General features: G+C 49.9%; 16 protein-coding genes across 23 annotated transcripts in view; 7 read left to right on the top strand and 9 right to left on the bottom strand.

Moving 5' to 3' along the window:
- The window catches only part of OAS1 (2'-5'-oligoadenylate synthetase 1), a 2,129-nt gene extending 636 nt beyond the window's left edge, over positions 1–1,493 (bottom strand). The window contains exons 1-5 of the mRNA XM_086619271.1: positions 1,240–1,493; positions 775–1,063; positions 520–695; positions 197–438; positions 1–104 (exon numbers count right to left, since the gene is read on the bottom strand). The exon at positions 1–104 is cut by the window's left edge and continues 29 nt beyond it. Of these exons, the coding sequence (XP_086475397.1) occupies positions 1–104; positions 197–438; positions 520–695; positions 775–1,063; positions 1,240–1,434 (1,006 nt within the window). The 5' untranslated portion in view covers positions 1,435–1,493. The remainder of the gene's footprint in view (positions 105–196; positions 439–519; positions 696–774; positions 1,064–1,239) is intronic.
- A 3,746-nt stretch (positions 1,494–5,239) lies between these two features.
- Positions 5,240–9,067, top strand: IFRD2 (interferon related developmental regulator 2). 2 transcript variants are annotated; one of them, XM_086618846.1, is made up of 12 exons: positions 5,240–5,267; positions 5,566–5,682; positions 5,824–5,908; positions 6,040–6,164; positions 6,248–6,405; positions 6,509–6,559; positions 6,904–7,073; positions 7,180–7,285; positions 7,509–7,646; positions 7,786–7,914; positions 7,999–8,094; positions 8,248–9,067. In XM_086618846.1, the coding sequence occupies exons 1-12, from the start codon at positions 5,240–5,242 to the stop codon at positions 8,326–8,328; spliced, it is 1,284 nt and encodes a 427-aa protein (XP_086474972.1). In that variant the 3' UTR covers positions 8,329–9,067. The 2 variants fall into 2 exon arrangements, with proteins under 2 accessions (XP_086474972.1, XP_086474973.1); XM_086618847.1 differs by having other exon boundaries at positions 6,040–6,176.
- Positions 9,068–9,333: 266 nt separating this feature from the next.
- LSMEM2 (leucine rich single-pass membrane protein 2) lies at positions 9,334–10,972 on the bottom strand. Its single transcript, XM_086619220.1, has 4 exons — positions 10,951–10,972; positions 9,844–9,984; positions 9,552–9,761; positions 9,334–9,470 (listed from the first exon to the last, which is right to left on the bottom strand). The coding sequence occupies exons 1-4, from the start codon at positions 10,970–10,972 to the stop codon at positions 9,334–9,336; spliced, it is 510 nt and encodes a 169-aa protein (XP_086475346.1).
- A 544-nt stretch (positions 10,973–11,516) lies between these two features.
- On the bottom strand, positions 11,517–13,115 carry HYAL3 (hyaluronidase 3). Its single transcript, XM_086619270.1, has 3 exons — positions 12,219–13,115; positions 12,035–12,124; positions 11,517–11,870 (listed from the first exon to the last, which is right to left on the bottom strand). Exons 1-3 carry the CDS (start codon positions 13,113–13,115, stop codon positions 11,517–11,519), a joined length of 1,341 nt encoding a protein of 446 aa, XP_086475396.1.
- Positions 13,116–14,264: 1,149 nt separating this feature from the next.
- Positions 14,265–14,980, bottom strand: NAA80 (N-alpha-acetyltransferase 80, NatH catalytic subunit). Its single transcript, XM_086619151.1, has one exon. The coding sequence runs from the start codon at positions 14,970–14,972 to the stop codon at positions 14,265–14,267; it is 708 nt and encodes a 235-aa protein (XP_086475277.1). The 5' UTR covers positions 14,973–14,980.
- Positions 14,981–26,961: 11,981 nt separating this feature from the next.
- Positions 26,962–27,971, bottom strand: GPX1 (glutathione peroxidase 1). The gene is made up of 2 exons (XM_086619050.1): positions 27,714–27,971; positions 26,962–27,604 (listed from the first exon to the last, which is right to left on the bottom strand). Exons 1-2 carry the CDS (start codon positions 27,969–27,971, stop codon positions 27,239–27,241), a joined length of 624 nt encoding a protein of 207 aa, XP_086475176.1. The 3' UTR covers positions 26,962–27,238.
- A 3,720-nt stretch (positions 27,972–31,691) lies between these two features.
- Positions 31,692–58,734, bottom strand: RHOA (ras homolog family member A). Of its 2 annotated transcripts, none has more exons than XM_086619154.1 (5): positions 58,645–58,734; positions 40,048–40,205; positions 37,327–37,447; positions 33,891–34,021; positions 31,692–32,970 (listed from the first exon to the last, which is right to left on the bottom strand). In XM_086619154.1, exons 2-5 carry the CDS (start codon positions 40,201–40,203, stop codon positions 32,797–32,799), a joined length of 582 nt encoding a protein of 193 aa, XP_086475280.1. In that variant the 5' UTR covers positions 40,204–40,205; positions 58,645–58,734; the 3' UTR covers positions 31,692–32,796. The 2 variants fall into 2 exon arrangements, with proteins under 2 accessions (XP_086475280.1, XP_086475279.1); XM_086619153.1 differs by lacking the exon at positions 58,645–58,734 and adding an exon at positions 46,683–46,803.
- An 18,116-nt stretch (positions 58,735–76,850) lies between these two features.
- TEX264 (testis expressed 264, ER-phagy receptor) lies at positions 76,851–117,693 on the top strand. Its single transcript, XM_009989765.2, has 5 exons — positions 76,851–76,862; positions 78,050–78,341; positions 84,684–84,905; positions 110,154–110,325; positions 117,222–117,693. Exons 2-5 carry the CDS (start codon positions 78,063–78,065, stop codon positions 117,533–117,535), a joined length of 987 nt encoding a protein of 328 aa, XP_009988067.1. The 5' UTR covers positions 76,851–76,862; positions 78,050–78,062; the 3' UTR covers positions 117,536–117,693.
- Positions 117,694–123,702: 6,009 nt separating this feature from the next.
- GRM2 (glutamate metabotropic receptor 2) lies at positions 123,703–130,177 on the top strand. Of its 2 annotated transcripts, none has more exons than XM_086619359.1 (5): positions 123,703–124,161; positions 125,958–126,795; positions 127,518–128,581; positions 129,437–129,611; positions 130,104–130,177. In XM_086619359.1, the coding sequence occupies exons 1-5, from the start codon at positions 123,703–123,705 to the stop codon at positions 130,175–130,177; spliced, it is 2,610 nt and encodes an 869-aa protein (XP_086475485.1). The 2 variants fall into 2 exon arrangements, with proteins under 2 accessions (XP_086475485.1, XP_086475486.1); XM_086619360.1 differs by having other exon boundaries at positions 123,787–124,161; positions 129,437–129,620.
- A 963-nt stretch (positions 130,178–131,140) lies between these two features.
- On the bottom strand, positions 131,141–134,669 carry RRP9 (ribosomal RNA processing 9, U3 small nucleolar RNA binding protein). The gene is made up of 15 exons (XM_086618978.1): positions 134,556–134,669; positions 134,378–134,457; positions 134,196–134,311; positions 134,029–134,108; positions 133,887–133,928; positions 133,525–133,651; positions 133,182–133,306; positions 132,854–132,946; positions 132,653–132,753; positions 132,397–132,531; positions 132,145–132,207; positions 131,919–132,064; positions 131,735–131,814; positions 131,567–131,640; positions 131,141–131,473 (listed from the first exon to the last, which is right to left on the bottom strand). The coding sequence occupies exons 1-15, from the start codon at positions 134,634–134,636 to the stop codon at positions 131,368–131,370; spliced, it is 1,449 nt and encodes a 482-aa protein (XP_086475104.1). The 5' UTR covers positions 134,637–134,669; the 3' UTR covers positions 131,141–131,367.
- A 117-nt stretch (positions 134,670–134,786) lies between these two features.
- On the bottom strand, positions 134,787–143,811 carry LOC147527985 (uncharacterized). The gene is given in 19 exon segments (XM_086619269.1): positions 134,787–135,286; positions 135,509–135,611; positions 135,921–136,013; positions 136,452–136,607; positions 137,021–137,197; positions 137,759–137,896; positions 138,166–138,280; positions 138,471–138,608; positions 138,697–138,872; positions 139,013–139,160; positions 139,286–139,929; positions 140,220–140,661; positions 140,771–141,006; positions 141,558–141,644; positions 141,769–141,886; positions 142,154–142,233; positions 142,540–142,701; positions 142,865–142,950; positions 143,292–143,811. Coding segments are annotated over 19 exon segments (4,119 nt in total).
- A 4,331-nt stretch (positions 143,812–148,142) lies between these two features.
- USP4 (ubiquitin specific peptidase 4) lies at positions 148,143–193,746 on the top strand. Of its 4 annotated transcripts, XM_086619232.1 has the most exons (22): positions 148,143–148,264; positions 148,416–148,543; positions 148,846–148,976; positions 152,503–152,629; positions 153,746–153,891; positions 154,058–154,116; positions 165,078–165,221; positions 165,866–165,983; positions 168,721–168,894; positions 170,798–170,956; positions 173,167–173,391; positions 173,925–174,008; positions 174,762–174,856; positions 184,858–185,049; positions 185,627–185,715; positions 186,674–186,889; positions 186,966–187,036; positions 187,632–187,747; positions 188,527–188,676; positions 189,402–189,505; positions 191,016–191,104; positions 191,227–193,746. In XM_086619232.1, the coding sequence occupies exons 1-22, from the start codon at positions 148,158–148,160 to the stop codon at positions 191,326–191,328; spliced, it is 2,826 nt and encodes a 941-aa protein (XP_086475358.1). In that variant the 5' UTR covers positions 148,143–148,157; the 3' UTR covers positions 191,329–193,746. The 4 variants fall into 4 exon arrangements, with proteins under 4 accessions (XP_086475358.1, XP_086475356.1, XP_086475357.1 ...); XM_086619233.1 differs by lacking the exon at positions 148,143–148,264 and having other exon boundaries at positions 148,440–148,454; XM_086619230.1 differs by lacking the exons at positions 148,143–148,264; positions 165,078–165,221 and having other exon boundaries at positions 148,429–148,543.
- A 2,168-nt stretch (positions 193,747–195,914) lies between these two features.
- Positions 195,915–201,423, bottom strand: EMC3 (ER membrane protein complex subunit 3). Of its 2 annotated transcripts, XM_086618855.1 has the most exons (8): positions 201,222–201,423; positions 200,978–201,035; positions 200,103–200,196; positions 199,288–199,392; positions 198,516–198,597; positions 198,285–198,364; positions 197,595–197,677; positions 195,915–196,182 (listed from the first exon to the last, which is right to left on the bottom strand). In XM_086618855.1, exons 1-8 carry the CDS (start codon positions 201,374–201,376, stop codon positions 196,054–196,056), a joined length of 786 nt encoding a protein of 261 aa, XP_086474981.1. In that variant the 5' UTR covers positions 201,377–201,423; the 3' UTR covers positions 195,915–196,053. The 2 variants fall into 2 exon arrangements, with proteins under 2 accessions (XP_086474981.1, XP_086474983.1); XM_086618857.1 differs by lacking the exon at positions 197,595–197,677.
- Positions 201,424–202,691: 1,268 nt separating this feature from the next.
- Positions 202,692–252,382, top strand: FANCD2 (FA complementation group D2). Its single transcript, XM_086618849.1, has 43 exons — positions 202,692–202,758; positions 203,531–203,665; positions 204,257–204,324; positions 205,189–205,292; positions 205,847–205,910; positions 207,022–207,074; positions 209,497–209,575; positions 210,320–210,444; positions 212,346–212,433; positions 213,391–213,495; positions 214,663–214,763; positions 215,267–215,375; positions 216,117–216,152; positions 216,550–216,693; positions 217,803–217,937; positions 219,346–219,477; positions 221,502–221,609; positions 224,723–224,832; positions 225,719–225,779; positions 226,446–226,571; positions 227,887–227,960; positions 228,046–228,186; positions 229,343–229,443; positions 229,752–229,867; positions 231,249–231,357; positions 233,282–233,380; positions 234,453–234,562; positions 235,946–236,092; positions 237,244–237,360; positions 238,244–238,372; positions 238,566–238,681; positions 240,223–240,336; positions 240,848–240,975; positions 242,344–242,443; positions 244,788–244,910; positions 245,691–245,784; positions 246,328–246,399; positions 247,818–247,856; positions 248,464–248,538; positions 249,630–249,704; positions 251,403–251,549; positions 252,084–252,158; positions 252,305–252,382. The coding sequence occupies exons 1-43, from the start codon at positions 202,692–202,694 to the stop codon at positions 252,380–252,382; spliced, it is 4,329 nt and encodes a 1,442-aa protein (XP_086474975.1).
- A 99-nt stretch (positions 252,383–252,481) lies between these two features.
- Positions 252,482–252,906, top strand: BRK1 (BRICK1 subunit of SCAR/WAVE actin nucleating complex). The gene is made up of 3 exons (XM_086619098.1): positions 252,482–252,620; positions 252,695–252,777; positions 252,861–252,906. Exons 1-3 carry the CDS (start codon positions 252,503–252,505, stop codon positions 252,885–252,887), a joined length of 228 nt encoding a protein of 75 aa, XP_086475224.1. The 5' UTR covers positions 252,482–252,502; the 3' UTR covers positions 252,888–252,906.
- A 7,410-nt stretch (positions 252,907–260,316) lies between these two features.
- Positions 260,317–273,553, top strand: TMEM40 (transmembrane protein 40). Its single transcript, XM_086619039.1, has 14 exons — positions 260,317–260,373; positions 260,734–260,894; positions 264,082–264,138; positions 264,742–264,881; positions 265,485–265,638; positions 266,720–266,827; positions 267,604–267,657; positions 268,532–268,567; positions 270,019–270,051; positions 271,475–271,540; positions 271,860–271,931; positions 272,014–272,088; positions 272,820–272,882; positions 273,343–273,553. The coding sequence occupies exons 3-14, from the start codon at positions 264,090–264,092 to the stop codon at positions 273,360–273,362; spliced, it is 870 nt and encodes a 289-aa protein (XP_086475165.1). The 5' UTR covers positions 260,317–260,373; positions 260,734–260,894; positions 264,082–264,089; the 3' UTR covers positions 273,363–273,553.
- Positions 273,554–274,674: the final 1,121 nt, after the last annotated feature.

Raw genomic sequence — 274,674 nt, 5'->3', positions numbered from 1 at the left:
CGCAGGGCAGCGAACGGTGGCGGGCAGCTTCCTGTGCCATCAGGTTCCAATTCTTGCCTTGGCCCAGGATCCCCGTGGGGTCAGCAGGGTCCAAGATGACAGGGCTGCCAACACAGAAGGCGGGTGCTGCTGTCAGCCCCGGAGCAGCACCACGGGGCGGGTGGCACGTGTCCCACCAGGCACGAATGGTTCTTACCGGGGACTGTGTAGCAGTCTCTTCACATAGGTGCCAATCTGACTGTGCTGGAGAGAGTAGTATTTCTCCCAGTAGATGCAGATCTGCTGGTGATGGCAGAGCAGCTCCAGCACCGTACGGAAGCCCTCGGCCATGACGAAGGACTCGCTAGAGCCTGTGCCCTCCTCCCAGGCATAGATGGTCAGCAGCTCCAGGGCATACTTCGGGGGCAAGTCTGCAGTGGGGTACTGTGGCTTCAGCAACTGGGGAAAAGACAGGGATGGGGGTGAGAGCTGGCCAGGGTGGGTGCCCAGTGGGTGCCAGGAAGATGGGCAGCCCCTCACCTCCTTGTACCAGTGCTTGACCAGGCGCAGGAGGTTCTTCAGCTTGGCAGGGCAACGCTTCACAAAATGCTTCTGCAGCTCAGTGAAGCAGGGAGAGAACTCGCCAGGGTCATTGCTGGCATTCAGGAGCCTCACATACACCTCCTCATCTGGCGGGACGCCCCAGATCACCTGCCCTGTGGGGTGAGAAGGAGAGTGAGAGTTGTGCCAGCACTGACACTCCTGCCAAGCCCCACACCAGCCTGCAGCCCTTACCCAAGGCATCAAAGGCAGGTAGGATGTCCACCTCAATGGACTCCGAGGTGGAGGAGAGGGTGAGGCTGAGGGAGCGTGGTGTATTGTCAGGACCCTTGTACCGGGGCTTGCTGATGTTCACGGTGAATGTCGGTCTCTTCTTGAAGGCGCACAGCCTCCTCTCGATCAAATTCAGGATATACCCTCTCTCCTGCTTCTGCTGCTGGTAGCTGGAGAAGCAGCTGAGGAAGAGCACCACATCGGCATCGGAGTTGTTCTTCAGGGCTGTGCCCTTGCCTGCTGAGCCACCCTGCAGAGAGAAACGCCCTGCCTGCTCAGCAGCGCTGCCCCTTGGCATGGGGATTGCTTGCCACTGTTCCTGGGGCTGCCAGGGGAAACTGAGGCAGGGCATGAGCTGGAGCAGCAAGACAGAGGGAAAGGTGGCAGCAGGGGTGCCGGCTGGTCCCTGAGTTGGGCAGTGCTCACCTTGACAGTCTTGTGAACACGGATGTTGGTCTCGAAGCAGTCCTCCTTCAGGAAGTCGCAGATCTCCTTCACTGTCTTCTTCACCTGCGTGCTGAAATCCGTACTGGGCTGCAGGACCTCCATGATCCAGCCATCCAGCTCCTTGGCTGTAACTGTCTTCAGCTCTTTCGTGGATGTCACCTGGCTCACGTTCATCCTGCCAGGTGTGGGTCGTGCCTTCTGCTCTCTCCTGACTTGCTGCCTGCCCTCTGTCCACTCCTGCCTGCAGCTATCTCTAACCACTGCTCCTGCCTCCACAAGCTTTTAAACCTTCCCGGGCCCCCGCCCCGACGGCGTCACCGCCGGGAAGTTAAGGTGGCCCCGAAACCTTCCCGGGCCCCCGCCCCGATGGCGTCACCGCCGGGAAGTAAAGGGGGCCCCGGGCCCGCGGTTTCGTCTCTTCCCCAGCGCCGGTTCCGCGGGGGGCTCCTGCCCGCGGGGTCCCCTGGGTGCCCCTAGTGCTGCCGCCGCGGGGACTGGGAAGGGGCGGGAGGGGCTGCACGGGACTGCCATCACCCCTGCACCCAGCCAGGGGCAGCAGCAGCAGCAGCAGTGGCAGCAGGCAGCTGCCTGCAGGCTGGGTGTGGGGTGCTGCAGGACCTCGTAGCCCGGGGAGTCCGCAGTGGCTCAGGGTGTCCCCGGAGTGCCCAGCTGGCAGGAGGCAGCGTCCCACCATGGGGACCCTGCGCCAGGCCCTGCCCGGTGCCTGAGGGTGCCCTGCCTGCACCAGCCCCTGCCTGTGCCTGCGCCAGGGGGCTCAAGTGTCCAGGCTGGGGTGCAGCCTGCATGGCAACATGGCTGGTGCTGGTGGCACGATGTCACCCCAGACAATGGAATGTGGCTGGTGCCAGTGCCACTGAGGGTCCTGGTGTCACCCCCAGCAGTGAGACATGGCTGGTGCCAGTGCCACCGAGGGTCCTGGTGTCACCCCCAGCAGTGAGACATGGCTGGTGCCAGTGCCACCGAGGGTCCTGGTGTCACCCCCAGCAGTGAGACGTGGCTGGTGCCAGTGCCACCAAGGGTCCTGGTGTCACCCCCAGCAGTGGGACACGGCTGGTGCCAGCAGCACCGGAGCCCCCCGGTGCCCACCCGGCGGCGGGAGGCACAGGCCGTTCGGGCAGGACGCTGCTGCCCGCGCTGCCTTAAGCGGCGGCTGCGGCAGAGCCGGGAAACGGGAGTTCCTGTTTCTGCCCCGGTTTCGGTTTCTGACTCCGACTGGAAACGAAAGTGGAAGGGGCACCCGCGGCGGCTCTGCCACCCTCCCGGTCTCTCCCATCCCCCATGCGGGGCCGTGGGCAGTCCGGGTGCCGCGGAGCGAGTGCCCACGATCGCCTGCGCTGGGTCATTCCGGGAAACCGGGAAGAGCCAAAAACCTGAAACTGGGGGCGGGGGCAGGCAGGCAGAGGGAAGGGACGGGCAGTGGCTGCAGGCAGGCAGGGGCAGTGGGTAGAGCAGGGCCAGGCAAGAAGATGAAGAGGGAGTGGGGGCAGGAGCAGGAATGGGCAGGGGGTCAGGGCATGGGCAGGAGACGGGCAGGGGTTAGGGAGAGGAGGCAGGAAGGGGCAGGGACATGTGTAAAGATGGGGATGGGCATGGGGTGCAGTCAGGGACAGGGATAAGGGTACGGGCAGGGACGGGGGAAGTGGCAGAGGCAGGGACGGGGCCAGGGATACGGAGAGGGACAGGCCTATGGCCAGGGCAAGGATATGGGCAGGAGCAGGGATGGGTGACCTTTTAGGGTCCAGTGACAAGAGGGCAGGGACTGGGGCAGGAATACAGGCAGGAGCAGCGATATGGGCAAGGATGTGGGCAGGGGCAGGAGGAGGGATACTGGCAGGGATATGGGCAGCGTTATGGGCAGGGACAGGGGCAGTAGTAGAAATAGGGATAGGAGCAAGTATTTGGGCAGGGATGGAGCAGGGATACAGGCAGGGGCAGGGACAGGGACAGAAGCAAAGATACAGCAGGGACAAGAGCAGGGAAAAGGTCAGAAGCAGGGATATGGGCAGGTAACCAGACAGGGGCAGGGACACGGACATATTCCCTTAATAAACTAGCCACGTGCCTACGTCACAGCTTGTGAAATATCCTTGCATACAGACAGGGGAAACTGAGGCAGAAATGTGGGCTGCGAATTGCCACTGGCCATTTCTGAGAGAGCTAAGATCTGTGCTGACCCTTCCTGTCTTGTAACCCCCAGCATCATGCTGCTTGACCTGCAATGTCACGGTTTTCTTGGGATAGGTTTGTGCCGGTCCTAGAGCTTTTCAGGAAACCTGAACTTTGTCCGGTGGTCTCTTCAATACTATTGAAGTATCCTGTCCTGTAAAAATCCCTATGGGTGGCATCCCAGCTGAAAGGTGAGGTGTTCAGAGCGGGAGGGGGCAGCCACTTCCATGCTGACTGAGGTTTCGCGGTGCCAAAACGTGAACGTCTTATCGTGTTTAAATAATGAGTGGGGTCTGACTTAAATGTTGGGTTTCGTATTTAATCAGTATTAATATGATAACAGGAATGTGACAACTGAAGCGAACACAAAGAGATTATCTTCTTAGCCAAATGTGTCCCTTAGCTAGGAAATACAGGTTTCTATTAAATGAAGCCGACGGATGGGCTATTGGAGGTGACTGAGAACAGGAGAGGGAGGGGGCTAACAGATGAAAGTTGAGGTTTAGAGAATTTGTATAACAATAAAACCAAACCATCTGTCTTGATGGTTGGTGTTTATTCTCCCATTGCACTTCAGGGATGGTGCTCCGATGCCTATCGAGAACATTATGCTGAAACTTAATCTAACAGCACTTAACTCCTGCCAAACTCTGGTTCAGCAACTGCTCCGCTCCCCGAGAAAGAAGTGACCAACAAAGCTTCAAATACAGGACAGTGTTATGCCATCTTCAGGAAAATTGCTGCTTTAAGATCCAGGAGGAAGACAGATTGGATCTTGTCCCTCTGGTCTTTTTTTCCTTGTTGGTAGAGAAGCGTGTTGGGAAAACAAAACCATGTTACAGCATTTCAGAGCAGCTGTAAAGTAAATTATTCGTCTGTGTGTGTGTATGAATCCCTACGCACTCCCACCCCAACCTGCTTTGAAAGCCACTGCGGTTGTGTGGCATTGCCACCCTTCTTTCCCTGTCCAGGTGCCCCTCCCTGCAGTCAGTCTCACTACAGTTACTTATCTGTGAGGCCGAGTAATGGGAGGGTCTCGGGGAGCTGTTGGAGGGGCTGGGGCCCTGGCTTTATCCCGGGAGTCCAGGGGCGGCCTTCATCCTTCAGGGTGGGCGTGTCCTCTTCCTCCTAACGAGGTGGGGCCCTGCAGGCGTGCCTACTGAACCAGAACTAGGCAGTATACAACGTAAACTATATATACCTATCTCCCAAGAAAGTTAATACAGTTTCATACCGTAAAGACTAAGTGTCACAAGAGGGAATGAGATTTTCCTAACGAGGTGCAGGCAGAGGCAGGGACAGGGGCAGAAGGGGTATGGGCAGCGATATAGTGACAGGGCAGGGACTTGGGCAGCGATAGTGACGGGGCAGGGATTTGGGCAGGGATATGGGCAGGGCAGGGATATGGGCAGGGATAGGGACGGGGCAAGGGCTTTGGGCAGGGATATGGGCAGGGCTAGGGACGGGGCAAGGGCTTTGGGCAGGAATATGGGCAGGGGCACGGGCAGAGATGCGGGAAGGTGCAGGGATATGGCCAGGGGCAGGTTTATGGGCACGGCCAGGGATACAGGGAGCCGGGGCCGGGGCCGGGGCCGGGGCCGGGGCAGGCCCGGACCGCCGCCGCCCGCTGCCCCCGCGCGGTGCGTGCCCGACGCCGCAGCCCGCGGGCCCGCGCGGCGCGCATGCGCAGATAGCGCCGGGCGCTCCCAGGGGGCCGTGCGGCGGGGCGGGGGCGGGCCCGGGGGCGGGGCTTCCCGCCCGGGGAGGGGCGCGGGGTCCGCGCGTGCCGGCCATGCCGCGCTCCCGCCGAGCCGCGCGCCGTGAGTGGGGGCCCGGGCGCGGTGCAGGGCGGGAAGGCGGCGGACACGGGGCGGGGGGGCGGCGGGGTCGGGACGGCCCGGGGAGGGGCCGAGCTGCGGCGGAGCGACGGGGCCGCCGGGCCGGGCTGGGCCCCCCCTGCACCCCCCTGCCCTGCCGCCCCGGCAGCGGAGAGCGAGAGCCTGCACAGGCCCCATGGCTCGCCTGGGCCTCGGGCCTCCGCCTCGGCGGCCTCCGCGCCGCCTCTCCCCGGTGCGGCCCGGGCCGCGCTGACAGGAGCCTGTCGCCGACTCCCCACAGGCGGCCCCGGCAGCGCCCGGGCGGGCTCTCCCGCCAGCGAGGAGGAGGCCGGCAGCGAGGTGCTGAGCCACTGCAGCAGCGCTAGCGAGGGGGCCAGCCCCGCCGAGGAGGGCACAGGTGAGCCCCGGCGGCCGCCGCGCTCCGCCGCCTCCCCCTCCGTGCGGCCCCGCGGGCGGCGGCTCTGCTGCTGTGTCCTCCCCCCGCGGGCCCCCCACCTTCGCGCCGGGGCACCGCCGTGACTGAGTGCCGCCCCGGTAGGGAGCGAGGCGGCGGGGGAGCCCGGCCAGGAGGAGGAGGCAGAGGACAGGCTGAAGGAGCACATGGACAACCTCCTGGATAAGAGGTGAGGAGCGGCTGTCACCCCGCGTGGGCAGGCCGGGCACGCTGCCCGTCTGCGCCGGTGCTGCCAGCCAGGGGCCGGGACGTGCCTCGTCCTGAGCCACCCCATCAGTGACCTCCTGTGGTCTCTCGCAGCGCCAAGACGCGGCAGGCGGCACTGCAGAGCCTGCGCTTGGCCTTCTCCTCCAAAACGCTCTCCGAGTTCCTGCTGGAGCGCCGCCTCATGCTCACCGACTCCCTGGAGAAGTGTCTCAAGAAAGGTCTGGGCGCCAGCGGGTGCCGGGGCTGGGGGTGGTGGGGCCGGTGACCGGTGTCTGAGGGAGGTCTCTCGTGCTGCCTGCAGGTAAAGGGGAGGAACAGGCGCTGGCAGGCACCGTCCTCACCCTCCTCTGCCTCCAGATGGGCTCTGGCCCAGAGGGAGAAGAGCTGTTTCGCAGCCTGAAGCCCCTGCTCGTCAGCATCCTGACAGACAGCACGGCCAGCCCCAGTGCCCGGCAGAGCGTAAGGCCTGGGCCCTTTCCTGACCCCGCTTCCCCTTGGGCAGGTGCTGGATCCGGCCCATCACTGCCTTCTCTGACTGCCTTTTCCTCATGTCTCTTGCCAGTGTGCCACAGCTCTGGGCATGTGTTGCTACATTGCTGCTGCTGACCTTGAGGTAGCCGCATCTAGGTGTCATCTGTACCCCTGACCGGGCACCCTGGGGGTTGCCAGGCCCCTCACTCTCAGCCCACAGTGCCAGGGCAGCTTGCAGCTGAGCTGGGGAAGGGGCATGGGGACATCAGTGACAGCTCGGGCCTCTTCCCTGGGCAGTGTGGAGCTGAACTGGGAGGGGAAACCCACCTCACAGAGGTGGGGTGTCCCAGGTGGAGGAGTCTCTCCTGCCCTGGGGAGCTCCTGGTGCCCTTGGGCAGGGTGGGTCCCCTTCGATCCTCAGTGCGTGGCTTCGCTTTGGCGTCTTCCTGGCAGTTGTGGCCTGACGGGCGAGTTTCCCCCCTCCAGGACCTGGTCTCATGCCTGTCCTGCTTGGAGGGTGTCTTCAGCCCTGCCAGCACGGGTGAGGGGGGCTCTGTGCCCACCCAGCACGGCCCTCTGCACTGCAGCGCCCTCCAGTCGTGGTCCCTGCTCCTCACCATCTGCCCCCGCTCTCACATCAAGAGCATCTTGGACAAGTGAGCAGGGCTTGTGGGATGTAGGGGCTGGCATCGGGCTGCAGCGTGGGGAGCCCCTAGGGTGGCACCCGGCTCCCCTGACTCCCCTCCTGCCTTTCTGCCCCAGTCACTGGCTGAAGCTGCCCCCGCTGCTGTCCAGCAGCAGCGTTGCGCTGCGCATCCTGGCTGGGGAAGCCATCGCGCTGGTCTTCGAGCTGGCCCAGGATGTGGAGGTATGGCAGGCTGCTGTGGTGGCAGGAGGCAGTGGGTGGGCGGGCAGCAGAGTGTCAGGGAGCTGCTGGCACCAGGATCCTGCCTGTTCCCCAGCTGAGCTGGCACCGACTATGTTGGGATGCACCAGGCTGGCGTCACCAGCAGTGTCCAGGCGGTGTCCTGGTGATGGTGGTGAGCAGTGCCTGGAGCTACGTCCCCTCCAAACCCCCGTTTTTTTGGCAGGAGGACTTGTGCCACCAAGATACAGAGTTCCTGTGTGCCCAGCTCAAGGTCCTGGCTACGGAGAGCAACAAGTACCGAGCCAAGACGGAGCGGCGGAAGCAGCGCTCCATCTTCCGGGACATCCTGCGCTTCATTGAGGTACCAGAGGCTGGCAATGCCCTTCCCTGCTGAGCCACTGACTGTGCAGCCGCTGCCTGGCAGTTTCCCTCACTCCTTGAGAGCTGGGGGATGCACAGGGCTGGCACTCAGGTTGTTGCTGATGCCCCTCTACGCTCAGAGCGGGGACTACCAGGAGGAGACCATCCGATTTGGCCTGGAGTGCATGTACCTGGACAGCTGGGCGCGCCAGCGGACTTACCAAGCCTTTAAAGAGGTGCTGGGCTCTGGGATCCGCCACCACCTCCAGGTAGGTGCTGGGCAGCTGCACCAGTGGGGTGCTGGGCTTGTGCCAGCGGGTACTGACAGGACTGACAGGCTTCTGCTTCTGTAGAACAACGAGGTGCTACGGGAGGTCTTTGGCCTCGGTCCCCCCTTGGTGCTGGATGCGGCTGCTCTGAAAGCCAGCAAGGTCTCCCGCTTTGAGAAGGTGGGTGCCCCCACCCAGGTTTGTGCCTGCAGTCGCCTCCCATGCCGCCATGGGCTCCAGCCAAGCACCTGAGTGCAGTGGGGGCTGGTGGGGTGGTGGGGAGGTGAGCAGAGGGGCACCCCCTAACCCGTCTCTCCTTCCCTCCCCTCCCAGCATCTCTACAACTCAGCTGCCTTCAAAGCCCGCACGAAAGCCCGGAGCCGGGTGCGGGACAAGCGGGCGGACGTGCTGTGACGGGCAGAGGGGGGCAGAGCCCCCGGCCCACCTGGACTGCAGACCCAGCACTGTGAGGGGCAGGTGCCCCCAGCCCTCGGGCTTTTATTCTTGTACAGCAGAGTATTTAATGCCTGGAGCTGCCCCGCCGGGGGCTGCCCCCTCTTTTATTTTTTTAACCAAAAAAAAAAGAAGGATAAAAGAAGAGCAGGGGGGGAGGTGGTGGTGTGCTGCTGTGTGCCTGCTCTGTGGCTGGGGCTCAGCATGGCATGGCGGCAGGGGGTCTCACAGGGCTTCTGCAGACCCTTTGGGAAGCAGGGCTTGTGTCTCCCCTCTCCGGTCCCGTGGGGGCAATGGGGTGGCCTAGCACAGCCTGAAGGGCTGGGCAGGAGGGCAGAGCGGCGCAGGGCTGCAGGGCAGCCGACCCTGGTGTCCGTGCCTCGCTGGGCATGGCCCCTGCCTCCACAGCCAGCCCGGCACCTAAGGGTGGTGGCAGAGCTGCGTGGGGTGGCAGGCGCTGCCCGGCCCTGCCAGCTGCCTGCTCTCAGCCCTTTTCCAGCCAAATGCTTTATATGAAATAGTCCTCATGGGGAAATTAATTACGGGGGTGAGTGGCACAGCAGGTGAGTCCTGGTGCTGCCTGTGCAGCCTCAGGGGCCGCTGCCCGGGTGGGCATGGGGCTGCACCAGCCGGGAGTGCCTGCCACCCTGGGAATGTATGTATGGTGGTGACTTTCTAAGACTTCGATTACAGGAGGTAATTAAACAGCTAACTGGAGAGTGCCTCCTGCCTTGTTGTGAAGAGAAGGGCTGTCACTGGGGCTGGTGCCGGTCTTTGCAGCCCCGTCCTTTTCTCTCGCAGCCTGAGGTGGGGACCAGCATCACCCCCACCACCTCTGCACCCTGTGGGGTGATGCTGCCAGGTCTGAGCAGGATGAGGGGTGGGTAGGGCTGCCCGCTCTCCCCTCCCGCCCTTCGCTGCCCCTTCCTGGCATGGCCCAGTGCCCGTGGCAGGGCTGGGAGCAGCTCAGCGGTGCCCGTCGGGCTCGGCACTGGCGTTGAGGCGAGCCCAGAGCTGCCTGCTGGCTGCCCGCAGCTGGCGCACGGCATCCTCCTGGCTCTGCAGCCACTGGGCCAGCGCCCGCACCGACTGGCTCTGCAGGACTGTGGGGAGAGGATGGGGACACGCTGGAGACAGGTGGCCTGGGCCCCCCCTGCCCTCCCGCCCTGCCCGGTGCCACGTACCACTCAGGTAGATGGCCAGTGTGGCCAGGACCAGGCTCGCCAATGCCAGGAGCCCCAACAGGGCCAGGAGCAGGGGATGGCCAGGACCAAGGCAGGGGCAGGAGCCGGCAGCGGGCATGGGGCGCAGGGTGGGCAGGAGCGGCGGGGGAGCAGGGGGTGCAGGGCGAGGTGGGGGCTGGCGCAGGGTGCTGGATGGAGCTGGGCCGTTGCCTGCGGGCAGGGGAGAGAAGAGGTCAGAGCCCAGCGGCTGACATGGTCAGGGCTGGCACAGGCCCCCCCACCCTGCTCTCACCCTCAGCACCCTTGTGCCCGCCTGAGGCCCAGTGCAGGTCGCTGATGGACTCCACGGGGCGCAGGCTGATGGCTCCGGATTCGCTGCTGTCAGGGTCCCCAGGCTCTGCTGGTGTGGCACCCTCGGCCCTTCCCATGCTGTCTGCCAGGAGCAGAGGCAGAGGGTGAGTGTGGGCCCTGCCTGCCCTAGGCACCCCTGTGGGTACCAGACCCCTCCCGGAGGTGACCCCAGCTTTGATGCCAGCCCGGAGCTGTGCCAGGGTGGGCAGTCAACACCGGTGTTCCCTTGGCACAGCCCTGCTGCCATGAGTGGGCGAGTGCTGGTTGTTCCCCCCAGCCTCGGTGCTGTCATCGGAGCAGTTAGCGGGCACCCGGTGGCCACAATCCCAGAGCCTCGGGAGCCTTATTAGTGGGGCTGGAATCTGGCCCTGGCTTGGGGGCAGGAATGTGCCAACCCCTCGGCCCAGGTAGCCCAGGCACTGTGGGGCTGGCTGGGGCTCTCCCAGACCAGCTGGGAGCTGGCAGGCAGGGGCAGGGCTGCGGTGCAGCACGGCACCCTCCTGGGAAGTGGCCGTGCTTGTGCTGGGACAGAGGGAAAGGATTTTTTTTCTGGGTGTTTGTGCATTTTTGAGCAGCGGGCAGAGCCTGGGCACTGTGCCCATGGCCGAGCAGGGCAGAGTGGCCCCATGCCCACTCCCAATCCTTCCCGGGGTCAGCAGCATGTCGCAGGGCAGTGTGGCGCCACGCTGCTGCCGTCAGGGCAGTGAATGCTGCCAGTGGGGTTGGCAGCTGTTGGGGCTGGGGGGGGCATTGGCTGATGCCCAGGGTCCCCTCGGATGCTCCCCAGGGCCCTGCCTTTGGCTGGGGGCTGGCCTGCGAGTACGCCTATCACCCCTGCATCCGCTCCCCCTCCCCACCTGGGGGGCATGGCTGGGCGCGTAGGTTTGATGCCAGGGGCTGTGCCAGCCAGCTGCCTGCCCTCTCCCCAACCCTGCTGCCCTGTGCCCACAGCCCTCCAGGACACCCTTCCTCCCCAGGCAGGCATCTCTGCCCACAGCCCCCAGGGTGCCAGGGCTCCCGCCAGCTCCCAGCCCACTCCCCAGCCTACCTTCTCCAGCCTCCCTGGGCATGGCTCCCTGTGCCCGGGCGGTGTAAGCGGGCAGCGAGGCAGTGTGGGGCCCCTGGGAGCCGGGCACTGGGTTCCCGGTGCGCCAACTGCACCGCTTAAAATAGGACAGTGAAAAACACGATTGGGGGGGGGGGGATAAAAATAGCTGTGGGGAGGGGGGGGGGGCCTAGTGGCGCGGTTAGGGCTGCTGGCAGCATGGTGCCAGCACAGCAAAGGGAGAGCAGCCTGCGGCAATGCCCCATGCCTCCTTCCCAGGGTAAAGGGGCTGCCAGCTCACCATGGAATTGGTGTAACCACAGGGCAGAGCCTGCATGGGGAAACTGAGACACAGACAGGCCCAGCCAGAGCCAAACTGGGGGCTTTGCCACCTCCTGGCAGCGATGGCAATTGTGCCCAGCCTGGGGGCATGACAGTGCCCACCCCAGCTTTGCCCACGAGGACCGTGCTAGCGGTACCAGGAGGATTTATTTAAGTTAACGAGACCATAGGAAGCATCAGGCAGCAGCACTGCCGGGGTAGGGGACCGTGGCAGTCCCTGGCCTTTGTCACCAGTCCTGTGCACCCCGCAGCAAGCAGGCATCAGAGCGCAGGAGGTCATCGTGCCCGCAAAGCCCACGAGCGTAGGTGGGTGCCAGGCAGGAGGCAGCAGAGCTGGGCTGGACCCGCTGGGCACAGCCCTCGCCGGCCCAGCCACGATAGCAGTGGCAGCGGAAAGAGGCTGGCGGGCCGGCGCCAGGGCCAAGGTGCAGGAGGCTGCCCAGGTCGTGGGGCTGCCGGCGCACACAGCGTCCGTGCCCATGGCACTGCCCATAGCTGCACTCCTGGGCTGCCGCTGTCACGTTGGCCACGTAGGGACCCAGGGTGGACACAAGGTAGTGGCGCAGGCTGGCACAGCTCTCCTGGGAGAAGAACACCAGTGAGAACTCACTGTGGCACTGGTGTCCCTTTGGCCACCCCTCCCCAGCAGGCACAGGGGATGTGGCAGTCCTGTATGTCCCATGCCCGTGCCACCTCCTGCTGCCCACCACGTGTTGGCTCCAGTGTCCCAGGGAGCCTTACTCACAGCCGAGTGGGCGTACGACATGTCTCCCCAGAGCACGAGTCCGGCTGCACCCAGCGCTGCACTCTCCCCGATGGTGTGCACCAGATCAGCCTGCCAGGGAGAGAGAGACGTGACACGGCTGGGGATGTGTCCTGGCACCCGGCAGGACCCCCAGCGTGCCTGCCACCCAGCCCCTGGCGCTTACCAGCTCCAAGAATCTGGACGAACGGCGGAAGGAGAGACGTGAGTAGGCAACAACGGGCAGGAGGCTGTCGACGCCAAAGGCGGCCACGCGCAGGGCCTCGCGCAGCCGGTGGTGCACGTAGCGGCGGCGGAGGGCGGGCGGCAGCGCCGGCGGCAGGTAGATGCTGGGGTAGAGGGCGGCCGAGGCGGCCCAGAGCCAGCTCAGCCGGTTGTTGCGCTGCACCTCGGCCGGCCGGCACTGCCCGGTGTAGTTGGCCTCCTTGGCCCAGTTGCCATTGAGGCAGTCGGGGAAGCGGTAGAAACCCCAGAGTCCCCTCGGGCGCAAGGTCCGACCCAGCAGAAGCGTCTCCTCCATCAGTGCCTGTGCCGCCTGCTCAAACTCTCGCCGTGCCAGCCGGAGCCGCCGCCGTGCCGGCAGGAGGCCGTGCCGGTCCCGCACCCACTGCTCCGAGGCTGTCCGGTAGATCCGTTTGGCCCCCCAGTTTTGGGCCCAGAGGGGCCTCCACTCCTCCCAGTCGACCACGGCCAGACCATGGAAAGCGGGGCGCAGGAGGACACGGATGTCCCCAGCCACCTTGGCAAGGTGGGCGCCGAGGGAGACCCGCTGGGGGATGCCCCCGTTGCAGGGGATGCCCTGCGGTGACAGGTAGGGGTACAGCCCGAACTTGTTCTTGTAGAAGATGGTGATGTTCTGGCCGGCGAAGCGGCCGTCGCGGTTCTCCACGATGCCGTAGTCGCTGAGGGGCAGCCTCACGCCGAAACGGCGCTGGCAGCGGCTAGTGGGGATGTTCCACACCACGGCAAAAGGCTGGCCACCTGCCAGGGGCTCCGGTGCCGAGCTCTCCCCGCCAGCCGTGCCCAGCGCCAGGCAGGCCCACAGTGCCAGTGCTGGCACCATTCTGCGTCGCCGGCTGCCCGCGGGGCCGGCACCCTGCAGGGAAAGGAGAGTGGCAGGGGTGAGGCAGTGGGGTGCAGCAGGCACCCCGTTCATGCCAGTGCTGCCACCCTGGCGTGTGGTGGGCTGGGATCAGCCACTGCTGCCAACCCCAAATTCCCACAGGACTGAGCACACCTGGGAGTTTCAGACATCTCCTGCCTCACTGCTGCCAGCAGGCATCTCTGCCTGCTGCGCCTCAGTGCCCGGAGCCCCTGCCCGCGCCACTGCAGCCGTGGCACAGCTCCAGTGTGGCACTGCAAGCTGCCGACACTGGTGCCTCAGTTTCCCTGCCAGCTCCTAGTCCTGCCCATAGCAGGGGCACTGCAACTCCTCTTCCCCATTTTGTAGGCTGGGCTGAGCCCCGGAGAGGTGTGGTGGAATCAAATGGGCAGCTCTGTCCCTGCCAGCCTGGGCAGGGCTGGAGGGGGCCAGGTGCCCCTGCCTGGTGCCAGCCAGCCACCTGGGGCGAGGGGATTAGGCAGGGGACGGGCCCAGGGCTGGCGTGACGCAGCAAGGACAGCGCTAATCCTCAGCGTGGGGCCCGGCTGCTCTCTCTGACCTTCCCGCTATGGTGGCTCCGGCCTTTGTTGCTGCCAGCTGAGCCAGGCTGCCTCCCCCTCACAGTGCAAGGTAGGGAACCCTGCAGCCCACACTGCCCTGCACTACTGCCCCTGGTGCCCCTCTGGCCATCACATGCCTCAGTTTCCCCACACTGCTCACTGGGGAGAGCAGCAGCCACGCTGGCAGACACTGCAAGCCGTCAGCCATGGCTGCCCCACAGCAAGTCCCCTGGGTGGAGGAGACACTAGTGGGGCTGGGTGGCGCCCCTGGGACCAGTCCCAACCCCAGAGTCTGGGGTGATCCCGGGGCTCGGGCCAGGTGAGCTGGGTGCCAAGCAGGAGTGGAGCTCACGTGCCTGGGCAGGGCAGGGTGCAGGGACCACCTCCCTGCCGGCACCCTGGCACCAACCCCAGCAACGGGGCCAGGGCAAACTAGGAAGGCTGGGGGTGCTGGTGCCAGCCCAGAAGAATGGCAGGCAGTCGGGCAGCGCCAGGGCAGGCAGCTCCTGCCCACACTTGCTTTTAATCACTGGGTCGGGGCCCCAGCTCCTCAGATGTCCTTCTTCATCCAGAAGATGGGCAGCCCCTTGGCATCACGGTAGGGGGTCTCCAGGGCACTCTGCTTGCTGCTCTCGGCCAGGACCCCTCTTGCCCAGATAACGGGCGGCGGAGGGGGTGGGGGGGGGGCAGCAGGAGGCGGGGGGGTGGAGGACACCTTTGGCCTCTTGGTGATGGTGGTGGCAGTGGCAGGAGGGGCAGAGAAGAGCCGCAGCACCTCAGCGGGGATGGCAGGGCTAAGGAAGGCCACGCTCTGCACTGGCTCGCCCAGGACGAAGCCCAGATGGGCGTAAAAATGCTGCTTGTCGTGAGTGGTGAGGCGCAGGCAGCCAAAGCCCCGGGCCCGAGCCCACCGCTCGGTGGCTTCCATCAGCTGCCGCCCGTAGCCCTGGCCCCGCAGCGCCCGCGCCACCACCACGCTCTCCACAAAGAGGTCGCGGGGTTGGCCGGCCACGCGGGAGAGCCGGACATGGCCCACGAGCTGGCAGGGACCCTCCTGGGTGGTGGGGGCCTCGGCGGGGCCCCGGCTCCGCAGCAGCAGCAGGCAGGTGGGGAAGGCGTCTGAGGAGCGCTGGAGCGTGTGGAGCCGCGACGCCCGGCTCTTCCCCCACTCCTCGCCCAGCAGCTTGGCGCAGGCCTCCAGCAGCTCCGGCCTCCGGTGCAGGGGGACCAGGCTGAGCTCCTCCGACACGGAGCCCATTCTTCTCACTGATGGGAGACCAAGCAGGCCACAGCTTAGAGGCGCTGGGGAACAGGTCACACGCATCCCTCCCGGCCTGGCACCAGCCCCGCACAGGCACAGCTCCCCAGTGGCACGGCCGGACGCATTTGCAGGGGTTAGCGGCGGGGCCGAGGTCGAACGACAGCACTGCAGTGGGGAAGTGGTGTGCGGTGCCGGCTCCAGGCATCCATGCTGTGAGACCCATGGGCAGCTCTGGCACTGCAGAGCGGCAGAGGGGCAGGGGCACGAGGCACAGGGCTGGCCTTGCCCCCTCCCCAGCCCTGCCAGCAGCTCCTGCCACCTGGGGAGCCGCCTGAGACCAGCCAGCTCATCCCACATGTGTCCCCAGCCTGCAAGAGACGGCTGCAGGGCTATGGAGGTGAGCAGACCCCAGCCCTGCTGCACCAGTGCATGGGCTCGGGGGGCCCTGTTGGCCTCTGAGGGGCCAAGAGCCCCATGCCATATCAGTGAGCGACTGGGAGCCCTCTCCCAGCCCGGCAGCCGTTCCTCTTGCAAAGGAGAAGCTGCAAACAGTGGGCAGGAGGAACTGCTGTGCTGGCTTATCAGCGGGGGTTGAGCAAACTGCCCCCCTTCCTCCTTTGGGGGGTGGAGGGCCCGATCCTGCCCCCTGCACCCTCTGCGTGCCCTCCAGAGTCACTCCCCAGCTCCAACACCCCAACGCCCAACCCAGCCCAGCCTGCACTCCCCCTTCGGAGGCCAGGCAGCACCCCGAGGTCCCACTGGCTTCCCCAGGCCTGTGACGCTTTTCCTTCTGTCTCTTCAGTAAACCCACGCCAGGACCCTGCCAGCACCCCTCTGCACACGAGGGCACCTCGAGTGGAGAGAGAAGCCCCCGCGACGCCTGCCCTCCTGCCTGCGACACCTCGCCAAGCTTTGCTCACCCTGGTGCCCAGTTCCCCTCCCGTGCCTGCCCCTCTCCAGCCCCTCCCCAGGGGCACGGGGCTGCCCAAGCTGCTCGCCGCTGCCCCTGCCCACTGCTCCCGCCGCTCACTCACCCTGCCTGCTGCTGCCGGCTCCCGCAGCCGTGGTGCCCACGCGGCAGCGCAGCAGGAAGCAGCCCAGGCTCGTGGCCAACCACAGCGCCTGGTTCTGCTTCCCCGCTGTGAATGACACGTCTGTCCGGGGCCCCACACGGTCCTCCCACCCCCGCACAGGGCACTCACCCCGCCCGCACCCCCTCATCGCTCCAAACCACGCTGCACCCACACTTGGTGCACAAACCTGAATGGCACCAGGAAGCTGACCACTGGCCCCACCCCATGCCTGCACCTCCCAAACACACGACCTCCACCCCATCGCTGACTCTCATCATTGACCCCATCACTGACTCTCATCATTGATCCCATCATTCACCCCATCACTGACTCCCATCATTGACCCCATCATCGACCCCATAACTGACCCATCATTGACCCCCTTATTGACTCCCATCACTGACCCACCACTGACCTCATCATTGATCCTGTCACTGACCTCATTACTGGCCCATCATTGATGCCGTCACCGACCCCGTCATTCACCCACCATTGACCCATCACGGACCCCATCATTGACGCATCACCAGACCTCTTTCCCAGCCCGCTTTTCCCATTCTCTTTCCCCCCACTCTCCCGGCTCCGTACCGCTCCGCCGGCCTCGCCGCCGCCGCCGCTGTCAGTTCCGCCGCCGAGCGCTCACTTCCGCCGCCGCGCCTCGCCGCCCGCGCCGCCCCCTGCCGGCCGGAGGTCGCGGCCCCCCTGCCCGCTCCGGGTGCGCCACGACACTTTCCAAGACCCTTCTAAGGGTTTTAGGTTTCTTTTTTGAACATTCCGGGCTTGTGGATGTATCTCCAACATGATGCCGAGTCAGACATCGACGACATCGACGCTGCCTGTCCTCCTGAAGCTGCCAGGGCAGGTTTTAGAAAGTCCTGGTCTGAAGGTTTAGATCCTCCTGCACCAGTCCGGTCATCACCTGGTGTCCAGGGCACTGGATCCTGGAGTACATCACATCCCTGCTGTCTGCATTCGGCATCATCAAGATAATAGGGGGCATTAGCTGCAATGAAAGCCTTAGAAATGTTAACACATTCCTCCGTAACCATGGGAATTATTCCCCATGGCATAGGCTGGCCAGCTGCTCGGAGCAGGGGTATGCAGGCTGTTACACTGGTATGATTACGCATTTTTCCAAACCCGCGGATCAAGACCAGAATTAAATTCTCCTCACCCTCCTCTTTGCATAGTACTCCTAACCGGTTCAAACAGATTATTAAGGTCACTATTGAGATTCTCCAGTGAATTTTAGATGTGTTGGTCCCGCTTGTTCAGCTTCCCATTCCGGGCCTGCAGCTGGCTTTATCCTACTGTAGTGGATCCAGGTTTCCATCCTGGAGGACTTTCACTGCTCTGTGTGTTGTGGGCAGGGCTTGGTATGGTCCCTTCCACTTTTGCTTCAAGGATTCATCATTCCAGGTCCGAATGTAGATCTGGTCTCCTGGCTGGGCTGAAAATTATGCACCTGGACATCAGCAGTGGTTTAGGCCAGCAACTAAACTCCACACAGCCACTTGCTCACCCTCCCCCATCCCCCAGGGATGAGGAATGGAATTAAAGGAGAAAAGGGAGAGAGACCCATGGGTTGAGACAAGAAGAATTTAATGCTACTACTACTAATATATGAATATATACATATGTATGTACAATGATAATAATATATACAAACGAGTGATGCACCGTGTAATTGCTCACCACCCCTTGACCGAGGCCTGTCTCATCCCGTACTAACAATCCCGAAACAGATAAGTCCTGACACCGCAATCCCAGACAAGCGAGAGGCCCGAAAATAGAGTGAGAGAGAGAGAGAGAGAGCACTCCAAAAGTCCAGGAGAGCCACGGAAGAGCAAAAACCGTTCTTTCTGGCTGACACTCATTTCTATACTGGGCATGACGCTGCATGATATGGAATACTTCATTGGCCAGTTTGGCCCTCAATCCTAAGTACAAATCATACGGGGAGTCATGGACCCTCTGTCCCAGCTATGCTCCCCCCTATCCTGTTGTGCTCTTGCACACTGTCAAGAACATGGCAGCTGAAAAGTCCTTGAGGCCTCAGTGCCAACTTCATTAGTGCACTGTCAGCGTTCTTCTCAGAACAAATCTCAGACTAAAACCAAAACATGGAGCTCTTCTAGCGGTTAAAAAGAAGAGCTGACTCTGTCCCAGCTGAAACCAGGATAGTATCCACCCCTTATTCCATACCATGCGTGTCATGCTCAAATCTCACATATATACATAGATACCATTCCCTTAGTCTATAGGTCATCCCTCCAAAATGTTTGTTGAGTTCATTTAGTCCATAACTCTGGGCTTCATATGTCATGGCAGTCTCTCAGGGCAGGAAAGATGATTCGCTCAGTCAGTAGAACAGATGACATGTAGTCTCTGCTGCATGTGACATCTGGAGCTTGTAGTTGGTGTATCCAGCAACAGTTCATGTCCACAGTCTGCAGGTTGAAAACGTCGACCTCAAGGAAGTTGCTGGGTGTCTGGAATCAGTTCTGGTTCCATCAAAGTTCATTCTTCATTAACCTGGATGATTCTCAATTTAATGTCATTAATGTAACAACCATAGCAATGATGGTATGCAGTGACGGGGTTATTCAGCAATTAATATCATACAATTCAATTCATTTTATCATCCATTTTTGCCCAACAGCAAATCCCCTTGGGGTACACATTGGATTTCCCCATCCTTCTGCATCACCCACCAAGTGCACCCAGGTCCTTGAGCAAAAGCAATCCCACGAATGGGTTTACCTTTACCCGAGGCAGGAATAACCCAGACTGTCTTCCCCAGCATATTCCTTAATGTGCACTGCAGGAACTTTATCCCCTTCTACAGTACGTAAAAATTCTGATTCGGCAGGACCAGCTCAATTGGCAGATCCTCTAGTGTTGACCAACCAGGTCGCCTTCGCTAAATGTGTATCCCAATATTGAAAGTTCCACCACCCATTGCTTTCAGTGTGTTTTTTAGCAGTCTGTTATATCGTTCAATCTTCCCAGAAGCTGGTGCATCATAGGAGATGTGATATACCCACTCAATGCCATGCTCTTTGGCACAAGTACCATTGTCTGACTCAATTGAGTGCCATGCTGTCACAAGACTTGCTTTTCAAGGCCCAAGATAGTGTTCCGGGCGGTGGCATGGGGCACAGCATAGGTTTCCAGCCATCCAGTTGTTGCTTCCACCATTGTGAGCACGTAACGCTTGCCACTGCGAGTTTGTGGAAGCGTGATACAATCAATCTGCCAGGCCTCCCCATACTTACATTTTAACAAACGTCCTCCATACCAAAGAGGTTTTAACCGCTTGGCTTCCTTGACCGCAGTGCATGTTTCAGTCATGGATAACTTGTGCAATAGTGTCCATAGTTAAGTCCGCTCCTCGATCACAAGCCCATCTGCATGTTGCATCTCTTCCTTGATGGCCTGAGGCATCATGGGCCCCACGAATCCACACAGTCCAGTAAACTCGATTGTCCCTTTCCTCCACCTGGCTGGAGGCAGGGCCCCTCTAATACCCATTATCATATCCATAATTCACTCCTTGTGAATCAACAGGATTAGGATCAAGGAAAGGATTGTTAGAAGGATTATCCCTCCCATTCACTCTAGGAAACTGCCCACTGTAGACCAGAGCAACAGCTTCCCTAGAGGAACTGGAAAAATTCATATTTCTGTTGGTTCTTCCTTGCAACTGGCTTACCTTTGCCTCTAGGGCTGAGACAGGCTTTCCATCCCACCTTCTCATGTCTTCTCCATGATCATGCAGGTAAAACCACAGCTGGCCCTGTGATGTGTATCGTCTCTCTCAAGGAGGGTAACGCCTGGTTCTAACAGCTGAAATTCTGGAACGTGAAGGTGCGGAGTAGGACATTTCTTCCTTAAATTGTTGGATCTCCTCGGACAGCTTCTCCACAGCCATGATGCAGGCCCGTACAGAAGTATTCTCTTCATATTGTCGGAGTCGAGTGACCACATGACCCACGGGTGGTGCGTCTTCTCCGAGATCCATTACTGCCAGTGAGGTAGAATATGATGGTGGCACACTCCATGGAATCTTCCGCCACATGGGTCACATGCAACAGACATCATCCAGATCTTCGGATAACCGCACGTTTCTCAGGTCATAATAAATCACCTCTCGCACGGCTAGTTCCCTCAGGTACTGAATACCTCTCTCTGTGTTGACCCACTTATCTGGATTACATGAAACCTCTTCCTCGTAGGGATACCTTTCCCTTACAGCTGCCAGGAGCCGTCTCCAGAGGCTGCGGACTTGTGTCTCTCTTCCAATCGCTTTATCAATGCCTCCATCCATAGAAAGGGCTCCCAGCTGCCTGGCTTCTCTATCATCTGCCTCCAGACTACCGGCCCCCATGTCCCAGCATCTGAGCAACCAGGTGACAATGGGCTCACCTTTATGATGGCTGTAATCTTTTCGAATGTCTCGCAGCTCATTCATGTTTAGAGATCAGGTGGTTATTGTCTCATCTATGAGATCATCATCTCTTCTCCACTGAGTTCTTCCTTCGGGAGAAACAAGAAGGTTCCCTCTTTCTCTCTCATTGTCGTGATGGCCCTGCTTTAGAGTCGCCTGCTGCCTCTTCCTTTTCTGAGTAGGTGGAAAGTTCTTCCTCTCTCTCGTTGTCGTGATGGCCCTGCTTTCTCTTCTTCTAATCGTTATGACAGCTCTAGTTGTTCTTCTGATCGTTGTGATGGCCCTGGTTCCTCTTCATCATCATCCTCTCCTCTACATTCTGACTTTCGTACATGTTTCCTCTTCCTTAAGGCAGCCACTAACAACACTGTAGTCTGAGTAGATGCAGCGCTTGTTGCAGTGGCTTGAGCACAGCATTTGCTTTTGCGTCGAGCACTCTGGTGCCAGGGTTTGAGTAGTCGCCGTGCTTGTCACAGGGGTTGAGATGGCAAGCACAATAACAGGAGTAATGAATCGGTACAAATTTCTAAATGGTCGATTAACCCTAAATATATATATTTTTATATATATATATTATATATAAATATATTTATATATTTTATATATATTATAAATAATATATATAAATATATATTTATATATTTTTATATATATACATACATATAATTAGATATACATTCAGGAGACCTTGCAACAGATTCATACTGTTTAGACTATTCCAATGATATTCCATGTTCTCGAAATTCGCACAGGCTTTTTTAAGTGGTCTGGAGGGGGAGGGGAAAATGAAGGAAGATGTCCCCCTTTTGAATTGGCTCTGCAAAGGGGAGAAGCTACCGGTGTCATTGGCAAAAACACCGACCAGGTGGCTCTTCAAATTAACAAATGAGGTCCACATCACCACTCCTCTCTGCACCGCTGAATACAGATACAGAACTGGTCCCAACACCCAGGATTTCATCAGTACCACACAGCACAGCACAGCACTACTCTTAATTAGCAAAATAATGCCCTTCATCCCAGTCCAACACCCAGTGATAGCAGACCACGAATAAATACCGACAAACACCACACATGGTAGGTAAGGTGCTAAATTATACAACTCCGAAAACAACAGCGACATCCAAGAAAACATAATGAACAGCTACAGCAAATTTGTTTTAACACGTTCTGGTCAAATCTGTTGTTATCTCAACCCTTTGAGCCCCACACTGGGCGCCACAAAGGGCAACCCTGTACAAGAAGAACAAATCCACATATGGGACCTCATCCCACTTCCCTTCTCGCCTACAAAACAGCACTCATTGTAAAAGAGTAGTATATTGCAGAGCGTCATTCTTAGGCCACTTTTTCTGGCTCTCCAAAATACACAGTGGCCACCAATGATCACAATACTCTATTAATATTATTTTGTTGTTGTTGCTGTTAGAGGGTCTTTCCCAGGATCTTTCCAATCCTGCAGAATACATCCTAAGGGAGATTTATTTAAAATACTCCCTTCTGCCAACGGCTTATTTCCCATGACAAGATAAAAGCAGTAACTTAGAAATAACAAACACAACAAATGCAACAAACAGCCGGCGCCAGGAACACGAACCGAGTACACCACAAGGACACGAAACTCGGAGTACGATACCAGAATACATCCCAACGGAGATTTCTTGGGGACGCTGTTTTCAGACAGGGATGAGGAAGATGACCCAGCCCTCATGGCTTCGCACGGAACTCCTAAATTAAACCAACCAAACCGAGGCAGCCCAAACCCGCGGGCACCCAAACAGCCCAACGCTGCGGAGCTTTCACCCCCGTCTCCCGGGCGGGCACCGAGCAAACCCAAAGACCGCCTTTGCAAATCGCCCACCGCTCAGGGTCTTGGCTCGGAAGCCGCCAGTCCGGGACTGGGGTTTCCCCCAGAAACCCTCGGTGCCCCCGGCGAGGCCTCTGCTCCGGCCGGGAAGCAGCAGCCGCAGCCCCGACGCGCCGCGCGCTGAGGTCCCGCTTCCCCCGGGAGCGGCGGCGCGGCAGGAGCGCGCTTCCGGGGGGCGGGGCCCGGCCGCCTGCAGCCAATAGGCGCGGAGGGCGTGGCCCGGGGGCCGTGGTGGAGCCGGGAGGGGCGGGTGCCGCGTGTGGCGGCGGGCGGCAGGAGGGGCAGGGCTCCGCTCGGGATCGGCGGTGGGGACAGGGCCGGAGGGGCTCCCCCTCCGCTGGGGCTCGGCAGAGGATGACCCCGGTCTCTCTCATCCACAGGCTCGGACGGTGGCGGAGCGTCAAAGATGCCAGAAACAGCGTCTGCATCATCCCGCTGCCCGGAGGGTCGCAGCCCCCGGGCCCGCGGGTGGAGAGCGGCCGGAGCCCCGGGGGCTCGTGAGGGCGCCGGGAGTCCTCGGAGCACGGGGCGCCGTGTCCGCCGGGCGACGAGCCTCGTTCGCGAGGCAGCTCCGCGGCCGACAGGGCCCCGCCGCGGCGCTCCGGAGCAGCAGCGGCGCTCGGTGCGGGCCCCGCGCTTCCCGTGCTGCGGCGCCGTTTGCGCCCGTAACTGCCCGTGCAGCCTCCGGTCGGGGCACTGGCTGGGGAAGGAACCTCCAACTGTTAACAGGGATAAACGGGAGAACGGGGCAGAGCAGCCAGCGGGGGAGCGCTCTGGAATGGGAAGTGTCTCTTGAAAGAACCTCTCAAGAAGAGATTTAGGCGTTTATCACTCAAGTGGTGTATCCTGACGGGGAAGAGCTGTGCTGTGTAGGGAGCCTGTCCTTGAGGAGTGGGAAAATGGGGAAGGATTCAGATGATGGTTCAGAGACTTAGAAACCTGCTTTATTCTGGCACCAAATACATCCATTTACAGAGTCAAAAAAAAAAAAAAAAAAAAGACAGGGTGGTGTGCTGGGGCTGTGACTGTGTGCAGGGAAGCATTCTCCTGACAGCCAGTGTCTGGCAGCATGGTGGGCAGATGGGCTCAACCTCCTGCCAGTGAGGCCTGGTAGTGCTGCAGCATTCCCGGGTAAAATGCGAAAGGCCTTTTCTATTTTGGGCAGCATGGCAAATTGATCCAGTTAACACTGAAAAAGAAGACCATTTTCTCCTTCTAGTAAGAGCTGAGTCCTGTTACTTACTCCTGTTTTTTTCAGAGGGCAGGGCCCCCTTGGGCTTCAAGAAACTAAAAGAGCCTGTTATGGCAGGACTGGGTGTGGTTTTAGAATGAGTCAGCTATTCTGAGATAATGCTTGCATGGCTGACCTCATTCTGCTCATGAATTGCCTACTCCTAATGGAAAGTGTGGCAAACAATCAAAATGGTCTCATTCGAAGCTTTCTGATTCACTAATAGGAAATGACATTATTACAGTTTCACTGTAGACAGGGGTGTCCATGTTCTCGTGTGTCTTCGAGCACTTTCCTTTCAGCCGTTCGGCTTCCTGCCCTTGTCTCCAGCTGAACCTGATGGCTGCTGGCTGCAGGAAAGTGGCACCGACAGCAACAAAGCCCTTTTGAGTGCCACCCGGTTGGAGGCAGGTGTTTCCCACCTGCCTTATGATGGCAATGGTCAAAAACAATGACTAAAAGCTGTCTTAAAAGTGGGTGCAACAAAGCTCAGCAGGAGGACAAAGGGATTTTAAATACCTGGAAGAGCATTTAACAGTCTGAGTAAGAAAGGTCTTAAGCTCCACTTGATGGCGTTTCTGTTGAGTAGACACTTCTGAACACCACATCTCATCAGCCAGGATTTCAGGAGATGTGCTAGGGTTTGGTGGGCGGAACACTAGGGAACCAGGGAGAGGGAGATGGGGCAGGAAGGATAATTTTCTTTGCAGCTGGTTAATGCTCCTGACAGCTTCAAATATCTGAACTTGGTTAAAGTTTCAGAAGTTGATGGCAACTATCAGCAGCTAAAAAGGAGAGGGAACCATTGGGAGGGGGGAGAAAGGGGTGGCCAAACATTCTCTAAAGTGGGGAATATATGGAACTCTGATATGCAGAAGAATAGAAAAGCAGGATGAACACTAACAGAGGGATTAGCTATTTGCAATAAAAGTGTAGAAGTGGAAAAAAGTAAGAGCATAGGAATGTGTATGTGACAGACACAAGATGTTGAAAGGATGGCATCCTCAAGCCACGGAATCCAAGTGTGCTCAAGTAGCAGTATTTATTTTAAGGTTTCCTACTGAGTCAGTCTGTTTCTCCCTGAAATTACAGAAATAGAACTGGGCCATTTTATAATCCCTGAGGAATCACCTGGGATTCTTCAGGTCTACCCTGGGCATAGAGCTGCTACCTGTAGTGAAACGTCATCTTCCCCCTCCGATCACGACTCCAAATAACATTTGGGCACAAGAGCCTGTGTGGGCGCTGTGCTCTTCTATGGATGTTCCAAGGTTTCCAGCCCACAGGCTGCCCTCTCCACCGCAGCCCACTTTGCCCCAGAAGCCAGCTACTTGGGGGAATGCTGAAACGAGACGGGGAATGACAAGGCTGGGAGGCTTTTATCTACACTGCAGAGTTGCTGCTGGTGTGCTTACACTGGGATCAGTCGTTTTCCTGCTGGCATGGCTAATTTTCATTCTGGAATCACGTCACTGTACTTCTGCTGGTGTGGCTGTGTCTGTTCTGGAGCTGCTCCTTTGTTTTTCTGCTAGCAGAGCCCCAGCAGCCGGAAGGTAAATAAATCCCTTGGCCGTTAGCACTGAGTAAGCACAGAGTGAGGTGCCTTTCTGTCCGGCAAGCTCGTCAAGAGACCCGTTTTGGCATGGCTGCCGTTGGGACAGCAGTGGGCCTTGCGATCTGCTCCTCAGCGGCGGTGGGGCTCAGCTGGGGCCACAGGCTGGTAAAGAGCAGGCAAAGCAAAGGAGCTCTCGCTCGAATGGCTTGAGTTTATTGAGTCAGGATTGAGGAAGTGCCACAGCTCATGTTGAGAATGATTTTTCAGTGCAATGAGTTCCTGCTGCCCATCATCCTCTGTACTCTCCACCTATTTCAACACCCTGCATTAATGAGGGAAGTCTATTTAACTGAAGAAATAATCCCCCAAATCAAGCAGCTTCTGCTCCAAAGCTGAAACAGCTACTGAAAACATCCTGTTTTTTCCACAAAGCTGTACTGTTAAGAAATAGCCCGTTGAGGATTGTGCAATCTGAGTTCAAAGCTTGATGACTCAGGGGTAGCAGCAGTTGAGGTGAGGTGAGAAGTAATCAACAGGAAAAAAACAAAACCACTCAAATTCCATGTTTTTAAATTATGAAAACAGTGGACTAATGCTTGAAAGTGTTATGCCTTCCCTTTGAAAGCCCGAGTTTCTAGTCTGCATTAGTATTCCTCAGTCCAGCACCAAGTTTATACTCAGTGCTACGAGGCCACTTCAGGAGCAGCTTGTAATGCAAATGTGCTCGCAGAGCCATTTAAGGAGTGAAAATTTACCTGCAGAAGGACATGAGCCACTGGGCAGTAAGATGGCAGGTGAAATTTAGCACAGGCTCATGGTTTCCCAAGGTGAACCAATCCTTATTCCAGCTGTTCAGCAGGAGGCTGTAAAACCAGGATCACTGCACAGGAACAGCATGAGAATTATTGTAACAACTCCATGAAATATCTCTCAGCTCTGTGGTCGGCAGGAGTCAGAAAAGCATTAGGGAAGGAGTAAAAAGAAGAAAATACTGGTTGAACCCTGGTGCACCCATGCCTGGAGTGTCACATGTGATTCCTGTGCCCAAAGGGCAACAAGGACACTCTGAGCAGTGAAACTCCAAGCTGAAACTCCCACGGCAGTTGAATAGGCTGGTATTCTGCACTGGGAACACAAAAGAGCTAGTTCTTTGTGTGCTTCTCTGTGTTGCAAGGTGTTGGGGATACATGGAGGTGACATGGGCTTCATGTAGCACTGGGCAAGTATGTGGAGATTCGTGTTGGGCTACCGCCAATGCAAAATGGGATAGAGCCAGGAGCCAGCGGAGCCAGCAAGGGGACAGTGGCTCTTGGACAAAGGTGAGGACAGGCTTTTCTTCACCAAGCCCTCTGCCATCAGCCTGCAGCAGTCCAGACTGCAGAATCTCTCAGTCTACTTGCCTGAATGGTTACTAACCTGTCGTGACCTGCTGTTGGTAGCCAAACTGGGAGCTCAGCCACTGTAAAATCACACCCTGGCCACGTGCCACCGTGTCCTCTGCAGGCAGGCCTCGAGTGAGGTCCGGTAAGCAGTTTGGCAAGGTTATTTCTGTTGTGTGCTGCCCTCCTACTCCGCCAAGCTTGTTACATGCAGGATGAGATGTGGCACCGATTCAGTTTGCAGAGCTCACAAACGCTGTTTGCCCATCGCACTGCCCTACGTTTGCGTTCAAATTTCAGCCTGACTGCACTATCACGCTTGAGAGGTTTGAGTCAGCCCCTGTGAGCACCCACACGAGCTGATGAACAGGTAACATGGCCACCACATTTCACGCAACTCGCCTGGATTTATCACACCAGAGCCTTAAAGAAAGTACAATTTTTTTTTTATTTATTCAGAGAATCACAGTGAGCTACTGAGACTCACACCTGCTTTCCCTGGCATAGTTTCCCAAACATTCACATGCAGCTTTTGAAAACATCAGGTACACTTCAAGGATTTGGAAGATGCACCATCACAAGCAAAACCTGCACAAGACATTGGGATTTCTGCCAGAGCAGCAGCCCCCTGCAAGAAAAACAGACAGGAGTGCAGTGAGCGGGGCAGGAAGCGAGGATGCCGGGCGGCAAACGCGACGGCGCTTTGCTTTATTCGAGAACATTCTTGGGAACTTTCTGCAGAAGCAATTCAATATCATTCTGGATCTTGATGGTTTCGAAATGCCGGCTGTAGCGTTTGAAGGGCACGCCGTCGGGGCCGATGAGGAACTTCTCGAAGTTCCAGGAGATGTCGTTGCGGCAGACCGGGGACCAGATGATGTACTGCGGGTTGGTCATCAGCGAGGAGGGGTCGTCGTGCGGGAAGGGCAGCGCCTCTTTCAGGAAGGTGAAGAGGGGGTGCGCGTTCTTCCCGTTCACCTCGCACTTCTCGAACATGATGAAATTGGGCTTGTACCCCTTGCCAGGACGAACGTGCTCCAGCGAGAGCAGGATCTCCTCGTTCGTGGCGTTTTCCTGGGGAAACAAACCCCGAACCGCCCCGAGCAAAGCCCGTGAGCGCCCAGCGGGACCGGCGGCTCCTCCCCGCTCCCCTGCCCCGGCCCGGGCCGCCCGCCCGCCCTACCTGGTGCCCGAACTGGTTGCAGGGGAAGCCGAGGACCTGCAGCCCGCGGGGGCCGTAGCGCTGCTGCAGCTCGTTGAGCTGCAGGAAGTCGCGGGTGGTGGTTCCTCAGAGCGACGCCACGTTGACCACCAGCAGCACCTTCCCCCGCAGCGAGCCCAGCGACAGCGGCTCCGCTGCGCCCAGCGGCCGCGCCGCCATGGCCGCCAGCCCGACCGCTCCCGCTGCCGCCGCCGCCGCTGCCGCTCCCGCCGCCGCCATGGCCAGCACTGCCGGGCGGGCGGGCCCCGCGCCCCGCTCCCCGCCGCGCTCCGCCCCGCCCCGCCCGGACCCCTCCTCCGCCGCGTCTCGCTTCCGCCTCCGCGCTCCCGAGCGCGGCATCGCGCCCCGCCCCGGCACCCCTGTTCCTCCGGTGCGGGGCTCGGAGCCTCCCCCGGGGGCACGGAGGGCCGGTACGGGCCGGCGACGGTCAGCTGCGGCGCTGCCTTTTTCCCCGTCTTCGGGGAAAGGCTTCGCGTTTTTCCGGTCGGTTAAAAGCTCCGAATGGGGCGGTTTGTGCAGCCGGGGGTAACGCACAGGGAAGTGCCGCCGATCCTCGGAAACGCTGTGAAAAATCAGGGAAGCACAAAGCGGTCCCAGGAGTCACAAAGTGACTTTTGTTACCTTTGTGGGGGCAAAACCATCGGAGTAGGGAGACTGCACAGCACAGCACCAGGGGCTGCGGCATCCTCCCAGGACACCGCTCCCGACGAGAGCAGCTTTTGGGAGAGAAATGCCTTGGGTTTGTGCACCTGGAGGAGAAGCAGGAGGTACCCTGAATGCAAAATGCAGGACGGGCCACGAGTTCCCTTTTTCAGTCTCCTTGTATAATTTTTCCACCTCCTTGAGGCTGGTAAAGCCTCCCTTTACTTCAGCAGTTGCTTCTCCCCATCCCTGGCTTTTCCATTTCTTGCCTTACTGCTTTGGTTTGTTTCAGGGAATTTTAAATCACACGGTAGCAACTGCTCTTCTTACAGATCCAGGGCAGCCCTAGGTGAGCTACACCAAGTGCTGCCTGTACCCACGGCAAGCAGCGTGGCCCGGCTGCTCCTCCATGGGACTTTGTGCCAGAAACACCACCCTTCTCCAGAGCAGACGGTGGAGGGGCAGGGCCAGGGTCAGGGCTCAAGATGATGTCCATGGGTTGGACCAACAGGGACCCTGTGGCAGCAAAACTCGGTAGGGACCAAGAGCAAGGGCCACAGCTTCAGCAAGGCTCCCACAGGGAAGCAGGGAGCCCCTGCCAAGGCTCCTGCCAGCGTTGGTGCCAAGTGAGCTCCATCCACAACAGCCCCAAGGTCACGCAGCTGCTTATCAGCGCTGGCCGCCAGCCAAGGCAGCCTGGGCCCCGGAGCATGGGGGGATGGCCAGGGGGCCCCTCTACTGCCGTCTGTTCTCTTTCACCCTTGGTATCGGGGACGCATTGCGACACACCAGCCGTCGCTGACAGGCCCCCCTATAACGCTGCATCTCTGCTCCAGGTTCCCAGGTGACCGCAGGATCCAGGGAGGCTTTGCTTTGGGACCACTCTTGGCACCTGCCCCCGCACTGGAAAAGCTCCTGGCTGCGGCGAGTTTTGGGGACTGGCCTGGTTATCTTGCAGTTTTTGCAGCGTGTTGCAGAACTAATAGCAGGAGCCATGACGAGTGTCCTGAGAAAGGTCAGAGCAGCTGGGAAACGGCTGGCGGGACGAGCAGAGGCATGGGACCCGATTTGCTCTTGAGTAAGTTTACAGTTACAGTACGCGCAGACTCCTCACCCGCCTTTCGGGTACAGTAAGCCACGGTGGTTTGAAGGGCAATTTCTCCTCAGGGGTGACCTCTCGAGCAGTGCCACAGAGACATCGCTCGGGCTGGCGCCTTCCGTCCTCTGGCCAGACCTGGGGATTTCATCTGAAGCAGAGAGTTCACTCCTGGGGCCCTGCCCTATTCAGACGAGGCCAGGTCAGGGCTTTCCCTTTCTTGACGAGTGACTTTTAAGGAAACCGAGTGACTTGAACTTCCTTGTTGGCTGTGCCCTGTGCCTGGACACATTCTGTGGAGCCAGCTGAACTTTGATCCAGAGGAGTGCCAAGAGCTCCCGAGGGATTAGATGGGCTCAAGGGGCCCCTTTTGAGATGCGTAACAAGTGACTGTTGTCCTGTGAGGTCAGATGGCTGTTCAACAGCAGTGAGTAATCACAAAGGTTGCAAAACACACCTTCTGGCCTTCTGCTTACATATTCTTCCCGCTCCCTCCTCTGGCTCTCCGCTTTCCCCTGCTCCTTTCCCAGCTCCTTGCCTGTCTGGATCTCTCTCCCCATGAGCTGAGTTCTCATTTCCCAGGTCTGGTCTGGCCGTCTGTGTCCTCAGCTCAGTTTCAGCCAGAATACAGGTGGAACCCACAGGAAGCCAGGCTGCCAGCCCTCGAAGGCAGGAAAGCTGAGAAGGGCTGATAACCACATGACCCTAAGCAGGCTTCCCCTCTGATGCCAGTGGTCCAAGAAACAAGGAGCTGGAGCTTCTGGTTGTAGATGGGAGGCACCAACTCCCTGAAAGGCAGGCTGGGCCTGGCAACCTAACAGCAGCTGGTGGACAAGACAGAGGAGATGAGGAGGTGTCACTGTAGGTTAACAAGAGCTTAGATTAAAACTGAGACAACAAATTAATCACTTCTGGGTGGAAGTGCATCAGCAGACACACAACCCACAAGCTGGGTCTGAAGAACGTGCAATCCTTACTCAAAACCCCTGCAGCCAAAGAGCTGCTCTGTAACTGTGGCCATAGAGAACTGCAACCCAGCAGCTCTGCAAGACTGAAAAAACCCAGTTTTGCTCAACTGCAACCACCTCCCCAAACCGCCCAACAACAAAAAACCCAAAAAAGGGAACTGCAGAGGAGCGATCAAGCATTATCAAAAGGGCAGAGAATGAAATCTTCATGGGCAACCCCACAGCTGGGAACATTCAGCTCTGTTCAACTCCATCACCCCATGTCAGCAGAGGATGGGCACCCAGGGAAGGAAGGAGGGAAGGGGGGGATGGGTGCCACCACCACTCCCAGGCTGGCCAGATGCTTCACCAGACACTTCACCCTGGGGTGTCTGTGGCTGCAGAGGGAGGACAAGGGCCAGAGGTATGCGGCACTCCCACAGCCTCAGGCCAGGTCCGTTTCTCCTTTGTTGCAGGAAAAGGAATCAGGAACATTGTCCAAAAAAGAAAAAAAAGTGACATTGGCATTTTTTCAGGACATAACTCAGGTGCAGCTAGGTGCTCGGTCACACAGATTGTCACCAGCAACTGGACTCCCTCCTGCCCAGCCCCGCAGGCAGAGGCTCTCAGCTCAACAGCAGCTGCTCTAAATACCAGTACGAGCGTGCAGATGCACTCTGCTGCTCCGTAGCGCTTCTCACCCAGAAGCACAGTCTGCTCTCCAGCGTGGGTGTGGCACAAATGCCCGTACCTCGAGCCCATCACTCGCTGCAGCGCTTGAAGGCACCCCTCGTGAAAGCGGCATGGCAAAGGCACTGCCACGCGCAACATCTCACACGTGCTCCAGCGCAGACCAGTGTGGTGCCTACCACCGCGTGCTTCTACAGCAACACTGCTGTCTTCTCCTGCACCCCCTCCGACACAGCCTCCTCATGCTCGTCTATTCCCATGCCGACAAATTCAGCCCCACTGATGCGCTCTCATCTAGTCCGAGTATCAAAAGCAGCTCCTGGGAAGCTTTGCCGCGCACTGCGGGGGCCAGGCAGGGCGAGGGATTCCACCTCCGCTCTGCTGCAGCGTCCGGAAGCCGCCGCGAGCAGCGGATGGGTATCGCTTGCTGGGAAACAAAAAAAGTATTAAAGCACTCGCAACGGCTCAGCGAATCCTATCACAGCTGTATCAAAAATGGTGTTTCTGATTCAGGCTGTCAGACGCTGGGCCAAAAACCCAGAGTGAGGAATACAGACACCAGGATACAGGGAGCTTAGAAAACTGCCTTTATTCTATTAGTTGTTGGAAAAATGAAAATACAGAAAGAGTTTAGTTGGCTGCAGAACAGCAAGAAGTTCACAGGTTAGGAGTCTGATCACTACATGGTAACCAAACTTACACAAAAAGTTTCTTTTTTTTTTCTTTTTTTTTTTTAGTTTTGAAACTGGGTCCAGCAATGAACTTAAGGCAACTGAACAGTTCAGAAGCTTTGAGTGTGAGCAGGCTGTCTTTTCTCATCCCTACGGCACGTCATGGAAAAAACTCCTCCTGGGTGTGCAGACCACTCAAATCATTCAAATGGGTCAGACTCTTACAAATGAACGGGGGAAGAGGATCAGCTGCTTTCCATCGGACTTTATTTTCAAATACAGTTTCTTAAAAAACCCAGAACACCTTAACGCAGAGGTTACAAGTAACAGTATTAGGAAATCCAATTATACAAAAAATACTACATCTAAGCTGGGGTAAATAGATTTATTTTTGGTAACATACATTTAAACTGGCACTAATTACACAGTAACTAAAAGGTAACTAACATGAAACCACAGAACCCTCACTTTTCCTTAGCTGAATGGGACTTGGTCATTTCAGAGTGATCACATTTTCAAACTAATGTTTTGCACCGCTGAGCCATGAAAACCAGATCTTCCTAAATGTGATAGTACTGAAGCTACACTCCGTTCCACAAACAGCCATGTAACTGTTGTACTCAATTAGCATAGGACGTTAGTTATAAAGTAGTTACAGACCAATCCTCTGTGTTGACAGCTTTTTCTCTTTCTAGAGAGAAGAAAGAAGATAGAGAATTGTCTTCAATTAGTGCCTGGCATATCCTGTGAGTGCAGAAAAGGTTTGTTAGAGGAATGTTGAGGTTAACCTTGGGTGCACAGATGAATTTGATGCAGATTGTTATAAAAATCATGGTTGGCTTCTAAATACTGGTAGCAAGATGACTCGATTTTTAAATCTCTTAAGTAAATTATAGATAATGAAAAAGGCCAGTAATCATACACTAAGATTAATAAACAGCACTTCAAAATTACTCAAGTGCAGGGTGCTGCTTTGGCCATCTTCTTCTGGCCACACTTTATAAGAGAAGGCACCCGGACTTTTTCTTGCCACGCCGGGCTTGCAAAGCAGCTCTAGTGGCCATTTCAAAAACCTCCCTCACACCGTCTTTGGTCTTTGCCGAACACTCCATATACCCAAATGCACCAATGCGGTTTGCCATATCTCTTCCTTCTTCGGGTTTGACAGGCTCCTGCAAGGGCACAGAAGCAACAGGTGAGAACAATCCAAAGCCACACCGACACACACCTGTCATCTTCCCTTTTCCAGCCAGCTTCCCAACCAATGCAAGGGAATTTCTGGATTAAACGTGCATAATTAAGTGGTTAGTTAATAAATTGCTCTTCTGAGAGCAATCCTTTAAATAATAAAGGCAGACTTACAATAAAATTGGCTTATTTTCTCAAGATGCGGCATGCACCTCAGCCTGGATTACACAGACAGGGTGTATGTTTGCACACTGTGCCAATGCTTGAGGACACGATCAGTTTTCTAACACGTCTGAGCTTGAAGGCTGCAAGACTCTTTGAAACTTGAGCAAATGATTGCTTATTTCTGAGGAAACATTTATGCAACTCTCTGCCACAACTCTAACAAAAGCCTATGAACAAATCCCAAAATTAATGCCTCAGTCTTTGTATAAAAACACACATTATGCAACAGGAGCAAAATTTCCAGGACAGAGCAGAATATCTGCAGTCCCATTCCCAAGCTGGGGGTTTCAGACTCAATCTGAAAATGAAACCTAGTGGTAGGCTCAGGAAGGAGCTACAGCGCCGGTGGTTGTCACCTCAAACACCTACCAACAGAGCTGTTACCTTTTACATCCTGAACATACAAAACAAAGAGTGTTTTGCATGCACTTGATGTGTTGATGTCTCCTGATTAATTCCTTTCTACCTCAGGGATCCAGCTCTCCAGCATGGAGAGCAGCTGACTGTTAGTAACTCAATATAGCCATTTTCATTGTTGAGAATGCTTTTTCTAGAAACTAACTCTCCAAATATGAAAAAAGAAACACTCAACTCAAAGCTGCGGACGCCTATTTAATGCTCTGCTACAACCACTACCCGTTTTCTTCCTTTATTGTAAGACTATCAGAAAGGAACCTGCCTGCTTCATTTTGGCCAGCTCTCGTCTTGTGTGCTCGTCGTTCCTCAGGTCCTTCTTGTTTCCTACCAAGATGATAGGCACGTTGGGGCAGAAATGCTTCACCTCTGGGGTCCACTTCTCTGGGATGTTTTCTAAAAAGAAAAAAAAAAAAAGAAAACAGAAGTATGACAGTACTAAAACCCACTTCTGAGGAGAGTTTTATTTAAAGTTTTTACCTGCTGCCTGAGTGGTTTTAGCTTGTTAATCCACACTGATGCCTTTTCCTACTCTTAATTTGGGAGGCATGTAGAGCTGTTCCAGTATTGCCAAAAAAGACAAGCCTGTCTATGGTAACTTTAAGGCTGAAGGACACCTAACCTCCTGCCTTCTCTACATCTCTCAGTAGCTCCTTGACAAGGGTTGGCATAAGGTACTTTGAAGAACAGCATGCAGAATTCTGAAGTGGGAAGTTATGGAATATTTTGCTTCAAGAGAAACATTTTATTTATCTCCAGAAGCTAAAAATGGGCACAATCCTGTAGCGTAAGTTTTTACATGACTTCTCCCTTTTATAAAGCATCATCAACCAACCAATAACAAGAAATGTTATTCTATACACTAATTTCAGATGCACAGAAACAGAGACTTTGTGTAAGTCATTTGCAGATTTTCCATTTCTCCCTATCTGCAGCAAATGAATTTGAGCTCATATACAAGAAACTCTTCCCTTCTAACATAACTTCCCTACATTACTTTTTTTTTCTTAAACTGAGCTGCAAATGGAAGACCTGAGGGCTTCTGAAAGCAAAACCTTGATAAATTCTGTAGAGCAGGAAGTGTTGAACAGCCCCAAACATTCGGCTTTGCTTTCAGAAGCTCTCAGACATCTGAGATTCACCAGTGGATGTACCTGCAGGCTACAAAACCTCTTTTTATCTTCGTGAAATTCCATTCAGCTTTTGAAGAGACATTAATGATTATGGCATTGTTTTCTCGCTTGAAAGAACAACTTAGACAAGCATTTTGAAGCCAGTTTTTGCGCTACAGCCAGCACAGCAATTCTGCAGCTGCACCTGGAGTGCTCAGGGGGTGCTGCCCTCTGGACGCTGCACACCTGAAGAGCCGTCTGGCAGTTCACTGCTCCCTGCACCGCTCCCAGGGACACAGACGCCCTGATACTGGTGAGCAGGAGGGGAGGAGGGGGAGGGAAAAACAGCCAAGATGAGACCTGACCCTCTGCCTCCACTGCTCAGGAACCCATCTTGTTCCAGGGCGGCCGGTCAGTTAGCTCCCAGCTGCCAGGGAAGCAGCACGTGCAGAGCAGCGAGCACAGCTCAAACCTCGTGCATAGCTGTTTACAGCCACACCAGGCACGACCACAGCTCCGCTGCCAACTAAACCTCAAATTGTTTTGGAGAGAGACTAACACAATGGAAGACGCCTCTAAACACAGGATTAGGTGGAAGTGACCAAGAGAGAGATGAGGATTTCCCAGATGTCAAGCTGGCACTGATTTTTCTAAAAAGACACTTTCACACCTACCTGCCCTTCAATGGGTGCTACTCTTTGGAGGCAAGGCGAGAAATGAGACTGAGCAGCTCTCAAGCATTACCCCAGTCAGACTGTAACGCCACCGTAACATCTTAGGGAATATTTTGTTTGCTCATTTACTCAAACCATCTGTGAACTGTGGCAGGAGTGGCATTTTTCAACCATTGTGGTAGCTGTGTTCAGGACTAATGCTTCCATTAACTGCATTCCTGTGCTTCCTGGATCCTTTTTGTCTCATTCTTGTTTTTTCCTGGGACATAACTCTAGTAGGCAGGGTTCATCCATAAGATAGATCAGAGGTGTAGTAAAAAAAACCTCTCTAAGAACAGCTTACTGCAATCATGATCACTCTGGCAGTAGAAATCTCCAAAGGATTCAGTGGTTTAGCACATTTAAGAGAGAACTGGTATCCCATTTATGATAATATCATATTTAAATAATTTTACACCTGTCATTAACAGACAAAGGAGTGGGGTCTCTCGCTTTTCCTGGCTAAGAGCTGCCTAATGCATGGACATAATTTTGATCAGTTACAAACAAGTACCAGTCAGTCAATGTACAGCGGGTTCTTGTCAGAGCACAGCTGGTCACACACAAACAGAATCGACGTGCCTAAAGATCTACCTTAACATTATTTGCATTCTAATAAGAAACTTCACAAATAGCCACTAGTGAATAAATCTCACTGTGAAAAGTAGACAAGGGAACTTTTACCGAAATTCAGTTGTTTAAGAAAGTGCTACCATGATGTATTTGTCTAGGAGACTACACTGGACGGATGGAGTAATAACTATTTTAAAGGGACAGAAATCAAAGTTCCAGAGACATTGAGTCTTAGAAATGAGAGTATCTCTATCGCCTGCTCCTTACCCTCTTCAAAAACATCTTTGTAAGATCAAATACTTTGATATCTAGACATCAGATTTATAAATCAATCAGTGAAGATTTCAGTCTTGAACTCCACACAGAAGAGGTGTGTATCTAGTACACAGATTCTCGAAACGTATGTTTTTGGAGCTCAGAAATCATAAATCAGGCAACTCTTCTTCTCTGTTCTCCATCACAAGCAGATGTCAGTCACTGGAAAGCAGACTAGGAGAGTGTAAACCTCCAGTCTCTGATCATTTCCACCAGTGTGAGAGCCCCTCTCTTTCAGGGCAAGCGCCACTCCAGTGTGGTTCTAGCTCACATTTTTCAGCCACCAAGCAGAGAGCAAAAAAACCCTCAGCCTATTTGAGATTAACAACTCAGAGTGTTTCACGTCCATCTCTCTTGAATAAAAGGAGGCGGTGAAGGTGGTGAAAGCGATGAAAAAGCTAGTGAAAGCTTGCTTTCCCATTTACATAGAAAAGAAGTTACTCTATTTCCCTGGATGTATCATGGTCTTGAGTATATAAGAATCTGCAATTTCCAAGGAGAAATTAAAAAAAAGTAAAATAAAATAAAACCTTGCATGGGCCATGCTGCTCAGTGGACACCTTATGTACCCGCAGGGCGCCCGGACACAGCAGAGTGCAGCTACAGCCTTCCTGCTTGCTCCGGGTCACCACAGCAGCACCTCTCAAGAGACAGCACACCAACATGCTGCCTTGGCCCACCAGACAACGCTGCTGATCCGGGCCAGGGACCTGCCTCCCTGCTAAGTGTTGCTCAAATTATGCAGCAGAGCCCTGGGTAAACACAGCATGCTGCTGAGGCTTACAAAATGCCACTCAGCATTGTTGAAGAATAGAGTTTCCTTTAAGATCTTAATGTCTGAAAACTATACATTGAAACCAGTAAGAATTTTGAAACTAGAAATGCTCTCAATCATTACAGCACATAAGAATGTATTTTACAGCACGATTTCCAAGGGGAATACAGCAACACAGAGACGTAGGTCCCATTCAATTAGTGATCTACTTACCTAAACTATCGGGACTATCAATTGAAAAACACATAAGTATAACATCAGTATCTGGATAAGAAAGCGGTCTAAGTCGATCATAGTCTTCTTGTCCTGCTGTGTCCCACAAAGCCAACTCGACCTGCAGAGGAAAGATCAAGGCAGTTAGTCCGATCACCAGGGAACGATTCAGAAGCTAGTAACCCAAGAGAAGTGGATAAAATATTTCCGTTTACACCACTCAGAAGGAGGAGACTACAAAACAAACCACTTTGACAGGAGAACTACTAGAAATTTTATGTTCCATAACTCCAAAATTCAATATATTGCACCTTATGAGACTTTTGTTTATATCCATAACTAGTGTCAATTCTCTGAAAGGACATAAAAGCTACCAGCAGAAAAGCAAGACACAAGGATTGAAGGGAATTGTCTCCAAAGGGCTGGGAATCTCTCTGATAAGCATTCCAGAAATACCAGTTTTCAGTGAAAGTGGACTCTATAAGTATACGCTTTTAGGATTATTCACATCTTAAATTCCTTTATGGCTGGAACCTGTAGTGACTAAGAAATGTCAAGATTGTATTTACTTGTGCACAAAATCATTAAAACTCCATCACAGCAGAAATTTACTTTGCAAATTTGTAATTTGCTTTGAAATAAAGCCAATTTGTGTGCAAAGCTTCTTGTTACTAAGAACTGAGTAGAGTAGCTCCTGTTCTCAATATTTCTACTTACAGTGGATCTAGGAAAGAACATCTCAATAGGATTGTTTAAAACTGTAGAAGGAATAGCCAATGTTTAAACTAGGTTAAAAACTAGAATCAAGCTCTTCAGGTATACTCTTGCTTGAGATTCTCTGATGCATCTGCCTTTGCAACGGAGTGAGTTCCTTCTTGTTTAAGCTCTCACATTCGAAAATTCCAGGAAAAAAGTCCACAGCAGCTCAGATAAAGATAGATGGGCAGAACTGGAACCCCAATGCGAGCTTGAACATGCAATGCAAATGTCTGGTTAAATTGTGAAAACACAAAGCCTTAGTTGCAGGCATATAGAAAAAAATTATTCGGTATTTCAGTCAGAAATACTCCTCTCAGAGTCACCTCTGCATTTGTATTTGTAAATGTGGATTTTGTGGCAAACGTTCGTATTTTTTAGAGATGTCTGCTGAGAGTTCCCTCACATGACACTGAAATCAGCTCCTTTGCTCTACCTAAAAAACCGCATCTTGTACCACTGCTGTTTTGTCTTCACATGGTTTCTGAACATCTCTGGTAGAAATTCCTTTTCTAGGAAGACAGATGTAAGCGGCCGTCAAACAGAACAGTCTTAAGCACTGCTCTCCTACAAACTTTTCAGTTTTCCGAAGACAAAGTGCTTAGATAAAGTACTTAATTTAGTTACAAAGAATTCAGCTGACATTTCCACAACAGAAAACACACCGCTCAAGCTGCTCATGCAATTTTTATTTAGATACCAGCAGCACACAGCCGATAGGGCACAACTCTCTGTTCAACCTGTTCAGAGATGCAGAGATTCAGGCAGAAGGCAATGAGGAAGTTTGACTAGGTGATAAGAGAGAGAAATTGGTATCATACATATTTAAACAATAGTCCTTAGAGTCTAAGATACAACATAGAAACTGCAGAAACTGTCACCTGGAGGGAAAACATGTTCTAGTATTAGCCTAAGAGTAAATTTTGTTTTACCCATTCATATCAGTGGGGAGAGAAAAGCTCTCTTTAGGGCAGGGAAGCTCAGCGCTGTCAGCATCAAAAACATGCTTGACATGAGGACCCATGGCACTGAGGTCAGCTCTGTGTGGTTATGGTAACAAAACAGACATGTGCCATGGCTGCCTAAAAGGGTTTGAAAATAGCTCAGCATTCAAGGTGCAAAGTTTCTGCTTTGTGTGCTTCTGGAGTATCCCAGAAAGTGACAATTTTACACATCACACACTACCTTGCGTGACACAAATGCAGAAGGCAACCCATCCGATGTTTCGAGAGCAGCCTTCTGAAAACTGCCTCTTGGAGCAGGTGTCTGACATGTTTGCTTGTCCGGCAAACAAAAGGACTTAGAGGTCACACAGATTGAAAACTGACTTTCAAAATTTTTAATACTAAAATGAAATATTTTAATGATGAATTTACTGAAGTACAGACTGAAAATGAAGCTCAGTGAGCTGTGGGTACACTTGGCTGCTAAGAATTGCATTAGCTCAGACAAGCAGGACAGATGATGCTGGTGTACACTATAAAAATCAAATCCCTTTGAAGCCTGTCAGTCATCTCTTCTGAAGAGGATCCTGTTGCCAGGAGTGAGTATGAAAAGAGACTCTCTCCAGAACTCGTCTTTGTTAATCACAGTACCAGATCCCTAGCAAAACAAGGACTCCACTACGCAATTCCAGAGGCTAGTGGCCCAGTGTCCCCAGCACGTAGGCACATCTTTGAATCGCTCCATCCCCTCCCACCTATTGCAACATTTTGCTTGGAATAACCGTATTATTTTAGAATCTCAACATATAAGATTAGAAATAAGTTGTTAAGCAGACATTGGATATGAGCAGGTTCTAGCAAGGCCAGTATTTTTTCCACAAGAACGTGCTTAATATTTAAAGATATATTTATATGAGCACTAAGCATGTGTACTAACCACTTATTAAAGAAGTGTAGAAATCCCCATGCTATTCTGAATAAATGCGCGTTCATTTTGACTGTTATGGAAGCATACACATACCTGCTTTCCATCCACTTCGATATCTGCTACATAATTTTCAAAGACGGTGGGAACATACACTTCAGGGAACTGGTCTTTGCTAAACACAATCAGCAGACAGGTCTTTCCACAGGCACCATCACCCACTATAACCAGCTTTTTTCGAATGGCTGCCATAGCTGAAAAACAAAACAACGACTTATTAATTCTTCTGCTGCAGCTTTTAACTGTGATGCTAATAATTAACAACCACTAAGCTTCCAATTAATAAGAACTTTTAAATCGGGTCTACACGTCCATCAGAGACACAGACAGGTATGTGGAACCACATGAGTTCAAATTCCCATCCTTTTGAGAAAAACATTCCCCAGGATTTGTCAATACACTGGTGAGTCACTGGGTGCAAAAATAAGCGAAAGGAGAGGAGACCAGCCTGGTTTAGCATTTCTTTACCATTTATTCTAAAGGTTGAGACAGCAATGTCCAGAGACAGCGAGGAGGCAGCGCTGTCCTAGAGCACCTTCTGAGAAGTGTCTTTTAGCTAACTGAATAAGAGATGCTGCAGTTTCAGGACAGTAATGTTTTCTTGTCACGCTGAGCTGTCTGAACTACAAAGTGCCAGAAGCTGTGTGGAAGTCAGCTGGACCGAGGAGCGCTCCGCTGCCACGTCAGAGCACCAACAGAAGGATCTTGAGGTAACCAGCCTGCTCCTTGAATTACAGCCACCACGCTGCAAAGGATTTTGGAAGCTTGTGTCCCACTCTCCTCAGCCTGCTTTCCTGGACATCGCTGTTATCAGGTTATTTTGCCTGCGACCAGCTTACATTAAGTAAAGGGGAAGAGAGACACCACCGTGGTGCTCCACACAGATCTCTGCTGTTCAATGTATTGATATTGGCAACACAGAAACCAGTGTGAACAGTGAGCTGACAGTTTGTTAATGAAGTTAATAATGAAGTTATTCCAGATAGTTCACTGTAAATATATATCTAATTACACACAAAAGGAGAAAAATTGTCCAAATTTCAAATGTAAGACATGGGGCTCCAAGCTGTTGATTACACCTCATGAGCAAGATCTAGGGTCAAGTATTAAGCTCCCGGAAACAGAAGCTTGGTAGCAGTCAAAAAGAACAAAATGAAATGGCAGGAACTGCTAGGAAGGGAACAGAACAATGACACGACCACCCTACAAATCCGTGGCTCGCTCACGTGCTACTTTGGCCTCAAAGACATTCTGAAAGCTTGAATAGGTTTAGTAAAAGCCTAGAGTCAGGGTGGGACTGAAAGAGATGATTGTGTTGGATGTGGCAAATTTCTATGCAGTTACAAGTGGCCCAAATAGTATGGATAGGGACTGATTGTTCATCATTGCTTCCCACAAACAAATGTGAGGAGAGAGATACAAAGATAGTAGAAGAGGGTTCAAGCCCACCAGAAGGCAATGAGGCTTGGGAACCTGAACAAGAGGATGTTGTGGACACAAGAAATTTATACAGGCCTAAAGGACATTGGGCAAGTATATGGAAGAAGCTTCTTGTGTGAGTTAAAGAATGCAGAAGCCGCATCTGCCTTAGAAAATCCCCGTAGTAAAAGTACTCTGAGGCTGAGAGAGGACTTTGGGAAGCACTGTATGTATGTGCCTGCTCTATTCTTTCTTTTCTCTACACACACAAGCCAGAGATTTAGGGAGGGACTCAGCTACAAGGGACTGGAATAAGGACAGACTCGTAACTACTTTCTTCTCCATAATATGAAGGCACTCCAAGGCAAGCCGCTTAGTCATCCCATGAAGCTTCCTGGAAATGGAGCAAACAGCAACGCCACCCTAGTACCTACCATTGCATGACCAAAATAGCACAGAGGGAGCACCCTTGTGAGTTAACTTTTACCGTGACAATCCCAGTACAAAGCTCTGTGAGGATGACTAGGGCTGCTGGCGAGGGAAGAAGGGCTTAAGGAAGCACAGGAGAGAATTAAAAGACATAGCAAAAATGTTGTCTCCTTTCCGCCTCTTCTCTTGCCATATGGAATTAAATAAAAAAGTAAAACTAACCATCTAAAAGCAACCTTTAGTACTATTAAGTGGCGAAGAAGCAGTGAGTATTACAGATTCTGTACTTCTGCTCCAGGTGCAAACAGAGAAAGACCATTTCAGCCTATCAAGCAGCAAGGGCTCAAGGACTTGTAGAGCACAGCTTTGCCAGACACAGCTCAAGTAATCCAAATCTATCCCCAAAACAAGCTTCTTTCACCTCATGAATATATATGTACACACATTCAAGTTATTTACCTTAGGGTTTTGGGGTTATTTTTACATTTGTGGAAGGTTTAAAATGATCCGAGCTTTAAAAAGGTTTTCTTTCAGTGGTTTTAGATGGTTTTGAATACTTTCTAGCAGTGGTAATATTTGATTTTTACAGAACTGGAAATCATCTCTCCTCTGTACCAAGTCAAGATCAACGACTTACAAGTTCTACCTACTGCTAGCTTTGTCTCATCTGCCCTTAAAAACTGTAATGCTGAGTCCTACAAAACCTCTAAAGTTGTTTACTCCACAATATTTACTATGAGAAAATTTCCCCCAATGTGTATCCTCAACCTTCTTTGATGTAATGTAAGCCCGCTACTGTTGATCCTATGTGTCATGGGCATAGGAGAATGGATTATTCCCTTTCCCTAGTGCAGTTGAGAATACATGCCTTCATTTAGTCTTCTCTTCAGGCAAAACGATTCCAGTTTATTCAAGCCTTCTCTCTAAACCATATTTCCTAGACTTTCCTGTGGCTCCCTTCTGGGCACGGTCCAGTTGGCACAAATTTACCAAAGCACAGAGCCCAAAAGCTGAATCCAGTATTTCACCTAGGGCTTTACTGACATTAACTAGAGCTGAAGGACTATTTTATTGATCTTCCAGGATATACTGCTGTTGCTTAAACACCATACTGGAAGTGTATGTTTGTTTGTTTGGTTTTTTCTCCTTTCCTCCCCAGAAGACAATGCTGCTGATACATTCAGCTTTTAATTGTTGACAACTCCCAGGTCTTTTTCATTAGAACTGCTACATAGTAAGTTGCTCTACTCACACAGCCAAATGTTCTACTGTCACGCTTTTATTTATCCTTCCTCTGACTTACGTTTTATTCTACCTCTGTGCTCTAGTTCTGTCCTCCAGCTTAATCATAGCCGTTCTCAGAAGCAAGTTTAGTAATCATAATCATCATTCCCAGATAATTATCTAGGTCACTGACGAAACCACACTGGAGACAAATTAGGTGGATGACGGAATGCGATAACCTGTCCGTCCTCAGTATCCTACTTCCTATGCTAGCGGCTGGAGCTCTGGCCCTTGATCACCTGTGTTAACCTGCAATAGCACCTAGGGTAGGTGACCTTTTTGGCATCATCTATGGATAACTGTCTTTTTCTGTGGATTAGCAGATCAACTCTTCCTTTATCTTCCTCTAAATACTTCCGTCACTCTAGATTTTTTTTGGTAAGCGTTCCCTGCCAGTTCAATCTCATTTTATGCTTTGACCTTCTACATACTTATGCCTAAGGTATACAAGAAAACTGCAATTCTATAAAAAAACCCAAAACAAACAAACCCAAAAAACCAATTACCTCTTTTCTAAGAAAAGCCTATCATGGAACTCTCACTGCCCTATCTCTCCCGAGATCTTTTGACATTATTTGGACCCGATGTGGAAGACCACTCTGTCAACCAAGGTGCCCTTCAGCAACGTATGCTCAACCACTTCCTTCCCACTCCTTAGGATCCACTCCTTAAGACCCTGCCTTGCTCACATTCTTACGTGCAGGACAGTCACCAGGTCATCTCAAACCTGCTAACAGTCCCTCCCATCTAGTACACTGAACACTTAGGTAATTAAAACTCCCTCATCACCAACTTCAATGGGATCCTGCCATGATGCTCACAAAAAGCCTCAACCACCTTATCTTTTCTCAGTGACCTATGGCACCCTCATCTTTTTTACTTTAGTTTTACTTTCCAGAGCATTACGACAGAAGAATTCGCTCTGCGTAATGTTCTTGGAACAAACGTGTTGTATAAAATTAAATTCAGAATGCAAAGACCACTTACATCCTTGAGCCTTTCCCTTGCCTCCAAAGCCCTAGGAGTTGCTCTTCTCAAGTGCTCCCCCGGCCACGCAGCACAGGCTGAGGCTAGTTTGTTTATGGACCTCAGCAAATTTTCAGAAACAGCTCAGATTATAAATGCTGGGCATACAGGGATGGCTCAGTATGTCAGGTCTGATCACTGGATAAACCCCGCCATCAACCTTGGAAGGAAGTCACCAAACATCACAACCGCTTGTTTTTTCCTGACATTAGTGGTCATAAACTTCACAGCTTTCTGGTACTTGAAGTTTCTTCTCTACTGGTGAGGTTGAACCCTTACTCGCTGCCAGAACAATGTAATTCACTTCAATTCAACACTGCTATTGGGCCTGCACCCAGCTTTCTTCTCATGACAGGTTCATCTTGTCTGTATAGCTGAAGGTCTCCATGCACGTGGAAATTGTTCTAGTGGTGCTACATGTCCAAAACCCCCATGTTTGTTCTTCAAATTTTAGCAGATAGCTGGACATGGCAACAGCATCCCATAACCCATGCATTAAGCATATTTACAACAATAATTTCCTAATTTAGAGGATTCAGAATAGAGATGAGCATCTTCTAGCTAATTATTTTTCATTTAAAAAAAACCCCACGAACATTCCTATCCAGTGGGTAGCTATAAGGGATTTCAGGTTTGGCAAATACTCAGAAAGGAAACATCTCCCTAGCACAACAGAGAAAAAACCTGATTGCTTAGAATGGAGCTACATCTTAGTGGTGCACATCACAAGGACAACACTAACAGCATTCCCACCAGTCAGGTATTTCTGCTGCATTTTGACACACTCTGGTTTTCTTAATCAAGTATTCTGAAGCCTGGAAACATATCAAATTTGGGCTAGCAGTAAGTTTTGACAGGAATAAAAAAGCACTTTTCTGGCCAAAACCTTTCATTTAAGATGTACGGCACTTATGTTAACATGCAAGTTAGTATTTGCTGCAGTACAGCCTGTCACCAGGGAGTGTGTGTCTACATTTACAGGTAAAAAAAACCTATACGAAGTACCTAAGAGGATATGACAGACCAAATCCAAGCTACCACTGCCTCACCGTAACTGAACATAAGTATTACACATTCATCCTTTTACGCAATGCACAGAGCAGGGAGAGACCAATAAATCCAGAAAGCTACTGGAACAGCATCACTGACAATGCACACAGAACACTGAGCAAGAAATATTCTTGTCCCAATTAGCGTAACAGAATGGCTGCAGTGATCTTCTAGGGAATCTGTTCCATCTTCTGCAGCACAACAGGTCTGCAATGTTTCCTACTCTTAAATGAAGCACTCCTGCCACCTTTGCATTTATACAATCCTTAAAACCACGTAGTCTGCTGGATTCAAAGTGGAAACTCTCATAACATGACTCAAGCGACTCATCTGAATGGAAGAGATGCAGTCATGACATTTCCTCAACCTTGGCCAGTGCTTTTCGCAGGTATTACAAGAGCTTTAGACATCGTTTACTCAATCCCGCTAACATCACAGGAGGTTACAACACAAGGAGCTCCTGTTTGCTGAGAGTTGCCACACTAATATCCTTGTTACATGAAGCTGCTATTTCTAAGTGCAGTGATGCTCCAAGACTCATGTAGCATAAAGCCCTGCTTGTTAAGAGAATCTAGCAAATACTCAAGAAGAATGAAAAAATAGGAAAAATATCTTTTTCACGTTTTAAATGTATTTCCCCTCAGGTATTATTGTTTACTGCAATGGAATTTGCCTCTTCTCTTCAGTGTGCTATTTATTTTTCCAAGGAGCAACATTTCCAGTGCCTGTTCTCCTGCAAATCCCAAGGCTACACAGTACAAGTGAGGACTGTGGACACACTGTTGACATTCTGAAGTTGGATAAGCCGGTAACAAACACATCAGGTTTGCTGTCTTCCTCTGGATCTCATCCTGGAGAAAGTAATAAGGTGGAAAAAACACCCCCTTACCATCACATATGTATCCTCACTAGATTTAATTTCAATTATCAATCAACTACCACTAACTTTATATTGCCTGCTATGTCATATAGGTAGATCCCTTGTATAACACATTGTTTTGTCAAAAAATATCTGGGTTACTGCATATGCCAGCAAGAACTCAGCAGAAGCAGTTCAGCAGCACCATTAATGATGTTCCTGATGCTGAAGGGGAAACATCCTTTAAATTCTTTCCCACCTAATCTTGCTGAAGTCCTTAAAACCAAAATGTTACAAAGCAAAGGTTTTGAAATCTTGTAAAGACTGCTCTGCTGTCGATTCCTCCACACTCAGAACTTTGGTGCACTCAGTTTGGTACTGAGCAAATTACAGCCTGGCACTCTTCTGACTTGCTTCATTTCCCCTTCACTCAGTCAGCCCTGCCCTGGGCCAGCAGGAGGAACAAGAGCAAGGATGAGGGACCAGAAGATGAAACCCTACTCGAGCATCCCCCATCCCGACCAGTCAAGCCCTGCCCTCTACCTACCACAGGGGAGAACTGCCTCTGAACCAGGACCTGAATTTACTCTTAAAATTTACTCATTTTTGTTCAAGTTTGAGGGAGAGGAGGAATGATTTTCCCCAAAGACTCCAGTGATGAAGAGTACATGGATGAGCAGGCTTTTCCCACAGTTTTCTTCTGGCTGCTTAGCAAGGTCTGGCATCAAAACTGAGAACCACCAAAACAGTTTGAAGCAGAAAGCAGATCAGCCCAAAAGCAAATAGGTCTGCTTTTAGGGTCGCTGTACACAGACAGTGAAGAAACAGATTGAATACGGAGCATTTGTGTGAGGGAAACGGTCCAAAGACCATGGGCAGAGAATGGGGAGGGGGCTGGCAAACAGGCCAGGAGGAGGATGGCAGAAGGATGTAACTGCTCAAATCCACTCTCCTCTAGAGCAGAATTCAGGATTCCCATATCTCCCAGCTGTATAATTGCCAACAGGAGGCAAGTGTCTCAGCATTCTCCTCCATTGAAGTCCTAGTGGAAAACATCAGCAACTATACATTTTGCAACTTGTTTTCTCCACTATGTTTTTCATTAGTGAAAGTATGTATAAACAAACGTCAGAAACATTGCAGTTTGCTGTTGAAATGTTATTCATGTTACCTTAAACCAGCTCCTTTCACCATACATAAGCCTATGTGTACTATCAAGCTATTTTTTTTTCCACATAACCCATACAGGATGGGCCATGCTCTTAAATAGCAACAGTTGTGAAGTAAAGGAAACTATGACCCCATTTCACCTCTTACAGAAGTTGCAAAATGGGTAGCAAACAGCCACGGGACTGCGATAAGAGTAAGAAAAAAATAAAAAAGAAAAAAAAAAAGGATGATTCAATCACATAAAGGACTTAGATACAACCTGTGCTTCTGCCACAGGTTTCCTAAAAGATCCTGGAAGAACTACATACACCAAAACGTGCTGCAAGTGACCACTTATTTATTGCCTTTATTTCTGAAGGCATCCAGAATAGAACTCATCTGTTCAGCTGCACCGAAAGTAAAGCCAGACAAATCCCATGCTCAGAGTGATCATGCTCATTTGGTACCACGTACAGCTTGAAATCAAGTATTAATGGGGTAGAAACACAGTTCAATTACAAGCCATTGGAATACAAACACTGAAAACATGAAAGCAGTCACCACTATAAAAGAGACTGTCAAACACAGCTTATATCAATAACTGAAATTTACTTAATTCTGTGCAAATTTGCCTGTGGACACTTGCATTCATAAACTGATATGCCACATTATTTAAAGTGTTGCCAACAAGGCCTTTGGGAAACAACTATATTTATATTCCCTACAGCATCCAGCACAGAGAGTATTTTGACAGTACTGCCAAACAGACCTATTTCCAACTACGGCACTATGTGGGAGTAGTTGGTAAGAAAAAGATATCTGCTGGTGGTTTTTGGATGGTTGCATATGAAATTTAACACTTGAAAAAAGTCCCAAAGCTGGCAAAGCACAGGGCAGGCTACTGACATCACGTATTAAACGTAATCCACAGTGAAACAGAGATTTTCTATTAAAAGACCGAAGTACAATCGAAAAAATGACATGGAAGGTCAGCATAGTATCCAATGGGATTGAAATACTGGACATAGGTCCTCCAGGAAGGTCCTCGGACAGGGTGAGCAGAGCCTTCAGCTTTCTGCAAGCAGTTTACTCAGACTGTCTGTTAACCATGCTCAAGCCTGGCAAGTTTTACTAGTTTGGGAAGAGTGCTTTGCAAACATAGCTGTACGTTTCCAGAGCCAGCTTTAAATTGGGAGCAGGATAGCTGAGTTACAACCCCAGCTAACTAACCTCGCCAGGTCTCAGCTAACTCCACAAATAACCAGCTCAAGCCTCTTTGTACCACATCACCAGAACTGGGAGCAGTGTCAGCTTAACTGCATTAGGTCTTAACAACGTTGGTTCCATGCCAGCCCTGGCCAGCCCTTAATGACTGATGAATTTTGTACAGTCATAAAGAGCCACCCAAAAGTACAAAATTGGTGTTTAATAGGCATGGGCGTACAATGCTTTTCCGTTAAGCACACAGTATGCTGTTTATGCTGCCTCTACGATGGCGGCGACAGGGCAGGAGATACCTCATCCAGCATAAAGCCTGCCAGAAGATTTTAAGGAAACCTGAATCGGCAGTCAGTACTAGATCCATGCTGTGTGTCATGCGGACATATTACGTCTAAGCTGAGATATCATGTGAAGTCTCAAAGCTGGATTCATTCTATCAAATTACAGCCTTTGCCCTTGCTTTCCTCTTCAGGATAAACCCTGTATGACAACATACAATCCATCTGACTCTCAGAGAAGGAAATCGCTTTGGATTCTGATCAATTTTCTTGATCTCTAACCACCACAGGAAAGAGCAAAACATTTTGCTTTGCTCTCCTGCCCTGTACAGCCCACCTGCCCGTGCTTTGCAAGAACGATGCCCCAGCACGATCAAACACTCTCAGGGACACACAAACTATCTTTTGTTAAAACATCCAAGCCATGACCCGTGCAACCCTCTACACCCAGTGCTGTGTCCCGCAAGCGGTTCCAGCATGGATGCTGACCAGGGGATCAACTTGTTCCTGCAGCTAAACTTACATTTTCTACATCTAGAGATTCACAGACCATCCTTTACTACAGGTTTACACACATATAAAATGGGTATATTGACTTGGGACTTAGGTCTCTCCACCTTGGCACCTGGCATTCAGGATCAGCTTAGGAGTGGATTCCTACAGGAAAGCAGAAGAGGAAAAAGGAATGAGAAACTTCCCTCTCCATGCTCTTCAGCCTCCAACCATTTTCAGCTCAGGATTTTCCTGGGTCAGATGTGGTTCCCATGAATTTGGTAACCTCAAACAGATTTCTCTTCCATGAGCTTGTCCAGACTCCCTTTGAAACCATGTAAACTTCAAGCACTCACAACATCCTGTTGGAGGGAGCTCCCACAGCTTAATTACACATTGTGTGTAAAGCCACTTCCTTCAAATTCAAGATTATCCCTATTAGTTTCTTTTGTTGCCTCCTAACTCCAAAATGGAAAGAGAGCAAACAGTTTACCTCACTCACCCTCTTTCTGCTGCTCACACAACAGACCTTCCAGACTGAAGCATCCTAGCATAGAGTTGTTTGTTGTTTTTTTCCTTTACACCTTTGACCGTAGCAACTGGCTGATCTATCACCTGGCTGCTCCTAGCAGATGGAATAACAAAGTGGTGGAGGTGTCATGGTGAAGTGCTTCAGCCAGGATGGCCCTTGGAAGCCCAGCGACGCAGCACCTTGTACCTTCCCATCTCACATCGTCCATCGTAGCTCCAAAGACACCAGGGCTGCTGCAACACAGGCCCCAGGAGCTGGAGCCCAGAGAGACGCTCCGGTTTTGACAAGGTGTGCTGTTATATCCATCCACACCGTCTCATGGAACCACACCCTGAGCTGCATTTCAAGTGCAAACAAGCTGCAGCTTGGTCATTCCCCAGCACACTCCCCAGTTTCACTCCTTGCACTCAAGTGTAGACTATCTCGACTTTCAATAGGTGATAACAGAGAATCTCCAATCATGCTTCTTGCTCCAGCAGTTAGTTACATTTTCTGCGTTAGTGATGAGGTTTTATTTGTCACTTCCTCTTTATTTGGCTTCTGCAAATTTCCTCATACTGGTATTTTGTGTTTCTTCCAGGTGATTGGTAAGAAATAACAGCCCAAGAGCTAACTCCTTCATGTTCTTACTAGACACAGATTCACTTGAGTCTCCACTTGCCTTTTAGAGCTGTCCTCTCTCTACTAAATTTAATATGAACGATATTGATTTTGAATCGGCTTAGCTTCTCACCGAAAATGACGTGCAATTACTGTCAAGTGCTAACTGAAGGCTAAGATGAACACCTGTACTTAAGAACCAAACTAAAACAATTAACACTAATTGTTTCTATTTCCCCCAGTCCAGGTTGAGTGACATTGCCTTAATTCTTTCCTGAATGCTGTGTTACTTATTCCATTATTGTACCTCGGATTGATGTCTTAGTCTGATGGGATTATAATCATTAAGGTTGTCCTACTTCTCTTTATTATTACTGCATATTAGCATTCTTTCAAACTCCTTAAACTGCTGCAGTATGTAAAGAGCTTTCTGGAAAAAAGAATTACATAAAACTCCTCCATTCTCAGGTCAGAGATCTTCAGAGCTGAGATATATATGAAAACAGAGGTGTCAATTACCAAATCTGGTCACATTAGGAATGCAATACCATTCAAGTTTTTTGCTTTTATTATTTAAAAAGATAATAAAAATACCTGGTTACAGGGAAGTTCCCTGTGTACAGATAAGTAACTGGCAAAAGATAGGAAACCAGACAGAAAGAAAAGCTCAGCTCTCACAGAACACCACCAGTGTAACCTGCACAGCTCGACATTCTTAAATGACCTGAAAAAGCAAGGAAAAATACAACAAAATTTAAGGCTGATGCCAAGATGTTCTGGTAATAAAGGCAAGGCCTTCTGCGATGAATTTCAGAACCTTAACAGACTCTGTCTCTAAGCAATAAAATTTGAAATAAATAAATGCAAAGTGATACACAAGGTAAAAAACAGATCCAACTTCCAATATGAAATGATGGACTGGGAGCTGATCACTGCTACTCAAGGGCAGTGTTTTAGGGTTATATAGTTAATTCCTTTCAAATACAAGCTCAACACTCTGAAGAGCTAAAAAAATAATTAAAAATTCCAGTATTATGAACTAGGAAAAAATGAAGAAACCAGAAATCATTAAGCTTATGTAGGAATCCACAAGCACACCCGCATCTTCTGACTGTGTGCAGTTGTGATCCTACCCTTGTAAAAAGGCTGTAAAGAAACTGGAAATGACTCAGAGCAGGACAGCACGGACGATTAAACTATAGAACAGCGTCCACATGAAGAACAACTATGGCAGAACTGGAAAAAGGACAATCTGGAAGAGATGCAATCAGGGAAGAAAACAACTACAGACACTTCTCTAAGATCCTAAGCAGCGTTGAGAAAAGTTGGGGCCTGAGCAGTCAGTCTTCAAAACAAGGACAAGGGCACACGGGATGAGCCAGGTTCGGAGCAGAGGCAGGCAGGCCTCCCGGCAGGGCACATAGCAAGGCTTCGTAGTTTCTTCCACATTTCACCTTTTTAGATCCATAATTTCTTAGTCATAGGTTTCCCTTTGAGCTCCCTTTTTCTCCCAGTTACTTTTCATACTTTTGAGCTGCTTTGTATTTTCTACTTTCGGTTTCTACTTTCCTCCTATTTCATCTGTAGGGCGTTCTTGCATTGTTTTTTAAGTGCAAAGAAAACAGATGCCTTCATTTCCTTTCCAAGTCAGGTTTTTATTTCGCTTTCAACACTTGATTGGGGAAAAATATCACAAAAGGAGGTTCCTGACACATCTTTTTTAAAGCTTGTTTAAGCCAAAATTGTTAGAAACTAAACCAGCAACATGTGCAAGCAAAACTCTGTCTTAACATTGCCACCATGCATCCTGTTTTGCAAACACCAAACTTAGCAAGGTCCTTTTGGTCTACTACAAGTTTTCTTTGTTCTCTACTATCTGCAAAGTTCGCCCCCCTCTTTCTATATAATTAGTAAAGTAACACCATTTCAGAACTCAGGGAAGAAGAGTAATTCCAGTATCTCTCCCCTGCTTTATTATGCCATGACGAGTCCCTCCCCAAGGCTGAAGGTAAAGCTGGGACTACAGGGTATTTTGTCCTCAAGACCTGTGGCTGCCGCTGCAGTTCTTCCACCCTCACTTAACATTCTTGTTACTTTGCCCCTACTGACTAGATCTTTGTTACATGTAGGGACGATGACTTACGAGAGCACTTCTCTTACGCAATACCAAGTCCCAAGATTACTTTGCGCAAAATGAGATTAGGGCTTAATATTGAGGTAATTATAGTAGATCTGTGGATTTCCACTCGTGCAATCTGCAAAACGCTTTAATTTGTGCCAGTTTTTTTCTTGGTATCCTCTTTTCCCAGACACCTCCAGCACATCAAAGAGGATGCGGAGCACCCACATGCTGAAAAAGGCAGTTTCTGCTTGCAGGAGATGGCTCTGTCTTTAGGCTGCCACTGCTGCCCTGGACCTGGCAGCAGAAGCACATACGGACAGAGAAACCAACACTAACTCTTCCAGACCATCATCTTACTGCACCCATAGCTGATGCTCTCACCTGTGTTCCTTCTCCACTCCCACCACAAGACATCTGGTCTTGCACCGGTTCAGATCAAATACCCATCAAGTCCAGCACCCTGCCTGACACACAGGAGCAAACATGTTGATACCTCTGCAAGTGTATTTGCTCAGTTTCCAGCTTGGGGTTATTCTCAGGTTTTTTATTCTTTGTGCTCAACAGCCCATTTGACAGCATTTTCTTCTGTGATTTCATCTGTTTTGATTCTAAAGCCACGTAAATCGTTGTCATTCAAAGCACTTTGTGGCACCGCATTCTGCAGCCTCAGTACAGACTGTGGGAGAGGCACCGTCGGTTTTGATCCAGACCAGACTGTGCTCGGTCACATCTTTGCCAAGCTGAAGGGTTCTAACCTTTTTAAGCATTTCTTGTATGAAACCATTCCCTGTCCCTGATCACTCTTCTCAGACTCCTCTTTGCTTTTCCAGTTGCACTGTATCATAGAATGGTTTGGGTTGGAAGGGACCTCAAAGATCATGTAGTTCCAACCCCCCTGCCATGGGCCAGGGACACCCTCCACTACACCAGGTTGCCCAAAGCCTCATCCAACCTGGCCTTGAACGCTTCCAGGAATGGGGCATCCGCAACTTCTCTGGGCAACCTGTTCCAGTGCCTCAAAGTCTATCTTCCTTTGCGCAAAACCACAGTAATCATTGTGCCCCTCACATGATCACTATTGCCCATTAAACTCACGTTTTCACTGAATTATTACAAGCTCTTCCTCCTAAGTGGCAATAATTATCTTTCACCCCATCGGTGCATAAAAATAGATTTTTATTTTCCCCAACTTCATATTTATCTGGAAAAAGTTTAATTTGACATTTTACTGCCTATAATTCGATGTCAGAAGGCAGAGCTGCAATTCTTCCTAGTCAGCTCTTGTCTTTTCTTCCCTTACTACTCAACACCTCTCTAAACAGATCATTTATGAGTATGTTGAACAGCACAGGTGCAACACAGATCCCTAGTCTTCCCTTATCCCAAATTCCTTTCCTTGTGCTTGTCAAGTCATTCAAAAACTCCACTAGATTTAAGCAGCACCGTTTCCTTTTTTTGCAAAGTCGTGTTGACTTTCTCCCACCATAAGCTGTTAGTCCATCCGTTTACTTTTTTTTTTTTTTTTTAGAATTTATTTTTTAAAAAGGCATTGAACTCTGTGATATCCTGCTAAACTATCGTTAAGAACTACTACCTTGTAAGCCATCTTCTACTTCTCTGGCTTTAAGGTATTAAGTGAGAAGTTACATAGTATAATTAAAAATTTGGTCATTTCATCCCCAAGTTTCCTTTGGAACCCTTGGGCAAGCACCATCTGGTCTTGGCATTCTGTAACAATATTTACAATTTTGCTCCAAAAAACTTATTTGCTGACACTTCAAGCAGAGACAGATCTTCCAAAGAGTCCTGTTCCCCATAAAGAGAATTTCTGGCACAGGAACCTCTTTGGATTCCTCCACAGTAAACGGGAATGCACATAAGTCATTTGACTTCTTACTGACGGCTTCATCATCAAATATTTCTTTCACTTCTTCATCATCTCTTGGCCCTCTGGACTCCAGCAACTTTCTGGCTTCTGATGTACTCGGAAAAAGAAATTTTTTATTTTTTCACTAGTAGTATGATGTTGCTCAGAGTCTTTCTGGCGGGTCCTTATATTTTTCATTTGACTCGCCACAGTTCATGTTCTTATTTACTTTTCTGGTCAACTTCATGACTTGAACTTTCTGAAGGCTGTATTCTTATTTCTAATACTTTCTTTATCCCAAACTGCATGCTCATTCTCATCTGTCAACATTCCACAGTATAATTTAAAATCTTCCCAACAACATTTTCAATTTCAAGCGCAGAAGCCTAGTTCTGCTGTGGTTTACATGGAACCCAGCCTTTCCAAACAGCTTTTGGAGTGAGGTTCAAAAAACGAGCCAATTCACTTTGTCAGTACCAAGCCAAGATCCTACTGTAAAACGGCCTTCTCATCTCACACAATGTCAACAGAGCAGATAGAAGGTGAAGAACAAAGAGCCTCCAGGTGTAAAATATAAGAAAAATGAAACATTAGCAAAGAATGCAAACAGAGATAACTGGTATTTGGGCAGCTGCTAGTTCTTTCAAACCACTGACAGACACAAGGACAACCTTCCTTAAAACTCTGAAGATGAGGAGGAGGAATCACTTTGTACACATCCACACTAGAGATCCGCTCCAAATGTGACGGTTCTGTCAGTACACAGTCAGGTGAGACAAGACTATTTATTGCTGCAAAGCACTGCTAATTAACCGAGCAAAGAGACTGAATTCTGCCCCATTTCTGATTAAAAACATTTAAAAAAAACAAACAATCACCCCACAACTGTCAGAGCTTGCGAAAAAAAAGACCTCATATTCACTGTGGGTGCACTGCCCAATTTTACTTCGTATACTAGTGACTCTCCATCTGTTCCTTCTACTAGGGACCTTGGTCACAAAGGCTGGTCAGAGAAGACAGTGAACCTTGTTCCGATTAGTTTAATTAGATGATTCACTTACGAAAGACTAGCTGCTAGTTGTGTGTATGCAATAGTGGATGGCAAATAATCTTAATTAAAAGGTGATCTAGGGATCTCTTAGTTCTTTTACCGTCTCAAATGCCCTTCCCAAGTGAAAACATGGAGACAGGAAAGGGACAGAAGAGAGGATGGACAGATCAGAGTTGCTCTACCAACTCCAATTATGCTTTTGACAGCTTTTGTTCAGTTCAGAATGAGGCGACTACAGAGATCACATCAAAGCCAGAAGGCACCCGGGCACCTACCAGTGGTGTAAAATGGCTTACAGCAACAGTAACCTAACCAGTGCACCAAAGACAGTCTTTTGGGATATTTGTGCTTGTTTTTGAGACAATCCCAAAAGTAATAAGCAACTAGTTCTTTCCACTTAGCTACTAGCTATCTATACAGTGTCTAGTGTGGCAAGAGAGGAACCACGCCGATACCCAAGGAGCAGAGGATTTTCACCGTGCACTCAGGTGTGCCCACTGGCACAGCTGTATCCCCGGGAATGAAGGTAAGCTGCCATTAGGTGCATTTATTTTGCACAGCGCTGTTCTGTATTACGGTGTTTTGCCCTTACCACTCGTTTACTAGGACAGACTCATCACGGATCAATTTAAGATTTAAAGGGCATGCTGGCTAGCCTTTACCGACATGCTAACGTCCTCAGACTCACCGATCAAACTTTTCCTCCACGTTAAGGAAATTGCATTTGAAGACAAGCGGTAAGACAACACACCAGTACATCAGAGTTTAAATGGAGGTGGAATAACGCATGGACCAGATTAGAGTTTAGCGTAAAAGATGGTGTCTAAGCGGAGACTTGGAAAGAACCTAATGACATCTCAGCAGCAGGGGATAAAATGTTACAGAGAGGCTGAATGTGAAGATACAATAGGCTAGTAAGAAGGTGGTAGTAAAGATCAGAAATTTCTAGGGCTGAGTGACCACAGAAACAGTGTAAAGAAGAGCCAACAGGGTTCGGGGCAATGTAAATACGTTCAGAGAAAAAGACGAAGTGAAAAAAGTAGGAAAAACAAGAGTTGCCATTAAAAAAAACGAGGAAAGATGATGATATTCCTAAGCCTCTCCAAACAATCAAATTGTTTTTATTTGGAATTCGCTTATCTGAAGAGCCATCGCTAGTCCTACATCCTGGTGGCAGTTAAGATCATTTAGGATGTTTTTACTGTCAATTCCTGGCTTGGAGAACTCCCCGCCCCTGGCGCTTGATTGTTGTGGCACTCGGCCAGAGCGTGAGTTTGGTGAACGAGGAGGGATAACATGAGTTGCTCGGCTTAGCTCTCTGACTGAATTTCTTTTGCACTTGTGTGAAGGTGCATTTATGTCTTGAGAAATTATTTAAAAAAACAACCCAAACATGTATTCTAGTGTTAAATGATACAAATCACCCATTAAAATTAATTTATGCCAAGTATTTATGCTGAACATGCTGTTAAGCATCCCAGTGAACTAATTAAAATGAAATAAGGCTAATGGCAATTTTTCTTTTTTAAACATGCAACCTTGGTCCAAATCAGAGCCAGAATCAGTCTGCATATTTGAAACAGAAATGCGAGTGCCATGTGGCTTGAGACCTAGGTAAGTCCAGAACAGGGCAGGAGGAGGGCACACAGGTGCATTAGGGTGAGAGCCCTCAAAAGAAAGTAAATATTTTCATGAACAATCTTTTCAGGGAGAGAAAGACTTTGTATTTCCCTACTGAAAAAAATCCCCAAATAAAGCCATTGGAGAATCCAATACTTTGAGTCACAAACAACATTTAAGACAAGTAAAACTAATTTTTGAGATTTCTGAGATAAAAAGAGGATTATAAAAGTTTGCTTTTAGAAGAAGCGCACTGTTTTAAAAATCACACAGACAGAAGAATTGTTACCTAGTCTAAGCTCTAGCGGGGGAAAAAAAGCAACACACCCAACATTCCCTAGGAAGTTTCAGGATTCAGTATTCTCCGAATTCTACATCAAATACAGAAAGAGCGGGTGGGAACCACTGCTCGTGAAGGGCTCCCTGCCACAAACAGGTGAACTGCACCGAGAGAGAAACAAAAGCTGGATATGAGGCAGCAACTAAAAACAAACAAAGCCCCGTTCCAGACACCTCGCAGAGACAAACTTAAAAGGATATCAAAGTAGTTAAGGCATCGTTTCACTGGGGATACTACTTTGTCCCGAGTCTCGGTAATAACTTTAACTCTGTAAACCTCTATAATAAGTTTTTGGGGATTTTTTTTAGACCCAAACAAAACTGAAGTAGTCTTGAGGCTCCTCCTGCCCCGAAGAAAGGGGCTTCCTGGCCAAGAAGGTCTCTGCAGTGTGTGATTTTAAGCTGACAGTTTTCAGTGCAAGGTAAGGCTGCTGTGCCACACGAAACCGATGGCAGTAACGGTTCGTTTTCACGCCAAACCGAGCGCTTTGCTACGCGCTCGCCTGCCTGCGCGCGGCCCGTGAGGCTGCACCGGCTTCGGCTACGGGGGAAAAAGCGAAATTAAAAGTTGCGCCCGCACTCCGACAGGCGCTTCCCCCCTGGCTGAGAGGTTAAACGCTCCCCAACCCCGGGAGCCCACCCCCGCGACCCGGCCCCGCGCAGGGGGCTCCCGGGCGCGGCCTCGCTCACCCCCGCGGCCCGGCGCGGCGGCGCCTCCCGCGCGCCCGGGTGACGTCACCACAACAAGCTGCCAGTCAGCCGGGTCACCCCCACCGCCCGGTGCCCGCTCGTGTCACACCCCGCGGCGGGGGGTGGAGGGGGGAGCGCCGCCTCCGCACCGCCCACGGCGGAGCTGGCGGGAGCGGGGACCCTGCCGCGGCCCAGGCGCCGAGGGCCGGGCGAGGCGCGGGCGGCTCCGGCCGGGGGAGCCCCCGGGGCCGCGCCCCAGCCCGCCCGCCCGCCCCTCCCCCGCTCCCGCCGCCCGGAAAAGGCTCCGTTACCGGCCCCGGAAACTTGGGGGCTCTCAGGAGGGGTGGCCGGGCCGCCGCACACACCCTCCCCTTTTGTGCTCACGATACCGCCCGGACGCGGCGGAGAGAGGCTCGGCCGGCCCGTCCGCCCCCGCCCGCAGGCCGCGGCGCGGGCTCCCGGCGGGGGCGGCTGGGCCCCACCCGGCGGCGGCAGCGACGGCGGCGTCGCGAAGACGGGGGGGAGGAAAAGCCGGCGAGCCGCCCCCCCTCAGGTGGCGGACAGAACCCCCCCCCGTCCCCTCCCCTCCCCTCCCCTCCCAGTACCTGCGGCCTGTGCTGGGTCTCGCTCCCGCCGCTTCCTTGCTCCAACAGGCCCGAGCTCGAGCAGCGGCGAACGGAAACGGGCGGGGCGGGGGCGTGCGCGCTCACCGGCCCGGCGCGACGCGGCGCTGCGAGCCCGCCCTCCCTCCGCCGGGCCCCGCCCGCCTCTGGCCCGCGCCCGCGCGCGCCCCCGCCCGCCCGACGGCCAATCGGCGCGGCCGGGCGCGAGGGCTGCCGGGAAGGGCGCTATAAAAAGCCCGGTGCTATTTACGCCGCGCGGGGCGGCGCGTTGCGCCTGCGCAGTGGGCGGGTGGCGCGCGCCGCCGGTGGGTTTCTCCGGCCGCCCACCGAGGGTGGTTTCGGCCCGGACGGGGATGGAAGGTGTCCGCCTTTCCCCTGCTGATCCCCGAGCCGCCTGAGCGGTGGAGCTCCCTTCGGCCCGAGCAGTGCGTGCCCTGGGGCGAAGCTACCGGCGTTGGGAACGTCGCTGCTGGGCCTGGCTCCACGGCCGGCCCCGGGGCGTCCGGGCCTCGCTAGGCCGAGGGAAGGCAGGAGGGTGGGGGGGTGGTTGAGCCAGGGTGCCCTGTTTGCTCACAAGCCTTTCAGATGAGCCTCTTTGGGCTGTGAGCTGGTTCCCTGTTTCTGCCAGTCAAGCAGGTGAGCTGTGCTGTTAACAAAAGCTGTTGGAGCTGGAGGAAGCTGAGCAGCGGCAGGCAGCGCAGGAGAGAGCTGGAAGGGTTGGACTCTGTGCCACGTCTCGCTGGCAGGATCTTCCGAGCACGTCTGTGGTGTGTGTGATGGCAAGGATTGCCCTCATCTTGTGGGTGATACAGTGCCTCCTTTGTGTCCTGGAGGAAGGGTACTGCTTCATCTGTTGCCTTGTTTCCCTCCTTGCCCAACTCAGAAGGTTCGACAGGTGGAGCTGGCCTCGGGGACTCAGACATTGCTTCACTGAAAAGGGTATTCGTGTGTGCAGAAGGGGTTGGTGATAGTCAGTCTCTGCACATCTCTCACGGTTCCCTTGTGCAACAGGCATAGTAGTCTTTAGCTGGCATTTGGGGATAGCCTATTTAATCCTGTTTCCCCTCAGGGAAACTGGGTGATCCTGTTAATAGGTGCCTCTTCCCATCCCTCTTCCATCCTCATTTGACTGCATTAGTATTGCCAGCTAACTTTAGTCTGGCCTTTTTAGGGACTGCTCTCCAGTGTCCATAGAGGAAGGAGCAGCTTAACCCCTGTCAGTAAGCTTGTCTCTAGCTCTGTGAAACGTTTCGAGGAAGCTGGCTTTTAAAGTAAAACAAATGTTTGAAGCAAACTGATAAATAGTTTAAAATGCATATAGCTTGTACTGATTCTCAGCAGTTGACAGAGTGCGCAGTCATGAGGCCCTGTGATAATTTGTCCAGTGAGGTGATGGGTGCACCTCCACCGCTGACATTATAGGAACATTGAGACAGAAGTTCATTTGTCTGAAGTCAGTGGTGAAATTACCTGTGTGATTTGGGCACCAGCTTGGTGGGGCTCTAACCACAAATCAGTTATTCCTAGGTCGTAGGTTCTTTTCATAATTTTTTTATTCTGAGTGATAGAGATCCTTCTGGCCTACTACTTTTTTTTGTGGTCCATTGGGAAGTTTGGCCTTTGTTTACAAAACACTGTCGGGTGTTTTGATCACAGCATGTGTGTGCCTTTTCCTAGAGAAGCATCTGCTTGTGCAAGGCAGAGAGGTCTTTGAATTTGGATGGACCTATGGCCCCAGGCCCTGTTCTGTCAGGTGAGCACTGTTCAAGTGGGCATCTTGTTAATCAAAGTGCTTCAGGATCTGCTTTTTTCCTGTTTGGTAAATGGATAGTTTTTAATGGATTGAGAGCTTGATTTTAATAAATATGGTAACCAACAAGCTCTACTACCAGCTATGAAGATCCTCAGCCTAACTCTCTCTGTAGACCACACTCTTTGAAGGCGACCGTAGCGCAAACTTGCCACATTCTCTTCTCTTTGTTTTGTGTGTATCACAGTTCAAAACTAAGTCTTCATCCTGACTTTTGTGTTATGGCCAGGACCCCACTGGGTGTCGGCTTCAAGTCTGAGAAGGTAGTAGAGAAGTGCAGCTCTTCTCACATGACATGTGGAGGCTTTCTTTGTGAGTTAAAGAAATGTATTCTGAAACAATTAGTTTCATCATAAATGTAAGTCTTCCCCCACCCCACCAATTTATTTTTTGCTAAGAGTCCATACTAGGGAAAAAAAGTTTCTTAACTGATAGCCAGGAACAGCTGAAACATCCCAGAATATCTTTTGCAAATATTTTTATTGCAGAGATACCTTTTGCAATTGATTCCACTTAAGTCAGACAGTCTCTCAAGTGTGTTTGCAGCTATCAGAAAAAACAACAAAAACTGAGAGGAAATAATAGGAAGCAGTAGCTGATAAGATTTTTGGTTTTCTTGGGGAATGTGACATGGGTTATATTTTTGGTCAAGCTATACACTTGACTGAAGAGTAAATGTAGTTTCTGTGTCAGGAAACTGTGAAAGCTTACTTCTAGCACCATCGCATGATATTATTTAGCAAAAGTTCTTCGATAATTTACCCAGCCCAAATGTTTTCTGTTAAATAATTGTATCATAATATGCTTTTAGAATTTTTTTCTAGATCCATTCCCAGTTTCCAGACATGCTTACCAACATAATATGATGGTATGTAAATGTTGTCTGCTTTAGAACTATAACCTGAGCAGTGTGAAGCATCTGTCTACCCCAGTAAAAATGTTATTTGTATGGTAGTGGTGTGTTTGTTGTTTCAAAAAAAAAATCAAAACAAAACTGCCCAACAACTTACCTTTCCAAGCTGATTTACATATCCAGCTCCTCTTAAAGTCAAGAAATTTCATCTGAATCCAGGCTGCTCAGATTCATAAAGAATGAAAATTAACAGGTCAAGCCACTCCAAACATGTTAAGTGTCTTCCCAGGTTCTTTATATGTGACCTAATTAAGCAAATGGGAACTCTCCCAATGGTGCCAGTATTAAAAAAAAAAAAAAAAAAGTAAAAGCAGCAGAGTCCAAACCAAAGGAGATCTATTTCTTCCATTTAGGGCATCATTATTGCTCTCTCCCTGGTCTACGCAGCATTTAGGCCAAGTGCAGGCCTTGATGAAGTTAGTTTTTGACCTGTCTCACAGATTTAGAAGCCTGAAGGTCAACTCTCCTGTCTGAAGTCCCAAAGGAAGTGGTCACTTCAAAAGCCAGTCCTTTAGCATCCTCCTTCCTTCTGACTGTAGCAGTTACCTCACATGTGTCTCTCCACAGGCATCAGCTTGCACATGAACCTGTGGGTGCTGTATTGATCAGTATTGCTGTCACGATAGCCTTAATGAGGGAGAGAACTCCAGTGCCCTGTACAGGGTATTTTTCACGGAACAGAGAACCGCCTTTCCTCAGGGAGATGAAAATCCAAAGCCTCCGATTTGCAGAGGGGGAGCAGAAGCTCCAAAAAGTTGCTGGCAAAGAGAGGCTCTTGGCCGTGGTTGGAGAAATGAAGGCTATGAGCTCCAGCTCAATGCAGTTGCAGTGTGGGACACTGGCACAGGTTTGCCTGTGGCATAGACACCTCCTAGATGGCATTGGTGAGGTTTCCCTGTCCAGGGAGCAGTGAGCTCTGTTGCAGGACTGCTGGAGGAGAAAGCAGCTCTGTATTCCCACCGACAGAAATGCTGGTAGAGAAACCATTGAGGTCAAAGGAGCATGGGCCTTCCAAGAACAGCTTGGGTCTTGAAGCTTATCCCCTGCCTCCCCAGGTGTAGCAAGCACTCTTTAAAATCCTCCAGCAAAGTGAGCAGAAATCTTTGTGTTCTGTATTCCAAGTGTGGGATCCTGCTGGTCTCCTCATGTGAAGGTGATTTATTACCTGAACTGAAGGTTTATCTGGCATCCCTACCTGGGAATGTGTATCCAGAAATCTGTACCTCTTAGAGACCCTGGCTGGCTCGTGGGCATGACAGCTTTGGACGGCAGTGACTTTCAGAAGCTCATCCCTTAATCCTAGTGTGACCCAACTTCCTCTCTCCCACAAATAGGGTGCAAGCAGCTCCTCATGGAGTTCTGCAGATCTTTCCTATATTTCACTATCATTTTCTTTTTGTTGTAATTTATTTTTCTGCACAATTGTTTTAACTTCTACCTCAGTTGAAAACTGCTTTGGATTTCAGTTCAATTATTTGGCTTCTTTCACACCAATGTAGCACTTTTGCTTTAAGCTTGTACGTGGCATTGTGGTGCCTTTTAAGTGCACAGTCACTGCTATGGCAAGAAAATGCAGTGAAAGTAAGTTTACCTTGTGGTATGTGTGGAGAGACTTAATTGAACTAAAAATCCTGTCAGAAAAATCTACAGTTTGACTAGCTGGCAGCAAGAGGGATGTGTGAAGTTCAGTTTATGCTCAAAGGCCAAATTTATGCAGAACTTTGAGTTTTTAAAAAGAGTAGAACAGACAAAGTTCAGGTATGTTTAGTAGAGTCCAGCAGTAATTTTACTATGCAGAAATATTTAATGCTTTGTAAAAATTCAGAATAAAAATGGAATAGAAGATTTCAATTGTACAGTAAGGTGTTTAATATTAACTCTTTGTGCCATTTACAATAAAATAATCTGATCATTTTCTTCCTCTTTTCTGAATTTAGAAATATTTGGAAGAGCTCTAATGAATTATACTGTGCGAAAGTGAAATAAAATGTTTCCTTTCTTAGTTTTAGAGAGGTAAACCGCACAGAATATATTGATGCAACTTGATGCCGAAATAATTCCATTTCCTTGCCGTTTTACTAGTATTTTGAAGTCTGTTTTTCTGTTAAGTGCCCTCACCACCTCGATTCTGGTTTTGTTTCAAGAACCAGCAAAAAAAACCCTTAGACTATTTCCCCCATTCCAGATACAAACTCCGCACGAGGCACAAACGTACAGCACGTGCAACGCTCCGCTTATATCCTGGGCTGGCTTGTCAGCAGGGGGAACATGGCAGAGGGAACATCCTCCTGGGACCAAATTTTCACATGTGATTTCAGCCTGCCATTAAATGCTCAGTAAACCCACGATTTTTCTTACATGCAGAAGGGAACGATTGATGGATACCCCCTCGAGTGCGAAACATGCTGTAGCTGAGCAGCAAGGACAGACCTGCCAGTGACCTGCAAGAGCCTCCAGTCTTGCCTCTGCTCTGTTCCCTTCCTGCTGCTACACTCTGGAGGAGCCGAAGGACCAGAGCAGGACGCCTGGCATGTGCTTATGCAGCTGGAAGGGGAAAGAAGTCCTGGCCGTGCCTTGCTGCTGGCTGTAAGGCTCACCGAAATCAGCTGCGGCAGGGCAGGATGAGAACTGAAGCCTTAGTGCGCTCAGTGCACCTGGCTGGGGCGTCCTGTACCACCAGGAAACTGTCCTGGAGACTCCCCACCTACGTGCGAAAAATGAGAGAAAATGCATCATATCCTCTATTCAAGTCCCCTGCTCCAAGTGACATTAGGACAGAATTTTAGGCTGCTTTTAGTACTTTCTGACAGAGGAGGGAGCTGTCGGCTCACCATGGAACCGCTCAGCCAGCAGAGATGCCCACCTGGGAGGTGTTTGAGCTGTCGGGGTGGCCCACCGAAGGAACATGTTAAGCCTGACTTGCAGGAGGTGGACGCTAGCCTGAAAGTGCGTAAATGTTTTGCTTTGAGTGCATGTGGGGGCTGCTTCGTGTCCCTGTACAAGGAAAACCACAATAACTAGTCCGTGGGGACAGTAGGAGCCACAGGCCTGAGAAGCTGTTTGGAGGTGGAACGTTTTGCAGTGAGACCTTGCACTTTTTGTTGCTGTAGCAGTGACCTGCTCTGTTGCACCAAGAGCCTCCGGAAAACTGCAGCCGGTGCGACACTTTCCTGCTAACAGCTAGAGACAGAGCACCCTCCTCTGTGTCCGAGCAGTGAGAGCAGCCCTTTTATCTGGGATGCTTGCCGGGCAGCAGAAACAGGCAAGGAAAAAGCGAGGTTAAACTGGTCTGAGGTTGACTCAAGCCAACGTGGACTGGTCTGAAGTGGACTAACAACCTGATCCCATCTGCCGCTTCTTGTGGTTCAGCTCATCAGTAGCCTTCCTGCCTCAGCCAGTAGCACTGTGACAAAATACGGCTTAATTACAACCCTGAAATAGAAAGAATTTCTTCATTAGATGTTGCTTTATGGCTGCATCAATCATCTTCTGTCCAGCTGCTCAAGGCAGAGCTCCAAGTGGGCTGAATCGTGCTGGTTTGGCAGGTATGGGGAGTGGGGAGGGTGGTTTGAGTGCGCAGCTGGGCAGAATGGGGCTCTGAGTCAGAAGCTCCTGGTGGCGTTGCTAAATTCAATTTGCCACAAAGGTCTTTTTCTCGTTCATACTGGAGCTGTCTTTATGCAGTCTTTTTGCCTTCAAAAATATGGCTCAGACCCAGTTCTTGCGAGTCATACACATTCATTCGTTAGCCGTTGGAAAAAGGCAAGTAAGAAAAAGTGGTGGCTGTGTTACGTGTTTGCAGACTGGTTTCCACCACGCCTGTCTTCTGACAGCAGTTAGTTGACAAAGATTGAAGTCAAGGCAGCCTGTCTTCCTACCCAGGATACTGTGCTTTATTTCTCCAGCCATGGAGATAATCCCTATGTCAGATGACTTCATTTTAAATTGTAGTGAGACCCTAACCTGATGATTTAGGAGCACACGCTGTCTTTGTTGTGGTTCTGATTTTGGTGTGTTGCTTTGTGCCCAAGATGGATTGTTACTTGGTTAAGGCTAAATGAGGAGGTAATACCAAATACTATATGAAAGGAATCTCTTTTCATCTCCAGCCAGTCCTCCAAATCCTGTTCATCTTTCCCCAAGGTTCTGGTGCTAGGAATCAGCAGCCTTTCCTCCACCTTTTCCTTCCACCTCAGTCGATGCACAGCATCAGCCTCTAGTGCTAATGGTTCTGAGCTGGTCTGAATTAATGGTAAATCTTGTGTGTCTTGTACAGCAGTGACTGACTCATATCAGCTCACTTGATCACTTATTCCAGGAAAATAACACTCAAATTTGCCAGAGAACTGTCCCTGACACACTGGAATATTTGTGAATTCAAAGCTTGTGCAAATCAGAATGGCAATTCCTGGAAGTTTTCCTCTAAAATTGTTCATATTGAAACGTGGAGATTGTACAAAGAGCCTTGCTAGACTCTTCAATTTGAAAAAAGTTTAAAACTGATCACGCGGGCCAACGGGAGCCTTTGTTCCACGCAGCTCAGCTCAGACTAACGTGGAGTTGCACAAAAACCTCTGTAAGAAAAATGAAGGCATAAACTTGGGACTTGCTCTCTCCATTTCATGCTGAGTGTTTTTGAAGAATATTTTAGCTTCAGTAATTCAGGAAATGTCCGTATCTATCTGGAAAAAATGTCTTTTCCCAGTGACGGACTTAATGTACTCCTTTTATGGTTTGGGATTTTTTGGGGGCCAAGAGGCAAAAGGTGCAGGAGCAAATACTACAGAGGGATAAGGCTTCCCCCCTCGTATAGGAGGAGCAAAGATTTCATAGTTAAATGGGAAAAAGGCTTGCTTTTAGGCTTCTGAGTTTTGGCAGAAGTCCCTGTGGGATGTGTGCCACTGGCCCTCCCCAGCCTCTGCACAGTGTTGCATTTCTTCTCAAAAATAGGGCCTTTGCTGCTACTGGAGTAAACAGAAAAACTCTGGAGATGTGCTTGGGGTGAGGAGGAACAAACTGGATGTTCCATGTGGTGACTGGCTCTGAGTTAACTGCTGCCACAGTGTACCTCTGTCGTTTCAGTATGCTTAGTAAGGCCCTGTCCCAGGGCTGAAGACCCTCCTGATCTCTCAGAACTTCAGAGGGAATCTGTAAGGCTAGCTCAGATGTGGCTAGACGGACCCCTAAATGGCAGCAAGGACCAGTTAAATCTCAGAACCGCCTCATGAACTTCTAAAATCTTGGGAAATCAATTTACTTACAAAAGCCAAGACAAAATATGCAACGTTGACCCAAAACATCACTTTGTTATTTGAAGATTCACCTCAACTCAGTTTCTGACTTTGCAGATGAGAGCAGAAGTTTCTGAAAAATAGCCTGGTCAGAAAAGCTGACAACTTTCAGCAGAAAATGTGCTTTAGCAGTTTACATGCTTTCTGCTCGATTGGTCCCTTATGCTTGGGCTTTTTTGCATTCAAGTGTCACAAAATAATTGTGACAACCCATGACACATTTGTCCACCATTGCTCCTCTGTTGTTCCTCTGGGCTGCGTCTCAGTCCTTACCCTTTTCCGGCTTTGTCTGTTGAGACTGCAACAAAACCCAGCAATTCCGAGCAATGATCTGCACCACAGGTAGATTTTTTCCATCACTCACTAAAATGGATGGAATTCTCTCCATTTTCCTTAGATATCTATGCCTGAGTTAGTTGTCTAGATTCCTAGTGTAGGAAGGCAGAGATGAATCTGAGGCACAGTCTACCTTAGCCTAAAATAGGAATAGGTACCTACAGAGAATTTTTGGCCCTGTGTGACTGAACTGGAATCAACACAGCTGCACCATAACCTACATCCATGGTCTACCTAAAACTCATCAAGTTCATGCCAGTCCCAGCTCATGCAGCTAGATGAGAAGTAGCTTGTTCAAGTCTCGCTGTTGTTACTGGTCTCCAGTTCAGAATCACAGATGGGTTGAGGTTGGAAGGGACCTCTGGAGGTCATCTTGTCCAACTGCCCTGCTCTGGCAGGGTGACCCGGAGCTGTTTTTCCAAGACTATGTCCATGCGGCTTTTGAATATCTTCAAAGATGGAGACTCCACAACCTCCCTGGGCAACCTGTGCCAGCGCTTGGTCATCTTCACATTAAAAAAGTGTTTCTTGACATTCAGAAGGAACATCTTGTGTTTCAGTTTGTGCCCATTGTCCCTTGTCCTGTCACTGGGTACTGCTGAAAAGAAGGTGGCTTCATCCTCTTTGTGTGCTCCCTTCACATATTTATATATATTGGTAAGATCCCTCTGAGCCTTCTCCAGTCTCAACAGTCCCAGCTCCTTCAGCCTCTCCTCGTAAGAAAGATGCTCCAGTACCTTAATGATCTTAGTGGCCCTTCGCTGAACTCTCTCCAGTATGTCCATGTCTTTCTTGTACTGGGAAGCCCGGAACTGGACCCAGCACTCCAGGTGTGGCCTCACCAGCACTGAGTTGAGAGGAAGGTTCACCTCCCTCAATCCACTGGCGAAGCGTTGCCTGCAGCAGAGTTGGGACCAACATCAGCTGAGCCTGGAGGGGCTCAGACTCCCCATCAAGCGCCTGTTGCCTAAGAGTGAGCCAGAGAAAATCTGTGCGTGTGCTTTTACCCACTGGAAATGAAGGGACTGAGACTCAGCCTGACCAAGCCAAGGAGGGAGGGAGGATGAAGCTGTGTTATGCAGGGGTGGGGGTGTGCAATTCCTAGTGGTCAGTGCTGATCTGGTTCAGTACAAGGGTTTCTCACAGGTTATCCTCTCTTCCACAGCAGGAATAAAAAGTGCAATAAAAAGAAAAGAACACTGCAACACTTTCTTGTGACACTCTCTTCTGTCTCCTCCCCCGTACTGGTGGTAGGGCTCTGCACTTAAAATTCAGATGTGGATCACATTTGACATTACAGATGAATAAACTATAAGGATTAAAAATATTCCTGGATCTCCCTTTAAATGGCTTTCCTTCTCGCTATGGCACACTTGGCATCACTGGGGACAGGATTTGCACTTCCATGCTCTGTTGCTGCAGAGTTAAGCCTATGTCAGTGTTAGCGGTTCAAACTGTCTTGTCAAGAGAAGGAGAAGAGCAGCCACAGGAGCCAGTTCAGGCCTCCTGAAGAAATCAGGTCAGCTGAGACAAGCTCTGCTATGGGGACACTCGTAAACGTGCTTGTCTAGCAGAGCTGCAGTGGTGGGCTTAGATACCGAAGCCATCATTGCAATGGGAGCAGTGCGCCCTGCTCTGCTTGCAGGCGGCCTGGCCTGACATGGTTGTAAGCTGAGAGGAACCAGATTGGGCTTAAAACTTGGAGGTTTGAGTGCAGCGGGAAATGTTTCCACCTGTTCTGTGAGTCAGTAACTGTGGAGAAGTGCACTCGTGGTGGGTGGTAGTGCACTGGTAGGCACCGACGCTTGTAGGAGGGAAGGGAGGTCGTGTTGAGGTGGAATAATGTCAGAAATTGCCTGTGTTTAGTAGCTTTTATTAGGAATGGTATGTCCACTACAACATGAGGTATTAGGAAAAGAAAGGAAAATACGAGAGTATAAATAATCATGGCTTCTGAAAGTCCTTTTTGGAAGAGCTCCCCCTCCTCAGATTTATAGCAGCTCCCCGCAGATGTTCTTTAACCGAAAGAGGCTTGTGAAGTATTTTTTCAAGACAGTTTTTTGCCAGGAATGAGATGAAAATCTTAAAACAAAAATGTCTTTCAACTTTAAATTTGGAGTAATGTAATTCTTTGCGCAGCTGCCAGAGAGTTTTTTAAAAGTGCTATTTGCGTGTGTGCATTAAAAACAGGAGAACAACGTGGCTATAAGGAATTCATTTTCTGGTTTTGAAGCTAGTAATTAAGGTTGGGACAAACGTTCACGTTTGTTGTTCCTTCTGCAGCCACTCTTGTAAAACTAAAGGAGAATCACTGACATGGAAGCTCTGTTGGTGTCATTACCGCTGGGCTGCTTTGCCTCGTAGAACGTCAGCTCCTCTCTGGTTAGAGTGCAGTTGTGTAAGGCTCTTAAAATCCTGTTGCAATCCCTGAAGCCTGTTAGGGGATCCCTGATTAAAGCGTCACTCGCTGCAGAGAATGAGCTTGTTGACAAGACCGTGTTAAACCCAGCACTTTTAGCAAGCAGAGTTTGCAAACCCAGAGAGACAGGGTGTAGCGTGTTCGTGCTTTCCTTCTTGTTTCTGTCTGGATGGAAAACAGAAGAACACTCTGGGTAAAATATATCATGTTTTCAGCAAGGAAAAAATCTAAACTTAATCTAGGCTTCATGTACAAGAGAGGAGGTTAAGAAAAAAGAGAAGAGCCTGGTTTGTAGCTGTGTATTCTTCCGTAGCTCAAAGACAATGTAAGATCATCCTCAGGATAAAGGAGGAAGTACACGATCGCTGCTAAGACAAAGAAAATTGAAGGCCTGCCACAGGAGGAGAAATTAAGAGAATATTTCAATGCAAATGTCCCTGTAAAATACATTTTTCACCAGGAAAAGGTGTGCATAACCCAGTTCTTCCCGTGTGTGTGATACACTGCAGTAGGATGCACAAACACTCACAGTGCAGGTAAAGGGAGATACTTCACTCTGGGTTGAACACAAACACCTGTGAGAACATTGCTGCTGATTTGAGGAGAACAGAACGTGGCTGCAGAGGAGCGATCTGGTCTGAGCGCTGGCCCCTGCCTGGCATCATGGAAGGAATTTGACCAGACCTGTTTGGTCATGAGTCAAAGTTGTGTGCTCTAGTTCCAAACAACTGGAGCTATAAACAGTTTAAAATGATTTTCAGGGGAGTTCAAAGATGAATAATGCAGCCCTCCAGACTCATAAGTGATCTTTTATTCACAGAAAATCAAAGTGATGTACAAATGCGATTCTCGGCCTTGGGGAGGGGAGTCTGAATGACTGCTTACCATTCACAGTAGCTACCAGAGGTGATGTGACATCTGAAAGGAGAAGATGAAAGCTCTATCACAATTTGCTAAATAAAATCCCCCTTAGTATCTGGCTAAATAGCTGATAATTAGAGGTGTGGAATTCTAATCTGCTGTTCAGTGCTTCAGTAGCAAAAGGAAGCACTCCTAGGCTATAACCTACAAAAGTTTTTCTTCCATAACTTCATAAAGTTATGGTATGTAGTTTCCATAGAAAATCCCCATGACAGAAGTCAGGATTAAGACAAAGGGCCTGGCAAAATACCTGGAGTAATCTGTCTAATTCTATACATTCCTATTCTAAAACATTAGGTCAAAAAAATGGAATAGTTGTAGAAAAGGGGAATGGAGAGTGATTTCTAAGAACAGAGGTTTTTTTTAATTTATCCCAGCAAAATGAAAGCCATAATGAGATGTCCCCCCCTAAAGCAATAAAACTCAGCAGAGACTGAGGTCAATATACACACAAGAAAAGACAGGTATACACTAATTCTAAATAAAAGTGGATTTGGAACCTGCTACTGAGCCGCATCTCTCCAAAGGACGTGTTTGGAAAAGCTATTTACAGGAACAAGGAGACTGGTTATCTTAAAGGTAGCACATGGTAAATTATTGAGAAATCATAGGATGCCATGCATGAGACTGGAAAGGACTGGTCTCCAAACTGGAAATTCCTCCTTGTCCTGCTGCTAGAAGTCTTTGCTGCTCAAGACACCATGCAGGCATTACTGAGTGTTTTGTCTGTCACTGCAGTCCGTTCGGTTTGGTTTGGTGGCTTGAGTTTTGATTTAGCGAGTGGGTCCTACCCCATCCAGGTTTGTATGATTCAGGACTGGGATCTGAACACAAGATGAGAATCTAAACTCAACCCTTCAGGTTTCAGAAGGCAGGAGGCAGGGAAATTTACGTGCCTGCCTGAAAAGTTCATTCCATAACTTAAAAACTTTGCATTTAATTACAAGACTATTTTTGCTAATGGATCCAGGAGGAAAATAGTTTGCTGTTTAGCACTTGTAGCCTAACTAGACAGTTAACCATAAGACTAATTTGCATTTTTCTTAACACTTTTAAGTTTATCTGAAAAGACTCAAATGCCTTTTCTTTACTTACTCTGTGACATTGTGAATTTTGAATTCCTGACAGGAGAAAGAAACAGAAGAATGCGATGGGAAATTAACTTACATCTGAGGGCAAAACAACGGATCAATAGTTAATCCTTCAGTGTATCTCCTCTTCTGCATTAGTGGAGGCACCGAAAGGTGAAGGGCTGAAGGGCCACTGGGCTCCTCACGCCATTTGCCTTTCACACGTGTGGCTCTCACAGGATGCCAGGATGTGTGTGTTTGGGTGTGCGAACCCTTCCTAGTCTCCTATCGAGGTTTTCCCATCGCCAGCAGTTTCATCTCAACAAATGAATAATATTTTAGAAAATTTATTGATCCGTACAAGAAGCTCCACAGTGGCAAACACTAAAAGTTTATGGTGCTGATGGTGGGTGATGAGAAAGTGGAAGCAGTTATGCAGAGGGGTAAATCTGTGCCATCCTGTGTAGCCTTTGGGGACCATTTCCAGAGAGCCTCCTGCTCCTGGCACCCTAACCCTGCCAGTGACACCAACCCTGTGCTTCAGGAGGCCAGCGGCTAAAACCTTCCTGGCTTAGATTTATATGGAGCCACAGCTTGTTCCTGGCTCACCAGGACTGAGCAGCACGCGAATAGCCCGTTGTGCCCTCACCCTGACCACACAGCCTGGTCCTGCCTCCTGCCCTGCTGAGCTTCACCAGCGCAACCCCTGCCCTCTGCAGAGTCTTTCCTCTGAAGAGGATTTCTCCAGGTCCCAGTATGGGATGGTTTGGGCAGGTGATACAAACAGGGAAGGTTTCCAAGTGGGTCCCAGCAGCACGGGCAGGTGGCAGGGCGGTGGGAGGAGATCCTCAGACAGTGGGGTGGCTGGAGCTGGGACACGCAGCTCCTGGGATGTGGCACCTGCCTTGTCAGGCAGGTGTGGGCCAAACTGCAAGTCACAACGTGGGGGTGTGTGGGACCACCACACCATTTGGCTGTGCATCTCATTCTGAGGAACGTAGCTTTGGGCCTTGTTGAGAAACAGCCTCTGGCCTCTGGCTCTGCCTCTGCAGGCAGCCTCCTGCCCACCAAGTCAGCATTTTCCATGTGTCTACGCTGCCTTCCTTCCAGTTATTCCCACAACTGCTGGTCTCCCCTTGTTTGTAAGGGACCAAATGCTGGTGTTGGTTCATCAGCAGTAACGCGGAGTTGCCATGTTACGGGCAGCCAGGAAGGACTTTGGAGTGGAGTCTGTCTGTGTCGGTGCTGATGGAAATTCCCTGGAGCTGTGTGCTCTGTTCTGGCCTCTTGCCTGCCCCTCTAGGGAGGGTATTTCCGTGCTGAGTTAGTCAGAGTTGTTTGCGTTTTGCCATGTTCCCAAGGCGATAAGCAGCCTTACCACATCTATTTGCTTACTTACGCACCCAGAGTGAACTTCAGGAACCTCAGCTCACCTTCTCCAACAGACAAAGGCACCCAGGGCAACTGAGAGAGGTAGGACAGTTGGACATCTTGCTGGGTCATGGGAGCAGGGGATAGAGGGTCCAGCAGGTGAGAGCAGAACTGGGAAGCCAGGGTCTGGGCCACAGCCTGCACCGATTGCCCTGGCACAGGTACCGCGTGCATTGCTGAGACGATGTGGAGCACTGGCGGAGTGGGGTGTGGTGACTGCCCTGTTGAGCATCATCACTGACTGCTACTGCTGGGATGAAGTCAAAGTACCTCTGTACAGCAGCTAAGGTGGATGGAGAAATGTTGCCCAGAGCCTGACAGGTGGGACTGTACAAGGCCAGCTTGTCCATGTCTGCCCCTACTCACATCCCACCTCCATTTCTGTCTGCTGGTAAGAGAGAATTTAAATGAGAATGGGCTGATCTGCATACCCCATCAGAGACACACGGGGGCCCAGCATGGCCCAAACAGGTCTGCTGAGGCCAAGTGTCTGCCATAACCGGACAGCCAGGACCCACGCTGGAGAGCCGGCCCGGCTGGCTGGCACCGTCTGAGGCCAGTGGTGGGTGTGTGACACAGCTGAGCAGGTCAACACGCCGGGGAGCCTGCCAGAGAGCACACGTTTCATGTCCTTCTGCCTCGGCTCTTTTCTATGAACCGTTTCAGAGTGAAGACATGAAGCTGTTAAATGCGACTCAAATTTTAGTGTTAGCTATTGTCATGGGAAAACGTATGTGTTAAGTATTAAATGTATCCTGAGTTAAATAACTCCAAGGCTGGAGGAAAGAGAAGCGTCTGATGGCCAGAGCCCGCAGTTAAAGGGGTTTTGAGTTCTGTTCCTCTTCCTGCCAGTGACTCACTGCATGGCTCCAGGCAAGACACGTAACCAAGCTTAAATATTTTCTTCCAGCTGCAAAAAAGCTGTAATGTCAAATACAAGGAGGGCCTCTGAGGTTTAACTAATTCCAGTTTACAGAAGGCCCCAAGATCCTCACTGGGAAGCTGCTGGAGAAAGGCAAGTATTACAGTATTTCGAACTACTGTTCATAAGTGAGCTTTTCGGCTTCCCATTGGTGAAAAGCAGTGCCTGGAACTGCCTCTGCGAACAGCCCCAGTGAAGGGGGCTGGGACATATGGGAAACAGGTGTGAAACCACAGCAGGAGAGATGGCAGTAAACTCCACTGGTTCTTGTTGCTGCGTCTGGAGGTGGCTCGGGTGGGCAGGTTATTGGGTGTACCAGCAGAGAGCAAACTTCCCCTGCTAAGAGAGCTGAAGAGGGTGGAGAAACCTTGGTGTAAAGAGAGATGTGAAGGTTGCTTTTATGCAGGGGGGGGAAAAAGGAGGATGGGAATTATGTCTGAGCCCTTCTAGCATGTCTCTTTTGAAGGAGGAGCAGGAGGTGGGGAAGACTGCATGCTCCTTTCAGGTACTGTGCCTGGTCCCATTCCTTGAAAAGAAATGAAGACCTGAAGAGTTGTCTGAGAAGCAGTGAAGGCTGCGGGCTGAGCACCGGCGCACTGTGGTGCTGCGTGCTCTGCAGGGTTGCCGCAGGACAACGCACGCTCCCAAAGGTGGCATGAGGTGGAGGCAGGCTGTGCAGCTGCCTTGTGACAGAAGTTGTCCGACCACATCAGAGCCTGGGGCGGCAAGGGGTGTGCAAGACGATGGTGCTTCTGACCAGCTCCTGTGCTAGCTGAAACTGTGCGGGTCTTCAGCAACTAGATAATGTGGTTCCCCTCTGGGTGATCAAGCCCAGCTGATGGAAGAGAAAGTGGTCAGCCTCCTGGCCGCTGGTGGGTAGTGCCCCACATCTGCACCAGGCTGAGGGACTGCTGGATGAGCTGAGAACATCTGGCCAAAGCCCCAAAACCCTTGAATGAAATAGATGTCTATTTCTGCACTCTCCTGGGGCTCCCCCTTGTTGGCTGGTGCTGTCCATGTCTGCCAAGCTATCTGGCTGTTTTTCCTTCCAGCTGGGCAGTGGGAAAGCCTGAAACACAGGCACAAGCCGGGCTCTTTCTGCCAGGTTCCAACAGCCTCAGTGATGGACTTATGGGAACCCACGAGCGGCTGCTCAAAATTTGGATTTGGTGCGGCGGGCCCCTGTGCTGCGAGCAGCTCTGCCCAGTGCCCCGACTGGCCAGGCCTTGCCGTCAGGGTATGACGTGCAGCTGGTGCGTCCTCTGGCATGATGACACGTGTTTGTCCAGTGCCCGAGGGAAGGAGCCCATTAACCAGAGGCTCCTGCTGTTCAGCAGCCTGAAGCTCCGTGGGCAGGCTCTCGGCCAGGCCGTGTACGCAGCCCTCGCACAGGGCAGGCTGGAGGACACCATGTCTTTGTCCATCATTCATGTCCATCAGTATCTTGGACCGAGGGAGAGCCGTCCCTGTCATGGGAGCTCGGGGGTCCCCGGAGCTGCCGGCCCTGCAGGCACGGCCCCTCCGTGGGGGCGGCGAGGGGCTCTCGGGCGGTAGGCCGCAGGACTCGGGGTGCCGCGTGGCCGGGAGGCCCTGCGGAGCGCTCCCCGGTGGCGGCGGGAGGGAGCTGTGCCGGGCCCCGCCGCACCGCACGGGAGGGACGAGGCCACCGGACCCGCTCGGCGGGGGGGGTGGTCCGGTGATGACCGCCCGCCCGCCCGCCAGGGGGCGCTCTCCTCGACGGGGAGCTCCCGCCTCCTCCGCCCCGACAGGCGACACCGAACCGCCGCCGCGGCCCCGTCGCCGTCGGAAGCTCCACCCCCCGCCGGAAGCCACGCCCCTCACACCCGCCATTGGCGCGGCCCGGCGCCCCGCCCCCTGGCCCCGCCCCTCCGCCGGCGGCCGCGCGCGCGCCCCGCGCTTCCCCCCGCGCGCAGCCGCCGCCTGCCGGAGCCGGGGCGGGCTCGGACCCGGCAGCCCCGCGCGAGCGGGGCGGGGCGAGCGAGTCGCCGGGATCGCTCCGGCCGGGCCGTCGCCGGCGAGCCCCGGGTGAGGAGAGCAGGGCGGCGCTCGGATCCCGCCGGCCGTCACCGGGGCGGGGGGTCTGTGCGGGGGCGCGGCGGGGCCGGGCAGACCAGCGCCGCTCCGCTCCGGTCCCCCCAGGCCGCGGCCTGCGGGGAGCCGGGGGGCGCCTGCCGGGCTCGGCGGCGGCTCGGCGTGTCCCTCCCCGCTCCGGCGGCCAGGCCGGCGGCGGGGGCTGCAGCCTGTGCCTGCAGCCTGTGCGGGTGCTGGGGGCGCTGCCTGCCGCCAGGCAGGGCCGAGAGCCGCACCTCCGGGCAGGCAGGCCGGGTGCCGCCCGCCGCGGGCACTTGTTGGGGCTGCCCGGGTCAAACCCCCCCTCCACACGGGCACGGGCTCCGGCGGGGCACGGCCCCTGGGCCGGGCAGGGGCTGGGCAAGCCCCGCTCCCACTGCCCACGAATTCCCTCTTCTCCTCTGGGGCCAACTGTGCCCAGGCCCTCGGGTTGCACGTTGGACTAGCAGCTCATGGAGGATCCCCAAATCCATGATTTGAAGTAATAAATCTGTGTTGGTGTGGGGAAGAGGGGAGGCACTGCTGGGAATCAGGACAGGCGTACAGCTCCGGCCAGCCTGTAGGTTCAGGAGCGCTCTGCTTTGAGGGCATCCGGGAGCAGCACCGGGTGCAGCTCAGGTGTCCCAGGTGAGCCAGTGGATGGCTCAAGGTGGGACACGCCGGCAGAGGCAGCTGCAGGACGTCGTCCTCCTTCGCCATTGCTTTCCAGTTTCTGTGTTTCTCCGTGCCCGTGCGTTCAGCCACAGAGTTTTGGGAATAAATCTCGGCCTGCAGGCTCCTGCAGGAGAAGGTGCTTCTCGGGACACTCCTCCTCTGGGGAAGCAGGTTCGAGGCAACTGGGGGCTTTCAGGTGCTCTGCCGTGACTGTTTTGCTTTCGTTGTCATGAGTTTGAAAGGAAACAATGATACTTGTTTTTTCCTGCTGCAGCGCCGCGGATCCTGCGCCCCTGTGGATCAGATGTCGTGAATCGTTTCTGGGCTGAGCTGGTTTTTCAGGTGAGTAGGGCCATTGAGTTGAGATGGTGCCCGGCCTGGCGCTGCCACGGCACCGAGAGCGTGGCTGGCAGTGCCAGCTCTGCAGGGCTCGGCTTTGCTGTACCCCTGCTTGCCAGGGTCGAGCAGAGTGGAGCTGCCTGCGGTTCCTACCAGGATGTGGCTTTCCTCTTGCTATAAAGCTGAAGAAGCAGCAGCTGCCATGAACGATGTTTTTTTTTGACAAAGTGTGTTTATAACATGGAGGTAAAGGTGAATTGTTTACTTCAACCTTCGCTTTCAAACCTAGCTCCTGTGAAAGTCCCAGGGGAGTGTCGCAGCCAGTCCTTGTGACCAGAGCTGTGTTTCAAGGGAGAACAAAACACAAACAACTCTCCTGCGCTGGGCTGGGTTGCAGCTCCCCAGAGTGGTTGCGCTTGGTGGGTGAAAATGAGCAGGAGGTGTTTGCCAGGCTGCTGTGTCCTGCAGTCAATGCAAGAGAGGAAAGATGCCAAACAAAACAGGAAGCCTTGTTTGGGGTTATAAAAACTCTTAAGTTCAAAAAAAAGCCATGTAAAAGGAATATCGGTATTTCATTGCACCTGAGTGTGTTGGGGATGCTTTTCCTAGCTGGGTCTTCAGCTTCCTCTGAGCCTCTCTGGGTGCTTGGATTTGGATGCAGGGCTCAGCTCTTAACTGCGTGGTCCTTGTTTGGGTTGTTAAAGGCCTGGCTTCTAGACTTTTGACAAAGGAGCTGCCCTGGTCACAATGTCATGTCTGTTATCCACAAGTGATAAATTATTTAATTATGGTCCCCTGATCCTTAGCCCAGTGCTGTGTATCTGTTGATGTGTTGGGCGATGCAGGCTCCCAGGGTGGTTTTCAGTCCCTCCTGGGTGCAGGGCTGGACAGGAGTGGTGTGACTCTTTCTGGGGAGATGGGGACAGTGCCTTTCCATCCCCCCCCCCATAACCAGGTAATTCCCAAGAGGCGCTGAAGCAGTGTAATTTGTACCTGGTGACCAATTGGAACAGGCTGATGCAACGTGACACTAATATACAGGAGGATTCTGGTGGGGCTCTGCTGTCTTTAAGCTTCACGCATAGGAGGAATTGGAAGTGGGTGTGTTTTACTGCAAATAAATAGCTTTAGAGAGTGACTGCTTGTGCGAGTGCTAGCTTAACTCCCCTCTTCTTCTCTCTTGCTGCTAGCGCATCAGGAAGCATGGAGCACCAAGTGTCCATCATGTCTGACTGGGTGCTCCTTGGACTGATCGCAGCGCTGGTCGTGCTACTGCTGCTGACTGTCTTCGGTTTTGTTGTCTACTCGGGGCTCTTCACGGAGGTGGTTGTGAGTGCTGGCTCCCCACCAGTGGGCAACATCACACTGGCCTACAAGTTCAGGGTGGGCCCGTATGGTGAATCTGGGCAGCTCTTCACGGATGGCTGCAGCATCTCTTCGAAGCTCTGCTCCATCGGTGTCTACTACGACAACCCTTACACGGTAAGGTGTGCCCAGTGGGGCTGGCAAGCTCTTGTGGTCAGCACCCAGGTTTCCAGCTTGGGATGCTCCCTGGCTATATTTCAGGCACTTGCAGCTTATTCTCCATAGATGAGCACTGGGGTTCACAAGGCCTCCCAGGTCTGCTGAGGATGCTCTGTGGGGAAAGGCACCTGAAAGCAGATGGTTTCTTGGATAACCCTCACTGGAAAGTGTTGGGCAAACAAAGCTTCGTATCTTCTGATAGCTCCTGTTAAACAGGTTATCCGCAGGATAATATCTGGTTGTGCAGCAGAGGCCAGTGTCCGTGACCCCAAGGTGTGAGGCGTTCTTTGGCAGATCCCCTGTCTGCGGGAAGTGCAGCCGAGGCACCTCCTGGTCTTGCAGCTCTGTGGTTGAAAGCAGCAGATCTCTTCAGCTTCCTTTGTTCTCATCCATACTCCTCTTGTTTCTAGTGCTCTCATGTATTTCTGAGCTTCCCTGTAGTCCTTACATCCCCTGAGAGCTCTTACTGAAACCTCAGGTGGTGCGTGCTGAGGGCTCCTGTCTGATGAAACAGTTACTTCATAACGCTCTTCAGGCTGAGAGGTGAGCAGAAAGTTCGCTGCCTGGTGGCTGCTAGCCAGAGCTAAGTGCTCCAGTGGGTACAGTCCAGGACAAGGAGCAAACAAAAGTGCCTCAGAACTTGCTGGGGAGTTGAGGAGCCTGGCTGCTAATCCTCGGTGGCACTGAGGTCTCCAACTAACGGCATGTGGGCATTTGTCTGTGGCAGACAGCCTGGCTCCCCAGTAATTCTGCAGTAGCTAGTGTGACCGTGGAGGAATGCTGTGGGGGGAGGGACAGCGAGGTGGCCAGCAGCTGTGTGCGGGTGCTTGGGCATGTGTGCTGGGGCATGGGGCACGATGCTTGGGCTGATAGCTCTCGCCCAGTGCTTCTGCTCTCAGAGTGACTGGCCCTGCTTTAGGAACCCTCATGAGCCACGTAGTACCTGCCCCTGTTTCGTTGCTTGCAAGATGGTGCTCTCAAGGATTGGACCTGCTTAGAGGGAACTTGTCCATGAAAAGCTAGTGCTGAGTGGATCCTTAGAGTGCTGTAGCAGGAGGATACCGGAGGTGAGAAAACACTGAGCTGACTGCTCAGCGGAGCCTGGTGTGCCCAGCCACGTTGTGTCTTTGTGTCCTGCTATGAGTTTTTGCTTCTGGATCATGGGAGGCAGAGAAGAGACACTGCAGTGCCTCTTCCTGGCCTGGGAAGGAGGGTGGCGAGGAGGACGTTCCCCCCAGGGATGAGCTGGACAGAGAGAGGGTTCGACTAGATGCACTTGAATGATTTTGTCTGCAAAAAGCATCATGTTTGGAGCGGGTGAGGGATGGGAGCCTTGGGGACTGCCTGGTGTGCTAGGCCCACGTGGTCAGAGTGGCCATTTCCCCCTCCACTAATTGGTGTCCGTGTGTCGAGGTCCACTCCCAGAGTTGAGAACCCTGGTGCTGCTGTTTCCCGTGGTGTCTCTGGGAATGGAGCGGGACAGTCAATGCCGTCGGAAGGGCTCAGCATCTGTGCTTGGATCTGCCCTGCTCTGGGGACGCGATGTGGACGTGCCTGTGGTTGTCCTACAGACCTTTTCCTGCTTGGGCGCTGTGCCTTGCCTCTCTGTTTGCCGAAGCGTGGGCTCGTGAAAGCTCCTACTGCTGTGGCCCACAGATACTGATAAGGATATTTGTGGTGATTCCTGCCATGACTGGCACGGGGAGTGCTTTGCGTGGCAGCACAAGGTGAGGCTGGGACAGAGTGGCTCCCATGTGACTCTGGAAAGTTGAGTTGTCTGTGCAGGATGAAGCTTCCTTGTCTTTCTGGTGCTGTCTGTTCTGCTTTTCCTGCATCTGTCACATGTCTGCCCTCACCCTGTGGCTGGAGCAGGCAATGGGGCTGCAAGACTTAGTTCTGGGTCTCTAGTGGCTCTCCAGGGTTTTGGAAGCCAGCTGTTTGTCCTTTCCCAGTCAGGTCTCTCAGGAGGGGCAGATCTTCTCTGCCAGCATGGCTGAATGGTGTCTGGTGACCAAGGAGGCCTGTCTTGGTGTCAGTGACTGAGGGAGGTTTCTCTAGATTCAAGGCTCAGCTAGTGGAGAGAGCTCTTGCCCTGCTGTGGTCAAGGCACATGGGGACCTCTGCCTGGTGGCCCAGGTGGTGCTCGGTCTGGCCTGGAACATGTTACTGGATCTGGAGGCCTTCTTTCCCACTCCCGCCGAGGGTTCTGTACTCACTGGCTCATGGACTGGCCACTGATCTGACATGGATTGTGAGTGCCTTCAGCTGATGTGTGAGCCAAGGAGAGCTCCTTGCCCAGGGCAGGATACTGCGGGGAGCTGCAGTCTGTGGTGGAGCCCTTGCGAAGGATGGTGGTGTGTTCGTATGGGTCTCTAGATGTTTCAGAGGGTGCGTGGCCCCAAGTCTGTGGGTCAGCCTGGGAGATACTGGTAGTGATGCTGGGCAGGGGAATCGTCTCCCTCTTGGAGCCAGCTGGACAGGTGGTGCTCAGGACGGGCACAGTGAAGGCTCCAGCTGCTCTGTGTGTGTGGAGCGAGCCTGGAGGGTGCTGGGAGCTCCCAAGCCAAATAGTCTTTAATGCATCTCTGCGACTGGGCATCCCAAGCTGTGAAGGCCATGTGGTTGGCTCTCATGACAGGAGCCTAAACTACCATCAAGGACTTGGCAGGCAGCCTCTGGAAGAGCTGCCTGTGCTCATGATGTTGGGTAGGTGACATTAGCCTGAGCCTCCTGCCTCCATAGGCACTGCAGTGGCTGGGGCACAGTGGGGCTGTGCAGGATGTAGTGTGGTGCCTGTAGTACTGGGGTCTGCTAGAGGAGCTGGGGCTCTGGTGGGACCTTCTCCAGGCTGATCTGTGGCTCCTGAATTGGTTCGCACAGAGGTCTGCGTCTCGCTGACAGGCAGGCCAGGCCAGGCAGGGTGCTGGGAATGAGGATGTCCTTGGGCAGGATGGGCAGAGGGCTGCCTTGCCTCCAGGCAGGTGAAGAAGGAGCCAGTTTTGGGTGGGTCTCTTGGCTGGCAGCTGCAACGCTCGTGCCTGGTGTGCTGGCTCAGACGCTGAGCACCCCGGTGTCCTGTGGGGTGCATCTGTCTCCCAGGCTGCCTTTCCCCTGAAAGGATGTTGCACAGAAGAGATGACCTCCTCCTCTTCCTCCTCATTCTTGGTGTTCTCCTGACCTCAGAGAAGCACCCTCTGGCAGAGTCTGGTCTGCGCAGAGCTGACATCCCACCGCAGATGTTGACTTGTCACCAAAAATAGACCTATTGTTATCAGGCAGCAGAATGTGCTTGCTGCCCGCGGTGTCCCTGACTGGGCGCCAGCAGGCTCCTCGGGGGGGCTTGGTGCCCCCAGTGCTGCAGCAGGAAGGGGCAGATGACCGGCAGGTGTTGGTGCAGCATTTGCTGTGCTGGTCAACTCGTGACCAAACGAGGTTCTTGCAAGGAGGGAGAACGGGGATGCCAGAGCTGGAGAGCAGCCACTGTGTGCTGGCTCTCGGCCGGGAGTGGGGCCAGGGGGAGCCCCGTGGCCCAGAGCGTGTGGGCTGCCTCAGGGTCACACTGAGCCTCGGGGCAACTACTGTCACCGGCATCCCCGGGGCCCTCTGCTGGCTCCTGGCTTTCCGACATTCACACAAGGATGCTCCCCGAGTGCTGCCAAACCCCTGCCAGCAATGTTTTACATGTTTTAATGGACGAGATTAATATTAATTTGCACTTTTTTTTTCTTTTTCCTTTTTATTTAATATTTAACAGCCCAGAGGGATTCTCCTTCCTTCTCCCACCTCTGGCAGGAACAAAAATAACTCCTCGGCAAGGACTGGACGTGGCGAGTGCGTTTGTGCTCGGCTCCAGCCGTAGGCACGTGCCAGGGCCTTTTGCCTGCAGCCTGCATGGTCACGTGCACAGCGACCAGCCCGTGCCCAGGCGTTAGATGGATGAGGCCAAAAGGGTCCCTGAATGCAGGAAAGGGTGTTGCTCCCATAGGCAAAGCTGCAGATGAATCGGTTAACTAACCATTTCCAAAATGTCTCTGTCAGGTTGCTTGGAGGAGTGGAAGCTTTGATCAGCACCTGCCCACCCTGAAAGGACAAATTTGTTAGGAAAAGGCTGGTTTTAACTGGAGTATTTCCTTCCTTCCCTTGAGATGGGTTTTGACAGGCAGGGGAGGAGATAAATCTGCCTTGCTGCTGCCCTTGAGAAAGCCCCTGCGGTGCTGCTCACTGTGAAAAAGAAAGTCCAAAGGAGAAGGGAGGAAGCAAACGCGCCTGGCCTGAGTGGTGCTTCCCGCTCCGGCACCTCGGGTCCTTTGGCTGGTTGGTCTGGGGCCAGGGTGAACCACCTTTGCTCAGGATGTAAATGGAGGTTTCATGTTTAAAGGAGTTTTATCTAGATTTGTCTTACCTCCTTGCTTCCTCTGGGCCTTTCCCCATGGATGCCTTTACTGCTGCCTCTTGCTGTCTTTGGGCTCATCTGTTTCTCCTTCCCTGCCCCAAAGCAGCACCGCTCTGCACAGCCCCGTCTGCAGCTCCTTCTTGCAGCACAGGAGGGCAAGAGCGAGCCATCGGGCTGCTCACGGTCTGGCTTCTTCCTTCCTGCTTACACCTGCTTGTGCTTTCCCTCCGGGATGGTCCTGCCATGCAGCGTTAAAGGGTGTGTAAGGGGAAGGTGGGGCAAAGAGTGCAGTGTGGGTGGTTATGCTGCAGGAGGAGACGTTGCTGAGCTCTAGTGCAGGCAAAGTTAGGGATGAGGTTGGGGAGTGCAGAGCAGAGGTCCCTGTGGGGGGCACGTGAGGGTGGGAAGTGGATGAGTAGTAACACGCTGGCCTCATGTGCACCCTCTCTGCTTCGTCATGTCAGCGCCTGCAGGGTGTCTGTCTGTCTTGCTGCCGCTGTTGGGTGTCTCGGCAGGTCCTGGTGAGTTTTGTCTCCTTGTGCAGTGGGAGTTCAGAGACTTTGGTTCTCCAGCCCTTGCCAGAAGAGAGATGGTCAGCAGAAGGTGGCCAGGCTTGTGCATCTGCTGCTCCTAGTTGCTGGCTGCCACATCTGTCCGTCCAGCAGGCTTGAGAGCAGGTGGCAGGAGCATAAACACTCAGCTGTTGCCTCCTTCCTTGAGTGCCCCCATACCCCTTCTTTTCCCTGGGCTCCTATTTTAGGCCAGGATGCCCCGTGGGAAGGAGCTTTGGTCTCTGCCTGCTGGCTCCTTCTTCATGCATCTCTTTGGGGCGGAAAGGACAGCAGCTCTGCCGGGGACAAAGGCTGGAGTTGGAGGAGGGAGCTGGGCTCCCCAGCATTATGAAGGCTCATCCTGTCCTTTGGTGGTACCTCAGGGGGGTCTTGCCAGGCTCTCCTGCTCCCTGCCATGTTCCTTCTCAGTGCCATGGGTGAACTCGAGTGGTGAGACTTTGATAAACACTAGAAATTAAAGCCTCAACCTGGGTCAGCTTTGGCATGGAGATGGCAGGAGTCCTGTGGGCCGTCACTGTGCTGGGAGCAGAGCCTGGAGCACCTGCTTTGCTGGGCTAGAAGCCTTGCAGCCTCCTGTCTTAACAGGAGGCATCCTCAAATCTGGAAACAGAGCACAGTTTGTTTTGCGTGTTGTTGGGGTCCAGGATGGAAGGGGATGTGTTTATCTCCATGTTACTACAAACAGCTCAATGACTGCATGCAAGTCTTACATGCCTCAGCTCCCAACTGAGCGTGCCAGCTTAGGAGTGACCCAGCAGCCTCTGGATTTCCCTCCGGCTCAGTGCTGGTGGCTCATGCTGGTGGGACACATGTCTGGGCAGCTGCTGGGGGCAGGCACCCCTACAGGGTGACCTCCTTGGGTGGGATGGAGGCAAGCTGGGCATGTTGCGGTCATGTCTCTTTTAGCCTCACTGGAGGCACAGGGATGTCCTGCAGATGGGGACAGCGGTGAGCACATCTCCACAGTCAGGTCTCTGATGGGGAGTTCAGGAGAGGCACATTTTGCAGTGGCTGTCACCTGGAATGGGTTTAGGTCAGCAGCTCGGTGGGGTTTAGTTCTTCTCTGCTGCAAGTCCCTCTGCCCTCCAAGGAGGGGAGCAGTAAATTCGCACTGGGCTGTGAGCTTAGACTAGGAGGAGTGTGGACAGTTTGGGTGTGGATCAGTCTTGATTAGGTGTGAGCGCCTAGTTTGGTGTGCCAGATCATGCTGGGCTGTTGCATTTACACTGGTTCATGTTGGTCTTCTGCCTCCACGCTCAGCAGGTGGAGGTTTTGGCTGATCTTCAGATTCTCTCTTCTTCTGATGCTGTCTGTCTGTCTGTCCCCCTCGACCAGGTGCCTCCGGAGAAGTGCCGCTTCGCCATAGGCCGAATCCTGAGTGAGGGAGATGCAAAGCCATCAGAAGAGCAGATCAAGCGGTTCCAGAAGTATGGCTTCAAGATCTTCTCCTTTCCTGCTCCCAGCCACGTGGTCATGGCATCCTTTCCCTTCACCACGCCGCTGTCTATCCATCTAGCAGTCAACCGTGTCCACCCCGCCCTTGACACCTACATCAAGGTAAGCAAGCGTGGCATGAGGAGTGTTGCATGTATTTGGTGGACTGTCAGATGCTTCTCCTGCTGACAGCTGATGAGTCTGCTCTGACATGCCATATCTTGATGTCTTCCCTTGGGCACCACCATCAAGATCTCCTCCTTTTGCAATCTGGCAGGTAGTTCCCCAGCAGGGATGTCCTCCCATTTGCTCTGTAGGCGCAGGGGTATCTTTTCTGCTCTTTTATGTTTACAAGAAGCAAGTTCTCATCTGACAACTTGCTGCTCTTCTCCTTGACGCAGAGATAAAAGCTGATTTTCCCCTCAAGCGTCGTGTTTGTTGTTAGGATCTGGCAGGTATGTGCCCCTTTGGTGTAACACATCGTGCCGTGAAACTTACGTTTCAAGTGCCAGCCTCACCGGTGGGGCAGCTGTCTTCTGCGAGGGTGGGAGGAGAAGTTAGAAGCTTTCTGGCCCGTGGGCTTTTGAAGACTTGGTTTCAAGCAATACATTGAAATTTGTGGCACTTGGCCCTGGCTGGGCAGCTGGCTGCTGTGGGCTGTGTTCACCCTCACCCCTGAGCCGAGCAGGTGGCCATCCCCACTGCTTCTGGTCTTTTTGAAGCCAGCTCTGCTGCATTGCTCTTGCTGCCAGACCAGCTGCAACAGGGATGTTCCCAAGCAGCCCATCTGACCCAGACACCTCTAGATCCAGCCTTTCTAGAGAGCAAGGATGGTCCTGGCCAGCTGGGTGATGGAGGGAAGGGAGCATCCTTCCTGGTGGGGGAGGATGCTGGGGAAGGGCTGGTGCTCAGCCCCTGGCTTTTCTCACTGTCAAGTTCTACCACTTTCGTTTGTTCGTGTTGAAACGCACTATTTATAAACTTGCTTTTCCTGGCGAAAATCCCAGCCCTGTGGGGGAACCGTGTGAATCCCTCCAGCCTGCGCTGTGTTGCAGGATGGCTGCCCGAGTGCCAACCCCAGAGCTTCAGCTGGGGGCTCTTTGCCAGCCCTCTTGTCCGCCCTGGTCTTAGGCAGCTGCCTGCTTGTAAGATGCATTAACGGCAGCAGTGGGTGAGACTGCTGCTGCTCGTGTCCTCCCTGTGCTGGAGAGCTGGTGGAGAGCAGAACCAGTTCCTTGTTCTCCTTGCTCCATCCTCTCTCCGTCTCTTCCTGGAGTTCTGCCGACTGTTTTGGTGCGGGGGGTATTGGGCACTGCTGCCAGCCCTGCGGCGGATGCGTGGACATGCAGGGAGTGGGCTGGTGCGGGTGGGAGCATCGGGTTGGCTGCAGGAGCGCTCGGCGACGCGGGGCTGACGCTGCCTTACTTGGGGAAAGGTCCTGGCGAGCGCATCTGTCGCATGAGAAATGGAGTTGTTAGAGCTAAAAAGGGAACCACGGGTTGTTCTGGGAGCACCTGGCAGCGTTTAATGGCAGCGGCCAATTGCGAATTAAATAACTGAAATTGTGCAGAGAGGTAGAGCCCGGGACTGCGTACGGAGGGAGGGGCCGTGTTTTGATCTCTGCCCAGTCTCAACAGCCCGTGTGTCAGGGTGCGTGCCTGCGGCCATCCAAAGTCCTGCCACAAAGCACGGCTGCCCTGCCCACGTTAGACTGACCGTGGGACTGCGTTCCCACGGAGGTGGGGAGGCAGGGAGGCGATGGGAGTGGGTGCTGCCAGTCCCTGCACACTGCACCATGCGGATGCCCTGGCTTCCTCCGACATGGTGTGGGGGACTTCGGAGGCCGTTTGCAGCCATGCCAGCAGCATCCCTGCCACTTCTGCGTCCCTGCTGCTTCTCCCACGGGCTGGACCACCTGCACCCCTGGAGCTGTGCTGGCATTTCCCAGGGCGGAGGGATGGGGAAGGAGGGGGAAACTTTCATGGAAACAGGTGACCTGTGCCCGTTCGGTGGTGGGAATGGGGGTTGCCATGGAGACAGCTTCTCCAAATAGCATCCTTCATCCCACCCCCGATGCCCAGCTCCCTTAAGCAACCCGAGACAGCAGCAAGACAGAGATTTGTTTTATTTATTTATTTCACGCTGCTCCTGCTTTGAGAAGGGCGCTATTAGTGGGAGCCGGAGGTCAAGCTTGCGGAGAGCGTGGGTCCCTCCACTGCCCTCCTGTCCTGGTGGCAGCAGGGAGGAAGGGAGTGAGATGGCAAAATCCAGGAGGCATGAAAAGGGGCTCAGTAGCAGAGATGAAATGCCAACTCCTGTAGAGAGGGAGAATTAGCTCAAGTGGAGGGAGGGAGGCATGGCTGCCTAATTGCAGGAAGGAGGTGTGGGAGAGCAGAGTATGGAGAGGGTGGTGGAGGAGGCAGGGAGAGGGGTTGGAAGGTGGGGAGGGAGGGTGGAGAAAGCTTTGGAGATGCTGAAAAATAGGGGAGAGAAACAGGAGGAGAAGGGGACTGGAGGGGATGTGTGGGGCAAAGGAGCTGAGGGTTTGGGAACTGGCCAAGGGAGCAGGACCATGAGAGGTGGTGGGGAAGCCCGGGGCAGAGCTTGGAGGAAGCAGCAAGGTGGCCCTTGGCACTGGGACAAGGCAACTCTTTCCCTTCCTGGGGGAGGCTGGGTGCTGCATCGGCAGCGTGGGCACCGGTTCAGCTTCGGCTGTAACCCTGAGGTCGCCCACAGCACAGTCCTGATTGCCTCACTGCGGGTTGACCTCCAGCGCCCTTCCCACAGTGTCCCCTGAGGGTTGACTGTTGGGGATGTCGGGTTCCCAAGGCTGGTGGACACGGAGAGGGAGCATGGCTCCCTCTGGACTCACTGGGGCAGTGCTGAAGTTACCGGGGATGCCCGTGGCTCAGGTTTCCAGAGCAGCAGTGCTCGCTTACAGCAGCCTGGGCTTTGTGCATCCCAGTCTGCTGCTTCTGCTGCTTTGGAGAGACGGGGAAGATAGATTGAAAAATAAAAATCGTTAACAATAATTAAAAGAATAAATAGGCTGGTGGAGCCTTCTTTGGTTAGGGATGGAAGGGAGATGAGCTGGCAGGGAGCGGGTGGTGCTGCTGTTGGGCTGCCCTTACACTGTGCCCCCTCACCCCCTCTCCCTCTCGTGGGGCTCAGGACCTGGCATTTCCGTGACTCTCTGGGTGCAGCCATGGCTTTTGAGAACTGTGGGGAAAGGGCTGCAGCCCTCTCAGCTGTCCCTGGCAGGTGAGAGGCCAACCTTCCCCTGGGGTGGCAGGCTGGCAGTGATAGCGACTTGCTGGCTTGAATCACTTTTGGAGAAGCCCAGGAGAGCCTGCTGGCTTGTTGCTCTGAGGGTGGGTTGTTTAAGGTATAGGCTGGGGTTATTTAGTGTCCCTCAAAAGCATTTCTTCCCTAATAGCTCCTGCCGATGCCTCTTCCTGCTGCCAGGTAAGTATGGCCCCCTTTCCCTGTGGGGAGGGCACTCTTGCTCCTGCCCCTTGGCACAGCCGCTGATCAGACCCATCAGTTCCCACTCCTGGGTGCAAAGGAGAGCTCCTGCAAAGCTCTTCCCCGGTGGGGACCCTTTCTAACAGCTCTGGGAGCGGGTTATTCCGCTGTAACCTCCCGTCGTTTCAAGAAGTCTTTATTCTGGCTTGGGTGTAATAAGCTCTCCATGGTGGGCAACATGTGCCTGCATCTCTCTGCATCCATGCTGGCATCTCACAGGCACTGCCAGGCAGGTGGGCTTGGATCTCCTGATCCCTGGGCTCCTCCAACAGCCAGAGAGGTGGCTAATTGCATCTGAGGTGGAGCTGGCAGATGACTCCTGCTGCAGCCCTAGCAGTGACTAGCTTAATCTGGCCTCTTTCCATGAGGTTTTAGGTCGGTTTTGTGCTCTCTCTAGCCGAGGAGGATGTGCAAGAGAAGGGATGAAGGAGGTGAGTGATGCCAGCATTGTTCTGGCTGCCCTACATCCTGCTCTGATCCACAGTGTGAGCTGGCTGACCTCCGAGTTTGAATGAATGGCACAGGTGCTGGTTCGTGTATCAGTCAAGCCCACAGATCCCACAAAACCAAATCATGTTTACCGGCAGGATCTGACACCTGTAAACGTGTGTTGGTTGGCGTTAATGGTGTCAGTCGTCTTTGGTTCCTGGTGATCTGGTCTGGTTGCAGCCATCTGTTTATTTTGCCTTGGCTCAGTCTTTCCCTGACCAGCCTGCGCTTACCTGGGTAGGCTATTTACCCATTGGAATATTGGCAGGTACAGGCTGCTGTCTCTCCTGGGAATTTCTAGCATCTCCAGCTGGCCAGAGATCACCCTTTGACATGTGGAAAGCCTGTCAGCTGGGTCTTCAGCATGTTTTAAATGTATGTTATCTGGACCTGTGAGCCGTGTGTTATATGTCCCCATGGAAGAGCAAACAGCTCATCCGCATCCTCTGCCTGTGTTGTCTGGCTTTGTCCTAAATCCATTGCAGAAACACTCGCTGAATCCTCCTCCCTTCTCAGCGGTGCCACTGAGGTTTCCCCTGGCTGACGTGTCTGGGATCCGTGCCATCCTTCAGACTCTCCTCCCCTACTCAGCGCCCCAAACAACTTCTTAACGTGAACAGCTATCTGCCTATAGGGGTCTGGGAACCTACACGTGGTCCTTTATGGTGGCTGAGCCTTGGTGCTCGGCGCTCTTGTCAATATGGCCGCACCTCGTCTTCCCTCCTGCTCCCCTGAGCGCGCAGCCACGGCCGCTGGCTTTGCTCAGGTCTGTTGACCTTGGTTTTCTCCTGCTTGTTATAAATGAAGGTCTGTGGAGCTGTGTTCCCATCCCACATCTTTTAGCTTGGCTGTGTTGAGGGACTGGGGTGGGGGATTGGCAGCTGGTAAAACACTCGGAAAGAGGGCTCAGTTATTGGGATGCTTTTCTGCTTAAATTCTTTCTCCTGTCTGATTTGGCTTCTTTGTTTCGGGCTCTGTGAATGAAGCTTTTTTAAGTACCCACTTGCTGCCCGTGCTGCTCGCACACTGCAGCCTGCGAGTGTGGGGTGGGTGCATGTGAGACCCGATCGTGGTGGCAGCTCCAGCCGGTCAGCTTCCCACCAAGGTTCTCCTGGGCTGAAGCTTTGTATACCAGCACGGCATCCTTCCTTCCTCCGGCTCCGGCTGCTGGTCAGCCTGTGCTCTGGTGGGACAGGGCTGGGCTCTGGCGTGGGCTGGTGCTTTCTTGAGCTTTAGGCGTTAGGACATTGGTCTGCAGCTGTTCGAGACCACTCTCCTCTGTGTTGGCAGCGATGTGGAACAGATAACGTTACTCGTGACCAGAGGAGCCTCTTGCCATGCCCAGCTATTCTCTCTGAGGCAGCTGGGTCTGTACGGTGCTAGGTGAACTGTGCCACCACCAAGTCATCATCTTCCTGGTGCCAACATATGGGCCCGGGGTGGTTTCTTTCTCCTCTCCTTTGCACTGCGCTGCATGTTCTCAGCACCAGGGTTTTGATCTAAGTGTGCGCTGTTATTTTTGTTCTGTCCCTTTGCCCTTCCCAGTTGCTTCACTGATCTGACCAGAGAGTCTTAATCTGGTTTTGGATCTTCCTGGGAGGACCCAGCCCTCTCCACCAGTGCTGTTGCTCAGCCATAGCTTTGCTTGTCCTCATGACTCCTTTGGTCTTCTATGAGCTCTGGGGACCACAGACTGAAGACCACTGCCCGAGATAGAACCCTTTCCTGAGCCAAGGCAGCTCAAAAGTTGCATATCCATCTCCCCAGGAGAGAATGAGGAACAGAACTTATCACCATCAACTGGGGACTTTTCTGCCCTCAGTGTCTCATCACGTGGGCCTGGAAGGACTCATCTGTATGACCTTCTCCCTCCTTGGATCAGTGGGTCATCCTGCAAAACATGCCTACGACTTTCTGGGAGATGGAGCTCTCCATCCTCTTCCTTCCCTTTTCCTGTGCCCCAAGGTGACCGTGGGAATTGGTTTGTGGATGCCTTGAGAGAGGTTTGAGGTGCTGGGGACAGGGGTGATGCCTCGACTGCCTGGATAGGTGGGATGACCTTCAGTTTTAGCCATGTACACTTGAACATAGATCTGTAGAGTTCCTAGGAAGACAGGAGGTTATCTGATGCTGCCGTTAAGCAATCCTCATGCATCAAATAAAAACAAGGGGGAGAAAAAAAGCCCTTGAGTGTCGTAGAGGATTTGATGTGTCTAACTCATATTGATGGCAGAGACGAGACCAGAGCTGACAGTGTGACAGGCTGCTGGGCCCTGGGCTGGCAGGGACTTGCAGTAAAGATACAGACTCTGGGTGAAATGTTTTGGAAGCCCTTGCGTTTGTCTGCGTGGGTCCCAAGCCAAGCTTTGTGTTCCTAGGTCAGGCCATGTGTGGCTTGCACATTGCAGATGGACCTCACTAGCCCCTGGTGCCCACCCACTGTGTACCTGGGGGCTGCAGCCGCAGCAGGTAGGGGCCGTCCCCAACAGTCGTCCCTCAGATACCTCTGGTGTGGGTGTAACCACGGATCGGTACCATCTCCAGTGGGTGGTACTTAGTTGGAGTGAGGTGGTGTCTGATGATGGGGAAACCCTGGGAAGATGTACATGCTCAGGGTGGATGATGCAGGCACACTGCTGGTGGAGGGTGTGAGGTTTTCTCTTTCCAGATTTTTTTTGCTTTTGTCGTTTTTTTTGACCTCAGTGTTATTGTCTGACTTGGAGTGGGGGATTGATGACAAATCACCTCCCTGGTTTTGCCCCACTGGTGACAGCCAGCCAGCAGCAGGGTTTGGAAATGAGTGGGAAGAAACAGGACCCATCCTACTTATTTTCCATTCTTAGAAACAAACCCCAACTCAAACACTCTGTCTTGGTTTATCCTATGACCAAGGAAGCCCTCAACAGTGTTGTCTCCCTTGCCTGCCACTCATATTCACAAGTGCTACATAGTGGATTGAGTCTCTCTCCTCCTTCAGGAACTCCATTGCGCTTGGGGGTGCATTGGGTGTTTGCAGTCTGCTCCCCCAAAGGGTGATGGAGCACAGCCTGGTGCTTGCAGCATCTCCTGCAACCTGGGAAACCAAGGCATGGGGGAATGTCGCATCCAGCCTTCCGTGTGCTGCTGAGATCTTCCACCACTGCTTGTGGTCACTCTGTTTCTGCCTCCCGTAAAAGAGATGATGTAAGTAGATGAGATTTTGGCCTTATCTTATTTTAGGGGAAGACAATTTAAGGATGGGTATCCCGGCAAGCTACAGGTCTCTCCCCACCCACCCTTGTCTCCCCACCAGCCTGGCTGATGTATAGCATGAGTGCCAGAGTAGCTTGGCCAGCAGTGTTGGAAGGCAGCCGTGGCTGGCCTGTGCTCTCTGCCAGGAACCAGAGAAGCTCTTGATCCTGGGCTGGGCAGGAGGAGCAGGTGGGGGGAGGGCACTGCAATGCTCCAGCCTGAGCCCCTCTGGAAGGTGATGTACAACTGCAGGAGCTGGAGAGGGACCCCAAGGTGCCTCTGCACGGGCTTGGCGCCTTCGTGGGCACGTTCATCTCCTGCTGACCTGCACTGACAGCTGGTTTTCAGCAGTCTGTCTCAGCAAGGCTGCCCGCTCACTGCTTTTTGGCAACCCCCAGCTGCACGTCACATCGTATCAGCTCATGCGTTCGTGGCGACTTTTATTTATTAAATATTTTTAGCGACAAAACCCTCCGAGGGAGTTTCAGTCCTGCGAGCGCGAGTGACCTCGCCTTCAGTGCCACATGGGCGAGCGGGCAGGGGAGGGCAGGGTGCCTGTGGAATCAGGCTGGGAGCTGAGCCAGCTGGAAGGGTTTTTGGTGGGCAATGTTGTTTAACACCGTAGGGTCCTTTGGACCCGTCTCGGGGCCGGCTCGTGCAGCGGAGCGGGTCGTTTAACCCATGTCTGCAGGGAAACGCCTCCTCCTGTGCTGCTAATGGAACATATGGGGATCCGGGGCTCTGCGTCATGTCTCCTGCCACTCGCAGCAGGCATCCCCGCTTTCCCACTTCTCCAGGAGGAATTTGGCAGCCCCAGGCCACTACTCATCTGCTGTCAGTTTTTCCCTGGTCCTGGCGGGCGGGTGAGCAGTGACTTAGCGCTGGCTGTGCTTCGTGTTCAGTGCTGGGCACTGCCCTGACGGAGCCGGCGTGGCCGACTTGTACCAGGCACGCCAGCGTGCGCTGGTCAGTGTGCGTGCCAGCGCTGTGCCTGCTGCTCTGCCACCTTGTGCTTGCCAGCGCCTTTGCTCTTGCAAGCACGTGGCTTCTGTTTTGGCTCTGCTGTTCAGTTGCACGGGGGCAGGTGTAAAACCGCAGCTCTGGCAGCATTCCTGCTTTGAGCAGAAAAGAGGTTTTCTGGCCAGCTTTGAGCTCCGGTAGTTACAAAGGCTCCTTCCCTGCCTCTGCACCTTGTCTTGTGTGAAATCAACTCCTTGTTGATTCCATGCAAGCGTTGGCCCCAGAAGCAGGTAGGAGAGTCCTAGTCCTGGGGAAGTGGCTCCTGTGCACTCCCAGTTCTAACTAATCACAGAATGGGAACAGCCCAGGTTGGAAGGGACCTGGAAAGCTCTTCTGGTCCACCCTTTTGTGGGAAAGGGAGCCTGGATGAGATTATCTAGCACCCAATTGCATCTTCAAAGCCTCCAGCGATGGGGTCGCCACCACGTCCCTGGGGAGATTGTTTCAGCTGGCAGCTCAGCCCCAGGTCTCTCCCACCATGGGTGCTTTCCTGTGATGTCCAGTGTTTTGATCCTATCGCCATCTCAGCTCCTTTTCCAGCAGTATTTCGCAAGGCAGCTCCTGGAAGGAGAGCAAACTTCAAGAGCCTGCCTTCTGATGCATGCCAAACCATGCCGGCATCCCTGATGGCCCAGTGGCCCCTGGCCCAGTGCTGCTGGTGGTCCTGCTGGGGGGCCTTTTCATCCTGGGAGGGAGTGCCCAGCCACCGCTTTGGGAAGCTGGGGCTCACAGCCTCGTAACGACTTACCCAGCCTGGCAAAATTGTCACAGAGATGAATCTGCTCCGACACAAAGACTTGCTCCCCCCTCGCCTTTGCAGAGAGGATTAATGATCACGGAGGAAGCTGGGGATGTTTCATATGGCTGTCCAAGGGAGAGAAAGAACTGAAATGGTTTGCCTTGGGCAAGGAGGGAAAGTAAAATACTACAGTGCTTTTCTGTCAAATCTCTTTATCGACTCAATCTGTACGTGTGCTCTCCCCTGGATGTATTTATAGAGAATCCCAGAGGATGCAGTTGGCTCGAAAGGTTTTCTTTGGCAGGCATTGGAGACGGGTTCAGCTCTCTCAAGCAGCGATGCTGTCCCAAACCTTGAGGTCTTCCCTCCTTGCCAGCTAGTCAATTAATTCGAGGATGAGATTGATCTGCCTCTCCGCAGTTATTTTAGCAAGGTCCTAATGAGTTTTTCCTGGGCTAGTTCTTCCCTGTAGCCCTCCGAGCCAGACCTTGCCAGCTGTGCCAGGCTTGAGAAACAGCAAAATGAACCCGATCAAATGTAAAACAGCTTCTTAGAAATACTGCTCTTTCCCAGCAAATGCTGCTGGCCCAGTTTCCCTGGCTGTGAAGCTCCCACTTTGAAACCTGCGGAGCAGGGAGATAATACATTTGAAAGCAATGGCATTTTACCTCCAGAAAAGAGACTATTGTGCTATGACTAATTTGTGCTTTTTCGATTCTAGTTAGGTATAAAACGGTAGGAAAGGCCCCGCTTTGGGGAGGGCAGGAGAATGAAAACATTTCTCTTTTGCACCGAGTCAAAATATGGATGGATGAGTCGCGAGGCTGGGTAGTGATCGGATCACAGGGATGAAAGAACAAAATCAGTTCTTGCTCTTTCCCATGCTGAAAGCTTGTGTGCCGTAGGCAAGGCGCAGGCTTTGGGGCTGCACTGGTAGCTGGAGCACCGGTGAGGCGGCCGAGCCCAGCTATTTGCTCCCAAGCAGAGGGTCACACTGGAAGTCCCTTAGGGTCTCTTCTTTCGACAGGGCTATGTGTGTACGTGTGTGTGTGTGTATATATATATGTATATATAACTTCAGCTGCTGCCCTTCAGATGCTGTTCAAGTTGATGCTGCTGCGTGCTGGTGACCTCTGGCACAAGCAGCAGGCTGGAGGTGTCCTGAGCTGCTGATCCTCATGACTGTGGCAGGCACGGTGGTCTGCAGAGCCACTAATGTTTTGTGGGGCTTTCACAGGCTCAGCGTCTTCCTTTCCTCTGTTAATGCTCTTGCCTGGTGGTCGCTGCTCTGCCTACACCCATAGGGACTCGCAGCCTTTGCAGAGCAGGCGCAGGGTATGGAGAGTTGCAATGGTTTGGTGCAGACCTATGTACCACCAGTGCATCCCATCCTGCTTTGAGGAGCAAACACCTGGTGCTGAACTTGGTTTGTCCCAACAAGCTGTGGAAAATGATGCTGCCAAATTCTAATCCTCTTGAACTGCTCCGGATTTACCAGGATCAGGTTCATCTTTGTGGTCTGCAGCTGCCTCTGCCATTGCAGGACTCTGAAGCAGCTTGCAGCCTGTTCTGTGAGCTCCTTGAAAGAGGAAGGTCAAGCTGTGCTTAATTTTTGGCTTCCAGGCTTTTGGAAAGTGCCTGGGAGCCCTCAGCTCCAGGACTCCTTTTGTCTCATTTCTTTTCCAACATGTGGCAGCTTATTCCAGCCTTTCTGCTTCAGCCAAACCAGGGAAAATAGGAGCCTTTAATGGAAATGTTGGCAGTTTGTAACTCCAGCACCTGTGCCTAGAGCTGGCAGGGATGACTCCAGGTTAGAACTGCTCCGAGGCAGCTGACGGAGGTCTGCAGCCTGGTGGGGATCTCCAGGCTTCCTGCGCTGCTTTCCCACTCCATCCCAGGCAAGCGGCAAGCTGCAGTGAGCCTCTTCTCCTTTGTGGCCAATGGGCTGAGTGGGTAGGCACCTGGCACTTCTCCTCTTCGCCCGATCACATAGGAGCACGGAAAGGCGTTCATTCCCCTGCTGTCAGACCACGGCGGGCCGAGCAGGCAGCGGCTCCCCGGGGACTGGCTCAGGGATGAGTCAGTGCTTGTCCTCTGTCACCCTTCAGCTGACTTCTCTCATGATCTCTTCTGTGATGTGTGGCGTTGGTAAGAGACCGAAGGTACCTGTTACCCTCCAGAGTCGATCAGCACCTGATGGACCTGTGCCTCTGGGTGTGCCAAGGCAGCATCCTGTTTCTTTGTCCCCAGCCCAGCCAACGTTTGTCTCCCCTGGGCTCCTTGATGCGCTGGTGAGCGTGAGGAGGTGGAGGCTCATGCCTGGCTTGAGCAGATGCGTTTCTGCTGGGTTTGCTGGAGATATGTTCTCTCTTAGGTAGGATGCCTCTGCCCTGCTGAAAGGGCTAGTGCTGTAATGCGAAAAAGAATGTGCCTTCAGCACGGAGGAGCGGAACAAACCTGCCTAAGACGGGAGATGATGATGATGGAGAGTCACCTCTCTTTCTGGGTACCAGAGAGGAACTAGAAAGAGGTTTCTATGCTTGGAGCAGAGCCTAGGTACAGCTTTTGGGACGGGATCTGATTCTTGTGGCCTCCATGTCCACTTTCTCCAAGGTTCACCTCTTGAGGAGGTTCAAATATGGATGTCCTGGACTGTGTGCAGAGCGGGAGCTGAGGAAGGCTGTCGGAGGCTTTCAGGATTGAGAGCAGCCCAGCTGCGGCAGAGAGTCTGAGGTTTGCTCCAGCTTCCACCAAGGCAGCTTCTGAGGGGTGCTGGCTGTCAGCCCCTCCAAGAGAGCCTGGAGTCCTGAGCCAGCACGGAGAGGGAGGAACTCGCAGCCAGCCTCCTCTGGCACCGGGACGGCAAAACGGAGACGCTGGGGCCACAAAATGGAGTCACTGGTGGGGCTTGGGGTGTGCTTGTCTTCCAGGCCATTGACATCTGGGTTTTGCATGGCTGTGTTCCTCCTAAAGCTCAGCGAGGCTCTGCCAGTCTGAGGCAGAGCTCCAAATTAAATGACACCAACAGTGCAGCTTTACGTTTCAAAGGGTCTGAGGGAGCGGAAGGATGCCTCAGAGTTTCTGGCGCTGTGGAGTAATTGGGGTGATTTTTTTTTTTTCCTATGATGACTGCCGGGTGCTCACTGCACAGATGGATGCTTTTACCTGTTCGTCTTCTGCTAATGTGAGGAATTATAACAACCCCGCAGGGATGACACAGGGTGATGGAGCCAAGGGCAGTGGAGAGAGCAGGCTAGTAACCGCTCTGCATCCCTGGCTCCAGCTGCTTGTCACAGTGATAACTTGTGGATGGGCATGTGTTTGCATTGCAGGGCCCTCAGAAACAACTACTTCTGTTCCCCCCACTTCCACACACCACCAACCAGAAGATCCCCTGGTATATTTAAAGCTGTTACAGTGTCAATTTCCTTATCTTCACAGCTCTGCAGGGTGGATCCTATGGCAAAAGAGCTGCTTGAAGGTCAAGGACAGACCTTTAAGATGGCTGGTAGAGTGATTGGTCTGGAAGACCCTGTCCCAGCGTGGCACTAGAGGCTGTTGCCTTTCAGATGGAGCCCAAAGGAGTGTCCTGGCCCCATGGGGATGAAGAGGATGCACTGTGACTGTTCACAGGATTCTGTCCGCAGCTGCCTGCCAGCTTCATGCATTTGACAACAGGCTCTGTTCCCACTCCGTGAGGTTGTAAGGCACCCAGGGAAGGCTGGAGAAAGGGAAACAGTGGCCTTGTTCCCACTGTGGATGCTGGCGTTTTCTCCCTGCCACTGGGTGGCTGGTTACTCTCAGCTGCTCCTCTGTGTTTTATTTCTGCTGGGAGCTGATGGCAGCTCCTTGACATGCAGAAAGGTAGATATCTATCATCTGCTGTGGCCAGCTGCTCTTCTTTTCACGCTGTGCAGATTCACAGCTTGGGGTAACGTCTGCCCAGTGGTACAGTAACCAGACCGTGAGTTGGCAAAAGCTTATCAAGAGGTCAGTGTCGGAGACAGACTTGCTCCAGTACTTCTCTGCCGAGTGGTTTGGGAGATGAGCAAAGCAGAAGCGGCTGCTGTGGCTGCAGGAGCTGTGGCCCCTGATGCTGTGGGCTCGCAGCGGCGGAGCGCACCTCTGTTCTTGCATCCTCCTCCTCTCTCACGTGCATCTCTAGGTGCCATGTTCACTTGTCCCTCCCTTGCTTGATTCCTGCCTCCCTGAGAAGCCCTCACCTGCATCTTTCACCAGTTCTCCTGCAACGTTCTGTCTCCCAGCAGGAGCTACTATGGGACCTGTAGCATCGGCTCAGCTCCAGCTTTGTGCTGTGCTGTGGGGCACAGAACCAGTGTCCAAATCCTCTCTTGCTAGCCCAGACCCAGCAGCTTTCCTGGGACGAGGCTGCAGTGACACAGGGCAGAGTCCACTCCCTGCCCACGATGAGCTGCAGCTGCCTGGGGAGGGGCAGATGGGGACAGAGGTGCAGAGATGCTTTCCCAAAGTCCTCCCTGTCCTCCAGGCACCCAGAGCTTGAGAGAGGGGCCCCACAGTGCTGGGAAGAGGAGTGTCCTATGGGTCTCAGGGGGCACTGACGAGGATCTGGGTCAGCTCTGGTGGCTGTGGCGTCAGATGATGTGCTGCTGTCGGTGACGTTACGCAGGGCTGCGTGTGATTTGGGGAACCCAGGAGAGTGGAGTGGTGGTGGAGATGGGGAGGTGGTTCCCTGGCAGGGAAGGACCTGGAGAGCTGAGCGGCACAGTGCGTACCTGAAGCTTTCCTGGCTTGTGCAGCACCTCTGAGAGCACACAGGACCTGGAAAGCCGCAGGCTTGTGGAAGGGCAGAGTCAGACTGGGCTCTGTCCTCGCCTAACTCGCTTTGATTTCATCTCCTGATTGATCTGCTCAAACTCACAGTCCTGTGCTGGCGGAGGAGCAGTCACCACTCTGCAAAGGTCGCTGGAAGCAGCTGCTCCCCTTGCCTGCTGCCTCCGTCGCCGGTAGAAGAGCCTGGCTTTGGAGGTGCTCAGCTTGTGTCCCTGCCGGCACCACCAGCCGTTGCCTCCCCGCACGCCCTGGCACAATGCAGTGGTGCGCTCGGCAGGCGCTCTCATCTCCAGATCAAGGTAATGATCTGCACGGGACCACATGCCGAGGTCTCTGATGGGCCGAGGAGGAGGTGGAAGAGGTGAGGGCTGCAGAGGAAAGGCTGGTGCCCAGCCCCACCTCGCCTCCCCCTGCCTGCTCTGGGGAGCTCGGTCAGCACGTGCAGACACTGAAATGGTGTGTCCTGGCTCGAGGACGTCTGGAGCCGTCCTGAGGTCCCTGATGACTTTGCCTGGTGCCACTCGTTTGCCTCCCCTACCTTCCCCTCGCCTCTGCCTGCGTTTCCGCCTCCTGCCGCGTTGCAGGCAGCCTGCCTGTCTTTTTGCCTTTTGCTTTCTGCCCGCCAGCGCTGTGTCTTCACGCTGGGGATTTCCTCGGGCGAATCGTTAGTGCTGGCGGCATGCAGTGGCTGGAGGCTCTGGGGGCTTCGTTAGCCGAGCTCGCTGGTGGGAGTTGTCATCACACTGCGGCTCGACAGGGTCGCTGGCTCTTTGCTGTCGGCCGCGCAGGACTGACGGCTCTTTGGGGCGGAAATGCCAGCTCTTGGATGGGGGAGTTTGAAGGCAGCTTTCCTGGAAGTCTGCAGGTAAATGTCTCTTGTTCATTTATAAAAATGCAGAAAGGAGCTTGTCCTGGGCTCTGCCTTGCTTTTAAAACATGGGGATGTCTGTCCCCAGGGCAAGGGAAGCAGAAGCAGGAGGAGCAGTGAACCGAGGGGGAGCGGTGGCCCATGGGTGAATGTCCTGCAGCAGAGAGCCCAGGAGGGATCCCTGGCACTCAAGGGAAGCCTGGGCCTTCCTGAGCAGGAGATTGAACAGTCTTTCTCCACCCTTGACTGCACTTATCTGATAACTTGGAAGATCCTCCTGTCCTGGAAACTTGCTTTCCACCATCAGATTTGCTGATGTACTGTACCGGGGACAGGCTGATGGATGTCGTGATCCTCTTATCCATTCTTCCTCGTCAAACCAGGCTGAAACCCACTCAGTCTTCCCCTTTGGTGACCTTCCTTGCTTTCTAAATGAGGTTGATAAGCCTGACGTTAACTCTCCGTTGGTGGGGAGGGAAGGACTACTTTGTCTGGGAATCAGGCACTTGCATCCTGGCTTTGCTCCGGGCTGCTGGTGGCTTTATCTGTGCAAGTTCAGCAAGGTTAGGTTCTTCAGCTTCTCTTTTCAGCTTTCTCAGCTGTGAAGGGATGGTGTGAGGCTGAGCTTAGCTCATTGTGAAATATATTCCATGAAGCCTGGGAGCCGGGGGCGTTGCAGAAAGATAAGGTTGTTCAAGGAGGCAGAGAGAATTGGGGGGTTCCACTGCACCATTTTCTTCCCAGGGGCATTAATGTGACACGTGTCCTGAGTTTGTCCTGGTGACAAACAAGCTGTGGAAGAGCAGCTGGAGATGCCCACGATCCCAGGAGGAATGCTTGCTGAAGAACAAGAGGAAAGGGCTGAGATTTAGTGCAGATGGCTTGGGAGACCAAGAAGCTCCCGCGTGCTGTGGGCACTGTTTAGGAGTTCCTGCTCCATCTCTGTTGTTTTGGTTTTGCTACACAAGGGTTTCATTGCAGGACCCATTACAGGTGAGGACGTGTGTGAGAAGGTCGGGAACAACAAGCCTCCACTGGACATCCCTGCTGCAGAAGAGCAAGTACTCAAGTGAGTGGTGGCCCAGGAGATAAAGCCATTGAGGTGGGTTGGGAATGTCCAGCTGAGTGAGGAACCCTCCACTCTCAGCTGTCAATTAGCCATGGAAGAAGATCTATCACCACAAGAGACAACCTCTTTTCGGGTGTCTCAGGGTGGGTTATAATCTAGGTTAGGGCTTATTCTCCCTGTGAGCAGCCTAACAAAGACCCATGTTTCAAAGAGGCTCTTTCTACCTGAGTGATGCCCTGTGTAGGGTGGGAGGCTGCAGTCCAGTGGACTACCCGGCCAAGGCGTGACAGGCAGAACATCTTAGGCAATGATTTCTTTCCTGAAAGGCCCTGCCTTGACAAGAGGCAGAGAGATTGCCACAGCTGCTGCTCCTGGCAGCCTCGCCGAGGCAACAGAGCAGACAAAGCGATTTAGCATCGCTCCAGTCATCCATGATGGCAGAGATCATTGCGTCAACCTCTTCAGCTTTGCGATTAATGCTGAAAAAGCATCCTCTGAGGGCTGGAAGAAGAGCGTTGGTCCCTGGAGACCCTCACTCTGAAGCAGAGGCAGCCATCTCCAGCTGTGGTCCTCCTCTCCCGCAGTCTCATCTGCCTCCTTTCGCGCCTGGCTGTTGACCCGCAGGCTCCCATAGCGATGGAATTCCTAGGAATGGGAACAGCAACCCAGGACTGGTTCCTCAAGGGAGGAGAGTTTATGTGGATTTACGTCGGCTTCTTGTCTTAGAATGAAAATCCAGCATTTGAGCTTTCCGAGTGGTTAAAACCAAAGTCTTCTTCAAAGAGCTTGTGTGTGGCAGTGGTGGGAAGGAGGAGAGGAAGGGTTGTGGTTGGGGTCAGGCGGGAGGAAGAGTGTGAGAACGTTTAGCAGAGCTCTGGGAAGCTGATGAGAACCATCTCCTCAGCTGGCTTTGCTTACCCGTGGTGGGTACAGGAGCAAGGCAGAACTTGGTGACATGGAAATTTTTTTTTTTTTTAATGCAAAAGTTTGCTTCACTTCTGAAACTCTCTGCTCCAGGACTAATTACTACCAAATAACTGTGACACCAGGGGGGACCCAAGCCCCATGAATTGTGTGTGTTTGCACCATCTGCTCCTTATTCTGCAGGTAACGTTCCTTTAGTCGGGTGTCCCTGGAAGCACGCGGACTAACGTACCTGAGCGTGTCCAGGCTGGCAGCCTTGTCCTTCCCCCATGCCGGGGGCTCTAGCTGCCCGTGGTTACTTTCTGAAAGGTTTTATCTCACTGAGACTTGCTGCCTGGATTGTCTCTGAAAATGAAGGATGCTTCTGGATGTGCTGAAGGATTTCTCTTGCAGCTCAGCTGGGTGCTGGAAGGGGAGGAGGTCCAGAGCGCGTCTGCGCCCACAGTGAGGCAGGGCTGGAGCTTCCTTCCTTTTGCTGGAGAAGAGGATGGGAAGGAATCTCCATCGCCATCCCAGGGAGGAGAATAGTGTTCATGACTCTCACAGCAGCTTCCAGCAGCGACCTGGGAGCCGGTGCCTGGTCCCCATCAGCCCTCTGAGGATGCTGGGACCTCACATACCCACCGACGCCGCTGGGCTCGTTCCTTCACCTCTCGGTTTGGCTGTGCCTGACAAGTGCCTCTTTGCAGCTCCTGTGGCTCCGCCAGGGCGGGAGCAGCTGGATGATTTGGCCCCGGGCAGTGCAGGCAGGCGGGCAGGCAAGGTGTAAATTGCATGGCGGGCTGCCTTCACCAAGGTGAAAATGAAAAACCCTCCCAGCTACGAAGTCTGGCGTTTCACAGCTCCCACGGTCCAAACGCGCTCCCTCTCACTGCTGTGGAGATGATGTCAGGGACTGATTTTCACCTGCCTGTCCCGAAGCCACAGCGCTGCTGCGTCGGCAGGACGATGTCCTGGTTGCCAGCAGGACGGGGTCCTGCCCCAGGAAGGGGGAAAAGTGAGTGCTGAGAGCGGGGAGCGATGCTGATTGGTGCGGGAGATGCCAATTGCCAGGTGCTGTATTTTGCTACCTGGAGGATTTGCTATCCTTTGGTGAGACTTTGTTTTCTGCTGCTGTGGTGCTGGTGGTGCCGCTCGTTTTTCCTGCTAGCTGACGGAAACGGCCTTTTTCATTGCAATAATATCACCTCCTGTTTCTGAAACACCTCGCAGCCTGGAGGATTTGAAAGTAAAGTGCCCGGACGTGGGAGAAGTCTCACCACCTCTGAAATGTGAGTTTCTCCAGGCTGGGAAGCAGCAGCTGTTTCACAGCCCTCAGCAGCCTGATGTTCACGGGTGTGCCGGAGCTGGCTCTGAGTGCCGGCCGTGCCGAGAGGCAGGGCCTGTCTGCTCCACGTACACCGTGCTTTGGCTGCAAGCTGAGATATTAGGGTTTCCTTGAGGCTTGAGGTGTTGCTGGTGTAAAGCACATCTGCCTTCCTCTCCCTCTGGCAGCTTGTCCTCTCTTCTGTCCAAACTGTCTCTTGGGCAGGTGGTTCCTCCCCAGCCCTTGCCTGACTCCTGCCCCTTGGCAGGCAGCCCTGGGCACCCGGGCTTCCGTCCTGTCTCCCATGGTCAGGCTGTGGCTCAGCAGGGAGGACCAGAATCACAGAAGGATTTGGGTTGGAAGAGACCTTCAAATATCATCCATTCCAACCCCCTTCTGTGGGCAGGAACATCTTTCAGTAGATCAGGTTGCTCAAAGTCCCATCCAACCTGACTTTGAATGCCTCCCGTGATGGGGCACCCACAGCTTCTCTGGGCAACCTGGTCTGGTGTCTCACCACCCTCATCATAAGACATTTCTTCCTTATGTTCAATCTAAACCTGCCCTCTTTTGGTTTAAAACGGTTGCCCCTCGTCCTGTCACTACAGGCCCTGGTATAAAGTCTCTCTCCAGCTTTCTTACAAGCCCCCTTTATATACTGAAAGGCTGCAACAAGCTCTCCCCCGATCCTTCTCTTCTCCAGGCTGCACAACTTCAGCTCTCTCAGCCTTTCTCCGTAGCAGAGGTGTTCCAGCCCTCAGACCATTTCCGTGGCCGCCCCTGGACCCACTCTGACAGGTCCACAACTGTCTGGTGCGGGGAACCCTGGAACTGGAGGCAGCGCTTCAGGAGAGCAGAGCAGAGGGTGCTGGCCATGCTGCTTGCTGGGCAGCCCAGGAGGCACTTGGCTTTCTGGGCCACAAGCACACATGGAAAACGAGTTTGAAACTCGAGGAGGAAGGAGTGCCTTTGTTTTTTTTGCTTTCGTCAGCTCAGACTTGGACGGAGGCGGATTTAACCCCAAGCTGCCATCTGGGCAAGGAGAAACGGAAATAGGGACATCCCTGGTCTGGGTCTGGGATGGCAGGATGGCCCAGCAAGGAGTCTTTCCCCTGACTCTCAACTGGGAGAGCGCCAAAGGGCGCTGGGTGCTCTGCAAACCACATCACAGAGCCTCTCTGCACTACCTAGCGCCTGTGGTCTAAGTTAAGCGGGGATGACACACCGAGCGTGGAGCGTGTGAGGAAGCGAGGAGGATGTGGCACACAGCGCGCTCCCTCCAGTCCTCGCTGGTGGCTCAGTTTCAGCTCTAATTTTAGGAAGAGATTTTAGGGCCCTTCGGCTCCACGCAGTTTTGTTGTTTCTTTAAAATCCTGGAGACTGAAGCATCTGACCTCTTCCCCGGGAGGAGGAGAGGATGGATGCCTCTGGCTGGAAGCAAGACTTGGGGGTCATGTTGGAGTCATGTTGCCTAAGCAGACAGGAGGTACTGGCATGCGGGGATGGGTCTGGTGGGTCCCCTGGGTGTCTCCCCACACGCCGCCAGGTGCCAGCTGACCTGTCGGCACTAACTGGAGCAGCCCGAGTGCTGGCAGCATGGGTGAGGGGAGGCTTGTGGCAGCGAAGGTGTGATGGTGCTCTGGCTGGCGGTCCAAGGGGGATGCTGGTGAGCCCTCCTGCTGAGCAGCAACCCTCAGCGATCGTCACAACCCCGCCATGTGTTTGCACCCACCAGCTGTTCCTTCTCCAGGTATATGGTGTAATAAATGGAGGGAGGGGAGCCCTGGTGCAGCAAGGGGGCTGGAGGGGTGTATCCCTAGCATCCCCCTCTGTGCCCCCCGCCAGGGCAGGAGCCAAACTCCCCGCTCTGCACCACTGGTGTTTAGCAAATCATAGAACCATCGAATGGTTTGGGTTGGAAGGGACCTTAAAGATCATCTAGTTCCAACTCCCTGCCATGGGCAGGGACACCTCCCACTAAACCAGGTTACTCAAAGCCTCATCCAGCCTGGCCTTGAACACCTTGTACTGGAGGCTGCTGGTCCAATTCAGTAGCAAGGTGGACCTGGCAATGGGCTGACTCCGCTCTCCAGCTGCCTATGGGAAAAACCCCTCATGTGCTGGTGTTGCTCTGGGGTCACAGCAAGATGCGGATGGAGCCGGCCCCATGTGTCCAGCACCGTTCTGCTTGGCTGTGATGGCGGCGGCACGTCCCATTGCCATATGGGCAGAGGTGAGTGGCAGCACTGGGCATGTTGTGCCGAACTGATGTTCAGATGGCCCCTGGTAAACAACCTGCAGATTCTTCTTGAGTCTGGGTCCCCTCCCAGAACAGGCTTGGGCCGCACGCTCACCGGTCCCCCGGGATGTTTTTCTCTCGACTGGGGCTGTGCGGAGAGAAGTCAGTGCTTAGGCTGCATCCTGCACCATAGCTTTCCCGGTGTCTGGCAGGCTCCAGCCTGCCCCAGCTTTTCGGCAGTGTCCAGAGGCAGATCCCTGGAGAGTGCGTCCCTGGCTGGTGGCAGGGAGGGCAGCTCAGGGGGCTGCCTGGTGTCCTAAGGCAGAAGAGGGGGAGCGTCTGCTGGGTGACCGGTCACTTGCTCCCCACGGCTTTTCCAGTCCTGGCTGGGTTTATGGGCATTTTTTTGCACGTTGCAGGCAGGAGGCCCTCCGGCAGGGGTGGGTGACAGGCGCAGGCGATGGTTGTGTACGTGTGGCATGCTGGTGGCTGGGGTGTGAGGTGAACGTCTCTGCGGTGGAGCCAGGAGCTGCTGGGCAGCACGGAGTGCTCAGCCCCGGCCCTGCTCCAGCAGGGAGCTTGGTGGTGGCATGAAAAGCCTCTCCCCTACTGGTCCCACAACCAGGCCCTGAAACAGTGACCCAGCAGGCTGGCATGGCTTAACCGTCACCCCGTGAGCTGTGCCAGGAGGTCTCGGTGATGAGTCAGGGGGCTGTGAGGCTGGAGGTCTTGTGGCCAGAAGCGGGGCGAGGGCAGCAGCTGCCTCCCCACCGCCTTCCCAGTGACCCTAGAAGCGTTTTGGGGCAGACAGTGGGTTCAGCTGGAGCCTGAGCACCAGTGTGCCCGGGCATGGTGAGGATCCTGGGAGGATCCACAAGACTTGTTTGCTGGTCTTCCAGCTGATTTCTTCCAGCAGTGGGAGATGAAGCAGATCCAGTTGGTGGCATTTGAATTTCTGAGCAGACGAGCCTGACAGAGTGACAAAGCCGGTCCCTGCAGTGCCCCAGCTCGCCTTCTGCTTCCTGGCAGGTGCCGAGGAGCACAGTGCGGCGTGAGCACCCTGCCACCTCCTTCCATTTTGACATGATTCTGCTGGGATTTTAATGACTGCAGGTCATATCTCAGCTGCCTCGTCATGTGTCCCGTAGCCCTGGGACTGCTCTCCTGCCTACCTGGGGAAGCAGAGGCATCCTCTGGCTGGAATGCCATGCCTAAGCCATTCCATAGGCAGACAATGGGATCTGTTCCTTAACGGATGAGCAGGGAGAGGAAATTTTTCCGACCAGGAAAGTGTGACCTCCTGGTGCTGGAGAAGGTCTCCCGAAATACTGGTTTGGTGCATAATCCCTGTCGTCCTTTCTGATGCATGAGGCTGGGGGATGCTCCATTCCTTGAGGAGTGAGGCCAACCTGGAAAAAGTGCTACAGGCAGTCACAGGTGGTGGGTGATTCGGAAACAACCCAGGGTGAAGATTGGGCAGGGTGTTATTTCACCTGGGAAAGAGGAGCGTGAAGGTCTTCCCCTACATAAACCCTTGTTGCCAAGAGGATGGTGAGCAGCACCCACCACGGGCAAAGAAAGAGTTGGCTTCGTGGGAAGCGGTAGGTTTGACACAGCAGGAGTGTGCCGGAGCTGCTGTGCATGTCAGGACTGAACTGGTGGGCTCTGGATGCATTGGTCTTTGCTATGTATGTGTAGCTTGACTATATGGATAACATATGATAAATCCCATGCTTTGGGTGCCCACTGGAGCGTCCTGCATAGAAATAAGCCTTGCGTGCTGCCGCTTCCGTCTTTGCTGGCCGCAGGAAGGGCGAGCTCCCGGCAGAGGCTGAGAAGGGAGGTGGCACAGCACGACCTTGCGAAGGGACGAGTCCCATTCCCTGCCCTACTTACTGGATCCTGCTGTCCTAGCCAGAAGCCTGGCCCGACACCATCAGCATCCCACTGTTCACCTCTCGCTGAGCTCCTCCGCCCGTGTGAGGCTGCATTTGATTTGACTCGAGGGCTCTGCCTTGCAAACTCCACCTCCACCTTGCTGCTCCATCTGTTGGCTTAGCTGCACGGCTAGCGAGGGGCTTCCTCCTCAGCTGCAGCATGTATTAGTGCCTGTTGAGCGTCTCTGTAGTTTTGCCATGTTGTGGAGCCTTTGCTAATTCACTCTCTGCTTATGCCTTTGCCTTTGGACTCTGTTCTCCAGTCTTTCCAGGTTGTTTCTTTCCCTTGCAGCAGCCTTGCAGCCTTCCTCTCTGCTGGGATGATCCTGAGCCCGCTCTGTCCGATGCTGACACCCACCTCTTGGTTGCACTTTGCTGCACCTCTGCTTGTGCTTACCTGGCCTCTGCCTGCCTCCCATCTCCTTCGGGATGGTCACAAGGGCAATCTCTCTTTCATCCCCTTTGGATGATCCCCTTCGTCATTTCTGTTGTCCTGGCTCCCCACTTCGTCGTCTCTGCCCTTTCATTAAGTTTTTATGCAGCCTCATCTCTTTGGTCCCAGTGCAGATGGGACAGCATTCCCAGCTGCCACTTCCCGGCTCCTTCTTGGGGCCGTTGTCCTCTCCTGAGCCTGGCTGCCAGTGTTGAGCTCTGCAACAGCCCTGCCAGGAGCTGGATTGCTCCAGGAAGAAGCGCAGAAGCAGAGGTGAGCTCACTAGCCTGGCTCCCAGCTTGATTGTACAGGCATAAATAGGACCAGCAGGCTCTGGTTTCCCTACGTTTTCTTTTGGGGAAAACTCTGGATGAATTGGGAAGAAGTATTAAGCATCCTTGTAGTTGTCCATAATGGGGCAGGTGTTGGTATTGACACTGAGTGTCCAGCCACTTCAGTGTCATCCCACCGACCTGGACCATGGCTGTGGGCTGTGGCAGCAAGGCACCTGGGCTTTTCTGGCTTCAGGGAGACAAAGCTGCTTCCCACCCTGGCAGGGTGGAGCATCCTCGTCTCTCTTACAAGGCAATCCTTGAGTGTGAAGCAGCGTTTGGCTCAAGAGCCAGTCCAGGACCCTGTTCTTCATACAGCTGTGCATTTTTATTCCTTAAAGAGCCACAATTCCCCATTTCGTGTGTGTGGAGGGAGTGTTGTTTGTGCTTTGAGGGAGTCACTACTATGGCTGTGTAATTGGAAGGGGAGTTGTAGCAGCCTAGATAAGTTGCAGGGAGAGGGTATGTCCCAGATCTGCTCTTTAGGACTCCCAGGGTGTGCTTCAGGAAGTCAGCTTGGGATGTCTTGGAGGATGGACTGGAGCTCAGCTTGGAATGTCTTGGAGGATGAACTGGAGCCCTGAGGTTTTAGACTGGTTAGAGACCTGGTATGAATTCAGTCAAGGTCTCTTTGCTCTAAGACCCTTTGAGTTGTCCCTGTTTGCATTAAGTTGCGGAGGGCCAGCTGGATGCACCCAAAAAACCTGCAGATCTTGGAGATACTCGTCTCTGGTATGTGTTGCAGTAACCTAAAATAAGGAACTGAGCTGAAGATTGGCTGATGGGCTTGTGGTTGGTAGAGCAAGGGGCAGCGCGACGAGAAGGGTTCTTGTCTGCCTTGTTACTGAAAAAGCAGGAGTGATATGAGCCGCCTCTGCTCTGCTGCTAAAAACAGCCCGGCTTGTTTTTATTTAATACAGTTTTGATCCGCGTGCGTTAGTGTTTCACCTGCCTGCGAGTGGGAACTCCGGGCTCCAAGCGCCTTGGAAGCCTGCCCGCGTCCCTGCGGCACCGGGATCGCAAATGTGGTTCCTCCTTGGTTGGAGGAGGGACTCTGCCAAAATTCAGGCTCAGAGGAGTCGGGACGGGACAAGTAAAGCTATTAATGGCCTTTGGTTTCTGCCCCTGTGGTGCCGGTGGGTAAACTGGGGCTCTGCAGAGCCAGCTCCTGCGGGCTTTCCTGGGAAAACAGACCCAAAAATGGCTCATGTGGGGTTTTCTCCCTGTCTTGCTTCCCTGGCATCCTGCCAGCATGGAGGTGACTCTCCAAGTGACCTTGCTGCCAGCACCGGGAAGGTGGTCAGCATTGGCTCCCCTCTGTCATGGATTCTGCTCGATGCCAGCATTTGTCCGGGAAATAAATTACTCCAAATCAGCTCAGTCTGTCCCTGGGGGTGAAAGGAGTTGGGAATGAGCAGGATTTTGTAATGTCATGATTGATGTGTCCACAGAGAGGGGCCAGCCCTGGATTTGGGGAGCCCTGGAGGGATGGGGACCCTGAGGATGTCTGGGCAAGCTGTGCCAGGGGGACGTGGCAGGGAGGAAGAGGATAGTCAGGGTGAGGAGGAGGAGGAGGGGAATAATCAGAGTGGTTGCAGGGTTAAATAAAAGCTGTCAGTGATTTGAAAAGGGGAAAGAAACAAAAAGAAAACCCACAGAAAAGACGCTCTCTCACTCACCCTGCTTGTAGTCAGCCACCCCCTCTGCCAGTGAGCAGCCAGCAGGTGGGCGGGCGAGGAGGGGGTGGCACAGGGGGTCCAGCTGCTCCTCAGCCTGGCCCCAGCACCCCGAAAGTCTCCACAGCTCCAACTTTTCATGGACCAGGGCACGGATGGGGAGGATGTGCCCCCATTGTGGGTCCCTGGCAGGCTGGAGGGGCTGAGATCTTAAAGTGTGCTGCTGGGGGGAGATTGGGTGAGGAAGAGGAGGAGGAGGAGTTGTCTGAAATGCCAGGGACTCATCTCCCACTCCTCCTGCCCTTGCTGTTCTGAAAGGAGCTGCTTGAGCTGTCGGCTCTGGATTATACTAATTAGCGGAGAAGTGCTACGCCTGCTTGTGGGGCCGTGCTGCCAGGAGGAACCGGAGGCTTGGCAGGTCCATGCGAAGCAGCTGCTGGGCTCCCTGAAACCCCTTGCTCCAGCCCAAAATGAAGACACCAAAACCGAGGCTGGGTCTCCCTGGGGCTTCGGCATCTCCCTCTTGAGCTGTGGTGGCTGCTCACCCCAGGGCTGAACCTGCCCACCCGGGCACACAGGGTCTGTTCTGGTAGGGAAAGCAGCACCGCAGTTTCGGGATGGGACTCGCCGCTCCTCGCTGGGCCTCTGTGTCTGTGGGCGAAGAGGGTGGGTCTGTGATACTGCCAGGTTGGGAGGTCCACATGGTGGGGGGGCTGCTGGGGCAGGGGGTGAGGGCACATCCCTGACCTGCGGTCGCCTGCTGTCTTTCAGGAGAGGAAGCTGTGCGCCCACCCCCGGATTGAGATCTACAAGGAGGACCGCATCTACTTTGTGTGTCCCCTCGCCCGCCAAGGGGACTTCTACGTGCCTGAAATGAAAGAACTGGAGAGGAAGAGCAGGGCTGCTGCAGCTGAGGCTGAAGACGCCCAGACAGACATCACAGGTATCCATGGCTCGCACACGGGCTCTGTTTTGATTGGCATCAGCCCTCCCAAAGGTGGGGGTCCTGGTGTCCCTGGTGCTGCCACCTGAGCAGGCAGAGAGGGGCTGACCTGTGCCCACCCGGCACCCAACCACAGCGTCTCAGCACACCTCTTCTCCTCCCCCCTGGTGGAGATAGAGTCTCGTCCCCGAGGTGTCATGCCATGTCTCAGGGAGCACCCAGGCACCCCTGCGGCATCAGGGCAAGGGCCGAGCTGCTACCAAGCCGCCAGCCCGCTCTAGTCAGAGCAGAGCTGGATCTCACAGCTTTTAGTTGCAGCTGGGCTTGTTTTTCTCCTTGTCATATACATCTTCCTTGATCTCATCTTCATCTGTTACATATTGGGATTGCGAAGAGCTTAAATACCAGGTTGCTGTAGCTGGTGGTGAAGTTGCCCGATAGCATCTGCTCAGCAAGATCTGTTGGAGCCTGGATGTATTCATACAGGAAGGGACCACAATGGCTGTAGGTGCAGAACAGCAGTGCTATAGTAACCCAAAATGCTAGTTGCTGTCGCCGGCCCACGTGCTCACATGTCTGCGAGACGCGGGAGCCGGCTAGCCCAGTGTTCCCGGGCGCTGGACAGCACGGCCAAGCTGGCCACTGGCGGGGGCAACCGCCTCCTCCTGCCCCGCGGGTTGCCTGCGCTTGTGTAACGGGCATGAAAAAACCATGACAGCTCTCCTCGCCTCCCTGGGAGTTTGGTCATTTTATTTAACACATCTTCAGATTTGGATTGCTTTAATTCTTAATCGCGTGCAGTGTAAAAGCAAGCCTGGGAATTGCTTTCTGGGAGCTCTGTCCATTTAGTGCTGCAACTAAGAGTCTAATTGGAGCAGTTTCCCAGCCCTTTGAGGTCCCGTGTTTTCGCAGCGCTCACTCAGCTCTTCGCCTTTTTGTCCGCTCTGTACTGGGGGTGGCTGCTTTGGGCACCCGCCTGGGTTGACCAGAGATGCCCCACAGCCCACTCACTCCAGCACCTTCCCATGGTTGCCCCGTGGCTTCAGAGAGGGACGGCAGGACCCCTGTGAGCAAAAGCTGCTCCAGGTTGGTGGCTGTAGCAGCTGTGTGTGCTCCTTTCTGCACCACTTGGGTGCACAGTCCTGTGGCACAGCCAGGGGATGCTCGGTGCGGCCGCTGCCCTGTGCCCGGCTGTCTTGCTGCTTTCCCTGGGATGCCAGTGCCAGCACGCCTGTGGTGGGGGAGACCCCTGCCACGGATTAGGAAGGTCTTCCCAGTTTTAGACAGCAAATGATGTTGGACTTTCTCATGTGGGAGACCCCAAGCTGGGCTCCCCAGCCCCAGCTCTGCACCGGCTCCTCCACCACCGCTCCCCTTCCAGTCACGTAGATGAGCTTTTGTCGGTGCGATCTGCTGTGGTGTCTGTCATCTGCTGAGTCTGCACAAACCAGCTTAAAATAATAATAGCTGTGAGATGCTGGCCTTGCCCCTGGACAGAAGAGTTGAGCTTGGATGTCGCACTGTGATTGCTGTCACTGCTGAGCACGGCCGCAGAACCAGGCCTGGCAGGGTGTCACATCCCCGCTCCGGCCACCGGAGAGAGCCGAGGACGTGGCAAGCCTTCGGGTTGCTTGTGCCGCTCCTGCCTGAGGGTCTTGGAGGTCCCCGTGATCTCCTGTGTCCCTATGATGTTGCGGTGCCCTAGGCTGGCACAGCTGCTGTCACTTGGGGAGGGCGGCACCTCTTAGGGAGGTCGGGGCTTGTGCAAAGGGAGACAGCACCCAGCGAGCTTCCTTGTCCCACCTTTGCTGGCCTGCTGACACTGGGGACTCGGTTTGCTGCCAGCGGCGCTTCCCCAGCTGCAGCAGTTGAGCGGCCGTCGGACTGACCCTGGTTCAGTGACAGAGTCAAAGTCAGGAGGTGAGGTAGGAGAGGGCAGCTGTTCTCATCGGACTCCACATCTCGCCACCAAAGTCCTGTGTGGGTTTTCTGAGCCCCAGTACGAGAGGAGGTCCCGCTGGAGGAGACAGCTGGTGGATCTCCTCTCTGCCTGGCTGCTCACTGGAGATGCCTTGAAGGAGATGCCTTGAAGCTGGTGCCTTATGGATTGAGATTGGTCCTCCCTTCTTAAGTATTTTCTGTGCTGGAATCTGTGCGACCACCTCTGAGTTGGAGGACGAGAAAGCCCCGATCTCTTTCCTCGTCCTTTTTCCCTTGTGTGCGATTTCAGGGCGAGCATCATATTCAGTAACGCTCTGTGCGGACACAGCACCGTTCAGTCATGGCTCACAAAACTCCCCGCCAGCAGCTGTATTAAAGGCTTCAGCAATTCCCAGCAGAAGGTCGTTGTGGCTGGTGCCAGGTGGTACCGAGCGACTTGGATGTGTAAGAAAAGCTTGGATTTGTTTTCTTGAGCCTCCTGACCTTGGAGCGCATCTCTCTATTTAGGCTGTCATCTGCTGTCCTCGCTCCGGAGCTCGCCCTGTGAGGTGCTGGGTGCCTGCAGCTCTGAGCGAAGCCAATGCCTGCAAAGGCTGCGGGACGTGGTCCAGGGTCTCTGCTTTCTGCTGCTGCTCGGCACGGAGCAGGGTGCTGGCAGCTCCGCTGAGGATGGACACGCTCGGCACGCGAGGAAGGGGCCGCAGGCTGTGGCTGCCTCCGCACCAATTCCATCCCTTCTTCGCCTTCATTAGGGTCATTGGAAAGACAGGAAGCGTTTTTGGAAGGCGGCTGACGGGTCTCCAGGGGGCCATTGTCAATCATGATTAGTTGTTTTGTTCCTAATTATTTTCCGGGGCTCTGGCACCGGCGCAGCGCTCAGCGGGCCCTTGCTCCTGGCTCGCTCTCAGCAGCGTGCTCCCCAGCGTGACCCCGCTGCAGCGCGCGGAAGGTGGAAGCAAACAAAAAGCAGCCTCTCGACACGGGCTTGCTGGCATGAACGCAGATGGTTTCTAAGCGCATGGCTCTGCACAGTCTCAGGTGCTCATTTTCCTGGAGCTGAGTCAGTCCAGCAGCATCCGGGTGCAACCAACGGCATCACCCGCTGAGCCCCAGTACCACGGGGGGCACATCCCCTAGTGTGCTCTGCCTCATTCCCGCTTGCTTCCGTCCTCTGGCGAGCCCTGCCTGTTCTGCCTGCCTGTACGTCCCAAGAAGGATCTTAGTGGGCAGCTTGTGCCGTACCCACTTGCTGGTCTCCTGCCCCAGCCCCTCTTGGGCGGCTCCCTGCGAGCTTCGGGAAGCGCCAAGGAGCTGTGCCCCTCCCGGCAGCGCATTGACCCATTACTTAGCGGCAGAGGTGACAAATATTTGATCGAACAAGGGGAAAGAGAGGGCCCGGGTGCACCAAGAGGGGAGCATCAGTGTCCTGCTGGGGTGATGTGGGAGGGGAGACAGTCCTCCTTCCCGGGGTGATTTGGGGATGCTGGTACCTGGGGTGACACAGGGCAGAGCTGCCTGGGGGGGCCCGGCTCCCTGCTGGGCTCGTTAGCAGCATGAGGTGAGTGGTTCCTGTTGCACCCATCCCTGGCCGGTATCTTGCTGTAGGCCACTTGGCTTCCCTTCTTCTTAGATGGCCTTGGAATCTGGGGGTGCTCCTCAACACCCTGGTGGGACTTCACCCCAGGCTGTGCCTTTTTTTCTGAAATTAAAACTTCCCGGGTTCCACATTGCTGCTGAGTGAACACACAGTGGGACAGCTACGCTGTCCTTGGGGGAGCAGAGCGGAGGGGGGGGTTTCCACAGGAAGGCTGGCATCCAACTGTACGCCAGAGGGAAGAGCTGTGGTTGATCCAGGTGCTGGGCTGGCTCCAGGGCAGGTGCAGGGACTGGCCTTGGGAAGTGGGATGCAGGGGGTGGGCAGTGACTCGCTGGGCATCTGAGCAAGGTGCCTGGGGCAGGATGGAGGAGTGGGCATGAGGGCTGCCAGAAACCTCCATGCCAATGAGATGAGAGCTGAACCCCTGCTCGCTCACAGGGCACCTTCCAGGGAGGCTGTGCTTGCCCTCTTGGAGTCCTGCCGCTCTCCCTGCCTGGCCTCTCCGGGCCCTGCTGGTACAGCTGGGGGTTCCTGCCATGTTCTCCTGCTAGAGCTGACCCCGCACCGTCCCCCGCAGCAGTGGCTCCGTCTGTCGTCCCTGCCTGGTGTGGCCACCTGTCCCCAGCCAGGCCGGGTGGCCACGCCAGAGCCAACCTTGTCCTGCGCAAAGGAGAGCGAGGCCGCCGAAATGGGCAAATTTGCCAGTTGAGGCTGCTCAGACATGATCAGAAGTGACAGGGCGGTGGAAAAGTGCCTGGCTGAAAGGAAACAGGACTCGATTTATTGTCGCCCTTGGAGTGAGGGAGAGGGAAGTGGCTGCCGGGGTGAGGACAGCAGTGCTTTCTGCAATGGCAGCTCGGAGCAGCGCGTGGGGAGACTTTATCTCCATCTTCCCCTTCCCCAGCTGCTACTCCTCTCCTCAAGTCCTCCTTTGCTTTGTGGCATGGGGTTACAGGCCAGCTTCCCAGCTGAAACAGCCCCTGGGGCAATGCAGGAGGGGTGCTGCGCAGGCAGGGCATGGCTTGGGGGGTCGGGGTCACTCTTGTCCCGGGTTTCAGAGGGATGCGAGATGACCACAAGTGATGTGAGCTGTCATGAAGCCACGGTGGGAACATGTCCATGTCACCTCAGGCCACCAATTTGGCCAAATTTGTACATGCTCACTAGAGACCTTGCAAACCCTTAGCTGATTTCAAGGCTTGGGGTCTGTGTGCTCCACTCCGTACCCCACAGCTCCATCTTCCTGGAGGCTTCCCGCTGACCCACTGCCCTGCCGTGGTCCTGCCAGGCAGGATGGCACCGCCACCCGCTCGGTCGCCGCCATCTCCTTCATCGAGCGCCTCGGCAGCGGCGTGCAGAACATCCTTTTTAACTTAGAGTAAATGTGGTTTCTGTGTTGAGGTGCTCCCTGATGCTGCACAAAGGCAGTGCGTGTCGGCGGGCGATGGTTCTTTTCTCCTTTCCATGGGGAGGTCACCAGGTGCCGCTCGGGTGGGCAGCTGAGGGCTCAGCTTGTGCCAGCTGCCGCAGGGGTTGTGTGCCATGGCCGAGGGGAGAGGGTGGAGGCTCAGCTCCTGTCCAGGCGGGATGAAGCCAATACCCTGTCCAGGTGGGATGAAGCAATGGGTACACTGTGTCTGTGGGTCTTTCCCAGCTGCCCCTTGTCCTGCTACCGCTGCTCCGTCCTCTCTGCACGGTGCTCGCTCAGCCAGCAGGACCATGGGATGGCGCCGCTCAGAAGGCAGAGGACTGCCATTTGCAAGCAGTTCTGCTGGCAGCCGCCCAGGCCGGGAAGAAAAACAGCAAAAAAGGGATTTTTAAGGGTGTTTAAGGAAGGAAAATGCCCTTGCTGGTGGGTCTCCTCCAGGAGCTGGAGGAGAACGAGCAGCCCAGCCCTGGGCACCCTGGCTGCAGGAGCCTGGGAAGGCTGGAGATGGCTGCTGGAGCCCAGAGCAGCCCCATGCTGGTGGCTGGGGACAGCATCGCGCCGGCGGGAGCAAACGTGGAGGAGAGGGCTCTGCTCTTCTGCCTGGGAGCCCCTCCATGGTTGTCACTGTCCTCTTTGCCACTTCCTGGCCCTGCTGCTGGCAAGCTGCAGTCCTCCGCCGGTGCTGCTGCCCAGCGGGCCTCCTGGTGTGGAGCATGATCCTCGGTAGCAACATCCCGCCTGGCATGGTTGGAGCCCCCGTGGGAGTGGAGGTGCTGGGGAGCGGCCGAGCACGGCACGCGCTTCCCACCAGTGCAAGGCAGGTGGGAAGAAGGTGGAGTGGGGAGAGCGGCAATGGAGAAACCTGCCCAGTGTTTGCTGCCGCTGTGTTAATTAGCAAAGTGGATCTGCGATGTTGTAATCAGCGACGTGGATCTATGATGTCATAATTAACCATGTGTATCTTTTATCTCATAATTAACAATGATTAATGTTTTACAGGAGGGGTTTTGTCTCCTGGCTGGTTGCTCTGGCAACTGCACCGAGCTGGTCTCAATCTGACACGCTCCTCTTGTTGTCGACTCCTTAATTGCGTTGTCGACCGAGCTAACGAGGCAGGGATCCAGGGAGGGGGTGGTGGGCCCAGGGGTCCGCCCTGGCAGGCAGGGGCAGCCCCCGGGGGGGCTCAGCTGCGAGAGGGGGTGTGAGCTGGCAGCCGGGCGACGTGGAGAAGTGCCGAGTGAGCTGGGAAGGCTCCCCCCATTCTCTGGCACCCCGAGTCCTGTCTGCCGCTGCCCTGCCCTGCTGTGCCAGCCTTCGCGCTGCTGCCGGCGCTGCTGGCTGGGGGGGAGCTAGGCAGGGAGCGGGAGGAGGTTGTAGGAGGTGCTGAAGGCGGTGTTAGGATGCCCTGGCATGAGGCTCGATGTACACCTGCCTCTGATGGTGGCACATCCGAGGACCTGCCTGCGTGCCGCCTTCCTCTTGGGTGCTCAAGTGGTGCTGCAGCTCTCCATCACCCTCGCAGCACAGTGTCCCGCTCCTCACCTTGTTCCTGATGCCATGGTGGAGGCAGGGGTGTCCCCCAGCTCCCAGGCTGGGCATTCTCCCTAAGGAACGGCTTGCCAGGTCCTCAGTGTGTGCATGGAGAGCAGCAGTGGGGCCAGGGCATGACCAGGAGGTCAGGGCACAGCTGGGAAGTCTGGGGGTTTGTTTGTGCTGGTTTGGGGGTGCCCTGATTTCAGGGATCTGCTTGAGTCCAGCTCATGCTTGTTTTGGCCCAGTCACTTCTCAAGGGCACAGGAGGTGACAAGAGGTAGGAGCTGGTCTCCGCTGTGGCCTGACGTCTCTGAGGTTTCAGGTACCTTCAAAGGCTGTGGCACCCCATCCCCATCACTGCAGCGTTCACTCCCTCCCTTTCTCTCTCCATCTCAGGGGCTGACACCGTGAGTGAGACAAGCTCCATCAGCATAGAGGCCACAACTGACAGCAGAGACACCTCGGTGGCCACCTCCATCCTGCTGCCCTTCCCAGCCAGCCGCGGCCGGGAGGAAGCGGACAACCGCAGTGAGCACAGCTACAGCGAGTCGGGAGCCAGCGGCTCCTCCTTCGAGGAGCTGGACCTGGAGGTCACCGGGGACGGGGAGGGAGCCCCAGGCCTGCTGCCCAACGTGGGCTATGTGGGCAACCAGGAGGTCACAGAGAAGTGGACCAAGGAACCCATTGCTGCCGAGAGAGGAGAAGAGTGAAACGGAGACCCGGCCGCCTTGCCTCTGCTGGGGTCTGAGTTACTGGGAACCGGTCGCCATTCCCACCTCCTTCCTCTCCAGCCAAGAGATTTTGGTCGCTGATTCCCCCTGACACCTGCTCTCCCTCTTTGCAGAAAGTGTGTTTGACCGTTTTGGGGACACCGGGAGGCAGGGGGGTCTCCTGGAGCGCTCGGCGGCACAGGGTAGGTGCAGGCTGGGGAGGGGCAGCAAAACGCACTTGCCGTTTGTGTGTCTCTGGATGCGCCGCAAATTCCTCGCAGGCATCTCGGGGTGGTGGTGGTGGATGGCAGAGGTGTCCCCCTCACCTCTGCTGGTGCTGCCCTCACCCACAGCTTCTCTCTGCTGCACCGCCGCGTGTTTTCTAGCACCAAAGAGCCGTGAGTAGGGTTGGTTGGGTTTGTTCCCCTCTTCTCTTCCCTTTGCTGAAAAATGGAAACATCCCGTGTAAAAACCTGGTCCTCCTGGCACTGCACGGGCACTTTTTGGGTTTATAATAAAGTGGATGCTTTTCCTTGCCGGTGGCGTTGCTGACTGCCTCTTGGCCGATCGCGCCGTCCTGCTGTATGGTGGGGAGGGGACTGCGGGTGGGAGGCTGCTGGTGGGCTGCCCTCTGCGCCCCCGACCGAGGGCTCTGCATCTCTGCTGCTTGGCCCGCTCCCTGCCCGGGTGACCCAGCGGGGCCTCGGGGACCGTCCCCAGCTTCCGCAAGCTGCGGGGGAAATGGGGAAGGGTCTTGGCCACTGTGCCGAGCTGGGCTGGGCTGGAGGGGGAGTTGGTGTCCTCCTCATCGTGGGAACCTGCTGTAAGTAAAACCAGTAAAGCCGGGTCCCTGGCACCTGGACATCACCGCTGTGGTGCCCCAAGGCAATGCCGGGAGCCAGAGCCCGACTGGCAGAGCTCAGCCCCTGCCCTGCCCTGATGCCCTGTTGCCTCTGACAGCCCTGGGCATGTTCTCCTGCAGTCAGATGTCATGGCTCAAAACCAGGGCTTGGAGCGAGGGGACAGGGGCAGGGGAGGCCTGGCTGTCCTTCTGTGGTGGGGACATGTCTTCCCTGGCTTGGAAAGGTCGCCATTAGTCCTCAGCCAGTGATTGACATGAGATTGTTCATAAATATTTTGTGCTCCGAGTGATAAAATATTAAACTCCTCCAGCCCACATGGAGAAACGTTGCTCTTCCTGGTGTTTATCTTTGTTGCCGGTTATTACAAAACTGCCAAGCCCCCTGAAATATTTATGCCTGGCTGAGGCTCTGGGGGGGTTGGAGCCAGGCAGCAGATCCTAATGCTACTTGCCCCCTAAGCCCACTGAAGATGGGGGCTGAGGAGGCTTTGCCATCATCCTTCTGCCATCAGCAGTGCCGAAAGAGCAGTCGGAAGGATGCAGTCAGTGCCTGGGCCCGCGTGAGGCTCGTGCCAGGCCCTGTCTGCTGGTGAGGAAGTGAGAGCTTGCTGGTGCCAGCATCCTTTGGTTGGGCATGTCTCCAGCCCTCCCGGGCTCTCTGTCCCTGCAGCCAGCGGTAGTGAGGTCCTCCCCTCTTCTCTCTTCTCTCCCCTGCTCTGTCTGTGCTAACAGTCTTGAAAGGAAATGGGCCAGTGGGGTCTGGGGTCCTGGTGTCGTGGAACCCTGGGGGGACCTTTTTATGGAGGTCCTGGGTTATCTCCCCCCAAATCAGGACTGCTGGGACAGGACAAAGTGGGTCTGAATCATGCTGTCCTAACCTGCAGCCTGCAACTACAACAGCTGACAGTGGGGAAACTGAGGCATGGGGCAGTGAGGTGGTTACTTGTGGTGATGCCCCAGAGGCATCTCTGGCCCTTGCCCATACCTGTGGGTCCTGGGTCATCTCCTGTCCTGTTCTTGTCCCTGAGTCACGGAACTCTCCAGGACAACCGAGCTGCCAGCATGGCACAGATGGGGACGCCGCACGGTGGGATCCAGCACAGCAAAACAGCTTCAGAAAGGGCTTGGGCAAGTGGTGGAGACCTGGCACACTAAATCCAGCCTCTGCCTTCAGAGGAGGCATCTCGGGAAGCATTGTCTGATGCTTTCCCCCAGCTTGGTGCTTGGGCCGACGGTGAGTGACTGGGCTGCGTGGAGTGCAGGGCTCAGCAGGGTGATGCTGGGCTCCTCAGTGCGCCCCACAGGCTTGGGGAGCAGGGGCCAGGCTGGGCGGGGGCTGTGCCGGGCAGGGGGGCACCAGGTCGCGGCCGTTGAGCTGGAGCTGGGACCCCTCTCGGTGGGCTGGGACTGTGATAGGAAACTTTGGGGCCAGGGGAGCGGGCACTGAGCTGTGCCCTGCCCAGTCTGCCAGGGGATCTGATCCTGCCTGCTCTGCCTGTGTCCTGCCTGTGCCCAGCCTGGATCTGGCCATCCCTTGCCTGCATCTGGCTGTGCCTCGCCTGTGTCCTGCCTTCTCTGCCTGTGTCCTACCCGTGCCCTGGCTCGGTCTGCCCGTGCTTTGCCTGGATCTGGCTATGTCCTGCCTGTGTCCTGCCTTCCCTGGCCATGTCCTGCCTGGATCTGGCCATGTCCTGCCTGTGTCCTGCCTTCCCTGCCTGTGCCCTGGCTCAGTCTGACCATGCCTTGCCCGCACCTTGCCATGCCCTGCCAGTGCCCTGCCTGGATCGGGCCGTGTCTTCCCCACCTTGGGCAAAGCCCTGCCAGCCTCCGGCCCTGCCGGTGCCCTGCCCGGCGCGGCGGTGCCGGGAGCGGGCGGAGGGCAGGCGAGGCGGCCCCGGGGGTGCCGCTGCCCGGCGGGCCGGGCCGGGGCGGGGGCCGGGGCCGGGCCGGGCCGGGCGGGGGGCGGAGCGGCTCCGCTCGGCTGGGGCTGGCGAAGTGTCAGAGGCGGCGGCGGGAGGCGGTGGCAGCCGCAGCTGCGAGGCAGCCGCTGCACCGGCACCGGCACCGGCTCCCGGCGCAGCCCGCCGGGCCCAGGTAAGGGCTGCGGTCCCACCCCGGCGCTCCTGGCCTCGCCCGTCCCCGTGGCCCCGGGCCGCGCCGTGCCTCGGCGTTCCCAGAGCCCCGGTGCCCGCGGCGGCGGGACAAGGCGACCGGCGACCCCCTGCAGCCGTCGGGTCCGCGGCACGGCGGGGCTCGGCGGCCGGTGCCTGGAGCCGGTGCCGGAGCTCCCGGGGCTGCGGGAGAGGAGCCTAGCCCGGGAACCGGCACCGGCTGGGCCGGGGGTGCGGGTGGGCGAGGGGCACCGGGGCCGGGGACCAGTCCTGCGGGCTCCCTCTGTATGGCGCAGGACGCCGGGGTGCGGGGCTCCGGCAGAAGGGCTCGGAGGGGTCCGCGTCCCCCGGTGCCCCAGCAGCGCCGACCCCCGCAGCGGGCACCCAGCGAGACCCCGCCGTCGCACCCCCCCGGCCCCGGGCAAGGACTGCCCGCCGTCACCGGGGCAGGAAACGGCGGTGATCGCCCGGCAGGGCTGGACAGCCCCCCGTACCCCCGGGTCCCTCCTCCGGCTGTCCCCGGCCGGGGAGAGCGGTGGCTTTTGCGGGGGGAGCGCCGGGACAGCCAGACCTCAGGTCGGGTTTAGGACGGGATTTGGGGGGATCGGCCAAGGCCGTGACCCCAGCCCCTCAGGAGGCTGCAGTGGGGCGGGCAGCCTCCTCCGTTCCCACCTCGCTGCCAAGGCGTGGAGACCGGGGCTGTGCCAGCTCCCCTTGCCTTTGCCTCCCTGGCGCTCCGCGCCTCCCCCCGGCTCGGCAAGAGCAGCTGAAGGGCTGCGGTGGCGGGGGGTGATGGGGCGAACACCCGGGGAAGGTGCTTTGGCCCCACGGGGCACCAGGGCTTGCAGGCCGTGGGGCAAGAACAGAGGTGCGGGGGTCCCAGCTGAGCTTGGTGGTGGTGGGACCTCCAGGAACCCCCGGGGGAGGTGACGATGGCTCACCCTGTGCCCTCATATACACCCTGTGCCACCCCTAAGGGTGCTGGTGCCGGAGAGGGCCCAGTCTCCTGGCAGGAGTGGGTGGAAAGCAGCGGGGGCACGTAGGAGCAAGGACACCTTCTCCCCAGTCCCTCTTGGCGACGCTTTCGGGAGGGGAGGCTACCTGCCACACCATGGCCCTCGGGCTGGACCTGGCTCTGCCTTCCTGGGTGCTTCACTTCCCCAGATGTTCTCCAGATGTTCCCATGGGGCTGTCCTCCCCCCAGCATCATGCCAACCCAGCTGAGCAGCAGCGGGGCTGGCTACAGCCCTGCTCGTGGCGTCCCTCGGGGCTCGCTGCAGGGTGGGTGACGGTTTACCCTTTCGGGAGGGCTTTGCCTGAAGGTGCCCTTCGTCTGGTGGGTCCCGCCAGCTGCTCCGGAAGAGCTGGACCCCAAGGAGCCGGGCTCCCGGTGCTGCTAGACCCCCGGTGCTGCTGGACCCCTGTGCCATCTCAGCCTGCCTCCAATGGGCTCCATCAATAATCAGTCCATGTGCCTGTGGCCTCTTTCCTGCTTGAGGAAACCCTGGGTCCCTCAAAAACATTTGCTGCCTGAAATAAGGCAGGGAGCCTTCCTCGGTCTCTTTCCCAAACTCCTTCAAATTGGGGGATCAGGTAGGAGATGCCCCGAGGTGGCTGGGGCAGGCAGGCAGCTCCCAGGGACAGGTGCCTTGGGGCACGGAGGAGGTGGTCTGCACGCACCCTACCCTATTACGCCCTGTGCCACACTGCTGCCTGCACGTCCCTGGGCACCGCCGCCAGCCTCAGCTGCTTGCCGAAGCACTCCTCCAGCTGTGGGCATCGCCTGCCCTGGCAGCACCACGGGGGCATCAAGGAGTGCCCTACTCCTGCTCGGGGAGAGTGGCCTCAGTACTGGCTGTGGGGGACCACAGGCGGGCCAGCACTCTACAACATCACCCTCCCACTCTGTGTGCTGGGCAGCAGGCAAGACCCAGGACTTGCCGTGGCACCAGCAGCTTCCTGTGCCAGAGCAGCCCGAGGTTTCTGGGTTGTCAGGGGGTCTTCTTCTCCCACGGCCCCTGAAACGCCAGCCCTGTGGGATTTCAGCAGTCAGCTTCAAACGGGAAGCAAATCTCTCCCGTGGTTTGGGAAAAGACAACTGATCTCCAAAGGGACTGCATCTCCTGCCAAAAAAAGGCCTGTCTGCTGCAAAAGCCTTTGATTCCCCCGCGCCTCCGTACTTTCTGCAGAGGGAGTCAGCAAACCTGGCTCGTACTTTTACTGAAATCTCTGAATTTAGTATACGGGGAAGGAAGGGGAGGTGGTGAGAGAACAGGCTCTGAAGCACCGTGGCTGCCGGAGCTGCGGGAGGATGAAGCCGGTAGTGTGTCCCTGCTCCAGCCCTGGTGCCATGGGCAGCAGTGGGGGCAGCGGCAGGTGGGTGGGTTTGGGGGTGGCGGGTATGAGACGGGAATTAAATACAGTGGCGGCCGGGTACTGTGGGCACGATGGGCTCACGGCTGGCTGCTTTCGGCAATGTTCTTGGCTGGAGGTCAGGAGCCATTGGCACCCTTGATGCCGCTGCCTGGGTCAGGGGCTCGACTCAGAGCTGGCATTGGCTCTGCCAGCCCAACCCAGGCTCCCTGCCCTGGGTGCCATCACTGCCCCTGGTGGACCTCCTTGGCTCCTTCCCCCCTGCAGTATTTTAGGGGCCAGCAAGCTGCACCCTGGCAGGCTGCTCTGCCTGGTGCTGCCATGGGACCCAGCTCTGCACCTCCCTTACCTGTGCCAGCACATCCTGGGGAGCACTGAGGGGGGGACTGGACCCTGTGCCCCACTTGTCTCCCAGGGTCTGTGTCACTTGCTGGTGTCCTGGTGGTCCCAAGTCACTGCAGAAGCTGTCGCATCCGCTCAGCTCGCCCTTCTGCGAGGGGCTTCTTCCTACGGGCACCTCAGGTGGGGTGTGCTGGAGTGGGGGGCACGGGCAGGCTCCTGCCCTTGCTCACCTTTGCAGCACTGGCACTGCCCATGGGGATGGGGCCCGGCTCACCTTGCAGCCCGCAGAGCCAGTGACTCTTCTCTTCTCTTCTCCAGGTGCGGAGAGCTCTGCCGGGGCAGCACGAACCCCCTCCTGCCGACGCCACGCTGTGGCCCCCCTCCCACCCGATGCCTGGGGACTGCCTGCCCTCACCTTGAAGGGTGGCAGCAGGTGACACGGGACGGCACAGGTCCCCCAGTTGGCACCAGCTCACCCCATGGCAGTCCCCTGGGCCGCCTGGCTGTGGCTGATGCGCCTGGCCACCTGCCTGGCTGCCGGGCACAGCATGGCTGGCAAGAAGGAGATCAGCACGGATGGGGACTTGGTGATCGGGGGCCTCTTCCCCATCCACGAGAAAGGAGTGGGGAGTGAAGACTGTGGCAAGATCAACGAGCATCGAGGCATCCAGCGCCTGGAGGCCATGCTCTTTGCCCTGGACGAGATCAACAAGGACAGGAGCATCCTGCCAGGGGTGAGATTGGGTGCCCACATCCTCGACACCTGCTCCAAGGACACCTACGCCCTTGAGCAGTCCCTTGACTTTGTCCGCGCCTCCCTCACCAGAGTGGATGGCTCCGAGCACATCTGCCCTGATGGTTCCTACGCCGTCCACGATGACGTGCCCACTGCCATCACTGGTGTCATCGGGGGCTCCTACAGCGATGTTTCCATCCAGGTACCCCCCACAAGAGGGGCTCGGATGGGGCTGGGGCATCAGCGCAACGGCATGGGGGGTGGGTAAAACCCCAGTGGCGATGCAACGATGCTGCTGCCAGAGTGGCACAGGGATGCTCACGCATCCCTTGCAGTGATGCTGTGCCCCTTTCTGCAACAGGAAAGGAATGCCAGCCTGACATCTGGGACAGCCATCTCTCTGCTGCCCTGGGGAATGCAGCCCTGACGGTGTCCGAGGTCCCCTTGGTGGCTGCGGGGAGCCCCTCACCTGTCGTAAGCCACCGGAGCTGAGCCGGTCAATCCGTCTCACAGGGAGACAAGGGTTTGTTCCCCATCCTGGGGTTGTGCTGGTGAGTGTAGGTCCTCAGCCCAGGATAATCTCAATGCTCAGGTCCATGCTGTCCTTGGTGCCGTCGCGCTGCTGCATCCCTCGCTGCCACCAGTGCCGGGCTGGTGCGAGCCACCTCCTGGCAGCACCAGTACCAGTCCTTGGCCTGCCACATCCTGGTGTGGGCCTGGAGAAGGACACTGGCCCTCTCCTGCCTGACGTACACTGCCAGCGCCTGGAGGCACCGATCCTCCCACAGGCGGGTGACAGCGCGATGCCACCAGGCCTGAATGGCCATGGCTGCACCACAGCTGTCCTGGTCCCCCCTGGCCAGCATGGTGGTGGGGGGAGAGCTGCTGTGGTGCCCCGGCACCCAGTGGGTAGCTGTCTGTGGGGGCTGACGTGGTGTGGGAGCGAGGCTCGGCTTATCTCCTGCCCCGTGGGTCCTGTCCCCTGTTGGATGGGTGGGTGGCCGGGCACAGTGACACCCCCCAGCATGGTGGTGATACTCTTGATGTCAGAATGGTGCCAGGGACACTGTGGTGGGGACGTGGGGACACTGCTCCTGACAGGCAGAGCTGCCTGGCATGAGGGGGCAACATCCCCTCTGCCCCCCCCAAACCCAGCCCACAAGGGGCAGCCGACTGTGAGGGTGCCCAGAGGCTGCTGGCTGGGGCAGGGTGGGCACAGGGGGCCACTGCCCCCGTGTCCCTGGTGGTCCCATGGGAAGAGGCACTGGGAGCCTCGGACCAGGCTGTCACCCTGGGTGGAGTGCAGCTCAGTCCCCTAAATCTGCGGATCTGTGGACCCTGGGGCTGTCTTTGGCAGGGAGAAGAGCGTCCGCTGAGGGTGCAGGCAGCTGGAGGGGCCAGCTGGCTCCCAGGGGCTGCTGGTGACCTGTGCGCTTGGCAAGATTTAACGAGTCCACAGGGCACGTTGAATCCCGTCCACCCATCCTGGGTCCCTGCATCCCTCCGGCCGTGGGGCGGAGGAAGCCAGGGCGGGTGATGGAGGCAGCACCTCCGGTACAGCCCATGCAGGCGCTTGTCCCTTCTCTTGCTGGAGGTCCCTGTGTGTCCCCATGGTGAGGGGCACCGTCTTGACCCCAGGCAGGCAGGTGGTGGCATGGGCTTCCACCTCGCCCATGGGTCACCTCTGGGGGAGTTTCTGCTTTGGCCACAAATCCATTTATCCCCACCCCAGCTCCCAGTTTCAGAGGGGAATGTATGAACTAAAAAAGAAATAAAAGAAATGGGCCCATCTGAGGGCTCAGGCAACCATGTCAATGTGCTGTCCGTCCATCCGTCTGTCTGCCACCAGCTGGGACCCTCCGGAGGGACGCTGCTCATCAGAGCGGCGGTTGCGCTCAGGACCACCATGCAACACTTGGTGTCAGGCAAGGGTCCTCCAGTGGGAACATCCCTCACTGGACCACTTTTTCAGGCACTCACCTCTCCTCCTCCACGCAGGTGGCCAACCTGCTGCGGCTCTTCCAGATCCCTCAGATCAGCTACGCCTCCACCAGTGCCAAGCTCAGCGACAAGTCCCGCTATGACTACTTCGCCCGCACCGTCCCGCCAGACTTCTACCAAGCCAAAGCCATGGCGGAGATCCTCCGCTTTTTCAACTGGACCTACGTCTCCACCGTGGCCTCGGAGGGTGACTATGGGGAGACCGGGATCGAGGCCTTTGAGCAAGAAGCCCGCATGCGCAACATCTGCATTGCCACCTCAGAGAAGGTGGGACGCTCCATGAACAAGAAGACCTATGACGGGGTGGTCCGGGCTCTGCTGCAGAAGCCCAATGCCAGGGTGGTCGTGCTGTTCACTCGAAGCGAAGATGCCCGGGAGCTGCTTGCGGCTGCCCAGAGAGCCAACGTGTCCTTCATGTGGGTGGCCAGCGATGGGTGGGGAGCCCTGGAGAGCGTAGTGGCTGGGAGCGAAGCGGTGGCGGAGGGAGCGATCACCATCGAGCTGGCAGCCTACCCCATTAAGGAGTTTGCTGCCTACTTCCGTAACCTCAACCCCTACAACAACAGCCGAAATCCCTGGTTTCGGGAGTTTTGGGAGCAGAAGTTCAAGTGCAGCTTCCACACACAGGACTGTAGCCGGTACTCCCTCAAGACAGGCAAGTTTGAGCCGGAGTCCAAGATCACATTCGTGGTCAATGCGGTGTATGCAATGGCTCACTCTCTCCACAACATGCACCAGGCGCTGTGCCCCAATGCCACCAAGCTCTGCGAGGCCATGAAGCCCGTCAATGGCAAGAGGTTCTACAAGGACTTTATACTCAATGTTAATTTTGACGGTGAGTCCAGAGATGGAGATGGCGTTTGGCTGCCTACCTGGAAAGGGATGGGTGGAGGGGCAGGGAGAAGGCAAGACATTCAGGTTTGACCCAAAGCCCTCCAGTTCCTCCAGTCTGCCCACACCAGGGGACCTCTGTGCCGTGAGCTGTGGTTGTCCCAGGATGCCAACAGCCCACTATCGCCCTCGGGCAGCAATTCAGGCCTTCTGCCCTCAGCGTGGAGAAGCTAGTGACCAACTCCATCCTGCTAGGGCTTGGTGGGATCAGCCCCACAGGGGACCCTCCAAGAATGTGTGTCCTTGGACACCTCATGGTGATTTACTCACATTTCAGAAATTGAACTGGAGGGAGACCCTTGATGAGGGACCTGCATAGTTTGGGGTGAACTAGAAGCATGTCCTCTGTGACTTGGGCTGAGTCCGGCTACCCAGGTGTTACTGAGAGCCATGGAGGCTGAAAAAGCCCCTGCTTTGCCCCTGCAGAGGTGGCTGGGGCCGCCGAGCTCTTAGGCATGTGGGTTGAGAGTTCTCCACTGTTGCCTTCCTGCCCTTAACACGGGCATAGGCAGCAAGTATCAGAGTGAAGGCAGGGAATAGGCTGGATGTTTGTTTGCCTCTGGCCACTGTGGGATGTGACCCTTTGATGGAGCCCTGCCTCCACACTGGGAGCGAGCACTCTCCTGCCACATGGCAGTGACCGTCTTCCCCTTCTCCTCCCTCCAGCTCCCTTCAGGCCAGCTGACACCAAGAGCGTTGTTCGATTTGACCGCTACGGCGATGGGATCGGACGCTACAACATCTTCAACTATCACCGCATAGACGGGAGGTATCGGTACCAGAAGGTGGGCTACTGGGCTGAGGGGCTCATCCTCAACACCAGCCTCATCCCATGGGCTGAGACCTCCATCCCTGTGTCCCAGTGCAGCGACCCCTGCAAGAAGAACGAGATAAAGAGCATGCAGCCTGGAGACATATGCTGCTGGATCTGCATCCCCTGCCAGCCCTACGAGTACTTGCTGGATGAGTTCACCTGCATGGACTGCGGTCTCGGTTACTGGCCCAATGAGACCCTGAATGGCTGCTACGAGTTGCCCCAAGAGTACATCCGCTGGAAAGACGTCTGGGCCATTGGTCCTGTCACTATTTCTTGCCTGGGTTTTATCTCCACCCTCTTTGTTTTTGGAGTCTTCATGAAGAACAATGACACCCCTATTGTGAAGGCCTCTGGCCGGGAGCTCTGCTACATTCTCCTGACCGGGGTCCTGATGTGCTACAGCATGACCTTCATCTTCATCGCGAAGCCCTCCACTGAGGTGTGCACGCTTCGGCGCCTGGGGCTGGGCACATCCTTTGCCGTCTGCTATTCGGCCCTCTTGACCAAGACAAATCGCATTGCCAGGATCTTCAGTGGGGTGAAGGAGGGGGTCCAGCGCCCCCGGTTCATAAGCCCTGCATCACAGGTGGTCATCTGCATGGCCCTCATCTCTTGCCAGCTGATCATCGTCATCATCTGGCTGCTGGTGGAGACCCCCGGCACAGGCAAGGAGACAGAGCCTGACAAGAGGTACATCGTCACCCTCAAGTGCAACAACCGTGACTCCAACATGCTTATCTCACTCACCTACAATGTTCTCTTGATCATCCTCTGCACGGTCTATGCCTTCAAGACACGGAAATGCCCCGAAAACTTCAACGAGGCCAAATTCATCGGGTTCACCATGTACACAACCTGCATCATCTGGCTGGCCTTTCTGCCCATCTTCTACGTGACCTCCAGCGACTACCGAGTAAGAGCAGGAGTTTTGGGGGGACCCTAATGGGGCCCGAACTGAGTGGTCCTGGCGATTTGGACCCCATGGGTTGGTGGCTAGGAGATGCGTGGGCCTGGGGCAGAGTCTTTTGCCATGGACCCGGTGGTGTTCAACTCTGTGCTGGGGCACTTTGGATCAGGTGAAGTGTAGCTGAAGGGCCTTACCTGAAGGGGTCATGAGTCCTGGGGAGAAGACCCTCCCCCTTGGCAGACTGCTAGAGTGAGGGTGGGAAACGGTCCTGAGACCTCCAGAGAGCTCACTCGACCTGACCGTGGAGCAGCAATTGCCATCCTTCCACATCGCAATGAGAAGGCACAAGAACTCCCAGCCCATCCAGCCACACCCCCTGCCCCATGCCAGCTCCAGGGCCAGTGTGGGCCCTGGGGACCCAAGCAGTGCCAGGGACAGGGGGGCATAGGGTGCACGAGGGAGTACCTCTACCCCTCCCTAGCAAGGTGCCTGGCCACGTTTTTTCTAGGCCTGGGGAGCTGTGGTCCCCACACTGCCATGGGCTTCTGGAGAAGACCTGCATCCCCTGGTGGGAGTGGGCACTGGGGTGAGGGGTGTTGGCAAGGCTGGAGGGGTGAGGATGCGGCTCAGGGTGCACCCCCTTTGCAGGGACAGTGTGTCCCCATCAGGGCAGTGTCTGTCCTCTGCCTACAGGTCTCCAGCAGGTCCATCCCGACAGAGGGACTTGGTGTAGGGTGGGATGTGCCTGTAGGGTGCAGACAGCGGCCTCTGCTCAGTGAGAGCACAGCGAGGGCTTCATCCTGCCCTGCTCAGGGCAGAGGGCTGGTGGCAGGAGCACCTGACGCCCACCTCTGTCTCCAGGTCCAGACCACCACCATGTGCATCTCAGTGAGCCTCAGTGGCACTGTGGTCCTTGGCTGCCTCTTCACCCCCAAGCTCCACATCATACTCTTCCAGCCCCAGAAGAATGTGGCCAGCCACCGCGTGGGCACCACTCGGTTCAGCGTGGCAGCCGCCGGCTCCAGCCAGTCCCACGGTGAGCACGGTGGGGCTGGGGAAGGGCTGGGGGGCAGCACCCTCTTCCTGGCACGGGGCACGGGAGCACACCAGCACGGGTCCCTGAAGGAAAGTGGGGTGGAGGGTTGGGCATGGCTGGAAATGCAGATGGAGGCTGCTGTGTCCCCTATGGTTCATCCCTGTCCCCCATCCCAATGCCTCATCTCCCGTGGCTGCGAGCCCCAAGGCTGCAGCACCGCGTGCCAGGGGGTGCTGCTCTGGGGGGGCCTGTCATTGTGCCCGGGGGACACAGCCACCCCAGGCACCTGCCACCCCAGCTCCAGGGGATTCAGCTGCCCCAGGGGCCCGTCACCATGCTGGGGGGAAGACTCAGCCACCCTGGGCACCCTCCACCCCATCCTCAGGGGATGCAGCTCCCTGGGCACCAATTTCCCACCACAGTGGGATGCCCCAAGGGGGGGGTTCTGCTGCTGGACCCCATCCTGCCCCTGACTGCCACCTTCCCGGCCAGGTTCGGCCTCGCAGCATGTGCCCACGGTGTGCAACGGCCGCGAGGTGGTGGACTCCACGACGTCATCCTTGTGAAGGACAGAGGGGACCAGTCCATGGTGCCACCGCTCCTGCCCATGGCCACACTGCACTCCGGCTCCCTGCCCAGGGAGAGTGGTGCCCATGGCACAGCCCACTCGGGGGCCAGAGGCAGGCAGGAGGCTCAGCCCCAGCCTCAGCACGAGCGACATGTCCCACACGCCGCGTCACGGTACGTGTCACCCTGCCCTCACACTGAGCCACGTTACACGTCCCCCCCCAACAACCTGCACTGAGCCGTCGTGCACCCCCCTCCCCTGTGCTGAGCCTCCTGTCTCTTGCACCAGGCCACGGTGAACATCCCAAATCCCTGAACTGAGCCGTGGTGCACATCACAGCCCACCCCCCGCTGTCCCCGGCACTGAGCTGTAGTGCACATTCCCCATTCCCTGCACCCAGCCGTGGTGCAAATCCGTCCCCCATCCCCTGCACTGAGCCCTGGGGTGCGTCCCCGTCCCCTGCACGGAGCACGACCTGACTCCCTCTTGCCAAACCACGTCGCACCTCCCGCTTTGCTTGCACCGAGCGCCACTCACCCCATCGCCCGCCCCACTGCCCCGGCACAGCGCCTTTCACATCACCTCCCCGTGCCAAGCCGTGCCCCGTATCACCCCTCCCTGAGTGCTTTGCACAGTTTCACCTTTTCCTCCTTGTTTTTGGCCCTGGGAAAGCTGCCGAGTGCTGCCCGGGCTGGGCCCAAGCCCCCTCCCTCCCTTGGCTGTGCTTCTCACCCCTTGGTGGGAGATGGGGCAAGAGTGGGGGTGAGTGACCACTGCCCCCCCGTCCCCTGCAGAGCCCGGGTGAGCGGAGGTCAGGTGGGAGCTGAGGAGGAGTAGTGGGACCCAGGTATTTCAGCCCTACCAAGTTTTTAAGAGTAGATTTTTTCTGTGAGCAAGAGTGTGGCTTTTTTTTTTTTTTGTAATTTATGTAAATAAAGTGGGTTTGTTTTTTTTTTTTAAAAAAAACAACACTGGATTCTTCCACAGCTCATGTCTGGCCAGGCTCGAGTGAAGAGGGCAGACCCTCGCAGAGGGCAGAGCCACAGCACAGTATAGGAGCCAGCAAGGTCGGGGGACCACGAGACACCCCTCCCCTGCTCACGTCCTGCTGCCCACAGGAGGGTGCTTGCACAAAGCACACAGGGCAAAGTAGCAGGGGTTTAAGGAGCTGGCTCTGGGGCCAAGGGTCTAGGAGCTGTCAGGGGCTTCAGAGCTGGGGGCTGCGGCCCTCCGCTTCAGCGGGATGATGCAGATGCTGTTTTTGGCTTCTTTGACTCTCCACCATCGTCCAAGCCTGTAGATGAGAGAGACTGAGGTCATCCTCTGCCGAGCCCCAGCAGAGGGGGGGGCTGTGTGCCCAGGCAGTGATGGGGACAGGGTATGGTACCGGTGCTCCTGCCCAACACCAGCCACCAGGAAGTCGCCAGCTGCTGAGAACTTGAGGCTGTTGACAAAACCCACCTGGAGGGGACAGGGCAGGGCCGGTGAGGGGTTTCACAGCCTCCTTCGCTATCCCCCACCCCAGCTCCAGCATCCCTAACCTCCCCATCCATACCAAGGGGATGTCACAGAGGGGCTCCAGCTTCCGAAATCCATCACCGCACTTCCAGAGCTTCACACTGGTATTGTGGGAGCCTGGGGCAGAGAGAGGAGACTGCTATGCATCCCTACCCAGTGAAGGGAGCAGGACTCCCAGCCCTGCACCCCCAGACCCCTGCTTCAAAGCAGCTGCCACACACCTGTAGCCAGGAGGTCACTGTTGCGCAGGGCAGCCACCGCTGAGATCCAGTATGGCTGCTGCAAGCCCTGAGCGTCCTGCATGCCATGTGCCTGCTGGGCCAGTGCCAGTGGCTTCTTCTTCGTCAGCCCCCACAGGGCTACGGACCTGCCGGGGAGAGAAGGGGTGAGGGGGCTGAGGGGGGCACCACCTGCCCACTCCAGGCACCATCCTGGCCCTGCACTCACCCATCATCAGAGCCTGATGCCATGTGCTCCTCGTTGATGAGCTGGATACAGTCGATGGAGCCCCTATGAAGAGAAGGGACAACTGCCATCACTTATCAGCGTGCTTTAGGATCCTATTTAGGAGACGAGGGCTCACCGGGGCATCAGCATCCCCAGGGTATCGGCAGGCTGCCGGTGATGCTTGGCACCTGCACACCACAGCCCTAGCTGGACCCATCTGCCCGCAGCCCCCCTCTCCCACCCCAGACCTACTGGTGCCCACAAAACACGAGCTGCGACTCCTCGGGGATCTTCCAGAGCCGCACGGTGCCGTCGCGTCCCCCTGCCGTCACGCAGCACTCCCGGCTCAGGCTGTCCAGCCCCATGATGCCGTCCTGGTGCCCAAACCTGGAGGAGGAAATGGCAAAGAGCTGCAGCAAACACGGCCCTCTGCCGCCCCGCCTCACCTGGGGCTGCCGGCGCATCCTGTGGCAGCAGGGTCAGTGGAGTTCCCCTTCCTGGGTCTCACAGGGTCTCCACATATGCGTTCTCTGCCACGTTCCAGACTTTGACGCAGCGGTCATGGGAGGCACTGTACAGCTGGTGTGTGCCCTTCCGGAAGGACAGACCCTGCAGACAGATGGACAGACATGGGCACAGCAGGGAGGGGTACTGGGGAGGACGCGGCTGCCTGGCCCCACAGGCATCACGGCTGATTCCCCTGACTCACCGAGACGGCGTCGCGGTGTCCAGTGAAGATGTGTAGTCGCTTGCAGGTGGTTGTGTCCCAAATCATGATCAGCTTGTTCCTGTCTCCCGTGGCCTAGCAGACAGCAGGGGATGCCCAAGACCTGCCCCTCGCAGACCCACATCCCACCCCGGCCTCCACTCCCACCCCACATGCTCTCAGGGACCCATTCTTGACTCCAGTGGGGACAGGGGCTGCTTTAACCTAACAAAGTGCATCCAGGCATGAGACATTGCCCTCCAGGAGAAGATGCACTCCCCACGGCCACCACTTCACCCCATGCAGCAGCACCAGCCCCCTCTCCCCATACCAGGTACTTGCCGTCCGAGGAGATGGCCATGCAGAGGACGTGGGACGCGTGCCCCATGTGCCGCTCCTCGGTGCCCTTCTTCCCCCCGGGCACCACGCACAGCCTCTTCCCACTCTCCACCTCCCCTGCGAGAAAGGCATCGCCATCACTCCTGGGAACCTCCCATCACCCCAGAAAGTGCTAATGAGCCTCCCACAAAGCACAAAATGACACACGTGCATGTCCCCAGTGGGGCCAAGGGCCAAGCCACTTCCATGGACACCCGCAGGTCCTGCTGCTGCAGAGTCCCCATGGAGTTCAAGGCTGGGGGAACAGCCAGTCACGGCCCTGAGGGAATACTTGCATTTGATAAGGGAGCCGTCCTTAGAAGCGGAAAAGATGAACCTGTCATCTGGAGAGATGACCAGGCAGGTCACAGGCAACTGGTGGCCCCGAAGCACACGGATGCTGGCCGGATCTGGAGGCTGCACCTGCAGGGAGAATGGGACGTGAGCTGGGCTGCCCCAGTCCCTTTCCCAGGTACAGGAGTACCTAAGCACAGCACCCTCCCTTCTCCAGGGCTTCAGCAGCTGGCACCCCGGGCCAGAGAAGGGCTCTGGTCCCGTAGCCAGCACGGCAACTCGGAGTGTGGCCGTGCCCGTGCCCGAGTGGCCCCCAAAGCCAGCACTTACAGTCTGGCACCCCCCACCAGCACCGGGCACTTACATCTCTGGCGACCAGGCGCTGCAGCCGGCCCTTCTGCTCCAGCTAGGGAAGAAGCAGGAGGTTCAGTGGAGGCGGCCCCCGGAAGGAGGCAGAGCCCGCCGCCACCACCGGGACCGAGGGGACGTGCCCGCCCGCTGCTCACCACGTCCTCCTTCAGCCGGTCGCCGATGAGATCTGCCGGCTGGGTGTCCTCCTCCTCGTCTGCCACTGCCTGCTCCTCCTCTACAGCGGACACGGGGCGTGAGAGCCGCGCTCAGCACTGGGGGCTGCCCCGCCGGGGCACCGGCTCCGGGGCCGGGCGGGACTCACCGTGCTGGCGGAGCTCCTCCAGATACAGCTTGGCCAGGCGAAGCTTCTTCTCCTGCGGCGTCTCCTCCACCTCCTCCTCCTCCGCAGCCTCCCGCCGCCGCCGCCCCAACGACGGGCTGCGGGGACAGCGTGAGCACCGCCACCCCCACGGGTACCGGCACCCGCCCCGGCGCAGCCCTTACCTCTCCGGCTCGGAGTCGCTGGACACCTCCTCGTCGACAGGCCGAGGAGCCGTCCGCGGCTTCCCCTCGGCGCTCGGGACCTGCAGGACGCATCGGGGTGATGGACGGGACGGGCGCGGCGACACCGCCGGGGCAGCCCCTCCTTCTCTCCTCCCTCCACCTCCGGTCCGGCACTCACCGCCGCCCGCGGCCGCGGCCGCCGCCGTCTCGCCGCCCCGAGCGGGGCCTTGGCCCTCCTGCCGCCCGCCGCCGCCGCCATGCTGCCGCCGCACGTGGCACCCGCCCCTCCCGGCTCCACCGCCCCCAGGCCCCAGGCCACGCCCTCCGCGCCTATTGGCTGCAGGCGGCCGGGCCCCGCCCCCCGGAAGCGCGCTCCTGCCGCGCCGCCGCTTCCGGGGGAAGCGGGACCTCAGCGCGCGGCGGGTTGGGGCTGCGGCTGCCGCGTCCCGGCCGGACCACAGACTTCGCCGGGGGCCGAGTGCAGCCGCCTCCAGGCCCTCCGCAGCTGTAAGCGCAGCCACTGTAGCCTCGACTTCGTCTTTCCTCCTTCTTCGAGGATGAACAGCGTCTGAGCCGCCAGGGAGGAGACCGCGGGGCTGCGATCTGCTCTCGCGCCTTGAAGGGCTGCGGGGACACAGCAGCAGAGGTGAGGTGACAGCCCCGTGGCCCCTCCAGGCCGGGCACGCTGCACCTCACGATTCCCGGGGCCGGGAGGGAGCCGCGGGGGCGGGTGGCTCAGCTGGAGGCTCCCGCTCCAGAAGCAGCCCCCTCCCCATAGACGCGCCAGGAGCAGAGCCCCCCTGGCCCGGGCTGGGGGGAAGCTCTGCTCTGGGGTCCCTCCTCCTCCCCGCTCACCCTCTGTGATGTGCTCCATTATCTTGTGTTCGACCACCTGCCGTCCCAAGAGCCCTGGGGGGACACAGCGTGTTGGAGACACCGGGGACCCCGCTGCCCACCGGGGACCTCACCACCCAGCCCGCCTGGTGGCACAGCTCCGCGGGGCGCAGCGTCGGGGAGGCATGGAGGAGCCTCCTGACTGCCCCTGGGAGGGGGCGAAGGGGTGCGCCGCAGGTCCTGCACGGGGACACGGGGACCCTGGGAGAGGGATGGACCCCAGGGTTCGGGGCTCACCGAGGAACCTGACAGCCTCCTGGCGCAGGGGCTCCTGTGGGTTCTGCAGGTAATGCTGGCTCTGGTCCAGATAGTCCTTGGCCCTGTTCTTGATCCTGGCTAGCTGGAGAGAGGAGAAGGGCTCCGGGTTGACGCAGAGCTGCCCCCAAGTTGGGCTGTCCCCTCGCCCAGGACCACCCTCCTTCCCCCTAGCAGGACGTTCCCAGCTCCCTGCCATGTGGCATCAGGGTTCGGGAGGAGCAGAGGACTCCCTAGGGGTGCCAGGGTGCCATCCGGGTGGCAGGGACCCCTTTGGGAGCCTGGATCAAGGACAGCCTGGAGCAGAGCCTGCTCTGGGAGGATGTGTGCCATCACGGGGCATGGGGCACGGCTGACCCAAGGTGGATCCTGGGGGTGTTGGGGCTCTGCTTACCAGGCACTCGCTGATCTTCCATGCCTGCGTAGTCTCAGCCAGCTGCCTCCACTTCAGGAACTGGCCAGCACTGCAGAGGGCTTCCTGGGAGGCCTGGCAAGCAGCAGAGATGCCAACACCACCGCCGGGGGCACAGGACCCTCTGTTCCCCTCTTGGCAGGGCTCAGAGCCATTGCAGCCCGTGCAGGGAAGATGCACCAGCTGGGGCCTGATGCTGCCACCAGGTTCAGCACCCCAGGGGATAATAAGGGTATCTGTCTGGAAGCCTGTTGGGGCTTCAACGTTTTGGCCTTGGTGGCCCCCGTCTCTGGGGCTGCAGGGACCCTTGCTGGGGGCTGTGCAGAGGGAGCTGTGTGAGAAAGGGACCCACCTCCCCATCCTCCAGCAGGAGGAGAAAGGCAGCAGTGGGCAGGGAGGGGGTTCTGCCTGGTCCTAGGGACTCGGCAAGCTAGACCTCATGCTGACGCACATTGGAAGGGTCTGGTGTCAGCATTGCCCTACCCAAAGGACCAGTCAGGTTGGGAATCTCACCTTGACCACGCTCTTGTCCTCATCGTACAGGTGCATGAGCAGTGGCAGCAGGCTGTTCCACACCACCTCCTTCATCATCTTCTTTTCGGCACCCGCCACGAGCCTCATCGTGTTTTGGAAGAGACTGATGGAGAGCTGCCGGACCGTGCCCGACTCCTGGGGGAGGAAGGGAGGAGGACCTCAGCCCTGAGCCCCTGGTGAGCAAGGGGCTGACATGGAGATGGCCGTCCTCAAAACAGCCGCAGGCAGCCCTGCTCCAAAAGGGAGCGAGCTGCAGCATGCAGGTCTGCCCTACAGAGGGCTGGGGGATGCTGCTAGGCCAGGGTGCACATCAGTGGGGCTCAGCATGCCTGGCGCTGTCCTGCCTCCACTGTCTCCCCTGCGGCAGGAAGGCCAAGCCGGAGTGAGTCCACACAGGGGGTTTGGGATGCAGCACGGAGCCACCTAGGGCAGCGATGGGGTCTGGGGGCTGCGGGGCAAAACATCCCCCTGCAGAGCATGGAGTTGGGGTGGGAGACATGAATGGAGGTGCCTGGTGAGGAGGGCATGGGGCCCTCCTCCAGCCTTACATCGTCGAAGAGCGGCCGGAGCTTGTCAGCCAGTGCCAGGGCAGTGCAGCTGGACTTCTCCTTGTCCAGGAGCTGGAGCATCTTGGTGAGCACAGGCAGGGCCAGGTCACTGTCACCACTGTCACCATCCTCCAGCTGCTCCATGATGTTAGGCAGCAGGACAAGGGTTTTCTTTGCCTGTGTGAGACATGCCACCTCCTTTTTGTAAAGCAGCGGTGAAAACCCTCTCTGTGAACACCAGTCTCCCCAGTGGGTTCTCAGCAGCCAGCGTGGGTTACGAGGGCAAGGTCCTGGCACACAGGGCTCAGCGGCATGGCCATGGGAAAAGCAGGGTGCAGAGGAGATGGACAGAGAGCACTGGCTCCTTGCTAGCCCCTTGGCAGCCCTTTTCTCCCCCAGACCTCCTGGGCAGGCTGCTGCCTGGAAAACCGCCCGAGCTGCCAGCAGCCCCCACCGCGGCCGCTGCGTTTCAGCCTGGGGCTCAGCACCCCATGGCCAGGCTCTGCAGACCCCGCGCTCAGGCTGGTCGCCCTGCCACCAGCGTCTGCTGGGATGTGCTGGCAATGGGAGCCCATTTCTGTCGGCACTGCTGCCTCTCTCCTTGCATGGCACAGCCGTGGGGCAGAGGGCTGGGGAGGCAGGAGAGCCAGCAGCAGCCGGCACAGCTCCTGATGCCCAGAAAAGCCCAAGCTGCCGTGTTACCACCCACGGCTGCTGTCCCGGCTACCCCGTACTCACCATGTCTGGCCTCTCGATGAGCCTGAGGATGCCCCTGAGCGCCAGTCTGGGCATCCCTAGGCAATCGCTCTTCAGGTACGTGGGGAAGATTTCCAGGGCACGGTCCAGCTCTTCACGGAGGTTGGTGCAGCCCAGCATCTGAAACACACGCAGCGAGAGCCGGCGTGGTGCGGTGCTGGCTCCGACCATCAGCTCAGGGCAAGGATGCCAGAGCAAGACCAAGCCTGGATGGAGTTGGCAGGGATTGCAGAGAGCCCCCGTGACCCACACCACACCACACTGCTTGCTTGCCTGCTCCTCCACAGTACCAACCGGAGCCCACCTGCCACCCCAACTCCCCTTTGCAGCAGTGGACATGGGAGAGCCGAGCATCGGAGGGTGCTTGGCGTGGGTGCCATCAGGCTTACCTCTATCAGGAAGACCATGGTGACCATCCCCCGGGTGGGGTCCTCCACACTGAGGAACTCTGCCAGACAGCAGAAGATGGTGGAGCACAGGTGTCTTGAGGTCTTCATCATCTCCCTGGCAGAGGGAAGGAGGCACAGTCAGGCCTGAGCTGGGCAGGTGCATCCCTTTGGGGTTTGCACCAGTTTGTACATCACCAGTCTGCAGCACTTTCTCCAAGCAATGTGGACCCCTCTGCCTTCAGCCCCAAGGGAGGGGGTGGTGCGGGATGCCCAGTCTCCGAAGAGCGGGGAGAAGGGGCTCTCACCTGGCCACGATGCACACTCCCGAGAGGTGGGTCTCGGTGCTGAGCAGGGCATCCCAGCCACCCTGCGCCTCGATGGCTAGCACCTGCTCCTCAAAGCCCATGCTGCAGAGCAGCAGTCTTATGGACTGCACCAGAGACCTGCACAAGAAGAAACGCTCAGCTCCTACTGGGACGCCCGGCTTGGCTCCGGGTGGCTGGCAGGGATGAGAGGACAGGGATGGAGCACCTCAAGGGAGTGAGATCCTTTTGGTCCCCCATCCAGAAGATGTTCACCTCCTTCAGCATCAGCTCCCTGGTGAAAGACACTTGGAGCAGCAGTGCCAGGAAAAGCTGGGGGAAAATCGCCTTCACCGCCTCCAGGTGGGAGGGCTGCAGGAGGATCTTGGTTATCATTTTGGTTGCCTGCAGAAGACACCCAGACACCAAGATGTTGCCACACCCCTGGGGAGATCAAGGCTTGGGGTGGGTAGGGAAGGGGAGCGAGGGCCCCAGACAGCTGAGAGCGGCCCTGGAGGTCAGTGAGGCCTCATGCAGCAACTCACGGCCAGGGAGAGGACACGTGCATTGTCCTGGGTGAAGGTGGAGGTTGTGTACCACAACGGGTCTGTCAGCATTCTGAGCAGCTCCTGCAGCACCCTCTTGGCAGCCTGGGCCTTGAAGAGCATGGCCTCCCACATGGTTGTGGCGACACTGTGGGAAGGCGGGGCTCTGTTAGCAGGGATGCCCCAGAGCATGGCTGGGCTGAAGTCCCTCAGGAGGGTTTGGGGCCCCTCTCCCAGTGGAAGTGGAGCCCCAAAGGCTGGTGGGCCTCATACCCAGTGCACATTGGGGAGCACTGCAGCAGGCTGGCCACCACCTTGCTGGGGTGTCTGTTTAGCAGCACCAGCAGGGTCGTCTTTAGTCTGTTGAGGGCTACTGTATCACTGATGAAGGGCAGGTTTGTGTAGATGGCCCGCACAATGTTCATGACCTGGAGGAGAGACACAGGTGGGAGTAGGGACGCCAGAAGGGCGAGCGCAGCCATTTCCCCAGCTCTCATTGGGAGTTGCTTCTGTTCCGGTTGCAGCACCGTCTTGAGACGGCGTCAGTGCTGGCCCGGCGCAGAGCCGGGGGAGGAATGGTCCCTGGTGGACTGGAGCATCAGCTGTGCCACCCACGGGCTACTCACCTGCCTCGGCTGGAAATCAGTATCTGCCACAAGGACCTTCACCATGTGGGCAGCCACCGGGATGCTGTAGGCGCTTGAGGCTTTCAAGTTCTTGATGGTCATGAGGATGATATCTACCCGGTCGGAGGGCTGGAGGTATTTCAGGAACTCCTGTGGGATGAAGGAGAGGGGGGGAGATTTGTCACCTAGAGTGTCACCCAGAGCATCTCGGCTGTGCAGGCTGTGCTGGGGAGGAGAACGATGGTGGGGGTTAGGGTCCCATGGGGAGCCGGAGCTTGCTGGGAGCCTTGCCTAGCACCTGCTCAGGAACAGTGTGAGCCCCTGTCATCCCCATGCATGTGGTGTCTCTTCACTCACGCTGACCCCCCTCCAGCCAGGAGCCAAAGGCACTTCTTACCTGGAAGATTTGGTACATGCTGCTGTTTTCCAAAACCTCCCAGGCCTGCCTCACTTGCGAGTCCTCCTGCAGCTGCTCTGCCTCATGCTGCCTTGAGTACCTGCCTGGGGAAGAGCAAAACCAGGGTGCTCACAGAGAGGGTGCAGAGCTGGAGGTGCAGCCTGAGAGTGTCGGGCTAAAAAGCCGCTGGCAAAGAAAGAGGGCACCCAGAGAGGCCCGGGTAGCAGACAGCCAGGGAGGGTCCAGAGCTAGTGGAGTTGAGGTGAGGGGAAATAGCTTTTCGGAGTGCAGGCAGCAGGCAGGTTGGATCAGGCTTTCTCTCGCCAAGGAGAGTGGCCCCTGGCTGCCCATGCCTGGGGGGACCCAGCCTGGCAGGGCTTCTCTTACTTCTGTGCTTCAGGATGAAGATATGCAGGTGAGAGAGAGCTTTTGCAGCCTCGTAGCGGGTGCCTGCGTCCTTGCAGGTGGAGCAGAGGGTGAGGTGCCCCACCAGCCTCCCCAGCATCCCAAAATGTTGTGGCTCAGAGCACTGATGCTTGGGGACTCTGGATAGTCCCAAGCAGCAGACCTGGGGGCACAAAGGCAGCATGGGCACAAGGTGAGCCCGGGCACAAGGTGAACCCCAGCTGCTCCCAGAGCAGCCAGGCAACAGCCCGGAACAGGGCAGGGCTGCTGGAGCCAGGTTCCTGCCTGTGCCTGGGGCAGCCCTGCCCTGTCCTGGGAGAGAGCATGGACAGGACAGGGGCAGGACAAAGACCACTGCTCCCGACCTCCTGCTGACTGGGTACCCAGCTTCCCCAGGAGGTGCTGGGGCTCAGGGCCACAGGGCTGGGGGACTGGGGCTGTCTGGACTGGGAGTTCGGTACCTGCATCAGAGGGTAGGTGGCGATGAAGCTGACCAGCCTGGCAATCCGTGCCATTGCCCTCTCGTGTACTGCTGCCTTGTGGGAAGTGGTGAAGGGCAGCAGGAGCTGGGAAGAGAAAAGGTGCTGATGTGCCGGGAGGTGGCATGGCACAGCACAGCCAGGCTTGCTCTGGGGCAGTGCCTGGGACGGGATACGGATATGTGTCCTTCTTGCCCCTTGCAGCAACCTGCTGTGGCCAGGAAGGTCAGCACATCCTGCTCCTGCTGCTGCCTCTGCTGCCTTCCACTCCCCACAAAGAAAGTCCCTCTGCCCCCCACCCAAGGAGCCCAAGGCTTTAGGGTGACCACCTCCCTGGGGACCTGCAGTGGGGGCTCTGGGATATGGCCCATGATGAAGCTGGAGGGGGAATGCCCCAGGGCAGGGCTGCCCTTGCCAGACAGGCAGGTCCATCTGGGAGGGAGAGTTGGGCAGGACGGGCAGCGGGCAAGGCTGCATGGCTGGGGTGGGCTGGGGCAGGAGGAGAAGGGGCTCTGGCAGCAGCCAGAGTGAGGGCTGGTGAGGAGTGCATGGCAGGGAAGGAGGGATGTTCCCTGCCCCCTTCTTGCACCAGGTGCTGGGGGGCCACTGCCCGTGGGGACCCTGTGCCAAGGCCAGACCTTCAAGTTGTTCTCCAGCTCCACGATGCCGAGGGTGCCGGCGCTGCATACCAGTGCCTGCAGCATGTTGTCCATCGCGGCCAGGGTCTGCAAGGGGGATAGAGTTTTGGGGGCAGCCCTGGGAGCCTAGTGGGGGATGCCCGTGGCCCTGCGGTGCCCAGGAAAGGGTCTTGAGGTGGGGGAGCTCCCCGTGGTTCATCCTGTGGCATACCTGGGAGTAGAGAGAAGCCTTGGGGCCCTGGCTGTCCTGCGGAGGCAGGAGGAAGACGCTATGGAGGCAGGTCTGGAGGAGGCTGTTCTTCTTCTCCTGCAGAAGCAGCCCTACTCTGCTGCAGGGACAGAGAGGTGCTCTTCAGATGCAGAAAGCAGGAGGCAGACCGCAGGGTTGCAGACTTGGGCTGATCCCCACACCACAGGGGACATCTCAACCCCTCATGACACTAACACTGGCCTTTGGGGGGAAAACCCCGTGGCACCCCTTGCCCTGCTGCCTGCCTCCCTCTTGCACCCAGGACCAGGGATGCCCCCCTCCTGGGACCAGTGTTGTTGGGGCCACCTGGCATGGGGAAGGCCAAGATAAGGGCTGGGACAGGTACCTCATGGAGGTGATGGCCAGCATGGCTTGCAGCCGCACTGTGGTGCCCAGGTGGTCAGCGGGCTCCTCTTGCAGCAGCCTCTATGGGGCACATCCGGGTGGGACAGATCAGGACAGGCAGTCTCCCTTGCCCAGCAAGAACCTGCAGGACTGGCAGAGCCCAGGTGCCCCTCCCCATCCAGCACCCAGTGGGCCCAAGTCCCGTGGCAGAAACAGCTGTCCCCATCACAGAGCCACAATGTGACCTGCAAATGTCATCAGATCCAAGCCCCAGCTCCCACCGTGCCATACAGGTGCCTTTGGAGCACCTCCAAGGATGGAGACCCTGAGCAGTGCTCATCCACACCCCCCTGCCCAGCCAAGCCCTCTCCTGCCCCCAGGGCTCTACTGCTGCCCCTGCCTCAGCCTGGCTGGCCATCCCCTCACCTCAATGGTCTCCATCACCTCCAGGCTGCAAAAGTAAAGCACATGGCACATGATGGAGCTCACGCTGGTGGGACAACAGATGGTGCGAATGGTGGCCAGAAACCTCAGCTTCTGGTCCTCTTGCTGCCAGTTGGGAAGGGGACAGATGGACAGACAGCGTCAGGGGAGGAGAGACAGCCAAGGGAGCTTCTTGCTGCCAGCCCCTGGCACCTTGTGAGTGCAGCACAGCAGCAGAGAGACCGGCCAGGAGACGTGGGTGCAGGCTCATAGAAGTGGCCGCAGATACCTTTGGTCTGCTTCTAAGGGAGTCCTGGATGATGGCCAGGTTATTCTGTTCTTCACTGTCCACAGTTGAGATAGAGCAGCACGGATCTAGCCGAGAGAGAGGGCACGCTGTGGGGAAAACCTGAGCCCTCTGCTCCTGGGGCCGTCAGCCGTCCCGGCTCGAGGCTGGGACACTGGTGTCCCCTGTGCACCCCAAGGCTGAGGGTGCGATGCTGGAGGGCAGCGTGGGGAGGGGGCCCCCAGCGTGCCCGGGCGAGGGACACACTGGCGCCAGGGGGCAGGGAGGGTCCCTGTCCTGGGGCTGCCATGATGGGGCTGGCTCCCTGGTGGCTGTGCTGTGGGAGCCCTGATGTCAGCCTGGCTGGCAGATGCGAGCCTGGGACAGGGCAGGGCGGGCAGCCCCCTGCTCACAGCGCCCACACACTCACCCGCTGGCAGCGGACTGTCCTTGGACATCTCCCTGGGCCTGGAGCTGGGAGCTGGGGCAGGTCCATTCTCCACCCGGGCCTCCCTGGGCCTGGAGCTGGGAGCTGGGGCAGGTCCTTTCTTCACCCAGGCCTCTCTGGGCCTGGAGCTGGGAGCTGGGGCAGGTCCTTTCTTCACCCAGGCCTCCCTGGGCCTGGAGCTGGGAGCTGGGGCAGGTCCTTTCTTCACCCAGGCCTCTCTGGGCCTGGAGCTGGGAGCTGGGGCAGGTCCTTTCTTCACCCGGGCCTCCCTGGGCCTGGAGCTGGGAGCTGGGGCAGGTCCATTCTTCACCCGGGCCTCCCTGGGCCTGGAGCTGGGAGCTGGGGCACGTCTATTCTCCACCCAGGCCTCCCTGGGCCTGGAGCTGGGAGCTGGGTCAGGTCCATTCTCCAGCCGGGCATCCCTGGGCCTGGAGCTGGGAGCTGGGGCACGTCTATTCTCCACCCAGGCCTCCCTGAGGCGGGCAAGGCGTCTCCTTGCCATCCTGCAGGAGGTGGAGAGGGAGGGAAGAAAGGGGTGAGGGGGACCCTGCACCACCCGGGGCTGCCTTGCCAGAGGCGGTGGGACAGAGGGGGCCGCGCTGGGGGGCTCCTTGCTCTCGTGCTGTCCCAACACCATCCTCCCAGCCACTGCGAGGGCAGGGCCAGGTAACACAGGCTGGCACAAAGTACCCCAGTGTCACCCCCCAAGCCCCTCCTGCAGCCCCAGCCCCTCAGGCACACCGAGGCTCTTCGCTCTTCCCTACGACGCTGAGGAAAAGGCCCACGGTTCTCCCCTTTGCGTGTAGACTCGTGAGCGTACTGGGATACTGGATGCGCTTCCACTGCTGGCTCAGCAGAGAATGTTGGGTTCTGTGGTGTCCCCTGGTTACGGTTGCCACAGCGCATGTGAGGGTTCCTATGATGCAGTGATGGAGGAGTTAAATTCTGTGAAAGAATTGCAGGAAGAGTTGAGGAGGCTGTTTGCACATATCCAAAGCCAGACGTGCACACAAGGACGGGGTGACCATCCCTGAAGTTACAAAGAGTGGCTCATTGAAAAACTGCCCAGCGAGACTTTGCCGTCCTTGAAGCGGGAACATGCAAAGTCATTTACATGCTGGGCAAGAGAAAAGTAACCAGTTGTTTAAGAGAGTAACACTGAATATGTACCATTTCGGGGAAATGTTACGAAGATGGATGACTACGAGGTATAACTAAGGTTCTGTCCCGAGACCACATAGACACATTTGGAGGAATTTCTTCCATGTGTCTGCAGGACGAAAATTAGCCATGCCAGCAGGAAAACGACTGATCCCAGTATAAGCACACCAGCAGCGACTCTGCAGTGTAGATAAAAGCCTCACAGCCTTGTCATTCCCCGTCTCGTTTCAGCATTCCCCCAAGTAGCTGGCTTCTGGGGCAAAGTGGGCTGCGGTGGAGAGGGCAGCCTGTGGGCTGGAAACCTTGGAACATCCACAGAAGAGCACAGCGCCCACGCAGGCTCTTGTGCCCAAATGTTATTTGGAGTCGTGATCGGAGGGGGAAGATGACGTTTCACTACAGGTAGCAGCTCTATGCCCAGGGTAGACCTGAAGAATCCTAGGTGATTCCTCAGGGATTATAAAATGGCCCAGTTCTATTTCTGTAATTTCAGGGAGAAACAGACTGACTCAGTAGGAAACCTTGAAATAAATACTGCTACTTGAGCACACTTGGATTCCGTGGCTTAAGGATGCCATCCTTTCAACATCTTGTGTCTGTCACATACACACTCCTACACTCTTACTTTTTTCCACTTCTACACTTTTATTGCAAATAGCTAATCCCTCTGTTAGTGTTCATCCTGCTTTTCTATTCTTCTGCATATCAGAGTTCCATATATTCCCCACTTTAGAGAATGTTTGGCCACCCCTTTCTCCCCCCTCCCAATGGTTCCCTCCCCTTTTTAGCTGCTGATAGTTGCCATCAACTTCTGAAACTTTAACCAAGTTCAGATATTTGAAGCTGTCAGGAGCATTAACCAGCTGCAAAGAAAATTACCCTTCCTGCCCCATCTCCCTCTCCCTGGTTCCCTAGTGTTCCGCCCACCAAACCTTAGCACATCTCCTGAAATCCTGGCTGATGAGATGTGGTGTTCAGAAGTGTCTACTCAACAGAAACGCCATCAAGTGGAGCTTAAGACCTTTCTTACTCAGCCTGTTAAATGCTCTTCCAGGTATTTAAAATCCCTTTGTCCTCCTGCTGAGCTTTGTTGCACCCACTTTTAAGACAGCTTTTAGTCATTGGTTTTGACCATTGCCATCGTAAGGCAGGTGGGAAACACCTGCCTCCAACCGGGTGGCACTCAAAAGGGCTTTGTTCCTGTCGGTGCCACTTTCCTGCAGCCAGCAGCCATCAGGTTCAGCTGGAGACAAGGGCAGGAAGCCGAACGGCTGAAAGGAAAGCGCTCGAAGACACACGAGAACATGGACACCCCTGTCTACAGTGAAACTGTAATAATGTCATTTCCTATTAGTGAATCAGAAAGCTTCGAATGAGACCATTTTGATTGTTTGCCACACTTTCCATTAGGAGTAGGCAATTCATTAGCAGAGTGAGGTCAGCCACGCCAGCATTATCTCAGAATAGCTGACTCATTCTAAAACCACACCCAGTCCTGCCATAACAGGCTCTTTTAGTTTCTTGAAGCCCAAGGGGGCCCTGCCCTCTGAAAAAAACAGGAGTAAGTAACAGGACTCAGCTCTTACTAGAAGGAGAAAATGGTCTTCTTTTTCAGTGTTAACTGGATCAATTTGCCATGCTGCCCAAAATAGAAGAGGCCTTTAGCATTTTGCCCAGGAATGCTGCAGCACTGCCAGGCCTCACTGGCAGGAGGTTGAGCCCATCTGCCCACCATGCTGCCAGACACTGGCTGTCAGGAGAATGCTTCCCTGCACACAGTCACAGCCCCACCACACCACAGAATCATAGAATGGTTGGGTTGGAAGGGACCTCAAAGATCATCTAGTTCCAACCCCCCTGCCATGGGCAGGGACACCCTCCACTACACCAGGTTGCTCAAAGCCTCATCCAACCTGGCCTTGAACACTGCCAGGGATGGGGTATCCACAGCTTCTCTGGGCAACCTGTTCCAGTGCCTCACCACCCTCAGAGTGAAGAATTTCTTCCTTATATCTAATCTAAATCTCCCCTCTTTCAGTTTAAATCCATTGCCCCATGTCCTATCATTACATGCCCTTGTAAAAAGTCCCTCTCCAGCTTTCCTGTAGGCCCCCTTTAGGTACTGGAAGGCTGCAGTAAGATCACCCCGGAGCCTTCTCTTCTCCAGGCTGAACAGCCCCAACTCTCTCAGCCTGTCTTCATAGCAGAGGTGCTCCAGCCCTCAGATCATCTTCATGGCCCTCCTCTGGACTTGCTCCAGCAGCTCCATGTCCTTCTTGTGTTGGGACTCCAGAGCTGAATGCAGCATTCCAGATGGGGTCTCACGAGAGCAGAGTAGAGGGGCAGAATCACCTCCCTCGACCTGCTGGCCACACTTCTTTTGATACAGCCCAGGATACGATTTGCTTTCTGGGCTGCAAGTGCCCATTGCTGGCTCATGTTGAGCTTCTCATCCACCAGCACTCCCAAGTCCTTTTCTTCTGTGCTGCTCTCCATCCATTCTCTGCCCAGCCTGTACTTGTGCTTGGGATTGCCCCGACCCACGTGCAGGACCTTGCACTTGGCCTTGTTGAACTTCATGGGGCTCTCACAGCCCCACCTCTCCAGCCTCTCAAGGTCCCTCTGGATGGCATCCCTTCTCTCCAGTGTGACCACACCACCACACAACTTGGTGTCATCTGCAGACTTGCTGAGGGTACACTCGATCCCACTGTCCGTGCTGCCACCAAAGATATTAAATAGCACTGGCCCCAGTACCGACCCCTGAGGAACACCACTCGTCACTGGCCTCCACTTGGACATTGAACCGTTGACCACAACTCTTTTGAGTGCGACCATCCAATCAATAGTGTGACTATCCAGCCAATCTTTTTATTTTTTTCTGTGTAAGTGGATTTGTTTGGTGTGTCAGATTAAAGCAGGTTTCTAAGTCTCTGAACCATCATCTGAATCCTTCCCCATTTTCCCACTCCTCAAGGACAGGCTCCCTACACAGCACAGCTCTTCCCCGTCAGGATACGCCACTTGAGTGATAAACGCCTAAATCTCTTCTTGAGAGGTTCTTTCAAGAGACACTTCCCATTCCAGAGCGCTCCCCCGCTGGCTGCTCTGCCCCGTTCTCCCGTTATCCCTGTTAACAGTTGGAGGTTCCTTCCCCAGCCAGTGCCCCGACCGGAGGCTGCACGGGCAGTTACGGACGCAAACGGCGCCGCAGCACGGGAAGCGCGGGGCCCGCACCGAGCACCGCTGCTGCTCCGGAGCGCCGCGGCGGGGCCCTCTCGGCCGCGGAGCTGCCTCGCGGACGAGGCTCGTCGCCCGGCGCACACGGCGCCCCGTGCTCCGAGGGCTCCCGGCGCCCTCACGAGCCCCCGGGGCTCCGGCCGCTCTCCACCCGCGGGCCCGGGGAGGGGGCGCCGATCCTACTCGCTCTCAGCGCGGCAGGCACCCCCTGCCCCCACAGCGGCCGCGCGCCGCGAAGGCCCGCGCTCCTCCGCCGCCCGACACCGCCGCGGGGCCGCCCCCGGCAGCGTGGGCGCACGGACCGCACCGCGAGATGGCGCCCGACCCTGCGCGCGGCCCCGCCCCCCAGCAGAGGCGCGCCGGTGGGCGGTGCGAGCGCAACGGGCGCAGCCGGCGCGCGTGCGCGCGCGGACCGACATCCGCCCGCCGCAGGGCTCGCGCACTGACATGGCGGCGGCCGAAGGCGGCAGCGGCGGGGCGCGGCCGGACACGGCGGTGCAGCGGGCCGAGCTGCGGCGGCTGTTGGCTGCGGCCCTGAGGCCCGGGGAGTCCTGGTGAGCGCGGCCGGCCGGGCCTCCCCTCCGTCCCCTTCCCCTCGGGCGCTGGGGCCTGTGGGAGCGGGCTGGGCTGGGCCGGGCCGCGCCGCCGCTGAGGGGGCCGCGCCGCCGCTGAGGGGGCCGCGCCGCCCGGTGCCGTGTGTTGCAGGTACTTGGTGGACACCCGCTGGTTCAGGCAGTGGAAGAAGTACGTAGGCTTCGACAGCTGGGACATGTCCGGCGAGGGCAATTCCGACATCTTCCCTGGGCCCATCGACAACTCGGGTCTCTTTGGCGGTGAGCGGTGCCGGGCGGCGCTGGGCCGCGGGAGGGAGGCGGATCTCGGTGCTCGGGTGGCAGCCCGGGCTCGGCTGAGTAGTCCCCGTGTGCCGTCGTCTCGTCGTGCTTCGCTTTTGAAGCCGTGTGTTCTGGGAGGACACAAGCGGCTGTCTCGGCCTCCGAGGCGAGGAGCCCGGTGCGGTTTCTGCTTACCCATGGGAGCGCTGGTGTTTCGTAGGGTCACGGTAGGATGTGTGTAGTTCTTGCGAATAAAGGGGTCTGTTTGACACCGTGCTTTTTTACGTCTGCCTCCCTTTTAGATCCGGAAACTCAGAGTTTAAAAGAACACCTCATTGATCAGCTAGATTACATATTGGTTCCCACCGAAGCCTGGAACAAACTGCTGGCATGGTATGGCTGCATAGATGGGCAGCAGCCTATCGAGAGAAAAGTAAGTATGGGTGAACCCAGTTCTCTTCAGCCTGCTTTTATTATCTGATCTCTGCCAAACTTCGATGGCGTTTATTTTGCTAGATGTGAGTTAAGACAGGATCCATAGCAGCTCTTTAGAGATAATAAAATGAGGTCTTTTTACCTTATTGTCTGAAAGAATGACCTTCTGATATTATAGTTAAAATGCCTGAATGTTCAGTGATTCTCAGTTGGTGGGTGAGAAGCCTGAATGTTGTTAGGGTTAACTTTTTACATTATGATTGTTTGGACCAGTGCGATGCTTTTATGGTACACGGAATAGTTTGTGCTGTGTTGCAGAATGCAAGTTGTTAGTCAGGCTCGTTGATCTTCTGGGACAGAATGAGGCATTGGAATAAATTGTTTTTTAGTACAGATGGCTTCAAGACTTCCTCTGGAGTTTAAGGTGGTTCTTGTTTTCTCTTCCCAAATTCTATGATTGTTCTCTTCCAAAATTCTAAAGTCATGAGGAGAGACATGTTTGTGATTTTGTTCTGTAAGTCTTATTTTTGTTTGGCAAATGCAGTCATGAATGCATTCTGAGTATATAACCTGTGAAATTCGCAAGTTGCTTTTTTGGAAATCTCTCAGATGCTTGTTTAAGGGTAAAAGGGTTTTTGTTTTTACTTTAGTATTAAGTTTTTGCACTGACTAAATTGAGCAGTGCCAGTCTGTAGGGTTCATAAAGACAGATCGCCACACCAAGCAGCTAGTGTTGATATAATGTACAGAATTAATATTGCTCAAGTTAAGAAGCATCGTTTTACAGTAAGGATTGCTTCAAGGTGTGCAAGACCCAGGAAAGTGTGGCAGCAGAATGGTACAAGGAACTAAGATTGCTCTCTTGCAGGCTCGCTTGTGCTGATCAGTGGTACTGGAACGTTGTCATTCCGTGTGGGCTAGAAATTGCATGTAACGAGAAATTCTGACAGAAAGTGTAAATGTTCCTGGGTTCACTCTGTTGAGTAGGCAGAACCCTCATGTAAACCGAAAGTGGGTGGAGTGGAACAGAATTAAAGCATGTAAAGGAGATGTGGTTTTAGTAGAAACAGGTAATTTCTTGAGGAATAGAAAATCTATATTGAGAAGAAAAACTAGAACAGTTACTGATCCGTGCCTCTCTGAGTGAGGAAGCTGTTGTTTGTGAACTGGCTAACTGGGTTCACCAAGCCTGGCATGTTACAAGACGCTTCCTTTTCTGAAAAACTTGCAAGCTGGACAAGAGATTTGGAAGCTGTTGGGGAAGCTCTTGGGTGACAGGCTTAACTGTACAAGTCTCCTTTTCCTGGGGTATCAGGTGCCACTGTTCAATACCGTAATTATTGAGGGGTAAAGCTTAGAGCCAGTGCCATCTTACAGACAAGATGCCAAGTTCTTGTGGTCCAGCTAAGAGAAAATTTTTAAAGTTTTGAATTGCTATGAGAGTTTCTCTCTGTTGTTTATTGTTAACCTGGTAATTGAAGTGGATTTTTATATTTTAAACCATGTTGAAATATAGCAGAATATGAGGTTTGCAGGATGTTACAGCCTCTTACAAAGACTGTAAAGTGAAAGGTCAGTGGGACACGTAAGCCACAGCCCTGCACCTGAGTAGAACGTGGTCAGTATCTGCTTACAGCGTCCTCCAGATAGCACTGGAAGTAAAGCACTTAAACTTGTGGTCCTTGAATGCTTTAATCCTTTTCCTAAAACTGGATCAGCTGAAACTCAGACATCAAAATATCCGTAAAGGTAGGATTTGGGAAGTAATTTTCAGGCATCTTTGTAATTTTATAAGCTGGTATTTCTTCCATCCCTATGTGCCTGATGATCAGGGACAAGTACAGGAGGATTAGATTAGATGTATTTGTGGTTCAGATTTCTTTTGATAAACTCAAACCATATTTTTAAGCAGTCTTCTGTGGAGTCCCACTGCAAAGTGTATTAATGTGCAAAATACAGAACGGTGTGCTTCCTCAGTGGTGATTGCTGTCCGACGGGATGACCCGAGTTTTACTTTGACAGAGAACAAGCCGGCTGATCAGACGCTGTTTAAAAGGCATCTGCAGGCAATTAGGGACTCTGCTTGCCATTCGTGCATCCTAATGGACACTGTGATCTGATCAGAAACTTCTTGGAAAGAGTTCTTCCGTTTCTGAATGTGGCTCTTCTTTGTTTGCTTCTAACTGTAGAATTCTGGAGAACAGCAAGTCCCATTTAATGAAATTCATTCTGAAAAAGAAATAGAGAACTTGTCAATTTATTCCTTTGCATACCTTTAAAAAAAAAAATGTCTAATTTGCCTATCACAAAGCTATTTAAACAGGTGTTTTACTTTATATTTCTGTTGTAGCAGCAAAATAGTGAAGATCTTTCCAAATGTGTTTGTTAATTATTTACCTTTAAAGCACCTTGCATGCCTGATACAAACCTATAAAAGCTCAGAAGAGGGGAGCATAATTTAGCCAAATTCTCACAATAAGTCTTAGTGTTATTTCTTTATTTCTTTCCAAAGCTGGGTAAAGTTTTTTCTGTAAAATGATACAGATGTAGATCATCGCAAGTCTGGTGTCACGCAAATAGAATGGAATAGAATAGAATATTTCAGTTGGGAAGGACCCACAACGATCATCCAGTCCAGCTGGCTGACCGCTTCAGGGCTGACTGAAAGTTAAAGGAAATTAAGGGCATTGTCCAAATGCCTCTTAAACACTGTTAATTTTAAAAACTATATCTGCTGGTTCAATGAAATATTATCTCAATTTCATAGACTTTATAGTTGCAAAGAACTGTGGAGAGACATGAGGTGTGTTTTGGTTTTTCCTCCAGTTACAACACAGTTGTCTCATAACTGGCCTTCGAAATGTGCTTTTCTTTCTGGTGTAGTGTGTTCTATGATCCGCAGGTGAAGAGTGGTGTCTAGTCTTACAGAGTACCTTTCTAAAAACATGGTGAAAGCCATTGGGATGGATAGAGGTGCCTATTGGAGTGTTCTCTCAAATGTGAAATTGATTTGAAAATGACTCTGAAATAAAGCAATGCCATCAAAATGAGTTCTGACATATTTGTCTGTCTTTGCAAGGAGAGAGTCGTGAGGGAGATTCTGTAGACAGTGCTGAAAAATAATTAATGCTTGATCTTACTTTCTTCTGATAGAAAGGATTTTGCTCCAGTGCTCCAGGCTTGTTTCTATTTTTTGGTGTAAACCTTAGCCAAAGATAATTTTTTTTTTCCTAGAATGCTTTTGACTGTGCAGTCAAGTATTTTTCATGGATAACTAGCTGATGCTATCAGTTCAGCTGTGATGACAGACGTTTGGAACTTTGTACTGTGGAAGGAAAGCACTGGGATTTCTTATATTTTAAAAACAAAACCCTCAAACAGCCTAACAGAGGTTGCGTCTGAATCTGGACTTGACTCGCAAGACTTGGGAAGACTTAAAATATTTGGACAAATGTACCTTACAGAGGGCTGCTCAGTATTTTAACTGTGTTATTTTGTTTATTGCCTCTGCCTTCTGTTTGCAGGTAGTGGAATATGGTCCGTTTGTGAAGCACTATGAAGTTGAAGTTTATCTTCTTGAGCTCAAGCTGTGCGAGATCACCGATCTTGACAACGTGATTAGCTGCCACTTCAGCAAAGCAGATACTCTTGGTAAGTAGTTCTCTGATACATGAAGCTGTGCTCTGATGCTACCTCGAGATGTTTTGTCCCTCCAGAACAAGAACGATGTTGATAAAGTGTAGGGAGTTTAGTGGGTACCAACAGGACCAGTTGAGGTTGGAACTTGTGATGTGTGAGAAGCAGCTGAGGGAGCTGCGTTTAGCGTGGAGAAGAGAAGGCTTTGGGGGTGACCTCATAGCACCTGTGAGGAGGTTACTGAGAATGTGGAGCTGGGCTCTTTACCGAGAAAACAACAGACCCTAGTCAGAAATTGAAACAGGACAGATGGCAACTAAATATAATGAAATGAAAACATTTTCCCTGTTACAACAGCTAGACATTTGAACAGGGCCTGGAGGGTGGGGAATCTCCTGCCTTATGAGTTTGCATTGACCCTCTTTGAGTGGTTGGGCTAGGAACCTCCTGAGTTTCTTCCAGCCACAGTTACCCTGTGTGCAACATGGGGAGTTGTGGTTGAGAGCTTTGAGGAACACAGTGCTTACTAACTCATACCTTTAAGAAACATCCGTGTCACTCACGTAAAGCAGTTCTGTCTCTGGTTCTCCTATGATTCCTTCTTCCTAGAGTGTGAATGTTTTAGACATCTTAATGTCTCTTCCTACTCTTTTGTTCTTCCTGAAATGTGGCCCATCTCTTTCTTTCTGTCTATATCATCGCTGTGTTTTCCCATGTAAAAATGCTGAATGTCAGCTGTCATATATGACCACAAAGATGCTTTTTTTTTTTTACTTCGCTGAGGTATGGCCTGACAATAATAACTGAAAACACTTCCTTCTTGAACCTGTGTTTTCAAATGATGACTTGTACAGAAGTTGGGCTTTGGGCAGAAGCTTCTCAATGTGTTCTGAACATTATTGATTTGAAGGCTTGACAGGCAAAGACATGACTGAAAGCAGAAGTTTTTCATTCTTTCAGACTAAATATTAGACAAGCTATGTGAGCAATTAAAACTTCCGTGATATATTTTCTACTCAAAGGGTCTTGAAGGACCAATGATATATCTCTTTGCTGAATGTCTGGCTTCAGTTTTTTCTTGAAAGCACTCATGTTTTAGGAATGATCGTGTTTTTTTTCCTCCTGAAACAGCTACTGTCGAGAAAGAAATGAGAAAACTATTTAATATCCCAGCTGAGAAGGAAACTAGGTTATGGAACAGGTATAGGGATAACACTTACGGGCGGCTCAGAAAGCTGGACAGCACTGTGCAAGATGCAGGACTCTATCAGGGTGAGGTAAGGGACATAACTTTTTTAGATTCTTATTTACTGCTTTCTCTGATATGTAATTTTTTCACTTGTGTACTTTGAGCAAAATTTAAAATGTGATTTGCTTGTAAGTTTGCACAGATGTGTAGTGGACTTGCAGTTACCTTTCTCTGTTACCTGAACTCTCTTTCAGGTTGTTATAATAGAAGTGAAAAGTGAAGATGGCACATGGCCTGGACCTTTCCTGGCAAAGTAAGCAAGCATGTTCTAAAGGCTTCCGCTATTTTGTCTAGCTTGTTTTCTTGGTTTTAGTGACCGTTTGTTCTCAGTAAAAGCCTAGTTATCACTGGCTATTGTGGATTTCTTTGTTTTGGGTATTTTGAAGAAAGAGAGAAAATCTTGAATATATCTGTTCCTCAGTGGTTCTGCTGCTGGTTTCTTGTCCTAGCAACAGTCTTCTGTTTTAAAGCCCATTTCAAATAGGTTGTGTAAAGATTAAATAGCTTAGGTTCCTGTAGTGCTTAGGAGACAAAACGCTGTTTACGTTGAGCTAGTCTACTTAAAAAGCTACCTCTGCAGACTGCACAGTGGTAAAAAAAAAAAACTGCCTTCTATCATTGTGAACAAAAAGCATCTTGGAGTATGTTCCCAAAGCTGCCAGTAGTGAATGCCCAGAGTTCTGATATTTCTTAAGGAGGAACTGTATAGAAATAGCTGAACAACTCCCTCTGCTGCCAAAGACAGAAGCCTGTAACTGTTGACACAGATTCTCATCTCTTCTCTAAATTAGATAGTAGAGAGACAGTAAGAGGGGTCTCGATGAAATATTTTATGTATAGAGTGAATAATGTGTAATGGAAATTGTATGCAATAAGAAACTGCTCCTACTAAGTCATACTACAGAAAGTAAAATTCTGTGATTTTACTAATCTGATGGCCTGCTTGCTCTCCCGTAAGTACGCCGTCAGACTTGGTAAATGTCGTGGGTTTTTTTTGGACTGAGGGTCGAGACAAGAACTGAGAGGGAGCACCCACCAAGCATGGTCCCGGGCAAAACATGACTCAGGCTTACTTCTTAAAACAAAATAATTTATTAACAGTTACAAGAGACACAAGGGAACAAGAAAACCGGTTACTTGAGAGGAGGAAGAGAAAACAAGGCCAGATCTTAAAAAAACACCCCCCCACCCCGTTTCCTTTCGTTCCTGGCTCTACCTTCCCCCCAGCGGCGCAGGGGGACAGGGAATGGGGGAGTGCAGGTCAGTTCATCCATGTTGTTAACTGCTGCTCCTTTCTTAAAGGAGGAGGAGTCTTTACACCATTTTTCCCTTGCTTCGGTGGATCCCCTACTCATGAAGAAAAAGTCCCCAAACTTTTCCAACATAAGTCCTGCCCGCAGGATTGCAATCCTTCCCCGTGGATTGCACCAGTTCGGGCTTTACCAGTCTCGGCCTCTTAGGGAGCTGCTGCCTCTCGCGTCGGCGTGGGTCGTCCCACGGACTCTAGATGCCTCCACGACCTCGTCGTGCATTCTATGCCCATTACCAACAGTACCTCGTTGTGCATTCCCTGCTCCACGACCTCTCCTGGGCTCAGGCATCTCTTCCCCGACGTGGGTTTCTCCACGGGCCATGAGTGGGTCTCTGCCCCGCCGAGTACACCCTGGCTGCAGGGGGGCCGCCTGCCATCTTCACACCGATTGAAAGAGAAAACTTCAGCTCCAGTGCACCTCCTCCTGCTCCATCTTGGCTGACCTGGTCGTTGTGGTTGTTTTCTCTTAGATGTTAATCCTCTCTGGGGGAGCTCGGCCTGGCGGGCACCCCAGAAACGAGGTGCTTCCCGAGTCCCCCATGCGGCTCCCCCGGCGCCATCTTGAGCGCATGGCACCGGCCCGGGCCCGGGCAGCCGCCCGGCCAGGAGCCGGGAGCGAGGGCAGCGCCCTCCTCCCCTCTCCTCGCTCCTGCAAAAAAAAGCCCCTTTCCCGCCCCTTTGTCTCAACTTAAATAGGGCAATTCGCAGAGGCGCCAATTTGGCTCAATCCCCCGGGGGGGGGGATGGGACTCAGATCTGGTGGCACAGGGAGCAAATCCCCTCTCCTGCCACCAGAACACCCCCCCCACACATCAAACTATCACATTCCACCCCTCGCCTCTGCGAATTTCCTATTTAGGCACAACTTCAGTTACAACATTGAACAAGAACACACATTTCAGAAACAATCCACCCCTAGTCCCTTCACCAAACACAACAATCAAAGTTTCCCAAGGTCCTTCTGTTTTCACCACTGTGGAGTCCATGTTTTGCCCGTTACCTCTCTCAATCACTATTCTTATCTCGAATTCCTCAGCCCCACGTTGGGCGCCAAAATTGTCGTGGTTTTTTTTGGACTGAGGGTCGAGACAAGAACCGAGAGGGAGCACCCACCAAGCATGGTCCCGGGCAAAACATGACTCAGGCTTACTTCTTAAAACAAAATAATTTATTAACAGTTACAAGAGACACAAGGGAACAAGAAAACCGGTTACTTGAGAGGAAGAAGAGAAAACAAGGCCAGATCTTAAAACAACACCCCCCCCACCCTGTTTCCTTTCGTTCCTGGCTCTACCTTCCCCCCAGCGGCGCAGGGGGACAGGGAATGGGGGAGTGCAGGTCAGTTCATCCATGTTGTTAACTGCTGCTCCTTTCTTAAAGGAGGAGGAGTCTTTACACCATTTTTCCCTTGCTTCGGTGGATCCCCTACTCATGAAGAAAAAGTCCCCAAACTTTTCCAACATGAGTCCTGCCCGCAGGATTGCAGTCCTTCCCCGTGGATTGCACCAGTTCGGGCTTTACCAGTCTCGGCCTCTTAGGGAGCTGCTGCCTCTCGCGTCGGCGTGGGTCGTCCCACGGACTCTAGATGCCTCCACGACCTCGTCGTGCATTCTATGCCCATTACCAACAGTACCTCGTTGTGCATTCCCTGCTCCACGACCTCTCCTGGGCTCAGGCATCTCTTCCCCGACGTGGGTTTCTCCACGGGCCATGAGTGGGTCTCTGCCCCGCCGAGTACACCCTGGCTGCAGGGGGGCCGCCTGCCATCACACCGATTGAAAGGGAAAACTTCAGCTCCAGTGCACCTCCTCCTGCTCCATCTTGGCTGACCTGGTCGTTGTGGTTGTTTTCTCTTAGATGTTAATCCTCTCTGGGGGAGCTCGGTCCGGCGGGCACCCCAGAAACGAGGTGCTTCCCGAGCCCCCCATGCGGCTCCCCCGGCGCCATCTTGAGCACATGGCGCCGGCCCGGGCCCGGGCCGGCGCCATCTTGAGCACATGGCGCCGGCCCGGGCCCGGGCAGCCGCCCGGCCAGGAGCCGGGAGCGAGGGCAGCGCCCTCCTCCCCTCTCCTCGCTCCTGCAAAAAAAAGCCGCTTTCCCGCCCCTTTGTCTCAACTTAAATAGGGCAATTCGCAGAGGCGCCAATTTGGCTCAACCCCCCGGGGGGGGGATGGGACTCAGATCTGGTGGCACAGGGAGCAAATCCCCTCTCCTGCCACCAGAACACCCCCCCCACACATCAAACTATCACGGTAAAGAAAGTGTTTTTCCGTACAACACGGTTGACTTGCAGAACTTGCAGCCAAGTGATCTCACTTGGGATCAAGATATTACTAGTGTTAAACTTGAAGAATGGCTGCCTGTAGCATTCCCAGGTCTCAGTCTTTTCTTTTTTTCAGCAGCTAGTCTGATAGGTTAAGATTTTTAATTAACCTCTAGTGGTATTTGAATGAAAATCGTTATCAGTATTCAGATTAATATTTTCTAATGGCGTAGAAAGTAAATATTTGCTTATTGATTATGTAGAACTCGAAATTGTTTGACTCGGTGGTGATAATGGTGGCTGAAAGAATTGTAGTAAGTGATGCATGTGGGATTATCTGTTCGTTTGTACTTTGGCGAATTATTCCCTCTCCCCTTCTCTCTGTTAGTTAGGAAACTGAGTGTGTGTGTTCTAAATAATGTCTTACACAGTTGAGTGCACCGGTTTAGCAAGCTCTGCTCTCTAGCTGTTGTGGCTTGTTTAGTCTTGTAGGTTAAAGGCCTAACAACTGTTTGTTCAAAAACACTTTGGGAAGACGAAGAGGGGAAGCAGCAGCTGGACTGCCCCTTCTCTTTGGGATTGACATTGGTGTGTGCTGATCAGAGCACAAACTGCTCATCAATGAGAAGGACCTTTCCACGTGGCCAGGGCAAAGGCTGTCTCTCAGGAAAGCACTGTGCTTTAATGTCTTTGGGTTGTAATGAGCGTTGCTGGACTGAAATCCTGCCTTCCTGTGGCAGAGGTGGCTGTCAGGTAAGGGAAGTCAGGGAGAAAGACTGGATTTTAAAATTCTTTCTGCGTTTGAAATGGAAGGAGGAAAAAGTTGAGAACTTATTCTTTCATGGACATACGATAGCAAAAGGTGATGGTGAGCAGTAGGTGTTTTCCTGTTCAGTTCAGTGATGTTTTCTGTGCCATTTTATGTCTTTAAGCTACTGATACTGTGTAGCAGTTGCCTTGATAACTCCAAACCCGTGTATGAATCATACTCATACTGTTGAAAATAGTGGGGAACGCTGCACTGGATTTGGACCAGGTGTGTCCAGTAGCCTGTCTCGTAGTGTGGGCAGCAGCAAGTGCATGGAGGAGGAGTAAAAAAAGTTCCCTATAGGAAGAGGATGTAATTAGCAGTGCATCTGCTGTGGTGTAGTGCTGTCTTGCAGTAGCCTGAAGCTCAGACCTTTTCTGAGATGGTCGAGTCTAGATATTTATGTTGAATATATCTTAACAGTCTGGGGGGACTTTTCTTCTGCATTTTGGTGGTTCCTCTATTGCATGTCATCACTCCTTGTCAAATGAGAGCGGGCTGGTAGCAGTCTAGACTGTATCATTTGTAGATGTTTTCTTTCTATTGCTCTTTCAAGGGTTATTTTGCAAAACTTTTAACCTGTTTTTAAGGGATTTCTATTTAAAAAAGAAGTAGTGAAGCTCTGTTTTTTTCAGTTACATAATACATTCTTAGTGAGTAAGCTGAATTTAACATCTTTCTTGAATCAGTGATGTTGCTCCATATTAATGCATTTGATTGCTCTGTGCTTTCTTTTCACATCAGTCATAATTCTGAAGTTTATTTGGTTTCCTTCCCTTTTTTTAGCATATCTTCATATAAACGCATAAATACTTAATACTCTGTAATTCATTTGATGTTTCAATAATCTCCAGCTAGTTCTCATGTTTTATTGAGGATCTGTAATTTTTTCAAGACATTCTTTTATTAAGGGTAGTTTCATATTTCGTTTAGTTTTGAATATGCTGTCTAAATTCCACCTCTCTGTGAAGGTGAAATCTAGGAAAGCACAGTGCAAAGGTTTCTTATTAATCTGAGATTGGGTGTTTTACATAAGTTAATCTTGGAGCAGCATGGATTTTTTTTTCCCTTGGAGGGCAGTAATTTAATAAATAAAATTAATAATAAAGTTTTTCTTTTATTCTGGAAGCATTAGATGTCTGTCCTGCAATGAAGCATTGCCAGCATTTTAACTGTTTCTGTGAGCTGGTAAAAAACTTGCTAACCTGGCTTGTAGGGTTCCAGTCTCGTTACTGGGTTGGGACATGGTTTGTCTTTCCATGGGCGTATGGCTGCATATATGCGTTGCATGAAATCAATATTAGGTGTTTAAGAATCTGGCTTAGTGACTTTGGTGCAAAGTCATAGGGGCTGTTTGTACATGGGAAATCTGTGGGTGACTGTGAGCAATTGAACCAGACAGAACTGGGAGAGAGTAAGGAGGAGGGATGAGTATGCAGAGAGAAGGTATGGAGTTCCCAACCCAGGAGGATACGAGTGGCTTATCCTGTGCGCTGATGAGGGGTTCAGGGTAGGTTACACTGTATTAATATGACAGAAAGTAATTCTTTAGCAAGGGAGGTTCTTGTCTATAGGAAACAACTGATGCTTTTTGGAAGCCAAAGCCAATATCAGAAGTGAGTTGGAAGCTGCATTAACAGCATGGCTGAGAAGAATAAGTGAAACTATCACCCTGAAAACCTCTTCTGCTCTTTTGTGGGGCTAAGCAAGTCTATAACGTTGATAAACTGTTGTGCTTTCAAAATAGATTTATATTTTGAAGTTCTGAAGAATCTAGCTTCTAGTTCTGAAGTCCTTCTAGCTTCATTTAGTGTCAACAGGAACTGCGAGTGCTCTGTGCTGAGATGTGATTTGGAAGAAGGCTGAGTAACTCCAAATTTTAATCCTATCTCAGGCAAATGTTTTGCTCCAATGTTCTCTTTCTCAGCTGGAGAAAATACTCTTTAGGCAAGACCATGGGGAGCTTTATATTTGGAGTTCTTTCTTTGAGCTTCACTGCTTTAATACCAAAAGCTTATGAGTTTTTCCATATTTAGAGTTTTGATGACATAAACCAAACAGGATGTAGAATGCTTTGCTGTTGGTAGAGGAATGATGAGCATCTGCATCTCTGCCTGTGTGCCAGAAGAGGCCTTGGAAAACTGGGAGTTCATGTCATTCACTGCTTGCAGAGTATGTGTGCAAGGTGACTGTGGGGTGGGTGGGTTCCTTGTCGTGAGGATTTTTCCCCACAATTTGCTGCTTGTCAGAGGCACTGGCCCCTATCATAGGAAACTACTTTTCCATGTGTTTGGCAAACTTCTGTGTGTTTCCCCAGCCATCAAGCTGGCTGAATTTTATGGGAAAAAATTATGGGAAAAAATGCTCTTAAACTCCACAGGTGGTATATTTGGAGTGTGCCTGGGCGCTGCTGTTTGTTAGTTTGCTGCTTCCTAAGGAGAAAAATATTTTCTTCTTACTGTAGTTTGAAACTGCTTTTACTACTAGACAAGGTTTCAGAAGAGGGAATGGATTATACTTATTCTATGAATTTCAGAATTGGAAGCATGTTTTGTTTCCAGAAGGAGATTATATCAATGACTCTGTGGAACTAAGTCCTCTTTAATTGTTACTTACAAGACTCCCAAAATAAAATCCTGCGCTGGGAGAGTTCCAGCTCAGTCCTAGCACACTCTATTTTATCCTAGGTGTCATCTTCTTAGCACGAATGAACAAGAAATTGTGTCAGATCTATAAAAATAGCACCTTTTCCATCAGGTATTGCATTTGAAAATAAGGGTAAAGTCATATTTAGCATCTGCCTGGTAACTGTCTGCCTCCCTTTGCAATGTGCAGCAGGAAAATACCTTTTGGCTCTTTGGTTGCTGCTGGAATTTTCTTGCTGTTTCCTCTTCCTGCTTTTCTATTTACTGGTGGCACTGTATACTCAGTGGAATTAACCCTCGTGCCCCCCACCTGGTACTCTCCTCAGTAAAAGCGTCGAGGGATTGTTGCTTAGTTCACCAGTCTCATAATGTGTGTGGATTTCTCTGCTACTCTGTCGTGATTTAGGCATGCGTTCAACCTGACACAAGAGTCAGTGATACTACATGCCAGAAATTACTGTATAATTTTAAGACCTTAGGGGTTGATAGGTATTTTGTAGGTACATAATACCATAATTAAATGCTCTTCTGTATTTAAAACTGATCTCCTTCCCCTAGTTCCTTGTGTGCTGATGATTTCAGAGGACCCCTTCAGCAACTGGGCTAAATATTTCGTGGGCAGATCTTTATTATATGACTTTCAAGTGCTTGTTCGCAGCAGATGCCACGCTTTCAGAGTAGCATTGAGTATGTAAGATAAATTAAGGAGGCTTTTGCACATTAAGAACTTGATAGATGAAAATCCATTACAGCTTCAGCTTCACCAATTAAATATAAGTTCTAGCTTTTCCTACTTTGATAAAAATTTTTTATCGTGATATTTTTAATGTTTTGGGGTGTTTTTTGATATTGGTAGTTTAAAGGAGGAGGACTAATTCTACTGTATGCTCTGAAGGTAGCCTCAACTGAATTGAAATACTTTTCCTATCTCTGTTTTCCGACCACTTGAAAGCCTTTTATAATATTTTTTTCAAGCTGTTCAGCTTAGCAGTTTTTCTACTTATGAACCATATGGCCTCACAGTTTTTGTACTAGATTAGTCTAACTTTGTCCTCTTTTTCCTGCAAGTCTGCAGATTTCTCTGCACTTGCCATTTGTCTGGGTTTTTGAAAGGTTGCGTGGCAAGATGTGAAACAACTGTCTTTAATTGGCAGACTGGGGGCAATGTGCATCGATACCGTGAAGCATGAAGTCGTGCACATGGGGATGAAGAATATGAGCCCAAAATACATGCTGGACTCTCTGGGAACATGATTCCAGTCCTGCTTCAGTCTCCTCAATGTGAGCTCTTGCAGCAACCTTGAGGCAAAACCAGCCAAACAAGTAACTTCAGTGTTTCAGTAGGGAAATGCTGAACGTGCATTAGAAGACTTTTTTGATAACTGGCATGCCGATAGAACATAATGATCGTGTCCTGTGAGGTTGTCAACAAACTTGAAAAGTAGACTGAGAGGTTTCAGAAGGAGCCAAATGAATTGTTGAAGAATTAGCAAATAACTTTTGTGCTAGAAGACTTAGAAGTTAAAGTATTGTATCAGTGAGAAATTTAAAAGGTGATTTTAACGGTTAAAAGCTTATGTGGGATATGGGAGATGGAAATTGAAGAAAACTCTACAGGCAGCAGATGGACATGGAGCCAGATACTCATCAGGCAAATGAAATGCAAGTTTCTTCTGATTGTAAGGATTATTGATCATTGGAACAGTTTAGCTGTGGTCTGCTGGATTGGCTGTTGCTGGCCACTCTGAAACCGGGATGGTTGATTTTTCTGGAAGAGGTATTTTAGCTCAGACAGGAGTTATCTTGAGATACTTAAATTGTGCTTAAGCAGAAGAGCTGATTCGGTAGTTATACCATGCAGTCTGATCTTCAAACCTACTGTGTTAGGTTTATGGGAGGGGCTGTGGAAACAGCCCCAGTAAGTAGCTGTGAAAAAGCTTAATGTGCTGGGTTACTGGATGGGGTTTTGGCAGCATGGGAGGGGCTGTGGAAATGGCCCTTGTAAGTAGCTGCAATAAGCTTCCCCAGCTCCAAAACTGGTCGGACAGGCCTCTGGCCAGGTCAGAACCCGCATCCCCTCAGGCCAGGGCTGAGCCAATCAGTGCCTCTGCGAATGCCCTATTTAAGACGAGGACAAAGGAGCCGGAACAGAGGCTGGACCTACACTGAAGAACTTGAGGAGGTGGGATGCTGGAGGGAAGGTGTTTTTGAGACTTGAGTTTGTTTCTTGTTATCCTCTCTGAATGAGCCGTTAACAAATTAAATTGATTTGTCCCTAAATTGAGTTGGTTTTGCCCAGGGTCATGGTTGGCAGGTGATCCCTCCCTGTTCTTATCTCCACCCTCAGTAGGACACTATTGAAGCGCTTCTTTGAACTCTTCAGCTGGCATCTGACTTGATTGTGCACTACCTCTATGCTTCTGTTAGAAATTTTGAAATCCTGTAAGAGGTCAACCTCTTTTCTCCCTGTTAGCTTTTCTTCACTTTATCTTCTGAGCATCTTACTCTGTTCTCTCACTGAGGTCAAACATGTCAAGCAGAGATGGCATGTTTTCAAGTCTAGCATTTTCTAGATTGCCCTTCTTTGCTTCTGCATAATTCACCACTTCTTCAGACTTTTGAAAATGTGTTCTTAACGGATTTGGAGGCTATAGTAAGCTTAGCTATTTTATTCTTGACCCTTAAAACTTATGAGTGTGGAGTGTGAGTCTGGTAATTGTTGTTTTAGACTAGACTCTTGTGTTCTCTCATTGATCTTTGTGTCCAGGTAGTCTTGAGAAGTTCACCTCCAGCATGTGTTGGTCATGTATGCTGGTCATGTATTATCCCAGAAATGGTTGTCTTGGTTATTTTGGTAGATCTGCTCGTTCTTGCCATAGTGTATTTTCCAGTGTAGTTTTTGGTTGTGCTGGCCAGTGGTTTTTTTTAGTGTGCTTTGGGTTTAGGCTGTGTCTGGGGTTTGTGTTTTCATCTGGAAGCTCCTGGGGTAACTTGTTTCCTTCTATATTTATCTTACTGCTATTACATTTCCAAGCCAGTAAGGCTCTTCAGCTCTTCCAGCTCCTTTTGGCCATTATGACTTGTTCTTTGTTTTTTAGTTTTTTGCTTCACAGAGGTTGTCCAAGATTGTTTTCTTAGTAGCATCTGAACTATGAATATGCATTTTTAGTTTGTATCGTTTGATAATCAGGGCCACGTTAAAAGAGAGAAAAGAAGCTTGAGGGCACTGTCCTCTACTGGTGCTCTGCTGTGCTCTGGGTGTCTTTGCTGCTGCTGTGTGGCTCTCGGTGTCCTGCGCCTTTTTGCATTCAGTTTTGCGTGTTCATTTGGGCAAAGATGAAGAGAATACACCGTTTCCCAGTTAGGTCTTGCTCTAAAGAAATTAATTATTATCAGAATAGTTTGTTTAAGCTTATTTATGTATTATTATCTTATGATTTTGCTTTTTTTTTTATGGAGTCAAAGCTGTCTATGACAGAACACTGTTGAATTTTAGTGCCTTCTTGGTCTTCTGTATCATTGTGTTCTTTTCTGGACCAGGAGAGTAATACTGTGGAATAGCCTGAGGTTCACAGCTGTGAACAGACTTGAGGCTTATTAACTCTTTTCACCTATTTCAGTCTCTCCAGTCTCAAAATGCTGAGGATTGCTACATGTGCCACGTGTACATAGGAGTGTGTTTTGCCTCTGAGCAGTGTAGCGGTATCAGCTAGGCTCAGTAACAAACTGTTTTGCACCCACCCTGGTTATCTTCTTACTAATTAACATTCTCTTTGAGTGGGTGGTCTGGGTTTCAAGCAGGGAGGGCTAACTTTGTCACCTTTAATGTGGGGCGAGTGTTTTGTGGTCTTAAGGTTGCAGGTTTTTTTGCTTGCTTGTTTTCAAGGTGGTTTACTCAAACCTAAAGCTTGCTTCCCTGTCACTCATGCATCGGAGTTGCCTACGTAGTTCAGTCTGGGACCCAGATTTTGCTTTAAGTAAGAGTTGTTACTCTTGCTTCTGATACTTTTGTCTGAGGTTCTGTTCCAGACAACTGTCTGGAAGTGCGATTACAGAGATCAAACCAGTAAATTCTGTGTGTGAGAACTAACTGTAATGCGGCAAGTCCTTGGGAGTTTTGTGGGAGGTGGGGCTGGGGGCGAGAAAAGTGGTAGCACTGTTTCTACTTCTTTTTCCTTTCTCCCAGATCAAGCACTGCAACTAGCAGAAACTTTACTACCTCTTCAAAATCATCAGCAAGTTCTTATTCCTCAGTGTCTGCCACTTCTGTCATTACTAACGGTGATAGCAGTAACTCCTATGGACTGAACAGCTCCCATCTGGGCAGGGGGTAAGAGCAGGAATGTTCTTTTTGTTTCTTCGTCCTTCATGTGAATAATCCTGTGCATCCTTGCCTGTATAGAAAAGGAGTGTGATGATGCCCTATGAGGAGTTCTGCTACTCTTGCGTACCTGTTTATCAAACTTTGCTTTTGAAACCACTGCGTTCTGCTGTTCCTTGCTCACTTGCAAAAGTAGTGCATGTTCCAGACCTTACTAACTACTAGGGCATTGCCTGATCTTGAGGGGATTTAGGGGTATGAGGGAAGGGATTAAATTCTTTTTTCCATCTACCATTATGATAGAAGCCTTTCCAGGTAGAGATCATAATTTTCTTATTAGCTCTCACAGTGCATCGTATAGACTCTTGCTGTGTTAGGATAGCGTGCTGCGTGTGTACTGACTGACAGAGGAAATGAATGTGTTCTGAGCCATAAATTAATAATAGACTGTGTAATGATTAATGATTCCAAAGTTAGCACGTATACTTCACGTTCCTGGTATTCAATATTAGCCACTATGATGCAGCAGAAACATGTAGGCTGGTTAAACAATTTCATGAAACACTTTTTTGACTTGTATTTGATGCGACTTATAAACAGTATTGAAACTTAGTAAACTCATTGTGGATTTCACTGTGTTGTCTTTCTTCCAGAGGTTCTGGATTTGCCTGTAACTCATACAACTGCAGGGACAATGCTTCAGTGTCACAACCTGGACTCTGTGGACTCAGTAACCTTGGGAATACCTGCTTCATGAATTCTGCATTACAGGTAAGAACTGGAAAGAGCTCTCTTTAAAATGAAATAAAAGACCAATCTCACAGAGACTGTGCGTTAAAATCTCTGAAAAGCGTGTTTTAACGTGGTTCAATGGGGAGATTGCATCTGGAGTGCAAAAAAATCCCCAACAAAACCAACCCCAAACAAAAAGTCAGTTCATATTTAGATTGACTTACCTGTAGCACCTTAGTACTGTAAAACCTAGTACGGTATTAAGGACTGGATCTGGAATACATGACTTCAGAAAAGGCTATGGAGGAAGTAATACTGAACAGATGCCTAACTAATGTTAGTCCCAGTGCTGTGCTCTGACAAAATGGGCTGATGTGGAGGATGTTTTGACTTGTATGGGCTGCATAAGCGATGTGAGCAGGTCACTGCATGCAGTTCCGGAGTCTGTCTTCAAAGATTCTTGAAAAATTAAGAGTATGAAAGGCCGCAGGAAGGATTCAGGGTCATTGTGTGGAGTGTTAAGGTTGTAACAGTTATGCGGAACTAATAGTTACTAGCATACTTATTTAACTTAATCTCTTACGTTTATTTGGTTCATTTTTAAAAATGCAGAAGCTTATTAGGGATGGTTGTTTGCTAAGAAATTCAAACAAAATATAAGCCAACTTGTATGAACTTTGATTTATGCAATGGGCAGACTTCTAGTGTGGTACAAGTGCTATGTAGTGACTTCTGTCACTCTGGTAAAAGCTAGAACAAATCTTAAAATAACTACAGTGCATTATGCATGTGGTATTCAGGATACCACAATACACTTGGACTGCCTCGCTTTTTTGTTCAATGTGACTTTATTTTCAGTTGTACTGTGGTAAGCTTAAATCACATTATGTTTTCTTGAACTTTATAGCTAAGAGACAACTTCTAAAATTAATTTTTATTGTCAAAGTAACTTTATCTAAACACACTTCAGTCTTAATTTTGCATGCGAACTAGTCATGTTAAGGACCAAATACTTTCTTGTATTTACCATTAGGCTTCAATTTTTTGCACGTCAGTCTTTCACATGCAAATTTCTGCTTTAATTTTTGAGAGTTCTTGGAGTTTTGTCAGTGACAGTCTCCCATTGAGAGGCTGGTGTCAAATGGTAGCAGTCTGTAACCACTTCAATGTCATTTGCCTGGAGAAAGACACTTAACACCTGGACGTTGGAACTGGAAAAATTTCGTAGGAAATAAATTCCACAAGGTACACATCAAGGCAGTGAAAGAGGAGTTGGCTAAAGGACAGGACTGCACTTCCCTGCCCCTCTCCAGATTGCCGTGTGTAATGGTGCTGGGAGATCTGTGTACCTACGGCCAGCTGGGGTAGCGCTGTACAGGCGTCTGCTACGGGTCCTGAAATTTCAGGCATTCAGAAAGAGCCCAGTTTAATATTTTCTTGATACTGCAGTACCTTGAAGCTGTAGTAATTTTGATCGTATCTCAGACTTGGCTTTTTTTCCACACATTCAAGTCTTACCTTACTCACCTGAGTGTTGCATCTTGCTATAAGGTTTGAGTCTTTGAAGTATTGAATTAGGGAAACTACTTCCTGTGTTAGTTTTACTTGTGTCCTGAGGTTTTTGGTGATTTCCCAGGGCGTATGAAATCATTGCCATGACACACGGATAATAAGTATATAAATGGGAGAGTAGGTATGGAGTGGTATCCTTCCTGCCTCTAAACTTCGCTAACTTTTTGACGAGGATTTTTCTTTAATGGCATTTGGTTCTTGGTAGGACAAAATATAGCTTGTTTCACCTCAAGGAGGGAGCAAGGACCTCTGCTTTTCTCACTGTTCCTTATATTAGAGTTTCAAGGTTAGTGAGAGTGAATATGGGATGTAGACTTGAGAACACTCAGGTGACATCTCTAAAGACCTTCCTGACCTGTTCTGTGCAGATTTCCGTGTAGTGCATCGGTAAGGTGGCCTACCCTACCCTACCACCTCAGTAACGTGTGGAAAAGTAGGTTTGCGCACATTAATTATAGGAATTGGTGAGTACTGGCAGGACTGCAATTGTAATCTTCACTCTTCTGGCAATTGCAGGCTTGGTTTTGTGTCAGACTTCAGCATTATACCAAGAAACTCTGCTCACATTGAAGCATCAGTGGAAGTAACAGAACACATTAACAAAATTCGGAGGGATGTAATACCAAGAGCAGTTATCTTCCTTCCAAAAGTCTGTAGGTTTTTTTCGGAAGGTTGTTTGCTATTTGCTTTCCTGAATGATTAAATACAGTAACTTTAAGAGAGTGCTCAAAGTTATTCTGCACCAAAGGAATGGAAGGTGACAAATGTGATGTCAGTTTTCAGGAAATTTCTGAAGGAGAACCAAGGAGCTGCAGACCACTGACCCTTATGCCTTAAGCTAATAAACTGGTAGAAACTGCTCCAGAGGGGAGGCTTGTACTTGTGGGCAAAAACATTGTATAGAAGTCAGTGTGGCATATGCAGAGAAACCATGTTTCAGAAGTGAGCTGTTAGTCTTTTGAGTGCTTGTTTGGTGGTGGTTCTTGTTTATTTCAACCATGCTCTTGAGTGGCAATGATTACAGTGTCCCACCCTCTCTATAGATTTTTTGTTTCCTTGTTTTTTTAATAGATATGTACTCAAGTCTCACTATTTTTGTTAATAGCTTAGTACATGTTCTGGTGTGAAAGCTGGGTTTGTTATTTCATTGTTGCACAGATGTAGTGTTGTCTGCAGTAAATTCATTTTCTTAATGCTTTTCCAGTGTCTGAGCAATACCCCTCCTTTGACTGACTATTTCTTGGAAGATAAATATGAAGCTGAAATAAATCAGAACAATCCACTGGGGATGAGAGGAGAAATTGCAGAAGCCTATGCAGAGCTCATTAAACAGATTTGGTCTGGGAGACAGTCTCATGTGGCCCCGCGTATGTTTAAAGTAAGTACTCCATGGTCTTGTGGCATAGCTCTCTGACAAAAGAAACAGGGAAAGCTAATTTGCCTTCCACATATTTTGGTATTATGAAAGCAGTAATGACAGAATGACTTCAGTGTTGCTTCATGTTTTATGTGAATGCTCTTCAGGGAGCAGAGAGGCACTTGGCAGTGAGTAGTGTCATACCCTGGAATTGGTTACTGCTCTTTAATGTTGAAAGCCTTGTTTGATGAATGACCTTCCAGCTTCAGAGGTGTTTACAGATGCATCGAAATGGTCTTTGCTACAGAACTAGACAGAGTCATGTGAATTGCACACCTTTTCTTGCTGACTGAAGTTCACAACTGGCAAGTTAAAAATTTAAAAAACAGAATTATAGAGTGGAGAGCAAAAAACCCACTTGTCTATAACCTTACTTATTGATGTAATGTTCCCAATGCTTCAGTGTAAAGAGCTGCTTTCAACTGAAATACTGCAATGTAGCAGCTGTGTATGAACCCCTAGAAAAGTTGTGACTGTGTCTTTTGTTTTAAATATAATGCAAATATGCTCCAGTGGAGAAAAATGTAATTAAAGCATTCAAGGAACACTAAAACTTTGCTCCTGTGATGCAATCTCAGTACACTGAGGAAGAAAAACATCCCAAATGCATGAAATAAACAATTACCTGAAATTAATGTAGATGTGCATCCTGTTGCTGTTTAGATTTTGCATGGTGCGGTCTTTAAGTTGAAGGTATATGCTTTTGAGATCTGGAGCAAAATCTTATGGGCTACAGAAATCTGTCCTCTGTAGAGTCATAGGTAGTTGTGAAACAACAAGATGTTTAATTTCTGTGACTTGGAGTTGCTGGCACATCATCCGCTGCTATTAAAGTTGTTCTGTAAACTTCTGTTCAGAGGAAATATGTGAATCTGTAGTGGACATCAACAGAAGTCTCTTAATGCAGACTGATCTTGTTTAAGGCTGGAATAGGAATTGCTCTTTTTCCTAGTATGGTATCACTTGTGACTTTTCTAACAATTGTTGCTGATTTAGTGACAATGTTAACTGTGATATAAACAGCTCTTCAGTTTGGGCTGCCTTGCAGTTGTCATCTTGAGTGCTTAAAATGTACTAAGCATAATTCTGCAAGTGTTTGTGTTTATGGGAAAATAAGTGATGGTCACTAGGACTGACCCCTCCTTCAGCTAATTGTTGATTTTCCTGTGGGACTCCTTTCTATTGTTGGTTTGTGGTGGGTGTTTTGGTTTTTGTTTTTTTTTTTTTAAGCAGGAACACTAAATGGAAGTGTTGTGAGATAGCACTTATGAAATAAGCAGCTGTATATGGATGTGCTGTTTCTGGCTTTCACTGTCTCAGGCTGATAGGTTTCTTAACGTCATATCACAATTTTTAGAATTGCTAGTAGAGCAATATGTACTATAGAGTACTATGGTGAGGATTTCAATCTTAATTTTAAGCCAGATTTGTTTGTTCATAAGTATCTTCTGCAAGTGTTTTCAGTCTTGCAGTCCACCTGCTTCAAGATGCTACCTTATAGCAAGTCTGCATTGTGGGAACAGTAGGTTTCTGAAAGAGAAATCAAAGTACACAATGCATCAGGCAGATAGGTTTTATGTACTGCTTGTTTGTAGGTTCCTAAATTAATATTGATGACTTAGATTCCAGATGTCACAGCATTAGATGCATTCTTCCCTCTCAACACTAGGGGGAAAAAAAAAATAAAAACAGTTGGGAAAATTATTCTGGCACCCTTACTGTGTTAGCATCCAGTTCACTGTGGTCTTCTGCTAACCTAAGGTAGCGTGGAGTTGATCTCTGCAAAAGCCTGGACGTGTTTTTATTCCTGTCTTTTACACATAGGTAATGCTCACCCCTCTCTGACTCTTGCTTTGTGTTTCAGACCCAGGTTGGCCGATTTGCTCCTCAGTTTTCAGGATACCAGCAGCAAGATTCGCAGGAGCTCTTGGCTTTTCTTCTAGATGGCTTGCATGAGGATTTGAACAGAGTGAAGAAGAAGCCCTACTTGGAGCTGAAGGATGCCAATGGCAGACCTGATTCGGTACAGTGCCCTTTAACTTAAGGGTAGGGCAGGCAGGGCTTCCGAGGGAGTTGAGTTGGGCTTTGTGATGCTTCCTGACCTTCCTGCTCACAGGACACACAAACATCCTCCCTACAAAGCAGTGTACCTGGGAGAGGGGAACCTTGTCATGCTTTACAGCCCTTCTGACTCTTCATGACTCCTTGAGGCACATCGCTGTTGCTCTGCCGTACAGCAGAATGTCTGTTCTTGTACTGGTGTGCAGGAAGACGTGCTTATGATACAAAACTGATGTGATTCTGTGCTGGAAAGGAAGGAAATTGATCTCGTGACATAACAACTGCCTAAAACTAGGCTGTAGTTACTAACGTAACCTTTCTTCCTGACTACTCAGGCCCACCTTCTTCTTCCAGATAGATTGAGCAGCAGCTTTTAGCATGAGTTTGAGAAGAGTGCTTACTGTGCAGGCCATCATACTGGCATGTGGACTTGGGTGGGACTGGGAGCGTTCTCATGTGGAGGTGCTGGGGTGCCCCTCAAATAAGGGTCTGAGCACATGCCCTGGGCACAAGGTTGTAAGCAGCTATTCCAGTGTCCCACTGGTAGACAACAGTGTCAAATGAAATGAGCTTTTTGACCAGACTTCTCATTTGTGCGCTCTCATGGCCTCTAGACAAACGTAATCCATGAGCTGGATTGAAAACCAGGCTGAACAGGGTGCATGAAAGCACCGGTTAAGACGGGGAGAGAACCAAGGTGTAAGTGACTTGGTACAACCATGGATCTTGATGAATTCCTAGTGTTCAGTGACCTGCCTCTACTTAAGAGGCTTAACCTGATTTTTTTTTTTTTCTCCTTTCTGGTGCTGTGGAGCTGGGTACATTGATATTAAAGCAACTTTACATTCTATTTAATTAAAATTTGAATTTAAACACCCTTGGGCTCCAGTTACCCACTCTACCTAAGTAGAGAAAAGTATTTCTCTTACGCCATTTTCCTGACAGAGACCAGAAAAGTCTCTTCTGTTCATTTTTCTTCCCATCTTTTCTCTATGCTCTGTTTTCCAGCCACCACTGATACATGGGCCCCTTGCAGACGCTTCTTTGTTCCTCTGAATTTGGCAAACACCACGCTCACATTAAAATGAGACACATAATAGTGAAATGTCCTTCCCTGAGTGAACTCACACTCTCCTAATGAGGCTTTTATCTCTTGTCACAGTACAAAGAGCTGCAACATACTGACAAGTGCAGAGTCCAGAGTAAATATGATAGGGGCAAAAATGCTGTAGGAGCCTCTAAAAGCCAGATACAGTAATTATTTTTAGGAAGTGTATGTGACTAGTTGTTTTTTCTCTTAACTGGCAACAGCTTTATGTTTTTTTGCCATTCCTTGTGTAATATAGTGCATGTGGCAACACCACGAACAATAGTATATTTAATCTTTTTTTTACCTCCAAGAAATGCTGATAATTGTGAGGTGGAAGAGTTGCTCAGCATGCCTTTGTTTTATTTAGGTACTTTCCTCCCTCTGATGTAGGAGCTGTATGTGTGTTTCTGCCTTGCGACTGTATCAGTGCAGTTGTTGGAACTTGGACTCTGTTCCCATCTCAGCATCCTCGTTAGCAACAGCAGCATTGCAGTGTGTGTGGCACTTACCTCACTTGATAGATATATAAAATATATGGTATTGTTCCGTAAACTAAAAGTCTCGTGCTAAGAAGAGCTTCTGATTGCATTGAATAGACAAATGCCAGTTATCAGGTGCCCTTAGGTAGGGAGTTTGTAAGTTGTAATTTATCTTCTTGTGTACTTTCTTTGAGATACGTGGACCATTGTTTCTCAAGAAATAAAAAAATCTACTTTTTTCTCAGAAATTGTAACTACAGTTGTCTTTCAAAAGCAGGGGGCAGCAGTCCATTCCTCATGGAGGAGAGTGGAGCGGATCTTGTTAGCAGCTTTCCATCCTGGTGAGCAGGGTGTAACCCTGTCACTGTGCCCTCAGCTCCCTTCATGCTTCTGGCATTGTGTGCACCAAGGAATACCGGACCAAGTGACTCAGCTAAAAGAGCTGTAGTACGTTTGACTTGATGCAAGGCCTTAGTTTCACTGAGAAGAGATCCCAGAGTGTTATTCTGGACACACTGGTAGACCCTGCTTTCTGTGAAATTTACCCATCAGTATTAATTTTCTTGTGAGAAATTAACTTTTTTCTTTTTTTTTTTTTGATAGGAAGTGGCAAAAGAGGCCTGGGAGAATCATAGGCTGAGGAACGATTCTATCATTGTGGATATTTTTCATGGTCTTTTCAAATCTACCCTTGTTTGTCCTAAGTGCTCCAAAGTTTCTGTGACCTTTGATCCCTTCTGTTACTTAACCCTTCCACTGCCCTTGAGGAGAGATCGTCTCATGGAAGTTACCCTGGTATATGCAGATCCACAGCGTAGACCTGTCCAGGTGAGGCATGTTGAAGACACAAATTTATTTACGTCATCTAAGTTTCTTTCTTAGGTTTTCAAGTTGAGACTTTCCAAGTTGAGACTTTTCAAGTAATCTAAAAGTCATTGATATCCACCTTTGAGTGAGGTAGGATGGGTTTTTTAATGTAAAAACTGGTAACTGAACATGTGAAATCAAGCAGCTCTGTAAAATCTTGTTTGTGAGACTAGGGTTGTGGGTCAGCTGGAAGCGGCTTACCTGCTCCTGTGATGTGATTACAGTGTGCGATGTATTGCCCCCTGAAAGCAGTAAGCGTTTGTGTTGACGTGTTTACCTCGTATTGCCTTGGAAAACGTAAAGGTGAACCTTACCTCAATGGGTTTATAAGGTAGAGCTGAGATCCAGCAGATCTTAAAGTGTGACTGTGACCTTAGCCTCAGCAGAACTCCTATAAACTCAAGTTTGTTTTTTTTTTTTTTCCATACAAAGCAGAGCGCAAGAAACTGGGTTTATTTTGCCTCGTGTAAGCATGATGTTATCTTTGTTTCTAGTACCGGGTTGTGGTGCCGATGATGGGGGCTATCTCGGATCTGTGTGAATCACTCTCCAAACTCTCTGGTGTTCCTGCAGAAAATGTAAGGATAAATGCAGCACAGTGATTTTCATGAATGTTTGTGCTTCTTTAAGCATTTTGGTGGCTTAGCTTTTAGATGGGTGATAAGCCGAACTTAATGGAGTAGTGACAAAACCCTAACAAGTTTGGATGCTGGTCTTTGATAGTAAAATAAAAAGATGCGTGAAACAAGCGGTGTTTATTCTAGTATTCCTATTGCAGTAGAGAGGTTTAAGAGAAGGGGCAGAAAGCTAGCCCCTACCCCCAACATTTCTGATAGTGTAGTTTCTCAGTACTGAGAGATGTTCAGTGTCCATTTTGGGTCCACCTCTTCTTCGGCAGCCTTTTAATAACAAAGGGATCAAGTGAGCTTTTCCAGAGGGAATGGTTTTATAGTTGGTGGGGTATTTTCAGGATGACAGTGTAGCACTTCAGTTTATTTTAGTTAATTATAGATGTGAGTGATCCGTGCCTGAAAACTTAGCCTGTTCCCCTTTGATGTTGAGATCTGTGCTGTTGTTTCCACCAGGCTGACCCGCAGCTGTTGGAATTGCATCTCCTCAGTACCTCTGTAAAAACAGTCTGTTATTTGCGTTGTTTTTCTGATCCATCTTAACGACTACAGCCGATTAGCTGCTGGGTGCTGTTATAGTTTGCTGACAATTGCAATAAAAAAAGAATAGGAATAAACTGTTGCTTGAATTTAAAGTTAATTTGCTTGAATTTATGTAACCTTTTATTATAATCTTTTTGCAAATATCACTTGCTGTTCTAGATGGTGGTGACAGACGTGTATAATCATCGATTCCACAAAATCTTCCAAGTGGACGAAGGTTTAAATCATATCATGCCAAAAGACGACATCTTTGTGTGAGTAAAGTGGGAAGATGCCATGATGCAAAGAATGCTACAAAACATTCTCTGTGGTTTCAGGATATAAACCACAAATTTTCTTATTTTTCCCTCTCAAAACTTAAGCCTTCCTATAGACCCGTTGCATGATTTAGCAGTAATATGCAGTACTTCTAGTAGGAGATCAGCATGTGCAGTGTTTAGTAGGTGTTTTCCTAACACGAAGAAAGTCATGGCCCTGGGTAATAACGAGCTTTTTTGTTTGGTCTGTGTTCTTCAGCTTGGAACTTTCTACAAGCCTATTTCAGAGATTATAATCTATGTCTGGATTATGGTTACGCTTTCACTGGTGTTTTTAGGCAAGCTCAAGTTTACAGTTCTTGTGGTCCAAATCAGCCAAAAGCCTTGGAGCTGTTATTAGGATAGCATGAAGTCTAAGCTGTGGTACTCTGGCTCTCCTAACATCCAACATAGTTGTTATAGCACCCAGCTGACCATGACTGGTTCTTGATAGACTCTCAACTGATGCTGATGTTATTTGTGTGTTAGCTGTGGTTGTGAGGGACTTCAGCAAAGCTGAGGGTTTGGTTGTGCGTGATGTTTTATATGTGTGGTGGATGAGATGTCTCCAGTCATCTGTGAAATCTGGTGAGGAAAGCAAAAGTAGTGTTCCTCTATTGCAGCTGGTGAATTGAAAATATTGCACATGAAGTGCAAAATGGACTTCGAGGCTCGCAACTGAACCTGGGGCTTGTGGGATCAAGTCTTCCTCGTGTGAGAACGTTCCGGTGCCAGGATGTTGCTTCCATAAAATTGTTGCATCATGTGAAGTCCTGCACTAATATACTGTGGTGCAGTGTGTGCCTTTCACTGAGTGGGATGCTGTGACATACTGCTTGGTGCTATTCTGTCATGACCTTATTGCTGAGATGTAACGTTTGGGTTTTTGCAAAAATTCTTGTCGTGTTGTTTTCTTCAGTTGCAGCTAAAGGTGTGGCCAGTTAGGATGACTAGGAAGGACATTTGGCTTCTGTGAAATCTGTTTTGTGAGAGTATTGTAAAGTGTTAGGTTGCAGTTAGTCTGTCTCCAAAGCTAGTAAAACATCAAAAACAAGATGCGTGATATTACGATAGTAATTACAAAAATGCCCCACTTAGCGTAACACATTGCATATCCCTCCTCAGAAAACAACTGTGTCTGAATTAGCTCTGCTTCCCGGTGTGGGGGAGAGGCATTAGCTGAACTGCAGCTCCATGTGTATTTTCCTTTGGAGTCACCACTTCCTTTTATGTGCAGGTGCAGTTGTAAATGAGGTGATGCTGTGAGTCATAGTGAGTGAACTGACCTAGGTTAAAAATAACCCTCCAAGAAAGAGGAGAGGTAGCAGGAGGAAGTTTTGCTAATCCTGTTTTTCCGTGTAAACTGCGTAAGATGTGTTCATCACGGAGGGGAAAGAACAAGCAGCCAGGCACTGGGGCAAGAATTAGGAGAAAGCTGCTCATAGGAACTCCCTTTAAGGGGTGATGCTGCCAGGAAAAATATGTCTAAAGTAATATTCTAACTTAGAGCTAAAACCAGCATTCTTTTATTGAAAGGGAGACTTGTCTCAAAAACACAACAGAGAAACACTTTTTCATAAAAAGCAAAACTTTTTATTTAAAGGAAAATATGTAATTACTCTTATCATGGACAATCTGGCTATAAAAAGTCTGCTTTTAGGTGTTCTAAGATTTAGTTAAATTGTTCAAGAAATGCTAATAGTAGTGTGAAGGTTCTTAAATTCCACTCTTTTTCCATCTATTAAGGTCTTGTATCTGCTGAAGCAGGTGTGAAAGGAAGGATTGACGATCCATCAGTTTTGTGTTAACATTGATACAAGGGGGGAGCGATCAGGGTGGATCTTCAACTTGGGTTTTCTGAACTGTGGGTTTGAGTGATCTCTTACGAATTTTTACCCTTTTGCCATTACTTGCTTGTAGAGCCTGAGGTGAGCAGACAGTGAGACTGTAGTGGCACTGGCAGAAACTTTGAAAATTGTCACTGGAAGGGCTCGCTTGAATTTAAAACTAGCTGTGTTAGACTCTTGGGTTGCTGGGCTCTTGCAAACCGATTACATTAAGGCTTTTTTTTTTTTTTTGTTACTCCATGTATTATGTGTTTCTAGTATCTTTCTAAGAAATTACGATTTTCTTTAGTTTTTCCTTGCAGGAAATGTTTTTAATTTTTCATTGTATTTAGCCCATGATCTGAAGAATCCTTGATATCTCTGTCAATTAAAACTCTTCAGTAAGTTGAAACTGTCTTGTATAAGTTTTTTTCAGGCTTTCTAAATCCTAACGTTTGAGGCTGTGAGAATTACCTGAGTTGTCTTTGGAGGGGTAACATTGTCTGTTTGGATTTGGTACATCATTGCTAAAAAAGCGCCCAACTTCCAAAAGAATGTGAATATTTTTGCCCTGCTGGCTTCAAAACTTGTTTTTCATTGGGGAATGTACTTGTACCCATGGAAGTGCATCTCTGCCTTCTGCGTCTTGCAGAATGAATGATTTTATACCTGCTAGAGAGGACTCCTGCACAGAACCCCACTCTGGCACTTTTAGCTGTCACGCTGGCCCTTGTGTGTTTTACTTCAGTGCTGGGACTGCTCTTGGGTTGCCTTCTTGCTCTTTTTGGTGAGAAGCAGATGCTGCTCTGACTTGCACCTACCGCTGCTACGTGCCTTGGGGCTGGATGCGGGCACTGCAGTGCACACTTCCTTTGTGGGCCTCTTCTCCGAAGCCAGAGCAGGAGCAGCCCTGTTCACTCCTCTTGAGTTCTCTGGTTAACTTGTTCCTTTTAGCCTAGCTGTTTTAGTGTTCCTAAGGTTTCCTGCTTTTCATGTTTTTGGCACGCAAACATAGCTTGTGTTTGAGTAACACTCATTGTTCATTCCTGCACTTTAGCTGGATTAGTGGAACTGTGGAACTAGATGATAACCGGGGTCAGGATACAGGGCAGCGTTAAAATAACTGTTCTCTTCTCTGTGCTGTGTTGATCTGCACACAGCTGTCCTGGTGTACACGTGGAAGCAGCTCAGGAGTGGGGCAGGGGTGGATTAAACAAAATGTCTCAAGTGCTCCTCAAGCTTTTATATTTCTGGCAGAAGTTATCAACAGTAACATGTCAGATCAGGGCTTGCTGCCTTCCTGAAGATGCTGTGTGATGTGTGGCTGGAGAATGTGGCAACCTGGTGGTCGTATGTTCAGATTGCTGCTGGTAACTTCAGAGGTTTCTGATATCCCAGCAACTTACTTACCTTAGATTACGGGCAAATATCTGACTGTTTATTAAATGAAGGAATAAAAAATATTTTTAAAAAATAATCTTAAGTCTTTTGAAATCTTCCACCTTTAAAGACCAAACTTGCTTCCACTTGAAACTGAAAATACGTGATTGAAATAATGTGTAGTTCAGAAACATTGTATTTCCCCAAAGTCAATGAAGAAGACTTATAAGTGTGTATATATATATAAAAAGTATAACTGTGTAATGTTTTACAGTGACAGTATTTTCACCAGAAACTCACAATTAAAATGTATATAACAACCTAAAAAAGATTCAGTAAATCATGCTAACCTATCAAAAGTTTATTTACACTACACTTATACTGGGTATTGCCACAAAATAAAGTTCTAAGATGACCTTCCAAAATGTTAATTTGGACTGACAAGATAGCAATTGGTTTATAAGCAAGGAAGAAACTGTCTCGAAGCTGCTCGACTACTACGTTTTGAACACAGAATTTTTCCTAAGAATTGTTTGAATCACTTAATTACCTTGTGTAGTAAGACTAAAACATATCGGCTTCTACTGTAGAAGAACAGAAGTTACAGAAAAGATGAGGTTTTTAATAATAGCATTACTTATGTTATCCATCAAATAGCAAAACTGCACCATTTTGGGATATTGTGCTCACAGTGCAGCAAAGCCAAGTGAGAGGTATGTCAGCTATCGGGTGGGAAAAGCAAACTGGAGAGGAAGATCTGGCAGTCGTGGTGCCTCTTGCAGGGTGTGTTCTTAGGTTCTAAATGTTAACCTAGATGTGGGTAAAGTTGACGTCTAACGTGCAACCTGGGATATGACTGAGGACCATTAGTTAATTGTTTGTGTTTAAATAAGAGATGTTTTCTAGATTCAAAACATCTATTGTATTTAGGGTAGCATGATAGTCAGTCTCATGTACTTGAACTCTTTCCTAATTCGTGTTTTATTGATCCTGTCCCTTTTATATACTGATCAACTGTTTTATTTTCCGGTAACGTCCAGTAGCAAGACTTCCCTGTTGGCAAACTGTAACATGTAGATCTCATTACTTGTTTTAAGTAATTAAAGTTAGACACAAAGTTTCTTTTGCTAGTTAGAAAACAAATTGCAAAGTAGTAAGCAGTTCAAAGTAGAGTTAAATCAGTACAGCGTATTCAGAAATAGGCTTCTCATGTGTATGTTTCCCAAACTTATATTTTAAAATTTCAGACTGCTCAGTAGGTCCTGTTGATTTTTTTTTGAGGTGTTTTCCTGAAGGATTTTGCTGCCTAGTCTTTGAATTTGGGTGTGCTCGCAGATCTTCTCATTTGTTCTTTCCTGATAGCCTCACTGAGACAATTATGAGAGAAGCTGTGATCAACTGAAGACAGCACCCTTCCCTGCCTCCTGCTAGCGTTTAAATCATCTTTTTAACAGTGTAACAGTTCCCTCATCTGAGAAGTACTCCTTCCTTCTGCTGGCAGAAGCAAAAAGGTTATGTTAATAGTTGTCTGTGGTTGTTTGCTGGAGTCTGAGAATGCAAAAAATGAGTGTGTAGTGATAAGAGGGAGCTACAAGGCCCCCGAGCTCTGGTTTCATGAGCAGCTGCCATCAAATTTTTCCTGTTTTTCTGTGCTCTCCTTGTCCCCCTGCAAACAGGACTTTGTTCAGAGTCCAGCAGATTTCCCACCTGTGTTCATGTGGGTGACTGTCTTCTGTAGCAGGAATCGCTTGTTTCAATGGTTCTAAAGCTTTAGGGTCTTGTAGTAACTTAAACTGGTAGTTCTTGCCTTCTGTACATTTCTTATCATCCCCTTAAGTTGCCTCAGGACTGAAAAATTTAAATGTAAATGGTCAGTCTCTTGCAGTAGTTATCCAGGTTTGCTTTGCTGAAAGCAGTAGCCAGACCTGGGTCTGCATACGACAACAATATCTCCGTTGGTTTGTTTGACAGACTCCTGATTTTAGAGTATTGTGTGCTAGCCAGCCGGCAACACACATCTCAATTCAAAATTCAAGGGAGAATTTAGTACTGTAGAAGTTCTGTGCCCAGCAGGGATGTGATTTTTTTTTAAAAAAAAGGCAGTCCTTTTGTACTGTAGTCTTGCTTTTGACGCCAATGTCTGTTAAGTCTCAGCTTTCGATTCAGGCCTCTGGTTACTGAACAGCGTATCCATTTCCATGAAACACTTCAGTTGTAAATGTCACTGAGCAGGAACTCGGACAACACATTGCAGCAGGAATGGCATAGCTGGAATGTGTTTTGTTGTTTTGATATTTGCTTGACACAGGACACGATCTTCAGGCACAGATATTGTAGTCCACGCTCTACCGTTGATGAATATTTATGAAACGTGCAATACATGGGTTGTATAGAATATTGAGCTTGCACCTTTCTTTGGGTGATTTCAGTGGTTGGAAAACCTGGGGGTTTTTTGCTCTTTTCATGGTAGGGATCTGAGGCAAGACGTGTTCAGCTTTCTGTGGTTTTTGCAGGGCACCTTTGGATATCTTGAGACACGTGGTGTGAATTTTCATGTCCCTCTAAAGTGATGGTAGATGCTGAATCTTGGGGAGGGGCAGGAGAACTGGGCTGCATTTGGAATTTAAACTGAATGGATAGTAATTTGGAGGGGTAAAAAAAATATCTGCTCTGGATGACTAAGATATATTTCCTTTTCAGCTGCTGTTTGTGGCTCATCGATTCTTGTGGTGTATTACTGTACCTGTTGTGCTCTCCGATAGTAAAACTTCAGAGAGAAGAAACAGGAACGTTACTGGGCTTTTTCATGTTCAAATGACTTTAAGTAACTCTCAGATACATTCCACAATGAACCTGGTTCCTTTTACACAAAAGGACAAAAGTATACGTTTTCTTCTCCAGGTCACCTGAAAGAGAAGGAAAATGTGGGACTAGAGTTCTCCAAGCCCATTCTTTCACGAGGCTTTGCACTCTTCTTTCTTATCGTGACAGGTTTGGAAACGTAGTGTAGTCCTGATGCAAGATGTGTGAATATTTAGCATCAGAGAAGAGGTAAAGTGCTTGCAGAAATAGAGGGGTTTGATATAAGACTTGAAGCAAGATCACTGGCACGATGCGTAGAGGCAGTGCAGCCAAAGAAGGGTGGGACTAGCCCGCTTCTCACAGTGTTATTAATGTTTCTTTCAAGGCATGTTGTTCCTGTGCAAGGACAGGGAGATCTGTGGCAAATGATCAGAAAGTCACTTCTGTAAAGGTGGTCTGCAAATCAATTTGACGACGTTAGTTCAGTGTTTGTGCTGAATGCTCTCATTCTCCAGGCTAAGCAGAGAATGGCATTCAGCACATAACCGAAATGCTTACTATTTCTTTTTCTTAGGTTCTGTGAAGTCCTGCCCCGCTAGGACCTCCGGCTCCCGCTCCAATGTAACACCCACGCATGCACCATGCTGGTGATATCAGATCACCCAGGGATCCTGCTGGAGCTTGGAGCCGGCCTACAAGGGGTCAGGTAAGTACCACTTGAAAACAAACTTGACAGCCCGTTTCAAGGGTATCACTCTCAGTATTTCTTCTTAGTTCTTAAGGCCTAAGAAGAAAAGTGTTTTGATGGATAAACTAGAAACCCCTGTTCTCTTAGCCTGGCTAATGGGGCATATAATATAAGATGTATTGCTTACATTGATAAAAGTTTCACAAATTGATTTGCAGGTCACCTTTAACCTATAAAAGTGTGCATATTTGAATAAGACGTATTTAGTTTGCCATATGTACCATGTTTTCTGCCTTCTCTTACAACATGCTGTGTGCTATGTTTAGATGAGTTCATGGTCTTGAAAAACCATGACTGGCTGCAGAAATGTCAGGTTTGTTAATGTGACTGGGGCTACAACAGTTACTGAACTGAGTTAAGTTAGATTAGCAAACCAGCTAGTCCAGTAGTTTTATATGAAATGTTTGAGATGTGTGAGATCTTGTAGCAGACTGGTCTAGGAAGTTTGTTCTTGCTTGCTGAAATTAGTGTTTTCTTGTTTGAAATAAGGGTTTCCAAAATGAGCTTATATTTTTTAAGTTTTCAAGAACTGTTACTGGTTGAATTCCCTCATCCTTTTTAATCTTGCTCCTCTGGAAGACTGGCGAAATCCTGTGACCAGCTTCTGTAGGGTAAACTACTTGTTGTCTGAAAAGTTACATTTTCAGTTTCTTATCTCCTAGTTAGTTGTTTGTATGTGTTCTGGTATTATGAAAGAAAGTAAACAGATTAGGAGTATTTCGACTTCCTAGAAGAGATCAGAATATGTGCAGCACTTTCACCTAGATTTTTTCCAGTCCTCTGTTCATTCTTACTGTCAACTTTTGAACATATGGTAGTTTCACAGCAGCATCTCTGGGTCGGTGTGCAGTAGTAATCCTGTTCAGAGAGATCTGTTTGTCAACTTCTGCAATGACATTATTTTTCTACCCTTCTCTGTTCTCTTGCAAAATACACTTTTCTTAGTCATTGCTGTAGACTGACTTGTGATCCAGTGTTTTCCAGCTGGAATTAATATCATAGATATTAATATCATTCTCTCTCTCACTCGGGAGAGAATGTTTCGATAACATACAACATGTATATTAGCCTGCTGTTTAAGCTCAGTATTTTTTGCTTTCAGTGCCCTTTCACATAGCTCTGCCTTGTCCTTCTGTAGCTTTTCATGCTCCTGCACACTTGCTTAACTTTAGATTGCAAGAGAACAAAAGTTACCTACTTCATTGCTCACTGCCTCTTTTTTGAATTATAAGTGCAGACCTGAAGCCTTTGTAATGCTGATGAAGACTGGTCAAGTCCTACCCTGTTGCTGAGCAGTTTTCAGACACTTTTCAAGAGTTGTCATGAATTATGAAGGCAACTAGCCATTATCCAGCAGTGTGGTAGCAGCTGAGCTGATGACTCTTACTTCTAAAATGGTGGTGTGTAGTCTGTCGTAGCATCATCTTTTTAGGTTCTGTTATTTTGATTAAGTTGCAAGATACAAAATTACAGTGTTCTGTCCAGTAATTCCCAGTATCAGCTCTATACCCTTCATTTAAATTATAGATGAAGTATTTTATCTGTTCTGAGGTGGAGTGGGTAGAGGGGCACTCGAGTAACCAAGTTTGTTATGTTTCAGTGAGAAGTGTATGAGATGCTCTTTTGCGGAGTGTTGTAGGGGTACAGCATGCTGGGCTGTTTGTGATGATGACACCTGTTTATGGGCAATACTTAGCTTTTTCTTTGTTCCATCTGTTCGTTCGCATGGGCAGGGCTTCGTTCAGGTGCATGTGGGTGGAGTATAAATGGGGGCTGCACTAATGCTGCTTGCAGAGCACAGTGTAGGTGGTGTGAGAGGCAGTTACAGGAATGTGTGTGTGTTGCATACTGATCTGTTCTATAGGAGTGCAGCTTAGGGATCTCATAGGACCTGGAGTTAATCATAGATGATATACTGGGACTGAGTATGGTCTTTTGTTATTTAAATAGTGCTAAGTGAAATAATTCATCTCTTTGTGTTGCTATTTCTCAGGAAACTTTAGAAAGTGTGAACTGTATCCAGTGCTGGTGACCAGCTGAATAGCACTGGCAGCCTAGAAAACCTCAACAGCTGTTTGCGTTGGATTGTCTTATGCTGACTCTGATCTCTCATGTTCTTAGGGGGCTGAGCTGGGACTCTCTGGAAGGGTATTTTTCTTCGTGTGCTCTACTGACTCAGTGCAAGCCCCAAGCTGGGATCTCGTTTTGTTTAAGTAGGATGGAGCAGAACTACAACTCTGAAATTTGTTCTCCTCTCTGTTCTACAAGGGCCTTTTGAACACAGGAATGAAAAAATGTTTCTTGTGTCTTGAGAGAAAGGAAGCAGTTTGTCTAATGTAAGAGAGCTGTTAAGAGTTGGTACATTCAGATATGTGATTGTAGTCTTGTTGTTAGGTTATGTGTAGTGACATCTTTCACGAAATATTTCTTTCTCTTTCAGTTTTAAGATAAGTCTGGGATGGGTGACTCACTACATTAAAGAGTAGTGTGACTTGGCGTTCCCAAAAATGAATCTTTTGTAATGGATAGTCCTGAAGTGAACAATGTGATAGTGTTGGACCACGTGGTTTCTTTTGGCTTGACATCTGCAAATATCTCATTTACCGTTTTACCCAGTAGCACAAGCTGTGTCTCAGTCTCCTCTCTGCTCTCCAGAGCTCTTTGTTTTCTTCCACGATGTTTTTCTTGTGTGTTTACTGTCCTTGGATTTTTTTCTGTAAAGCAGATGTTTCTAAACTCTTGGTTTTCTGAAACGTTGGCTGCTCAGCGATGTGAGCTCAGGCTGTTAACTGTACGAGAGGCTGGGAAAATGCAAGATCCAAGGTATCAAGAGGGTTTCTTTCTCCAGAGGGAACAAACACTGTCTGAGGGATTTCAAAGTGCAAGTAGTTATTTTCCACTGACACCGTGATCTGGTTGAAGCAAGGTGTAGTTGTCAGGGTAATGTCTTGAGAGGTGAGTGGCAATAGGGATGTGAATTAGGAATAAAGACAGAGGAAAGGTGGCGGTTGAGTTGGTAGGTACGTATCCTGTGCCATTGTGAGCCACGAGAAGTGTTCAGGAAACTGCTCTGTGGCACGAAGACAGAGTAAACTCCTTTTGTCCTTCTCAGGAGGATCTGGTGGAGAGAGTTCATATTGGTTCTACCTGCTATGCTTCTTGGCAGTGGAAGTAACCTGTGGAAATACCTGTCTTTTGAACAGATATGAAGTTTGCAAGCCAAGCGAAGATGGCTCTGAGTATGTTACTCTCTCTGTTTACTTTCGGGAAAAGACAATGAGGCAGTCCAGCAATACTTCAGGGACCGTGCTCTTTGGTCAGCCACTTTTAATATCTGTGCCGAAACACAAGCTGACTGTGGATCACTTGTACAGTGTTGTTTTGGAGCAGATCAGGTAAGCCATGTCTGTACTTTCAAATCCTATGCAACGTTCCAGTGGTCGTTTATTCAATTACACTGTGATAGGATTACTGCATCCTTGTTAACGGGAAGAATTTTTCTTGATTTGTGTGTGGCATATAAATGGGGATTTGCATTGCATTAGTGTCTGGAGGCCCCAGGGACATTTCAAGGTCCTGACTTTTTTGGGGTCTGTAAAATAACGCTGGTGGCGGTGACAAGGGAAGCTATCTGTTTGGTGTTGCAGAACGGGTCAGAAGCAGGACTCTGGTCATGTTTTCAGGGCTCTCAGACGGGGCCACCGTAACTTATTTTTGCCTTTTCCATCTACTGCCAGTAAAACTTGGAACAAGCAGTGAGAATAGAGATTTACTGAATTGTTGTCACAGCTCACTCCGAGAACTCTTGGCCTTTAAATGATGCTGTACGGGGATGGGTTCTGGTTTCCTGAGGGGGATTTCACAGCAAGAACTGATGATGGAAAGGGGTGCTGTTGTTCTGCCGTACAGAATTCAGTGTGATTGTGTAATAAACATACTCCCTCTGTTAATAAACATATTCCCTCTGTTCAGCCGCTATGTGAAACTCCCTTTGGCAGAAGAATACTCTACAGCCTGCCCAGACAAAGGAACCTGCAATGGCTCCAATGGTGCGGAAGAAGGTAAAGGCCTTGCAAAATTGACTGGAAGCTTTTCAGCATTGAAAGCTTTTTCTCGGTGTTTGGTTTGTGCTGTGTCTGTTTGGCTTAAGCTCTAGCAGATTGTTCGTCACAGTGATTAAACCATGCTATTGCATAGGACTTCTGTGGTATGGTGAGAATTCTTGTAGACTGTTTTCCTTCCAAGGGAGATCAGATGTGTGTAAACAGGAGCAGGAGAACGAGGTGTAGTGTGCTTTCATCTTGACCAATGTTAGGGAAGTCCTTGCTTCCCTATTAGGTGTTCAGGTGCTTCCCTCCAGAGGCAGCTCCTTTCCTAATACATCCTTGGTGAAAACCGACCTGTTTGGTCACGAAAACAAGTTCTGGAGAAATAAAGTAGAAATTATATTTTCTGTTCATGGACCTAGAATCATGATATCTCATTCCAAGGTTAGATGCTTCAAGGAAGCTTTTAACGCTGATGGCAAGTGTATGTTTCCCTTTCCTCTTTGAAATGATTCACTTGTTCCGGTTGTTATGCTCACAGCAGCACAAGTTAAATGGGGAAAAAAGTCTGCTTGCTTTTCCTGAAGCATTGAAATAACTTTCCTGGAAACTTACATGTTCCCTTCTGTAAAGACACCCAATTGCAACTTTGCTGATTCTCTCTTGAGATGTTTTTTAGGATGTGCTATCAGAAGGTGTGATTGTTAACCTCCTGTGACCAGAGCACTCTCCATCGTATCTGATACTAGGATATAAATCCCAGCACGTTATCTGACATCTGTTAAAGGAAAAAATACAACTTCAGATGTAGTGGTTAACAAGCACAGATTTCTTTTTCTGTGTGTCTCTTCATTACTTTCTGAGCAATCAGTGTGGGTCATAACAGGCTCATGCAAACAGCTGTCCCTGTGAGGTGTCAGTCTAAACTTTCACTGAAGCTCTTTAATATTGTGCTTGTTTTAAATTTTGCCAGGTGACTTTGAAGAGATGGAGCATCAGGATGGTGGACAGGAAGGCAAGGAAAAGCTGGCAGAAGTTGATCCCTGCCACTCTGAGGGTTGTATGCAGATCGAGTCAGCAAGAGACCTGCAGCCTTGCAAGAAACAGCATTTCACTTTTAGCCTTGTGAATTCCTCTGGGACCTCCGAGATAAACTCCATTGTAGAAGGAAAAATCTTAAAACTGAATGGTAATTATTGTTTTGCTGTCTTTTTTTCTTCCTTCTCCTTACACCTTTGCAATAAATGTTTTCTTCTTTCTTGTAGCTTTTTCTGCACTTGCTGTTGACTGTGATTCTGAAATGCGGAGGCTACTTTTTGATGAACAGGAGGCACAGGTTGTAGTATGCTCTTTTCAGAAGTAACCTATATGTAAATTTGCATGGTACTTAAAAAAATTACAGTAAATGGTGAAATGTAGGTGTAGCTCCCTTCACAAAAGCTGGAGTCACCAGCATAAGATACGTTTACTTAAAATATTTTAGTGATAAGGTCTATAGATCTATAATTGCTGATCTGTTTCTAGTGTGTTCTGAAAAGTAGATGTTTTAATTTCAAACATAAGTAGTCTAGTTCATAGACAACAAAACAAGCCCCCAAAACTCAAAAGAAACCTGCAACCAAATTCATAGAGTCTGGTAGAAAGCTCAGTACTCTTCCTGTGAGAGTTCTGGTAAATCATGTTTTGTAACAGAATAACCTGTTACTCTTTTGCATAAAAAAAAAAACAAAACGCACCAACTTTGAACTAAGGACATATTTATGGAGTTCGTAACTCAAGAAGGGAGTGACTGGAAGCTTGAGAATGATGGTGTGGATGGGGAAGGAGGAGGGCAAAATAGGCAGCATGATGAAGATGAGTGTGTTTCTCTTTGTGATGTCAGGGATTAAAGACTACATGGAATTGAATAAAGCATACATCTCTTTTGCTAGGCATTTGAAAAACATGGAAGTATGTTACAATCACAGAAGAAGGCGGCTGTGGTAGCCCTCAGAGACTGCATAGAGCTCTTCACTACTATGGAAACGCTTGGTGAACATGACCCATGGTAAGAGCCTCCCTCTGTCTGCCGCGTGTATCGTAAAATGCCGTAACTATTTGAGTTCAAATTATTTGTCATGAGATTCTGATATTTTCCCAGGTCTGTCCCTTTGTCTTCATCTGTGAGAAGTCTTATCAGTTCTGTGTCATTGACTCAGTAGGCTGCAAATGTGTTAAAAAGAAGTGTTTGTTTCCTGCCTTTATTTAAAAAAAAAAAAGTGGCAGTGGGCATGTGGCTTCCAAAGATCAGGCTGTTTTTAATTCCCCAGTACACATCTGTCTTCCAGACAGTGTCAGAGGAAGCAGTTGTGGTAATAAAGAGTGAAAGTATGTGACTACCTTAGGGTTTAATCCTGTGTTACTTCTGGCTTGAACCAGTCCTGACTCACTTCTGACTCCCGAACACCAAAAATCCCTAGTCCGGACAGGCTAGGTGCAGCAGATCCTAAGTGACCAAAATGTGGCTGCTGTGTGTGCAGAAGATCTTTAGAGGTGGTTTGACAGCTGTGGAAGAAAGTAACTTCTAGTGTAGTAGGTGATTGTTTGTTATTAATTTCCAATTACTGCCAATTATGGCACTCGCCATGGGGCACTTTGCCTATAAAGTGAAAGCAAGTTGCAGTTTGGAAACCTCTGAGGAAATGTGTTCACCTGCCTATTCCACAGCCAAAATGCCTTCTGTAAGGCAGGAACTGTACCGTGCTATTGAGGCATCTGTTAGTGGAAAGCCAGAAGCTTTTCTTTTAACGTAGTTGTTCATTTCCTTGTTTGTTACTCTATCCTCAGGTACTGCCCTAACTGTAAGAAACATCAACAGGCCACAAAGAAGTTTGACTTGTGGTCTTTGCCCAGGATTTTGGTAGTACATTTAAAACGCTTCTCATACAGCAGATACTGGAGGGATAAACTTGACACTGTTGTGGAATTCCCTATCAGGTAGGAGTCGTCTTCTCTCAAGCTAGGAAGAGCTTGAAAAGCTGGTTGAGAGAAATCTCCTTCTGATGTTACTGTTGGGTGGGCTTGTTATTAGAGTTCTGACTGGAACAGCTCTGTCTTCTGAGTTTGAACTGCAAGACAGCAAGCATGAGTTGAGTAGGTTGTTTTTTCGTTTTGGTTTTTTTTTGTGTGTTAATCTTAACCTTAATCAGTTCTACACATCTCAAAGAACACTAGTTACTAGCAGGTGCTGTTTCTTCTGAAATTAGGTTAAAAACGTGTAATTCTGCTGAACCAAGAGAACTTCTACTAAGCATTTAGGAAATTTGTTGGGCAGAGCTGCTCTTGTAATGCTGAGGATTACACAAGTAGAAGATGAAAGCCTGCCTCGTTTCTCTGCTTCTGCTTGTCAGCATCCTGCTGCAGGATGAAGTGTATTTCTTGCTACTACTGTCTCACTTTCCATACCTACATAGGGACAGTCTGAACTGGCTTTTATTCAGCACCTCCCTCTAAATCTTTTGGCAGCACTTGATGTTTCCAGGACCTGCCCTGTGTGGGAGGGGCAATATGTCTGGTCTTTATACTGATAACATCTGACCATTGAGCAGCAGAGTGCAGCACTTCACCAGTGCTGCCTGCCTGCAGAGCTTTGCTGGTGTCACACATCACTTTCTAAAAAGTGCTGGTTATTGGTGTACTGATACTTTTGCATTTCCTTCCAGGGGTTTAAACATGTCCGAGTTTGTCTGCGACCCAAGGGCAGGCTCATATGTGTATGACCTCATCGCAGTTTCCAATCACTATGGAGCCATGGGAGTAGGCCACTGTGAGTAACTGCTTCTGTGTCCTTTGTGTGCAAGGAAATAAAGGTGGAGCTGTCTAGTCCGAAACTTACTGTGTTCTGTATGCAGGTGGATGTCGTATTGGAACGTAATGTCCTTCCTATTAGGATTTGCAGAGCAGCTAGCCAGTTTCTGTGGTTTACAGCTGCCTGAGGTCTGACTGATGCCTGTGAGGCCTTGGTTAATAGTCATTAGAGTGTGTGATGGTGTTCCCCAATTCATGAGTGGAGTCAAGATTTTTCAATGCTGAACATAAAATTGTGAAAAGGAGCTTCTTACTGGAGAGTGCTGGGGGAAGTCTTCAGCATAAGCTGTCAGTTCAGCTCCAAGACTCAGCTCCTTGCCCTGCAGCGTGCCACAGAACAGCTGCTTGTCCAGTGTGGGTGCAGCATCACAGCTGCAGAGCAGAGATTGCCAGCAGTTGAGCCAGCCAAGCAGGAGCTTGCCAGGTTCCCTCAGTGGTGGTGAGACAAGGTCTGATGAGCAGCAGTTGCCTGTAGGCCAAGAAGACAGAGCAGAGGGCATACCTTGTCATGAAGCTGGGTCTGATGCCCTTCTGCATTTCCTGTCCTGAATTCTGTTTGCTGCAATAGCAATTTAAAGCGCTTTTGTTTTTTCTTTCATTTTCCTTTGTTCCAGACTTTTTCTAAAGCAAGCCACAAACAAACACGTAGTTCTTGGGACCTCTTGGTTGCGCAGCTGGTGCTAGCTTGCAACAGAATGTCTCCACCTTTGTGCTGACAAGGGCTCTCACATAGCAGAGAAAACGCCATGCCATCAGGAGAGAAAAAAACTTTGTTGCATATAACAAGTCTGTGTTTTCTGGCACTGGTTTTGTTGCAGCATAGACAAAATGCATCTGTAGGTGGAGTTCCCTGTATCAGGTGTCCGTGCAGATTCATGCTGTAGGTGACGCTTCTGGAACCACCCAGAAATGTTTTACTATGAGAGGATGATGAACTCCCATTTGGCAGAGTATGTCACTGCAGGATAGTATTAGCTGAAGGGGCATATGTTTTGAGCTTGGAGATTGTAGTCACAGAAGTCTTGGTTGGAAGAGACTTTGCAAGACCTTAATCCAACTTCCTTCTTGAGTGAGGGCTTTTGCAATCGCAAGAACAGATCCGTCATCAACAGCAAACTTCTCTTTCCTGTGAAAAATGTGAAAATGCTGAGTCTTAAAACTGTGTGTTTGGGAAGGCTCTGGTTCAAGGGGGGGTGAACAAAACACTATAGTTTTTTCCTGAGTTTTTACCCTGTATCTCAGCTATCATGAGTAAGTGTGATATGTGGAACATGGTTCTAGACTAGCTGGACCAGCTAGGATGTTCTAGAAGATACGTGTGTTGGGGAATTAGGTTTGGGGTAGTTAATGTCAAAGCGAACCCCTGGCCTTCCGTGCACGCTCAGTTTGATGCGTGAGCGTCGCAGCTGGCGTGGCGTTACCTACCAGCCTTCCGTGGAGTGCTGAGGTGCAGTTTCTTCTCCTGACAGACACCGCCTACGCAAAGAACAAAGTGAATGACAAGTGGTACTACTTTGATGACAGCAGTGTATCGGTGGCTTCAGAAGACCAAATAGTGGTGAGTGTTTGGCCTGAGGCTGATCTTCATTTGTGCTGAAAGTGTGGTTCCCTGCTTTGGGTGTTACATTTCCAGCCAAGCTGCGTGGATTGTTTCAGATGGTTTTCTTCTTTGTTTGGTAGACAAAAGCTGCGTATGTGCTGTTTTATCAGCGCCGAAACGGTGAGGAACACGCTGCCCCACCTCCTCCCCAAGAAGAGTGTGACGGTATGGATACCAACTAAACGCCACCTCCAGCGCTCGGCCACCATGTTAGCGATCGCTCTTCTAAAGCCATGCCTGAGGCATCTGAAAATCTTTCTTCCTTCTGTAGGAGTTAAGCAGAAAATCTAGCACTGAAAGATTCAGTGCTGGGGGTTGCAGAATAGCACTGGAGAGCCAGGAATAGGTGCTGACACTTGGGTATTTAGAGGCCAAAAATAATATATATTGGAGCTTCAATAAAGTTCTTTTTAAAATCTGGCTGAGCTGTGTGGCTAGAGGCAGGGCTCAGGGCTGGGCTGGGGCTGTGGGTCTTGGACTGAGGGTCGTAGCTGGGTTCGGGAGAGTAGAGCCTGATCTGGAGCCAGGTCACAGCTGAGCCTTGCAGGGGCCCGTGGAGGAGCGTGGTGGGTGAGATTCTGTGAATCGGCATGGAGGCCTCCTGCCAGCTCTCTGGTGTTGCTGTTGGGCCCTGCCTGTGTCAGGGAGGCTTGCTGCACCCTTTCTGGAAGCTTAGTGCAAATCTTTGTACATCTGGCCTGTCTGTTGCAGTCTCTGCCATCGTACCTCAGTCCCCTTGCTGAGCAGCAAATGTTTCACTTTCTTGTGTCCTTTCACTGATGCATTTGAGGCTCTTCTGGGCACTTTCCACTCAGCCTTTTTTTCATGTGAACATTGGATCTTATAATGTAGGAAACTTTACCGGAATCTGTATCTAGATGTATGGCGTATGTGCAGGCTGATCCGCACAGCCATGCAGGATGCAGCTGTTCTGGCTCCCATTCTTCTGCAGGGAAAATACCATCCATAAGATTGGTGATTTCTAGTCCTCTCCATCTCCTACACCCCTCACTTCTAGGCTGCTCTGTAAGCGCTTTTCTGTCTCCACCATTTTTCCTATGATTTGTGCAGTGACAGCATTTTTATCCTTTTTTGCTCACTTATGTGACTCCTTGGAGCTTTTTCTCCAGCAAAGCTGAGCACCAGTAAGGATGACAGCACAATGCAATGGATTGTGTGTTTTCAGCCTTTTCTCTTGCTACTTTTGTTTTTCTGGGCTGCTCGTCCAGCCTTTCTCCTCCTCCCTTGAGTGCTGCCCTTCAGACCCCCACCCCATCATCGTCTACAAGGCTGTAGGTGTGACTGGTCTGAGGTCTTTCTTCGCCTTAGCTGTTCAATAGTTCTGCTCCATCCTTTCGACGCAACTGGCAAATGCTCTTCCCTCTGTCCTCCTTTACTGTCTGTGTTACTTGTAGGACTCAAGTCCAGCTTTCCTCTTCAATGAGGACTCCTGTGACCATGACCACTAGATCAGGTCAGTCCTCAGTGGAGAACTGGTCTTCCATGTGAAAAAGGGGAAAAATCTAAAGCCTTAGTCTGTTTTTTTAGGGGCAGATCTGGCTCAATGTGGTGAACCAAACAGGACAGTTTTTCCTTCTTGGAGCCAAGTGCTTTGGCAGAACAAAAGGCTAAGGCAGGTGACTGCCCTGCTTTCGCCCCCCACCTACCCTGAAATGTGTGCTTGCAGCCATTTGGTCCTCTGCATGCTGGCCCTGTGGCTTCATTGCTGACCATAAGCTTGTCTGATGGTCAGCGTAACAGCGGTCATCCGTTTAACTCCAGATATGCCAGCTCGCCTCCCGTTCCACAGCTCTCGGTGACAAGCCTCATAGGAAATAGTTGTGTGCCTGTCCCTGCACCTCTGCTGTGCTGCAGCTGAGCAAAAGCCCAGCCAGCTACTCACTGTCTTCCCCTGCTCCGAGCAATGGGAAGGGAGGGCAGCACCATGCGGCCCCTCAGCCAGGGCGCTGGAAGGCGATAGAGAGGAGGGAGGGCAGCCTCCAGCTGGCACGCTAGTGGTGTGGTCCTCTTCTGTAGAGTTTTGCTTTTAAAGCATTGAAATTCGAATTTTGAAATCAGAATTGCTTAATTGCTTCTGCTGTTCTGGTTTTGGGGTTGTTTGGGATTTTTACAATGCTTAATACTGTATTTCTTGCCTTTTTCCTCATTACTGAGGGGAGCGTCCAAAAAGCAATTTTTAAGCTGTAGCACTGCACTGAATTTCTCTAATCAGTGGTTTTTTGTTCATTTTACCCTGAAAGAAAATCATGTGGGAATTCCAAAACGAGGAACAGAGGAAAGGGAGGGGAGTAGGACCTTTTTTAAACGAAAAATCAATCTGTAATAACCTTTATTCTCCTCCTTGCCTCCTTACCCATGCTAACACTGAGAAATAGATCAATGGGGCTAAATCTCCAATGCTCAGATGCTGAACAGACTCTTGTACTGCAGAAAAAGTGGCCCAGCTCTTTCTTTCTCTGCCTCTGAGCTGATGGGCTTCGGCTGGTTTGTATGCGTGCTGTAATACCAGACCTGTTTTTTAGACTAGCACTTTGTAAGTGGCTGGCTCTATTGTACAAAGCTGAAAATTAAAGAGTGGTTTGCACTGAAACTGGATTTGGTTGTATTTTCAGCTGGTTGCGGGGATGCCTGATGTTCCGGGAGCAATTTCGGCTGGGGGAGGGTGAGTCCCGTGGAGCCAACCGCTGCTCTGCCAGTGGGGATGTGGGAGAAAAGCAGCCGTTGCCTGCAGCACTCTGTGCGTCTGAGGGTTCGTGCTCGCCCTGGAATTGCCTTTTCTTGCCTGTGACACTGGGTTGCTGACATCTGGTGCTGTAGCAAAGCCCATCCGTGCCTTTCTGTGGCACTGGGCTGCCTCAGCTACGGCTTCCTCGTAGTTCCTCTGAGGATCTTGGGGTGACTCCTGACCTTCCTTCTGCCTGTTTTCTCCAGGGGTATCAGGACTGCTTGTGTCTGTACCACTGAAATAGTTGTCCTGCAGTCGCTGCAATTTCCTCTTCAAGGCAACCTGAACATGTATACAAGAACAGGCTGGAAAAGGCTGAGGGAGTTAAACGCAACAGGCTTGTGTGCATTTAGCATGGACGTGTGCGCGGGGTGTCTGGGGGATTGTCAAAATCTTGTGGGTGAAGGTGGGCTTAAAGCCCCTGTAAGAAGGTTTGAAGTCTTCATGTCACAATTACAGTGTAGTAGCGGAGTCTGATCTTAGCTGGAGCCTGAGAGGGTCAGAAGAACCTTAATGTAGGACAGCAGATGGCGAGTTTCACATGAAATGCTGACCTCCAGAGCATGGCATGAAGCCCACCACGGGAAGAAGGGAAAGCGAAGTGGCAGCTTCTGGATGCGGAGGTGTTTGAGTATTCTGTGTCAGCGTGCGGGCTCGCACCAACGGCTTGTACAAGAACGCTGAGGGCATGAAGCGAAACGAAATTCCCTATTGCAAAAGGGAGGAAAAAGTAACCTGAAACACAAGTTGTGTTGTCAGTGAAGCACTGTTCCTGGCGCTCAGGAAAGAGGTCTCTGAGGTAGAAAAGGACCTCTCTGAGCTAAGGCTCCTGTTCAGGGGAGAGGTGACTTTGGTAGAACAGAAAACAGGCTGTGTCTCAGTTCTGGCTCAGTTCCTGCTTTGAAGAGGGTGTGCAATTTCACCCTGAAAAAAAAGGGCTCAGAATAAAGAGGGAAAAAAAAAACAACACAAAAGCCACAGAGTATGGAAGAGATTCTGTTTAAGAAGCATTTCCCCAGGTTAGGACTCTTCTCCCTAAGGAAGAGACATCTGAGGAGCTCCTGCAGAAGAACAAGCCAGGAACAGTAGCACCGTTCTCTACAGTGGAAGAAGATGGTTAGGCAGAAGGCTTAAATAAGGCATTTATTTTTCCCAACCTGGCACAGTAAACTGATCAAGGAATACAGGGAACAGCCAGGCACCCTTGCTAGGTGTATGTCCTGCTGAAGGTGGCAGGCAGGAGAGGCTCTGTAGGCAGCCTCAGGTGATTATAAATGGACTTGGGAAGGATTTAAATTAATGGGCAAATAGTCTGTGTGTGCCACCTCTGCACAGAAATGCCATCTCTGGCTTTCCACTGCCCAGAGACCTCTGAGGAGCTGCTCTGCCCAGGAACAAAAGCAGCAAAGTAGGGGCCAGAAGTTGCCCCATCACCACCAGAGTCCACCAGCAGGTTGACCACAGCAGAAGCAAACAGATGGGATTTCTGCAGCAGTGGGGAGCCTTGGTGCAGGGCTGGATATGAGAGGAAGGTGAGCGGTCCTGTGCTTTGCTGTGGGCAAGTGGTGAGTATCGCCCTCTTCCTTTTATGCTCTCCTGAGAAAGTTCCAAACCCCAATCACTGCAGCAGGAAAAAAACTGAGTATAAAGAGGAAGGACAACCACTGTTTTCAGAAACTGAATCCCCACACTGCTTCTGAAGATGCATTAGATACTTTGTCACTAGGTCAGTTTTGAATTGCTAACATGATGTTGTCTTAATTGTTCAAAAGGAAAGGATAATTAGCTGTGCATTCGTTTAAAGGGATAAAATCAGATACATAGGCACTACTTGTACTTTTTCAGTCTCGTGAAGTTTTAAGTTCCTTAACTCAAGCAAGCTTGCTCTTTGAGAACTGAAACTAGAAATTTTAGGTCTCTTTTCCAGCACACGTTTCCCAGGAAGAGAAATAGAACTCCAGCTAGAAACCCACACCAAGAGCCTTTGGCTCAAATGCAACATATCTGGTTCTGGGGCTCAAAGGAGAGTTAGAAAACTGCAGTTCTGAACATGGTGTTTTTCTTTTATTCTCAGCCTTGCTAAAATACATCATATAGTTTTAAGTAACAGATTTCTTTTCAAATTCCTTTTGTAAGAAGAGAAAAAAGCATATTCTCAAATTCAGAAGATGGAGGTCTGAAGTTCTTCCTTAAACATGCCTTCAAAGTGGAGGTCTTTTGCCATGAGCTCCTCTTCTACATCTTCTAAGGCCCACTGATGATCCGTCAATTCTAAAGCTTCCCATTCCGTCTGCATTGATGATGAACAGGTAGAGAAAGGAAAGCAACACAGTATTAAAGTAGTTAGACAAGAACTATGCAAATTAGTGCTTCCCTTAAAAACTGAAAAAAAACACCAAGTTCTATTAAAAACCTGGCAATCCTGTCAACTCTGAAATCAGTGTTCTACACTGAATTGGGTATTAGATAGTTGATCAGTACAGGAACACTGTAGAAATTAGAAAAACAACATCATCTACTTTTTGAAAACCCTCTAGCCTTCTGGAATAGTCCATTTCTTCTAAAACCTGTCTCTAGAAACAACCCATTCTGTTCTGGGCGAGGTCAGATGCTTTGTGGTTAGTTAATTCTTTAGTTTAGAGACCTTTGATAAAAACAGTTGCAGGCCAAAAATTTTGCACCTGATCACAGACTTGATGTGCCTTATTAGACTGTTCTCCAACCAAGAAGCCCCCTGGAGCTGCACAGTTTATTAATTCATTAAGCCAAGAGTTCAGAGCAGCCCAAGGCCTAAGAAACAGAATTTCATCTGAAATATGAGAATGATCTCTCCCACTACTCATTTTCCACCACCTATGACCACACATCTCTCCTCCTCTTAGTCCACGAAGTGTTGCTACAGTAAGTATTGCGGAATAAGCTGCATACAGCCTGCAAAATTACGTCATGCAATGCCTGTCGAGACAGTTGTACTTCTCGGCCAGAACACTTCTCCTGCAATATGGGCTTTCTTGCTTTGTTTCTTCTGGGGACCACATAGTGGGTTTAGGTCCCTATGAGGCTGAATAGCAAAACTGCTCTGGATAGCCAGTACTGCAAAGGAAGTGGAGGGACCTGAGCCAGGAGAGTGCATGGTAATGGCTGGAATTGCTGCTCAGTGCGGACAGAACAGTCACTGCTCCGGCAGAGCTGCAAACTGCATCCCTGCATTCCCTGCTGCCGCTCTGGCTGGGTGACGTGATATTTTTTAACCATGTGGGTTACGGAACACAGGAAACTGCAGGAGCAGACCAATGTGACATCCCAGACAGCAGGTTGTGTGTGGGTAAATCTCTACAATCGTACATAAAAACAGAAACCAGGGGCGTCCCTTCATACATAAAACTAGGGTTGTGAAAGGAGGGCAGACTGGTAAGCAAGTGTTGATGGAGACTGCTTAGGAGAACTTCCATGACACAGTCAAATCCTGACAGGTTTTCCGATGAGCTGACTCACTTGATATTCTTACCAAAATTCCATCATGTGCCTGCTGGACTTGTGCTCAGCTGCACTATTAACTTCCATGCCCTTCACCAGTGGTCAGCTCTAATTTTAGGAACAGAAATCCAGAGCAATTCCCTTACTTGGCACAGGTCCAGGCTGCGTTACAGCCAAAATCCTGTATGTTCACAGCGAACAGGAATGCAGGTGTGAATACTGTACCTTAAATGCTTTATTAGTATCTGCTGGCATGGCCATTGCTGCCCCTGTCATCTGTTCTTGCATCACCCTAGACTGATCTGCAGCTACAAGAGAGAAACAAGAGGTTCGGTTTTATTTGCCGTGTTTAAACAGCATTTCTTGGAGCACAGTGCCATAGCTTCTAGCTAAAGACCAGAAAGTTGCAGAAACTCCCCAAACACAGTACTAACGTGCCAGAAAGAGTTCTCACAAGGGATCTTGTTCCCACCCCCTGCATCTTAGCTAAATTTACATAAAATATGCAGACAAATGGAGGACAATACAGTCTTCTACATGCCCAATAACCCTAGTACAGTATCTGTCCTGCCCTGCATCTAGTGTTAAAAAATCTTTGCAGCTTTCCTTAAAACTGATCCTTGCTAGAAAGAAAAGCAAGCCTGACAGCAAAATTTCTGCACACCAATTTGATGAGAAGGAAAGCATGGGTTAATTACCATGGCAGTTTACGAGCAGTTAGCCACTGGCTGGTGCAGAAGATCTGGGTACTTGCTGCAGGTGATGTCAAACCTGGCCAGTGGAGAGTAACCTCACAGAAGTAAGAGAGGCTTTCAAGAGCTTTTTGGCTGGAAATTTAGAAATCCTTCCCCAACCTCCCTCAGAACTCATCCGATGGAAGAAGCCAGCTCTTTCACAGAAATGACAGTGTCTTACCATTATCTTGGCCCAGGATGAGAGTATAAATGCTTCTGAGTCCAAACACATTCAGAAAGTACCAGGAAGCAGAGCTCACCCTGATAAATCAGAACAAGAGTGGTTGATTTCAGTTCAAAGCTGGCTTGTGACCTCACTTCAGAAGCATGCACAGCCCATTCAAGGGTTATTAACACACTCAGAATTTTCCAAGTGAATATCTAGCCTTGCTTGCCGAGGACACAGGCTTACCAGGATGCATCCAGAGTGAGTAGTTCAATTCCCTGCTGCAACATTGGTTTAAAACGCAGCGTCAGAGGAAAGGGGACCTTTGCTGCAGGATTAAAAAAAAAAACAAACAGTTTCACAAAGTAACACATAATTGCAAAGCAAATGGCAAAGCGAGTAGATGTTTCTTTTATTAAATCTAACGTAGTCTGAATGCAATGCATACAATAACAAGTTATCACATACTTTTTTAAAAGCTGTAGTTCTGTATTTATTTTAATATGAAGAGACCTTTTGAAACTTAATCAGATGGCCAAACCACCACAGGTGTTGCTTTGGTGCCTGCAAAGGGGAACGTTTTTAGTTAAGGAAACAGTTATCACAGAAACAGTAAGAAAAAAAAAAAAGGAAATATTTTTGATGTGTACACCCTGCATTACACAGTAACCAACTCTCTGGACAGGGTTCAGAGGAAAATCCACTGTATCAACTTAAAGTCTAGGCAGTTCTAATAAATTTAAATATTGTTTTCACCACTACAGTTGTTCCCGAATATGTGAGCTATTTTCTTTGTGACCACGGCTGGCAATTTAAAAACAATTTTCCCCCCTTTGGTATGGGGCAAGCAAATCCACACAGTTCATGGAGCGAACAGTGGCAGAGTGACAAGCCAAATTCATGCTGCTTCCAGTCTACTACTTTCAGGTAGAGGAAGAAATCTCTGCCACAGCCCAGACCCTTGAGATCATCCAGAAACACAGCCAGAGCCATGGGCTGTGTTATTCCAGACACTTACTTGTGACGAATCCCGAAAACGTCATGTTGATCCAACCACCAATGAGGATCATAGGCAGAACATTGGTTACATTCCCTTTCATCATATCTGTCAACATGGTAGGATCTGCAATTCAAAGATTCAATGTAAAACAGCAGCGCATCACAACAAAGGGAAACAGATTCCTTCCCAACATCAGCTATTTTAATTGAGAAACTGAATGAAATGTAACTGTCCCATCCCACTATCTATCCCATATCTAAATTTTCCACTGCTGTAAAATACTTCAGAAAACGAGATGAGCAGCCAGTGTGGTGGTGGCTGCTGCTGCCAAAAGGGTGTTGTTCTCTGCTGTGTCTGACCCCAGCTCCTTTGTCTGTGTTCAACCCCATCCCTTGCTCCAGATCACTGAACTTGCTGGACCCCGCTGTGAGCAGGTTTAGCGAGAAAAATGACAACATCAGCTGACTTGCTGCTGAGGTCTTTGGCCACAGTAATAAGTTAAATCAGATTAGAGGAGGTCCTGCAGGAGCTCGTGCAAAAAACTGACAAAAGGACGAGCGAAAGCAGGACTTCCCATTTGTGGCAACACTGGGGGGCTCATGGTCCTGTGAGATACTGCAGGCAGCCGGAGGCTGAAGCTGAGCAAAATGAAGTGACCCAACACGTTGCTACCAAAGGGGGATCTCGCCCCTGCCTCCTCCCCAACACCCAGCTGCACAGTCCCTGTTCCCCCCGCCCGTTCACAGAGTTCTTTGTGAAGCTGATTCACCCTCCTACCTTGGCAGAAAATGACAGCTTTTCTGCACAGCTATATTCATGGTACCTTAACATACCTGTCATTGGTGAAGGAGGCACTACCTTTCTTTTAGTTTTCTTAAAAAATCCATCCTCTGGGTTATTAAAAAAATATTTCCGGGACAGGAAAGACTGAAAACAAAGAGCCAATGGCAACACCGTAAGAAATGAAAGGACAGAAGTGTCATTGCTTGTTCAGACATGCAGACATCTTATGAGCTCTTTCATAACACATCTTTCTTTCTCGGAGGGGTACTTCACTGCCCATATGCTCTAAAGCTCCCCCCCTTTACTGTTTCACTTGATCCAGAGTACTACCTCTCTGGCTTTCTAAAATTCTTAAAAATCATTCTAAGAATTCTCTGAAGAAGAATCTACATTAATTAAACAGCTTTTAGCACTTTATGCAAAGTTCTTGCTGCCTTAGTACCCACACCAGCATATCTGACGTTTTCATTCCCATCAGCTGACTTCCAGATTTTACAACATACATATCTGGCAGCAAGTGAGCTGATACGAGCGACTGATTTTTATTTCAGCAAACATTACAGCTGATGCTGTACGACTCCCTCATGATCCTGAGCTTTTGTTAAATCCCTGTTTCTTGGTAGATATTAAAGACGGTGGTTTGGATGCGGGCTTCATTTTCGTATGCAGTTAAAACACCAGCTGGTGCGAGCTAACATTGATGTCAGGGAAAAAACATGCATGGTGGTCCTGTGTCCGGGTTTCCGAAGCCACCAGCCGCACTTCCAGACGCTGCTCTGGGTGAGGGGAGAGCCAGCCAGCCTGTCTGAGCCCACGGGGCACTGGTGCGCCTCTGCCCGCGGCCTCCGCCAACAGCCTCTGGCTTCCTACGTGTTTCCGAGCGATTCTCTTCGTAAAGCATAACGCCAGTCACGCATGTCCGTACCTGTTTGGGAATGTACTTCCCATTTTCCCGAAGGACTCTGCTCCGAATCAGGACTTGGCTGGAAAAGAGACATGTGGCGTTAGCGGAGCGCGCCCGCCGCTGCCCGCCCCGGCCGGCGGGCGGGAGCGAGCCGGGGCCGGGGCCGGGGCCGAGGCCGGGGCCGGGCGGCCCCAGCGAAAGGCAGACGTGAGGCGGCGGCGCCGGAGGGGGCCCGAGCTGCGGGGGGCCCGGGGGCGGCCCTGACCTGTCGGACACCTGCTCCTGCGTGAGCCTCTTGTCGCTCTGGAGGAGGATGGAGACGTAGTGCCGGATCATGCCCACGAAGAAGGTGATGAAGACGATGGGCAGCACCACCCACAGCCGGATGTTGGAGTCCAGCAGCAGCTCGGGCTCGCTCATGGCGGCGGCACCGCTACGGGACCCGGCTGCGGCCACCACCGGGCCGCCTCAGGCCACGGCCCCGCTTCCGCTTCCGGGCCCGGCCTTTCCGCCGCCGCCGGAAGGACGTTACCGCGCGCCGGTGGCGGGAAGCTCGAGTGCGGCCCCGTCGTGTCCTGTCCTGTCCTGTGGGGCCGTGTCGGGCGGCTGGTCCCGCAGACGAGCCTGCCCCGGGTCAGCGCGCCCGCCCCGGCCCCGGCCCGGCGGCGGGGCCCTGACGGCGCCGGCGGAGCGCTCCCGGCCCGCCCTGCCCTGGCGGCGCTTTCCCGGGCCGCCGTGCTTGAGCGCGGCGTTTGGGCAGAACCCGCCCGTCTGTTGCGAAGAGCGTGAACCGGCTTAAGCCCGGCTGCCCGGTGGAGCGCCCGGCGGGTCTGCCCTGGCCGAGGGCGCCGATGTGACCCCGCTAAAGGTGGCGACACGTTTGTGTACCCCGCACTGCGCTGCGAGCGCTCGGCTGAGGTAAACCGGCTGCCGCAGGCGTTTCCAGGCGTTCGGGAGTAGATCTAGGAAAGAGAGGACTGCGCGGGAGCGAGCGCTCTTTGGCCTGTCAGGCCGCACCTCCAGTCCGGAAGAGCTGCCAAAGGCTCCTCGCGCTTTTTCTGGGAACCGCTCTGCTTCCACTCTGGTGTTTTATGTAACCCGTTCTAATAGCCTCTCTCAAAGGGTTGGAATTGAGCATGAAGTGATCGAGCGTCATTTTTCAAGGTTTAAAGGTGAGCCAAGGTTTATTTTTTCTTGTTAATCGCTGCCGCCTACTGACAGAGGGCGCGCTGGATGGAGGTTTGCGCTGACAGGGCTCTTCTCGCGGTTGTGCTGGGTCAGGGGCATGAACAGGGGCAGCTGACGTGGGTGGGCTCACGAATGCCAAACTCGTCCTTCGTGGCTTTCTCTGGGCGTGGGGAGGGGGCACAAGTTTAGATCGGGGGGTGCCGTCTGAGACACTTAGTTACTCAGTTTAACTTGCCGTTTAATTTGCGTGGCATCTGAAAGAAAAGCTAAGCCTTGTTTTACGAGGAACTGAATTTTAGAAAAAGTGGTGTATTACACTATTTAAATATGACAAGCTCTCAAATCTCAACCCGTACAGCAGAAAAATGTGGTGTGATACTGGTTAACCAGGCAATCTGCTTTTCTTTGAGTTTCTGGAGCATTTCCTGTCACTATTCACTAATACGTTTCTAGATTCACTTAAAAAACCCTGAGTTAAGGTCATGTCTCCTCTGCTCGCTTGTCTTTTTCCTGCATTTTTATAGGCAACAACAAAGATTTGGTTACCATGGTTTCAAAAAGGAAATTGTCAAAAGCTGATGCTTCTGGAGAGAACTGCAAGACAGACGTGCCAAGTAGGTGCTCCGGTGTAATCATACGGGGAACAGAGACCTGTTGGCAGAGGCAGCAGCTCCCAGGCAGGGAGAAAGCCAAAATGAGTTTTGATAATGCTACTAGCTAATTGCTAATGATGCTGTTGATCTTTAAACACTTTTTAAAATAAGTCACAATAAACCCACAATGCTAAAAGCAGTGCCGTATCTTTTCTCAGTCCCTCTGTTCTCATGCCTTTGATCAGTGTTTATCATGTTGAGCTTCACTGCCTTCCAAGTCTGCAGATTAATCGCATTTGATCATAGCTGATGTCATAGAATCAAACCAAAATAACTTCTCTACGTAGCTGGAGGGAAGATAGTTATTTTTCGCTTTAGCAGATGGGTGGATACCTAAGAGACAGGTCTGGTGCAGGAACCTGTATTAAATTTGTGCTTTGCAGGCCAGAGGAAGGTATGTAGTCTAGCATTGCTCATAATCTGTTACTGGATACGTGTCCCATGGGATTAAGCCACTGAAGGTGTATCTTAATTGTCTTTGGTTATGGATCACTGAAGGGGGTGAGCAGGAAATGTTCCATTCTGGTGTCATGCTGCCAGGGTAACTGCCTCACAGGATCTGTGCGTTGGCATCTGAGTCGGCTAACAGTTCGTTGGTCTGGTCCCGTGAGTGTATTCCTGTGTTTCTCTAATTTCTCCCTAGAAGGTTAACTTTGAATTATTTTTTTATATGAAGGATCCTTGCTATTTTTATTGCAGAGTATATTTGACATAGCATGTTTTGTTTTCTCAGAAACAAAGAAGTCGCGGATTTCTGATACGGGAAAGGCCCCTGCCCATGGTGGAGCGGAGAATGAGGGAGTCTTTGAAGAGCTCCTTAGAACATCAGGAATTGTGCTGAAAGCTGGGGAGGGACAGAATGAAATAGGTATGGGTTTGGCGCTTGCTCTCTGCTGGTATCTGAAAACCTGCAGAGATGACTGGTACAAAGTAGAGATGCGTTTTACTTGCAGAGCGAAAATGCGTGAGCCAGCTTGTTCCAGAGTTCAAGCAAACCTTCCTCAGGCCTCTTATGTGTTATATACTGCTTGAATTGCACAGTGCCTAAACTCGTTATACCATTTTTTGGGGTGTATACATACCAAGTCAAAAGACTTCTAAAAGATTGTGGGAGGTATATGGAAAAAGATTAGACTGCATCCGTGATAACCGTATTGAGTTACAAAGGCAGGAGCTCTGAAACAGGAAAGCAAACATGTCATATTGCCTTTCAGCCCAGACAAGGCCCTCAGGAACTGGTGTGTTAAGCCTTTTTAGTGCTATTGGCTACTCTCAGCCCAGACTAGAGAAAGCAAAAGTGATGATACCCCTCAGGCTTTTGCTACCTGGACTTCTCAGTAGAGCAAACGCAGAAGTACTGGTGGATAGGCTTGTGAGCTTGTACTTAGTGTAGCTGTTATTATGATGTTGTATGGATAAATTGTGTCTGGTTCTTTGTTTTCTTTTAAAATTTTCTCAGCTGTTGATCAAATGGCTTTCCAGAAGAAGCTCTGCCTGGCCCTGGAGAAACACCCTACTTACCCAAGCGTAAGTAACAGGCTATGCTTTGGCAGAAGCCAGCTTTAAAACTGTTTGCTGTGTAGCAAAAGGTGCAAATGCAGCTGCCTGTCCCTGCTAGTCCCACACAAAAGTATGCAACATGGTAGCTTATCTTGGATTTCTGTGGTACAGACTCTCAGATTCTCTCAATGTTGACGTCCCAACCTTTTGGTCCCATCGTCCTTCCGCTGTTTGTCTCTTCTCAGCTGTTACGTCTGAATAGTCAGACTTGGAGATGTGCCTCTGTTAAACCAGCCTTGGTGTGCATGCTCCAAGTTTGGTTTCGCATAATTTCAAGCAAAAATGCTGCACTTCCACCACCTTGCCTTGTCGAGTGTTTAATTTGCAATATTATTCAATAGACAAAGATTCTTAAGGGAGAAAAATCACTTGCTTAATGTGCTAGTTGAAGCTGTGTTTGGTTTTGTGTTGGCTGGGAGCTGGCAGCATTAAAACTGCCACAATGTGGTGCTCCTCTCCAGTCAACAAACCCAGCGTGAAGTCCTGAGACCAGTCATTTGAATCCTGCAAATATTTTTTGAGTGCAGCTCTTGTCACATTAAATGTTGCATCTCAGCTGAACAGGAAGAAAGGCAAAGCCCTTTTAAATCAAAATAAAATGTGAGACTATTGCTTTAGAGTTATTTTGTAGAACTATCCATGTTTGCTTTTGAAAATGGTTTAGACTAGAGTTCATTTGTTCTCCAGCATTCCTTCCATCACGGTTTCTCTCTGTCTGCAGTTCCCTGGCTAGCTCTTCTCTGTTATCATCTGCTCACAAACAACATCCTAAAGGACAGCAGTCGATCAGGGTGTCTTTTCAGGAAGTGGATAACTTCTCTCTGTTTGCAGGTTGTGAAGCAATTTATCAGTGGCTTGGAATCTCACATCAAGGACAGAAACCAGTTCAAGAACTGTCTCTTGCCATGCACTCCCATACGGACTGAGGGGTCAAGGTCAGAGAAAACGTATTTTGTCTTCCCCTTCAGTCAGAGCCAGTCTCTAGCTAAATGTCATGTAACGTTGAGCAGAAGGGAGGGAAAGGCCAGAGCTCCAGCTGGTACACAACAGGGCTTGTTCCTTGTGCAAAAGTGGCTAGTATTAACGTTACTATTTAATAGCAGTAAGTTTAAAGTGGTAAGTCACAGAATTTACTAGCTGCCTGTTGCATACGTTGGGTTCCATGGCATTTTACGGCAAAAACCAAATACTGAGGGGAAAAATTTGACAAGGCTGGTGAAGGTCGACTGTTTTTTGACAATTTTTGTAGGAGATACAGCTTAACCACAGACACTTTTGCATTTCCAGCTCACACTAGTCCTGTAGAGAATAAGCTCGTTCAAAGCTGAAGTGCAATTTTAATTTTTTTGTGTGTGTGTCTCTGGTTACCGTATGTTACCGTAAGTCATTGTATGTATTAAAAAAAAAAAAAAACAGTAATGAAAAGAGTTACAGCCTGTTCTTCTAACATATTTTTATTACAATTGTGGTGGAATCTTTCATCTTGCAGGACTCTGGTGCACTCGTATTGTGAAAGCCTCATTAAGCTGCTTCTTGGAATTAAGACCTTACAGGTATGGGCACCGTTAGTTTGCGCTTTACAGCGGTGTTGGTTTATTTAGCGATCCTTTTGCTTATGTAAGTAGACGAGTAATAGAACGGGTTGTGAGGCAGATGAGGCTGCATCTGGAATAGTGTCCAATTTCTTATTTCTTTAGAGACACAAAGATGCTCAGGGCTGGGAGCACATGGCATACAAGAGGAGACAGAAGGAACTGGGTTTTTCAGTCTAAAGAAGAGAAGATTAAGGGAGATTTTGTGGTCTTCAAATATCTAGTTGCATGGTGTAGAGAAAACAGAGCCAGACTCTTCTCAAAGGTGAACAGTGGCAGGATGAGAGATGACAGCTCAGATCAACCGTGGGAAATTCTGATAGGCTATAACCACTTCACTGTGGAGAACGTTTTCTTTTAGTGCTAGAAGAGGTGATGGAAACTCCATTATGGGGGGAATTTTAATCTTGGAAGCGTTTAGAAGTGTGTTAGAAGTTTGCAAGATGCTGAGCAACCTGCTGGCAAGAACAAGTTCCATTAAGTTGTGTACAAGTTGCATCAAGATGTATATGGAGTTGAAGATGACAGATACCTCACCATGGCATGGGGAACCTTAGAGCAGCTGTGGATTTAAATCCTCTTATAATTAGAATGTTTCAAAAGTTCTTGTCTTAAATACATTTTTATAATTCCATTTGGGCCAGCATTAAAGCGGGGAAAAATTAGGCCTGCAAAGGGAATGGGACAAAGCGCGTGGGCATTGTTTTCAAACTTATCTAAAGTTGATGCTTTTTAGATTGCTATGTGGTGAAAAGGAGCTCAGCTGGGTCTGAGAAAGAGAGCTTAGTTTGGCCCAGAGAATGGTACATCCTGCCTGGATGCTCTGCTTCTCTTAGATTATGTGGGTAGTTTATACACCAGTCTCAGCATTTTTGGTTTTCAGCTAGCAGGCTGTGTGCCCCTTTTCTGACATTAGGGAGGAGATTTCTTATACAGGAAATATTCTTATTTGTCCCTTTGAGTCTTTCATTCTCTGCACGTATTTAATCTTTTGTGAAATGCCAGTTTTGGCAGCAATGCCCCAGCACAAGCAGTAAATCATCCTAACGCTGTCTTTTTGCCTTTCTTCTAGCCTGCTGTCATAACGCTGTTGTTGGAAAAGATCCCCGAATTCTTTTTTGACATGTGAGTGTAGTCTGTCTTCTCTCTGCCTTGAAATGAAATTTCTTCTTTTGGACAATCACCAGCTGTTTGACTTTAACTGCTACTTCAAATTTATCTGAATGGATGTTTGCGCCGATGTTTTTCTCTTCATACATGTGTAATACCATCTGTGAGGTACCATGACTTTAAACTTGTGGGTGTGCAAAGCAGAAGACAAATTTGTAGAAGCTGAAATACAGCAATACCTCATGATATATTATGCTTTTCTTAGCTACCAGCTTAAGCTTGGGAAGTATTTCAGCAGAGGGACTACGGAGTGTCTCGTTATTAAAAAAAGATGAAAGTGGCTGGCAGAATTTTAAGAGGTGATAGACCTCCTTTTAAAAATACAGATTGTGTTCAAACAAGGGAAATAGAAAGGATTTTGAATGTAGAACATCATAGCAGAGTGAGAGATCTTGAGGTGCAGCATAAGCAAGACTTGAGCACTGAAGCTCTTTTTCCGGTGCCCTGGATGCTCGTTATGGAGCTAGTGGAGCCGGTCAAGGGAGCGAAAGAAGCTGAGGCTGTTTCTGATGCAGGGTTTGTTTCGGTGCTGAGCATCAAGCAGGATACAACTGCTGTACAGAGGCTGAGGCTGAGAAATTGTCTCAGGCTGAAATCTTGTTGGAGGGTTTAACACAGTCACAAGGACTGAATTGTTTTCACTCATGAATTCTAAAGGATCTTTAATGTAAAAGTGATAAGCTGTTAATTGTGCTGTGAAGCCCTTAGTAAGTCTTAGAAATGGATGGTGTTACATCCATCTCCTATCAAGCTGTAAGAAGAGTGAATTTTTTTCTATGTATTAATGACCAGTTAAAAACGGAAACAAAAAATGGAAAGAAGTGGTCCATTTTACAGTAGGAGGAGGTTGTCGGGATGGCCCCATGGAGATCTAGGCTGTTCAGCATGTTTGGAAACGAAAAAGGAAATGAAAGTGAGGTAACAATTTCTGGTAACAATTTCCAGGATAATCAAATCTAAAACTAACTGTGAAGAACAACAGATTCTTTTTTTTTCTTCAGTGCATGTCCTGCTGGTTTTTGTTTTGTTTAATTATGGGACAAGAAACAACATTCATTACAGGTAGTCTGTAACCACACCTGTACTGACCAGCCAGTGTCTCCCAAATCGGATGTAAAAGCATAGACCTGTCAGACCTCTACGGGTTTAATGCCAGTCGGTGCCTGGGCAGAGGACACTCTTGTGTGTCTCTTTATTGAGAAGGAAGGGCAGGGAGAACTTGGTTTATCCATGTGATTTGGCAACAGCCAACTTATTAATACGTATGTGCTCACAGACCTGTGTGACCAGAAGTTACAGAAGAGGGAGGGCATCTTAGGCAGTACAGCGCCATAAACCTCGTTTTCTTAAAAAATCTGACTAAAAATAATCCTGACTGTATAAATGCAATGGCAAACTCAGTGTTTTCACTGAGGAGAGGTATCTTGTACGGGTGCTCCTTTTTGTTTCTTGTTTTTAATATCAGTTCTATTGGGAACAAAATGGAAATCTCTGTAAATGCATGGCACAGTCACATGTTGAATGTTGCACGCACTCCTGGTCAGACTGTCACAAAAATATGGTAGAACAGTTTCTATGTAAGTAGGGAAAAATGTTGTAAATAAAATACGATTCTGCCTGCCAAAGATGATGACTGGCAGAGAGATGATCGATGTCTGTAAAAGCCAGAAAGATTCAGAAAAGGCAATTGAGGAAGGTTTGAGCAGTGTTTCAAACTACGTAAGGCAGCAAACAAAACCCCAGAAGTACTTTTTCAGATTATGTATAATTACCCTGTCAAATTCAGCGTTGGAGAATGTTGTGGGGTTTTTTGGTGGAGTGCTTCTTGTTTTTTTTAAAAAGGCTTAGGGAAATTAATGGAGGATAAATGTACTGCTGGATAGCAGACATGGAGTGGGTACTAGCCTCTGCCTTGGAAATTTGCTAAACTGCTAATTGTTGGAGATTGAATGGAAACTCTGTGGAAAGATTGCTCTGTGAACGCCCTGTTACCCAAAACTTATCCAAAAGTGCCTCATAGAGACTACCACTGGGGACAGGGATACTGACTCAAAGGAGATTTAGGCTAAGCTAGTGTAGCCACTCTTGTGGTAGGTAGCACAAGAAATCTGAAGTAAGGTCACGTTGTGTGTTGTTGGTGGTGGTGTATTGATGTTGTTGGTGTGACTGGTAGTGTCCCTGCTTTCTCTGCATAGCAAGTAAGAAGTAGGGTTCTTCCTAGACGGTGCTAAAATCTGTAGGAGTGTTAATGATATTTTCATAACATGGTTTTGATGGTTGGTTAATTGGAATTGCATCTCATGGTCTTGCTGACCAGTAGCAAAACTTTTGAGTCTGTCGGTCTGACTAATCTGTGTTTCACTTTCTGCTGTTTCAGCGTGGGCACCTTTGGAACAAATTTTCCCCGGCTCATCGTCAATCAGTTTAAATGGCTTGACAGGCTTGTTGACAGCCAGGTGGGTACTGATGCTGCAATCACATGTATGTTTTTTCCAGTCAGCTGCTGGAATGCCTCTCAGGTGGGATGAGATCAATTATTATGCTAATGAGAGCTGGTGTTGTTTTCATATTCACATGCTCAAGGAGAGATTTAATTCTCTCTCATTTATTATGATTGCCTTCAGTGACTTTTGAGCATCCCCTCTTACTACTTTTCTTCTTCCCTTGCTCTAAGTCTCCTTTTTCAGAAATTTGTACATATATATCCACACAGGTGACCTCATTTTAAAGCTGTTGCTGGCAGGAAGTTACAATCCCCTCTTGTTTAATTTTAATGAGATATTGGATGCTTGGCAAGCATCTGGGGATGAATTCTCTGTTCCTGATTTGCTGGTTCTTTTCCTTCTTTCCCTCAGTCAGTCAGTCTCTGTGGGTTACTTTGTGCTGGAGGGCTGTTACTAGGGAGTCCCAGAATTAACTGAACCAAGAAATCATACTGAACACTGAGAAGCTTGCCGTTGTGTTTCCCAATTTCCTTCCTTGCTCACCAAGACAGTTATATCCTACCTGTAAAATACCATTGTTCCATAAAAGTCTATGCAATGACACAAGTCTTCAACGGGACAATGATTTAAGGGAGAGTTGGCATAAGACAAATGACTTACTGGGTGACCTCACATGCATAACATTGTTACCATGCTAATGAGCCACTTGCTCATGGTGAGACTCCTGTATTTTGCAAGTGTTCCTCTTGTCTGCAGGATCTCATCAAGAAGTTAATGCAAATGGTTAGTGTCTCTCCAGTACCAATCCAGCATGATATTATCACCAGTTTACCTGAGATCCTGGAGGATTCCCAGCAAAGTGAGGTTGCCAGAGAGCTCAGGTACGGATGATTCTGTTGTTGATTTTTTGTTGTTTTTTTTTTCCCCTTGCACTTAGCAGAAAAGGACACTGAGGACAAAAGGACTAAGTAGAAAAGGCATTAGCACAGGTTGCACCAGGACTGACTGCAGTAGCAGGACAACAGTCTTTCTCTGTTAACAGTGACATTCAGGGACAGCTAGCACTGGCTTAAGACACTTCATTTGTGCTGTTGTGCTCTTAGAGGTCTAAATGCTCCAAAAGTGTTTTTATCTAAAAAAATGATTAAACTCTTGACTACCTGGATACAGCACAGGTAAAATCCGGTGAAGTGCTCATTACTTTAGCTGGATCAGTCTGTGATCAGTCCCTTGGGTATTACTATAGACAGCTTTTGATTTGGCTTGGATTCTGATACAGTAAGTGTCAACATTGTTTTTATTAATAAAAAAACCCACAACACAATAAATGTGTGCACAAAGCAGAACTTTCTGGCTATTTTATGTGTGTTTCTCCAGCATATTTACTGACCCAAAGAACAGGGGAACCTAATACCGACGGCTGTCCTCCCAGAGAACACTACCTTAAGCTAGCCCTTACATCTGTCTTTTTTTATAGTGTATTCATTTTACACAATATTTTTTTTCAGTGGTCTTAGCCTATATTTAATTTTACATCAGAGTTTCTAATTCTTACCATTACACAGATCACTTACATTTATGCCCATGCTAATTATCTTTTCACGCCTGTGGTCATTATTTCAGCCTACACCTGCAAGTGGTGCCTTCCGTTCTTCTACCCTCTCAAAAGCAGTTGTCGCTTTCTGTTTCCTTTCTCAGTTTACTGTCTCAGCTGCTAGATAAAAAAGCCCCATACAACTAAATTTTTTGTGGTAATCAGACTCTTCAGACTTCTATTTTCTCTACTTCTATTTTTTCAAAGCTGAGAATCTAAACAGTATCAGCAAGGCATATTTATTTCCATATTCTTAATAGCCTCTGCCCATTTCCAATGTGGAAAAATACTCATTGCTTGTTGTAATGAATTAGAGAGCATGAAGAGAATTACCAGGAAGCTGAAAATGACATGGTTTTCAACTAACACAATTCAAGTAGAACTTCTTGCTAGAGAGAGTTTGTAGAAACTTAGATGGCAGCCAAGACTGATGAGATGAATTTCAGGAGACAAGAATCCATGAGGCTGTTAAACACAACTGCAGTCCTATGGTCAAGAAAGTGCCAAACCACAGCTTGCTGGAAGCCAGACTGGTTTATACAGGAAGCATTTATAAATACTTGTCCAGTTCTTAGTCTGTTTGTTCCCTACTGACTAGTGCTGGGAAAAGGGCGCCAAATTAAACAGGTATCTGTTTTGGGCCCATTGTGCCGTTCATTACGTGTTTGCAATTGTTAGAGCAAATACTGTGACTAGGGGAGAGGTCCCACACGAGACAGATTCCATCCCTGACTTTGATGGCAATCTCAACTACACTTTCCTGATGGCATGTCCATGGGACAGAAGTGTGGCTAGAAGGTATCAGGCCCAAGTGATGTGTGTGGTTAAATCATATTCCAACAATCTCACTGTTTTTTTCTATTTATGATGAACTCAGGGCCTTCCAATTTTCAAGTTTTCACTTGAGGCTTGTACCAGGTCTTTGTCCATGTTCCCTGTTTTCTAAAGATTTGGAAAAGGTAGAATCTTCAGATCTGCTTCTAATCAGCAACCACAGAATTACAATTCAGTGTGTTCAGAGAGGATTGATAATTTAGATTTTCCATAATGGCAGTGGCATGTTTTGTTGGCAGTTTCAGAGGTTTTTTTTGCAGTGACCACAAAAGTTACTGGAATCATACAACTTGCAAAAGATCCATTGATGGTTCTATTAAGAGGATCATTTGTTTTCTTTTCCTTATGTGTCAGCTGCTTACTGAAACAGGGCAGACGCCTAACGGTTCCAATCCTCGATGCCCTTTCTCGTCTGGATCTTGATGCAGACCTTCTGGCTGAGGTAAGAGCTTTTATTGGACAGTTGAGCAGAACCCAGCCCCTGCTTAGCAACACAAGGGCTAGAGCTGTTTGGGTTTTGCTAAATCAGACTCCTATAGGCCTTCAAAAGTCCTGAAATTGGAAAGGAGTCAGAGAAATTAAAACTGTTTGGAAACAGACAGGAGGGGTTCAGTGAGGAATGGACAGAAGTTTTCTGGTATACATTCAGAAATTTCAAACAGCACTCTTGGCAAATGCAAAAGCTCTTTATCCTGCTGCAGTAAATGTTTACTGCCCATCTTAAACCTACTTATTGCCACTACTTCTTTTTTTGAGGCACAGTGACCAGACTAGATTGCTATGTTCTAGGAAGAAGCAGACTGGTGATTAAATCATCACGCGGTCATAGTTTTTCTCTGGAGAATAATGATAAAGGAGATGAGGTGTTGTGCCTTGGGTCTTCTGGGCATGCTGGAATGTTGCACTTTTTGCAGTTAGTCTTCTTATGAATAGAATAAAATTGATTCATTTGAGTGCAATAAATACTATTTTACATAGTCCCCAAAGGCCTGTGCTGCATAACAGGCTACACCTCTTCCATGCTTTTCCCTTTTGAAAGTCAGTTACAAAATGATGGAGCCAAGCTCTTCTTGGCAGTGCCAGGTGATATGATAAGGGGCAATGGCCACAAATTACAGCCTAGGAGGTTCAGACTGGACATTTGGAAAAAAGACTTAGGATCTGCAGCACTGACATGCATTATCAAAGAGACGACAGGTCTTGGGAGGTTTCCTCCATTCTTGGGTATCTTCAAGACTCAGTTAGCAAAGCCAAGGCCAGTCTGATCTAGTACTGACAATATTCCTGCTCTGAGCAGAAAGCTGGACTAGCTAAGCCTCCAGAGATTCCTTCTCACTAACACAGCTTTGATTCTGCGACCCATAGTCTTACAGCTGATCCAAGATTGATTTCCCCTCAGGTGCGGCAGTCTGCCATGGCCATTGTGCCTTCGGTAAAACTGGAAGATTTGCCTGTGGTAGTAAAATTCATCCTCCATAACGTCAAGGCAGCAGACGCAGTAGAGGTACAGTATTTTCTCTATACTAAGGACCAATGAGTTGTCTAATCCAGTGCATGTTTTCACAGAGAGCAGTTGCTTCTTAGCATTTTCAAGTAAAATTTTTGATATTGCCAAGGATCAAAGCACAAGTAGGAACTGTGTCTGTCCTTTGACATGGATCTGGTTCTGCTTTCAGGCATGAGAATTGAAGGCTTCTCCTTTCTGCTGGATATTGCAGATTTTTCTCATTTGTTCTTAGATTATTTCTTTTTTTGGTGTAAACATCTTAAAGAACTGAAAGCAGTCACATTGTCTTGAGTTAAACTTTTAGACTGAAAAATTGTGGTTAGGTGTAAACTTTAAGCCTTTGAATTTTGCCTAAGAATTTTCCATTGTACAGGCTTTCTAAGGGTTTTAAATTCCAGAAGTATCCAACAGTCCTGGGACTGCAACTTGGTAATTCTCTTCTTTTCTCCGCTGAGTTCTGTTTTAAATCGTGTTTTGGAAACATCCCTACAAGGGTGGTTCTCCTGTTGGAGAAGCGTTTTAATTCTAAGATGTAAGCTTCCTCAGTTCTTTAAGTTGCTTTATCTAAGGAATCATATTCAGAATATTTTTACAGTGAACCAGACATGTTTTGACAAGCCAGCCTTGCTGAACTATTGACCATGTCTTTTTTCATACTTGGAGAAAGCCTCAGCTTAAGCCAGATGTTATTTGTGATCTGCCCAAATCCTTCAGGGAAACCACTGTGAAAACAGCATATATGTATAACATACAACCCAGTCTGTGCTGATCCACTACAATTTGACAGCAGTTAAATTGGTAAATTCACATGATCCAGAATTCCTGTGGCTGTTCTGTATCTTACTCTGTTACTAAACCGGATAAAACTAGTTCACAGCAACATACAGCAGGTATAGGTGGGAATTTCATGGAGTAATTCTTAGGAAATCTTCTTCTGTTTTCTGCATGCATGTGCATGACAGTGAAGAGCAAAGTGTGACTGGTTCAATTTCTAAGTATAAAAACCAACTTTGAGCACAGTTAAATGCTTATAAGTCTTTACAAATACATGAGGTTTTAGTTTATAATTTTTAGGTTATTCTGTAAGATTGTGTTTTCTTTTCCTCAGCCTTTTCTTTCTCTTCCTATGTCACCATGATTTGTGCTGGGATTTGTGTTTTACAGGTGATTTCTGATCTTCGTAAGAGCTTGGATCTGTCCTCATGTGTTCTGCCCCTGCAGATCCTAGGTTCCCAGAAGAAGCTTAAAAGTCAAGTCCAGGCCAGGTACTTCAGCTGATTTACGTGATTCTCCAGGGGTAAGATGGGACAAGAGAACTTTGGCTTTTCTTTATCTCGTCTCTTTGGCACACATGGTTACATGCATGAGCCTAATTTATCCCAAGTTAAGGTGCTGATGACTTTATTCTTTCCCAGTTGGTGCTAATATAACATATTTGTCAATCCTTGGCGGAGCTGGCTTCCCCTGCCATGCATGTAGCTCCTTTTGAGCCATCTGCATCCGTCTGCATGGGGGTATGCAACTCCGTTTATAATAATGTTGCTGCTAGTTCATCTGTTTTAAGTTCCCTCCAGTATGTCTTTGGTTGATTCTGCAACCTCTGCTTCCACCCTTTTCTGAAACTCTCTTCTGAAACTCCCTATCCTTGCCAGAGCATTCCCTCTAGAGAATGGCTGCTTTAAGTAACTGCTGTGACTGCTAGGCTGCCTTGTTCCTTTTACCACAGTATTTAAAATGACTGAGTCTCCTCCTTTCTGATCACTTACAGTTCTTCCATGAGCCAAGTAACCAGCAGCCAAAACTGTGTGAAGCTACTTTTTGATGCGATCAAGCTAGCTGTGAGATTTCAGAAAGATGTCTCTGAAGCTTGGATTAAGGTAAGATGCTTCAGTCCTTGTTTCCTTGTTTAGTTGGGCTTTTAGGTTGAGCTCGAGCCTTTCCTGTAATCAAATGTGATATCAAAAGGCAAATGTTAGGTGTTCATTTTGCTGATACGGATTTCATTCTTTGTTCCAAATTAGCAGTGCTTTTTCCGGAGTCTGCTTTCTTCCTCAGTTACCGATTTCAAAGTGCTTGCAAGATGGCTACTGGGCTCCACTGCACAGACCCTGGATCTTGAAATGCAGGATAAACCTGGTTCTGCATGTTTATGATTTGGAAAAAATAATCTTAGTTTTTTTTCTGTCTGCAAGAGAGCAAAAATGTGTACCTGTATGTTGAGACTGAGCTGTGTGAAGCCTTAAGGTGCTTGAAAATGTCCAGGAAGAAATCAATATTGGCTGGTATTGGGCTAAATCTAATTTTAAATTGCATTTCAGTGTAAACCATGGGACTGTTTCTTGTTCCCAGCCTTTCATTGCTCAATACCTTAGCTCCTTTGTCAAGCCTGACGTTATTTGAGAATGTCCTTGTTCAAGCTGAATTTTTCTGCTGTGTTTTTGAGTGCCTTCTGGATTCTCTGCCTTTGGCAAGATCCAGTTTGCTGGCTTTGATAGCTGTTCTGTAGAGAGAAATCTGTGAGAGTGTTTCTTTTGATGTCTGCCTTTTTTTTTTTTTCTTAATTTTGGGACATAGTATCATACTCTAGGTTAACAGCTTGCTTGTTTTTTTGCTTTTAGGCTATCGAAAACAGCACGTCTGTATCTGACCATAAGGTAATACTTCTGACTCTGCACTTGTCTCTGTGAGTGTCCTCTTCTGCTGATGTTTTCAAGAGCTTTTTTCATGGATGTAGATGAAGAGATTTTTCTAGTTGGAGCAGAGGCTGCCAGTGATGTTGCATGGGTGGTTCTTTTGGTATTTGACTTGTTCCTAGTATAGCAGCTGTCCATTTTCTTTGTAACTTTTAGTTCATCCCTTCTAAGTGTCAAGGGACAAAGTTATCCTGCTTTAATTCTGTCCTGTTGGACTGATAAGGTGTTTCTACAGTTGTGACTGTTGGGGATTTTGAGCTCTTGATTTTCTTCTCAGTTTTGATTTCAAAGTGTGTAATTGTCTAGACTGTTTAATATCTTTTCAGCATTAATGATTGGTGGTTATTTGCTCAAAAAGGTTCTGGATTTCATAGTTTTGCTGCTAATCCATTCTATAAACACCAAGAACAGGAAGCAAACTGAGAAAGTATTGAGGAGCAAAATTCGACTGGGCTGCATGCCAGAACAGCTGATGCAGAATGCCTTCCAAAATCATTCAATGGTCAGTGCTGATTCTGCTTTGGAGCTCCCTCTTCTCTTGTATCTCTCAAAGATCTTGTCAGATGATGATTTAATCCTGTGCTGCATTATTTATACTATTCCTGTTAGTTACATTTACCTTCTGGTTTTTGGTTTTTGGTCCCAGATCAGTCTCCCAAGGCACATGTCTTCTGTTGTAACTGTCGTGTTTTTTTCAGGGATGAGCTTTCCTCAGAATTGGGTGGGCTTTTTATTTTGGTTCAAAAGCTCTGAGCCATAAAGATGTGGTCTAGCCCAAGATCTCTACTGTGTGTTCCAGACATGCTGTTGTCTCCCACAGCATTTTTAGAAGTTCATATGTGTACGTGCACTGTTTTTCAAGTTTAATGGTTTCTAGGTCGAAATATGTGTGTATATATAGGGCATACATTTGTAATGTAAATTACCATTTACTATGAGAAAACTGAAAAGATCAGTGAACACAGTGCTGCTTGTCAGAGGTAGAGGACATGAGAAACACTGAGTTTTGAATTCAAAATTAATTAATTGAACTATAATAATGCATTAAGTAGACACGTTTTGTTCTGAATATAAGTGGATTTATTTTAGTTTTAGTTAAACTCCCTTTCAGAGTAAGTTAAGATAAAGTAAATGATGCCATTTTACATCTGAGTAAGAGCTTGTTGTTCAAAGGAGCTCTGTGTGATTAAGCTGACTTTAAAAGTTAACTTAGATTTTCCTGAGTATTTTGTTGTAGTGGAGTCCTTCTGTTAAAGTAAAGCCAAGAGTGTGCCTGTCCTGGGGATTTTATTGAGTGGTATATTGCTGTAATGTGACTTCCCTGATGTCACCCTTAAGGGATATAATGCTGTGAGCCCTGCAGCTTTGCAGGTTGGCTTCTTAACCAATCTGTAAATCTTTTGTGTGGAGAAGGTTGGCGAATCCCATTCTGGTGTGCCTTACCTGCTCGTTGCCCATTTGCGTGAGAGAGGACTGTCAGAGAAGGCAGGAAAGCACCTGCTAAACTAGACAAAGCTTTTGGGATAACCTGTGGTACATTCTTTATTTAGAGAACTGAGTGTGCTGAAACAAGCAGCAATAATCACCTCTTTCATGATGTCTGTATTTCAGGTGATCAAAGACTTCTTCCCTTCAATCCTAGCACTTGCTCAGACGTTTTTGCACTCTGCACACCCAACCATAGTCTCCTTTGGTAGCTGCATGTACAAACAAGCTTTTGCAGCCTTTGACTCTTACTGCCAGCAGGTATAGTGTGATGGATGGCATCTGCTTTATTTGTGTTTGCACTTTGTTTTAGAATGTATGTCGTGATCCATTAGGGGGAGAGGATTTGAGGCAGTTGGAAACCTTTGGAGAGAAGTCTATGATGTAGAGTAGGCCAAGCAGAAGATGGGCAACAGTCACAGCAAGACTCTGGTAGCAAGTGACTCAAGCACAGAGACTGAGCACAGGCAGGCCTCAGAAGTGACTGAACGAAAAATACTTATGGAGCAGAGGGGACTGTGCTATGTTTGCTCAATTCAGAGAGCAAACAAGTTGACTGAGACTCTAGCCAGGAAGTCAGGACTGGCCCCCAGGGTCACGGCAGAGATTTGTTCATAAATATGTATTTCTCTTCTGTCTTACCTTTACCTTGTCACTTTTTGAGCATCCTCTATTTTAAAAAGCCATTGTTATAGTTTGTATTGTAACTTTTTTTACCTTTCCTTGGATAACTTACTGTGATGAAAAGGTTTGCACAGATTTGCCTCAGAGCTCTGGCCAACTTGTACTCTCCTACTTACTCTGAAATAATCACAGACCAGACTTTCAGGTCTGATTACGAGTTCCTACAGACATGCTGACAGGAGAAAATCTGGAGTTTGAAGACAGCTCTGCACAAGCGTTTGAATATATTTGCGCTTCTTTGGGCACAGTATGTTTATAATTAAGACTGTTTCCAGTGTTGTATCTGTATTACTTATTAAAGCAAACTCAGCAAATAGACAAACAAAAAAGCAACTGGGAAAAACCTGAGGCCTAAAGGCAAACAGTGTCATCTACAACAAGCTAGTGAGTCTAGTGATATTTTGAGATGTTAAGAATTTCCACAGAGGATGACTGTATTAGCAATTAGTGACATAGAAAAGACCCAGAGCCACAAACAGTAGATGGCAGTGAAAAGAGATCCATGTCCAGAAGTCAACTGAAGTAAGACCATAAAAAGACTTTTGAGATAAAAATGGCAATTTAAACTGCTGTTGATAAAGATTATTAAGACACTGGAACTGCTGAAGTTAGAGGCAATGTATTCCTGGGTAAGGTGCAGTGTTTTGGGCACCTAAGAAAATAGGGTAGATTTTGATCATTACATGTGATGGTAGCAAAGAGCAGAGGCTGCAGCAATGTTAGCAAAGCAGGTAGGAAAAGTTTGGTGAGGAGCTGCTTTATGGAATCGTGGGATCTTTTTGAACTGAATAAAATTCAGGCTCAAGGAGAAAGAATATTATGTGTATCAGGAATTAAACAGCAAACTGAGAAGGGACTTAGAATAATATGGTTGAGTTTCTGGATGATTATCCGAACTTGATCAACATATTCTATAGGAGCAGAACAGGGCAGACATTTTTCTGTTGACATTTCGCTATCATTTCTCTGGGGGCTTTTTCCTCAGGAGGTTGTGACTGCTTTGGTGACTCACGTGTGTAGTGGAAATGAGACGGAACTGGACATCTCTCTGGATGTGCTCACTGATTTGGTGATGCTGCACACATCCCTTCTGATGCGCTACGCCACCTTCGTGAAGGTACGAATATTTCTGGGGCTTGCTACATTTCAGGACCCTTACACCACTTTGCCCCAGATCCAGAATAGATCAGCACTTTTCAGAAACAGAGGTAATGGAACTAATTGTACCTGTAAAACTATCTGTCTTGAGAAATGCAGTGGTCAGAACTGAAAGGTATCTGCTAGAAAGGGGTGAGCTCTAAGATAGACTGTATGATTTTTTTGATAGGGGAAATTGAGATAGACAAGGAAAAAAAGTTACACTACCCTGTTACTGGAGAATGCTTAAAGTGCAGGCGTGGAATGACACCTATGATGGAAGAAAAATGGTGTCTTCATTAACATCAGCTATTTCAAACACTTGACAAAAATCTGCCCCCTTTGTGGGCTGCCTGTTCTACCACATTGAAAGACGGACAATACTTTAGCCCGTATTTGAATCCTAAAACAAAACTCCTGGCAGGGATGGGAAAAAACTTAAATCCTAACATTTAAAAGAAGAAAGTGCTCCACAGGGAGAAAAAAATGGGTTCTTAACTCCTAAGAATGACAGGCAGGGTCAGGCCTGCCCAGTTGCCTGTTTCCAAAAGTGGTAAAAGTGAAGATGGAGGGAAAAGCAAAACAGCAAGGTAGCATGTAGCAACACTTTTCTTGAACACTCCCCCATCTGTGGTGATTTGTAGCTTAAGGACATCCTGTGTTTAAGAGCACTTGAAGAGTATGAGTATTCCTCCCACCCCTCTGACTTTTTTGATGCCCACTTGGTGTCGGTGGATTCTGTAGTTTAAGTACACAATGTGGGAAAGCTGTGTGCTTTTTGCTGTTTAGCTGGTTGATTGTTAAATTTAAACGACTTGCTTAAAATATGCTAAAAAGGCATTAAGATCAGCCATAAGAATTTGCAATGCAATCTGTCACATTTTTGATGGGTATAACAGGAAGAAATGGAGCTCGCTTGCCTCCTGGCAGAGGGAGGATGTGATAAGGACTGAGGGTTGAAAGTAGTCCTTGGAAGAGACAACCTAAAACTCCTGCTTATAATCGAATGCATGGTCAGACGTACCATGGGGAGTACTTGCCCACAGCAGTCTGCTGAGTCCTTCGACCTTCCTCCTGGCCTTGTTTGCATGTTCTTGTGCTGGCAGTTCATTTACAGATGATGGTTTCTATAGGCCAGTCTTTGATACGTTACTAAAGCTTGTATGTGAAACACATTAATAAATGCTCTGGCCAGACCTCGAGGTCTGGCAGAGTACCATGCTTGGCATGCGTCTCAGAGGTGGTTGAGACACTAGCCAGTTACCTGTAAAAAGATCTGTAGAGCTGCAGGTGCCTGGCATATTTTTAACACTGAGCTGGAGCCTCTCCAGCACAGAGAGAACACGCAGATCTCAGCACAAATCATCTCCCCAGAAAGCTATTTTTTAATCTTAAAACTGAGTGTATTTTATTGAGGGATGCAAAAGTGCTTACCTTGTTTCAAATCCTGCTCGAGGTTGGCCAGTAGTAGGAGAAACATAGTGGCAGCAAAATACCTGTCGGTGGTAGGAAAGTTAGTGTGGCTCCAGGAAACAGTTGGACTGCTTTTCACTGAAGTACTGGAAGAAGAAATATTCTGAGAATGCCAGCCAGCACAGAAAATTCCACCCTATAATTATGAACAACTTGACTGTTACAGCTTTTGTAATGGAAACATTAGCAAAAAAACCCATAATGTTCGTTTTGTCAAATGCTTTGAATACTGTGAGCAAACCTGTGATAGAAGGTAAATAGCGGTCACTAATGGGAATGTAGCACTCCCGAAATGCTTGTGGTAGCCAGCTTGTTCTTCCCAGCCAGCCTCTGATAAAATGAACTGCAATAATTGAGGCCAGAGTAATAGCTCTGCATTTACGTTTATTTAATTTGAATGTAGCTTTTTCCTGCCTGTACAAAAAAGGTAAAGTCAATTGGCTTCCCTGTGGTTGACAACTGGTGTATTATTTGGAATGTGGAAAGGAATTCTTGATATATCTGGGCTAGTTTGTGGCTTCTGTCTTACAGACCATTTTAGACTCTACACAGAAACTGAATCCATGCCAGATCCGGAAGCTTTTCTACATTCTCAGCACACTGGCATTCAGCCAGAGGCAAGAAGGAAGCTATATTCAGGTAAGCAGAGACACAGCAGAATGGAGTTCAGGCTGTACCTTGGTCCTTTTTGCTAGGTTAACTTCCAGAGGTTCTGTGGTGCAAGTAGTGGCCTCGTCTATGAACAGTGATTGATGTCAGGATGTCCTCCAGCTTAAAATTCTCTGCTCCCCAGCTGGCTGCATGCCACCTTGCAGCTACAGACTTTCCTACCCTGTATCACAAGGACTCATCACGGTCACTGCATACCTCACATCTTTCCCAGAAAGATCTTTCTTCTCTTGCACATCTAAGAAAGGTAGAGTTTGATAGAAATGTTGGTGGAAGAAGACTGATGGCAGTCTCTAATCTAACCTCCCAGTCAAAGTGGTACGGTCACTAACATGATATCAGGTTGGCTGTGGCTTTGTCTAGCTGAGCTTTGAAGACTTGCAAAAGTGTAAATTCAGCAGCCTCTTTCTCAAGCTTTGTTTCTCCGTCATTTGGAAGCATTCAGAAAGCACAATTCAGCTTTTACCCCCTGAGATGTTAATCTCAATTAGTGTTTGTACTCTAGAGACAGCAAAGACTCTTGTGTTAGAAGAACTGAGCCACACAGCACAGAGGACTCTGCTGTGAAGTGGTAGACTTCACACCTGTTGTGCCTCTAGTTTAAACACGAGAAGCTATCAAACCTAATCTGTTTAAATTCATATTCATTTTGCATAGGATACCTTGTATGACTCAGTTGCAGCATGAGTGGTGGTATCAGATACCTTTGTCTGGATTTCTGCCTCTTTGAGCATGGCAGTGATGAGATAAAGACAAAGAAATTTCTCAGAGACATTTATTTCACAGTGGAGATGTCTGGGTTTAAACTCTTCCTGTTCATAAAGCTCTGTTCCTAGAAATTAGGCCTATTTGTCTGTCTTTGAATTGCTACATAGTTTCTAGTTGTGGGTATGTTTGCTCGTTCCAGCTTGAGACTACGAAGGAAAACCTGCTCCTGTCTGCGGCGTGTAAAACAGCATGTCTGTCGTCATTTCTTCCCACTGACCCTGTTTAGGATGGAGCTCTTCACTGGCAAAATTGCCAGTTGTATGGCAGGTTTAGCTCCTTTCTGAACTGCTTTCCTCAGTGATTTCCTCTCCTCAAGTCTGTCTTTCTAACGTGTGACTTGCGAAAATTGCCTTGGCAACACAAAGTGACTTTGCAGCCCAGAAGGACTAGCCGTCAGGAAGAAGTGTTCTGCCTGTCACTCATAAATTGCAAAAAGGAGAGGAGTATGAGCTCTAGAATTTATTCTGAGCTGAGAGTTTGTGACTGTGGGGATCCAAGGTTGGCAGTTTGATTCTGTCCTCAGTGATACCGAAGACTCCAGGGGTAGATCACCAAAGAAATCAGTATCCTGGGAACCAACTTCCTCTTTGCCTTCTCTTAACCGTACTTGTAAAACTGATGCTTCTTGGACATGAGAATCACTACAGGCAGATTAGGCATTTGTTCTTGCGCTGCACAGATCATTCCAGAGGGATCTTTCCTAGTGAAGGTCAAGAAAAGTTGGCATAGCTGTGTACTGTCCTTTTCTCTGCTACTAGTTTGATGTTGTTGGGACTGGTGCTTTGCGTAGCATAACTCAAGCTTTTATCTGCTCTGTCTCAAGCCCCCTGTCTGGTCAGAGCTTGTGCTTTCATGCAGCTCTCAATCCCTGAGGATCTCTGTATGGGTCAACCTCCTCCTTTGCAGGACCTGTAGGAAGAGTTAATAAGCATCAATGCAACCAGGGCTGTATTGATTCCGTAACATTTTTCAGTGCCGTGTGGGATCTTTGCTGCTTTTATGAAGCTGCTTCTGAGTTCTCACACGTGCTCTGTCGCAGCCTGAGAATGCTGCTGCTCACAACAGGGATGCTGCTTTTCTGCAGCAGTCGCTGCTGAAGTCAGCAATAAGACTGTTGCTAACTGGCTAAAATAAGTGGGTTTTCTTATTAGTGCATTCATCGTTCCATCTCTGCTTCGAAATCAGTTACTTCCTGATACCTGCTTTTATGTATCGGGAAGCTGAGCTGTCCCTTAGCTTTGGTCAGGACCCACTTGGCAGCCTTCTCCCACGACTGGCTGCTTAGCTAAGGTTCCTGTCTTGTTTCACCTACGGTTTATCAGTTTAAGGGATCAGGCAGAACATGTCCCTTTGTCAGACAAACTGTTCTGGACGTCTGTGGCTGACCTGTTTCAGCCTCCGGTCAGCTGTTCCATTGTCCTCTCTCAAGGTGAGGCTTTCTCCATTAGCATTCCTCTGCCAGCAGCGCAGGTGAAGCTTGGATTCCTGTGGCTGATTTGCTATGCGCTCTTCTGTGCTTTGCCTTCAATCTCTTTGGCGAGTGTTAGACTTCTCATCCAGAAGATTGGTCTCCCGACTTTCCTGAAGCATCACACTTCTATGACTGAGCATGCTTTGTGCTCTCAGTGTTAGGGGACCTCTTAGTCTATCATTAGAGCTCCAGAATTTCAGAAGTCTTCAAAGCTCTGCCCATTTTGGGAAAGTGCAGCCAATCAGCTGCTTGACACAGGTGTTGAAATAAAGCATGCTGCTTTGACACTTGCCATGGGCTCGTGGAGCTGCTGCAGAGAAGCCTTTGCAATTGTGGAGGGCGTGTTTGCCCACACCCAGGGGACAGGGAGGCAGCATGAGAAAAGTAGGAATCCCAGGTGTCTGGTATGCTGTTACCTACAGCTCTCTTTCGACCTTCACCAAAAACAGTCCATCCCTCAGCCTTCTGAAGTTGACAGTGTCTCAGAGGGCAGCTCTGCAGCTGCTGTTTGTGTGTGAACAACTCCAAGACTATCTGCTATTTTTTTAAAATATATTCTTCTATTAATCATAGATGAAACCTGGACCAGCTACATGTTCTGTGTAGCAATTAGAGCAAAGTCAAAGCGAGTCACTTCTAATGCTGTTTGCAGCCTTACCTCAAGTTGTGACCACTATTTTCATAATAAAGGAAATAGCAAAGTGTGCATTCCTTTTGCAAAGCTCTCATCCCAGTAAACCACCCCCCTGCAGCCTTTGGAGATGACATTAAGTGAAGATGCCGATAGAATTGTGAGCGATGCACTCTACCTCAGTGGTGACGTAGCCTGTGTCTTTGTTTTTAGGATGATATGCACATGGTGATCAGGAAATGGCTCTCCAGCACAGTTCCCAACCACAAACAAATGGGGATTATTGGTGCTGTTACCATGATAGGCAGCGTGGCATTAAAAAGGTGAGAGAGAATGTTGCAAAGATGAATTTAACATGCTTTCAGTTCAGACCAAACGTGGAGTGGGACAAAAAAAGGAAGGCATTGCCTTCTAGCTCATGCACATCTTGGTCAAATCCAGGAGCTTAAAACTTTCTGCAGACTGAGGTGTTTGGTGTTACAACTTGTTCAATACTGCTCTCCTGCTGCTAATCTCAAAGGCATCCTGAATTTCTTGTTAATGCCTGTTCATGGATGTCTTGACTAGCACCAGCAGGACCTATTGCTTGGAAAAAAGTTTGAACACTCTGGTGGACTGACTGCAGATCAGCTTCTGACACTAAGGATGAATAACCTTGTGAGCTCCATGTTTGGATACAGGGAAATCTGAAAGAGGAGGAAGGAGAAGGGTTGTTACTGCGGTGCTGGACACTGACAAGACAACCAATGTACTATGTAAATAGCTTATGAACAGCATTCATAAACCAGGCAAACTCCTGATAAGAGCTCTGACAAAGATTCAAGCACGTGGAAGATAAGAATTTGGCTGGTGTTGGGAAGCATTATGTAACTTGCTGATTTTGCACGTCTTAGTGAATTGCTTTTGCTGTTTATTACATGAAGAGAAAAGCCTATCTTAGCTCCAGGCCCGGAGTCAGTGGGCTTCACTATGGGGATGACTACAGGGCTTTAGATTTCAACAGGTTAGAAAAAGCATATCCTTGAAGAATACATTGAGTCTTGTCCCCAAAGTCCCAAACAGCAGCAGGTCGCTTCCTAACAACGTTCCAAAGAGCATCTTTTTCACACATAATTCTCCGGTTTCTAGAGAGGGAACCTTGTGTGTGTGGTGGGTTTTGCTGTCTCTTGAGTGTTGTGCAACAAAAGCAAGATTATCAATTGCTTTCAGAAATGAAGGAGATGGTGGTTCATTGGAAAGACCAGAGCTGAACAGCGAGCGGGATGGGCAGGTGAGTGCCAAGAATGGGTACATACTGGGGCAGCGTGGGAGACTGGGAGGATATGGTCAGCAAGGAGGTGTGACTGGAAAGACATAGTATGTGTGTAGCTTTATTGGGCCTATTAAAAATGGTTTTGGAGAAACAAAGATCTATATTAAGATAGCATCCGCTGGTCTTGCCTATGGCTAGTCTGGGACAAGCAGTACTGCAGCCATCTAGTGAAAGTCTTCTATCCAGGTATTGTTTCAAACACAAAGGAAACAAACAGGACAATCTGCTTCAGTGAGCCGAAGCCAACCTTCACCTTCCTCTCAGCTTGGCAGCGATGCCTTTCAGGCCATCTAGAGAAAGTACTGCTGTACAGATTTGGCCTAGCCTTGACCTTTTTTCCTAGTTCTTTTTTGCCACCTTATTCTAAGCTGGCACTCTATTTAAGTATGGTCCTGGGCAGACTCTTTTATGTTATTTCATGGTGGAGCTGGGCCAGGACCTTAAAAGACCTATGTTCCTTCTTAAAACTGGGTCTTTGCAAGACCAGTCACCTTGGGCTGTTACCCTAAGATGAAGTTTTGGATATGCCTCAGAGTAAATCAGTGTAAAAGGGACTCAAGGGAAAAGCTTGAGTTGGATTCATTGACCTTACCTGTTTCTGCAGACTGCTCTCTCTCCTTTCAGCTTTCTACCTTGCTGGACCTCGTGGGCTTCTGCTGTGAGCAAACACCAGAGGTCTTGGCCCTGTACTACGATGAACTCGCCAGTTTGATTGAGAAGCAGAAGGGGAATTTGGACTTGCAGCTCCTGGTACGTTGCAATGTAGTTTGAACTTAATCGCCTAAATGAATTCTTCAGAAACATGATGTTTTTCAGGCATTGGCATGACAGTCGATTTGAGGATTTCATTCCAGTCTGAGAACTCTCTTTTTTTGTTCTAGGCATGCTTAAGGTCCTGCAGAAGGTTGATCAGATACAAAATCCTCTTTCAGCTCTCATTTTTTTTTGATTGTGGCAGATTCCTCATTGTGCTTTAACAGCTTCCTTTATGTGAACTTCTACATGACAACAGGGAAGCCTTTTAAGGGAAATCTAATGACATTTCAGAGCATGCTTGTAAGATTCATAGGTAAAAATAGAATCTGAAAGAACTTTAAACTGAGAATTGAAATTGGCCTCTGGTCAGACTGATGCTATCTGATGCCTAAGGACTTGGAAGAGCCATGGTCAGTTATGGTAGTAAATAAATAAATAAATAAATGGTATTTATGATAATAAGAAGAGGTTTGTGAAGGCCACTGGACAGCTCTTTCTTCTTGCTGGGGACTCTTTTTTGCATGTGTGCTGTGCCTACCAGGAGGGTAGCAAGGCATCTTGGGGTCCAGGAGAGCATTGAAGGCTGCTGTGGAATTGACCCCTCTCTGTGGTACAAGTGCTCTTTGCACCTACAGGTTACTGAGTGAAGGAACTGCGTGTTAGAACAAGGGAAGGTGACCAGGGAGCTTTGAAGTGCTGGCAGTCACTGGGAACAGCTCTGTGCCTATGCCAGGGGTCTCCTGAGGTCCAGCTGAGTGCTCAAAGGAGGCAAAGCAAAGGGAGGAGGGTTTATCCTTTTTCCTTGCAAGACTGAAATGTAAAAGCAAGCTAAGGTTCTTCTTACAGCTTTTGTGCAGATTTTTTTGGGTATTTTCATTGTCCATTTGTCCAGACTCTTGTCACATCTATTACTTTACTTCTCCCTTAATTGTTTCTAACAGTGAAAGCAAGTGAAGTATGTAGGACACTTGTGTGAAATAAAACTTTGCCAGCACTTTATAGCCCTTTCATTCTGATGTGGCTGCTTTTCTCTTCCAGCCAACTGCTCTGCGTCTCTGCAGCACTGCAGAACTTGTAGACAAGCCCTTGTCCAAAAAGCAGGGAAGAAATCGGTTGTGCATGCTTAGCAATGTTTCCTGGCTTTGTCTCCAAGGCAGGCCTTGGCCCTCCTTACAGGCAGTGAGCTTCAGTGCCATGACTGTTCCAGGATATTTTTGCTTGACCTTATATTCTGCATTTTCCACTGCTGCTGTTGAAGCTTTCTTCACTGAGCCCTCTTGCTGAGCAGGTGTTTTTCCTTTTTTTATAGGAGGAGTTTGGGAAGAGTTTGGTGGAGGACTTTCCTGGTGACTTTGTGGTGGATCTCAACCCCACAGTGGATGGGTATGCTCATCACAGGCTATTTGTAATATTTCTGTCGCTGAAAACCTGAGTTTGTCAACAAGAGCTTGTCTGTCTTTCCTTGCAGTTCGTTCTTGTTCCCAGTGAAGTCCTTGTATAATCTGGATGAAGATGAGAGTCAGGGAGCAATTGCTATTAACCTCTTACCATTGGTGTCGCAGAGTGAGCTTGGCAGGGTTGCTGATGGAACGAGTAACCAAAATAAAAGGTACTTTGACACTTAACTGTGGATGACTGCAAAGGTAAAGGAATTGTTTTCATTTGGTGCACTTCACTGCTATCAGCCCTGCCTGCCAAAGTGCCTGATAAGGAGCTGGTCAGAGAATTTACCAGTTTCCAGAGTTCTTTCCCTTCTCTTGCTCTTAGACATATTCAGATAGGTCTAGAGGCATAAGCTGGTTGGGAACTGGCAGTCTGTTCTGACTCAGGCTGTTTTGGTGATCTTGGGTAAATCATGCTGCATCTGCCTTTGTTTCCCGTATGTCATATGAGAACAGTAGCTTATTCTTCCAGTGTTATGGGGATATTGAATGCCATATTGGGATGGAGAGGCAACTCTGAGGTGGGAAATTAATATTTTGATCAATGATTCTCAAATAGAGAGTCACTAAGGACTTAGTGTGTGTCAATAGTACACAATTTTTCTCACCTTCAGTTGTACTTGGACAACATAGACTGTGCTCCAGAACAGAACCAAAAACATGCAGCCACAAGTGAAATTTGACTGAGAAATAAGGGCTTTGTCTTTGGAGAATGGAACAGAAAGCATGTAATAGAAATTGTAATTAAACAGTAGGACATCAAAGTTAAAAATAATAAAGACTTTTTAAACTGGCATCTTCATATCCTGCATAATTTACTGTAATAAGATTTCATTGAGATTTTAGTTGTGCTTAAAAAAAGACATGATTGTTTTAAAAGAAAAGAAAATATAGCAACTTTACATGCATCTATGGAAAAATGTTTATTTTCCTCACTCAGAATGTGAGCAGTGACATGCTACAAAACATTCAAGGAGATTTCTCCACTGCTCACAGCTGTGTTTTGCACAATTTCTTATAGTTCCTTCTGAATTATTCAACTTTGATTTCTACCAGAAATAAATCTGAGCCCAGTTTTGTTCATTACAGCTGTTTTTCTGCCCTTACATGCTTTTCCAGAAACCTGGTGATCACCGATTTTTTAATTTTATTTTTTTAACCATGTGGTGCATTTCTGCTCTGTGTTGCTGCGACTTGTAAAAAGTGAAACAGAAGGCATAGTCAAGGTGGCGTGGAGAGGGCACAGGACATAATGGAATAGTGATGGGCATTCTGGAAGCATACAAAACATAGGACCCACTCCATTTCTCCTTTTTTCCCCAGGGTAGTTTCACCGATATGTCTGTCACCCTCTTTCCGGTTGCTGAGGCTCTACACTGGAGAGCAAAACAGTGGAAGCCTGGAGGAGATTGATGCCTTATTAGGTATGGGAAATGGATCTTTATTATAGAGTCTGGCTGGCTGACTTGTTCCTGCCCCAGATCTGCAGAGACTTCCTGCAGTTGTGGGAAGAATTGTACAGTTTGTGAAGGAGGCTGAGATGCTCTGTTGACCACAAAGTGGAAGGGAGGCAGAGGAGAAAATTGCTTTGTCTGGGGATGGAGTGGCTGACGAGGCTTACTCCAAATAGTCATTGGAATTGATACAGGCCTTGGTAAGAGACTTTGTCCACACGAAGACCAAAGGGTAGATGGCAAACACAGTACAACATGTTCCTCCTGCTCTGTCCTAGGCTGCCCCCTGTACCTGACTGACCTGGAGGTTGAAGGCAAGCTGGACTCTCTGTCCAAGCAGGAACGTGAATTTCTGTGCTCACTCCTCTTTTATGCCCTCAACTGGTTTCGTGAGGTGAGTAGCACCTTGACTGCAGGTTCTGGAGTGTTGCTGAGGGGTACTTACAAACACTGACCTTAGGCTTCAGAGGTGCAATTGTTGAAGACGACTCTTGCTTCTTGGAAACCTTGTCTGGCGAGGTCCTGGTAATCTGCCCATGTTCTTTCCATAATAACTTATCATTTATTCTGCGGCTAGCAGCAACTCTGCTGTCTTGGTCAGAGGCCCTAAGGACTGCCTTGATGATGTGAGTTTTCCACCTGCTTCTCAGCTGCAGTTTGTACACTCTGGCACATTTTGGTGCATGAAAATCAGTTTTACTGTTGCAGAGAGAACGCTGTAAATCCCAAATATATGTCTAAACTGTGAGATAACATATGTCTAAATTTTGAAGGGAGCATCAGATGGAAAGGTGAGTCTCACCATGCTGGAGGGCGGAGGCGTCGACAGCTGGTCAAGGACATTGATTATTGCTTTCTGCTTGGCATGTGTGAGGCCCTGTCTGCAGTACTGTGTCCAGTCTGGGCCTCCCATTGTCATTCTGGAGTAAGTCCAGCAGAGGCCACCAGGCTGATGAGGGTCTGGAGCACATGGTGTGTCAGGGGAGGCTGGGAGAGTGGAGGTTGTTCAGCCTGGAGAGAGGAAGCCAGAGAGGAGGGCGTATTGTGGTCTTTCACTATGGTCTTCTGTTACCTAACAGAAAAGTTGTGCTCTGCTTCCAGAGAAGCTGTGGGATCGCCTTTCCTGGAGATGCTCAGTGCTCCACTAGAAAAGGCTCCAAGCAACCTGTCCAGTTAGCGCTGCTCTGGGCGGGGTTTGGACTAAAGGCTTCCACAGGTCCCTTGCAAACTCAGTCGTGATTGTGCGCTTTGTTCTGTGCCTCTGTGAGCTCACAGAAGGGTGAAGTGCAGTGCCTTCAAGCTGATTTGGACCATGTATTTGCTAACATCGATGGCCAGTGGGAACGTTCTCTGCTGGGGTTATTCTGGTAGCATGAGCTATGTCAGAGTTGGTGCAATTCCACGCCCTCAGCCCTCCCTGTTCCTGCTCTTCTCCCAGGACTGCCTCTTTCTTGGCAGACCTGGGAAGTGCCGAGGGGTCTCCAGAGCCACAGGCATCACAGAACCCGACAATGTGGTGTCTGCTAATTCCTCTTCTTCAGTTAATATTTGATCTGTAGGTGTTGCTCTGTTGCTCTCTGTGGAATGCTCCAGTTATGTCCATGTTCTCATGGGCTTCTGAAGAGCTTTGTTCATGCAGTCTGGATCTGGTCACACAGGCCACTTGTGCTGTATTGTGTGTTTATCTGGGACTTGAGGATGTTATTCAGAAAATAAAAAGTAGTAAAAGTGGTTACAAATCTCCCTATGTCAGTGAGTTTGGTTTGTATCTCTAGGTTGTAAATGCCTTCTGCCAACAACAGGATGCTGAGATGAAGGGAAAAGTTTTGACTCGATTACAGAACATCACAGAGCTGCAGAATGTGCTGGGAAAATGCTTGACAGGTGAGTATGAAACATTTGTATGTTCTGGACTTGCGCCAGCTGTGAAGTGAAAGGGATTGGCTTAAACATCAATGGAGGAAGTATATGGTAACACACACTGCATTTTTACAAGGGTCTGAGAATTCATGCATGGCAGCTATTGTTTTCAGTTTGTCTGAGTCCAAACTGCCCTCCTCAATCACCTCCTTAGTGACATCTCTTTGTTCCCAGGCAGACTTGGCAGAATCTGCCTGAGTATGGTGGATACTGGAGTAAACCTGCCTCTGTCCTAAAGAAACAGTGTGTTTCTCCAGTATTCAGGTTGTAACAAGCTGTTAAGGGATGTTCTAAGGATCTGCTGCCTCCAGCTGCTCTAGGCCCCTGAATTCCTCCTGCCTAGCTGCTGGAGACCAGTGTGGAGACCCCAAGGTCTCTGTCCCAGGCCGATGGACACAGCTACATGGACTGCCACAGGCAAGGCGCTGCCTTCGACAGCACCTATGTATAGGACTCACATAAAACAGAAGTACCAACAGCCAAGCCCCCATCCTGCTCTTCAGATGGTTAAGACTGAAGTTCACTAGTGAAGGCCCACACATGACACACTCTAGAGGCACAAGCACATGAATATTTGTGAATCCCACAAGTATTGGCACAGCCCTTCCCTCTGCCCAATAGCCTGTCCAGATATCAGGCCCTCTAATCTGCTCCATGGGTTCTCTACTCATCAGCTACTCCAGCTTGCTGCTTGCTAGCAAACAGATGTACACACTCATCTCACAGGCACAGGCTCCACACACAAACTCTATGGGACCTGAAGAGGTGCTCCCAAGAGCTACAGCACCTTTAACTACTGGCACCGAGACCCTCGCTCACTCCAGTTGCTGACACTGCAGGCCCAGAGTGGTCCAACTCTAGTTGCTGGCCCAGTATTTACTTGCACAGATCTCACCAGTGTTTGGCATGTAGTCCTTGCGGTGCGTGTGTGCACACAAACAGAGGACAGTGAGAGTACACTGAAATATAGTTAAGAAAATACTCTAATAAGAAAGTAGAACATGCTGTGGCAATCAGGCTCAGGGCTCAGTCAGACAAGCACGCTGATCAGACAGTTCTACTGACCAGCAATGCTTTACTCGTGACCAGTCTCTTTTATACTGTTTCTTCCCATTCCCTTCTTTGTTACTCCCGGCCCTAGTTCCCTGCATATTCCTTTATTAATTTGCATAGTTCTACCATTCCTCCCCCATCAGAATATCCCAAATCCTCAAGTTCCTCTTTTTCCTCCCATCTTATCTGTTACAAAGTCCAGGTATCCATTCTCGAAGCCATGCCTGGAGTTTCTTAATGGCTCAACATTAAGAAAACTGCAGACTTTTGGTCTTTGCTATTGTCTCCATTATCTCTTGTCTACCAAGTTTGTGTGTGTCCTTGTTTATGGCTTCTCCCTTTACTTATTATTTCCTTTTACGCTGAAAAGGTCTTTGATAAAATAAATGTAAGGAAGAACACACTGCCACCTTCCATGTACCCTTACACAAGCTATCCATTTAGAGCTGCATTTGTAAACCAACAGACCAATTTTGTCCAAAATAAAGTGCAGCCTCAACACCTCTCTGCTGCTCCGAGCGCATTACAAGGCCAGCACAGAAAGGACTCAGATGTGCTGGAACAGCCCTTTCAGCTTCACCAACACGGACAGATGTCCAAGGACAGCTGAGCACTTGTTATCCTTCCTTGCTGGAGGAATGCGAAGAGCTGTAATTCCAGTGCAGTGCAGACATATGGTAAAACTAATGGGAACTAAAAGCACCTAAGTATAAGGGCAGAGGGAAGTTCACCAGTACAGTGAAACATACGGTACTTCTTCTAGACATGTGTCTTGCCTATATTTTGTTATTTAGGAGCTGAACTAACCCAATTTCTTCATTTTTGGCTCTTTCAGCAACCCCTGGCTATGTCCCACCACCAGCTACTTTTGATTCTGAAGCCCTGGAGGCCGTACCGTCCATTAATGCAGTTGGTCCAGCGAGAAAAAGGAATGGTAAAGAAAGTTTGAAACATTGATGTAAACAGATGTGATGTGGTGTTTGACTGGCATATTGCAGGGCAGCCGTTGCATTTGTGTGTGCATAAAGCACAGAATTCCTGGCAATGTTTATCTAGCTTGAAATCTTATCTGATTACCTCCTGTTGCAGCTGAAGTGGAGATGTAAAAATATCCTACTCCAAACAGGTGTTGGATAGTCTGTTTCCTTGGGAAAGCCAATGCTTGACATTTAACAGTGAAAATCCAGAGCTTTCATTGACTATTTTCACCTGCCAAAGTATTTTCTGCAGCATTAAGTTGTTCTGCCTCTGACAGGTTCATGCAATTGTCTGGTACTGAACCTGTGGCTTGAGCCGCCTTGCAAATCCCTGACCTTTAGTTTGTACCTAACTGATCTCTTAGGAACCTTGCCATGGCTCTGCTGCACAAGGAAACGCTTCCTTCATCCTTTCCCATTGCTAGCTCCCACAGAGAAGAAACAGAACTTGCCTTTCAGTTTTTCAAGCTGAGTAGATTTGCTCTGTTTTTGATGTCTCTAGTTCTATTTCTGGTTTAGATTAACATTTCCTGGGAACGTGTCTGCCTTTGAGCCAAACTGGACAAAAATTCACATTCCATTCAATGAAAACAACTGGAGGAGGCCACAGATTAGAGAACTCTTTTCTCCTGTGCCAAACTCATTTTGCAGGGACTGGACCTGTCATGTAAGAGTGATTAAGGCAGAACGAAAGTTACGACTATGTTCTGCAGACAAGAGGAGGATCCATCACTTTAGATACTTAATTTTGAACGAGCAGAAGTAAGTGCTCAGACTAGTAAACCCAGTGCAGACCAAGAGATTCCTGCTGTGATTTTATAAAAGAGAAGCTGCTTGTCAGGGAGCCCCAAATGCATTTGACTCTCTTTTGAACTGTGATCCTGTCTATGGATGACACACAACCTGTGCATGCTCCATGCTTTCTTCAGGCTGATTGAAGTACAGCCTGTGCCGTTTCCCTGGCTGCAAGTGCTGTCCAGTGTTGAGCGCAGTGTAGCCTTTGTATCTGAAGTTGCTTTTCTCTTTAAGGAAGGAAAAAAAAGACTGATGGCAGCAAAGCAGGCTCTGCAGAGCGTTCTCAAGCAGATGACAGTTCTGAGGGAAACCAGCCTGATACTGAGCTCTCTGAGCTGGAGAAGGTGAGTGTATACCCCTGGGGCTTGCAAGAAAGACAGAATAGGGAAGATGACGTAGAAGCATAAACCAAAGATTTGAGAGAGGGGTTGTTCGTTTCAAAAGTTAATCACAGTCAAGTGGTTCAATTCTACTTTCTGACACCTGCCTCCCATCTGAATTTTGATAATAATAATAATAATAATATTGGTTACACTCTGATTAATGCTGTGGAAGGTTTCTGTTTTAAGCCGGTGTCCCATCTCTCAAATTACTGCAATAAGCTGCCATTCCTAGACTCAGGTCAGAAATCGTGAGATGAATCTGGAAAATACAAACCCTGGTAAAGACCGTATCTCCTGCTGGTTCTAGTCTGCTTCAGTCACAGGTCCTCATTTTGCAAATTTTCCTTGAGGTATTTAATCAATGTATTAATGATAAGGCATCTTTAAAATTATCCATTTTCATCACACTCTAAGAACTATTTCCCAAACCTATCAACTAATGAATTACTGGATTTTATTTCTTGTTCTTTTGGATAACTCTTATAGTATTGTCACCATGATTCTATGTCTGGAATGCAAGATCTGTGCTGGCCAAAAGATAAGCCAGGGAAGTGTGTCCAGCTTTGGGCTCAGCATCCTCTGGGCCAGGATCTCGTAAGCATCCCACAAGGCCCCACTACTACCACTGTTACTAATAAATATTATTCATATGAATTTCAACCAGGCAAATATGCTTCTACTTCCCTGCTATTGTACAGATCGTGATAACTGAGTCAGATGTGATAACAAAGTCACTAAAGTTACAGGGAATAAGCAAAGTCTCAAATAGTTTTGGGAAGGAATGTATCTAATCTTTCCTATTTAACTAGAGTACTGGTCCCAGACTGCTCCTTAGATGCCGTACCCTGGCCAGGACAAGAGAATGCAGCAATTCTGTTGAGAGTCGCATGTAACATACATGTGGTGCTACAGACATGCTCCTGCAACTGGGTTGTGTGGAGTGAATCTCTAAGAACTTACAGATTGTCAACCAGAGGCAACAGAGCAGCCCATAGTTTACCATGCTGGTATTCATCAAAGATAGAAACATTTGCCTTCATCTCCTGTGGTGATTATGGTGCAAGCCCAGAATGGGTTTCACAATGGCAAATGATTCACAGAAAGGAGATAGCAAAGATTACTCCAGTTTCCTAAGTATTTTTTTCTAGAAAATTTTTAGTGGCTTGTACAGTCAGAAATGAAAATGCTTCTGATTCTATCTGCTTGTCTTTCTACTAACTATCATGAATTCTTCGTCGTCTTTTTTTTCAACCTGGCACAAAATATAGAAATCTGTGTGAAAGAAATAGCTTTATTTGAGCTACAAAGTCTTTTACAACCTTAATTCTTCCATTTACTTTTCAGAGTGCTGCTGAGAGAGAGGCAGGAAATCCTCTGGCACAGCTGCAGAGCTATCGCCCCTACTTCCGCGAGTTAGACCTCGAAGTGTTCACTGTACTCCACTGTGGGCTGCTGACAAAGTCTGTCCTGGACACAGAGATGAATACAGAGGTGAATGGAACAGTGTAAAATCATACTGATAAGCCTTTGTGTAACTGTCTCTCCCAGAGGCCTTAGCCCTTTCTGTTCCATGAAAATGGAGAGAAGGTTGACGTTAAGGTGTATTGGTCCAGGGCTGTGAGCCAGGTACCAGGAGAGAATTTGCCCCCAGAGAAACCAAAGTGCTTCAAGGCATCTCTTGAGATGAAGAAGACTTCCCTGAGAACAGCAAGCATGTAGTGCAGCAATGTTAAAACCAAAGTAATAGAAATGTTGCATAAAAGGAAAAAAGATACGGTATAATATATAGACCTAATGGAAAGAAAGAAGCTTTAATATTGAACACCGCTAAGCTGTCGGATGTTAAACACTAAGAGGTGGCTTGCCTATTAAAAGGAACCTGTGACATTTGAGTAAAGCCCATGTTGCAAAAAGGCAAGTGTCTCAAGGCATCAGCAGGTCGGAAACTCAGCAGAAATGTGGGACTGCTGTCATGAATGTGTCATCAGTGGGCAGGGTCGTCTTTATCATCTGGGAGCTTACATAAAACTGCATTGCTACAGCTGTGGAAAGAAGCAGTGCTTAATGTTGTTACCCTCTTTGTAGGCAGGCCGGGTCCGTCTGGAGTCTAATCTTGGTAGGCTACAGTAAGATTCGTAAAATCTTACGAATTCGAAAAATCTTACGAAAAGGCCATGGCAGGCTGGAGTACAGCCCAGCCTGCTCCAAGGACAGCTGTCTCTGTGCATCCAGGTCACAGGCCAACTTGAAGACTGTTTCACAAGTCTCTTGGGCTATGTGGCATTATTTCAAATTACTTCTTCACTATTATTTAATCAGTGAATTTTGTGACTCTAGGGCTTAAATCTCTTTTTTGTCCTTAGGAGCTTATTTTCAATGTCAATGTACATAAATCAATTCTCTCTCAGTAGTTAAGTGTTGCCTCAGCTATGTTCAGAGCACCAGGTTTGCTTCATGCTTTGAGTAACCAGAACTTATGCCCCGTATCTGCAATGGGGGAGACATAAAGTATCTACCAAACAGGTCCCTGGCTGAGGTTAACTAAGCCAGGAGTCATAACTGGAAATGGAGGGGGTGAACTTGAGCTTCAAGGCGCTACAGCTACGTCTGCGTCCTGGGATTGACTGTTCTTGTAATTGCAGGCTCGTGAAGTTGTGCAGCTGGGGCCTGCTGAACTTTGCTTCCTTCTGGATGACCTGTGCTGGAAGCTGGAACATGTGCTGACCCCGGGCTCCACTAGGAGACTGCCCTTTCCAAAGGCAAGTACAGCAGCCATCAATGTGTCTAGACCTGGGCTGAGACAGAGCACAGCAGCAGCCTCCAGGCCTCTCCTGAGAGAGATGTTTTCCAGATTTATTTTCACCTAACAGTTAAATGGAAGTCTGACACCCAACTGTGTGTCAGAGCAGCACTTGCTTTTTCAGAAGAGACTTCTGTTCCACTTCCCTCGCTGAAGCGTTTGCAGCGTCTGGTTCTCTGCATGGCTTGAGAAAGAGTAAATAACTGGGAGAAAGCCTTGCAGCTTCAAAACTGAAGTGACACTTTTCTTAGCCCTCCCTGGGGAGACTGGCTCTGCAGCTCAGGTCGGGCAGGCCAGATAGCCGCCGCATCCAGCAGAAGCTGCTGCTTTTTCTGCGGTCTTTAGAAGAACACCCTGAGTGCAGTGACTCCTTGCATTCCTGGCTGATGCCTTCAGCAAGAAAGTAAACGTGTGGCTCTCTGCATTAAACTATGAGGAATTCACTGCAACCTGATGGACTCCATCGTATTCAGTGTTCTTTCTCCTTGTCTTTCTACCTACCTTAATTCCCAAGTGCAGAGACTGCCTTCTCTTAGTGTTTGGGTAAAATGTTGGGACTCTGTGATCTTAAAGGTTTTTTCCAACCTAAATGATTCTATGATTCTATAAAAGAGCTATGGGACACATCAGTTTTTTTCTTTTCATCAAATGTTGTCCACTTGTCTGAGTTGGTGCTGGTTGTTCAGCAGAAGCCAACTTTCTTACTCTGTGACCCCTCCCGACAGAGTGTATGACATCAGGAATTGCACTGCTCAGAAGCAGCCGAAGATATAGTGCTTGATGTGAAGTTATCCTCAAGTAAGGCTGATGAAGTGACTTTAATTTTTTGGGGTTTGCTGCAGGAAAGAGGCTACAAGGATATTGGCTTTTCCCACTTGTGTCAGAGATCCCCCAAGGAAGTTGCTACATGTGTAGTCAAGCTACTAAAGCCACTGTGTAATCACATGGAGAACATGCACAACTACTTCCAGGTCAGTGAGCAGCAATTTGACTCAAAAAACTCAAGTTTTGTCACCTCTAAAGGTATTTTTAGTTTTGTTTGTGGGAAAGAGAGCTGCTTTGTTTTCTTCATTTTTTTTAAGCATGGGATTTATGCAAATGGATTGTTGTGCCATTATCTTTCCTTGGAATAGTGTTTAATTAATTATTTGTTCTGTATTAAAGGCAGTTATACAAAATCAAGGTGTGGAAGATGAACCAAGAGTGAACATCCAGGAGCACCAGCTGATGTCCTCTTGTTACCAACAGCTGTTACTAACTTTTCGCTCACTATTTGCTTGGTGAGTTTAAACCAAAAAGTATATAGTCACCTAAGCAAAGTCCGTGTATTGCTTCCTCCTCTTGTTCCTTTTCTTCTAAGTGTTTGTGCCCAGCAAACGGCCTGTCAGCCATGCAGAACAGCACACTGCAGTGGTTGGAGACTTTTAAGCACTTTATAGTGATGTCAAGCTTCCTTGCCTGATCCCGAGCTGAAATAAAAGTAGGTGATGAAGCACTGAACTGGGTAGAATACAATGTGCTTTTGGATCAAGACCAGCATTGAGTGGCATACTGGCATACCTAGCTGTGCAACTCCCATTCTGCCTAGGGATCTTGGAATTTCTTACCCAGTAAGTCCCCTCATCCTTTGCTAAATTGTCACTGCATGAATCCTGAGCAATGAAAGAATTTCTTTTGCCAATGGGAAAGGATGAACGTGTACTTCATTGACAAAAGCCTGTGCTGCCGATGCACTCAAACTGGATTGATAAATGTCAAACTCAGAAATGCTTGTGCAGCCTGGATTTGACCTCTGCATCTGCTAATATAATCCAGGATAGCCTCATAGAACTTTTTTCTGAACCCTAATTTAGATTTGTGTGTGTAAAGTGTTTTACCTTTGCTGTACTTCAAAAACAGTAGTAAGTGTGTAAAAAGTGTATGAGATCTGAGGTCTGCCTCTCCTGTTCACCACTACTGGAGCCTCAGGGACCCTGATCCACTCCTGACTATTCCTGGATTTGTCATTTTCTGATTGGCCAGTAGGAATGTTGGTTGTTCCTGAGTCTACCTGTCTTGTAAACCAGAGAACCTGGTCCACTTTGTAACCACAGGCAGCTCAAGATCAGTTTTGCTGCTCAGTTTGGATAGAGAGTAACATAATTCTGTTTTGCTGTAGGTCAGGCAGACGTGTATTGGGGTGAGCTGTCCAGCCATTTAAGTTCAACAGCCAAATTACAACTCCTTTTACGTATATTTAGTCAAGCCCTCATATATTACCAATTGTTAATTAACTCGTGTGTTAAAGGTGCACTTGAGGATTTCCGTTACCAAGTCCATGTATTCAGTCTATAGATCTAGAATGTGGATGTGTTTGAGCATTTTCAGAATGCACATCCTCACTGAATGATTTCACAGACACCGGTAGTTCGAAGAATTAAAGAAGATCTCTACAGTTTTCCTCCCTGTTAGGCTCTTACCTGTTGTTCAAGAGGTGATCAGTGACTACCACTGCACTTGCACAGCAACTGTCATTACAGATCCTCTTTTTTTCAGGTCAGCATAGCATTGGTTTAGTATAGATGGACCTCCACTTATGTGAAATGCCACGTCCCCATTGAGCCAGGTCTGCAATCTAACTGAGAAGTTAATATTGTGTGTGCACAAGGTTTTCCATTCCCATTCAGTTTTTTGTGTCCCCCTATAACTTTCATATTGCAGGGCTCTTCTTGCATATCCAGCTTTTTTATTTTCAAAAGTATGCTCAGATATGCTTCTGCATCTGATAACTCTCTTCCTTCTAGCCTGATGATGAACTGGATTTTTTTTTCCTCCCCCTCAGGAACGGTTTTTCTCAGCATGAAAACACTGACTTGCTAAGGTCAGCTCTCCAGGTGCTTGCAGACAGGCTAAAGCCAGGAGAGACAGAGTTTCTTCTTCTTGAGGAGCTGATAAGGTAGAGTCAATATTTCCCAAGCTCTGAAAGGGATGAATTTCAAGCAGTTTTCCCTGTTTTGTGTGGTAATTATGGGTAAACGTGTGTTGGGGAGCTCTCATAGAGACCACACCAGCTTCTAAGAGAGCTTTGTATTTAATTGAATGGCAGTGCAGTCAACCTAATGAAAATGAACTACTGGATTATAAAATATGCATTGATCTATGGATCTTGTTCGCTTGTATGCTGTTTGAGACCAGGAGATTAGTAGCATTCACAGAAGGAATGAGTATGTTCTGCATAGTTAAAATGCCTACAAGAACACTAGGCAAAAGCAGTATATAAAGACATTTTTAGACTTACCTGCTAGTGGTTGACTACCCCTTCTTCAGCAGGGCATCACCAGAGACAAAGTGCTGGGCTCGGGAGAACTTGGATCTGAGATGGTCTAATACTTCTTTTTATTTATGTGTTTCTTGGAGATTACCCTATCCACATTGTTTTTACCTTTTCCCTTTCCTGTCATCCCCAGTGAGAGTTTTCACTACCTACTGAATTTCCAGCAGAGCGTTCCCACCTTCCACTGTGCATTCATCCTCACTCAGCTCCTGATTGCTGTCGCTGAGAAACCAATGGCTGGCTGGAAGAAAGAAAAAATGGGTAATGTGTGAAGCTCTAATCTCAGATTAGTTTTCATGCTGTCCTTTGCCTGTAAATCTTGGGTTCTGTCTCTGGAGTGCGTCTTTTGAAGGAGAGACTTCCCTGTGGTATTCTAGTAATCTCACTGGGTAAACATTCCTAGCTGTTAATAAAAGGAACAGCAGTAAATATACTGGAACCTCTTTGGTATTTGTTTTGCTGTGCCTCAGTCACATAAGGCAAACTCCAGCTCTTTTAGCTGGTGTTTTTAAAAATCAGAGCCTCACAGCTTTTAAGAGTTCTAAGAACAAGCCTGTGGTTCAATTCTGGTACCAGTTTAATCACTGGTTATGGAGGTGATCATAATCTGATGTGGCTTCCTTGTGTAAGTACAGATGTCTGTGACAGCTCACTTCCAAAACTTATGGAAATGAACTGCAAATACAGCTGTTACTTCAGGGCAGAGAGGAAAACCTGTAAGTTCTTAACCCCATGCAATGAACGTTTTCAATTAAGAGAGCTCTTCTCATGGATTAGGACCTGCTCTGTAAGAGGAACAGCAGGCAAGCAGATAAGGCATAGACATGCTTGCAGGGAATATACAAGAAAACTAGTTGGTCTCCACTTTGTCACACACTGAAGTGTGTGACACTTGAGGCAGTCACCTGAAGACTCCAGACAGTCACCTCTCTCAGCCATACCTTGTCATACTAAGACACCTCTAGAATTTGTCCTTCTCAGATCCCCATAGCCACTAAGAATTGTAAATTGAGGTTATTTTACTATTTCAAACAGTCTCACACTGGGAGAACTGCCCCCTGAGTGGGGCAAGGAATAACCACTCTTAATGAATAATTTCCTAGTTTTAAACATTTCTGCAGGAGACAAGCAGGTTTGTTAGCTGGTTGGTTTGATTTAAGAAATTTGTAAACTTTAAATGTGCCTGTTCACATTTATTATTATTGTGCTGTGACCAAAAAGTCAAGTGACTTGTCTTTGGAATTCCAGTTGAAGAAATGGATGCTCTAAGGGCTGCATGTTGCCTAACTAAAACCAAACAGTTGGTACACTGTCGGAGCTACCAAAAAAATAAAGTTTAACATAAGTTTGTCAGGGAGAAATGGCCAGAGATGGACTGCGGTTCAGATGTGAACAGGTATTCCAGACAGGAACACACTGCATGTGCATATATTTTGTTGTTATGACGTATGTCCTTGTGGCCTTACTGCTCTTTAGGGGAAATGCATTCTGGCTTACCAAAGTTCAGTCATATCGAGGGGTAGCAATATTGTGATCTTTCAAAAAGCCATTTGGACACACTGCCTTTTTATGGAAGAAGGAAATTGCCTTGGATTCTTCCTTCAGTAAGTTATCCCTTATCTTTTACAGCTTCACTAGCAAAGCAGTTCCTCTGCCAGTCGTGGGTGAAGCCCGGTGGAGACCGAGAGAAGGGCAGCCAGTTCAACAGTGCGCTGCACACTCTGCTCTGGTAAGGCTCAAGCCGTTGGCTCAAGCGTGCGGAGACACTCTTTTTCTAACAATTACTGTTGCTGCAGAGGAATGACCCCTCTTAGCCACAACCCTCCTACTTAAACAGTTTGGCCTAAAGCAGTTTCTGCAGCATTGAAAGACAGTGAGTGACAGGAAGAATCCTGTTAGCTGTTGGCCACAGAAGCGTGTTTAGAGCTCGTGTTTGTTCGACTGTAGCTTGTTGGTGTACATCATCACATCTGTACCTGTGTGCATGCGTACGTACACACACCAAAGTGTCTGGTTTAGTTTTCACTAAACTGAAAGCAAATCAGCTCTCACTGAAGTTAAGGAGAGTGGGACTGAGTATTAGGTGAAATACACAGAATCACAGAATGGTTGTCTGGAAGTCACCTTGTTCCAACTCCCCTGCCCTAGCAGGGTGACCTAGAGCAGGCTGCTGGGGACCATGCTGGGCACAACGCTCTAAGCTTGGCTGTTCAGCCAGTTTTCCATCCACCTCACTGTCTGCTCATCCAGCCCATACTGCAACAGCTACTCTGAGAATCTTACAGGAGACAGTGTTGAAAGCCTTGCAAGTCAAGGTAGACCATATCCATTACTCTCCCTTTGTCTACAAGCCAGTCCTTTCATTGAAGGTTACCAGGCTGATCAGACATGACTTCCCTTTGGTGAATCCATGATGAAAACTCCCGGTCACCTTCTCGTCCTTCATGTGCCTGGAAATGGTTTCCAGAATAGTTGTTCCACCACCTTCCTAGGGATTAAGGTGTGTCTGACTGGCCTGTAGTTCCCTGGGTCCTTCCTCCTGCCCTTTTTGAAGATAGGAGTGACATTTGCTTTCCTCCAGCCCTCGGGCACCTCTCCCAATCACCACGATCATTCAAAGATAATTGAAAGTAGCCTCACAAAGACATCAGCCACCTCCCACAGTGCTCAGGGTCTGTGGATTTATGTGTCCAGTTTGCTTAGCTATTTCCTAACCTGATCCTCTTCCACAAAGTCTTCCTTGCTCCAGACTTACCCCTGCTCTGAGACATGGGATTTCTGGAGGCCAGTTTTGCTAGCAAAGACTAAGGTGGTTAAGGCATTCATTCCCTTAACATGTACCTCAGCCTTTTCCATGTCCTGTGTCACCAGGCCTCTGCCCCATTCAGCAGTGGACCCACATTTTCACTAGTCTTCTGTTTACTCGTTATGTACGCAAAGAAGCTCTTCTTATTGCCTTTGACACCCCTTACCACATTCAACAGATTCAACTCCAGGAGGGCTTTGGCTTTACTGCCCACATCTCTGCATGCCTGGGTAGCGTCTTTATATTCCTCCCAGGATACCTGTCTCTGCTGCCACCTTCTGGACATTCCCTTTTTGTCTTAGAGTTTTGCCAGGAGCTCCTTGTTCATCCCTGCGGGCCTCCTGGCATTTTTGTTTGACTGTCTGCTCTTTGGGATGGGCTGTTCTTGAGTTTGGAGGAGGTGATCCTTGAATGTCAACCAGCTTTCTTCGACTCTTCTTCCCTCTAGGCCCCTGCCCTGTGGCAATAAGATCCACGAAGAGGCCAAAGTCTGCCCTCCTTAAGTCCAGGGTTATGATCTTGCTGTTTGTTCTACTCCCTGCTCTCAGGATCTTGAACTCCACCATCTCATAGTCACTGTAGTCCAGGCTGCCTTCAACCTTTCCATCCTCAGAGCCCTTCCTTCTTTTCAAGTGTGAGGTCCAGCAGAGCACCTCTCCTTATCAGCTCATCTGTCACTTGTGTCAGGAAATTGTCATTGATGCTCTCCAGGAACCTCCTGGATTGCTTACGCCCTGCTATATTGTCCTTCCAGCAGGTATCATGGTGGTTAGTCCCCCATGAGGACCAGGGCTTGCAAACATGGGGCTACTTCTAGCTGTCTGTAGAAGGCTTCATTTACTTGTTCCTGATCCAGGTGGCCTATTGCACACCCCCGCCTACAATGTCACCCATATTGGTTGGCTCTTTCATCCTTACCCATAAGCTCTCACTTGGCTCATCACCCATCCTCAGGCAGAGCTCCATGCATTCCAGCCATTTTCTCACATAAAGGGCAACTCCATGTCCTCCTCTTCCTGGCCTGTCTTTCCTAAGTACAAGGATGAAGAAATACTAAATCCAAGTTTGTTTCAGATCACAGTAGCTTTTAATGACATTATTGTGACAGTTCTAATTATTGCTTCAGATTTCCTACATATCATTGCCTTTGGCATAAGAATGAGCTTAACAATTTTAGGCCACGTGTTGCAGGTAGAGCAGTGTTCAAGAATTTTATGTGTTATTCTACACAATTTTTACTGATTAACTAAGTTGGTTTTGGATTTAGTGTCTACCTGGAGCACACAGATAACATCTTGAAAGCTATAGAAGAAATCTCCAGTGTCGGTGTTCCTGAACTGATCGACTCTGCCAAAGACGGATATTCTTCTACTTATCCGACACTAAGCAGGTAATTATCTTGATAGAGACTTTGAGTTTCATGAGATGCACATGGCAACTTTGCTTTTTAATATTTAATTTTCTTATTTTGTGGTCTGTTATGGTTTCATGTTAGTACTTCTGTGGACTACTGTGGGCATGTGTAAATATTCTTTGGCAGTACCTGACAAGTCAGTATACAGTTAGCTTTGTGTCAAGGTGGAATGGCCTCGTGCATTAACAGTGTTGAGTTTATTATTTGTGCGCCATTTTAGTTGGAGAATGAACTGCTGTCTGTCGTCAGCTGTGTTGCCTCTTTCTGTGCCGCTCTGGTGGTACAAAGCACTCTGAAAGTCGGCCTCAGAGGCCTGGGGTGGCCGTAGGCAATTCTGGGCTGGTACGCAGTGTGCAAAAGGACACTCACAGTGTTTCTGCTCCTACCACGGGAATTTGGAAGCACGATTTATGGAGGGATGGCCAAAGTTCCTGCACTTTGGAACTACCAAAATCATCTTGTGCTGACAGCCACAAACCTTTTGCTGTGCATCCCCCAGAGCTGCAAAGAAGTGGGTGCTGTCTATGTGTGGTTCATACTGGGGAAGTGGTAGTGACTTCCCAGGATTCTCCATCTGTCTGGGTGATGAGGCTGGGCTAGATGTGCTTGTGAGTCCTAGGGTTGATCTCCTGTGATTTCCTATTGAGAAGGATGCCCAGCTGGGTAACCTTCAAATTTTCCACATTGTTCTGGGGACAAGAAGCCTATCTAGATGCTCAGGGCTGGCTTTTAGTTTTGCTTTCACTTCCTCCACAGGCAAACGTTCCCGGTTTTCTTCAGAGTAATGATGGCTCAGCTAGAGAGTTCAGTGAAAAGCATCCCAGCTGGGAAACCATCAGACTCAAGTGAGGTAGGAAAAAAATGCACTGGACTCTATGAGGGGAATAAGACATAAGTTAAACTGTACAGTACAATGAAAACATGTCAATTGGAAAGGAATCTACTTCTGAGCTTTGTCTAGGAAATTTAGTCAGACAGCTTCATTCATCAGCCAAAACTGATATACAGAATAACATATAAGTAGCATCCTTTTTTTTCTGGTTTGTGGCACGTCAAAATTGAGTAAATCCAGCAGAAGCAGAAAACGGGTAGTAATCAGCAAAATACTAAGCTGTCCGCACACGTGTGCGGGATCACAAAGTTATTTTGCAAGCAAAAGCTGCTCTGAGAGCAAGGAAGTGTGTAAACTCTTAGCGTTTTAAGCCACGTGGGCACTGATCAGGCTGGAATTGCCATTAAATGGTTTTGCTCTGATAAATCTGCCTGTGGTGAAGCTTTGTTCCTCTGTCTTCAACAACCACAATGCTTTGGATACAGAAAATGCTCAGAGAGTGTCCAGTGAGGTGAGAGGAAGTACACCATCTTGGGTTATTGTCCCCTTCCATCCTGTTAGGTGCAACTGGAGAAGCTGCTGCGGTGGAACATTGCCGTGCGGAATTTCCATATCCTCGTTAACTTGGTCAAGGTGAGGTTCTGGTTGTTTGTCTGGCTTTACTTTCAGATTCCCAGCAAAGCCCAGTGTACGCACATTCATGAGCACAAGGGAAAAACATGAAGTATGGCTGACTAGTGGAACAACCTGGAGGTGGTAAACAAAGCCAGTTATAATCTGTGTGTAAGGGTTTCCATTTTGCTTTCACTTCAGTTCTGCTTAATTCTTACAGCCTGCACATCTTACTAACATAATTCTCACACAAATAATAAATCTGCACAAAGACAGAATGATGTAAGGAAGAGCTGAAAAAGGACTGAACGAACACCCCGTTTCCCTAGTACAGTGTTTTGTGTCTGACAGAGTCCACTGCCAGATGTGGAAAAGGCAGATGGGAGAAACTCTTCGGGTAGATCTGGAGTAACGTCTGACAGAAGGAAACATTCTCCTGATGTGCTCAGCTGAAGGCAGGCTAATACTCTGAACAGGAGGCTTGGATTCCTGTCTGTAACCTGCATTTTATCAGATAGCTTCACTTTCTCTTATGGTAACATGCGATCTTCCTTTGAATCTTGCTGAAATTCATGTCATCCTGCGGTGATGAACTCCAGAGGCCAGCCCCACTGAATGAAATGTTCCCTTCCATCATATCTGAAGTGATGATTGGCAAGTCCAGATTTTTCAAGGTTTATGAGCTCTGGTGAATTGAGCTGGATTCTTCTATATAGCAGCATTCACTGGAGCCCTACCTGTGCTCCAGATGCCTTTTGAGAGCATAAAGGGCACAGCTGGACCAGCTAGTTCTGTTTCGCAATCCATATCAGCACCAGGGTGCCTTCACAGCTCTCACTCACATCTGTGTGCAATGCCAGTTAAAACATTCACTAATTAGTTATAGAATTGGGATCACTGGCAAAAATATATACACAAATGTGTACCAGAAGAAAGCCTTTGAGAGAGCTGAGACCATCTGTTCTGTTTCTTTGTTTGCTGTTGGACCACAGCTGTGTGTGACCTGTGCAGTGACACCTGGTGTCTTTTGCCAGCTGGCACCATTAATGTAATAGCTTCATTATTTCCTCCAAAATACATTATTTTGCACATCTCAGTTTTGCTTCATCGGTTTTGTGGTTACTTTCCATCAGCTGGACTTGAGTCTGTTGGGCCCCGAACTATTAAGAACATCAGATTCGTCGAGATAATTTTGTGCCATCTGCAAAAGGTGCACCTTAGGTCACCAAATAGCCATCCTGCCAACTACTTCCACCTGACAACCACTAAATTTCATGTTCCCTGTTAAAACTTGAGCATGGATGTTGCCTTAGGGCAGGTTTCACACTTTAATGAAGGGTATGTAATGAAGGGCTATTTTTAATTGGCTGCTGTGCTTACATTGCTTCGTTTAGACTTGTGGACTGATCTGGCTCTCTTTTTTCCTCTCGCCCAAGTAGGTATTTGACAGCAGGTCTGTACTCACCATCTGCCTGAAGGTAAGCAAGAATTCCAAATAACTGAAAAGAGCAGTTTAAGTAACAGCTCCCTTGAATCATTGCCTCGGGTGGAGTAGAGTGGTTACTGAATTCTCTGGAAGAAGCAGATACTGTTTCTTGTACCTTTAACTGTCTTCTGCTAGTCCTCCTCATATGGCTGGACCAGAGCGAACTTACTGCAATGGGCACGACTACTGACTTTGGACCCTTTCCCGTTGTACTCCAACTGAGAGGAGACAACACAGCAGACAGGTCTCTCTTGGAGCCCAGAAGGATCGTGTGTCCCTCTGCAACTCTCCCTTTTCTGGCTAGGACTCATATATATGCATAGTGATTCTGACACTTTGTGTTTGGTTCAGTCATGTTCCCAATTTGATAGTGAATGAAACCAGAGATAGATGCAATGATGAGACCTTGTCCTTCCAGCCTCGATTCGCAGTGATGCTGTATATTCCAGTACAGCCTTCCCATAAATAGAGTCTTTTACTAAGCAAGAACAGTTTCTGGAGTAGCTTGAAAGAATGTATCATTATCATGGCTGACTTTGTGATGGTTCTTTGAAAAGGAATTTAATTTGCCTTCTGATACATTTATTATTCTTTTATAGTACGGCCGTCTCTTTGTAGAAGCATTTCTGAAGCTCGCCATGCCTCTCCTGGACTACAGCTTTAAAAAGCACAGGGTAAGCCTTTTGGAGACAGAACTGTCTGGAACCAGTTGGGAAACATGACCGATGCTTGCTAGAAGGAGATTTCTGTCTCTGATCACGTGTTGGCATGACACTTAATGACACACGCGTCTAATGTCTCCAGCTGTGCTCTGCCCTCTTTACTTGCTTGCCCATCCAGTGCTCTCAGCAAACAGATCACTGCTACCCAACCTGCCATCACTCTCTGGCTGGATGGCTTCACTGTTAGCAAAGGAAGCCCTTTCAACATCCACCTCCTTCCAAAGCCGTTACCACAAAGGTAGTGCTCACAGAGTAGGAAACTCACGTGAGCAGACAGGTTGGTGAGGGCTTGTGGTCCAGAGGGACAGTGTCATTGGTGTCTTTGCAGTCATTCTTGGAACTCTAAGCAGGACAACATGCATGAGTGCAGAGGGACAGACCAACCTTGCTGCACTACATGACAAGCAGGAACAGTTCGTTTATTCCCTCTGCTTTGTTCCCCCAGCTTTGCCAGTGAGACTCGTTCTTTGGCTTAGTCTTCACAACTTGTCTCTCTAACAGATAACTCCTTTCTATTGCAAATGTAGTATCTGTTCTCGTGGATGTTTGAGGGAATGAGGTTATCAAACAGATATCTAGTCATTGCCACTGGACGATAGAAAGTGCCACGTAATTTGCTCAGTAGACAAGATTGATATCCAGAGTTTGTCTTGGATGTGTTTCAAATACCCCAACCTAGCAGTATGTTTTATACTTTTCCTCTGGTTCCCTTATTTCAGAAGATGGTACTCAAGGCAAGATGTGACAAGGTTGTCTTGATTTTGATTGCCCCACTTTCACTGATAAATGTTCATTCCAAACTGATTCAAAATCAGTTTCAGTTCAAAAGCCTTATGACATGGTCATACTTTTATTGCCAGTTACTTTACATATATGCACAGTGCAAGTCTCCTGTGGCTTCATCTCGTTTGCCTGAATGTGTGTCGTATTTCCATCCATAACCCTCTGAAAAGATTGCTAGGACTAATACTATTTCATTATTCTTATTTCCCTTATGGAAAAATCTTTTGAGAATGATTTGCTGGTCTACTTATTTATTGCAGGATGATGTGCAGAGTTTGCTGAAAACCTTGCAGCTGAGTACCAGACAACTTCATCACATGTGTGGCCATTCCAAGGTAAGATAAGTTCTAATTGCAGCACAAACTCCTGTCCTAAAAATGATTTATTTCCCTTACACTGCTTTTCCAGGGCATAGGCAGGTTGTAGTTGCAGGCTTCCAGCAATGTCTGTACAAGCAAAAACTCTGAGAGGAGGAGAAATAGCCTTGATTAATGGCCCAAAATTTGAAGTATTTGATCTGGAAGTGGCTGACTGCAATGTCAGTGTACTCTTTTTTTTAGGACAGAGGTTCTTGACATCTTCAGTTGTTGGCATTTATAAGAGTGTTTCTGAGGACACGAGCTGAGACCTTAGAGACCTTGCATAAAGTACAGTTGCGAGATTGATGACATGGGAACGAAGCTTTGGCAAAAATCAACAGCCTTGTGAGTCAGAAGAATCAGCGACAGGAGGCGGACAAGGGAAAAACCTTCCTCAAATTCCTCTTGAGGTGCCTTTTTGGCATCGTCTCTTCGATACTAGTGAAGAGGGCAAAGGGAGGGCAGGAAGCTGGTAACGTGCAAGCAGTCTGCCAGTCTCTCTGTAGGAGACTAGGGGCAGGAAGGAAGGAGAGGGTTAGCACCCTGCTTACAGTGTGGAGAGCCAGCGCTTGTCACTAGGGAGAATCACATGGGAAAAGGCAGTTAGAAAGAACTTCAAGGGCGCTGCCTTCTTCCTGTTAGAGTCCTAAGAGGTTCAAGAACACATGTCTGAGAAAGGAGCTTTGCCAAAGTAGTTGAAGGGAGAAAGCCAGCTATTAGCATGGCTCCCAAGTTGGATTTGCCACCAATTTAGTTCAGAGCTGGCATCAGGAGCATAAAAGTCTAGCTGGAGATCGGAACATGCCATTACAGCTATCAGCATAGAGAAGAATTGGCAGCTGTGACTGCTGCACTGTCATTGCAGTGGCTTATTCAACACTTTTCTCATTTTTTTCTTCTCTGTGCTTGGGAATTCAGCAATTTCCTGACACAAAACTCCCTGCAGCATTAGCGTGCAGCGTCTGGCTGTCAGCAGGTAGCTATCGCCCTTCCTAGGCAGATAGTTTCACAGTTTGGACACTTGCAGCATTGCTTTTTGCTTTGAACTGGAACGGTGTGATTGTCCATTGCTGACCTTCATGGATAACTCTGCTGTTGCACCAAAGATAACTTGTAGGTGGGTCAGACTTACCCAAACATAATCAATTGCACACAGCAGCAGCAATGCAGCTTCCAGACACTCATATGGAGCAAGCTGTGGCTGCTGTGAGCAAGGTGGCAGCAGAGTGAGATCTGTGTGTGAAGAGCTGTGCATTGTTCTTGGAGAAGAGAGCAAGTGACACCAGTCTGTTGCTGCCTTGATGGAGCAAATGAAAAGCAAATTCCTAAAATAATTCCCCAAGAGTCAGCAGAATTCATCTGACTTCATAGAGGAGTTACTAGCCTCTCTCCAAGGTTTGTGGGAAAAGCTGAGGCTCCTATTTTTATCCAGAATGGATATGGCTGTTTGGATTGTTGCAAAGGATCATTTTGCTGCTTTAGACAAAATGCATATCTGGGTTTTATTTTTTAACAAAAGGTATAAAAGCATTTGGCCAAGAAACGACATAATCCGGGCAAGCTTTGTGGGGATCATGTCCCGTCCTTCCCACCTGTATAGCCAATGGCTTTTTGAGTAGCCAGAGTTTTTAGGCAGGAATCAATCCTAGTCATGTTTTACTGTTTGATATTTAGATCCGCCAAGACATTGGACTGACCAACCATGTGCCTTTGTTGAAGAAGTCTCTGGAACAATTTGTGTACCGAGTGAAGGCAATGCTGGCATTCAACCACTGCCAGGAGGCGTTCTGGGTGGGCATCCTGAAAAATCGGGATCTTCAGGTGAGAATCACCGAAATGCCTGGGGTGATTAGAACCTGGGCAAGGACAACGTTCATTCATCTTGCCCAGACAACTGTCACTCTGCCCGTGTGTGTGGGCAGAGCTAAAAGGCCAAATTCAGTGTGGCCATATTAGTCATGTCTAGCACAGCAGCAAAGTGTTTTATTTCAAGGTTAAGGGCTGCACGCCTGGGGGCTTCCTTGCAGTGAGGTTCTCCAGCTTTTGTTGTTTGCCATGAATGGGTAAAGGGGGATCCTTCCTCGTCTGGGTGGCAAGAGCTACACACAGAGAAGGGAAGAGGTGAAGGTTATTGGAACACCTCTTCACGCTTTCTTTTGTGCGTGGCTTTAATAGAAGCCAATTCTGGCTGTTTTCTTCATTTTTTCACTGTAGAATCAGGACAGCGGCAACAAAAACTGCTTGTTACTCAAAACCCGTTTATTTAGGATGGTAATGCAATGTTCTCCCGCTCCATCCTGGCACGCTTTGGCTGCTTCGCGCACGCTCAGCACAGGTCTTTTGTGTTCGACTTAGGGAGAAGAGATTTTGTCTCAAGCCACTGAAGAGCGGGACTCGGATCCGGAGGACTCCGCGGAAAGCCCTGCGGAGGTACGGCCGCACCCGCGGGGCTGCCTCCCGCTGCGGGCGGCCCGGCCCTGCCGCTGGCGGAAACCCGGGCTGTAACGCAACGGCGGGACGGGAGGGGAGCGGAGCGGAGCGGGCAGCTGTGGCTCTGACGGCGGCGTCCCCCGCAGGAGCCGAGCGGCAGCAGCACGGACGCCAGCGACGAGGACGGCGCGGGCGGGCCCGGCCCCGCGCCCCGGGAGCCCTGAGCCGGCGGGCGGCGGCGGGCGGGGCCGGAGGCGGCTCCGCCCGGCGGCGGGCGGGGCGGGGGGGGTGTGGTGTGTGCGGCTGCGTGCCCCGCGCAGGCGCGGTGGGCGGCGGGGGCGGCCATGTCGGTGCAGGAGGACCCGGTGCAGCGGGAGATCCACCAGGACTGGGCCAACCGCGAGTACATCGAGGTGATCACCAGCTCCATCAAGAAGATCGCGGACTTCCTCAACTCCTTCGGTGAGGGCGCCGGGGCGGCGGGGGCGGGGGGTGGGCGCGGGCGCCCGCGGTGTCTCACTGCCGCCTCCCCGCAGACATGTCGTGCCGGTCCCGGCTGGCCACCCTCAACGAGAAGCTGACGGCGCTCGAGCGCAGGATCGAGTACATCGAGGCCCGGGTGAGCGGCGGGGCGGGGCGGGCGGGGCGCGGGCCGGGCCGGGCCCGGGGCCGCCTTGGCTGAGGCCTCTCCTCTCCCGGCAGGTCACCAAGGGCGAGACGCTGACGTAGGCCCGGGGCGGCCCCGGGACCCCGCCCCGCCGCAGCACCGCCGCCCCGCACCGCGCCAGGGGCCCGCCGCCGCCTCTGCTTGTGTTGCCAATAAACCGCTGTGCTCCTGCCCTGCCTGCTCTCTCCTGCCTGCCTGGTGCCGGGCCGCCGCCTGGGATGCTCAGAGCCCGCCCTTCTGTCCGCCCGACCCCCGGGCCGGGCCCGCGGGCCTCCCCCGGGGGTTTGTGACGGGAGGGGCGATGCTCCGGGGGCCGCAGGCCTGACTGCCGTCAGCTCCGGGAGGCGCCTGACCAGCCGGTGAGGTGCTCTGTGCCTCCGTCGGAGCCACAGCGGGAAGTCCGGTGGTTCTGGTGGTTTGGAGGGTCTCACTGTCGGGGCCGTGCAGGGACCGCGGGCTCCCCCGGCATGGCACGCGTCCCGCAGGAGAGTGCCCTTTGCTGGCACCTAGGGAGAGGTTCTGATCCCTTCTAGCGAGGCAAGAAGGAAATCCTTCTTCCCTTCCCACCGCTCCTGTATTTATCTGTTTCTCTGTGGGCATCTAGAGCTGCAAACTTACTGTTCGTATTTAGTGTTGGGGAGTCAATGGAGTTGGTGCCAGTAAAGGTCTTCTTGCTTCCCAGCAGGCTTAAAATGTCTTGGCATATCATTCTCCAACCAGAAGCTATCTTTTTACGCTAATGTGATGTCTGCAGTTGTTTCCTTTACTGGGCACCTGGGTAACTTAATGTTCTCTATGTTTCTGAGCCTGGCGGGTCAGACATCAGCTGGTTGCTCCTCAACATAGGTCCCCTCCTGCGCTCACAGTTTTGTTCTCTGTAGGAAGCTCTGTGTGTTTTCCATTGTTGGAGTAAGTGCTCCTCCAGCCTTTCCCTCAGCTCACCTAGCCAGTTATGCTTTACAGATGTGTCAAGGCTGCACATCTGGGAGGCACGGCCACTTCTGGTGCATAGTCCTGGGGAAATAAGTGCTTTGTACCAACCCTGCAGAGCTGACAGTGGAGTGGAGCAGCCACGGATCATTGGACTTTCGCTTGGGGGTGGTGTAAAGCAGTGAGAGATGGTGCTGTCGTACAGGATGGGTAGGTAGAGGGAGAGCACCTCTCTTTCTTCACAGGCAGTTGCTCTGTGGCCCGGGTACATCAAAAGTACGCCCGCAGCCCATTCACTGCTAGTTCTGGCTGTGTTGGAGTGCAGTCCTGAGATCGCCATCCTTGGAGATAACTCAGTACTTGTCTGGACAAGGCCCTGAACTGCTTGATCTGACTTCAAAGTTAGCAAGTTAGCCTTGTTTTGAACGGGGGCGGGGGGAGCTAGAGACCACCAGGGGTCCCTGCCCAAATTATCCTACTGTTCTTCACCCAAAGACCGAATGGGAGACTGAGGGATACCACAGACATCCCTGGGACTGAGGCTGTACCAGGCTCACATCCATTGGTTGTTCCTGTTCCCAGCTAGTAGCGTGCTGTGTCTCTTGGATCCCTTCCTGGGTTCCTGACAGACTGTTTTAACAGTTGTCCCTTTTTCCTCTGACCCCAGGGTTTCTCACAGGAGTAGGTGTTGCCACACAATTGGTGTGTCCGAAGCAGTTTTGGTGTAGGGATCTGTCTTCTGGAGGGGACCCCTCCTCCCAGGATATGTGCTCTCACAGAGCTTGAGGGCTGTGGGATCAGCCTTACTGGTTTATCTCCCAGCAGGGATGCTGGGCAGCTCACTGTGGTATGGAGCTCTGCCCTTTTTCTTTTAGGGAGGCTCAGTTGTTCCCTAGGGCTCTGTGAGACCAGGCTTTCTGGTTTGGGTGCTGCTTATTCCAGGCCATCTCTGGGAGCTGGAGAAGCCTCCTGGTCCTCAGGCTGATACACTGCTTCCAGCAGCTGCTGTGTTGTGCAGCCTTGTAGTAGATGGGGCTTTGATATATTTGAAGCATTTGGATTGTTTTAAAGACTGGAGAATTCTGTTTGCCTTTTTTTCTTGTACTGTGTCTTTTTGGGAATATGATGCTCCAGGAGCTCACATTAAACTTTTCTGGAGTGGATTTGTGTACTCTAAATCAGGAGATTGATTTACATGCCGTGTTAGTGGTGCTGTTCTCCTCACCACACAGTTAACATAGCAGGCGATGAAAATGTGCTCTTTTTCCTCAAAGCGTGCTTCCCTCTTGTCTTGAGAGAGACCGGTCAGGGAAAGAAATAGCTCACATGGCAAATGCCAGACCCGGGTCCGCTTTCCCTCCTTTCCAAACCGGCCTGGGTTTGCATTTCACACAGATACTTCAAGTATAAGGGAAGCAGAAACTCACATCTAATAGCAGTGGGCTTGTGGCCTAGAGGGCTCTGCATCTGGAGGTGCTGTGACATTCAGGCCAGGGCTCCCACCTTTGCATCTCTGGCCTTCAGAGACGACCATTTAAGCGGCTGTGTTTCTGTGCCAAGAAGCTCGGCACACTGCCACAAGAAGACTGAGCTGTGAAATGACGTTTTTGCTTTGCAGGTCAGTAGCCTGAAACGGCCTCCAGTTGTGCTTTATTCTCGCTGTGTGCAGAAAAGCCAGAGCTTCTCCTTGTACAGCACAGCAGCAGCAGAGCCCATTGTGGCTGGGAAGGGCTTGCAGCCCCCGTGACGGGTTGGGACACCCTGTGCCTGCAAAGGCCTGCAGAGCCAAGTGAAACTAAAAAACCACCCCTGGAAAGGGATCTGGAGGGCTGTGTGGGAGGAGGGTGCTGACAAGGGCCTCCTGCACCTCATCCCTGTGGACAGGGATGAGGCCACATGATGACAGCCTTTCTGCACAGATGCTTCGGCACGCACTGAAGGACCCCAGGGAGTTCGGCGGTGCCAGCAGGCTGGTGTTTTTTTCCCTAACGAACTTCTGACCCCACAACATGCGGATATTGCAGTGTTGATCACTTAGAGAACAAAAAAGGAGTACTTTCTGGGGAGCTACAGAAACTTGGAGCATTTGGCCTTGGCCAAACCGGGAGCTGCATTTGCAAGAGCAGCCACAGCCGCCTTCTGAGCAGCACAAAATACTAAGGGTCACATCCATTGGCCTGTGACACACCAAAGCAACACGCAGTGCGGCGTAACAAAGCTGCTGGTGGCTCAGTAGCTGCTCCACACAGTTCCAGACCTGCTGGAGCAAGATCTGATGCTCGTTTATTTCAAGGTCTGTGTGCACTCAGCTTGCCAGCACAGGCACAGGACAGCTGCTTAGTGTCTCCATAACACCCGGCCAAAAAAATGAAAAATTGTGAGACTCAGGTTCTGCTACTAGCACTAGTATCATTGGTGATAAGGAGAAACAAAGAACAACATTTCTCCGGGGTCTGTCAAAAGGTCTGCAACACACACTGATTTAGTCTTGTTCATCTTCAGCCTCTATCACCACTGTCTTAGTACTGATTGGAAACCAGAGATTTTTAATGTAAATAATAAAATTTTACTATAAGAATATAACCAGAGCACCCTGATCCTCTTTCTACAGCATATCATACCAGGAGGCTTCTAAAGAATTTGAAGAAAATTATAATTTTGACTTGAAGTAAAAGTTTGAGGAAACAATAAGAAAAAACAGGCATCGAGGTGAGCACAGGGTTCTGCTTGGTTCTCAATGGAGTTTAAGAGAGATACTAAAACATCTGTACAGAACAAGAAACTCCTGTTTCTAGACAGAAATTAAGTAAAATTAAGACTAGTTCTTGAATTTAAAAGGCTTTAGCAAAAAATTTACTGGATTAGTTTAAAAAATCAATATAATGAATTAGTTATTTTGGCAAGAAATTCCACAGAAGGGCACAGAATGAGAAAAAAAATCTCCAGAAGGTCTCAGTAAGGTACAACGTGATCCACCCTCCCATACAGTTGTGCAAAAGGCTTTCCTGACTAAGCCACAGCCTTTCTCTCAGCTCGGCCAGAGGCAAATGGCTGCTTTTATTAGGGGGTTGTTAGTTGGTTATAGTCTGGAGGGTTAGGGGAGGGGGTTGTACTTACCGATTGTTCATTTTCTCCTTTCTCTCTCAAACGTGTACAGAGCTTAAAACCAGAAAAGTATCTGTAAATGAGCTGTAACCTGCCAAACACAGCTGACACACTCAGTGACTTCACAGTCTCACAATTGTCTAAGCAGGCTTTATTTAAAGAAAAAATGTAGCAACTAAATGCACAGAAGGGACTAATTTAAGCAATCCTTTGCTTCAAAGTTGGGGTAGGGCAAGAGGTGGAAGTGTTTTAATCCATCAGAAATGTGATGACTAAAGGAGCAATTACTACTCTGAATACGAACCATCATTTGGCCCCTCCTGCACTCACTCAGGAGCATTTCTACATTTCTCACGCAACCTGCTGCGTGACAAATCTGCACACGCACACGCTGTACCCAGTGAGTGTCCAGCATCAGCTCCTCGCCTGTCTCATGTCTCTAAACCCCTCCCAGAAGCTATTTTTCCAGCATATAAAGAGTAAACCACTGTTCTCCTGGCTCTCTCAGAGGACAGTTCCCAAATAAGAGCAAAATAAACATATGTAATACACGCTAAAATATTCTAGTGAATTAGATAATATTCTCCCAGCAGAAGCAGATGCAGAGTATCAGCCGCTTTAAGAGTTAAACATCACATGTAATTAAATGTCAGGATAGGTGAGAAAAGGCACCTGAATAAGCACTTGCAGAAAACTAGTGAAACAGCCTGCTTACAAAAAAAAACCACCAAACACCCTCCCGCCCTCAAAAAAAAAACAAAACCCTAAAAAAAAAGAAAAAAAAAAGAAAAAAACCCCATACCTACTACAGGAAGTGTAAATTCCTTTGTCTGTGTCCCAGTACATGAAGAAGAGGAGGGCAGTGGGAGGGTTCCCAGCCTGCTCAGCACACCCCCTCCCCGGTCACCAACAGTTCTCTTAATTTGACAGCCGAATGAAGGCGCCCACACCGCGCAGTCAGGGCACCTGTGCCATAGGAGCGTCCCGAGCAGTCTCCTACCCCAGCAGCTCTCGCTCTTCACACACGTTTGCACGTGACCAGACATCACGCTGGGCAGAGGCCATACTTACTGAGAAAAAGCAACGCTTACACCTGGTTGTAGCACAAACCCTACCGAAACGAAGCCAAACGCAGAATTATATTTCAGCCCAGCAACTGGAAGGTTGGGTTATCTCTGGGCAGGCCTGGAAGGAGCTCAGGAGGCCAGGAGAGCTGGAGTTTTTCCTTAGGTGAGAGTACTAGAGGCCAAAGGCAAGACACAGGCCTGAGAAAGACTTAATTAATTAGTTAATTACCTACCTGGGGGCAGCTGCAGTGGGAAAGACCAAGGTGAAAATGCCTGTTTCAGTGTAGCTGGTGTACGTTAGGTGCTGAGCTGGCCTTCCTTTTGCTGCTCTTGTGCACAGGAGAGGTCTGCCCTTCCCTTTCCTGCTCTCGTTGCCTTCTGCAGCAGGTCAGAAACCATCACCTGCTAGTGAAGGAGCTGCTTCCCTAAACAGAAACCAGCCCTGGGGTGGCTTTGGTTTAATCTTGTGATGAAGAAGTCCCGTGCATCAGAGGTGAACAAGAAGGGCTCAGAGAGCACTGATGGCTGTGCTGCAGGTGTGGGACAAGTAGAGAGGGATGTTTTGTTTCAGGCTATTCTAAGAGAGACACGAGGATTTCAAGAAAACAGTTTGTATCACTTCCTCCTGCCAGAAGACAGAGTGTTAAACCCATAATCAAAGTAAATCGGTACGCTGAGGGTGGCATCCTATGGAGAACAGGAAAGCCAGAGCGTGAGGGTGCTGCACAGCCCGGCCGTGAGGACATGCAAGCAGTCTCTAGCAGGCAGGAAATTGCCTGTGGACAACTCAAGGATCTGAAGGACTTTGGTCTTTCAGGACTGTCCATCCTGATCTCTGAAATTTGCTATTGCTAGAACTCAAGAGGCCTTTAATAAGAGCTACAGATAGCAAAACAAATTGCTGTGAAAGGACAAAGAGAAACCTCCCTGTTTACCACCTTTACCTTAGGCTAATTGGAGCCTGGAGGCTGGATCCAGTCTGGGCTGCTCCCTGTTGCTTTCTAAGAGCAAGGAGACAATGCACCGTGAACACCACTTCACCAGGTAACAAATGGTGGATTTGCACCCACTCACTTATTACATGCCTTGCTGGAAAAGCATACCTCATTTGATAAAAATCTAACTTTCAGCTATGAAATCCGGAATACTTTTGTACCTGGCAAAGGCTCAGGTGGAAATCTGTCACACGGTGCGTGATGAGACCTGAGAGACCCCCAGGTCGTGGTGAAAGCCTATGCTGGGCTGGGGATGCTTGCTTAGGAAATACTGATATTTTCTTTGCCTCAAATGACTTGGGTTTTGGGATTCCTGTCTGATACTGAGCAGATAACCTTAGAATGGAGCGTGCCTGGGGGCTGAGGGCTGGCCCAGGCGGGTGGATTACCTGTACATGGCCGGCATTGCTCCTGGCAGTCCTGCTGGTTCCTGGTGATCCACCTGCCCGAGCACCTGCAGACACAGCGGGAGATGGTGCTGTTTTCAGACGCATGGCCCGGTCAGGAAAGTGGAAAGTCCTTTTGCCTGGGGCCCGGGGTAGCTGTGCCTCTTTCCTGCCCTGGAGCTGTCAGTGGCTTCATGTGCAGAGCAAACAGCAGAGGGAATTTTCAACTTGGCTCAGCCCGAGGTGCCCTGGAGCACATCCGTAACCCAGGGGTGGCTCTGGCTTTGTGTTGTCAGCACTCTCTCCGGTTGCTGGAGACAGACATGATGGATGATGGTTCCCTTCCCTCAGAGAGGGCTCCCTGCGGCCCCGGCCTCCCCGTCACGTACCAGGCAGGGCAAAAGAGCGGGCTCCAGGGACAGACCAGGAGGTCGCCCAGGAGGTCGCCCAGCGCCTCTCCCCCCCTGCCAGCGGGGTCGGCTCTTGGCTGCCTAGCCGAGCGTGGGGCCTCAGGAAACACACCGCTCCTCCCGCCATGCCCGGAGCAACAACGTGGAGCTGCCACCGCTCCCACCGTGAGTCAGGGCAGCCACGTGAGGCCCAGCGCCAGCCCCGCCGCCGCGGCCGCCCTGCCTCGGGATCCCGACCCGCCTGCAGCCCTGCCGGTAAGCGCCGCGGAGGGGTTCGGGAGCGTCTCGTGGTGGAGATCGAGGGTGTGCCGGGGTTGTCCTGGCTCTTGGCACACGGCCAGGTTGTCCATCTGTCGACGAGGCACCGCGGCACGGTACGAGGGGTCGTGGCACTGTGGTACGAGGCACAGGACTTCGCTCTAACCTCTGCGTCTTCCTGATCGGACTTCCCCATTTTAAAGTATGTTTTTTTTCTTATAAAACCCTCGTGGCAGCTCCCCTATTTTATGCGTAGGGGAAGATTTGTTTGCCTTATCTTTGCTCAGACTACAGACATGAGCTCTTCTGGTTTCTGATGAGCTCATTTTCTTCCCTTCAGAGCTTTCGAACGACCGCCGAGAGGAGCGCACAGCGCATAAGGAGAAGTACAAACCAGGTAAATTCCAATGGTGTACGTAAATGCATATGGGAGAGCTGCCATTGTATTTCCAGCACAGCTGGAAAACAGGCAGCAAACCGCCTCAGGAGCTGGCAGCCGTGCGGTCACCGTGTGCCGGCTTGCTGCGAGAGCCGGGAAAGGAAGAAAATGCCGGCGCTGCGGCGAGGGGTGCACAGGCTGAGCCCGCTCCCTGCCCACCCCCACGGGGATGGTCACGCCGCCCCTGGGGAGCTGCCCTCCCCGCGGCGACACACGCTCGGCGGCTGCCCACCTGCCTGCGTTCAAAACGCCGTAAAGAGAGAAAAGTCTTTCAGTTTTGCTACTTCTCTGTCGCGTTTCAACTATATTTGACAACAGGAAGGAGACCGGACAAACAGCAGAATTATCTCACTGGTGGAATTGGCGTGGGTCAGTTTTTGTTGTCTTGCTGGAAGAAACTACCAGCTTTCACCACGACCACAGCCCTCCAGGACATCTTCCTGTGGAACAAACTGCTAGGACCAACCTGAGACTTGCAGGTGTGCTTTATGATGTTTGTTGCATTTAGTTTAAGGGAAGGGCAGGGAGGGACTTAACATTTATGTTTAAAATAAGATTTAGCAAGATTTGGTGTCAGCATATAATTGAAAAAGAAAGGTAAAAGTAGTTTAAAAGGAGAAAGGTTTAGGATTGTCTCGTTTTTGTCTTGAAGTCAAAACAACCTTATTTTACTCTATTTATATTTTTCGCTATCCTGTTGAACAATTTCACTCAGATGTATTTCAGCGGCTAAGCAAAAAGTTGTTGTGTATGGCCGTTATTAGCCTCACTTCCTAAACAACTAGGAGAAGCCTGACTGCACACAAATTTCATTCTAACATGTTAAAAAGACCTCACTGCAATTAAGTTCTGATCTGCTGTGAGGAAAGCAAGATGAGGTCTGCTGTTCATGTCATTCCTCAATGAGCTCATGGCCAGGCTGAAATGCCAATACATCATCAGCCTTCTCTCATTATGAGGTATAATCAACTAAATCACTTTTAAAACATACAATAATTAAATGTCTATACTTATCCTTTGTTTAGATCTGATTTTCTTTCCAGAAGAGCCACAGGGGAATTAATTTACAGAAATTAGGTACCCAACTTCCTTAGTTACGTAAAGCTTGGCGACTGACTGGGCTTAGCTGTGCTGGAGGCACAGAAAGGGAGGTGGGAGCAGACGCTGCCTGCTCCTGGATCCTCTCGTGGCATCCTGGTCTCATCACGGCAGGATGCAAAAGTGCATCAGGCAAACGTGTCTCTGTTGCTGGTACAGCGGAGCAGTCTGGCCGTTTGGGCCAGCGAATGAAGAGTTTTAAAGGAAATCAGTCTGACAGCAAACGAGCCAGACAGCCTCTCTTCTGCCTCCAGTATCTGCTCTTCCTTTGCGTGTGGTGGGACGGATCTGCTTGTGCCAACCTGCTCGCTTTGTCTTCGGGATGGCGCAAAGCCGGCGTAAGGCAGCTGTTTCGACAGCTTCGCCTCACAGGAAGAGCAACGTGCCCGGATGTGCCAATGAAAGTGGCCTTCACTAGGTATGAGGAGCCACAAAGACAAACATCCCGAATCTCACTCAATAGTAAAATCTGTGGATGTTGACAAATGTTTCTATGAAATGGAATTCATCAGTCAGAAAAGAAATGTTTACATTTTACATAATTTTGTTCCTTTAGGCCTGGTGTTTCAACTGGGCAGTCCACAAAGAGGCCTAAAGGATTTAGCTTACAAAAGCAAACACTGTTGCAGGGTTCAAGCGGAGTAAATAGGAAGGCAAGAAAGATTCTGGAAAAGTCTGAAAACCATAGCTGGAGATATCTAACTGCACAGAAGTTACGTTTTTTATTGTGTGGCCGAGAACGAGTTTATCCAGAGTGTGATGTGTTGGGTTCCTGCATTTCAGCATCAGCTGGGGCTTACCCAGGCAGAGAGGACAGGTGCGTTTCCTGCATTCCCTGTCGGGCGCTCAGGGTCCGACATTGCCAGTGACTGTCACACAGCACTGCTGCCATGGCTACAGCAGCAAAAGCTGTAAGTCAGGCAATGTTTGGGGGATAGGTAAAAATTTTCGTTAGACTAATTGCTACGAGTTCAAAGCTTGCTTGCCCAAAAACATACCAGTTTCCAGGTATATCAGGTGGTGGAATAGAAGATGTTATCTGACATTGTAGATGGCTTGCACAGAATCATCATCAGGAATGATTTCAAAGTGTTCTTAAAATATACTTTTTTTTTTTTTCCTCACCATACACCTAGGAGGTAAGTAAAGAGTTTTCTGGACTTAGTAATTTTCCCAGAGCCAAACAGCAAACCAGTTGCTAAAAAGAGTTTCAAACCAAGGATCTCATCGCTTGAAGAACAATTCCAGCCTAGGAAAGGAGAAAGCTCCCAGAATCACCAACATACTGACAATGTGGGACCTCGGCCCTGATTCCAAAGGAAAGATGAGTTTTGCAGCTACTTCGGAGTCTGTTTGTGTCTAATTTCCCCTATCTAAGAACTAACATAAGTAAAAGTTGTTCTGTTTCCAGAACGAAGATGTTTTTGCTTGTTTTGAAGATATCAACCAGACCTGCTCTGGATATTGTGTTAGAATATTTTTCTGACTGATATAGTGGTCTCTAGAGAGCTGAAACTGCCTGTAGGAAAAGAAACAGTTTTCCATCTGGAAAATTTAAAGGAAATACTTAGTTTTCCTTTACACAATTGAAAGTATTGTGTTGAGTAGATTCAAAAGTCATATTGTAAGAAAAGGTGTGGGTGTACAGACTGTTTTCCTATTGTGCTCTGCATAGTGGAAACGGTACTTCAGGCTCCCCAAAAAATCTTCTTTTGCACCTCTCAGTACAACAGTGCTTTAGCTGAAATGCTGCATGAGGGGAGATGCAGTCAGTGTAAGACGTCTGGACCACAGTGGGCAGAGGCAAACGTTCAGAACCACAACCCCCACAAAAAAAAACTTAAAACATCATCAGAATAAAACAGCCTCAAAACAAAATTTCTGGAGCAAGTTTAGCAAAACAAAGAAATATTGGATTTTGGGGATGTTAGAATGTGGTTTTTTTTTTTTTTCCATGGCAAATGCCAGTAAGAAATCTGGGATTGACAAAAATTTTGAATTCATAAACCTAAACTTAGTGAAAATTTCCTTTTCATGACTACTTGGGAAGAGCAGAAGTTGAAGTGTCAAAGTCTTCTATGAGACAAGGATTCCAAACCTTGAGGGGCTCTCCTATCAACTATTTCTACTGTTCTCCCCAGTTGGTACATTTTAAGTAAAAGGATGTCAAAGATATGGAGTAATTGCTCTGTTTTGTGAATGGAACAGGGCCTATTAAGTTACTCACATCTGTGGTGAATAGTTAATTAGACACCTTGGTAGCTGTAAAAGAACAACAATGTGAATGATCAAGTCGGGCTTCTTTTCGTTTTACTCATGATGATCAGACTTTTGTTCTTTCTTCATAACCGAAAGCCAGCCCAGCAAGACTCGCTCAGGAGAGTCAAGAACGAGCCCTAGGAGGGTAAATGAATCATGATGTGAAACTGCCATTGCAACAGAGAAGTGATTTCAAAACTGAAGTGTCTAGAGACAGACGCCATGTTTGCAGAAAACAAAGCATAAGACAGAAAAATAGAGGTCAGACCAATCTGTTTCTAAATATGTCTTTTCTCCCCTTTCGAACAGGCACAGCAATGGAGGACTTGAATGTCCCATTCCCAGATCTTACTGAAGAAGAGCAAGGTAAGGGTAGCACACAAGGATCAAAGCTTCAGCTCATTCACACTATGCAACAGTTCTTGCTAGAGTGGTCATGAGTCAATGAAACTGTGTTTCCTCTGAAAACACACTCCATCCATCTCCTTGCTTGTAAAAGAGAGATCAGCAGCCAACTCCCAGCTCTTCCACAGGCTTCTCATCAGGCCTTGGGCATGTACTTGTGGGAATTTAGATGCAGGAAGGAGATTTTGCTGTTCGTTTAATGCCTAATGACCCTTCTCAGTACCTTGGTGTACAGCCCTTTGTGTCTTTATGCCTGTCTGTAGAATAGCATGGTCACCCATTAAATAGCCAGGAATACTTCCCCTGCTTCTCTCCCTGAGATAATGGCGTCACAAAGACATCAGTAATTTGTACGGACTACTGACATTTTTCTTCTTACTTTTGGCAAACTCAGTTGCTTTGTACAATGCAGCACTACACCCTTTCCTGTATGCCAACGTGCTTGTGTTGGGCAGCATGTTAGAGTCTGGTGTCTGCCACCACACCTACACCGAGCACCACAAGAACACTGCCACGCAACCCACCTCTACTGCTGCACAGTGATTTGCTTGTTTTTCCTCCCAGACGTTTTCCAGAGGGTTTTTACTGCCGATGCCAATTACTTGGAGAATCACGAGCAAATGAAGCAGGCCTTCTGGGAATCACTTGTAAAATGTTTAGCCACCACTGACCCACCTATCCTGGATACCGAAGAAAAGAACAACGTAAGTTACTAAAGAAATACGCATCCTTTGTAAGACATTGTTATACAGATGATTTGATACTTCTCTGATGTGCTTTGGGGAGAGAAAACATACAGTCCAATGATCTGCCACGCTAAAACATATCTGAAACATGCTAAATGCTGTGAAAGGGCACTTAGATAAATGAGACTCAGGTCTCTGCTTCTTACTTCATTGTTCTCCATGTGAAAAAATAACTGGCTTTGTATAAATTCCTCAGGATCAGTTCATCTCACCATTTTCTAGGCGGGACCAGTGTTAGTGACGTTTTGCTGTAAGATACTGCAGACACTGTGTGCCCATTTTCAGAACCTATAACTGTATTTCTCCAGCTCTTTAAACAGTTAACTGTTACACACCGTGTTTTTTCCCAGTCGATGACTTGGCTTTGAGTTGCTGAATGGAGTTTACATTCTCTCCCCATCTTTGGCATCACTTTTTGCTCCTGATTCCCCTGATAGTAGGGGCAGGGGATTAAATTTCCCACATATGGAGTGAGATACATTCATTTGTACAGCAGGGTATGCTTTTACAGGCTGCGTTTTATTGGCTGGACTGTTTGCTATGTACTTACCTATCTTTCAGCTCCTCAACAGCTGCCGTGTCCTGCCTGAAGGCTGTGCAGCCTGCCTGAAAGCCATAGAAAAGGAAGGAGTCAGAGCAATGGCTGTCCTTTACCTCTTGCTGAAGACAACCGACCCATCTGCATATCAGCAGCTGCCCAGCTCCAAGGGAAAGGGTGAGTCCTACCTGGCTGCTCGTCAGTTACTTTGTTAAAATTACTGCAGTGCCAGTGGGCCTTGACACCAGTTTGAAAACTCTGGTATATGGTTGGAAGTGGTTATTAGTGAACAACTGGAATGTCTAGACGTACTGCTTAGAAAAATCAGTTAGTATGGCGATAACGGGAGCCAAAGGTAGCATTTTACTTTAGTTAGCCTTGGCTTCTTCTGGGGAAAAAACTTTGTTTAGGGAGTGAGGATGTCCTAGGATGATGATGCCAAAGAAATTTCTCTGATGTAAAGTGGTGCCCCAGGTTTTCCTGTCTAGGATTCATGACATCCAGGACACTTTTTTGCATGGACTGTTATCCAGCTAGCCTGGACCTCTCCGAGCTCTCATAGTGGTAAGAAATCCAAGCTCAGCTGCTGAAAATATTTTTGTGAATGACCCTGGCAGCATGTGTATTAGTAACTAAAAGGAGCGGACAGAGGATGCCACGCAGGGTGCTGAACCTGGCAACGAGATACAAATAGACTCTACTGCGCTTCTCGTTTGCTCTGTTGTGCAACAAGAAACTGCATTTGAAGCTGTTAAGAATCACCTGCAACTCCGGCCGCACAAGCCAGGAGCCCTTCTCCGCCGGGCCCAAGAGCCGGCATCCCGCAGGTTTCTCCTCCCGCTGGCTGAGGGCTCTGCTTTTCTGCCACACGAGGGGGCTGGCACTACGGCATAAGCACAGGGAACCCAGCAGGCATCACCGGGGTGAAGGGAGAACAAGTCTTCTCCAGCTAAAACAGCTTTCAGCGGCAGCTGCTGTTGCTTCAGGGAATGGGAAATTTCACAGGGGTAGCGTTAGGGGTAAATTAAAAGCCAGAAGATGAAATTTAGGCATCTACTACAGCAGTTTAAGAAAACAGTGATGTATAACAATACCTTCATTTGTGCTCTGTACTGCTCCTTATGTGCAAAAAACAGCTGAAATAAGTATCTGATTTCATGTCAGATAACCTTTAACAAAGCATTGTGAAACCTGTCACTGTAAAAGAGAGAAGATGTAAATAGGTGTTTCTAATATTTTTTCTCTATATATGAAACAGATGAAAAATTGAAACTCCTGAAGAGACTGGAAAGGAATCTCATGCTTTCACAAGGGCAAAAAAAGGCTGAAAACTCATCCCATGAGTCTATGGATGAAGATACACAAGGTAAAGAGGATTTATTTTCTTTTTCCCTGACACATAATTTGGTCTGATTGCATGTTCATAAGAGATTCACATAGAAAACTTACAGAAATTCAGTAGATATTCCTCAAAACTCTGGAAAAAAAAGGTAAAACAGTGTGCAAAAAGGAGAACACGAAAAATAACCAGTACCTCTAGATTCATCATCAGCAAAATAGTGGCTGCCTCCCAGTCTTGCGGAAGTTGGAGGTTTCAAAAATCCAGAAACGTGCCGCAAGATTGTTGCAAGCAGTGAGCACGTCTGGTCATTTCTTTGCTCATTAGCAAACATCAACAGTGTAGCAAAAGGGACTCTGGCTGCCACTAGACTGTTTCATTCACGGAAAATGAGACTGAGAAGCGACAAGCAACATGGAAGTGATAACGCTGGTACTGGCTTATTCTGCTACAGAAAGCCACGAGCTGATGAAGATCCCTGAGTTGCATTTAGAAATAAACTTTTCAAACTAATTAGCAGTGCTGGTGATGTATGTGTTTAAAACAAGAACTTTCTCACTACGCCCCGTTACACAAATTATTCCATCTTCAGCTTTTGCTGTTTTTCTCCTATTCAGCCAGCTCAGAGGAGAGCTGTGAGGCACAAGCAGCTAATAACGATCCTCACATTTCAAATCTTGATTATTACCTACACATCCCACGGCCACTATTATATTATGAGCAAACAACTAGAGTGCTGTTTTTTTCTGATACTGCTGGCACATTTTTCTTTAATCTGATGAAGAAACACTTTCTCTATCCAGGCAGCGATGAGGAAGATTTAGAAAGACAGAAGACCGAAGGCCAATTACTTGGAGGTAGGACAAAGTGACAACAGTATTGGTTTTTACTAGAGATAACCAATGTAAACCAGAAAAAAAGATAATTTCTGGCATTCTTTGGTTTGACTTCTGAACAAAGGTATATCAACACGTATAGACATAGGAAGAGGACCAGCCAATATGGCTGTAGGAAAGGCATTTCCTACAAGATGAAGCTCAAGTCATACTAACACTCGGCCATGCCCCGTGGTTAGCGTTGCACCAGGAGAACAGCAAAATCTACCATTGTGGGCTAAGTCCTGCTGCCAGGTCTGCACAGTTGCCAGTGAAATGCAGCAAAAGAGTTTTGAAAATGTCTGTCACAGCCACTACTTACAGGGTCTGCAGTCGGAGATCATCAGTGAGGACCACACCTTGGATCTCCTTCCTGAGGCTTTTCCTTTCCTTCCAAAGGAAAAATGGAAAATAAATACAATGCAAATAAAGAAAACGTGCTGTGTCAACACACAGAAATACTTATCAGCTTATGGTATAGAGTCATGAAAGTAAAAAAGTTAAAGCTTTAATCATTTAATTAATGTCTTAAATTGATCTCAGCCCAGATGTAAGAACAGCTCATTTAAATTGACATTAGGAAATCTAATTTGTTTCACAGGAGTCTGATTCTACCCATCTCCAGATATTGTGAGAGATGGAATATGGGGCTTTAATAATCCATTTGAGTTTCCCACTTTCAAACTGCAAAACCTACAACACAGCTGCCCTCTCCAACGAGTCAGAGCTGGCCTCTGCCTTGTCACTTTCACACCACCACACCAATTTCCATAGGGTTGCATGAGCTAGGACTGACAGCAAGGTATGCGTACTCGTTATGGATACTAATCTACATCATCTTTGCATAATATTTTAGGTATACCAGCAGAGGTTGTTCCCTACAAAGATTCAGGTAAGCATTCCCAGACAACCTCATCCTGCTGGAAGGAAGACTGTAACTGCAGTTTCTTCTTTCTGGCATGCTTATGTATTAAAAAAACCCACTCCCTGGCTGTAAATCTGTTGGTTTCCAGTTAGCCTAATGTTGGACCTAGGCAAGGTGCAGACATTTTGTTGCAAGCTTGTCATTGTGGATGGCTGAAGGCAGGTGGTTTGTACAAGGCATTCTAGAAGATTAACCCATTTTTTTGTAGGCCTGCCAGATTCTCACAAGATCAGCTCACAGCAGTTGTCACCCTTTTTAGGGGGAAACCAATTCTATTGGGCAACTGTTTGGTCTTTTCCAAGGAAGCTAGGCTGTTTTCAGCATTCCCTGCAGCTCTGTGTCTCCTGCTGAACAGGGATGCAAGACTGGGAAGGAGCTGGAAACTGATTTCTGCAAAACAGTGATACTGAGCTCTGAATGCCTTCCTCACTTAGGTCAGAGCACAGAGCATTCCCCAAAAAAGGTGCCAGGTGAAAGCCAGATGGCAAGCAACAGAGGAACAGTACCAGCTGAGAGGCTTGAACAGACATGCGGTCTCAAGGCCTATTTCTTTTTATCAGGCACTGCTGAGCAGGAGCAGAACAGATAGCAGGAAACAGCCCCTAGCAGGGAATTTTCAATGGCTTGTTTGCATTACTGGCCTCATCCCTCCCACTCCCAGGCCAAGGCCACGTTCATTACTTACGAGAGGCAGGCAGCCCAACAGACTGGCCTTTTTGAGAGGACAACTGCTCAACCACTTTTCTTCTGTGCAGTGGGGAATAGTTGCTGTGACTTGGACGGTTTCAGCTGAGGACAGAGTTGGGAAGAAGATGTAAATTGCAGCATAATCCCTCAGGGAGGTTTTTGAGTTACCTGTCCCGAAGGAGCTACATAAAATACCAGGGTAGACTAATATATTGAAATACAATATTCTCCCCACATTGCCAGGGGCAGAAAGAGGATTACAGTACTTTTCCAGTCAGCAATTAGCCTCTCCACCTCTCACCATGGTCTTTGTTGATTTAGTTCTAGATTACTTGGATACACCAGACAGAGACACTGTCAATATTTAGCTAGCGCAGGACACCATGCCCACTGCACTGGACAGGTTCAGGTGATACACACGTGCAGCGCTTGTGATCCCAGCTCTGCTTGGTTCTAGCTTCAGTTCTAGTACCTGAATATTAACAGAGGCCATCAATATTCCACTGCCCAGCTATTTCAAAGAACCCAGGATCACTGTGAATGGTTAGTTTAATTATTATCTGTTCATGGGCCCTTTTAACTTTGTTTCCTGGCACTTTCAAATACTGTTTTGTCTATACTGAGTCACCAAATAGGTGAATACTGGCTGTGCTTGCTAGTGCTGATAATGGTGGGAAACAATATTTTTGCATTTTTACCATCAGAAATAATAAAATTATGTTGCTTTCCAGAGATTACCAGAAGAGAAGATTCAATTGCAGATGGTAAATACAAAGAAGCAAACAGAAGGCATTTTTCTTGTGGATGCTGTCTTTCAGGGCTGAGCTTTGCTTAGTGATGATAGCTGTACCAGCTCCTTGATACCCAGACTTTTCCTAATCGAAAAGTAGAAATTTGAGAATAGCTATTAAAATGCACTGTAATGCTTTAATGGAATAAATACTGTGCAAGTCATTCCATGATACAAAGTTACAGTGGGACTACTGCATTTAGGAGGCAGAGTAACCCAGAGCAGACACTTGCCAAGTATGAATTGATGTTCTGGTGAATTCTGCGTCTATAGATCTTTCATACAACTGCACAGAGGAACGTTTGTGAGTCAGAATAGTGCAATGCTGTGTTACCATTAATAGTCAAATAACTGAGTTTGTCCTCAAATCAGAGCTTGATCAATCCAGAATGCTCAAAGAATCAAAAATTTAAAAACGTGACTCCACAATCAGGTGACCCAGAACAGAACTTCCTGGCGAAGTTCAGTTGCTTCATGGTTTAAAAGCACAACAGCAAAATTCTGTAGCTCGTTTGGAGTACATTTTCAGTACTCTCCCATTCAATCTTTACAGAAAATTAAATTCACTGCCAGGCAGTGGTTGCCTGGATGCACAGCCCAATGTAAGTGCAATCAGCACCGAAAACTCATGACGAATCAACTCCCAAAGGCTCATATCCAGCAGACTGCCTAAGGGTCTTCTGACGTGATCAACAAACAAAAAGGGAAAAAACCTGCTTTGAGCACGCCCTTGGAAATCTGGTAAAACACTCGGCTCTTTCTGACAGTGCGGTGAGAGAAAGAACAGAATTTGGCAGCTCTGTTCACAACTAGCATAGAGCAAACAGCTCTCTGTTGAAACCTCTGAAAGTATCTAGCTGGTTCTTACGCTGTTCTTTCCACGTATCGGTATAGCAAGCTACAGGAGACCAATTATCAGCTACTGCTCTTACTTTGGGGGTGCTGAAATACTTTAACATCAGGCTTAAGCAGATTGATCGTACTCGTGAGCTTAGTGATGGAGATGGTTGTGTTACTGTAGCTGTGATTGTGCAAATCACCCGAGAATCAAACTGAAGCTCCCTGCTTTACTCACCCACTATAATTCTGAAATACTGATTGTCCTAGACTAGATGATAGAAAAGACCCAGAGTGCTCTAAAACAATTCTGTATTGTTAATGCCATCATCTGATTATCTTATCTTTTTTTTTTTTTTTTTTTTAAACCTGGCTCTTTTGGGGGTGATTTTAGAATTACTAATTTGATCTTTTGGAAAGGCTTGCAGATCTTTTCTTTGAACAAGCAGCTTTACATATATTCTGCTCTGAGAATTGATTTCAGATACAAAAGGGGAAAGAAACTTAAAATTCTTTAATTTCAGAGTTCCACGGCAATAAAACACATTTCTTTTTTGTAGCATATGAGTATGACAACACTCACCCCCATCAGTGGACAGTACGGTGGATGGGCATACGGAAAGATGGTAATTATTATTTTTTTTTTAAATTCAACTGATACCAACCCTGTTGAACCTTAGTCCATGAATAAGATCTCTGGCTCAAAAAAACCTCTTCCCCCCTCACCTGCAACAAGAGTGCTTTGCTGAAGGGCATCAGTGCTTCTTGATAAGAATCATCAAGGTGTCTCATAACAATTTGCATGCACGTATGTTTTGCAGTTCAGTCTAATGCACGCGACGTCTCGTGGAAACAGACTTTATTTGCTGAATGACACATTGTACCTTAAGGTGTATCCGCAAGGGCTGTGCCTGCAGTTGTGACCCAATTTTCCCTCTATTTCAGATGAGTTCTTCCATTTTGTCATTCTTTGCTTTGCAATTGGAGCTCTACTAATTTGCTACTATCACTACAAAGGTAAAGCAATACATCAGTAGAGGGATAAGTTGTTGCACACTAGAAAAATGAGCAAAGCCAATGATTTATTTTGTTGCCTTAGACTGGACTATTTCTCTTGGAATTGGTTTGATCACCTTTGCTTCCCTGGAAACCACTGGGATATACTTTGGTCTAGGTAAGTATATCCACACTAAGGATACAAGGTCATGCAGTCATTAATACGTGCAGGTCTGTAACGCTGCTAGTGCTGCGATGCCGTAGTAAGTCATCCCGTAACTATCCTGTAACGTTCACAGTCAGGCAGAGTGGCTGCAGACAAACACGCTTCAGTGACACTGAAGGGAGAGCTTGGCTCATTTTTCCTTCTCAATGATCACAAGACCCTGAGTCACCTCTTTCTGCAGCAATGGCTGAATGCTAAGTTGCCATGACAACGTATAATTTTAGCAGCAAGGCAGTCTTCTCGCATAGACTCTATAAGGTGCTGCGCGCTCAGGCTGCCGTTCATTCCCCTGGGAATGAGGCGGCTGAACACCCCGAGGAAGAGCTCTCGGCAGAACCTGGATGGCAGCAGCTACTGGAAATGATATTTAAAAAATGAACGTTCTTGGCAGTCTTCAGGGATGTCATAGGAAAGGTGCAACTAGCAGCAAGTTATGGCTTCACAACTGAGAATGGAAGTCTCCTTTGTAATCTTGTGCTAATCTTTTTGGAAGGTGTGGATAGCTCTCCCAGGAATCAGCCTTTGTCACTACTTTGTTATTAACGATATTGCAAAAGCGCTCCTTTAAACAGTAATCTTGGGTTCGTTAATACTGCAAGTGTCATTGCCTGTTTTTTGCCATTTTCTATGTTTTATGTTGCTATAAGGCTCATCTTGAAAAAAATGTTTGTTTTCACAATTAGTGTATCGGATTCGGAGCGTACTTGACAGTTTTATTCCTCTGATTCACAAATTCAGGCCAACAGGTAACATTGATCTTCTTACTGACTGCATGCATAGTCCCTAGACCTTTCTGGGCACTTCATTTCGGTGAAGTCTTAAGACTAACTTCTCTAAATTACAATTTCCAATCTTCTTTTCTTAATTAAAAAAAAAATTACTACAGTTCGTTACAGCTGCTTGGATTTGAAAATGAATTATTCTTGACTCTTTCCATGTGGCAGAGCATTCTCACATTTTTAATACTCTGCCCTGCATGGGGTATTAACTATTTTCTGACAATGTCTGAATAAGAATTCTACAGTTCAATTAGTAATTCAGGGAGTGGGGGTAGGTTTCTCTTTCTCTTGTCGGGTCTTCAAACAGATTCCAGGCTTCTATTTATTAGTGTTCATGAACACAAAATATGAAGAATGCTGACAAGCTGCATAGATACATGGCAATTTTAACACAATAGTCCTGACAGTCTTTTTCTTCATCATGCAGGTATGAGGAAAGCTGCCTAGGAGGAGTATTTCAGGAGAGCTCCCCAAAACCCTGCTGCCTGAATTTCTAGTATTAAAAGAACTGCTTTATGAGGCGAACATAAAAACCGAATGGCTAGTGGGAAATATTGAAATGTTAAGCCGTAGAAAGACATCATTGCCTCCCCTCAAAAATAAAGCTGAAACTGTGGTATGGGGGCCCATTGTTTCTTCTGAAGTGACTCGTGGCTCAGCAGAGCTGGGAAGACAATCCAGACAATCCAAACACATTCTTCTTCCCTCCTCCGTGCACCCATGTCAGTCTGCCTATGGTGTATCAAAATCAACAAAATGACGAGTATTATCCTCTGCTGGTTCTGGATTAGGCTCTGGATGTTTCAGTAGGAATCTTGGCAGCCACAGAGCCGCCTCCTCGTTACCCGGTGTGATGCTGCGAACCAGGCAAACACCAGCTGCCTGCTCACACGGCTGAGCCCCAACAGTGCAACAGCACTGAAGCAGAGTAATTCATGGTGGCAGAACTCACTGTAGTGGGCGTGTAACCATTTCACTCGGTGAAAGCCGGGTGAGATTTTACATGCAGTGACATAATGGTGCAGTAATGAGATTATTAACAGCAGCAAATTTCATGTTTTCTTCTAAGGGGAAAAATAAAGTGCTTGATTTGACTAATCCTCCAACATTTTTCTTTCTTTGAGTAAAATGAAGTGCAACTTCGACATCGCTTTCATTTTATAGGGATGTGTTACACATTACACATGTAGGGCTAACACAATCATAGGCAAACTGCAAAAAAAGGCAATGCCTTTAAATTTTTATGAAAAACATAAGGTCTTCATACCTATAGAAGGATGAAGGCATCAAGTCAGGCAGAAAGAGCCATAAAACACAAAATCTAAAAGCCTTGAGCCCAAACAGCCCAGAGTCTTAGAGACGAAATTTCAAGCCTCGCTCAAAAAATTAACACTTACTTTTTAGTTGTATTTAATTTTAAATTTCAAGCACCAGTGTTGATTGTTCTTGTGTGTTGCAGTCCATTTGCACATCCAGAAACGTCAACAATTGTATGCAGGCCTGTACCAACACAGCGCAGCACTACCTAAGATGTCGGGCGTTAAATTAAGCAATAAGGATGAATACAAGTTATTTCGTAACATTTATATTCTCATTTACATGTACTGTTTACATGTCTTTGTAGAAATAGTCTGTCTTACCAAAATACTCTATCTTTTGTGCTGTTAGTCTGCAAATAAAGTCTCGTTCAGACCAGTGTAGTGACGCTAATGCCAAACGGCTGTTGTGCAAACCAAAACTAAGCACGGTCTCCCCGCTT

This window comes from Tauraco erythrolophus, chromosome 12, assembly GCF_009769465.1.
Source record: "Tauraco erythrolophus isolate bTauEry1 chromosome 12, bTauEry1.pri, whole genome shotgun sequence".
NCBI classification, from domain to species: Eukaryota; Metazoa; Chordata; class Aves; order Musophagiformes; family Musophagidae; genus Tauraco; species Tauraco erythrolophus.
The sequence above is the reverse complement of the archived record's forward strand: the minus strand, read 5'-3'. Positions and strand labels throughout refer to the sequence as shown.

What these genes read in the sequence shown, in the direction of transcription:
- TMEM40 (XM_086619039.1), top strand. Translation starts at nt 264,090, where the DNA reads ATGGAGGACTTGAATGTCCCATTCCCAGATCTTACTGAAGAAGAGCAA. An exon ending in CGAAGGCCAATTACTTGGAG is followed by an intron (nt 267,658 to 268,531) that starts GTAGGACAAAGT and finishes ATAATATTTTAG; the next exon opens with GTATACCAGCAGAGGTTGTT. An exon ending in TTGCTACTATCACTACAAAG is followed by an intron (nt 271,932 to 272,013) that starts GTAAAGCAATAC and finishes TTGTTGCCTTAG; the next exon opens with ACTGGACTATTTCTCTTGGA.
- BRK1 (XM_086619098.1), top strand. Translation starts at nt 252,503, where the DNA reads ATGTCGGTGCAGGAGGACCCGGTGCAGCGGGAGATCCACCAGGACTGG. An exon ending in GGACTTCCTCAACTCCTTCG is followed by an intron (nt 252,621 to 252,694) that starts GTGAGGGCGCCG and finishes GCCTCCCCGCAG; the next exon opens with ACATGTCGTGCCGGTCCCGG. An exon ending in TCGAGTACATCGAGGCCCGG is followed by an intron (nt 252,778 to 252,860) that starts GTGAGCGGCGGG and finishes CTCTCCCGGCAG; the next exon opens with GTCACCAAGGGCGAGACGCT.
- TEX264 (XM_009989765.2), top strand. Translation starts at nt 78,063, where the DNA reads ATGGAGCACCAAGTGTCCATCATGTCTGACTGGGTGCTCCTTGGACTG. An exon ending in ACTACGACAACCCTTACACG is followed by an intron (nt 78,342 to 84,683) that starts GTAAGGTGTGCC and finishes CCCCTCGACCAG; the next exon opens with GTGCCTCCGGAGAAGTGCCG. An exon ending in CCCTTGACACCTACATCAAG is followed by an intron (nt 84,906 to 110,153) that starts GTAAGCAAGCGT and finishes GCTGTCTTTCAG; the next exon opens with GAGAGGAAGCTGTGCGCCCA.
- RRP9 (XM_086618978.1), bottom strand. Translation starts at nt 134,636, where the DNA reads ATGGCGGCGGCGGCGGGCGGCAGGAGGGCCAAGGCCCCGCTCGGGGCG. An exon ending in CCTCGGACGGCAAGTACCTG is followed by an intron (nt 132,947 to 133,181) that starts GTATGGGGAGAG and finishes GCTGTCTGCTAG; the next exon opens with GCCACGGGAGACAGGAACAA. An exon ending in GACACCGCGACGCCGTCTCG is followed by an intron (nt 132,754 to 132,853) that starts GTGAGTCAGGGG and finishes ATCTGTCTGCAG; the next exon opens with GGTCTGTCCTTCCGGAAGGG.
- NAA80 (XM_086619151.1), bottom strand. Translation starts at nt 14,972, where the DNA reads ATGGGCTCCGTGTCGGAGGAGCTCAGCCTGGTCCCCCTGCACCGGAGG.
- RHOA (XM_086619153.1), bottom strand. Translation starts at nt 46,803, where the DNA reads ATGCCAGACCTTGCTAAGCAGCCAGAAGAAAACTGTGGGAAAAGCCTG. An exon ending in TCGAAGTGGATGGAAAGCAG is followed by an intron (nt 37,448 to 40,047) that starts GTATGTGTATGC and finishes TTTCCTCTGCAG; the next exon opens with GTCGAGTTGGCTTTGTGGGA. An exon ending in AGCTGGCCAAAATGAAGCAG is followed by an intron (nt 32,971 to 33,890) that starts GCAGGTTCCTTT and finishes GTGCCCTTGCAG; the next exon opens with GAGCCTGTCAAACCCGAAGA.
- IFRD2 (XM_086618847.1), top strand. Translation starts at nt 5,240, where the DNA reads ATGCCGCGCTCCCGCCGAGCCGCGCGCC. An exon ending in CCCCGCCGAGGAGGGCACAG is followed by an intron (nt 5,683 to 5,823) that starts GTGAGCCCCGGC and finishes CCGCCCCGGTAG; the next exon opens with GGAGCGAGGCGGCGGGGGAG. An exon ending in CAAGAAAGGTCTGGGCGCCA is followed by an intron (nt 6,177 to 6,247) that starts GCGGGTGCCGGG and finishes TGCTGCCTGCAG; the next exon opens with GTAAAGGGGAGGAACAGGCG.
- EMC3 (XM_086618855.1), bottom strand. Translation starts at nt 201,376, where the DNA reads ATGAGCGAGCCCGAGCTGCTGCTGGACTCCAACATCCGGCTGTGGGTG. An exon ending in CTCACTCTGGATGCATCCTG is followed by an intron (nt 198,365 to 198,515) that starts GTAAGCCTGTGT and finishes CTGATTTATCAG; the next exon opens with GGTGAGCTCTGCTTCCTGGT. An exon ending in CATCCTGGGCCAAGATAATG is followed by an intron (nt 197,678 to 198,284) that starts GTAAGACACTGT and finishes TCTCTCTTGTAG; the next exon opens with CTGCAGATCAGTCTAGGGTG.
- USP4 (XM_086619232.1), top strand. Translation starts at nt 148,158, where the DNA reads ATGGCGGCGGCCGAAGGCGGCAGCGGCGGGGCGCGGCCGGACACGGCG. An exon ending in CCTGGACCTTTCCTGGCAAA is followed by an intron (nt 154,117 to 165,077) that starts GTAAGCAAGCAT and finishes CCTTTCTCCCAG; the next exon opens with ATCAAGCACTGCAACTAGCA. An exon ending in AGCTCCCATCTGGGCAGGGG is followed by an intron (nt 165,222 to 165,865) that starts GTAAGAGCAGGA and finishes TCTTTCTTCCAG; the next exon opens with AGGTTCTGGATTTGCCTGTA.
- HYAL3 (XM_086619270.1), bottom strand. Translation starts at nt 13,115, where the DNA reads ATGGTGCCAGCACTGGCACTGTGGGCCTGCCTGGCGCTGGGCACGGCT. An exon ending in CGTCCAGATTCTTGGAGCTG is followed by an intron (nt 12,125 to 12,218) that starts GTAAGCGCCAGG and finishes TCTCCCTGGCAG; the next exon opens with GCTGATCTGGTGCACACCAT. An exon ending in TGTCGTACGCCCACTCGGCT is followed by an intron (nt 11,871 to 12,034) that starts GTGAGTAAGGCT and finishes TTCTTCTCCCAG; the next exon opens with GAGAGCTGTGCCAGCCTGCG.
- FANCD2 (XM_086618849.1), top strand. Translation starts at nt 202,692, where the DNA reads ATGGTTTCAAAAAGGAAATTGTCAAAAGCTGATGCTTCTGGAGAGAAC. An exon ending in CCTTCCAAAATCATTCAATG is followed by an intron (nt 216,694 to 217,802) that starts GTCAGTGCTGAT and finishes TCTGTATTTCAG; the next exon opens with GTGATCAAAGACTTCTTCCC. An exon ending in AACCATCAGACTCAAGTGAG is followed by an intron (nt 245,785 to 246,327) that starts GTAGGAAAAAAA and finishes CCATCCTGTTAG; the next exon opens with GTGCAACTGGAGAAGCTGCT.
- LSMEM2 (XM_086619220.1), bottom strand. Translation starts at nt 10,972, where the DNA reads ATGCCCAGGGAGGCTGGAGAAG. An exon ending in GCCCAGGGAGGCTGGAGAAG is followed by an intron (nt 9,985 to 10,950) that starts GTAGGCTGGGGA and finishes TGCTCCTGGCAG; the next exon opens with ACAGCATGGGAAGGGCCGAG. An exon ending in ACTGGCCATCTACCTGAGTG is followed by an intron (nt 9,471 to 9,551) that starts GTACGTGGCACC and finishes CTCTCCCCACAG; the next exon opens with TCCTGCAGAGCCAGTCGGTG.
- GRM2 (XM_086619359.1), top strand. Translation starts at nt 123,703, where the DNA reads ATGGCAGTCCCCTGGGCCGCCTGGCTGTGGCTGATGCGCCTGGCCACC. An exon ending in ACAGCGATGTTTCCATCCAG is followed by an intron (nt 124,162 to 125,957) that starts GTACCCCCCACA and finishes TCCTCCACGCAG; the next exon opens with GTGGCCAACCTGCTGCGGCT. An exon ending in CGGCTCCAGCCAGTCCCACG is followed by an intron (nt 129,612 to 130,103) that starts GTGAGCACGGTG and finishes CTTCCCGGCCAG; the next exon opens with GTTCGGCCTCGCAGCATGTG.